The 260,280-nt window shown below is 37.8% G+C and overlaps 10 protein-coding genes across 15 annotated transcripts; 3 read left to right on the top strand and 7 right to left on the bottom strand.

The window, feature by feature from the left end:
- Positions 1 to 1,279: 1,279 nt before the first annotated feature.
- On the bottom strand, positions 1,280 to 19,489 carry LOC121650396 (ras-related protein Rap-2a). Its single transcript, XM_042001888.1, has 2 exons — positions 18,431 to 19,489; positions 1,280 to 2,983 (listed from the first exon to the last, which is right to left on the bottom strand). Exons 1-2 carry the CDS (start codon positions 18,742 to 18,744, stop codon positions 2,746 to 2,748), a joined length of 552 nt encoding a protein of 183 aa, XP_041857822.1. The 5' UTR covers positions 18,745 to 19,489; the 3' UTR covers positions 1,280 to 2,745.
- Positions 19,490 to 20,073: 584 nt separating this feature from the next.
- On the bottom strand, positions 20,074 to 36,673 carry LOC121650152 (muscleblind-like protein 2a). Of its 5 annotated transcripts, XM_042001496.1 has the most exons (10): positions 36,295 to 36,669; positions 32,407 to 33,083; positions 28,228 to 28,392; positions 27,907 to 28,134; positions 27,573 to 27,827; positions 25,838 to 25,891; positions 25,408 to 25,564; positions 24,943 to 24,978; positions 24,159 to 24,253; positions 20,074 to 22,856 (listed from the first exon to the last, which is right to left on the bottom strand). In XM_042001496.1, the coding sequence occupies exons 2-10, from the start codon at positions 32,584 to 32,586 to the stop codon at positions 22,842 to 22,844; spliced, it is 1,185 nt and encodes a 394-aa protein (XP_041857430.1). In that variant the 5' UTR covers positions 32,587 to 33,083; positions 36,295 to 36,669; the 3' UTR covers positions 20,074 to 22,841. The 5 variants fall into 5 exon arrangements, with proteins under 5 accessions (XP_041857430.1, XP_041857431.1, XP_041857429.1 ...); XM_042001497.1 differs by lacking the exon at positions 24,159 to 24,253 and having other exon boundaries at positions 27,907 to 28,113; positions 36,295 to 36,673; XM_042001495.1 differs by lacking the exon at positions 24,159 to 24,253 and having other exon boundaries at positions 36,295 to 36,670.
- A 6,178-nt stretch (positions 36,674 to 42,851) lies between these two features.
- hs6st3b (heparan sulfate 6-O-sulfotransferase 3b) lies at positions 42,852 to 117,708 on the bottom strand. Its single transcript, XM_042000805.1, has 2 exons — positions 116,625 to 117,708; positions 42,852 to 46,947 (listed from the first exon to the last, which is right to left on the bottom strand). The coding sequence occupies exons 1-2, from the start codon at positions 117,167 to 117,169 to the stop codon at positions 46,179 to 46,181; spliced, it is 1,314 nt and encodes a 437-aa protein (XP_041856739.1). The 5' UTR covers positions 117,170 to 117,708; the 3' UTR covers positions 42,852 to 46,178.
- Positions 117,709 to 119,045: 1,337 nt separating this feature from the next.
- On the top strand, positions 119,046 to 158,173 carry uggt2 (UDP-glucose glycoprotein glucosyltransferase 2). Of its 2 annotated transcripts, none has more exons than XM_042001059.1 (41): positions 119,046 to 119,148; positions 119,580 to 119,724; positions 120,809 to 120,891; positions 120,978 to 121,108; positions 123,031 to 123,143; positions 123,274 to 123,451; positions 126,259 to 126,355; positions 126,438 to 126,510; positions 126,678 to 126,778; positions 128,173 to 128,272; positions 128,748 to 128,808; positions 129,069 to 129,160; positions 129,322 to 129,472; positions 129,849 to 129,968; positions 130,281 to 130,366; positions 130,497 to 130,632; positions 130,870 to 131,001; positions 131,124 to 131,288; positions 131,986 to 132,109; positions 132,197 to 132,295; positions 134,346 to 134,440; positions 134,954 to 135,160; positions 138,783 to 138,914; positions 140,528 to 140,658; positions 140,842 to 140,937; positions 141,054 to 141,156; positions 141,852 to 141,931; positions 143,439 to 143,628; positions 143,729 to 143,887; positions 144,067 to 144,152; positions 146,949 to 147,033; positions 147,221 to 147,303; positions 147,608 to 147,631; positions 151,682 to 151,786; positions 151,884 to 151,968; positions 152,071 to 152,253; positions 152,404 to 152,564; positions 153,739 to 153,853; positions 153,948 to 154,064; positions 154,583 to 154,748; positions 154,911 to 158,173. In XM_042001059.1, exons 1-41 carry the CDS (start codon positions 119,073 to 119,075, stop codon positions 154,931 to 154,933), a joined length of 4,689 nt encoding a protein of 1,562 aa, XP_041856993.1. In that variant the 5' UTR covers positions 119,046 to 119,072; the 3' UTR covers positions 154,934 to 158,173. The 2 variants fall into 2 exon arrangements, with proteins under 2 accessions (XP_041856993.1, XP_041856992.1); XM_042001058.1 differs by having other exon boundaries at positions 119,046 to 119,166.
- Positions 158,174 to 158,292: 119 nt separating this feature from the next.
- On the bottom strand, positions 158,293 to 168,819 carry dnajc3a (DnaJ (Hsp40) homolog, subfamily C, member 3a). The gene is made up of 12 exons (XM_042001060.1): positions 168,617 to 168,819; positions 168,066 to 168,176; positions 167,850 to 167,974; positions 167,527 to 167,601; positions 165,460 to 165,612; positions 165,154 to 165,335; positions 164,499 to 164,618; positions 164,102 to 164,207; positions 163,901 to 164,021; positions 160,088 to 160,220; positions 159,310 to 159,458; positions 158,293 to 158,809 (listed from the first exon to the last, which is right to left on the bottom strand). The coding sequence occupies exons 1-12, from the start codon at positions 168,696 to 168,698 to the stop codon at positions 158,658 to 158,660; spliced, it is 1,509 nt and encodes a 502-aa protein (XP_041856994.1). The 5' UTR covers positions 168,699 to 168,819; the 3' UTR covers positions 158,293 to 158,657.
- A 482-nt stretch (positions 168,820 to 169,301) lies between these two features.
- On the bottom strand, positions 169,302 to 172,895 carry LOC121649928 (claudin-10-like). The gene is made up of 5 exons (XM_042001061.1): positions 172,548 to 172,895; positions 172,306 to 172,467; positions 172,145 to 172,226; positions 171,948 to 172,055; positions 169,302 to 171,830 (listed from the first exon to the last, which is right to left on the bottom strand). Exons 1-5 carry the CDS (start codon positions 172,777 to 172,779, stop codon positions 171,641 to 171,643), a joined length of 774 nt encoding a protein of 257 aa, XP_041856995.1. The 5' UTR covers positions 172,780 to 172,895; the 3' UTR covers positions 169,302 to 171,640.
- Positions 172,896 to 174,748: 1,853 nt separating this feature from the next.
- On the bottom strand, positions 174,749 to 176,589 carry LOC121650643 (claudin-10). The gene is made up of 5 exons (XM_042002231.1): positions 176,235 to 176,589; positions 175,418 to 175,579; positions 175,247 to 175,331; positions 175,046 to 175,153; positions 174,749 to 174,966 (listed from the first exon to the last, which is right to left on the bottom strand). The coding sequence occupies exons 1-5, from the start codon at positions 176,464 to 176,466 to the stop codon at positions 174,783 to 174,785; spliced, it is 771 nt and encodes a 256-aa protein (XP_041858165.1). The 5' UTR covers positions 176,467 to 176,589; the 3' UTR covers positions 174,749 to 174,782.
- A 1,125-nt stretch (positions 176,590 to 177,714) lies between these two features.
- On the bottom strand, positions 177,715 to 179,709 carry LOC121650482 (claudin-10-like). The gene is made up of 5 exons (XM_042002017.1): positions 179,427 to 179,709; positions 178,602 to 178,763; positions 178,424 to 178,505; positions 178,240 to 178,344; positions 177,715 to 178,121 (listed from the first exon to the last, which is right to left on the bottom strand). Exons 1-5 carry the CDS (start codon positions 179,644 to 179,646, stop codon positions 177,965 to 177,967), a joined length of 726 nt encoding a protein of 241 aa, XP_041857951.1. The 5' UTR covers positions 179,647 to 179,709; the 3' UTR covers positions 177,715 to 177,964.
- A 10,701-nt stretch (positions 179,710 to 190,410) lies between these two features.
- Positions 190,411 to 235,376, top strand: LOC121650916 (ATP-binding cassette sub-family C member 4-like). The gene is made up of 31 exons (XM_042002731.1): positions 190,411 to 190,634; positions 191,239 to 191,349; positions 195,033 to 195,153; positions 195,247 to 195,471; positions 195,549 to 195,638; positions 196,009 to 196,172; positions 196,269 to 196,394; positions 196,588 to 196,837; positions 197,891 to 197,998; positions 198,225 to 198,314; positions 198,613 to 198,804; positions 198,937 to 199,031; positions 199,112 to 199,198; positions 199,296 to 199,392; positions 201,828 to 202,040; positions 202,227 to 202,355; positions 202,528 to 202,565; positions 202,852 to 202,946; positions 203,354 to 203,500; positions 212,364 to 212,443; positions 220,043 to 220,193; positions 220,796 to 220,915; positions 221,134 to 221,244; positions 221,374 to 221,474; positions 222,871 to 223,062; positions 225,039 to 225,194; positions 229,646 to 229,735; positions 230,195 to 230,367; positions 231,535 to 231,640; positions 232,932 to 233,066; positions 234,461 to 235,376. Exons 1-31 carry the CDS (start codon positions 190,561 to 190,563, stop codon positions 234,536 to 234,538), a joined length of 3,945 nt encoding a protein of 1,314 aa, XP_041858665.1. The 5' UTR covers positions 190,411 to 190,560; the 3' UTR covers positions 234,539 to 235,376.
- A 22,724-nt stretch (positions 235,377 to 258,100) lies between these two features.
- sox21b (SRY-box transcription factor 21b) lies at positions 258,101 to 260,201 on the top strand. Its single transcript, XM_042001576.1, has 2 exons — positions 258,101 to 258,333; positions 258,474 to 260,201. Exon 2 carries the CDS (start codon positions 258,491 to 258,493, stop codon positions 259,235 to 259,237), a length of 747 nt encoding a protein of 248 aa, XP_041857510.1. The 5' UTR covers positions 258,101 to 258,333; positions 258,474 to 258,490; the 3' UTR covers positions 259,238 to 260,201.
- Positions 260,202 to 260,280: the final 79 nt, after the last annotated feature.

Raw genomic sequence — 260,280 nt, 5'->3', positions numbered from 1 at the left:
TTCCTTTGGGGATTATGTAAATTATCCTACTTTTGAGTTAAATACATTCTGGTTAACATTGCTGCTATTAAACAATACCTCAAAAATACAACTGACAAACACCGCAGTGGATTGAACTGTCTTACTATAAGAAATTTGAGTCAAACTAATTTTACAATAGTAAAATATAGGACACAGACTATTGTAATGCACCTCTTCTATTAATCCAAAAAACATCATGAATAGAGACTGAGCAACAGTCAACGTTTAGGTAAAATAAACCTACATTCATATGTACATCTTCTAAGTTGATATTAGTCGACCATTATATGAACAATCTATAATCTATCTGCCAATCTATTGTCTATACCCACTTATTCCTGTGCAGGTGGGGCTGTATTCTGCCCCAGCAGCTATAAAGGACGAAGCAGGATACATTGGTCGGGTCGCCAGTCCATTACAGGGCCAAGACATAAAGACAAGCAAACACACACTCACACCCAAGAACACCAGTTAACCTAACACATATTTTTGAACTGTTGGATGAAGCCCGGAGAGAATCCATGCATACGGGGGAAGAAATTGCACACTCCACACAGAGGCCTCAGCCGAGGTTCAGACAGGAAACTTCTTGCTCAGAACTGACACTGTGGAGCGGATGCGTCCCAGTTTGGAGGTAATAATTAAATAAATGTATTTAAATTTATTTAGAATATTATGCGAGCTGATGTAAGACTTACCTGGAGTTAAATATCTCATTGTACATGATTCCTGATTATACTTAAAAGTATCTAAAAACCTCCCCCAGCACCGAAGATGTTTTCATTCTGTTGATGTATAGTTTCAGATGGATCACCAATCACCAGGAAAATCCTATATCTCTGATATATATGAAACAATGTCAGCGATATACATTTGAAATAATAATAGATTTGCCTTGTGAATTAAAGGAAAAGATCTTAACTTTGGAGTTTGCCTGAGAATAATCAGGTAGTTCCAACAGTCCTCCAAGAACAATGCAAGGCATGCACTCTAATGATTATTTTAGCATTATGCTGTAAACATAAGGGAACAATTTAATCTTATAGTAACTTTAAACTCCTTACTTTTTATATGCAAGAGAGAACTAGACCTGCTAAAGCTTAAGACCATAAAGGCAAATAAAAAAAAATGTTCTTGTGTAAACCTGTCAAAAAAAGCAAAGAAGAAAACATGCAAAGTATTAGCAAAACACCCAAACACCTTCCTTTAAAAGGCATCTATCCATTCACCTCATTTCACTGAAGCCTGGCAGCTGCACTCGAGTGTTGAACGCACTTTTATTGTTCAGGTGTCAAATGTAACAGTGTCACCATTCATAGAGGGATAAAGAGTAAATGGTCACATAAAAAAATAGAAAATCAACAATGAAAATGGTTACACGGGGAAAGTCTAGCTCCCGTGGCAACATAGATGTACAGTTCGAACAGTGTCCAGATCCAGACCGGTATGTGTTTGAATTTTTCCACAGCCTATAGTCATCTCAAACAATGAGAGTCCTTTTAATTTTACTAGCCATGCATACAGTTGACAGTTCCACGTGTGTTGAGTCAGTGTCTTCAAACGAGCTGGCACCTTCAATACAAAATATTTACACAACCATTATCATCATCATCTGCCTGGTTACTATTTGTCACTATGGATTAGAATACTCTGAGCAGATAAACGGCATCAGAATGGTGAAACTTTTAAGTGCCACATTTCATATCAATTCCAGAGGAAAAGAAGATATTAAGTGACAAATCTTGGTCTCTTCACCTTCAATATCACCCATTTCTGAAAGGGTTTGAGGAGATGGTCTGTAGAGAAGAGATTTAAACACTAAAAAATACTCTGTATCCCATCAGGGTGAAGCATTTACTTATATTACTACTCAGCAATCTGCTGTTTGAGTCTCCGAAAAAGGAGAACAAAACATCACACGATATGTGAAAGACTTGGCTAAGCTTACTATTATATCCTAAAGGGGGTAAATGGAAAAGGAATGACTGCACCAATGTTTCAATAAAGACACTGACCTATCCATTTTCTCTTCATTCCTACTTTAAACAACTAAAGAAAAAAAAAAGAAAGAAAATGGAGGTGTCTTCAGGTCACCTCTTTGGTTCAGCCCTGTGGTGAGTAGAAAACCTCCCACTGATCACTACAGAAACTAAACAGGAGGAAAAACCCAAGATACTTTAACTCAAATACTCCTAAATGTGTGAAACAACAGCTTTTCAGAAAAACCTTTATTGGGTTTTTGTGCACTGGTGACCTGCAATAGTCATGGAAACAAGAAATGCATCTCAGTTTTCTGTGTAAAATAAAAATCAACGAAAAAAACTAAATCTGTTACTCCTTAACAAAGCAGACAGTAAAGATCCCAATCTGTGAGTCTTTGCTGATGATTTCTCTCCCCTACAACCTAAAAGATAAAGACAATAAAAGAGAGTAACATAAGGCGAAGGCATGTTCCTTTTTGTCATTTCTCAATTTCTCTTGTGGCAAATTCCTGGCATTCCTCATTCAAAACGTGTGCATTACTCACATGTTGTTATTAATTATCATGTCACTGCAACTTTAATGCTTCACTGAGTTAAAATCCATTCTGTTCAACCACAAATTTATCTTCAGTTTAATTGGTATGTGCGTGTGGGTGTCTAAGTGTATATCTTTCTGCTGCGAGTCATCAGAGCTTCCTTTCAGTAGACTTTTTTCCAAGCCTGCTCTCGGAGGCCCCAAGGGCTATTGTATATTGCACGAGGAGCAGCAGGGGTCATCCTTGTCTGGCTGGGCGGCGTAGTCCATCTGCCGAACGATCTCAGCAAACAGTTCATCTACCATGGTTTTGCTCTTGGCCGAGGTCTCCATGAATGGGCAGCCCCACTCCTCTGCCAGGGCCTGACCTTCCCCGGATGATACCTCCCTCTCGCTTTCCAGGTCCACTTTGTTCCCCACCAGGATCACCGGAACCTTCTCATACCTAAGGACACACAAAGACCCCCATCAGAATTTCAAAAGCACATGAAAAAAAAACCTTAAATTTGTATGTTTGAGAATCTGAGTGATTAGTTTCTAATACTCTAAAGAGATAGAAAACTATTTAAGACCTTAATACAAGAAAAGGTGGTAAATGAAGCCCTAACTAGTCTCTATCATAACTTTTAAATATCTAATATCTTATAAATTCCACTGGTCAGTTTCATGATGAACTATGACCAGCAGATCATCCAGCAGAATTACTTTAGGAGAAAACAGCAAATGTTTGTGTTTATCAACTCTAATGATCTGGGCAACAGGCAGAGATGTATCCTGACTGAGTGGCTGATTTATCTCTGAGATATAGTCACACCCTTCATCTGTGATGAAGAAAGTCAAAGTTATTTAAATGAATTATAACATCACCCATATAGTCACTCCACAGCTACAGTACAGACACTCGAGGCATAGGTATGAATGGAAATCTCACCTCCACACACCACATTTTTATATGAATTTATATATGGTCGTATAATTTAATCTTAAATTGAAATGATTTTCTATCCACACAAGGGGGGCTGGATTTTATCCCCCATCGAGTGAGACCTGGACAGGTTGCCAGTTCATCACCAGGCCAATATAGAGAGAAATGAGACAAACAACTATTCACTCTCATTCCTAAGACCAGTTTAAAAACAGCCAATTAACCTAACATGCATGTTTTTAGACTGTGGAAAGAAGGCAGAGAACTTGGAGAGAACCCCCACATGAGCGAGGTAGACATGAAAATTTTCCACTGAACAAATTATTATTGTACTTTTACTTCTTGTAAACGTACTGTATGGCCACTTAATGCACAAGGGCAAAAATTGTATTATAAAACACAAGATTATAGATGCTTTGAAATTAAAAGTAGGAGAATCAGTAGGAGAGACTAACTCAAGTAAAGGTCCAGAACTTTTGTTTTTGACCACATACAGCTAACTTGAAGCATGTCAAGACGAACTCTGTCTGATTATAACTTTACAAATGTTCCTTCTATAAAACAGCCCTGATCTTTTGGGACATTAACTCTGCAGGAGTCCTGTGGCATCTGGCACCAGGATGTTGGCAACTGGGAGTGGAAGCTTTAGGTCCTGTGAGCTGTGTGGTGAATCCTCATGGATTGTATGTGGTATCTGGGGATTTTGGTGTTTGGGTCAAAGCCTAGACTCTTTATCCTGTTCCTGAGCAGTTTTTTGCAGTGTGGCAGGTTAGATTGCTCAGCAGTCGGTGTACTTGTGAGTTTCCCAGGAAGATGCTGCAGTGTGACAAGAGGATCCATGAGATCAACAGTATTTGCTTCACCCCTAAGTCATTTTGATCTTGTGAATAGGTGCAAAATCAGTGATGATCATCACCTTAGTTTAGTGCATTGACCTGCTACAACTAAAAAACGTGCTGGGGCAAAATGCAGTAAGCAGAAGGTCCAAGCAGAAAGGTATCTCTTTGAAAGTGTTCCTACTTTAGTAAATATGTGGTCTTTGACTGTGACAGGAAGCTTTTTAATGTCAAGAGCCACAGTGGCATCCTCTTGCTGTGAAGCAGTAACATCAAACCTCCAGGCATTCAGCCTAGTGCACAAATTTTAAGCCTGACCCACAAGAATACAGGAAATGGACAGTAGAGCCATGACCCCAGATGGGAGGAAGTGGCCATAATCCTTTGAGCTCTGAACTTGTTGCCATGTTGCAAAATACAAACATGTCACTGTGGAACTGGACTGAGGACAGCCAGAGAAGACGGGCAGTTAAATTAGATAGGTTGCTGCACTGCATTTATTTAAAAAACAAGAGCAGATGAGACGTAGTTTCACAGATGTAATCACTACATCAGATTTGAATCAGTCTCTGAAGCAGTTTGTACACATCAGAGGCTTTAAAAATGCACAAATACATTGAAGGCAACAAATGATGTGTATTTAGATCCTTTAAACAACAGGTTGCCACAGTATTTCTTTCATCTTTGGCTGGACAAAAAGCAGTCAGAGGACACTTTCCATCTGTTGGACCCATTGTTTGAGTTCAAATGTGTGTTAAAGTGCAACACAGTAAAAACTAACCCAAACACTAAACAGCATCATTGGGATTTTCCCTTTCTGGTCTTGCACAATGAAAAATATTGCTAAATTATTCACAGAAAGAAAAACCCTCTTACTTGTTTCCTTTAATAACTGCAAACATGAAAATGTCTAATACTGGAGAGATGAGGAAACTAGCAACAGCTTTGATCGTATTCCAGGTCAAGTAGTTCGAGTGTCTCACAGAAGTTCAGTTAAATGAGCTTGAACGTCTTTGATCTACTCATGAATACATTATGTAGTGAACTTTAATCTCAAGTATCCCAGGGTCAGCCCACCAACCGAGAGGAACTACCAAAGAATTAAGAGCCGAACTCAGAGGTGGGTCAGTGTGTGACCAAAAGCATGACACAGCTTCCTCTTTCAGCTTGGAGGCAACTTGAATGGGAAACTACATCTTATGCTTATCAGTTTTAAGGTTTAGTGCACAGTGCCCATTTCTCATTTGCTGCGTTCCTGTTGTGACCAAGAACAGCAAGGCTGTAATTTTCCTGAGAATAACTTGACCACATCTGGTTGATGGTAGGTTGTATTTGCCTGGAATCTTAAATTCCCTTCCACACCTTCACTGAAAATAACCCCCACACAGCTCTGGGTGAGGAGATTGAAAAGCAAAAGCTTTATTTTCAAAGCTGTGCCCCATTTCACAGAAACCCACAGGTGGCTCTGTTTTAAGTTGGAGTAATGGGACCATTTTTCTCCACAAGTGTGTGGTTTTAGGTAAAATCTCTCATAGAGGGAAAGTGTGTGGCAAACTGACCATCTTACATATAATTTTCCATCACATGTTGTTTCAAAGTTCTAAAACTCCTGCCCCAAAGTATTCTAACTTAACTTAAAAACACCATAACAAGGGCAGCAGCTGAGATCTACTTGTGGATTTGATGATTTTTATGAAAATTAAAAACACAAATTTCACGATAATCTATATTACAAAAACAAAGGGTGTAGTTTAAGATCAATGAATCCTAAAAGATAAAACAAGACAAAACAGTAATCATCATATTCATTTAAATATAATACCTTAGTAAAAACACCAGAAAAAAAAAATCACATTTAAAAAAGCTCATAAAATAATTCATTTACTAGTGAAACAACACCGGCATCATCATTTTCAGATGGTTTGTCCAAACAGAAATATTTCTGCTGAATTTCCAAGCGCTGCTTTTATGACAAATGTCTAAATATCACAGAGTTCCCACACAGATGTCGGTGACCCCTGAAAATTTCACTCACAGTAGGCTCTAACTGCTAAGCGGTCTGCACAATTTTCACTTCACTTTTCAGTTTTAGAAAAAAATATTAAGATAGCACTAAAAAAAACTTAATTAGGACATTATTGAAAATTTTAGTTTCAATCATTCATGACTTGCACTTTCAAGCATAATTGCATGGATTGCCTGTGCAGCAGTGTGCTTTTGCTACTTACAGCTACAACTAATTTACTAGTAAAATTAGCTCAAGATTCGAACCTTTGCTCAACAAGCCCTATCAAGAGAAAGTAATAGTTGTTGCATGATTTCCTGAGCCGGCAGCGAATTAAGTTATGTGCATTTCTTGATTGAAAACATCACAGTAGCTAAAAAAAAGATGAGTTTCAGGGGATTTATAAATGCTGGATGTTTGCAGTTTATAAGTAATTATGTTACATTATGAGCATATTGGTATTTTTTTTTAATAATTCTGATTATTTGTCAAAAATCGTATATTTATTTAATATCAGGGTTTTGTTTAAAAATCCAAGCACAAACACATGATTAAGCTGAAATGTGAATAAATATACTTTTATTAACAACACTTTTATCATCATACTTCTGTATTTTGGGCACAAATAAACCTACTGCGTGTTCTCTTGTGAAACTTGCAGTCATATATATATATATATATATATATATATATATATGACTGCACACACACTGTATATATGCAAATATATATTTCTATTTAGGAAAACTCCACCTTTACACACTACGAGTATAAATGACAAATGAATAACTGAGCCTAGTTGTGTTTGTACTCTGACACAAAGAACACAAAGAAAAAGTCACACTTTAGCCTTGAGCCTAATGCCAAGAGCCATTGGAAAACTCTGACTGCAAACATCCATTCAAGCTCGCTCAGACACATCTTATCTATAATTCATGAAGCAGATCATCTCACACAAGCCTTGCTGATGGACAGTGGAACCTGGCTGCAAGAGCGCCTCTGGGTTTAACTCTGCCCGACAGCGTTAAGATGGGGGAGGGCTGTACAGAGGGTATGCTGGGCATCCTGAAAATCCTCATCCACGTTTCTGCTCTGTCTCATTAAGATTTCATTAGTAATACTTGACAAGGATAAAACATTTTCTTCAAATAACCATTGACTAGAGCCAAAAAGCACTGGCAGCGATACTTCTGACGTCCTCTTTGGGATTTTCTGAAGGTTATGAAAACTAATTCTTTACATTCCCCAATTCATTTTTACTTAATGGAACACATTGGCCAAGACATGCCAAACTGATCAAGAGAAATGGGCACTGAAGTTGACAGAGTGCACATTTATCCTTGAATCTGCTGTACAACAGCAATGCTGCTGGCACACTACCAGCTCCCTGAAGGTAATAATGCTGTCTGACACAAATTCCACTCATAACCAAGTACAAGACTGAAAAATCTGAAAAGCAAAGTACAATTTTTACTGAACATTTGCTCAGACTGAGTCTGATTTACAAAAATTTATAATAATACAAAATAATCAGTTTTTTATAACACAAAATATAGTTTCAGTCATAGAATCACTTTGTCTTAACCAGTGTTGGGTAGTAACACCTTACAAGTAACACGTTACTGTAATGCTGTTACTTTTGTCAGTATCTAATATGCATTACTTAATGCATTACTGTTTAAATAAAGTAACTCAGTTATTGGGCCCTAAGTGCGTTACTCGGTAAACAGCTAAATTAATAAATTTCGCCCAGCAGCTGTGAGCTTCTTCCTGTTTTCAGCGGTGATGCAGCACGACATCAGCAGTGTTGTCAAATCCGCTTGTTGGGCTTGTTTTTCTGTGAAGTCGGTTGTAAATATCGTCACTCGCGGGGTGAGGGTTCCTTTGCTCCCTTTGTGAAACCCTCATGATTCTCTGTCCACAAAGCAATAACCCCTAGACGCAAGACAACAGTTCTTTTTTCAGGAAAGTGTCCACAGCCCCGTTTCCTTGGTTACCGCAGGCGTCCATACCCAGAACGCTAACCACACACACGCACAATTCACTTAACAAAGAGACAGTGACAATGCCTGCAAAAAAACTAAGAAAACATGTACATAAGAATATATATAATTAAGAGTAGTAGAAACATGGACGCTCAACATGCAGCATAGATTTAATTTTTAAGCAACTGTTATATTACTTTTTATTTATTTATTTCTAAAAATATGTTAATGTTAAAAATGACTTGTGTTTGAGTTTGTTTTATATTTCATACAAGACTGTGGTGTGTTTGAAAAATTAAGTACACCCTTACCTCTCTCATAAGGAGAATGGGAGTAGCAGCCAGGTGCTGCTAATCACATTTACTTGATTAAGTGATTATAAGCAAGTGTGAGCATCTCTGTAAAATGTGAGGTTTTAGTAGTTTGCTAGTTTGAAGGAGGAACGACATCAGCAATGATCTTAAAGAACTATATGTTGCTGTCCGTCAGTTGGCCATTTCCAAACAATTTTGAAGTCCATAATTCTACAGTAAGGAAAATTACCCACAAGTGTAAAACATTCAAGACAGTTGGTGGACATCCCAGCAGGTTCACCCCAAGGTGACACAATGCTTAGAGAAACTGCAACTATGGTCAGAGGAATCACAAAATAACCCAAGAGCTATATACAAGACTCTAGAGGCTTCAGATAAGTTAAATTTTAAAGTTCATCATGGTCCACTCCAAAAGAAAAGGACCCTAAACGCCTCTATAATGAACAACTATAGACCTGTCTCTAACCTCTCTTTTATTTCCAAGATTACTGAGAAAGTTGTTTTTCACCAGCTTAATGACTTTTTAAATGAAAGTGGAAATCTTGATAAATTTCAGTCCGACTTCCGACCTCATCACAGCACTGAAACAGCTCTGGTCAAAGTGTTAAATGACATTAGGTTGAATACCGATTCTGGTCAAGTATCAGTCCTGGTTCTGCTGGATCTCAGTGCTGCGTTTAATACTGTAGATCACAGAATGCTATTGCACAGGCTGGAAAACTGGGTTGGACTTTCTGGAGCGGTCCTTAACTGGTTCAGGTCCTGTTTAGAAGGCCGGAGTTATTTTGTTACGATCGGCAGCTATGAATCCGAGCGAGTGGCCATGACTTGTGGAGTCCCCCAGGGGTCAGTCCTTGGACCTCTTCTGTTCAACTTGTATATGCTCCCTTTGGGTCAAATATTACAGAACTATAGCATTGATTATCAAAGTTATGCAGATGATACACAAGTGTATGTGTCTCAGTCACCAGACGACTGCAGCCCAATAGACTTATTGTGTCAGTGTCTGGAGGAAATAAACACCTGGATGAGGGATAATTTTCTACAATTAAATGAAGACAAAACTGAGATTGTTCTGTTTGGTAGCAAAGAGAAGAGGGTCAGCATTGATAAAGACCTGGAGACTCGGGCTCTTAAAATCACCGACCAAGTTCGTGACCTTGGAGTGTTGATAGACTCAGACCTGACTTTCAGCAGCTATGTCAAAGCTGTCGCTAAGAAGCTTTTTACCAGCTCAGAAACATCAGCAGAATTAAAAGTTTAGTCTCCCAGAAAGACCAAGAAAACTCATCCATGCATTCATCTCCAATAGGCTGGATTACTGTAATGGTCTTTTAACAGGACTTCCTAAAAAGAGCATTAAACATCTGCAGCTCATCCAGAACGCTGCTGCTGGAGTTTTAACCAGGACTAAGAGATCTGAACACATCACACCAGTTTTGAAATCTTTACACTGGCTTCCTGTCAGTCACAGAATAGATATTAAAACCCTTCTGATTGTTTACAAATTCCAGAATGGTTTAGGCCCAGAATACATCTGTGATTTGACTCTGGTCAACTAGTCCATACCAGAGTCCAGACTAAACACGGAGAAGCAGCGTTTTAGCTGTTTTGCTGCAAACAAGTGGAACAAACTGCCAGTGGAGATTAAACTTTCACCAAATGTAGACATTTTTAAATCCAGGTTAAAAACATTTCTTTTCTCATGCGCCTATGCATGAAATCTGCATGTTAACTTTTTAAATTTATCTTGCTTTTAATCATTTTAATGTAATTTATTATTTTATTGTGATTATGTATTGATGCCTTTTACTATTTCTAAATATCTGTAATGCCTTTGTTTTATGTAAAGCACTTTCAATTATCCTGTATATGAAATGTGCTATACAAATAAACTGCCTTGCCTACAGTTAGAAAAAGACTGAAAAAAGTATACCTTGTTTGAAAGAGCTGTCATGAAAAGCTTCTTCTGGCTAAAAAGAACATGAAAGCACAGCCAAGGCTAATAAAGCTGCAAATGAACCAACCACAAGACTTCTGAAAGTGTTCTTTGGATAGACAAGACCAAAATGGGGATGTTTGACCATAATAAAGTGGCCAGACAAAAACATGTCCACACAAACACTCATATCAACTGTTAAGCATGGTGGTGGAAGGATGGTAATTTGGGCTTGACAGCTAGAACTTAGTAGGAATTATTTTAAGCAATGGGACAACTATCCCCAGCAGCAAGTCTACAATGCAATGAACCAAATCCAGACCTCAACGTGATTGAAATGTTGTGGGACGACCTTCAAACAGTTGAGCACACAACAATGCCTGTAAAGCACCAGATTATTTTTACTAAAGTTCCCATAACATAAAACCTTCAAATTGAAAGTGGTTGTACTTTTTACATGACTGCGTAGCTTTGGCCATCTTACTGGTCCACAGTTGAGAAGAGATGAAAAGATTCAGTTTTTGGACCAACATACCTCTGAGCATATACTGATGAATTTGCAGACTTTACCCATTTTTCTTAGAATGCATAAAACATTTTTACAGCTGCCTGTTTTCCCTCCTCAGGGAATTTTATGGTGATTGCAGAGATATACTGTATATTGACTCCATGTATGATTGGGGATTTTATAAAAACCTATTAAAATGTTGTACCCTGACAGCTTTGTTGCCTCATCGTTTTCATGATCCATTTCATTGTTATTATCCATGAGAGTCCGCTTCACTTTATAATACTGAATCTTTATAGTCAGCTGACATATCTATCACCAACCAAGCTGCGAGATCAAGACTGCTTTGAGACTTTGTCTCTGGGGGATGTTTGCCAATGTTTTAGGTCTTCTGGGGTCACCAATTGATGCACAAATAACATACATGTCCATAGGTGGAAAAATAGAAGAACTTTTTTACAATTCCCAAACAAAGTCTTGTTAGGACCAGAGAGACCAAAGCCACATGTCAAAAATGTTTGAGTTTTGAGTCCTAAATAGGTCATTATTTAAATAAAATGATGTTCAAATGATGTTCACTTGTAACAGCAGAGTAATATACTCCTTTTAAGTAAAACATGGGTACAGGACATAAATTAAAAAAAAAGTTTAGATGGTGTTGTGGGTCTGAGAAATGTGAACTGAATTGCTATCAGCTGACTGAGGAGATGAATTGATGTGTTACCTTTTTTTAATCCTTGGACTGGATTTAATGCATCTGAGTCAAGGCTTGGCCTAACTTCAAGAAAAGTTTCAATTGATAACATGTTAAAAACAAATTCAAGGTAAGGATTTGAAATCATCAAATTTGTGAGTTAATTTTGACTTGAGTCCAATTCAAGACATTTGTTATTTTTCTCAGGAATGTAACATCCCAGGAAGTTCAGTCTAAGGTCACCCAATCCTTAGAGAAACGACAAAAACCTCCAAGAGCTACATCTCAGACTTTAAAGGCCTCAATTTTCCCATTAAGGTTCACAACTTTAACTTAGTAAAACACTCAACAAAGAAAGCTTCTTCTCTTATAAATAACATGGAAGCACAGTTTTGTTAGCAAAGCTGCACCTGAACAAACTAAACTTTAATAATCATAATATACAGCATTACAGTACATCCGATGAACACCAAACAGCATTTCAGCACAAACACCTCGTACAAAATGCCTAGCAGGGTGATGAAGGGATGAAGATTTGGCTTGTTTTGCAGCTGCAGGACCTCTGTGCACTCATGGAGTTGACTCTGACCTCCTCTGTTTAAACTGTCATCTTGCACAGTCAGTTATTTACACGGCACAATGTAAATAAGTGACGTCACTCCATATGGGATTCTTTGCTGATACACAAGGCCGCTACTTTTTCTTTTAAGCACCAGTTATTATGTTACAGCACAAACATTCAACAACACTAAATTTTCATCTCCACTAGTTCTCTTCTCAAGTGTTTGTGTTTTCCTGCATGTAATTAACCCCCTGCTCAAATGTAATTGATCAATACCAATCAGACAACAAATGAACTACACATGAAACCCAGACAGCTTGTGGAAGCAAATATATTGACTCTGGTCTAGGGATTCTGCATATAGATTGTATGTTTGACAAAACATTTTAGTTAAAGGAGTACTCTGCCAATTTTAAAAACGAGACAAATTACATATTATCTGATGACCTTAGCCTCTGGGAGAAGTGGCCAATGTTTTAGGCCTGGTAACAAATATCTGGGCCATAATGTTTTATTCCATGAACATCTGGACAGATAAGTTATTGTTTAAATGCAAATAAAAAACATAAAAAAAACTAATAAAAAGAAAAGTTTGATTAGTTGGTTTTTAAGTTTTGGCCAACACATGTTGTATATATGCACACAAACAAAGCCTGTGTCAATGTGATGATAAATACAGAAGTAAACTCTTAACGGAAACAGAACAGAAAGCTGCTAGGGCCAAACATTATCCCTTTTCCCCAGATTCTGCATATTATATTCGTAAGAACACCTTTTTGTAGAGATTAGTATAATGTCATTAATGGAAGTGTTTTCAGGATTACTGAGGTGGGGTCCCTACTTGGGGTTTAAAAACTCTTTAAACGGAGCACTAATAAATTAATGGAGCACCTTTAAATACCAACCAAATAAATACAAAATAAACAGAAACATACAGTTTATGACATTATCTCTACCTTTAGCTTTAATCCGCAGAAGTTTAAGTGCAGAAAAGCCCGAGATGGTTCATAAAGCACAACTATTATTACTGAGAAGAATCATTTCCCCCTGGAGGTTTGCATTCTCCTTTGAAGGTTTGGGGACCATCCATGTGGTGAGGGAAACAGTATGAGCTGTAATGTAATGTACCATATGATATAACACAGAGCGTCAGCGTGCTGGAGAATGTGTCAGCCTGCTGCTGGCCTGGCTGTTCATCCCCTGCTGTGTTGTGGCCCCAGGCAGCTGAGAGCGAGGGATGTTTACATTTCCTACCGAAACGGTCTTTTATGGTTACCGAGTATGGTTCAGTTGTGTGCAACTGGATGATAAACCTTCTTTTGAGCTGTTTTATCTGTGCTGCTTAATTCGTTATGGCTACTTTCAGTTGAATATTCTTACTTATCAAAGTTCACTGGTTTGGATGAGTAACATAACTTTTTACTAACGTGCTTGTTATAGCTACCCAATGAGCCAATCCTAAACAAGACAAGAGCCTGCAGCAACAAGTGCCAAGCTTGTGCAAAACAGACTTACTCACAATGTCCAGTGTAAGTAGTAGCATGCTGAAGTTGATGTTGAGAAATGATGTTTCATATATTCTTAGCAGTATATGAACGTCTGGAGCAGATTTAATATTCCCACAAATCCCAGCCTCACTAAGGTGATAGTGGGGAAAAAAAAATCAACAGACCATCATCAGGATGGTTTGTGATGTGGAAAATCGTGATCAATATTAATTTCAAGTGGTAAACATTATCATCTCTACAGTTGTGCTACATACTGTATATTGCTAAACTGTTATTTGCTCACACCCTTAACGTGTGTTTACACTCTTGTTTGCTGAAGTAGTGACTCGATGGGGAGTGGAAAAATACTTGTTGATGTTTGAAAGAAATATTTCAGAGCGGGGTTTGAGCAACAACCCACTGCTAGTGGGCCTTTGACACAGTGTCTAAATACCAGGTCAACTGTTAAGTAATCATTACTGACCTTTAGCTCTGCTTGTTCGTTCAGTTGGCACAAAAGACAAAGACAGCAACTGCTGCTCTTTCCACTCTTAATCCTTTCAACAACTTGTCACATGAACAAGCTCTGAAAAAACATCATCATAGTTTGCATTCCTTGGCACATTATTAAAATGAGAAAATACACAGAGTAATGCACAATCGTGCAAAGAGGACAGAACAGTCATTTGCAGATGCTCCAGCTGCAGCAGCATGACTGCAGAACAGCAGCGCTAACAGCATAGTTTATTATAGTACCTTGTTTCACCTCTGTCTTCCACGCTGTCTTCGACTACGGCCTGTTAAGCCACCAATCAGAACGTATCGCTGCAGCTGAAGTGAGGAGCAATGAGGTCCCTGGAGGACACAGGTCGTCCAGGGTGTAATCACAAGCTTTACCGTGCTGCTATCAGCAGGCACTGATAGATGCTGACAGGGTTCAGAGTGAGAGCGACACACAACAGCGCCTCTGACCTGAGCCAATGCCAATTTGGTCGTGACGGGTCATCAGTGTTTTGGCAGTGAGGAGTGACAAAGGGGCAAAATACAAGAACAATCCCACCGCTGAGGCTTACTCACAGTCACTTCTCATACAGCTGGAGAGAAAAATCTTAACACTGCCACCAGAAACCATTACAGCAGTCTCCGGCTGCGGGATGTAAAAGGAAAAAAATCCCCTGTGTCTGATTACTTCACTCATTTCCCACAATTTTCAGAGTGTCTCTTTTTCATGTCTTTGTGTTTCCCTACCACTGCTGGGAATTTCCAACATTTCCCACAGTTCTCTTTCACCAGCTGGGAACAGGCCAGAACTTGTTGCATCTCAGGACAGATATCATTAGCTACTTCCAGCTACAAGGAAAAGCTACGTAACGTTGTTTGTTAATCAGACTCACTGTTTTTGTTGTTTTCATTATAACTCAAACAATTGTAGCACTGATGCTGATACATGTTACATTGTTCACATGTTTTCTTCCTCAGTCTCAAAAACAAAGAAAGTCAATTTCTAGAAATTGGTGTAAAGGAATGCTTTGCATATAGTTAGTGCTGTTTTCTAGTCCTCTATAATGCAGGGTTTACTGTTTTGTACTAGAGTCACTTTGATTTCATGCAATGGAGATTGCAATTATTTTAAATATGTGTGGCATTTATGTGTCTGTGATATTTGGAGAATGTGGTTGGTTGTATATAAATGTTTTCTCCAAGTCAGATAGTGGCGGGTGTTTGTTTTGCTACACTGAAGTTTTCATCTCCTGTGGGGAAGTTTTTCTCTACGTACATCCAAGACATGGTGTAATTTGCCCTTAAGGTCTAATAAATGAATGAATTTGCTTTTAAATCAAGCAAGAGTTTGAGAGCTTCATTATTTTTGTACAGATTTACCAGCTGGGAGTCCTGTACTCCCCATTAATGAGACAACTCGATTTATTTGTTTGAGCAGCATTTCATTTTCTCTTGCATTTTCTCCCACCCGTTGTAACAGTTTTTCACTATAATCTACCACGTTTTTATAACTTTTTACATAATTTAGGGCAGGTTTGATGCTGTGACCAAACAACGCAGCGCTGTTTGGGGGACTTTGAGTCTGACATTTCCTGTTCTTTTTGCTTTTCTTTTTTAATGAGATAACAATTCAATGAACTTTTTTCAAAAGTATATGTCAACACTCATGAAAAAAATATCAATGCTACAACATCTCAGCTCAGTTCTGCAGTTTGTTGACATGCTTTTATGTTTCTTATTGTTTCACATCTTTCACCACTCTTATTGTTGGGCTATCTGACTAAACATAGCACCAAAAGTAAGGACATTTGGGTTTTGTTAATTTTTTTTACCCCTTTAATAATTGCCAACTGTTGTTGTATGACACGCTGTTATAAAGCCAGTTTAGTAAACATTACAGTAAGGTATAACTTGTAAGGATTGTGCAGTGAATGAACAACACAGTGAAACGTTTAGGTAGCAACCCCCTCCAGTTGTGTGAGTGGAGAAAATTGCAGGTGGTTTTTTGCACATTTTGGGGGGCATTTATCACACATTTAGCCATGTTTCTCATTCCACAGAAGGATGAACCTTGTACGTTATACCTTGTTGTAAAGGTGACTAATCAGGCTTTAAAACAATGTATATAATACTTCAATTCACCTTTGCCTTTCAATAATGGGACACTTCTTTTTGTTCCCACATAGCCCTGATGTGAGTGATTTAAAGTGAAAGACTGTCCAAAGTGCTGCAAAAACATAAATGCATTTCTTGTAGTTAGATAAGGTCCCTCATGAACTATATATTTTAAATAAAAAGCAGATTCCCAGGACAAGAATTTGCCATATAAAACTATAGTCAAGCTTTTAATAAACCTGTTTCTATGTTTTTAAAATCTGTAAAAGCAATCTGTAAAGGAAAGTAAAAAAATAAATAAAAAAGATAAAAGTCCGGTAAGTCCTTCCCGATTCTAAACTGCATCATGTTGAGACAGATGCTGTTGTCTGTAAACCTCATTTTGCTAATTCTTTCTGCACAGCTGAACAGAAACTATGTATACTGCTGCAATAAACAATCTCAGCTCAAAGAGAATATCATGCAGAATGTGGGTCAAAGCTTAATAACTGCAGGAAAGACTAAACATGACCTGAAATTTTTCAAAAGAAAAAAATATTTAAGTTTTACTGTCTAAGCCTCGATAAAGCATGGGGGTCTGAAATGAACTGTTGTGTGGGAAGAATGTGTGGAGTGTGATGTTTTTGCTCCAGAAAATAAATTCTACTGTGATATTTGAAGATAGCACCAAACTCAGTGTGAGGTGTGAAATCACATAACAGCCTAGCTGCATCTGCTGTGTGAGCATGCACGTACACATTTACACTTAAACACACACTCACATGCTGCAGACTGAACATACCTCTTCCCATTTCCAACTCACATGTTGGGGAAACATGCTAACCCCATTCTTTCAAGGAGGGCAACGTAATGACAGAATTGTTTTGGGTGTACAGTTGCTAAAGTCCAAATCAAATTAAGTAACAGAAGCTCAAAGCTTGTTTGTTTTGCTTCATGTTAGGGAGGCAGAATGGATAAGATTTTGGCAGAAGCATCACAATAGACACCAAAAACACAATCCCAAACCACGATTTGGCAGCGCTCTCCATACACTAAGCAATTAGTGTTACAAGTAAATAGTATGAGCTGTAAGCGTCTGATTTGAACTACTTTGACTGGCTGTAATACATCTGCTGACACCTACAGTGACTGATGAGCCCACAAAGTCACAGCTCAGTGCATGCGGCCAACACACTGGCACAAACTTGATCTAACAGATCCATCAATGATTATTTGAGCAGCTGCATCTATGACACTGCACATATAAGCTCTCAGTTGGTTTTATTACATCATGCAGTGTCAGTAAGTGAGCATACAATGGACTATGTCTATGCAATGCATGGGTCTAGGTTGGTTAGGAGCAACAATAACACCATCATCTAGCAGACATCAGTAAGCAGCTCACTCTGGTGACCTCATATCTGGATAATCTGTGTAACAGTGCCAGAGACACTTCACTTTCAACTGTGCTGCTCTTCCTGGAGATTGTGCAGCTTGTAAATAAAAAACATGGGCTTTCCTTTGCGGAACACTATAGCATGCACTTTCCTCAACAGTTCACCGCTGAATGGCATGCTTCTGTAAAGCTCTCTGCAGAGCTTCTGTTGCAGTGAATCTTGGGTATTCCCGGCAGAGTATTTCATAGGGGTTGCAGCATCCGGCAACGTGGACGTTCAGACTCACACAAAAGCTGCCTAGCACATCACAAACAATATTTAGTACTGTCTTTTGGATCAGCACTGTTGTCTAAAGTTAAACATAAAAAGTCTTGAGAACTTAACACACTTCATGTTTGGCAAAGACAACAGTGTGAGGGAATTTTCCTGGCTAAATCAGCTGTAGGTGAGAAACAGAAAAAAGTATGTGGTGTTTTGTAACCTGTCTTGAAGATGTGGAGCATCTTCATCCAAGCACCAGACCAGGCCTAAACCCATCCTGAAACTACAGGGCCCTCATAAGGCCATGATATGTGACAAATTATATTCAACATTCACAATTAAAATTATGAACACAACTGTTCTGTTGTGCTGCAATTCACCAACCTTTTCACTCTTATGATCTGATCTCTCATCGGCTTTATGTCCTGGAAGCTTTGCTGGTTGACGAGGCTGTAGACCAATATGAATCCTTGACCGTTTTTGATGTACAGGTCCCGCATGGAGGCGAACTGCTCGGTACCAGCGGTGTCAAGGATCTCCAGCACAGATGGCGAAGAGTCCACCTCGATCTCTTTGCGGTAAAAATCCTCTATGGTGGGGTCGTACTTCTCAATAAACGTCCCGGTGACAAACTGCACAGTGAGGGCGGATTTCCCGACCCCACCGCTGCCCAGGACCACCACTTTATACTCGCGCATTGTGGATTTAATAAAGTCGTAAGGTATCAAACTCCGCGCGTCATTGAAATGAATTCAAAATGCTCCCGCACGTATCACATTCACCATTCGTGTCCCATTTTGAACGAGTTGTCAATAACACTATCTTTGCTCGCCGTTGCTCAGCTATGGCAGAGCACAAAGACTCGGAGCCCCAAGATGGATTTCATTGTAGAAATTCCCCATTGCAGGCCAGACACTGACAGCTACACGAGCATCCGAGGACTGCAGTTGTCCAGAAATGTGCACAGGGAGGAAGAAAATATCGCCCGATGAAGAGGACCGTGCGGGGTTTCATCTGCCTGGCTCACCCGTCTCTATGCATCATAAAAAAACAAACTTGCTCCATCGAGGACGCTGGAAAAACGCTGGCTTTGTAGCCCGAGAATGAACTGCGGGCGCAATCTTTCAAGCTGCACCCCGACCAAGAAAAATAACAGCACGAACTAAACCTACAGCGACATTGAATTAAAGAACTTGCATCTCTTTGTTTCTTTTTCACCATCTCTGGCATGTCTCCGTTTCTCCCCCGCTGTCCAGTGCAATTCCAGCCGCCATACTCTCGGGTGGAGACCCACGGCCGCTGCGTAACAAGCCGGTCCCCGCTCGGCTCCCGTACCAAAGCAGGGGAAAAAAAAAAAAAAAGACTACTGGGGAAAAAAAAGTGGTCCTCCCTCATCGGATGGACACACAAACAGTCCAATGGCCGTCTTCGTGCGTTGTACACCTCACTCGTGGTTGAATAGGAGCCACACTGAGGGAGCCAGTAAAATTCAGAGGTGACATTTCCGTTCATGTGTTAAAATTCCCATCATTCGGTTGCCCCAGTGACATCCAAAGAGAGCTCGTCCAATCATAAAGGCGGCTCGAGGATGTGTATCCAAGAGGAGGAAAATGCGCCGGATGCTGTTGCTATGGTAACGCTGCATTTTGTAGCCGCCGGCTAAATTTGAGAATGTTGTTTGAAAGCTGCTTAACTCCATAATCACGAGAGATCGAAAATCACTCATCGATCCCTCAAAATACATGCTGCAATGCAAACACATTACATCTCCCTGGCAGATGGATGTTAATTACTTTGTAGTGATTTTTAGCTATAATAAAACACAACTCTCTTAAAACATCAGAATGCACGAGATAAAAATATATTTTGAATATTTGTTACTATATTATCAATTAATAGCTGATAACTAACTTAGAACTGAGGCAGCTGTCTACACAAACAATATATTTCACCATCGGAAGACAACAGCACAAATAGTACATTAAAAAAAGAAAAAAGAAAAAAGAAAGAAAATGGAGCTCACAACATTGCATTAACAAGACGTTTATTAATTTATTTGCAATATATCAGATTTTCCACAATTTAGAATTGACAGGAACAAAACTGTTCACCATGAAATGTTGGATTCAGCACAAAAAGAAGAAGAAGAAGAAGAAGAAAACAACAAACAAACAAAAAACTTAAAAAATAGGAATTTGATGCCAGGATGGAACCTGCACGGCAGCTTAATTTGACTTGGTCACAATCATATTAAGTGGAAAAGCTGGCCAGTCTGATCAACATAAAGCATTTTGGTGTTTGCATTTGTTTAACAATCTGTAACTATGGGGCTGAACTTAAAATTTATTTAGCATTTAAGAGAAAAGTTGTAAAAACGTTGTGGAATTCATAATAGCTGGACCCATACAAACTTAGGGATAGTTCAAATTTAAGGCAGAGTTTACAAAAAAAGAAGAAAAAAAAGTTTTCTCAGTCATCTGACTGTTGAGAAAGTGCTAAGGAGAAATATTTCCATCAGTGAGTCAGACCAAACATTCTTCCTGTCCACATTTTTCTGAATGGAGAATCCAAAATCAAACCAAAATAGGTGACACAAACATTCAGAAAAAAGCCTTGGATTCGTAGGGAAATTAAATAATACAACTTAGAAAAGCCAAACGTTAAAGCAATAATGTTAAAAAACCAAATTAACTTTGAAACAGCTGCTGAATCAATGGCTAACCTCAAACATACTGTAAATTTATGCTGCTGTATACATACTATAATAAAGCAAACATGTCCACTATAAGTTTTCTACTGTGGGAAAAGACAACAATTTCATTACCTAAAAAAAGAAAAAAAGTCTCTGGATTTTCAAATTGCCTCAGCTGCTAATCAGACTCATTTAATGACAAACTGCTACAGCATTACTTTTTTAAACAATGTGGCTGCACAACGCACTTCTTCACATGAGAAAAAAAAAACTTCTATGGCCTTGCTTAAACAAAACTTGCATTCTCCCTTACAGGTATCAAGGCAGTGACGAGGATGAAAAGCCTTCAGCTTCTCTTCTCCCCAACATTCAATTCCTGGACACGAAACGGCTTCTCATAGGCTAATGTAATAGATCAAGGTCCTTTGAGGAACTCAGAAGAGCTAAAGTCAGTTTAATAAATTACATTCATCATAAACTATAAGAAGAATGCATTTTAAAAGTGTTCTAAACTAGTCAAATATGCAAGTGTACTCATATTAATATTCTATGAATAAAGTGTAAAACCATTCATAAGGAAAAAAACAGAATGAAAAAGTAAAGAAATGCAAAACCTCTATGTTGAAGAAAAACTTGATATTGGTACAAAGAGTTTGTAAAATAAAGAGCTAAAATTTAAAAGGGACACATTTATAAAACATTATACATGAGAGTGATCATTCTCTTGAACAGATACAATGCTCATTATATATGCTGTAAATTTCAAACAAAGATGAATACTTGCATAATGTGGGATCAACCACACATAACTACTTTGTACTAAAAATGTTTACCTCCTCAAAGTCTACCATACCACAAAAAGTACTTTACATTGCTGTAAACTACTTTATCATCTTAAAAGTGAAGCAAAATAACATAAAAACCCAATATTAATTCTTATATATAGTACACACATACACATCCTAACATCAGTGAAAAATTAACTGCGAGACTAAATCTGATCAGGTGTGCACAAAATACTAATGCACTGACATGGCATCGCAAAACTTGTACATTTATTTCTGATGTCTGTGACTAAAGAAGTAGATTTAAGTAAGTGATGTCCACACAAAGCCTTTTAAATATGCGTAGATGTCTTTGCATGTACAGTTCTTTAGGCACTTGTAACATTCAAATAATACAGTTCTGACGTCCGACTGTAATATTAAGTTCACACAATACTCAACTTTTACAGCATCACAACAAGTTTAGTGTGAACATAAGCAGTAGTAATTCCACACCCTTTTAATGAATTAGCTTTAATGCCTATAGAGACTCTTCCTATAAACATGGTTTGCTATACTGTATCTGATTTGTTATACCAAGGTGAACAGGTTAAAACTACTTACAGATTTGCTAGTAAGTTTATAATAATCATTGTTAACAATATGAACTGTGTTTCTTTGACTAACCAATTTAGAAGGTGTATCTGAAACTGACTGATTATACAGCATTTTCTCTCAGAACAACCTGTATATGCAATGCAAAGGCACACCAGGAGGTGGAGCACTGATCCAGTTCTATGTGGAAAACCAGGACAAGTAGAGAGATGGACGTCTCTGAGAGCATCTTAAAGGGATGTCCATAAACCTGCTGTCAAATTACATTTAATAATATGAAGTGTAGAGTTTAAATAAGTGCTTTGTTTTAAATAATTCAATCTGGTACTAGATAGACAATCGTTAACAAACAAAAATGTTTTTTTAGTTTAAATAAAACATTCAAGAAGGAAAGAAAAGTTCTGTATAGTGATGATAAAACAGTAACAATCTTCAATATAAAGGACCCCTTTACACCTGACATTAACATGTACTGTCATGCACATGGATGTTAAACAGGTGTAAAAGTGTGTACATACACCAAATCTTCTGTGATGCTCTAAGGGAGTCCTCATGAATAGAACTGATCATCATATATCAAATTAGTGTCTGCAGGCTTTTCTTTAGTAATCCTAAGAGCATGCAGCTTGTTGTACACTGAGTGTGACGTTAATAGAATATTTACAGAGAGGCTGTTGGGGAACTTCATCAGCAGCAACATGGCACTGACTTCTGTTTCTGATGGTTACTTGAGGATGATCTGTTTAAGAAGAAAAACAGTAACTGAGTAGTTTCACACAACAAGCATTAAACTCCTGTTTGTTTCAGCAAAGCTCCTTGAGATATAGATTGTGTTCAGATTGTCTGGTAAACTGATAAATATATGAAACCAACAGATGCTTGGTAAACAAAACACATATGAATGAGGTCACACCCTTATTGGAAAGCTTCTCTAAAGTATATTTTGTTAACAGAACTAATAAACATCAAAATGCTGTATATCAGGATAAATGCCAGCACAGATGATGGGAAGAGTTTTGAGCTTGTTTAGCTCGTGAAGCAAAGACAAGCAGACTTTTACCTCCAAGCCATCAATCGCCCTAAATTCCAACTTTTGATTGAGTATGTGCTATATTCACCTACAGCACCACGCTGAGGCAACATGTTGGCATTTGCTGTTGTATGAGCAGCACTTTGTATGCATGTGAATAGCTTGTCTGTCTGCCTGTCTGTTTACCTGTCTATCTATCTGGTCGGTCTATTCAAGGAGTCTCGGTCCATTTGTTTGGTGTGCAACAAGGTTCCGATGAAAGTGTCAAAATATCTTCACATGATCAGCGAAAAACAGAGTAATCACAACCACAACCTTATTGCCCTTTAAAAAGAGCAAACAGTTAAACTAATTAAATTAAATAACCATAAATGTCTAATATTTGTCTTGAGTTTAACCTTTTTTAAAACTAATGATTGCATCATTACATTACACCACTCTTGTTTTTAATGAATTTATTTAAATATAATATTTTTTAGAGTCTTGTAAATGATTCTAATGTACATGTATTTAAAACGTTTTGAGTAAAGATGGGAACTAAATAAGCAAAGATTAAGATACTAGCGTATAATGATGATATCAAATGTTTTAGTTGGAGAAAACCTAATATAAATGTGAAAATATTACAAAATCTCAAAGCAAAATGCAATACACACAGACATATGCACAAAAAAACATGTACCACTTAATATACACTTTATGGTGGAATCCTATTCTAACATTTTGTTTGAAAAAGACACTGACATTTATCAAAGCATAAAACATGCAATAAAGAATAAATACAACACCACTATTTGAAGGTGGAGGAATTCTTAAGTGTCGCTTGTAATAAGGGAAAGAGATGAGATGCAGCTTAGCAGTTCTGCTGAAGGTCTACAGGTACACGAAGCTTTATGATGGCAATGCAAGCAGAGCACCTCTATGCTGACGGAGCAACTCCCCTGATTTAAAGATGAAGCACTTATTCAAAGCTCAAGGATTTACGACAGAAAGCTGTAAAAAGGAGCAAACCTGATTGGCTGGTGCTGTTGCTGCGTAGGGGACACTTGTGGCGGGAGTAGTTGCTGCAGAGACAGTAGCAGGCGTAGCACTGTACATCATGGGGACTTTTTCAGGAGGGGAACCATGGAAGCAATGAAAAGGGAGGTGGAGCATTATGGTAACCATAGCAATGTTTTTTTCTCTCTCTCTCTCTCTCTCTCTTGCCAGGCAAATACAAAATGACAGTAGCAGCAAGCCATCATTGGGTTAGACCAGCAGATGGCATGTGATCGCACAGCAAAGCGAGACAGCAGGGGAACAACATAAAAGTAGGACTGATAAGAAGAGAAATTAGGAAATCTGTCCATAATTTGACATCCCAATGGGTATAAATATTTATCAGTGCCACCAAATAAATATTTATTTTCTGACATTTACTTTTGGAACATTCACATTTGATGGAATTGTTTTATTAATGTAAAAAAAAAAAAAAAATTGATCTCAGGGATGCTGACCAAATTTCCTAATCCTTCCTAATGGCACATGGCAAATCTACAAACAGAATCCACCCAAGTGTTGAGATTTCTATGGCAACTAGAGTATGTTAGCAGAAGTTGTATACACAAGGCATTGTGATCAGAAAAGCACTCAAATGCGCAGGAAAAGGTAAAATGCTCTACTCTGATCATCGTAACTCCTGATTCATTCAGGTGTTTTCCAGTGCTGGAATAACAAGTATCAGATTTAGATAGAGGTATATGTTATCTGTTGAAAATAAGAGACACTGTTTGAAGAACACAAGGAATGGACCTACCCACACTGTTAGCAGGAGTCATGCACAAGAGAGAACCTGCGTGATTATGACATAGAAAGAGAGAAGGCATTTTAGTATGTCAGATAAATATCAAACTGGTTAACACATGAGCAGACCTTTAGTTGTGCAAACACACAAAAATGTCTCAGCCACAAGCACAGCTCACCAATGTTCTGCAAGTACAAATGCAGAAGTGTTCATACGCTCATGACATTAAATGAGTTTGAAAGTTTGTGGATTACTTTAATTTACGGCAGTACTGTATCAAACAACAACTGGTAAAGTGTTACAACGCTGTGCAGCTAATGCAGCTTACATTTTCTAATGCTGTTCAGCAAACTTGTTAGCTTGAAGGCTCGATTTGTTCCACTTTCCACACAAATTTTGTGTGAACTGAGAAAGATAAGGGATGAACATGAAATAGAAAATGAAAAGTTGGATTACTGTCTTGGCTTAGAAGCTCACCTGTGGGATAAAATGCTGCAGTGGGCTGTTGTAGTTGTGTGTTGGCCAAAGCCTGTTGGTAGTGCAATAAACTGGGAGTAAGGAGCGAACTGGCCCAGCTGCTCTTCTCTAGAGCTGGTCTCTTTGGTAAAGGCTGCAGGACACTGTGTGGAAAGGCCTGAAAAATGACGAGAAGAAATATGAAACCTCCTATTATTACTTCTGTTCAGATTTGTGCACACTTTTTAATACAGTTGTAGCAAACCAATATGGTTGGATTAATGTATTAACCAGAATGCAAAAACATTAGACAATTTAAGCAATTACACATACTGATGATGACTGTGCACACAAGGACTGAGACTTAAAGAGGTGTTAAACCACAATGACAAAAATTAAAAGTTATTATAGTACAAGTAAAAGCTACATGCAAAGCAAAAGGTGAAAATACCAGGTCTACAGTTGCCTCGAGGGGTCGCTTCATTGCTTTGGCAGTCGACTGAGTCTTTTAATAGCAGGCAGCGAGCACATGATGGCAGTGGGCCAATGGGGTTCAAGCGCATTAACATACAGGTAACAGCAAGCAGAGGTGCATCATGGAGGACAGCGTTGTGGATAGGTGAGAGGGGGAAAACATAAAGAAAATAATCTGAATGTAGTATACCACAAAAAACATAATATACATGCACAGTAACCAAAATAACTGATTAAACACCACATTAAATAAACAATTTAATATTGAGTTAGTTAAAAAAATAAAGATAGACTGGCTATTAGATCAACAGCAACAATGTGCATTTGTGTATATACCCTTAAATTGTACAATGATTTTCCTGATAACATTACATGAGATGAGATCATGACTGTTAATATAATAAAATCATAGCAAAGTCAGCACAACTAGGCATACAATATCATTTTGGAAAACATATAGAGATTTTATGGCTTTGGAGAAGGGATATCAATGGAATACACAGCAAGCGCTGAAAATGTTTACTGTTATATGAAAGATGGCTTGGTTTTATGAGAGCAGCCCAAAGCAGTATCACAAATCAACATATAAAACGTGCATTCGATGCCATAAAGCACACAATGTGGACCATTTGTGAAATTTACAACAAAGCATTAGGTGGAGTAATGGCTGCCTCCCCAACTTGTATTGTACATAAAAATATAATACCTACAATCAGTTTAAGATACAACCCAAATCTAATACAGGAACAATCTACTGAAACGTAAATAATCCCAGATGATGCATGTGGAAACTGATGTCTTTGGTCTATAGAGGGCAAAGAAGCAACCAAGAGAAGCAACATAGCTTTGAAATGTACTTACTGCTGTTCTTTTTACAGTATAGTTAAAAGTGGTATTGAGAATGAAACTTTAAAATGATTTCTTTTTAAAGGTCAGTTTAAAATAAATTCATGATGCAATTTAAACCAAATCCCATTTTTGAAAAAAAAAAAAAAAAAAAAAAAAAGAAGAGGAAATTCTCCCATTGCTTTGAAGTGCATTACTGTAGTGGCTGTTGCGATTTTCCATGCTGTTAGGTTTCATGAAGCTTCGCTATAATAATGATTTATATGATATACTGTTGCACAGAATCAGTGAACTGCAATGCAACGTCTGTACTATATGTGAAGGGTTTGGTAGATGTGTTGACATATCAAGTCTATGTTCATTCATCCATGATTTCCATGTTGGAATTTGGTTTCCATTTGCATTCAGCGTTGTGTTGCCTGATCGTGTTTGTGCTTGTGTTGGTCGGTGCCATGTAAGCAGTTGTGTGGGGAGCAACAGCATCAAGCCAGAATATCTGCAATACTGATTATGGTCTGAAAAAACAAAAGATTTCCTGTAAAAAATCAATGACCGGAGAGTGGAAATGAATGTCTTGGCACTGATATCTGTAATCTGGTGCGGAGAGTTATACCTCAATCCCCCAAAATGTTGACAGCTGCCCCTAGAGTCAGTAAACTATACCCTGTGTGATTTTATTAAAAAAACAAATGATTTTCTTATTTTCTTCAGTTCCTTATGTTCCGAGAACATTAATAGCATATCCCAAGTCTTTATCTTATACAAAAGGCTACAAAGAGATATTGAGAGCTCCACATTCAGCACAGTTATGGTAAACACAATGACACCAAACACTGAGTCACCAGAATGATGAGGCTCTGTCTTACCATGGCTGCAGCTGTGGCCTGGGTTGCCATGCCAGTTTGAGTGACTTGTTGTTGACTGGATTTGATTTTGGCCTGCAAGTGTGCAGGTGGGTGAAAATACTTGCACTTCTCCCTGGAGCAGCGGCTCTTGATGTAGTCCATGCAAACAGTGACGGTGTTATCAGTGGCGTCAATCATTGGGCTGTCACTGGGGTGAGCAAAGCGGCAATCTGTCTCCCCTCTTGAACAGTTTCCCCGCTGAAACTCGCGGCACACCTGAAAGAAGAACAGTTTAGTTTATTATTGCTTTTATTATGTTTATATTTTGTTTTTCAACAATCAAGTGCATGAATACCTCCAATTTGTCTGTACGCTGCTGCTTCTGTGAGGGAGAAGAAGAAGAAGAGGAAGAAGAGGAGGACGAGCACTGGACCGTTACAGCTTGGCTGCCAGGAACAAGAACCGGGGTACTGGAAAGGATGTCTGAGGGAATGAGGCTCATTCCATGACTCAAGGGCCCGATGTATGAACCATACCCAAGACTAGTATTAGTGCCAAGTCCCTGTGTAACGGGAAATGTTGGCTATGAGGGGAGAGGACATAATATTACACTACAGCCAAGAATCAACACATAATATAAATAGAAATTCCTCCTAAATCATTATGAGGACTTTACCACAGGCTGAAGACTGGGTCCGGGGATCATGAGCTGCATCTGCTGGGCAAGTACAGCTGCTGCTGTCTTCTGCTGGATGAGGTTGTTACGCCCATTTATCTCCAACTGGGTTTTTAAGTGCGAAGGTGGATGGAGATACTTGCAGTTTTCTCTTGAGCATCTTCCCTAAATTCAGAGACAAAAAGAATTAAAAATTATTTTTTTTTTTTTTATCAAAGTTCATATTTACAGTCAAAAACACCAGCAGAGCTGGGTTATACTGCAACATGAAGGAGAGAAACGTACAAGAAGTATGAATAACTGCAACCTATAAGCTGTTTCAAATTCTTAATCTGCAGAGGTCATCCTCTGCCAACGCTGTATTATGGGCACAAACATGTACGTCATCTCTTTTTTCATGTTCTATTGCTTCACTTTTCAGAGTTCTATAAGATGACCTTGAGCCTCCAGCTGTGAGAATCCTGTGTTGAATTACTTTTTTTTTAAGAATGTGGTAGTTAACCTTGAGGATTACTACTAGCTGTAAGAGTCAACCAAAGCCATTCCTGTGAGCTAAGCATCAATCTTCCTCGCTTACGTTTTCAAATTCCCAAGTTAAGTTCACTATTTATGAGGACTGGGATTTTATTCATTTTTCATGAGAATATTTTGGCTTAATTAACAGGTTTATGTGCTTTAAGTACAGACACAATGATAGTGTTGCAAAGTGACAACCCTAATGACACAACACTGATGGCCAGCATTAATTCCTGCTCCTTCTGGGAGAAGCCAATGGATACTTCAGCACAATCAGCACAACAGACTGTACAAGAATGCACATTAAGGCACCCTTTTTAGATCCACTGTCATATCTAAAACATAAAATTGAGCAATACCAGTCCATAAATGTACAACCCATCTGCATCTCTCAGAACTACAGTTTTAATGCAGTGTCCCACTTCCCAGGAGGTGTAAATGATGCCACATGTCACAGAACAATAGTTTTTGTAAGTTAAACAAGAACCCGCTGATAATGCATGGCTCATAGGTATGGATCTTTTAGTTATTATAAACTGTAGCAACAGTGGGTCTGTATTCCTACAGTATAATGACAATAGCCATGTTTTTAGCACATTTTCTTTCTTCTAATTTATATTCTCGTGGAACTTTTTTAAATCTTCTTAAGCTTGTAGGATCGTTGTGACCTATTGTTTACAGCAAAACCACCATGAAGCAAACAGAATTACACTTTTACACATTCATCTCAGCATTCTTGACTTCTCTCAACTTTGCTTTTTTTCCCAAGCTTATGCTATTTTGTTCATGCAATCATCATAAAAACACAGCTGTAAATAGGCTTCCTGTTTAAGAACACTTTAGGAATCAGATGCAGACCTTTCCCAAAACCTCAGTTAAAATTACTGGAAAGATGTTGGTGGATGAGGGTGATTGTTTCTCAATAAAAAAAATAACAAAAAACAAAACATTCCCATTTTGAATGCTCAGTATTGCTGAGCTTTACTTCTGATATGGTGCAAAACAGTTCTGTGTGCTCACCGTTTCACCGCAGTAAGGATGCAGCTCAGGCATGTTTTGGGCATCAAAAGGCCTCTCAGCTTTCTCAGAAGTCATGAGATACAAGTTAAAATACCAAAGCTTGAGCACAGTCTTCTGTATCACAAAGTTTACTATTAACAAATTATTAATAATTTGACTTAAGGACCTTCATCTCTCATTGTTTTCATCCATGTCTTGATTTCAAGCCTGAGTTGTACAAATCACACGACCAAACCGTCAGTTGTAAAGCAAAGACAGACTGTAATTTAAACTTAAATGTAGAAGGATAAAAACAGTCAATGTGTACATACAAGTTAAAAAAAGCATCGGTAAAGCCTATGCGTAATCACGTGTAAATTAGCCAGGATTTGTGCTGCCTACACCAACTAGCCATATGGACCTACTGTATAGGAGGTTAATGCCTCGTTTCTAAGCATGCTATAGGTGAACGCTGTCAATGCTGAACTGCAAAAGTACCTGAGTAATGGAGTTTTTTTTTTCTTTTTCATAGAATGAAGGAAAAATAAGTGCTTTCATAGCCAAAACTTACAGTTTTTCTTTTATGCTAGAAACAATTCTGCTATAAAAAGGCTATTTAAAAAGTTATTTGTCAATATGAGAGGAGTAGCTGTAGCTCATTTACTGTCCACCTTGCTTCAGAAAGGTCTTAGTAGATGTTCCCTGAGCCTACTCAAATATGATAAACATCCTCTTATGACTCAGAAAGTTAAAAATTACTTCTTGTAACAATCTAAATTTGGTGCAGATTAGATTTAACAAAGTTATCTAGACCTCTGCTGCTGTGCAGCTCTATAAAATGTATCTAATGACATTTTGGGCGAACATGTTGAAGAGTTAGCTACTTTGCATTGATGCTTTTAGCCTCTTGACCATTTAGACATAGACCAGCTCTGCAAGAACAAAGAGTGAGGAGATAAGACGATGAATCAACATGAGTATAATCCTGGAGTAAAGCTGTATTGGGGGGTGATAGTGAATGTGTTAGAGTGGATTAAGGCAGTCCTGACCCCATACAAGGCATCTGAGCACGCAGAAGGATAAACCTGCTGTAATCCAACTGATGGTCAGATCTCTCTTTTCTTAACAATCTATATCAGTTAAGTGATGTGAATCAAAAGAAATAAGTATTACTATATTTTTTGGAAAAGTGTTGCATTAGGTGTCATTTTTCAAACCTGAAAGCTTGGCTTTGAGACTGTAGTTTGCTGTGCGCCTGGATGCTTGAGCATCTTAATGCAGACATGGACTTTGAGAATTCCTTTTAAGGCAGGTGAAAGATTAAATCCAGACAGGATTATCTCTTTATTTAACACTTTTAGAGGAAGGAAAGAATATGTATCCCATTAAATCCTCTCTATGGTTGAAGCTTGCTGCGTAGACATAAGAGATGTTGCTGCAAACTAATACCAAAAATTAACTGCAGTTACTCCAAGATATTAAAGAAAATAAAAAACCTGCAGTTTAATTGTATCTGATAGGATGAGGAAACTGGCCTGTCTCATGTTGCTCAACAGAACAAACCTTCAGGAAAAACGTAAAAGTCAAATGACATGAGGTTTTCAAGCAAATACAGAAGAAAAGAAAAGAAAAGAAAAAATTATTTTCCATATTTACGATTTAACTGTTTATTCTATTAGATATAATAAAACACCCCAAAAATGATCACAATTTAAAGCGATATCTTCAAATTGTGTCAAAACTTTGAGTTTTATTTATTATATATATATATATATATATAAAAAAAGATGGACCTGTCCCATTTAAACATTTTTGCTCTTCACACATACTAAAACAAGTAATCTTATCAAAATAGTGGTCGCAAATCCACTTTCTCTGGTTGGCTGACTCAATAATCATGTATTCATTGCAGGACAACATACATACAACACAATGAAGAGAAACCATTAACTAAGGAATAATAATAATAATAATAATAAGCAAAGTCCAGATCTTTGCTTCATTGGATCTGTGGTGGGGAACCCTGGTCCTTGAGGGCCGCATTCCTACACATTTTCCACGTGTCCATGCTCTAACACACCTGATTCAAATCAAATGGATCCAACAGCCAATCAAATACTGCACAGTGACTCGTTAATTTGAATCAGATGAGTTGGAGCAGGGACACACTGAAAACTTGCAAGATGAGGGTCAAGGTTCCCCACCTCTATACTGCTCACATTTTGTACATTCACAGTATGGTCAAAATGGTGGGAAGACACACACAGTTCTAGCGACAGTGTTATAATTGTAACAACATGAACACGCCCTTCCCCGTTTCACAGTTTCAAGTTTCCTTAAAACCACAATTTTCCTTAATTTGATCCACACTGATAGAGCTAAAAATCCCTCTCAATAGATAAGGGTCAAATTTGACCCAAAACAGCCTCAGTGTACAAAAACTTGTAGCACCCATGCTAAAATATTAAAAGTATTTTTATTTGTAGGTACTTTGGATCACTAAAGAAATGTTAATCAAATTTCAGGCAAAAGGAATAATGTTTGGGGTATTTTTACTGCTGCCAAATCTCAAAACGGGTCACATCTAACACTAACAGTGTGAAAGGGTTAAATGACATATTTTCAAAAGGAAAACATTTTCTGAGATTTCATATCATGTCTTACCTTCAGAGAGTCAAAGCAGGCAATAACTCTTCCATTCTCAACCTGGCAGCTCTTCGGAGGATGTGCAAATTTGCATTCCTCATCACTGCGTGAACAGTTTCCTCGCTGGAACTGGCGACAGACTTCCAACGTCAGCCATTTTGTGTCTCTTACTGTGGCCATATTCAACGCCATGCCCATGAATTTCAAGCTCACAATAAATGTTTAAAATCAACTTTAGGGTCTAAAGACATAAAAAATAGGCAAAAGCTAGGAATTAATCAAACATGTATCTTTAAGGTGCAACACTATCTTCTTTTAAGCCAACTCAATGACTCCTCCATTAGCTGGAGCAGAGAAATCATCCATCAGCAGGAAATAACAGCAGACATGTTTTTTGCTGCACCAGTTTCAAATTCAAGTGTATCTATTCCCGAACTGAAAGTGTCCATGAAGATCAAACAAGTGAGGGAACACAGGCTTGAGACTTTAGTTAAACATTCTCAGGTCATTATTCTCTGACGGCTCTTTCATCTTATATTATGGCTCAAACTCAGGTTGATGTGTGCAAACTGGCTTGCAGCTGAGGTATACGGTGTTGGTACTTAAGTGTGACATTAAAGAGAGCGCAGGCCAACTGTGATCATGGACCAGCTTCAGACTGGGGTTGTCTTCTTGAAGGCACTTTTTTTGATGACCTGAAATAAAAAGAAAACAGAAAACGTATATTTCTGAAACTACCTCCAGTTAAACATAATTGTAATAATGATATTCAGTCTTCAGCCGACATATTTTCATCTGCTTTCTCATCTTTACAACACATTTTTTTCTCTGTTTAGCAGTTCACAACAAGAGGCTTATAGTAGTAGAAGCTCTTTATATTCTATAGTTTCTTCCATTCCAATAACTATTAATTATTAAAGCAACTCTAGAAACATTTCTCCAGCATTTTTCACTCTGTTCTGACATTAAGTTTATGACACAATTTACAAAACCAAGAAATAACTATTTGCTTGCTTATTGGAAATAATTACTATTACTACCTATGGCTACATGTATTTATTCTAAGAGGGTAGTGGGGAGGTAAAGTGTCCTAGCTGAGGGATAGACAATGCACACCAGTCAATCACTGGACACATAATGTTTTTGTTTCCAGCCATATTAGAATTTATCTAACATGCACATGTTTAGAAAAGTAAATTTAACCCAAACCCTCCAGCTATATGTCAGCATGGCTAACTACTGCAACACTGTGCCACCAAAACAAACAAAAAAAAAACCTTTCAGCACAGAATGTCAAGACAAAGACTCCAGAAAGACCTGTAAATTTCTCAAAGCTCTAAATCTATTTGATAATTTACACACAAGTGCTAAAACATTAAAACTAAAACTCCACAACACTGTGGTTGGAAACTTTATAGATCCACAAGGAAATGCCATATAATGTAAAAAAACCTTTTGCAAATAAGCATCTTGTTAAGAAACTGTAACCATGAAGGAAAAAGACAGTTTATCTTAAACCTGATATATTTTCCTCTTTCCTCTAAACATCAAAATCCTGTTTTATCATCTAATTTTGTAAAGATGCTTTACACAATTATAAAATTAAACAATTTATAATCTAAGTTGTGAAGTGAAAAGCAATACTTTATATCACAGAAGCACTCAACGTTTCTCCAGTCTATGCTTCCTCGGTAAACCTTATCATGCTACATGACGTACACAGAGCCACAGCTGTTTTGTTAGTTGGAATGTGTAGCTAAGTGGTGTCATGGGAATCAATTATTCAGTAATAATATATGAACTTTTCCAAGCTTCAATACTGAGAATTGTAAGAAGTTGGTTGTGACACATTTGTTGCCAAGTTTGGTTATTGTAATATTTTATATCAATGACAAACTCACTTCATTATGATGTACTTTATCCAGTAAAGTCTGTTTTCTAATACACTGCTAGTTTGGATTTGGTAATCAGATTACATAAATAGCTACTCAGATTTGACTGAATTCAAAACCCACCAAAGCCCATACAGAATACAAGGAAAGCAACTAAACACACACATACCATGACAGGAGTCAAACAAAAACAGGAGTCAAACCTGCACATTAAATTGGCCATAACGCAGGAAGTTGCTGAGCAGAGAGAAAAAACGGGGGTCGATTCATGAAACTCATAAATACATTGACGAGTTCAAAAGTTTCTCCACTGAGAGAAAATAACATGCTCTGCAAGTATAAAACTCAAGGGCACAGATTCATTATAAACACTGCTGTTGTTCTTCCTTTGCCTCCTCTGCAACTGCCCATGCAATACCACCGCATACTGCAGCAAATTCCTTTAGCACAAGTCAGGAAATGGAGCAAGAAAACCTGCCTCCCTCACTGTATGCGGCACTAAACTTCTCTCTGTAGTCTAGTATTAATAATACAATTTTGAAACTGCTTCATTGTTCAGATAATGACAAGAGGGAGCTCTTACCTCTCTTTCATGTCCCACAGATTTAGAGAGCAGACATTTTCTCTTGACAACAGTAAAGACTGTCTGCCTGTCTCTGACTAAAACATTTCCAGCCACCCCCTTCCTGTCTGGGTGCTGGCCTCTGGAAAGACCCTCCCAGTCTGAGGCTGACCAATAGGAAAACAGTTCATACACCAATGGGAAACTTCCTGTTGACAATCTATCATTTCAGTTTCATTACTTTTAGATAGAATTCAGCACTTTCTGAAAGCCTCCAGAAAGTTAAACTACAATAAACCTCTGCTCCAATGTGACTACAAAACAGCTTTGTGTTTAGGATATGCACTGTTGTTTATAGTTAATTATTATACATGTAGTAATGTGTCATAAACAGTTATGTACTACATGCAGATGTTTTATAACTTCCAAAAAAACTCAGTAAATTTATACTTTATCAGTGTATATTTTTATATTCACATTTTTCATTTAGTTTACTTCATTTTTATACTTTCTATCATTGTACATTAGATCTTACTACAACATAATTTAGGTTCTTTAACGCATGAAGTAAAAATGAGTCTTTTGCAATGTTATAGTTTCTCTATTATACAAATGTTAGTTACCCTGCAGGTACAAAACATAACAAAATTGGACAAAACACAATTAAAAAAAACCACAGATTTTACAAATATGAAAATACAGACAAAAAAGCATACTAAATAAAAAAAAAATCTACGAAGTTATAAGAAAATACGAGACACTATGACAATCTGAAAACAACAGTACAGCAAAGGTTGTGTCTTCTGAAATGTTATATTTTCTGTAACATTGACATTTTTTTTAAATGCTGGATTTTTTCGCCCAGTGTCGCACTGACCTCTGTTTTGTACTTACTGTCACTGAACTGATGATGTATGCTACTCAGTCTTTTAAGCTTTGGGCCTTAAAGTCACCACAAAATAAAATAATATTTTCTCTTTTTCTCATTTGAAGCACCATCAAACCTAAACTATTTTAAATACTAATAAATATTTTATTTATTACCTAACTACCTATACTTTTTATTATCCTGACTTATATAAAAACCTGATTGTGAAGAAAGCCTAGTGCATCGTCCCACCTAAAACGAGATAATATGCACATATGTAAGAGCTACACGTACACTAAACAGCTAAAAGCGTGTTTTGTGATTGACAAAAGTAGCTAGAATATATTTTGAGTTATCAGCTCTCACAATGACTCATCTACCTGACCATCTCGCATCACACGGTCTTATTAGCACAGATTGACACCTAACTGCACTGATTTGCATTCTGAAAGTGTGCCACACTAGCAAGCTAATAACTTAGCTAGCATGCTAAATACACCGCTGTCACAGGCGGGCTGATCATTAGCTCTAATATTTAGCAAATCACGTTAGCCTTATTATAGCTGAGGAGAGGATATGCTTACCTCATCATCAAGACTGACCAACCCTGCAGGAAATGGTATCACGCAGCAGCTAGAACAAACGGACGACACAGCAATTGAACTAACGATAACAAGATGTTAAGTGCTTTCAAACTGTCTGTTCAATAACTACTCCGATTCTTGTCCTCTTCACAGAATTAAAGCGTGTCCGACCCAATTTCTTCCTTAACGTTGTCGCGCAGCACAGATTTAAGCAACAAGCTTTTGACAGCTTACTGTACGACCGTCAGTTTGATGCGATGACGAGGTTCTGTGGGGTCAGAGGACGATTAATGGCCTAATATATGACTTTTAAAACTCGGCATAGTCAACACTGTGTTACATAAAACCATCACATATATTAATTTGATCATAACGTCGATCCAAAGTAATAAACTGAGGGCAAACCGACGCAATTCAGTATGGTCTATTTCTAACACCCCCCTGTTACTAACCGTGAGGTGGTACAATCCATACGAATGCCAGTAGGCTAAAAGGGCAAGGGTTTGCTTGTTACCAAGGCAACAGTGATAAAACCATGTGAGTTTTGTGGATTAGTTTATGTAAACAAGCATTCGCGCATAAATATTAACACGTTGTTAACGAAGTATGTCAATATAGATTTGACACACTTTGTTACGTTAAAATGATGGCAATTAATTTCTAAAGATACATTAACTAATTACCTGTGTGACTATTTAATCATTTATATTGGAATTTATGAAAAGCTGTAAAGAGTGTCTATGTGAAAGTTTAAGTTTAGACCTTTGAGACTAGATTCTATGCAGTCAGAATCAGAAACAAATGACCCAGCAGTAGCATGTATCATAGCAGGTATGCTCAAGGTCAAATAAGATGGATGCTAACCCAGATAAGCTCCTACAGAGAGGAAATGGAGGAAGTGAGAGCAGGGACCAATATTTTAAAATTAAGTTTAACAACATGACTGTGTTACAAGGGTTTTGCCACTGCTGTTTATATATAGATATTTTGGTACATATTATATCGTGCAACAGTAATACAACTGACTTCATCGTGCCATTCTTCATATGGACAAGTTGATTAAAAGCAAATATGACTCAATATATCCTTTGTTTATGTATCCTTTCCTACAACCCCCCCACGCACACACACACCCAGGGAAACTAAATAAATCACTAAAATAATGTGGGTATGAAAATTGTGCTTACTCTGCAGGACTGTGAATACCTGGGAGTGTTTATTGACAATAAACTGGCTTTCTCTAAAATCAGAGACACAATCTGCAAGAAGGGCCAGAGCCGTCTCTACTTTCATTGGCGGCTGAGGTCTTTCAGCATTTGGTGGACAATGCTCAGGGTATTTTATGAGTCTGTGGTGGCCAGTGGCATTCTTTTTGCTGTTGTGCAGCAGACTTAAGATGGCTAACACCAACTAATTTAACAAACTAATCCGTAAAGCCTGTCATGTCTCTGGCAGACACTGACCATGTCAGAAAGGAGGGTGCTGTCTAAATTAAGGACTGTAATGGACAGCTCTTCACCCTCTCCACAATGGGCAGGAGAATTTCAGGAGCAACAGAATGATATCAGTTTTCGATTTCTGGCCATCAGACTCCATAACTCAGCACTGTAGAATAGATCTTTAATCATAATCTCTTTTAAATATTTATCTAATTTAAGTGTTAACGTGTTTATTGTATTATCTATATTTATATCTAATTCAGCACATCCTATATAGATTCTATATCACTCATGCAGCTAGACAAAGAATAAATCCTTCTTTGTCAGAACAGTGTCATAAATGGAAATCTGCTGTTGGTTCATTATTTCACTGTCTGTGGAGCTGTCCTTCTATCTTCCGTTTCTGGATGATAATAGTCCCCCAGCTGGAGTTAATATTGAAGCAGTTCCTTCATTTGGTTGCCTGGACCTGTATACTTGAACTGAATGATGAACTACCAAATTACTTCACCAACAAGAACCTGCTACACATTCTGCTTATGTGTGCTCAGAAATGTATCCTGTCTCTTTGGATTACTGAAAAGGCTCCTACTCTCAACCAATGGCTGCTTGCGTTCACACACATCATCCCTTTTGAGGCTTACTCCATGGCCCTAAAGGATAAACCTTTTTCATTCCATCGTATTTGAACTATTTAGATATTTCTGCATCACAAAGGGTTAAATCTGGACTTATCAACCTTACTTGGAATAACCATTCGTAGCTCAGTTTGATGCTAGACTTGCCAGTTGGGTTCTGTATCTAGATATTCACAGACTTTGTGTTTATGCTTTTTTTTTATTATTACTATCATATTTGTTATTATTATTGTCATTTATTCTTTTTCTAAGTACTGTCCTGTATGACTGTTTCCTGTTGTTTTTTTCCCACTGATAGTAGAAGATAGTACACTGAAGTTGTGTCAAAAAGTATTCTGACAGAGCATAATCTCTGATGTTGGTAGATTCTTCGTTTTACTTCTCATCAGAGGAATATGGTGATTTTTTTTAATGTTTTGAGTGGCATAATTATTTTCTGCAAGCTGTTTTTAAACAATATGATTAGCATATTACTAATGAATAGCACAGAAGTGAGTAAAAAACATTTAGTTAGCTTTTTATAAAGCAGACCAGTCAACTTTTTATATAAAGTTGTTTTATGTTTTGTTTTGTTTTTTTCTTTCAGACAAAGCAAAGTCAGCCAAAGCGAAGGTAACACTATATATGTTCCATCACTTGTCATGAATTGAAAGAGTCATGACTATTTTATTCTGCCTTTTTTATTTCTCCAGGCCTCTTGAGGCCACAGAGGAGCTTTATCTGATCTGTCACACTGACAGACCTCAAACTGAAGATGTGGCACTGAGTTTCACTTGGAAAGGTCACCAGATTGCTCTCTTTGAGGGAAATGTCACTGTCAAAGTGAATCAGACATAAAAACAAAGAGACAGAAGCAGCTCGTGCTTTCATTCATTTGACCATAACACTGTTTGTTGTTTTCATCTTTGACATTTATACTCTATTTAGTATAATCTACATTATTACCAAACTGTGTGACTGTAAAGAATGCCATCTTTTCACACAGCATCCACTTGTGTACATCACTTAATCAGCTTCATAAATCTAAAAATTTACTTAATTGGATCATGGTTTGGGTTAGTTATAACACATTTATAATCCATGTCCTCCAGAGTTCCCCTGTCCGCAATAATAATACTTAAATATATCAAACGTTTCTTCTAATATATGAAAACGATATTTTCAAAATGATACAAATCACAAATTTTTTGTCATTCTGAAAACACAAACATGTGATAAAATCAGGAGACGATTTGAGGGAGGTGATCTAGCCAGCATAACCAAGATGTCTTCCTCTTGCAAGCTTTAAATTTTCTTGCTTTTAGTGTATTGTGAGAAAGATGAGTGACTGAATTCATATTCCATAAAAATATTTAAAATGTATGTAATTGATATACATGTTGTTGTATTGTTGCTGTAAAATCCCCTTAAAAATTGGTATTATGACTCATTTGTCTCAGAATGATCAGCTTTAACACAGTGGAGACAAAGATAGCAGCAAAATTTATAATATGACCAGTAGATGGCAGCATTTACCAAAATATGATTTTACGACTCATAAATCCAGAGGTTCAACATGAACTAATCCTGCAATCACTGTAGGTTTACAGTGCAGTCAGATGAATTATTTTTTACGATAATTGTGGTACCAGTTAGGGTCAATTCTTTGATTAAGCAACCATTAAGCCATTGAAAAAATATTATTTCACCATAGTCAAACTGAGAAAACACAAGGAATGATTGAATGAATTTCCTGGAAGCTTATGCTATTTCATAGTATCCTTGATTTCACAGAGCCAAATATTTTTCTGTTTCCTATTTGTTTTTCATTTTTTAAGAATAGTAAAAGAGAGAGAGAGAGAGAGAAACAGCAGAGTTTCAAACTGTTGCAGTGTGCAAAAAATGTTTCTGTTGTTACTTTTAGAAGCTGTCTCTGCATTAGCAGCGTTTAATATCAACCACATGTTTTTCATCAGCCCCATAAAGCTCATGCAGAAAAGCACTGTCCTCTTTCAAGACAGTGCTTTTCTCAAACATTACATACTTCAGTTGGTTAAACACAGGCACTATAACACAGTCATTCAATCTGAATGGAAATGACTTGCTGCACTCACTGGCTGAAATGCTGAGCTGGCAATCCACACTCCACAACCTGAGGGGAAGCAGAAGGTTGAACATGTTAACAGAGACAAAGATGTAATATACAGCGTGCCTTAGATCTCACCGTGTTAACTTAACATGAGCACAGAGGCACTTTGGGTCTTAGGCCCTCTCGAGATGTTGCACTTTGAACCAAGTCACTGATCATATAAAAGCAACTTAAACAGTTTTTCTTCCTCTTATAAGTTTGTTACATAATTCCCGTATCTCCAGATAGTATTTCACTTGATAAGTTTTCTTCCGGCTTCTTTGGGAGTGGGTTGCTGCTACTTGATTATCTCTTTTAAAATATTAAAGTGAATACATTAAGATTGGACGTGTTTGTCTTTTGTGGTAGCCTCACACAAGCTTACTTTGGTACTTCCTAATGAGATAAATAACATTCAGACTAATAAAATATGCAGTACTGACTGTGTCTAAGTACATGTTTGGTGTGAACCCTGAAGTAGTGTCTGCCCTTACAGATTCCCACCTACTGTGCCCTCATAAGAACCTATAGCAGGGTGATGCATCAAAACTTTGTAATTGCTAGACTTCAAATATAAAGACAACACACATCATAATGTCATGGCCATTCAATGCATTTATTTCTGATGTGTTAAGCAGAACTTGCTCACTTTTTCCAGTTTGACCAAAAAAACGGCAGATTAAATATAACACACCAAAAAGCATTTGGATTGTTCTTTTCAGCACAAGACTTTTAATATGTACACAGAAAACTTTTACACTAAGAAAACTCTCTTGAGTTATGACGGGTAACTGTCAGGCAAAGCCATTCCTCAGCAAAAGTGAAAATCAAATGAAACAGATAAATCAGACTCTTAGAGGAATGTCATTTTGTGGAACAGCAGTACATGTTCATTAAACTCCTCCGTTAACAAAGTGGCATGTCACACAATTCTGTGGACAGGTGTATAATAGTGTGAAAATTTCCATTTGCTCCTCGTCATCACTTTATTTACACCCAAATGTGAATTATACTGCTCTAAGTGGTGGGAAACCTTTAAGAATTTCATTTACTGAAAGAAATATTGAGAATTACTGAGTGACCTAAAATTTAACAATGTTTTTAAGTTTAGCACAGAGTGCAAACTGGAACTAGACAATTGACATTTATAAAAGATCATGAACTGATTTGATGCTACTCTTTAAGAGTGTTTTTTAATACACACTTACATACATATATACAGTGTGTGTAGAACATAAACAGATATTTACGTGTGGTTTAATTGCAGCAGGATTAGAAATAAATATGTGTAATAAATGGTTGAAGAAGCCCTCGCTGTCTTCATCAGAAGTCCCGTGCAAAGCCTCTTATACACCAAACCAATGTAAAGAATCAGCATGGATGAGAAATCCCCATGCTGGGTCTCCCTGTGGCTCCATTGTCTGAACTTACAAAACGGCACCTAAATAGACTTATAACTGTGGCACAGGACAAAAAATCTGCAGCTGCCCAAGAAGTCATGGCTCCAAAATGCAGAACAGGGCAGTAAAATGTGCATTATACAGTAAAGGCAAGTAGATGACCAGACAGATAAAAGTAAAAAGTAAACATAGTGGCATGTGCTTTGTGGTTTTCAGTCATGTCAAGCAGAGCTTGTTTAATTTGAGTCATGATGTCTTCAGTTTTGTTACTCAACCTCACTGTTAGCTGTATTTTGTTACTGCTGCCTGCCTTGTCCTGTACTCAGTCGTTACTGAACAATGAATCAGATCGAGCAATCTCATCTATCCTTTTGGCCGATTCTTCAAGTTGAATTAGGGCGAACGTGCTAAAAATTCAAGACGGACAAAAACTTGCTGACACTTTAGACATGCCCAGCAGCTGGTTGTCGGCTTGGTGTAGAAGAGCCCTTGGGGATTAAGAGGCATCTGTTGGCAGAAATGAACTCATCAAATGCCTGAAAGTTAAACAACTAATCACAAAAGAGTACGGTAATGCTCTGACTGGATATTGGGAGAACAATTCCCTCAAGCTTTCTGGTAGAAGGCTTCCTTCATGCAGCTGTTTGCATCTGCTGAGCTTGAAGAATTAGGCTGAAATCTAGTCAGAAAACTTCAATTTTATTTTAGCTTTTTAAAATTTGGGCTTTTTGCCCTAGTTTAGTTTGGTTAAGTGAGAAATCTACTTGATTGGGTTCAGGAAATAGAGCAGTAAGTGATGTGCTACAGAGCCACTTGTCAGAAAATTTAAGTGGTAGAAATCACTGAGGACAACTTCCCCCATGTACTTCCAGCAGACCAAATTTTATGCCAACTCTCTGCCATCATGTTTTTACAGTAGCATATGAGATCGCTTTTGCATTATTTGCACTTACGTTCACTTCATTTGTGCACTTGAGGCAGAGATTCTTCAGCTGGTTTTGATTTATATAAGCGACTTCCTCAATGGGTGCCACTAAATCCTACACATTAAACCTTTATAATAAAGGTGAATACTTGCCACATTAACATAAAACCAGGGACCACAGGACCCTAAAATCTAATGGAATAGAAATGTTGGCATTTTTAATTATTGACATGTGAAAAAAGAAAAAAAATAGCTTACAAGTAAACATAATAAATACTGTTAGAGAACAATTTTTTGGTGATGATGACAGTTTTGAATTTCGAATGGATTGTTTTTAGTCTCATTAAATTTAAAAGAACCTGATAATGACTAAAAAAATGTCAATTTTATGTTCATTTAAATATTGATACTTGTAAATTTCAGGAAGAACCTTCTACAGTTTGCCATAATGCTTCTTGGCTGAAAATGATAGAGCTTTCTGAATGAACCATTATCCATCATTTGACATTAAATTACACGATCTTAACCTATTCTGCCACTGCTAAATCACAAATTGCTTCACTATATGAATTCTCAGTTATGCATAGAACAGTGCTGTAATGTGGTTAGCTGCACTTGAAACACTTGACTGAGTGTTATAAATGTGCAACACACCACCTATTTCTTCTCTCTTGTCTATCCACACACTTAACTGATCTCATTCAGACATGAGTGCATCCATGCAGACAGGTGCGTAGAAACATCTTCTGACAGCTGCAAACACCACACCAATATTCATTCAGTATATTCACTGCAGGGACTGGATGAATCACTCAAACAAGACAGAACGAAATGAAACAAAACTGTACCACATGAAGTATTTCATGAGTAACTGCAATCACAGAGGAAACATGAAAAATTGCTGTAACAGTAGCAGTAGCCACTGCACAGGGCTCCAGTGTTGACATTTAGTGAACATTTAATTTCATATGCATGTGTTTTGAGTGAACATGAGACAAGAGACAAGCCACTAAAGCCTTTTTGAGCAGATAAAAACAATCCTGGTATTCTGTTGGTGTTTGAGTGCTCTCACTGCCCACAGCAAAGTTGCCGTCAGGTCTACAAATATGTAAAAACAGCCCGTTTGACAGGGAGAGGCGTGAGAACTGAATGCTGATCATCTCATTCACAGTCAGGCCACATACCAGCCACACTGGCACATTTCATCACCTGCTCTATTTACCAACACCTTCATACAGGAATTACTTATAGAAAACACTCTGTTAAGCAGAACAACTTGAGAGAGATGCTCAAGTCTGCAAGGGATTGTACTTCAGAAAATAATTGAACACTAAAAACAAAAGATCAACATCAGAGACAGAGTTTTGGTAAACTTGTTCAGAAGATGGGTCCTGAATGCAACAACTAATCTCAACTGATTAAGCAGAAGCAGAAACCAGAGGGAGTCTGTTTACACCTCTCAGTCAAGCCAGATTAACCACAAAAAAGTTTTGCTGAGAAGGAAGAGATTGCTGTGAGCTTTTGGGCATTTCTGAACATGTATACTAAGTCTTGTAAAAAAAAAAACAGAGAATTACAGTTTTGAAATCATCCAGCACAGCATGGATGTGGGCAATGATGGTTTAATGTATTCAGAAAGCTGTCTCCCTTCACCATCAGGCAGCCTCACCAACAGGCCCACCTGATAGCACTTTGTCATCAGCTGACTAGATATATAACTAGCTAAATAACTAAAATGATGATTTTTTTCCTGGTTCCTCACTTTTCTGAACTTCTATTTGATATCAAATCTGAAAGCCTAATCTTTTTTTCCTTTTTGTCTTATTCTCATCTTAATGGCCCAAACTTTTAGTTTCTGTGAAAACAAACAAACACAAAAAAAAAAAAAAAACAAAAGGGTGAAAATGAATTTGATTCACATTTAAAACATGCCAGATTTATCTTTACACAAAAATTAGGGAAAACTGTGTTGGAATTTATCTTACTTCACTGAGCGTGGATGATCTTAAGCTTAGCAAAAAAAACTTGAAATCATTAAACAGGCCAGAATTGACCCTCTTTGCTTGTCAGTGTTAATTTTTTTTTTTTTGGCTCAACATTTAGAGCATTTATCAGCTGATAACGTTTTGCCAATATCATGTGCATCCCTTTCTTTTGAAAATCACCCTTGTCAGCTATAAGTATACTGTGTATGTGTGACATGCAACCATAATATTTTTTCAGCAGCTTTTAGAAGAAATATGTTTTCTAAGACTTTGTACATTGCGATCCATTCTCATTCTCAGGGCATCTAATACTTGTTTTCTGTGTAAACTCTTGATATTTCCAAGTACACAACGTTCTTAGTACACTGACACAGAGGTCGTAGAAATATTGGATCCTGACTGCAAAAGTTATTTTACTTCTAAACAAGCAGAAAGGTCACCTTAGAGTAGATGAAAAGTCACATGATCATCAAGCATGAAATACCAACTGGTAAGCAACCATTTCTTTCATCCACTCACTGCATACTTTTACTTTTATTTACTGTTTTGTTCACTGTTTGGTTAGGTTTGGGCAGCACAATTTCCTGGTAAGTTTTAGGCACAGATACTACTTGGTTATGTTCTGGTAAAGATTATGGACAGTTTTGATATGAGCACACTTCCCTGTGGTAGCCTAGTAGTTACAGAGGTGGGGATTTGGGTATGGAAAACCTGGGTTTGAATTCCCACTGCACCAGAGGGAACCACCATGGGCCCTTTGGCAAGACCCTTAACCCTTCCCATCTGCTCCTCGAGCACAGAAACATGGCAGCCCAGTGCCCTCTAGTACATCTAGAGATCAGTCAAATGCAAAGAATTTTTAAGTTTACATGGGGTGTTAAAAATACTAACTTTTAAGTCTGCTCTCTGCTTTAATTGTGACACCAGGGGTCCTGACAGAAATATAATGCCACTGAAGTGAGAACGGGCATGGACAGTGTCTTCAATGACATTTATCAATTTGCTGTGAATGTTAAAATGAAAAACTCAGAGCAGTCTATAGCAGCTTCTTTTGTTTTCTCTCTCTTTGACTTACTGTCTCATTCAGCAAATCAAAAATAACCAAGGCAATAGCTCAATAAAAGGAATATATAAACATCATTTAAATATTTAAGACACAAAAGGGCACTCCAAGACAGAGCTGCTGTGAGAATCACAGGCTTGGCATTTTTCATAAAGAATTAGCGGAGCACTCGTATCACACTGAAGCTGGCAAAACAGATAGAAGCAGGGGACAGATTATTAGTGAGACACAAAGAGAGACCTAGGATGTGCAAGAGAGATTTGAACAAAATGTCTGTGAGAAATCTTCACCAGCTCCACTCTCTTGCTGATCTCTCTTGATGAGACCTCACCAACGGGCCACTTGGCTTGTGTAGTCCTCAGTGGTGGTGGGCAAGTCACTGTCAGTTTCCTTTTCAAAGCCTTCATTCCCTCTCCCGCCTCTGTTTCCCCTCACTTTTTGTTTGGGTGGCCATGGCCTGTCCTGCTCTCTTTGCACCCTCAACCAACGCCTCTCCTCGCGCCTCTTCAAGCGTACCTCTTGGTGCTCCCTCTGGCGGGTGAACTGGAACCGCTGGAGGAACAGGTCCTTTGCATACTCATATAACTGCATATCTAAAAAGTTAAGCTCCTCGATCCGTTTGCGCACAGCCTCACTCAGGTCCACATTGGCCGCTCGCGTGCTGTTGATCTGTGTGAAAGCAGAGATGAAGCGTAGGCTGAACGTCCGCTCAAACAGGTACTGCGTCTTGCGTTGAAACTCAGTCAGGCCGTAGAAAGCCATGTTCTTCAGGTTGCTCATGGCGCTACTTAAGAGAATGTGGTTGCGTTGGCTCTCATTCATAGAGGATAAATTGTAGCAGCCCACCAGACTCAAGTCAGCCAGCATACGGACCTGACGGTTATTGGCCAGGTTTGATGGGCAGTTCATGAACTCTGACAGGGTGACACCAGACCAGTCATCCCCACTGTAGCAGGTGGGCAGCTCATCCTGGGTGGGAGAGCGTCCATCACACATATGGAGGGCAGTCTTCCATGTGGCTCCTCTTTGGACATGTTTCCACTCGCTCAGGTAGCGGGAGACTGGGTCACGCAGCATGGTGATGTAGTAAAAGTTCCTGCAGCCAAAACAAACACAGTTAGAAAGCTGTGAGTGCATCACCATCACAGAGGGCCACCTTACATTGTGCTGACAGATGGTGAGTTTTGTCTCTCTATGAAACTTCAAGGTTGAATGCTAATTGGAAAACTGAAAGTCTCACTAATGAGACTATTATAGTTGGTTTCTATATATTGCCCTCATAAAATGAACTCTTGAACCAGACCGATGAATTTACATAAGGGGGCAAGTACTGTTTAGATTCCACAGATTTCTCCCACCTGCCAACAAAGAGTTTAATTAGCTATCAAGACATAGTTTTAATTCACAGACAGACAAAATGAGAAAAAAAACTGACCCAACCAAACCATTCTTACAGAATAATGAGGTTTCAGCTTCTGTAGCACTTTTAAATGTGAATCCAACCCTTTGTTATCCAGTTATGTAGTGAAGAAAAACACATTTGGCTGTCTTTAATACTGAATTGCTGGTTCCTGCAATAATTGTCAAATGAACATCCAAAAAGAAGCAAGCCAGCATTACTTCAGTTCAAAGACTCAACAAAGTGACCTTGGCACGCAAAACATGACAGCACAACGCAAAATGTGTCACTGTAGATTCTAATCAAGTTGGTCTTAGAAATCCCAAAGTAGTTATTGGTTCTTGAAAAGATTTAACATCTCTTCCAAAAGGCTTCATTAGTTCTAACTGACTAGTGGTGAGTTCCAGGTGTTTATGTGAGCACAGCAACTCACGTGATGGCTGGCTTGGTAAACAACTAACAGGTGAAAACAAACCCCAAACACCCACAAGGCTGTCGAGTGAGTCTGTGACAGACATGTGACCTCAATGCCTCTCAGGTGTGAATGACCCTACAAGAGCATAAAACCTGGATCTTTCTATCAGTCAGACAAGTTGTCTCCAAGAGCCACAGGAAAGAGGCAAAGTTTGTTTCCACATGAAGCCCGAAAACTTTCAAAAAATGCAATAAGACCAAAACTAACTTTTCAGAAAATTAGAAAAAAAGGAACATATAAAAAATACAGAAACATTTGTTGTGTTTTGTCAAAATTTTGCAATATTTTGTTTTTTATCATCTTGTTTTGTTTTCTGAATGTGTTTTCTGTTTTGTGTTTGCTTTTTTTTAAAGGAGTAATAAGCAAAAAATAATCATTTCCAGGAATTAAAAAAATCTATATGTGAAAAACTAGTGGTGTAATTTCATCTGGAGTATAACAAGGCGTCACACACGTCTGTCTGTGTTGATCTCCAGCACCGTGTTCCTCTCGGCCCCACCTCACTATAAAATAAATCTTTTTGTTGTTTTTCAAATGGTGGTTTTTATTTCTGCTGTTGTTTGTGTTTTTACATCCCACTACAGAAAAAAAGAGAAAAAAATCTATACTTGCTTCTCTATTAAAATCAATCACAGTACATAAATGTATAGATACGGAAGCGTCCAGCTGCCACAGCCATGAAAAAAAATATCGAAGCAGTTTCTCGTTAAAACGAGATAGATTCTCGTTATAACGAGATATAAATCACGTTTTAACGAGATGTATTTATCTCGTTATAACGAGAATCTTTCTCGTTATAACGAGATAAGTTAAAAATGTATTTATCTCGTTATAACGTGATAAGTTTATTATAAGAACATAGCCTGTACTGTATGCAGATGTTGTTACGACCTATATTGGAGCAAAATACATTTCATGGAAAATATACTCATCAAGCAGAAACTTTTCAGTTCTTTTTGACAATGATTAATTGTTCTACTCTGGTTTATTGCTGTACAGAAATGTGGGACAGTTATGAGAAACACGTAGGTCACCTGCCTGCGCACAGTGAGACGGTGCGTGTGTGTGTCTGAATTGCCACAGAGCAGGCATCCCCAACTTGGGACCTCTTGAGCCAGTGTCCTGCAGGTTTTCAGTATGTCCATACTGCAGCACACCTGACTCAAATAATGGGTCGTTAACAGGCTGGTGCAGACCTTATTCTTGCACACAAGACCGTTATAAGCAACACGGTGCGTCACCTGCCTGCACGCAGTGAGACGGTGCGTGCGTGTGTCTGAGTGACAATAGGGTGTGCGCGCTGCTTTCAGTTAATAATATGTTGTCTCCTGACAATAAAAATGAAAATTATAAAGGCTTTATGCACCGCTGGGACTGGGAGAAATAAGTTGCCGACATAAAGACGTGGTCCTGTCTACTTAAAGGGTGCAACGTCAACAAGTCTCCTCCAAGCTTCATCAAATCTCTCCAATGAAGTAAAACTTAATCCCATGTAGTAAATTAGGAATTTCTCTGGAAATAATAAACCACACTGAAAACCTTCAGGACACTGGCTCAAGAGGTCCCAGGTTGGGGATGCCTGCTCTGTGGCAATTCAGACACACACAGGCACGCACCGTGTCACTGTGCGCAGGCAGGTGACCTACGTGTTTCTCATAACTGTCCCACATTTCTGTACAGCAATAAACCAGAGTAGAACAATTAATCATTGTCACAAAGAACTGAAAAGTTTCTGCTTGATGAGTATATTTTCCATGAAATGTATTTTGCTCCAATATAGGTCGTAACAACATCTGCATACAGTACAGGCTATGTTCTTATAATAAACTTATCACGTTATAACGAGATAAATACATTTTTAACTTATCTCGTTATAACGAGAAAGATTCTCGTTATAACGAGATAAATACATCTAGTTAAAACGTGATTTATATCTCGTTATAACGAGAATCTATCTCGTTATAACGAGAAACTGCTTCGATATTTTTTTCATGGCTGTGGCAGCTGGACGCTTCCGTATATAGATATAAAATCCCAAAACAACAGTATAAATAAAGTCAGGTTTGATATTGTGCATCATGCACCCAAACATCTGAACGCTGACCTCCAGTGAAAGCACATTTTGATGGAAAACAAAGATTGGACAGGTGACGGCCAGGTAAACCTCTCCGAAGATGATGCCTTTTGTGCGTGTCATGTGAATATTTAATGATGCAAGCGCCCCCTGAGAGCAGTGTGAGTAGGTAAAGTGGAGCGCAGCGCTGAGGTTTCACCCTGACTCCAAAGCTGCTGTCAGCGCAGCTTCAGTGCTTTCAACACAGCAAACAAACACAGTTTCACCCAGGGGTGGAAAAATATAAAAAAACAAACACAAACTACTTCTTCTGTTTGTTCTCCATAGTTGGCTTCAGTCAGTTTTTTTGTCTGATACAAATGAGACTATGCTTACTGTCGATTTAGGCAAACCAGCCACTTCTAAGCATGTGAGTTGTTCTGGGTTTTTGTGGCTTGCGTTTATATTAGGCTTTTTTTCTAGTCTACATTTATCCATCCTATGAAGTGAAATACTCTCAGCTATCCTGTCCTTAACAAAAGACTTAGATGACACAGAACATGCACAGGTTATATAGCATGTAGGCAAAGTATCAGCCACATTGCTTCTGTATCATATAGGTTTAAGCTTTATATAGGGTCATAAACAAAAACACACAAAAAAGTTCAGCATTGTAGACTGAAGCACAAGACTTCCAAACGTTCATCTCCAACAGTACCACAGGAACGTTACAGATGAAACTTTGCTATGAATCAGACGAGAAGCTGCCCTGGTAGGAGCAGCTGCATCCTGGCACTTGCTCCTGGAGTTGGTTGGGTGCAGATACATCCTCATTAGACCAGGGACATAAACACAAGTGTTGTCTGAGTGCACTCGACAGCCCAAAGGTCAGTTGTGTGCACCATCAGTGTCAAAATACATCAGGATCAGCGGGTCTGCAGAGCTGTCTCGAGGAAGCTTTCCCTGAGTGATACAGATGGCTGTCAAAGGGGGAGGGGGTTTATGTTGATGGGATTCTCTTACTTTTGGCTTCTGTTATCACCAATATCACCCCCCCCCCAAAATCATTTCACACTAGCTATCAAAAGCGCTATGAAAAGTTTACACTTGGAGGCTGCTCTCCAGTGGATGTTATAGTAAAAGCACAGCTTGTCTTGTTTAGCTGTGCTGTGACAAACTACATCCCAAGTTTTAGCAAGCCCGTTTTAGTGTGTTTAAGTCTAGAGCCCTGCTGAACTGTAGTTAATCATGGATCAATAATGGATAAGAGGCATATTGCAGTTCATTCTGCTCCAGAATACTTATTTCTAAAGCAGAAGCATTACTTCACTGAAGCACAACTAAACAGAGGCCATTAAACAGAGATGGAAGAGGAATTTAAAAGTATGGATAAAAATGGAAAGTAAAGCAAGGCTGAAAGGTGGAGCTAAGGGAGAAGATGCTGGAATATGTTGAAGCTCTGTGTAATTTTAATAACCGCATTCAGACTTGGAGAAATGCAGTCATGAAATGATTGAGACACTGGAAAAAAATGTCTTAGTGATTTAAAATAATACTTGAAAAATGGATTAGCATCCATCAGACTCAGTGATCCTGATATATGTTGACACCTACTGTACCCACAACTGACCTTTGTGCTGTCTTTTTCTATTCTATTCTATTTTTCGAAAGAGATATACTCTTTCATGAAATAGAATAAAAGGTTTTTTAAAAATCACCGAATGGTTTTAAATGATAATGGAGCTTTTAATATGATGACAATTTTCTGTTAATTTAGTACATCTACACGCTGAGACATCTTGCAGTATGTCACTAATGCCCCCAAAATAAGGGGAGACTGGAGCTATTTTTTAATCACAGCAGTGTCATGCATAGTTTCCCAGTGTTCCAGACTTGAAGGGTGGAGAAGAGTTTTATTATGAGCAAAACTTTGTTTTAAAATTCATTTTTGTTCTTTTCTTGTAAATAAATTCAGTTTTAGTGTGCAATGAACAAAAGGAGAAATAACTATATCTGGATAAATCTAAATGAATTAGTATGATAATGAAACACCGAGACTGAAATCAGAGTTGATTCTCACACTTTCAGAAATGCAACACATGCACAGTAATATTATCAGAGACAGAAATGGAGGAAACCTTTAAAGACAAACTTAGCAGCCATGTTTACCACAACCTACATCTGGTTGATGTTTCCTTGACGTTGTACACTGACAAATATGCTTGTAGCAAATTCTGTTGGGAAAAGGGTCCCGAAGGAATAAGACACACACCTAAAAATTCATACTTTGGAATTATATTGATCAACAAATGTCACAGCTGGATTTTAAACAGATGGCCAGAGGATTAACAGTCCCTGAAAGAGAACATTTATGTCTGACACTAAAATCACTGGTTTGAATATGGAAAGTTTGAGGCAACTTAAAAAATGGCTCAGAGGAACACTCCTGGAAGCATTTTCTCTGGTATGTGGCTGAAATTACTACATTTCTTGGTATTGTGGGCCATTAGATGAATGTCCTGTAAAAAAAAGAAGTCAACACAGTTGACTTTTTAAAGTTAATGCATTGTTTTAGTCAATTAATTGTGTAATTAACCAGCTAGCTGTTGTTAATCTGTGGTAAGCTAATGTCAGCCAGACTCCAGTCACTGCAGATGCTGCCAGTAAGCCTATATTAATAACAAATTTATTGAAAAACATTATATATATATATATATATATATATATATATATATATATATATATATATGTATATATATATATATACTGTATATATATATATACACATATATTGTTGATTATAGGACAACTGTTACGCATGAATTTAATTCCTGGTAGTAAACTGTATCAGCTAGAATTGTAACGACATATTTAGCTTTTCTTCTGTAAGATTTATATGGTTAATTCAGCTGGAGTTTTACCTCCTTTAACAGACATTATGTTATCAGAGGTAGCAGCATTAATGAAGAGACAGCCTGGCCCTGCTGGATAAATGTGGAAATCATTAATTAAAAAAAAAGATTTTATTGTGAAAATTAGTAATTATTTAATATTTTTCAGTTGCCTGGTTAAACTTCACTGGTATTAGGGCAGGATTCCTCTGCCTAATGCAGCTGAACAAGTTTTCCAGACAGTCTTGGGTAAGCCCTCTCACCAACACAAACATGTTCATGGTCAAGCATGTGTTTTTTGGGATGAAAAATTTTTTAGATGATACTATCATAATTCCTCTTTTCACAGGTGCTCAGCCACCAGTTTGACTTATCTTTAGTCCACAGAAGAGTTGTATCATGTCTTGGAGGAATTCAGGGACTTTTTATACTCTTCACAAGGTGGTAAGAGGACATGATGTCCAACCAGTGGACACAAAATGACTGAGCTGAAGGTTTTATTTTTTTATAAAAACATGTTTTGTCTTTTATCATTGAAGTGTAAGTGTTTGTGCAGCACTGATAAAAGTCCAACAGCAGCATCACCCAAAGTTAGCAACTGTTGTTAAAATATGTCATTGGCAGTTTGTTTTATAAGTTTTTCTTAACTTTTTTACATTAGATGATCACTTTAGTTGTAAAAATCAGTTCAATATTAACTGGCCCCTCATGAAAACTTTTCTAGACCCACCCCTCCATAGGTGAGGCGTGAACCTTTGCTACCACCAGCCAACTACTGCGTTACAGAAGGTCCTGCCAAAAACAATGATTTTGGATAAATATGTGATGGTGTGAACCATGAACCACTAGTTTCCTTCTTCTCAGCTGAATGATAAACACACGCAACAAGAGAAAAAAAGCAGCCGTCATTATTCACAGAACAACATGAGGGGAAGGAAACAGCTGCTACACAAACAGAGACTACCAAAGAGCCACTAGAGCCACTAGAGAAGACACGTTGGTGCAAACATTGGTGCACAATAAGTTTAAAAAAGAACACTGGAAAAATGTGTGTTATTTTTGACAGTCCTAATGACTTTACTTAGTCATTTTTTTGTGGTTTCCTTTTGTGGTTAAGGTTAATTCCAACAAGAACTCTACTGCAAGAATGATTTATTTAACGATATAAGCTATATAATTTTTCTGTCTGTGGGTGGTGTCCTGATTTTTAATGATTTAATATGTTTACGCTACACTTAATAAAAATGGTTATAGAAGTTAGAATGGAAACTGAAAATAGAAGCAGGTATGATGCTGTTTCTTTGATGGATAATTATTGTGTACAAATTATTACATTTGTAACACAAGTTTAGTACTGAATGCATGAATTTTACCCTCTTCCTACAAGTCATTAGCAGCTCTTGGCTCTGAGCTAACAGCTATACTCTACTAGCTAATTAATCTGCTCATGAATCTACAATATCAATACTCTTGTGTTTTGGGGGTAAATGCTATTTTTCTTTATAAGAATCTTATTTTGATGTGCTAATAGGCTGAAATTGGACTGTTAGTATTAGTGTGCTTGTGCATACGCTTACCAAATGTTGATCGTTCCAAAATTCCACTTGACTATAAATGCTTGCTTACAGGAAAAGTCTGGGTATCACCTCATGTATATGCACGCTGCTGAAACCATGACAGTGAAATATTTCATAGCAGTCCTTTCAGTGGTTGTTGAGTGGCATTTGATTAACAGTGTCAATAGCTGAATGAACAAGACTTTGCAAAAGACTAACATGGCAGCCATTAGTGCATCCTGCTAACATAGCTAAAAAAAAAAGTTAGCTCTCTATGAGTATAGTCACTGAAACACCTAACTTATACACCATGAAGGAACAGACAATTCACCACATTTTATTCCAAGCCAATGCTAGTGTCAGAGACAACTGGCTTCTAATTACCCATAATTAGCCCCAATGACACCATCAGCCCACTGCTTCTCCTTGATTACAGGCGGCTAAATGTGACACTGTACTTTCAGCCTGAACTCATGGTGTTTGAAAATGGAGAAACTAAAAACACATGTTGAGATTTTGTTGTTGGATATTGTTGCAATTGCTTAAGGATAAACTAGAAAAGCCAAGACAACATTTTTGTAAGCTGGAAAGTTTTTTTTTTTTTGGCTTTTTGTAAAGACAGAGCATGTTCCAGTACAACAATGGGGCTGACTAATGTTGTTGGGTCAGAGGGTGGTACATATGCGTATAAAGTTACTTGTGCAACATGTAACCTTTGTGCTTATTCCTGGTTCACTTCTCTGATTTATCATCACAATGTGACAGCCTTTATCTCCCTTTATAACTCCACTGTGGTTTTCAAGGGCATTAAAAACATAAATAAATAAGTATCTTTTTACTGTCATTTGCTGCAAATATGTCCCCTCATGAAACATCATAGTCAGGAGAATCACTCAAGACTGTGGGTGACAGTCTGCATGAAGCAGTTAGGAGTCTTGGAGCATAAAGCTATAACGGTGCCCAAGGATCACACATTTCTATCACTATGGAGGCCTTAAAGGCATTCTTTCTAAACTTCATGCTATGTGAGATGTAAATTGCTGTTTAAATAAGCAATTGTTTTAAAGCTGAGTTGAACTGAATGATACACTAGCATGCAATTCACAACTACAGTTAGAACAATTTTGGATAAACATGAAAATATGCTCAGCCAATAGGAGTAGTCCTACGGACCTCAGACCAGCTTGGTTTTCAGTTTGCATATCAATAGCTACGTTTACATGTAAAGGGACAAACATTTAATCCATTTGATTGAAATCAATCTGGTTGGAGATTCCAGCTGACATGTTTACATGGACACAAGATAAAGTGATCCAATCAGTTGTATTTACATTATATCCAGATTTAATCCGATCGTCCAAATGCTTATTAATTCTTCACTCATTCATTTTCTAACAAAAGCGGATCTGCCACAATCCTGATTGTTTTGCTGCTGTCATCCCAGCAACTCATTACGTCATGTAACCCCCACGTGGTTCATGTATGTGCAAAAACAACATACACCACAGAAACAATTGGAATTAGTTTTTACACGGTTATCTTGTTTCTCCAACTTAAAAAAAAGTAGATTAGTAAGATATCCTATATCTAATTTGGAAGGGGGTTAGGACTGCATTGGAAGTTTTAGGGAAGAATCATCTAATTTTCTAATCTTATCTTTATTGAAATTAGAACTTCATGAGTCATATGTATGTGCCTCTTCTTATTTCTGGGCCCTTTACCCAACAGATATGACTTTGGCTACCACACCATCTGAGACAGTAATTGCCAAGATGGATGTGTCTTACACGGAAATTAAGGAAGAAAAACAAAATAACTGCTCTCAGGAGGAACAAAATCTGGTAAAGGGAAACTCTAAAAGGTTTGTTTAAATGGCTTAATGATCACTAATTGATGAGAATGATTCACTCAGCCCTGCAACTTCATTATTGCTCATATCTAAAATGACTGAAAAAGCATCAGAAATTTTCAATAAAATCCAACTGGGTTGACTTTTTTTTTTATTGTGAGAACATATTTAATTACTAAATTATTTAGTGTTGTTTCTCAACATCTCAAAAAATATTGTTTGCCTCAATAAATTTTTAGTAATTACACTAAAAAGGAGTTAGAATCATTTTTCAAACTTGTGTTTAGAGCATATTGAGCTATATTATAACGTCTTATTACAGTATTTAACACTGTCAGTCAAGAGGGAAAATATACTTATGTGAGGGAGTACTCACCTGAAGACACACTGTAGTAGTCCACATGAGTGGAGTATTCCTGTAATCTAACACCTCCATTGACTCCTGCCCTTTACTTCACTCTCCTTCTCCTGCATGTCTTACAGACATTAGAGTTCCCTCTGGATCCATAACCTTTTCTTAAAGGTTGTCACATTAATCACGCTGCTGATTTCACTCGTCAATCCCCCCTTGTATCCGCTGAGTTTGTCTCTTGTTCTGTTGTGAGATTGTCTCCCTTTGATGCCCTTCACTAGGAGCACTGCATATAAGCATTCATCACTCTTCTAGCTCTTTGTGTTTTTACCTTTTTGCTTTTTACCTCCGCCAAGGCAAAGGTCATGTTTTCGGTGGCGTACGTTTGTCTGTCTGTCTGTTAGCAGCATAACTCAAGAAGTTATGGATGGATTTTGATTACATTTTCAGGAAATAAATAATAAGGAACAAGTAATTTGATTCTGGGAGTGATCTGGATCACTGCCTGGTTCCAGGAATTTATAGATAATTCTGTCCTTAGAGCTTCTAACTCAAAAATAATGCCCACAATCATTGGGGGACAAATATATATATATATATATATATATATATATATATATATATATATATATATATATATATATATATATATATATATATATATATATATATATATATATAAAGGCAAAGGCAAATTTATTTGTATAGCACATTTCATGTACAAGACTATTCAAAGTTCTTTACATAAATCATTACAGCAGGGTGCAGACAAGTGCATTAAAAAAATAAAAATAAATAATCAAAGATTAAAAGAAATGCAATTAATGAAATGATAGCTGAAGGAATATGCTAAAATAAAATAGATGAAATGCAAGAAATAAAGTTAAAGACAATATTAAAACATGATTCCAGCTTAAAAGAACCAGATGTAGATTTTGACTTCTAAATAAAAACTATTGTTTTATTTATTGTTTTATTTATTGTTAAAAACTATATTTAAATAAACTGAGTGTTTCAGCTGATCTGAGGGTTTCTGGGAGTTCGTTCCAAACATGTGGAGCATAGAAGCCGAATGCAGCTTCTCCATGTCTGGTTCTGACTCTGGGAACTGATAAGAAACTGGAACCAGATGACCTGAGGGTTCTGGTAGGTTCATACTGGGTCAAGAGGTCACTGATGTATTTTGGTCCTAAACCATTCAGAGCTTTATAGACCAGCAGCAGAACTTTAAAGTCTATTCTCTGACGAACAGGCAGCCAGTGTAAAGACCTTAGAGCTGGACTGATGTGGCAGCAGAGTTCTGAATCAGCTGCAGGTGTTTACTTGATTTTTTAAGTAGACCTGTAAAAATACTGTTACAATAATCAAGTTTATATATATATATATATATATATATATATATATGTGTGTGTGTGTGTATGTGTGTGTGTACAATGACTTATCAAAGGTCTGCCCTCTCTGAGTGTTTTTAGTTTTTTCTTTATTTCCCCCCCGGGATACCTCGTTCAGATAATGATAGAAGCTGATGGGAGGTGAAAGCAGCATATTGATTGTCTGATTCTGCCTCAACAAACAATTTCAAGTTGGCTTAGTTTTTTATAAAGAACTGAGATCAAAGAGTGGACACGTTTCTGGCTACAGCTGAGAAAACCGGCTTTGTTGTGATGAACATGGAGCATGAAATGTGTTATGAAACACGGTTTCTAAGTACAAAGAAATACTTTATATAATGTTATTTACTCTGTTTCCAAAAATATGAATAGAGAGCACATTAGGAAATCATTGAGCGACAACATTTTTGATTTGTTTTCTGACACATTAACTGAGCTCGCAGAATCAAATCTACTTGTAGAAACATCAGCATTATTAAAGTTCTGGATGACTACATTTAGATATTGTTGGCCCTTGTTTGGGTTTAGGGGAAAATTCACTTTTTACTTTGACTTTACAGCCAATTAGTATCGCAAATGTATAGTCTGGCTTACATACCCATCCTAATCATATCCACTAATAATTGGATTAAAACAGAATGATTTTAGTTAATTCTGACCCAGGTTAAAAGCTATCACCATCATCAGCCAAACCCATCACATTATGGCTGAGGAGTTTGTGATGGTGCACTCGCTTAAGTAAAAGAAGTTATTTATTCCTTCAGCCATTAGACTACTACATTCTGATAATATCTTTAGTTACTTTATATCCTAACCTCGACCGTCACTCTTCAATCTTTTTTTTTTTTATTTATTATTATTTTAATTATGATTCTTATGTATTTCCCTTTTCTTTGAACTTAACTCTGGTCTTGTAATCTTTTGTCTGTTGAACTGCTGGTACTGATGGAGACAAATGAAGTTCCCTTTGGGATTAATAAAGTTGTCTGAATGTAAATAATGAATCAATCAAGCATTGTCTCTGGGCCAAGAAAACTGTTGCTAGAACCAACATTTTGCTGGTTTGCGACTAAATCTGCATATCAGCGGCTGGGAGCAGGAATTATGGTGATCGACTGAACCAACTAAAACTTTGTCAAAGTTAATAAAAAAAAAAAAAAAAAAAACACCACCTAAACCAAGACTTAAAAATAAGAAGCAGCATCATAAGAGCATGAGCTCAATGTTCTTCTCACTTTCCTGCTATTTTAAATTGTATTATTACACTGTTGTCAACTTAATTTAAAAATGGATGGGTCTAAATATATAAAGTTTTTAATTATAGGTCCAGCTTGAATTCTGTTCACACAGCATTTATAAATAACAGCATTCATGTTTTCAGAAATGTCCACAGAGACTCTGTCTTCTCAGACGGCTAAGCTATCTTGGTGTCAGTCCTCAGATTGTAGAACTTGTGTATGTTACATATCCAGAGATTTTAAACCTTTCAGCTCCCTGTTTGGTTTGGTCAATTAAGCTGTAAGTGTAAAAACAAATTAAACAGGATTGTGGCAAAGTTCTGGTAAAACCTCAACTGCCTTATGTGAATGTTTATTTTGAAAGGATGAAGAGGAAAGCTAAGTGAATCCTGGCAGATAGCAATCCCTCTCTGCTCTGTGAAGTCAAGAAGGCGATTACTTGCCCCGGCTAAAGGTCCCTTCAAAATGTCTTTTATTCTAAATGACATCAGCATTCTTAACTCAACAAAGTGACACATCCACAGAGGTTGATTCGAACTGCTGCACTTTTACTTTTTACCTCTTGAAGTTGACATTTAAGGTCTTTTAGATGTCTTTTTGTTCCATTTGTATTCATTCGTATTCATTGCACCTATGCAATATTCTATTCTATTCTATTCTACAGTCATTTAGCAGACGCTTTTATCCAAAGCGACTTACATTTGAGAGAAAGAACAACACAAGCAAGAATTTAAACAAGATGGGACATAATTAAGTGGTAATCAGTGCTGTGAGTCCAGTTGGACCCAGGTGCTGTCATGTAGTGCTAGAGGCAGTGCATTTTTTTATTTTTTTATTTTGTAAGCTATTTTGTTTAAATACAAGATCACGATTTCATCAAACAATATCAACTTGGGCATAAGTGCACACAGCTTATTTAGTACTTGGTTGAGCTAAAGTACTGTGTTTTAGGGGTGCCTGTCTTTTGTAAAGGTGAGCCGAAGAAAATTTTCCACTTTGATGGACAGTAAAGATTTATTCTATTCTAATCTATTCCATTCTATAAATACCAGCTGGTATTCGGAAGAGTCAGCTGCCTGTGAAGAGCATTCACCACCACAACCACTTCAACAATCACAGACTGGAGTTATGAAGACATTAATTTACAAGTAGCATAACACAAAGTGTGTGATGTGTCAAATAAAAACTGTTTCAATGTCCTGTATGGAAAATCAGAGTGCACTAGGTAGTTCAAACAATACAGGCTAGCTGAAATTTGATGTGGCTCTTGTGGAAAAACAAACCTGTTTTAGAAGATGCTGAAGCTGAGCTGAACTGCAGGCTTTAGTACCAGCCCAGTACCAGGAGCTCAGTGGAAAATGGGTAACCTACTGTACGGTATGAGTGACCTCTATTTAGGCTAGCCTTTGGAAGAGCCCTGCATGATGATAGTGTAGGTAGGAGTTTGCCCTGCAGTCCACAGTAAGCAAACTTGTAGATTTTCCTCCACCAAAACACTCCTAACAAGAGAGAAATAAGACAGCTATCAGTTTTGAATAGGTTTGGTTTGGTCTTTAAGTCTTATTCTCCTTGGCAACACCTCTAGATTATACCCTGTATAACTTCCTGGAATTAGCTACAGGAATGGATTAACCTGCCAAAAATGTTTTCATATAGTCACATTTTCAGAATAGTTCAGACCATTTGGGTCATTTATAAGAAGCTACAGTGAGTTTTTGCCAAAGCCAGAATGAGAAAACTCAAGCTGTCAGTATTTTGTGAGAGGAAACCAGGTGAATTCTCCTTAGCTGTCTGTCCCATAACAGTTTTCAAGGTCTACAGGACAATTCACAGGACAACAATGAACAAGGCAGTTGTTGGCAACAGCAAGCAGGGAGGCAACAATGAGTGTGTAGTAATGCCATGATAGAATTACAGGGATGATGGCATCCTGTTCATTCATTGTCACCCACCAGCATACCAGTGCAGACAGATGCCTTTCACTTACCCAAAACTAATTACCAAAACACATCATACAAAACCAGGGCTCTCTCCAGCAGGCAAGAAGGCTACAACTATAATCATTCCTGTTAATGTAAGTAACTATTTCATAAGATGAACTAAACCTGGTCTTATCTCCCTAAATGCTGCTAGAAGAAGGAAAATATTTTTCCTTCTTCTAGTTTTATTGAAAAACTTATAAATGGTCCAAAAGTCCAAATCCTCCTTATCCATTCTCAGATTGTGCTGTTGTGAGATGTAGTGTAGTTTAGTACAAAAAGCTTCACTCACTGATTCTTCATTCTCTGTGTTGTCCCTTATAGCTTTTACATGATCTGATCTATACCTGATCAAAGATCACATCCGGTCTTAGCTGTCTGCAGGCTCACTGGAAATATGTGTATGCCAGTGGCAATGCCTTCAGCTAAACCAGCTCAGATTTCTCATAGATGACCCCAGTGCTCACACACTGATAGTATACACTACTGAATTATAGTGATAACTACAGAGAGGAGTTTTTAAACACTTTGCTTCAAGCAGAGACTCAGATGTGGTGTAAATGACAAACAGCTCAGGTCTTCAACACAAGCTGATTTAAGAGGAAGAAATTTGCTCCACATCAGAGGTGATAACATTTAAAGCTTTATAATGTAAGAGCATAACCCCAGGAAAGACTCAAAATTATGCATTAGTAACACAGACGTTATGTGGTGTTGAGATGAGTAAAGAACATATATACTCACTGGCCACTTTATTAGATAGACCTTGCTCGTACAGGGTGTCTTAAGAACTGCCTTAATTCTTTGTGACATAGATTCAGCAAAGAGATTTGGTCTAAATTAGCATAACATCACATAGTTGCTGCAGATTTGTCAGCTGTACATTCACGATGAGAATCTCCCATTCTACCACATCCCAAAGGTGACCTAGTGAGATCTGGTGATTCTGGAGGTCACTGGAGTACAATGAACCCATTGTTAAGGTAAAGAAGCCAGCTGGGAATAATTTTGAGCTTTGTGATATTGTGCATTATCATGCTGGAGGTGGCCATCAGAAGATCGGTACACTGTGGTCATAAAGGGATGGACATGGTCAGCAACTAGACTGTAGTGTTTAACTGGTTGGTGGCAGACGCCATGTGAGCAGGACATGACAAATATATATGTATTTTACTCAGTCTCTCTTCCAAGTACTTATACATGTTGTACATCATTGGAAAGCTAAGATTCTTGATATCTGAATGATGTATACCGTTCCAGGCTGCAGTCATAACTATAGATTCAGTCAGCACTTATTTCTGACCAGTCGCCAGTGCAGTTTATCTTTGAAGCAATGCTGTTCTCCAGTAACAGATACATACATACATACATACATACATACATAGATACTCTAACAAAGCTTATCCTGTTACATCGGCAAGGTTGAGTAAAATAGTTGGTCCACAAGACTTTTATCCATAAAAACCCATTTTAGGTGAAAATTGGTGAGCTTTAAGGGGTTAAATGATGCTTAATTCATACTAAAGGGCTCTGGTGTGCCAAGAAAATATCCCCTCACATCAATACACCAACAGCAGCAGCCTAAACCACTGATTCAAGGTAGGATTGATCCAAGCTTTCATTTTGTTTGAGCTAAATGCAGCTGGCACCATCTGAATGTAGCAGCTTAAGCCAAGATCAATCAGACCAGGCAAAGTTTTTCCACTCTCCTGTAGTCCAATTTTGGTGAGTCTGTGTGAATTGCAGCCTCAGTTTACTGTTCTTAACTGACAGGAGTGGCAGCCAGTCATCTGCTGATGTAGCCCACCTGCTTCAAGGCTGGACATGTTGTGTTTTCAGAGATGGATTCTGCATACTTTGATTGTAACCAGTGGTTATTTGAGTTACTGTTGCATTTCTACCATCTCCAACCAGTCTGCCCATTCTCCTCTGACATTAACAAGGCATTTTTTTTGCCCAGACAACTGCTGCTCACAGGATATGTTCACTCTTTTGGGTCATTTTTTGTAAACCCTAGAGATAGTTGTGTGCGAAAATTACTAAGACCAGCCCATGTGACACCAACAACCATGCCACTTTCAAAGTCTCTCAAATTCCATTTTTTCACCATTCTGATACTCAGTTTGAACTTCAACAAGTGACCTTGCTTATCTTTTACATGACATTGTTGCTGCCATGCTAATTAGCTACTAATAAAGTGGCTTGTGCAAAAAATAAACAGAATAATAATAAAAGTTACACTTTTAGAAAAAAAAATCAACACACACACACACACACACACACACACACAAACAAAAAAACAAACAACAACAAAAAAAAACTGGCTTTGATATTTCAAAACCAATTTCTTGTAGGTCAAATTGATAAAAAGCCCTTCAAAATGTCTGCCTTCATCTACATGTTTATTTCGAGATACAGTATTGTCCTAGCAGAACAAAAAAAAAAACAATCAGATCACAGCATGAATTTACACCCTCCCAAGAAAGCAAGCAAGAGAGAAATAACCTTTAAAAATTACAAGAGGCTGCAATCCTTTATTGTATTTTATCAGTCTGCCTGCTGTATTTCCAAGGACGAATGATGTTGTACTTTAATACTTATCTTAAAGACTCACATTTTGGGCTCAGTGTATGAAATCTTTTATACAATACAAATAATTCCTGTATCGTTTATGATATGTTGTAATCAAATAGACATAAAAAACCAACCTTGTAGTAATTATTACACTGACAATGAGAAGCAGTAAATTAAATGTTTTTTTGTGATTTATTTTGCAAAGTCGATTTAGCTTCCTTTGAATTACATGTAGAAAGAAAAAAAAAGGTATTTCTGGTATTTACCAATTATAATGCCTCAATTTGTGTGAAAATGTGTTTGAAGCTTCACTTTGATATGCAATTTTACATGAATGTGAGTAGTTCCCAGTACAAACCCTCCATATGGCAGTAGCATATATTGTGTGAAAAGACCTTGGTTTTGGGGGAACTTGACCCAGAGTAAAACTAAAAGGTCCTTTACACATACAAATATGTACCCAGGAGGATCTGTAATGTTTTATAAACAAATGATAAAGGTGGAAAAGAAATAATGAAAAGAATATCAAAAAAAGCAGATAATAAATACACAACCTGTTCTGATAATCGTGATTTCATTTCCGTTGTGCTGTAGAATTACTGGATTCTGTGTATTAAAGTCAGAGAACTGAGTCACACACTGTTTGAGTGACTTCCCAGCTCATGTGCATGGATGAATGACATTAATTGCCATGTCCTAAAAACAATGATTCTGCACAAAATGTTAATTAAGACAACTCCAATTATACTAGTTCATTAAATCAGGAGCCTGGGTTGTGCTCCATACTGGCCTGCAGACATTTGAAGCGTGTACTATTTTTTCTGTTTTATGCTGACAAAGCAAAGACGTCAAGTCAGTGAGTTGGTTACAGTTCAGCAAGTTTCAATAATATGATTATCTTAGCATGATTGCTTTTGTTAGGTTTTGATAAAAGCCTCTGAACAACCTGGAAAAACCAATGAATAATAGTGGAACTTTGCTGTATGAACACCCTAACTATATAAAGACTGTCATGGTTTGAGGTTGGAGGTTCACCAAGATTAAAACTACTTTATCCTTTTTTTTTCTTTTAAACTCACATTTTATTATGTCATGCTATTAAATCATGCAACACAAGCTACTGTTTACAACAACTCAATCTTCTGCCTTTAGAAGTGCCTTGTTATTAAGAGCACAGTTAGGGTGGTTTTAATACTGTTGCTTGTTTTAGGCTTGTTTTTATAGATCAGGTCGCTTGTTTCTGTCACAAGAGGAAAAAAAACATGAAGGCTGAGGTGAAAAAAGACAGACCTTTGGGTGACAGCAAGTCCCCAGCGTGCTATCTCCCATGTTTTGAGGGCTATGGATATAAATAAAGCTTTGGATGGGTGCTAACATTGCAACTGCATACAAGGAAGTAATAACACAGCGAGTCATTAGTTGGAACATTCTGTAATTTGTTATTAACTTGATAGAACATCCATTCTGCAATAAAGATCATAATTAGACAAAGTGTAAGCAGACACCATCACTAACACTGTCTGCTTACACTCTTCCTCTTTTTCATCAATATTTATTGACGTAAACCCCACACATTATGACTTGAAGTACTTTTCTATAGAAAGAAAATTTGACAGGGATCGTTCAGGATCTTTTCTGAGACAGTTAAAATTGCTCCCATCATAAACCTCTTCTATAATACTTCATTCAGTTTGAAATCAGACTTTAAAGATTATTTGACTGAACCCAACTTGAAATGGGTCAATGATCACTGGGTCAAGCTCAGTAGATGGCTAAAAATATGTCCCAGAGGATGTTTACATTCAATATGACAGTCATCATTATTTAACAGAGCCTTCATAAATATTATACCTCACATGAACTGATGAACTGATCCACAACCACTTCACTTATTTAAACAAATACCTACATATGCAACCATAGCAGGGTACAGCTAATTACTTTTCTGAATGACTCACTGATGATTTTATTCATACAGTACGTGGCCAGGCATTTAGGATTTCTTGTCAGTGAGCTCTCTGCTCAGATGATCATAATTAACTATTTACCACAAGGTGAGAACACTTTGTGCCGTCAACTATATAGATGTGTCTAATCTTAGTACTGCTGTATCTGTCAAAGTGTAAAGAGAAGATGCAAAAGCAAGGAGGTGTTTTGGGATTTTTTTGCTCTCAGAAAATATATAGTGATTATTAAATAACCGACATCCTGTTCTGTGCTGAAACTGTCACAAACCTGGCTGTGATCTTTGAGGTGCTTCATGCACCTCAGGGGATCATCTTCTGCAGGATGCGGGTGTCTAGACATTCTTGATCAAAAGGATAGAGCTGTGTAGATTTTCGTGACATTTCTTTATTTTGCTGTTATTAATTTGCATCTTCTCCATTACATTTGAAACATTTTTCCAGCAGAGGTGTCTGCTCAGCCTCATCTCATGGTCATCAGTGTGAATCCTAATGCCTGTGGCCAGCAATGTACCAAGGAACATTTAGCCGTCTGTTTGACATTCATAGTCAGCAAGGCTTTCATTTGCACAAAAATCATTGGGTATGAAGGCAATTTAGCTCTCTCATTAAAAAGACATAAACGCCTCAGACCTTAATGGCATCTCACATTAAAGGAGTGAAGCTTTGGAGTTTTGAGATTACATCTTTAGAGTGTCATGGACATAAAAGTGTAAGTGCTGGTAGCAGCCTGTCCTGTTTACTTTCATTTCAGTTTAAATGAAAATTATCAACTGTATAAATGTACTGTCATGAAGCTTTTTGTCATATCTGGGAAGTCCTTTTTCATTTGGATTTACTCTATGTTTTAGGTGCTTGGCAAAAAGAATTTATTTCAGTAATTACATGTTTGTATAAGATGTACTTACAAGAAACCACAAGTCATGCTGTTAATCTGCTTTAATGGGTTTCACGAATTGTTTCAATAGAAAGAGCAAAAAGAACTAAGGTTAACCCATCTGTGATTGGGATCTTAATTAACCGCAAATAAACCACATATTCTGTTTTTTTATCTTTTTGTTTTGCTCTTTAATCACCATTTCATATAAAATATGTTACCAGGAGATAATGTGGTACAAGCTTTGTGGATGCAATTTTCTGGGCTGATTGTTTTTGCACATGTTAACGCACTAACAACCTAATTTGATTTGAATCATTATTCCATCCTTTAGAGATGTTAATGCTATAAGCTTAACCTTCGGAAAACAAAAAAACAAAAACAACAAAACAACTGCATCATAATGCATAAACAATAGGAAAGTTAATTCTGTGGGTAATGACTTTGTCAATTCCTGTGGTTTATAATTTAAGCCAGTTTTATATCACAATTAGTAAGATGATACAGACTGATGGGGACTCTGCTTGATCAATCACTTTATGAGCTGTGATATTAGGTGACTTCCCAACAACAAAGACAGCCACAGTATGCCATAATAATCAGGAGCAAATAAAAGGTACAGTGCTGTCAACAACAGTGCTTTAGTTGTGTTTTGGTTGTTCATGCAGTTGTTAAATGGTTTTTGGGTGGAATTATATGACAAGCTCTTGCCTCTGTCATCTCTCTGGTGACTAGATGTCCTTGGTCTGCAAGCATGAGGGCGTTATTGAGCAAGCAAGGTCTCTGCAGTGGATATGTATTTCTGCACTGTCCCGATTCTCTCAGACAAGATGAGAATGAAACTGGAGACATGCATTATTTGTAACTGATACCATTCCTTAATGGTGTCTGCACTCCCTCTGGCAGCTCATAATGGACCGTTTTTGAGGTTCTCTGCATCTTGCTCAGCTTTTTGATGTTGACAGAATGGGGACAGTGGGTGTCACCTGGGAAGAACAAGTAGAACGATGGGACCTTTCATTTACTTGTCAGGAAGCTGGCATTGCAAGCACTTGACATAGTGTGCATGTTTGTGCTTATACTAGGAGTGGCAGATACAACAAGGGAAAAAAAATGCCCTTCAAAGAAAAAAAAAATGTTGTGCCTTAGAGCACAGAAACAAAGAATAAAAGGAAAACATCATGTATCTTAGGCATTTAATGGCTCATGGAAATGCATTTCTGATCATTTAAACCCCTTAAATGCTGTTTAAACAGGAAGTTATTTGACACATCAGAGTCTGTTTACAGGTCTTAGGGAATACAACTTGCATAATGTGAAAAAAAAGTTGTATAAATATTTTCGTGGCTATAAACTACAAGTTTAGAAATGAATTTATTTCAGGGTGTGGTGTCAGTTAGAAGTGTCTGAAGTCATCTTCACAGTTTTGCCTCATGTGAATAGCAAGGTTACTTGGAATGTGTCATTGACATTTTATTTAGAGCAGTACAAATCCACCACAAATGTCACATTTAAAATCCCAAACTTTCATTCAAAAGTGGTGAAAAGTTAAATATTTGAAACCAAAAATTTGAAGATTAATGAGTTGTCATGGTTTGTCGAGCTTCAAGTTTCTTTCTCTAGGAACAATAAATGGCCTCAGCTGGGTTCAATATGCAAAGCTGTTGAGCCACAACCGAGCCAAACTGTATGTGTTATGCTGACATCCAGTTTGTGGTGCAGAAAATTCAGAAATATGTCTTGTATGCTGTGTTTTGATCTTCCATTTTTATAATGAATTTTTAATTATTCTGATATTGCATCACACATTTGGAAGAATGGATTTGTTTACTTATGAAATGTACAACTCTCTTTCCAAAGCAAAGAATATTGTAAAGGACTGTTTTTACCATTGCCACCATCTGTTTGACTTGTTGCCCTCTTGTTACAGTTGCATCAAGTCCAGAACAAACAGACTCATCCTCTGGTAATTCCAATGCAGGGTGGTCATGGGTAGGATCTGGAGCCTATCCTGCCGCTACTAGGCAAAAGGTAGGCTACACTCTGAAACCCAGTCCATCCCAGGGCCCAAAAAGACTCAAACATAACTTTATCCCTAATGTAATTACACCAATAAGCACTAACTGCACTGTTTGTTTTTTTACCTGTGTCGTGCATGGTGTGTTTGGTTTGTGCATGAATTAGCTTGATTGATTTAACATAGTGCACTTCAAGGTTAATTTAGTTGTAATTGCACTAAGATAACAATAAATACCAAAAACCTAAATATATTAATGAATTAAAACCCATACCAACTTGGACAGTTTCTTCAAAATTAAACTTACAGGAGTAATAACAGCAAAATCACTGTTGCTTTGGATGCATACAAATTCCACTTTCAATCGTCAGCAATTGTTTGACAGGAAAGTTTGCTTTCTTGGGCAAAATACATTTCCTGAGTTATTGCATGTATGAGACAACCCTTTCAGATGATCATGATCAGGTCTAAACACAGATACGTGTTGCAGATAATATGGCTTATGCTCAACAGCTGCTGTCATCATCACGAGAGGTCTGAATAGCTGTTTCCACATTTAAACATTTGTTACTTGGTTGGAAGAATCATTTATAGAAATACAATTATACTTAGAATGTTCAGCTATGAGCATTTTTTACCATGTTTAAAGCTGCAAACAGCTAACAGCAGCCTCTTGGCATGTGCAAATGTGGTGTTTACAAGCAGAGCTTCCTTTGTGACTTTGAGATTCAGAGAGCAATCATTTGAAAAACAGTGCAGGCACTTCAGTGGCACAGAAACAACACAGCAAAATATGCAAGTCAGGTAGGTACAGATACAAATTAATTAGATGCAGATTGTTTACAGACCAGTGACATTTTATCACAGAGTTTTGTGACAGCGATTGTCTATCCTACACTAAATAAACCTTAAAATGAACCTTCATGGTGATCCTCTGTCTCTGAATCATTAGCTGTCTTCAAGCTCAACACTCTGCACACATTGGCTTAAAATTCACCATGACCTTGATTTGCATCGTTATACTATTAGTAAGCTGGTAGTACTAAGGATAATAGTGAAGAGAGCTGTGTTCAGCAGATCCTCTGAAAGGCAGTTTACATAACAACTTTAGTGGGGATAAAACCACAAACATGTCATTAGATGACTGCACCCTACAACTCAACTTTGTTAGAACAACTTCATTTTGTCAGTTGTAGATTAGCCGCTACTACTACAACATACTTGATTTATGAGTCTAAAAGTTAAGAAAGGCAAAAAAGTTAAATAAAAACCTTTCGTTTCAATATTTGTGTCCAGCTGTAGAATATTAGTGTTAAAAATGTGTATTACTTAGATAGGTCAAAGCTCACAGACCTGGCACCTTGTGCCAAGAGGGAAGACACAGTTTCATAAATGGTAATATAAGCCAAGCAAAGCCAGATTATAATACCATTGAAAGATGAAATCAGCGGACATCATGTCACCTTGCCGCAGGCCTTTCTACATCATTTACTAACAGAAAATGTGGCCTAGAAACCATGGGAGAGATCTAAATTATAAACTTGTCATGATGAACCCTCCATAAATCAGCTAAGGATGCAGCTCAAGGGACACATAATTTACTCCAATCTAAATGGAATATATTTACTGAAGCCCATCATCTTATTTCAGCTCACAGGGTACCACCTGTATGACTCACTCTGCAATGATGATTCATAATTATTTAAGTGTCTTTTAAGTTGTGTTAGTGCAGTAGTAATTGTTATTGTTGTAATATGATCTAATTTAGCTAAGAGTAAGAATTTCTTTTATGAAAAGAGCTGCAAGCGATGATTTAGGAGCACAGGAGCTGTAAAATAACTTGCCAAGACATGCTGAGATAAAAGGTTTAGATTGGACAAGAAATATCAACGTCCCTTTACATTGTCAAGTGACTCCCTGCTGTCCTCTGTTCTTCTGTAATCCAAGACCAATTAGACATCGTAATATGACAGTGCTGCTTCAATTACCATGATAGTGGAAATCCTCCTGTCTAATTATACTCTCTTTTTAATCTTTCCCTTTCAAAGATCTTTCCAAGAGACAGCGGAGGAGGAGAGAAGGCGGGTACTCACAAGGTTTCTGAATTAATTATACAGCCAGAGGAGAGACACAAGTACACAGGCTGGCAGTGGAAACCACCATACATGTCACTTCACATAACACAAAGCTAAAGTCACTGAGAGCTTTGCATGCTGCCATGAGCCTGATGAGACTCCGCACTTTCAAATACACACACACACACACACACACACACACACACACACACACACACACACACACGCACACACACACACACACACACACACACACACACACAATGTTAGTATGTTATCCTCGCAGTCCATACAATCTTTGCAGCCATGATTGTGACCATCATCATCATTATTTTTATTGTTATGGGAATAATGTAAATGCTGAGATAGCAATCTCTATCTGTATAATAAATAAGGAAGAGGAATGATGCAATTATTAATAATCTTAGCTACTGGTTCACAAGCACTAGTGATCTTCCTTTTTAAGTAATTGTTACAGTATCCTTGTACAGTGTTTTATTGAGCTATAGCAGTTAAATGGATCTCCATCAAATAAAGTCAGCCTAAAATTTACTGACTTTGTGGATCACATTTTTTGTCTGTTTATATATATATATATATATATATATATATATATATATATATATATATATATATATATTGCATGGCAGTGCAACAAGAACAGGGTTACTGCCAGAAATATTCAGCTACTACTGTAAGCAGCTGATATAGTCAGACACATTTCATGTAGGGATGATATCATCTTAAAAGTTATGTAAGAAATTCAATAGTTTAATTGAGCAAAAAAACACCAAGAGAGGAGATTCACATGTAATCTAACATTTTCTTTCTTATCAGGCACAGATCCTATGATGAACAAAGCAAATACCTGAAAAGTTATTAAGTCAGTTGTCTGCGGTTTGCAGCCTTCCTTATTGATCACTTTCCTTTTCCTTTTTTTTTTGCTGTTTAATGTCATTTCCCCTTTTCCTGGATTACAACAAAAAAAGTCAAACAGTTATTCTAACAACCACAAAAGCAAGAAAATGAAGTGGTCAGCACTCGGGTTGTTCATGGCACACAACAAATGAACAATCCTGCTGTCCATGGTGCTGAAACAACTGCTCCTACAGTCAGCCAGTTTCATCTAAACAGAAAGGATTGCCTGTGTCTTAGTTCAGAAACACACTTGTATCATTGTTGAAATCACAAAATACACCAATGTTAAATAAGATTGAAGTCAGTCCTGTCTCTTAGCCTACCCAAAGTCAGTGGTGGCTTGGGCTGTGAAACTGTTTTTTATTATAGTTTACCACAGTAACAAATGAATGATACGGGTGGCTTCATAAATCCAATAATTGCAGTGCAGCGCTGCAACGCATGGATGGCCACAGAAGAAATAAATGTAAATTTGTTTCAAATAGTAAAGAAACATATTCGGAAAAGTTAATGTAATAAATAAAATGTGGACAGGTGTCTCAGTGTGAGTGTTTTCAGGGCAGCCAAGCTACATTTAGCTGCCAGTAATAATTAGAATTTTTTCCAGTTCTGATATTGCACTCAAAGCACCAGCGTCCTGAAAAAGCCAAGGAAGTTTAATGACTTAATGACAGTTAATTTGGGATTTACCTTGCTTCCTACCTTTAGTCTGAGCTCTCTCCAGGAAGTAAAAGTCAATCCTAAGTTGATTCTGGTCTTATCTCTTGCTCTGTCCCTTCCTCTTCCTCAATAATTCCTCCGATAATGAGTTGCTGAATGCTGATGGTGCACATTCAAAACGTCTAGTGCGTTGCTATCCAGTTGCTGGCGTGTGACATGGTGCATACAGCAAAACTTGGCTATAAAAAGACACAGCATCCCAGAAGCAATACTTGTGCAGTGCGGTTTCCAAACCCCGGGAAGCAGCTGGGCAATGACGGCTCCAGGAATGTACAATTAAAAATGTTACTGTGCCATCAAACCAGTCACACATGCAGAGTTTTAAGTTGGAAAGTTACACTGTACTTCTTTAAAGATGCACTACTTAACGTTTACCATTTTCTCAGTGGCACGCCCCCTATCGACGGTTAATTTAGCATCCATCTTGCATCCTCCTTGTACAGTGAGCGCTCTCCAGACAGTAAAAAATAGTCATATGTTGACTCTTGCTTTATCTGTTGCTCTGTCTCTGGCTTTCTTTTGTTTCTTCTCTTCCATCTTCTAACTTTTCTTTGTCGAATTCAGCCATGGTCCTGTTCAAAAAGGCCAGCGTCTTTAATTCTGCTTGCTAGCGTGTGATGCATGCACAAAGCGAAGCTGCAACGTGATGAAGCGTCCCAAATGAAAACTTGCATAGTGCGGTTTTTCAGCTGTAGGACAATGCCGGGGAGTGACAGCTTCAGATATGCACATAAGAGATGTCACTTTGCCATCAAAAAAGTCAGAAATGCAACGTTTTAAGGTTGAAAAATTACGGAATGGGTCTTTAAGGTTCAGTATAATTCTGTCATGTCTAAACATTCTTCAAGATGGATCTGAATTTGAATTTGACACTGAAACCAGTGGTCATTTACAGCAGACATTTCTCACTCTCCTCTTGATGGTGTGAAACCCATGCTGTTGTTGGTCCTCTCTTGTCTGTGTGTGTGGTGTCAGCCATCTCTTTTTAAGCTGTAGAATCATGAGTTGTGAATTTGTTGTTCATTGCATTAGAAAATAGATATGTGGTGTGAATGTGTGTGAAAAGTGTGAATTGTGTGTCTCACACTAGATGTGTGAGTGGGGAGCCCTGACTTTGACTGATTGACAAGTGACTGAGGCTGTCAATCTGCTGGGTAAAGCTATTAATAGAAAAAATGTTTTACAGCTTTAGAACGAGGACCTTGACTAGCAAACATGTATAAATGAAAAGCTGCTTTTAAGAAAGGTGATTTTAAAACAACTTTCCTGCATTTTCAAACCACTTAAACCTGTGAAGATTATGAAACACCTGCCTGCAGTAGTGTAGATTAATTGTAGGTGTCATGAAAACCAAGAATGCTTTAACAATAAATATGTAAGTTCAAAAGTTCAGAGAATTATTTTAACAGGAAAAGCATGTTAATATTTCATATTTCATATTTGAAATTATTTCATGAAAACATTAATGCAGCCTAAAATTACAGGTTACAAGGAACTAAATCAACAACTATTATGGACAATTAATTTAGATAAACAAGATGACCTAATAACAGATCACGATAGGATTTAGGCTAAAGATAAAATGAGACAGATAAAGAGTAAATTTGTTGCATGTAAAAAAACAACAAAAAACAAACAAAAAAAACAAAACAAAATGCAGATCTTTAGTACAGTCAGGCGGTGGTTAGCTTAGATTTGTAGATTGGTGGCATGATGAAACAGCTGGGCTTTGTCAAAAATGGGCTAATGGAAGCCTTCTATCAACACTCCTCTGCTCACTAATTAACACATTATATCTTGGATTTTCACAGCCTCCACTGGTTGCCTGGAAACCTCATGGTGACGACAAGAGTCCAGGAAGCGAGTGTGTCAGCCAAGAGATACTTGGAGCAGTGATATCACTTTTCTACACTTGCACACACACATGCACACAGACCCACACTTACACACACTATGTATATATATATATATATATATATATATATATATATATATATATATATATATGCATCTAGCACCCTGAGACTGTACACTAAGCTCAAGGAAGGAAGCAGAGGACTAGTGAGTGTCTGAACCACTTTCCAACATCCTTGAATACATCAGGAAGATGGCCTCAATGGACGAAGTGCTCAGTGAATTTCTCAGGCAGTGGAAAACAGATCAAGTGGTGATGGAGGAACCATCATGGGAGGAAAAGCCCCTCCATAGTATGTACCACAAACAGATAACTGAAGTGGCTGATATCGAGAAATCCTACCAATGGCTAGAAAGGGCTGGACTGAAAGACAGCACAGAGGCACTGTTCATAGCTGCACAGGAGGAGGCCTTGAGCACCAGAGCAATAGAGGCCCAGATCTACCATACAAGACAAGACCCCAGGTGCAGACTGTGCAAAGAGGCCCCTGAGACAACCCAGCACATAACTGCAGGGTGCTGGCAGGGAAAGCTTACAAGGAGCGTCATGACCAAGTGGCTGGTAGAGTGTACAGGAACATCTGTGCGGAGTACAGACTGGAAGACCCGAGGTCAAGGTGGGAAACACCTCCGAAGGTGGTAGAGAATAACCGAGCTAAGATCCTGTGGGACTTCCAGATCCAGACCGACAAAATGGTAATGGCAAACCAGCCGGACATTGTGGTGATGGACAAACAGCAGAGGAAAGCCATTGTGTTTGACATCGCAATACCAAGCGATTGCAACATCAGGAAAAAGGAACATGAGAAACTGGAGAAATACCAAGGCCTGAAAGAAGAACTTGAGAAGGCCTGGAAAGTGAAGGCAACAGTGATGCCTGTGGTCATCGGAGCACTCGGGGCAGTAAGTGGAAGAGTGGCTACAGCAGATCCCAGGACAAACCTCAGACATCTTGGTCCAGAAGAGTGCAGTCCTAGGAACAGCAAAGATACTGCGCAGAACCCTCAAGCTCCCAGGCCTCTGGTAGATATTTGTATTCTGTTTCTCAGAAATGTAAAGTGTCCTTTTAATATTTATTTTTATGCAGTTCTTCCTAATTATACAGCTGCAGGAACTGTGATACATAAAAGGTTTAATTGTTTTAAATGCATATTTGTCATGACTCCTCTGTAGATTTAGCTGACAGCCATGTTGAGCAGATTGATGGAAAACTGATGAGGAAACATTTCCCAGCACAATTTAGAATTGGCTCTCTATTTTCTTTCTTCTTCCAACTAAAATAGACGATACAATGGATTTTTGAAAATTTCATAAGATTTTACTTTTACATTGGACAAAAATGGTGTTTTGCTGTCTGTACCTATCACATGAATGTAACATTCTGAGTGTAATAATCACAGTTCCTCTTAAATATTCTTAAATTCGTAAATATCTGTGTTTCTGAGAAAGAAAGTGGTGTAGATGAGGCCGATTATCTAACTTTCAGAAGCTCATTTTAGTCTCTGCTTGGCACGGGGATCAAGCCAGGAGCATTGGAAAGGTTTTAAGCATTGTTCTAATCCCTGCCCTGCTGAGAGTCAGCAGAGTAAAGGGGTGTGTGTGTGCATGTGTGTGTGTTTGCACGTTTTAATACAAGAATAAAAAGGGCCATGTCTGCTGAGGAAAGGCCATTTTAAAATAATATAAGGGTAATGAGAAAACAGTAATGATTAATTAAGCTAGATACTATTAGTCACCTCATTTTTTGAATTATTGTTAGTATTCTGGATATTTGTTTTGGGGGGGAAAAAAAGGGTTTGGGGCAATGGAAGCAAGTCACAAATCCAAAATAATATACTTTTTTAGCTGATATGGCCAAGAATTTTGCCTACAATATTTGTATCTTTACACAGCAGGCAGTTTTAGAGCAAGTCATGTTTCCATGGCTGCCTGCTGTGGCTGAAAACACCATAAACTCTTTCATACTGAATCTGAACATTAAATTTGCCAACTGTAGAATTAAATAATGAGTTGGAACTTGAAGCTATTAAGCTGATTCACGCTGCTTTAAGTAATCCTCTGTAGTTCAATTGCTATCAATATTTAGTCAATCAACCTAAATTTATTAATACAGCATCCTTCAAACAAGTCAGAAAGTCACTCTAAACCAAAAATAAATATAATAATAGAAAACTAACAATAAAAGATAATAGTAACTAATAATAGTAAAAGATTAACAGCTGATGAAGCAAACTTTCAAAACATGTATTCTAATTTATTCCCATTGCTTCACAGGTTTCATTTTATGCATCTATATTAGAAAATATTGAGAACAGAGATCGAGAAAATTCAAGTAAAGCGATCATGTCTTTTCAAATGTGCAGCATAACCTTGTGCACAAATCTTCTGACATTTGCTAACTAAACAGGTCATTTAAATAATTAACACTTCAAAATCCTTCATTTTCGTTTAAAACATGTTTTTATGAATAAAAGACTTGTCGTTGACCACCTGTTTTACTGGACTGCGTTTACTGGACCCTTGCTGATGTAACGGGACCGTTTTTATTGCAGTATCATCTGCTACTGGAGTACAGCATGGCTTCAAAGATAAGCTGCATTTGCGACTGGTCAGAAATAAGTGTTTACTGAATCTACAGTTATAATTGTAGCCTGTAATGGTAAACATCATCCAAATGTCAAGATAATTAACTTTCCAATGGTACATAAAATGTGTACAAAACATTTATTTGTCATGTCCCACCCACTGCATGTCTGGTACTGTTGGGTTAACCAACATATCATCACCAAGTTATATATTTATTATAACTGTATTCAAACCTCATACAATCTATTTACAATGGGTGTTAACACTGTATATTAGAAATGTAAGCCTTTTGCACATTGGTAGTTGCTGCCCAGGATGGACTGATGGAGGGATGGTTCAATAATGTAAATGTTAAAGGTTGAGCTAAGCAGAGAAAAAGACCAGTCCTGCTTAGTGTTTTTATCTCATTGATACAGCTGCTGCTTATTAGCCTAATGAGCACTGTGTGATGATTTTCAGGAGTTATTACAAACTTCTTTGTGGCATTCTCACCACATGGAAGCAGATTTAACATAGACTCTCAGGGTTTTATTTTATTCATATCTTGGCTTGCGTTTTTTTTTCCTGACACGATAACTACTGTGTAAATTATTCATGAGTGATCGCTGCTCTCATGTTCAAGGAACCATAGCTTTGATCACAGAGTGGTGATTTTGTTAGCGATCCCTGTAAAAGCTTGCCTATAAGGAATGATCAAAGTCCATTCATGTAAACATTTTTTCCCAGATAGCAGGTAAGCCAACATCATAAAGGCTGATCTCTTTGTGACATGAAATCTTAAAACACTAATGAGGTACTACTGTGGGATAAGCGCAGAGGAGCGAGTGAGTGTCTGCATTTGCTTTATATAAAGATACAGTCACTGCAAAATAAATAAATAAATAGATAAATAAAACACATATACACATGGTTTTTAACAAGACATCTAAAGGTTTGCTGTGATATCAGGTGTCAATATAAACACAGTAGAGCTTTTCATCTTTCTTAAAATTTTCCTAAATAATTTTGGCCTTGTGGCAGGGGCATGCTATCCTGCTGAATAGGTCAACTTCCATCTGGGAATACTGCTGCCATGCAGGGGTCTGCAACAATGTTTTTGGAAGGTAATTAATGTCAAAGCAGCATCCAGGTGATTCCCAGCTGAAAGGATGGAACACCAAGCATTCACAAACCCAAGACAAACAGGAGATTTATTTAGGTGTCTTCATTTTTCTAACATTATTTGCACTGAGTACATTCAATCAATATACTCCCCATTGCATAAAGTTACTGAAGTTAGTTTTCAACTCAGAAGTTTGTTTAGATTCTGATTAAAAGTTTTTGATTGAAAATAACATTTTAGCAAATGTTTCATAGTTTTGAATTCATGTTCAGACTTTTTACCCAATCCAACTTTTGAGAATGTAATACCACTGGACATTTCATAAAGGATGGTGTTAGTAATACAGTGATTTAAATTGGAAACAAACTTCACAGAAGACACACAAATGCAACAAAAGCTTTGTTGTGGCATTACGCCCAGCTGCCCTCTGAGCTGTTTCTGGCACTGTGTAAGCAGGATGTGCAAGCTGAGACTCCCATGCTGTGGCAAGCAGCTACCTACAGGCTGTGTTTACAGATAGCAGACAGAGAGGTCCTCTTCAGTCCATCAGATCAGCAGGTTAATCAAACAACAGGCAGTTATTTGGATCCACAATAGAAGCAAATAAATTATTCACAGTAGCGACAGATTTTCTGCAGACGGCTGCCAGTAATGGGAGACTTGTGTGTGTGCGTGGCCACCTCAGCGTGTCTCTACAACTGAAGTGTAAAGTAGGGCCAGTTTAGTGAAATAGTTTTAATCTTGACTTGATGATTCAAATGTTGTAACACACTCAACTCCAACTGAGTTTTCACAAAGTAAAGCAACTTTTAATAATGAATAGTAATGAAGGCCTCCCTTTCTCCTTTTTCTTAAATCCTGTAATTATAGGCTCAAGTTTTCTTAAAGCCTAACGACACCCAAGAGCTTTTGTAGTTGTCTATTCATGGAGAGCAATAAAATAAGAATAGAAACACTAAAAAAACATGGGAATCATCCAATGCACAATGCTCAATGTGATGAGAATACTGCTCAGACCACCAGATTGTTGAAATATGCAAATTGCTAAACAAAAAGACAGAGTTCTGTCACAATGCTTGTCTGTTTACTGATGTAATATTGCTGAATAAAGGTTCTTCAAGACACTTCGCATCTAATTATATGTAAAACAGAACTAATCACTATGTCAGGACCATTCACAGCAAAAATAATCTTTTAGGCTATGAATTACAGCTGTGATTTCTGATTATTTGGTAATTATTAAGTGATGCCAATGAAGGCAAAAAACACTTGATCCTTTCTTGGAAACGGTGTATTTGGCAGGAGCACTGTTCTCCCACATTAGCCAATTATTCATGCAGCCTTTGATGTGCGCTGTCAGACTGATGGCCGGGCAGACTTAAAGCGCCTCTTTGCTCCACTGACTCCATCACACAAAAACCACTCAGTTTCAGTGGACCATAGCTCTGCAGAAGTTCACAGCCCACCTTGTTGTCAATCCCCCACAGCTAACAGAACAAAGCTCCACTTATTAAGCTCTTGCCTCAGTATATTTTTCACTTGAGAGACATTTAATATAGATGTAACTTTACCTTTTGGATTTTATTACATTAATTGCTGTTAAATGTTTGAAAATATTTCATCTCCCTGTATGCAGACATTCAAAATACTATAAAGTACTTTATATATGTAAGGAGAGCTGATGTGAACTACAGGAGTCAGTCAGGATTTTTTTATTTATTTATAAATTTTAAGAAAAAGGTCCACATTTGAAGAAGTAATTAACAAAAGCAGAATTTGTAAAACCAATGATATATTTTTGTTTACTTAGGATGATTCTGCATTGTTTGTCTTTAATCACTGCTGCATAAACACTTATACTTTACTAACAATGAGAAATACATGCTTGAGCTAAATGATAGTTTGTTTTTAGCATTAACAGCCATTTAACTTTGTAAAGTCACCACATTTAAAAGGTTGTATAACTTACATCCTGTACACAATTTAGACAAACAAAAATTGATTGTTGATGAGATGATGCTGCACTATAATCAAGAACATGGTAGTGTAGATGTAAATATAGAAGCACATTGCATGCTACATTCATTTGCACTTGCACTGAGGTTTACTCAGGTAAAGGACACTTTACACTAAATATTTGTTAGTTTGATCGTCTTTTCTGGCACCTGGGGGGCCAGTCAGATTATAGGAATGGCCCAGGCCATTCGTCCGGCCCTGCCCTTGGTTTCTTGCAGAGTCATGCTGCCAAACAATCAGAAGAACTAACAAAGAACAACATTGTTAATCCACTTCTGCCTCCACTCTTGTCTTGGTCTGCTTTCACTGATGTGTAACATCTGAGTTGTTAAGAAATTCAATGTGTATCTCCTAGAATGTGCCCAAATAAATTGAGAAATCTTTGACATATGCTTTAAAAGCAAGCTGTTTGACGTTTTGAGGTGAGACTGTGTCAAAAACGTGTCATTGCAGAAGAGAGTTGGAGTGTCATTGTAATTAAAGACTTCCTGAGCAGTAACCTGTTTTTTATAGACTTGGTATGTGTGTTTTCTGGCACAAAATGATTTTTTTTTTCCTACGGTAAAGGCTGTGTGCAGAATGGGTGTTACATCTAAATGTGGAATCAATATGTGGAATAAAATATTTTTGTAGAGAATAATTTTTCCAGTAATTGTACAGTGGCTTTGTTCTTGTCTTAAAAACCCAGCAAAAAGGAAAACTAGTTCACCTTTGGGTACTTTTCTGTATCTTTAATAAGTCTTGTCCCCTGCAGTGCTGCAGTTGATCTTTACAAATGAAAAGGAACCATTTCAGACATTTAGAAATGCAATAAATATTGGCTTTAGTTCTCTGCTGGCAGTAATCTGTGACTTTCTACCATGCACATATACTGTTTTATCTATATTTTGATAGATTTCCAATTGTTGGCTATGATAGATAGTTAATATTAAAAAGGTAAACATGATGGGTGGCAATATGATGTAGTGTTAGCATTCCTGTCTCACAGCATCATGGTGCTCACATTTCTTTGCATAGTCCAAAATTATGTTAGCTTAATTTGTGATATTGAATTGATCCTAGGTATGTATGTGAGCATACATGGTTATTTATCTTGTTTGTATCTGTGCTGTGTTGGCCCCGTGATGGATTGGTGACCTTTCCAGGCTGCGCCCTACTTCTAAGCTGGGATAGACTCCAGCCTCCAGTGACCCGGAGCATGCTTGTAAAGAAAGAAGGCATGAATAAATAAACATGGTCATAATGATCAGTTTTAGTGATTATTCTGAAGCTTCTGTGAGTGTAAAAACACAGTTTAAACAAACATTTCTGGGGGTTTATAGTCATGCAAAAAACCTCTTAGTAAAACTCAGGTCTTCATTTTCAGATGTTTTCACCAAAGATGCTGTCATGTTGGCTGATTACTTTCACGGTGCAATTAACTGAGCCACCGACCTCTTGTTTTGTAAATGGAATTTTATTGATTGTAAGAAAAGTGTAGCACAGCTTAAATGGCTTCTCTCTCAGCTTCTCACTTTCACTGCTTTTTCAAAACTCTGCAATTGTGAAATGAAGCCTCTGAAATCAATATATGCCGAAGTCAGTTGATAGCCATTATCATCAAGATCCCCGGTGTTATTCTACAGCAGGAAAATGCATTCATTGACAAACAGTGGAGTTACATTTTATAGCTGTGCTCAACTAAACATTAAAATTAACACAGGAGATTTCTTTGAATATGAGTGCACACGGCCCAATTACAGGAAATGAGAGGAATTTATATCATTTTACCACATTATGAAGTAAAGTAAAAAAGCATTTCAGATAATTTATCAGTATTTCTGTTTACTGAACTCTGAATTTTCAGCCATGGATTCCAAAAACCTCATGATAATAAAGTGTAAAGAAATAATTTTACATCCAGATGAAGTAATAAATTTTGTAGTACTTTTGTAAAAATGTTTTGAAAATTGATTTAGGAAGTTCTATTCATTTATTTATTGGTTTGTTTGTTTTCCAGACAGGTCCTCCACATCTTTAGGCACCATGTAGCTTTAGAAAACATAAAAAATGTTATTACCAGAAAATGAACTTATCTGATCAATTGTGCAGATTTAACCAATATAATGTCTAAACAACTCCACCACATTATAACACAGCATGTGTTTTGTTAATAGACATGTGAGTGGTATTTGAATAAAATGCAATGTATGTAACAATAATTACATATGAAAAGATGAAGAAAAGATTTATTGATGCATATATATATATATATATATATATATATATATATATATATATATATATATAGAGAGAGAGAGAGAGAGAGAGAGAGAGAGAGAGAGAGAGGTATACATGGTCATTCATTTCATGTATAAATACATGCAGCATTTTTTTAAATTACAATAGAAGGAGTACATATCCCTACACACACTGACAAAAGCATTAAGTCAAATGTGGACTTCAGTATCTCACCAAGGGAAACAGAAATATATCCGGACAGCATCCTTTGCACTGCAGCCCTCCAACTGTAATTCATCATCATCCATGATTATCAGTTACTGCCTTTGATTTTAAATTACTAAGAAGCTACTTCTTTACTCTTACTGCTTAATACTATATTAAAATCATTACATTTTCAATGATTGTTTTTATTTTATTTTGGCCATGGAATACTGCTGGGAAACTTGTATTTGTTTCATCTCCTCAATAATGAATTGATTTTGGTGTCACAGCAACAAAATAAAAAGCCAGAATTATGACCTCTTGGGTCTGCTGTTTGTTTTGTTCCTGCACCATCAGCTCAGAAGCCAGGGTTCAGGAGAACTGAGCCACAGCTGGGTCAAATGGCACCAGAGTAGAATTCCCATCAAACTGCTTTAGCAGTATGTTGACACACAGGTCTTGGACATAGTGTACTGTGTCTGTGTGGAAGCTTATAGAAACTATCAACCATCTATACAGAAGTGGGATTGTTTTATGATTAAACTACTACAGCACAGTTGCTGCACTCTGCACTGGGTGTCATCTAAAGCTGGATTTAATTTAAAGGAAAAATTGAAAAGTTCCTATTAGTGTCAAGTTGGGTATAAATTTCTATCATTCATACAACACAGATGAATATCTAAAAATCACTTTGTAACATGCACCCAAATATATGATCACAGACACAGAAAAATAAGCTTTTCCATTACATCCCAATATCAGAGTTAATGAGTCAGATTATTAATGCCGAAATGTAGCTCAGCAACACAATCAGTTAACAAGAGATGCAGGCTTTCACAGCATGTTTCATCTGGTTAAATCCAAAAAGTGGAGGCCAGATTGAAACAAATAACTTCTGTTTCAATCATTCAGGCACATCATGGTGAAATGAAGATAGTTCAGTCTCTATTACATTGCAGTGAGACTGATGAGCAACAGTGAGTGGCACAATACATATTTAATGCTTCGATATAACTTTTTTTTCATTATAACTTTTCACCTTCACCTGTGCTCAAGGTAATCACATCTTGTGGAAACTGACCTGCAACTGTGTAGATTCTTCATAATGAAGAGATGTTAAATAAGACATCTAATTACAGAAAATAAATAGTGTTAGTAAAATACAAAAATATATATAGCACCACGTGTTTAAAGTCACAATAGCATGTTTTTTTCAAACTGTGTTATATAAAGTGTTACATACAGTGCATCATATTATATAACTGCAGTGCTTTGCTCAAAGACACTTCGGCAAATGGAGAGGCTATGGATCAAACAACTGAATTTCCCATTGGAAGATGACCACTGACACATAATAAAAATGGCAGTTTTTTTAATAAACATGAACTGAAGTGATTTTCATTTCTTTGTTCTCTAACCACACATGTGAAAGCATTGCTTCTGGATATTATTCAGCCAGGAAATACACTTGTCAGTGCAGCATAATTGGAAAAACAGTTTATGAATATATAAATGTAATATCTGGGAGACATGGTTTGCACAGGCATATTTTTCCCTCTGCTAAAAGCTGTGAAATTCATATCGTAACAAACAGCTTTTTTATGGGGGGAATCTTTGCAGGAAATATGCACTTTGGGTTACTTCAAGGCTTCATTTTTCTCCTCCTATCTGCAGTATGTAGAGTGTAACTGTTATAAATGAGCTTGCAATGGTTTGGTGTGGAAACAGTGGAGCTGACCATGCTGACATTGCTGCTGCTTAATCCTAAAACTCAGCAGGAGGGACTAATCCAGCTGTAAACTTGTTTTCAGGGGAGGAGATTATTTAGACATCCTAGATGACAAAGTGCCCTTGAGCAAGGCAAAAATTATTTCAGGAGAACTACACAGGAGCTGGCCCTGTGCACTATAGTATTGTTTAAATACATGTACACAGGGGATGTTAAATGAAAACCTTCATAAATTTATACACCTTAGCCAACAATGTACTGCAGTGCAATATACATCCCCTTGTTGTATTCATCTTTTTAATATATGAATTGCAATTGGAGGACCATCTCCATCTAGTCTTCAGTTCCCATGGTCATGCCTCAAAGCTGCATTTCCTCTCGCGCTTATGGTCATGCAAGTAAACAGCCTGATGTGTCTGTTCACATGACTGTGTCCTGATGACAGAGTCAAACATCTCTATCATTGTACACATTTGCACAATAAATTGGGCAATGGGTTGATTTCTCTTCATTAGGAAATGGACTTTAGAAAAGTTCAAAATTTTCAAGAGATATGACATAAAATTAGCAAAAACTGACCAAACATTTTTACAATAGAAGACCTGATTTGCCAGTCTGAAATAGGACTAAGGTGGCTACTATGTTGGGTCTTCCATATTAGCGGCAGTACACAGAGCTAGAATAAATCCTTAACTTTCATAAAGTTGTTTGTATAATAGGAATAAACCACTGCTTCAGTATCTTCTTATTCACAACCTACACAAGGCTAACTCACTAATACAAAGATAACTGAACAAGACACATTTGTAAATATGTCTTAAAGCTAACTTCTAACTAAGGGTCAGAAGCTAGCTTCAGAAGCTAGCTTTACAGCACACAGCAGGTACAACGTGAACAAAATTCAGCTTTCATTTTAATTCCTGAATATCAAGGACGTCCCAAATACATGCTCTGCAATTTAGGTATCTAGTTGACCAAAATAACTTTTAGACTTTTAAACAGCAGCCAAAATGCTGTTTATCAGAACTAGTAAGCTAATCGGTTATAGTTAGCTTACCAGGTCACTTAGCAAAAACCAATATTGCCAAGTGACCTGATAGGTCGGCATTTGGCTTGCATCCTGCTCGTACTCTAAACTCTCTCCAAGGAGTAAAAGCCGGTCTCATATTTACTATTGTCCTGTCCAAATCCACCTACTGGTTTTCTTTCACTAGTCTTCTGAATGTAAAGACGGTTTGTCTTCAGTTAGATAAGAAAAAAAAAAAAAAAAACTTGTTTTGCACCTACTAAAATTTGCCCACAGGTTTCCCAAAAGATATTTGAACAACTTAGTTAAATTTTTAATTTTAGTGAAGGACTATTTTTAAGCACAATAACCATATAGAAAAGAAACATTTCAGGTGAGTTGGGTTATTTTTAAATGAATTGTGTGCCAGCTCCAGGATTATTTCTATTTTTCAGCATTAAGATGTTAACATTCTGAGCTTGACTCTTCTTTACGTTGACTCCACAAAAGTGCAAAACTAAGGGGAAAATAATGCAGGAATAATAGCTTTGACTTATTACCATGTCCCTCTCTTTTCTCACCTCAGCCTATTCTGCCATATAGCATCTGGGCCTCTCAGCCAATTACAACTTGTACTCTGTGCCGCTGCAGTCCCTGTGAGGATGTGAGGTCCCTGCTCACAGCAGTTCAGTAGCAGGATGACAGGGTTTCTCGTGTAGCTGAAAATCCAGCTAATCCATCTCCTCGTACCCCATCTTCTCCTCAGAATACATGGAGGTCAAAGAGACAAATGCTCTGTCCTATTAGAGTAGTTTAGACCTGATGCAAAATGAGACAAATGTTGATGGATCCCTTTGTGATATATGTGCTGCATACAGTATCTTGTCACATCTTTTCTTGGCGCCAGCCTTTGTTACTAGAGTCATGACAATGCATGAATTTCCTCACATTAATCTCACTCCATCTCCCTCAGTTTGGTCTGCTTTCTGCCTCAGATGCCATTGCCGCATGTGAATTGGATATGTATATAAAGCAGAATGCGACCCCAGGAAGACTGTCAAGAAGGCCTACTGTAAAGTATCAATCATTTCCTCTGTGCTGCAGCACACAGAGACAGCTCCAATGTGGACTGATGGAGCGCACAGATAAAAATCAAAGGCTGACGCTCCATTTCACAACAATGTCCCCCAAGGCAATATACAGTGGAAGCAATGAAGGCATTTGTAAAGGTTAAGAGGAGGGTGCACTGTGAGCCAAGTGCCCTTGAGTTGAACAGGCCCTTCATAATTACTACATTGAAACTATGTTGTACTGTTTGACACCTCTTTCTGCAAAGTGCTGAGATCTCCAGAAAAGTCTAATCAGTGAAAATCTGCATGTTTGCATGTCAAAAATGAGTTTATATAGTCTTATAGTAAAGTAAAGTAGTCTATAGTAAATTAACTTTGCAAACTGTAAATGTGCAGTAGGCTATGTAATTAAATTTTATTCTACAGTGTACCACTTTCCTCTTTAGCCATGGCACCATGAGGATGTAAATCTTGATGCGCTCATGGGACCTGACTGCAGGCTTGTATATAAAGCCACTTTTATATTATTTGTAGCTCACTATATGTGATTATTTATGATCAAGTAAACACTTTAAAAATGAGGAAAATCAGGCTTCATTGCACATCTTTATTATTATTTTTTGTTTTCATTCATCAGTTTGTCATTCTGTTGTTTTTCTATCTGTTTCTAGTCTGTCTGTTTGCACACAGAATTTATGTCATGACCTTTTATGGCCATTTTTTGGGGCATTTACCTATGCAAAGTAGTTCACTGGTTCATTCTTTAAGTGTAGAAGAGGTTGGTATTCACCAAAGAGTAAAGATACAACAATTCTGCGGTCTATGAACATGATCATGAATTTGAGGTTTTTGTAAAATACTTCTCAAGTACAACTTAAGAACAAATTTAATAAAATTTGTAAAATAATATTGGTGAATAAGACCCATTGACTCCAACAATAAAGGCCTGAGTTTCATTATATAATTTTTCTTGGTTCTATTTTAAGCTAAATGTTAGGCTTGAAAGAATTGTAAATCATTGTATTTTGCTCTCTTTATTCTGTAAACAATGACCAAACCTTTTAAAATTAAGTTATTGTATAAACATATTTAATGTGTTAAATCATGTAAAATGAAATTTCACTCTTTCTTTTCTAGTTGGTATACTTCCACCAAATTGTAAAAGTGTAAAACTACTTCTGTGCTGATGTACAGCCTTGAGCCCCAGACCACAATGGGATGGCACAGCAGGCTCAGTATCTCTGATTCAGTCTCCCTCTGTATCATCTGAACTCCACAGCTTTCCTAAAGCTCCACTTTGCATGAATTAAGTCTAAATGCAACTCCTCTGTCAATTGATTTGTTAGCCATGCATTTCCTGTTCTGCTTTGATGTCATAGTATTGTCAGTGCATGGAAGATTCTAGATAAAATTATGGAAGGTTTTAGCTTTTAAGCTTGTTATTTCAGGGGATTATTTGGCCGCAGTTGAATTAACATTTTTATTCTTTTTTTGGCCACAAACTGGATTATGTGATTCTACTCTACAGAGGCAGTATCAAATGCCCATCGCAGATATGCTACTGCCATGAACCTCCCCCGACTGCAGAGGCGATCTGCCCTGATTGGGTCTGTGTAGAGCCCTGTGTAGAGGATTTCACCAGCTTGGTCAACCAGCTCTACAACACAGTGTAGTAAACGCTAGGCCTCAGAATCTGAGATCAGAGCAGACTAAAACACATTCACCAAATGCAGTACAAAGGAATCATTGTAGTTGAATATTCTTTTGCTTTGTAAGTTCAGTGTTTCTAAGCTGTTGCTTTATTATTGCGTATTGACTGAAAAGACCCAGAATGACCTGTTGTTGTGGTTCCCAGTTTATGAAAAAGAAAAAAAAATGTTTTAGTTTCTTTTGACCTGCAGGGACCCTGTCACAGCTTGCTCAAAAGGAGCTGAACTTCTGTGGAAAAAAAACAACAACAAAAGAACAAAAAGAAAAACAAACTTCTGCCTGAGTTTGACAGACTGGCTTAGAGCAGACCAAAATATCAGACTGGATATGGTCCATATCAGCCTTTGCAGAGCTTAATGTGGGAGCAATATGAGCCACAGTGTAAAGCACAAAAATACAATTCAAACAAAAGACAGATTTATAGCGAGGATAATGGCCACAGAAAGATTTACGTCACATTTCCATTTGTATTTCCTGCAAATAGAAATATTTCTTTTACGTCTAGTATTTCTCTCAGACCTGGAGAGCAGCTGTGCATAAAAAGAGCTTTAACTTTTCAAACTTGTTCTTATGAAGCAGCAGCTACATATCACCAACTGCAAAACAACATCCAATATCACTCAATTCAGCCAGAGGTCACTGAAAAACATTATTAGAAAAAAAATTAAACATTAACAGCAGAGTTACTGGAGTTCATAGTTACAATACGGAGGGAGTTGGAGCTTATCACAGGGGCTACTAAAAGAGAAGCATGGACAAATTTCCAGTCCATCGCAAGGCAAAGATATTTGCATGTTTTTGGACCATAGGAGGACCCCAGAGTACCCAGAGAGAACTCATGCATGGCTTGGGATAACATGCTAACTCCACAGAGAAAGGCCCCAGATGGCATTCAAACCAGGAATTTTTTTGCCGTGAAGGGACGGTGCTAACTAACATGCCACCATGGAGCCATTTGTATTTATTTATTCATGGGAATTGCATGCTTATTCTGAGATCGTCTTCAATAACATCATGGCACAATACTGTGCTTCAGCTTTAGGTTAAATAGCTTTAGATAGCCTGGGAGATGCAGGTAAGTGACACTAATCCTATAGGTGACGTAGTTCTGCTCAGATGGCAGATTCAAACAGGCATTCTCAAACATTCATTCAATTTTATTTTTTGCCAGTCTAATCAAAATATTCTTGAAAGTAGGAAAAATAGTGTCTTTTAAGGTACACTCTGGAGCACAGTGGGGAGGATTTGGCCAGCCTGACAGATTTTATAGATCAGTGCTACCACAGAATTGTCATGGGACAGCCAAACAATACATCTACCCCATCCACCTCATCCAAGGCCAAGAGGCAACGAAACAAGAATTCACTTGGAGCTATTTCACCACCGTGGAACGACTCAACGGACATTCTTATCTCTATAGATAAGATACTTTCGATGGGCGTTTGAGTCTGGTGGAAATTCTCCACAAAGAGTTTCAGGTGCTACGTGAATCACTGGAATTCAGCCAGAAGCAGGTGGAAACAAAAATATTTATTATATTTTACTAGACTAAGTCCTGCTTGGAGGCAGTAAGAGTACAAGCTGCCAGCTGCTGTGCTGACTGTAGCTGATAAATTCTCACTTCCACTGCAAAGTCATTTGACATGGAACCGAATGCCAAATTTGCACTTTTTTCCTTTGATGCCAAAAACTAGATCTATGTTAGTGGGTTCATGTGTCCAGATTGAAAGGACTTTATTGATAATGGGGGTTGCTTAAATGTTTATGTAACTAGAACTGGATACGAACAACATTAAAAATTTTCAATATAGTTAAATAAAATAATTAAAATAAATAAAATCAGATCAAAATAAAAATAAACCGCAAAATGAACGTGCTAAACTAAGTTAATGTACACAGTACTGTGGTAGACCATTTCTACCCATCCGTTTTCTATATCTCAGGATATAGCCTATCTCAGGAATTACCAAGCGAGAGGCAGGATATACCCTGGACAGGTAGCCAGTCTATTGCAGGGCATGTTAGACATCTTTGCACATTAGCATTTAGCTTAAAGTGGCATGTTTTGATAGAGTCACAGAGGTGCTATCATGGTTGTAGATGCCTGATATTTATACGACCATATATAATGTATCTAAAAGTTAAATAATGTCACACCATATTGCTCATGAAGACAACATATTGTAGGATGACCAGATTTGAGTTGGTGAAAATAAGGACACTTTTCATGCCCGTGTGGATAAATACAAAATTGGTCCACATTCAAGGATACTGCAGTATGGTGAAGTGCTTATTTCACCTTTAAAAAACATTTCCTATGGGCTGCTTTGCACTGGTCTTTTTTTTTTTTTTTTTTTTTTTGGCCAAAGAATAAATAAAGTGTAGGCCTAAATGTGTGAAAAAAATACTGTGGCATTCATTCCACTTTCATTGTGATGAAGATAAATTTTGGTCAACTCAACTGCTTAGTGTTTGTCCCTTTATAAAGCAATAATGAAATAAATACCTATGAAGTCACACAAACACACACACAAAAAACGAAACTTCTGTCTTATGTCTATGCAGAACTGGTGTGAGCTTCCAGCTCTCTGAATTGCATGTCATGCACTGAGCTTCCCATGCATCACCACCAAGATGAAAATGGAATTCACTCTGTAGTTTACATTTACGTTTCTGCATTTTTTTTTAGCTTTTCCAGGTACCTGGTAAAGAATATGTAGTTTTTTGGTAACAGAAAAATGGTGGAAAGTAACCATACTAACCCCATCTTGTCAAAATAAGTTGGTTGGAACTACTTGTTCTTCCGCCTGCCAAGTCATGTGCGTATTATGGCACAGTATATCTGTGCAGCAGCATGCTTTTCACTCAAGCTTGTTACATACTCTGCGAGAAGCAAGAAAGTTCGTATTGGTCCGGTTAATTCATACTCCACAAGAAGCTTTGTCTGTGACGGGGTAGGGCTTTCTGCATACGATTAGCTGTTCATTAAAACTATCTGTTCATCTTGGTATCAGGGGAAATACGGAAGCCACAAGTTTCTGCATCATTCTTTTCCACGCACACCTCAAAAGTCCAACCAATCACACAATACATGTTGGAGCCCCACAAAAAAAAGGTCTGCTCAGTCAGCAAGCCGCAACATGTCCCAATTCTCGTCTGTTAGAGCAAAATGAAGTTATTTTGTTTGCTTGGCCTCGAGAACAAGAAAAAAGTTCTTGCTTTTTGCGGAGTATGTAACAGCCTTCAGTCTGCCAGTTCACTTTGTCATTCCAGTGGAGTTGACATGGCTGAGTGCAAACGCAGTCATGTGTGGCGCTACTTTACCTCCATAAACTCAAATTATGCGGTTTGTGACAGAGTGTCCTCAGTGTCCACAGAGGCATATTTGACCCTAACATGTCATACCACAGAAAACAGATAATATCAGCTTAGAGCTTAAACAAATAACAGGAGATAACTGAAACAGTGGTTGCAGTTGTGACAAACAATGGTGCAAATATGGTTGCAGTAGTACACAAGACAGGATGGAGGCATCATCCTTCTTTTGCACATACACTAAATTCAGTTGTAGAGAACAGTTTGAAGTGGTGCAGGTCCTGTAAAAATGCAATATGATTGTGACAGTTAAAAATAGCAGAACACAAGCTAATTCAGTCAGTAGATGCCCACTGGAACTGTTTTTTACATGCTGAAAAGGCTCTATGAGCAAAATGAAGCTGTAACGACAGCCCTCTGCCTTTTAGGGAAAAATGCATTGTGCTTAAATGTGGGAGAATTATCCCTCATCAAGCAAACAGTTGACACACTACAGTCATTTGGAGAAGTAATGCAGGACTTTTAATCTGAAAAACGTTGCGGTCTCCAAAAATGATTCCACTTATGTCCCTCATTCACAGGGGTATATCAGGGCAGTTCACTTGCCATACAGCATTGCACAGCAATGCCAGCGCTGATTCAGGCGTATTGAGAGCATTCGTTGTCCAGCTGCCAGCACCTTTCTGGATGTTAGGCTTAAACATATTGGTTTTTGAGACAAAGACAATGTTGAGGTAATGTAAAAAACCTCTCCACGGTAAAATGCAGAAAGAGACAGGACAGTCAGTTAATCTGTTGTTGTAATTCCCAAACTAAAACCTGTGAAAAAGACAAATTTAGAAAGTCAAATTTTTCAGGGGAGCCTGATTTACATGTCACTAAACCAAAACATGTGAATGTTGAACGTTTTCTGTTAAGATGTTCAGGCACATGTTTTAATATACACATGCTTAGATACTGTCAATCTATGCAACTTTGTAGGTTTTTAGTATAATTCTTCATAAATAAACAATAAGAATAAGTACTCTGTCTTGTATTCAGTATGAAGCTATAATTTGTAGTAGAAATACCGGCCGGAAGCATTTTTTAGCTTTTTAAATAAGAGGACATGTCTGGGCTACTTTTTTTTTTTGCTGTATACAGTTCAGTTTGTTTACAAAAACATTAAAGTGCATGTTCAGTATATAGAGTAATTATTTGTAATTTTTTTACAGTGCCGTCAGCAATAATATCTTTAAATATTGCATGACAGCTGTTTTCATAGTGAGGAAAACTGTGAAATATACATGCATAAGAACCACTACAGTTGAATAGTGTAGTTAAATGGAGTGGAGCCGGAAGCAGTGGGGAATTACGCAATTATGTGATTCCTGCCTGTTTAGTTCTCTTTAACAAAACAGCAAGTAGAACACTAAGATCCAAGCCCCACTGTACCACACACTGACTCTTTTTCTTTCTTTTTTTTTTTTTTTTTTAGTCAAATAATGTGGGTACGTGGTTATCTCCATACATATTTTTTTCATTAGCTTCACACAGTTGTGTAGCTGTAGTTGTGTACACTCAGGGCATATTAATTTATTCTATTTGTCTATGCTGTCTGTGAAGAACAAGCCTAAACTCGCTGATACAAATGCTTGTGTGAGTATTTGGCCATATTAAGCCAAGTCTACAATAGATCAGTAGCAGGCTTTTTTTTTCTTTTACACATTTTCACTCTTCTGGTGTTTGATATCAAGGAATAAACATAAGTGGAAAAATGAGTGCATGTGTAAACATGAGCAATCAGTGACAGGTCATTCTTGCAAGTGAGAGGCAGAAATATGAAGATTTTGCTTTTTAATGAAAACAAAAGATTCACTTGCAGTACATGACTGCATGTGAGGCAAAGTAAAAAGAGTATTTAGAAGATTTTAAAGGGGTTGTACTCTCTGCTGGCTAAATAAAACAAATGAGTTTAATCTGAATGCTTACGTCTACCCTGCAATGCACCATTAACATGTTTTGTTGCATCATTAGGTTTAACAGTTGACAGTGAAAATTTCTTGATGCAAGAAAGTCACAAACTTGCTCCTCGCACATTTGCTCCATGCAGAGGTGAAGCAGTCTCCAATCACACCATTATGTTTGTGCAAGTCTAAGAATTCTAACACAATCTGTTGCTTAATGTAAAAGCTCATAGTGTAATCAGGTTGGCTGACAGAGGCACTGATAAGTTTGTAGTTTTTAGACTGAGCTAGAATTTCATTATGCTCTGCCCTTGCTGTGTGAAGATTTAGTCTCCAGCTTGTGTTCCACAAAGTGTGAATGCCATTCAGTGAAAATACGAGACTGTCAAAATGACCTTTCCCCAGGACTCGAAAGGGACTCCTCTAATTGGCATTTTTTATTGTTATCATCTGAGGCAAACAAAAATGTTCCCCAGTGCACTGCAATGTTTCTGGTTGCACAAAAAAAAGTATCAGAATCATCTGATTAAAAAAGAAATAGAATATTGTAAGCTAGTCTGTATTGATCCATGAAATGTCTCACAGATAGAAATCTTCATACTGGTTTATTTTACTACTTTGCCTCTATAAGATACAAGATCAATACCACAGGAGGAAACTAAACCTTGTGCTTTATGGATATAATGTGCACAACTATAATTGATCTCATTTGGAACACTATAAGAAAGGTTGGATCTAGCAAACAGTGAAGCCTTTCCTCAACGGATTAATCAATACAGAAATAAAATCTACAGATATAGAGCTGGGATACTTTGAGCTTCTATACAGTAGCTGGTTATCCAGGCATTTAATCTTTAACTAGACAAGTGAGGAACGAAACTACAGGGAAATGTCCAAGGTCCCATGTACAAGTAATTTCAAAGCACACATAATCACAAAAGCAGATGCAAACCTTTCTTATGCTCATTTTACAAAGACTTAGTCTCAGTGTAACTATATTCCACAGATTTCCATGTTATCTTATGATTTTGGGACATGCTGTGTTCATAATCTTGATTTTGGGCTCTGTGGCCTCAATTAGAAGGCTGCTCTTAGCTCTGCTTTCCCTCCTCGACACAGCAGATGGACCCACAGATGGACAAAGTGATGTTCTATTAGTCCATCATCTCAGTCAGCAGCCAGCACGTCATGCCTGAGTCTATCATATCTCTTGGTCCAAGTCCCCAAATTAGATTTTTATTTGCTTGCAAATCACAGATTTTTTTGTCAGCTCACAAATAAAGAACAATGAAACTAAAAGAGACCAGAGTGCACTGTAAAGTTCAGCAGATGTTCGACAACATAAAAAATGATGTTTTATCTTGAGGGCTATGCTTCAAGATGCTTGTTAGTGTAGTGGAGTTGTGGAGTATGTCTGGGGCTCTGACAGGGTCAGGCGTGCCTCCCTCACACAGTTTAGAGTGATGCTGGCGTCAGATCTCTCTCCTGCCTCCTGCTCCATTGTGGATAGTTGGCATCCTCTGAGAATGACTGGAGAGAAAGGAGTTTCTGGCTATTATTATCTGACAAATGTAGTTTAGGCTCACTCTTATAGTACAGCATTTGATAGGTCCTTAACATTTACAGTTATTAGTTTGGGGCATCTCTGAAGAGCAGAGCTGTTCAACCAACCCTGATCACCTACAGAGCACAGGAGCACCAGTGTGGCTGCAGATATTAACTTGATAAAACCCACGATTTATCCTCTTCATGTCGTGCTGCTATAATGCAGTCTGGTGGGATTCAACAGTAAAGCTCAGAGATGGCAGTCCCCCAGTTTCTTAGGCTTTTCTTGCAGTCAGATCAGTTCAGATTAAAGAAACAGCTTTAAACACCAACTTATTATACTACTAATAATAATAATAATAACAAAAAAGACCAAGGATTTGCAGTTATTCATTCCCTGACTAAACCTTCAAATTAGAGTGTGGAATCGATATATAAAAGGATTGAATACTAACATAAGTGTTACATCATGCTTGCTCCTGTTGCCTCTGTCAGGGAGTCCACCTAACAAATTTAAAATGCCCCTCCTTCAGCTCTCAGCAAGAACAGTTGCCAGATGAGAAGGAAACAAACAACTGGTAGTAAAAACAAAAATCAAAACAAAAAAAAAAGCTGTAAATAACAGATACATACAAGGTCACTTGATAATTTCACAAATATACTGAGTTATTAAGAACAATGAGATGAAATGATTGCAAAATAACACACCACTCCTGCATTAAATCTTAGTTAAAACATAAACATTATTCATAAATCAGCTTTTGATTTAACTAAAGGCAGTGGTTTGTGCTGCTGTATTATTTGAACCTTGTTACTGCATTGAGAATGAATAACCTACCAGATTTTTTGGAAAACAACTTCTAGTGTCACTGACTCTGACATTGACATTTATGGACTGGGGGGGGGGTTAGATTGTGACATCACATTGTGCTTCATTGTCTCCTTAACTTAACTTCCCAAATATGCATCAGTCTCCTTGTTTGTGGACTAAGCAAAGATAATGTTGATGCTAATCTCACTTAACGAACTTATTATGTGTTTGAACACATGTACATAAATGTAGAGTTACAAGCTGACTATACAGAGAATTCAGAGAGCGTTACAGAGTACATGGCTTCATGAAATGATGGTATAACCCCAAAACATGATGCCAGTGTTGCATTGAGTTGGATCTTGAGTTGGTGAGACAACTTTGTGAACTGAATTGTTTTAGCTTAAGAACAAGAGGATTTTTCTAAAGCCAGGACCTTGCATTTGACTGAACTATTTATCCACATTCCTTCTTGTAAAAAAAAAAAAAGAAATGCATGCACTGTGTTCTCATGTGGCCATATGCCTTTGTAAAGGTGCCATGTGGATATTTTTGTGCCATATGTCCATTAAAAGAATTATGTTCAAAGAATATAACCTCTCACAGATGTGAGAACAACTGCATGTAACTGCATGTAAACCTAAGCTTGACAAAAATTTCACCAAAATAAATGATTCAGGAGAATAAATTACAATATTTTGGAGAGAAAGTGAAAGACTTGGAGGACATCATCTGGAGATCAAGAATACAGTAAATAAATAAGCTAAATAAATAAGATAAAATAAAAATATTTGCAGCAGATTTCTGTTAAGACCACATATTAATGTGCCTGTCAACTACTCTGCCCTTTATACAACAAGCACACCTAAATATGCAATTAATCATTTATTAAAAACACTAGAAAAGGACCTGCAACAACACAAGCTTTACTTTTCATTCTGTAGTTTGTTAAAACCATATTTTTTTCCTGTCTTTACCTTAAAAGTCAGTTTAAAAAAGAAAAGAAAAATTAAAAGACAAAGATTGTTTTAACTTTGTATATACACGTCAGCACACACCTGCAAGTTAACATGTTGTACGTTACAGTAAATCTGAGTACTACGAGACTTAACAGAAACTTCCCATAGATTGAACAACCCTCTTAAATTATGGAAAACTATTAAATCTGTATCTAAAAGCTCTTCTTCATGTGATCTCCAAAAATCTATAAATCTGGGTGCTGCTGAAGTGATCATTGACAAAAGTGTAACAGTCAAATGTTTTAACAGACACTTTGTATCATCAGGGACTTTATTTCAGACCTTGGACTGCACCCTGGTGGATATCATGATCCCTTCTTACTGAAGCTTGCTGCCGACATCATTGCAGATCCTTTATCATATATTTTCAATCTAACATTAGATCTGAATATTGTTCTAGAGGCTTGGAAATCCCGCTCCTAAAAGGCGGGGACCCCTCAAGCCTCAATAATTATTTCCCCATTTTGAAGCTCCCTGTTCCTTCCACAATTCTGGAAAAATTGGTGTGTGATTAGTTAAAGGAATTTCTATACTACAATGATGACCTGGGTGAGTTTCAGTCTGGCTTTCGTACGAAGCATAGCACAACTTCTGCACCAGTGAAAGTCATAAATGATTTACTGGTCGCTCTCAACTCAAATCAGAAATGTGCTGTTTATTTATTGATTTATCTAAGGCATTCAACACAGTATCATGGTGTATTGTTACAGGGCTTGTTTGATGTGGGTATCTCAACCAAAGCTGTTGGTTGGTTTAAAGAACACTTGACAAATAGATCAGAATGTGTACATGTTGATGGTTTAACTTGTGATAAGCTACCTGTATCATAATGAGTTATGTATTCTGAATGTAAAGACACGCTAATATGCAGATGACGATATATTGTATAGCTCTGTTTGACATTCCTCACATGAAGACAGAATTTGGTAAAAGGGCTTTTAGTTACTCTGCCCCGCTTGGACCACTCTTTAAAAGGCCCTGAAGCTGACTCAGTTCATGCCCACCAGCTCCTTCAAAACCCAGATTTCAGAGTTGTTGTCATCTACATGTATGTGTTTCTAGTTGGCACTGTACACTGTTTTTGAAGGTGAAAGTTCTTTGATTTATCTTAAAACTTAAAATTTTCTGTATTTGTCTCATCTCTTTTATTTGTAAACTATTTTTAATCTGTCTGTGACTCTTTGCTGCTTTTCTTGGTCAGGGCTCACCTGCAAAAGCGATACAAATCTCAGTGGGACTTTTCCCTGATTAAATAAAGGTCAATAAAATGAATAAATAATGTTACTGCTGGCTACTCCTTTCAATAACCCAACTATTAAAAAAGATAGTATTAGAATTGTGAATATATATTTTTTTAATGTGGTCAGTTCTACTAAAGCACGGGTCAAAATATATTTTATATTTATATATTTTATATAATATATTTTGAGCTTTCCTGCTCAATACACATAAAAAATTCAGATTGACATACTCTGAACGGTTAAATAGACAGCTGCTGTAGAGAATCCCTCCAGTGTATGCTTTGCCATTATCAGAGGGCAGAGCATAACTGCTGTGCCTGACAGATGAGTGGGACATTGAGTGTTTTAGCTGGTTTATACAGACACAAAGTTACACTGACAATCTGCACAGACTGACTTGTTCAATGAACAAAAGCATCTGCAGTGCCAGAGAGACGGAATAAGACAGAAAGAAAGTGAGACAGAGAAATAAGGAAACTGACATGTTTCTGTCTTTGTTGTTCACTTGTCTCTGATCTGCTTACTCTTCCGCTGTACATGATTAAACTTTACTACTCTCACTGTAAGTAATGCAGGACATGCATCTTCAGAGCAACTCCAAAAGGATCCACAACATTGTTCTATCCCTTCCCTTTGAGGAAAACCCTCTCTCCACTCCAGTGCTGTCTCCACAATAATGACTATTCCACCAGTTTAAGTAAAGCAAACAGTATGAAGTTCTGATTTATGCAGACTTGAAATAGTTGGAAAATATTGGACAACTGAGCTGTTTAATCTTTGTTGTTCTTTTTATGATACTGCAAATTATTTAATTTACTTGGCTGAATTCCTCTTACACGGGATCCTTGTCCTCCATATGCCTGTCTTTCTTAACTCTCTGCAAACAACTTTATTTCTTATGTCAATTAAACCTCTTTTAACTCAAGTAAAGGCATGGAGTACACTTACACTTCACTTACTTTACTGTGGCAGCACCTTTGTGACTTTCATGGAGTAGGAACATTTTTGCTGTTCAGCAGCATTTCACCATTTCACTGGATGCTGTTAATCTATAGGTAAAATGGCTGTATCAGCAAATATAAATGTATGTTATGCAGCACAGCAAGTTTTCTGTTCATAAAATCTAATTACAATCCTCAAAACCGCTAAAGAAGTTTTACCAGTGTAAATGTGCATATTGGTGGAAACGTGAAATAGCAGTGTTAGATTTTCAAAATAAATATTCAATTCTAATCAATGAGTCAATGATTTTATTCATGTTTCCTAGAGAATTCAGACTAAGTCATGACAGATATTTGTATTTGTTTGTTTGTTTTGTAATTAACACCTTTCATTAATTTTTATATACCCACTTAATCTTATTCAGGAACACAGTCATCCTCAATCCTGTCCCAGCCTCTGCTGGGTAAGAAACAGATTATAGCCTGGACAGGGCCAATATAGAGACAAATGAGACAAATGTACTCATACTCACTCATATTGTCAATCTGAATGCAGGAATCAGCCTAAAATATGTGATTTTGCACTCTGGGAAAAAGCAAACAAATTTCAAGACACTTTCATGCTGTGAGATGACAGTGCTAACCACCACGCCAACAAATATGTAACAAATTCAAACATAAATAGAAATACAGTATACAAGGCATTTATACATTTTTAATGTGCTTCAAAGTCATGGACTTGGCCTGCTAATGGTTAAAAAATGGGGAAATACCTTATACATTAAAGTGCTTGTGCATGTCTGACAAGCAGTCAAAGCCCAAAAGCCCTGCTGGCTCTGCTGCAGTCACAATACGCCAAGAAGAAGCTGAGCCTGTATCAGTCAACATTGTTGTCTGAGAATGAAATGGAGGTTAAAAAATGAGTTAAAAAAGGCTATTATGCAATGACCTTCGTCCAGTAAAGGAAAATTATTTCACCAGTTAAGTTATTTTGTAAAAACTTAATTTTACTAGTTTTACACATTTGCCCATTTGGCATTTTGCACAAATCCTCCCTCAGAAGGGTAACTATGGTACCTATTACTCACATAGACATATTCATTGTAAAGGGTCTCATGGAAAACACCATGGATTGGCTGGTACTAATGGCAGAAAAGCTTAGTAGAGGTACATTTGTGGGCAGTTTAAAAAGCTCCCAACCATTATGCCTGCACTGCACTCAGATGGGCAGATTTACTGTCTGGACTCTTCTACAGTCCTGTCTGCGTTTGTTCTGTCTCCAGTGGCTGACTGAAGACCTTGCTCACCCAACAAAAACACTGTCAGAGATAGCTCAGTCAACCATGAAATTGATTTTGTATTAACAAACAAGGGGATCTGGTTCTCTCTTACTGTTAATCAAATCATTTCAAGGAATGAGGGGAAGGCGAGAGTAAAATCATTAAGTTCCAACAGTAAATCAGGTTCACTGCAAACCTGTTGTCCCATTAACCCTGAAACCTGTTCAATAGCTAATTAAGGCAATTACTTCAGGCCTGACACGCCAGTTAATCATGACTGACTAGCCCATTTATTGTGGTGGCTTCATTACCATTGGCAGCTCTCACTGATGGCCCCAGTCATTCCCATATGCACAGTGAAAACAGGGAGGATAAACGTGACTGTTTGCTTGTGTCCCCACACTCTCCCCCATTTACGGGGCCATTACTGGAATGGATGGAAGCATAAAAGAAGTGTGCACATCAAAATGTGTGCTTAGATTCATGTTGTACAATCTGCCATCACAATGTCTCTGAGATGGTAAGTTTAAGTTTTTAACCTCAGTAGTGGTTTTCTTATGTTTTGGGACATTTTTTATCTTTTGTCTATGGAGAAAGGGGATTACATGCATTAAAAATCCCCAGTCAGACGTGGTCTCAGGACATTGTGGATTATAGGCATTTTCATTGTCCATATGAGTGTACCTTAAATTCATGTTTGGGCATGATAGGGCAGTGTTTAGCTCAACTGGTTGCGCAGATGCTCCATGTTCAAAGGTTACAGTTCTTCCATACAGTTGGCCCAGGTTTAAATCCTGGCCTGGAACCCTTCTCCCATTTTTTCTGACCACCTTTCCTGTCAATCTATTGTGAAATAAAACTACTAGAGCCCATAGTTGTTGCACTCTACAGTGACCAGAGAAAACCTCATCACAAGGAAAAATCTGTAGCTGATGATTCGATTCTATTCTACTCTACAGTCATTTAGCAGACGCTTTTATCCAAAGCGACTTACATTTGAGAGTATGAACACAAGCAAGATGAGCAAGATGAGCATGATGAGCATGATGAGCTGAATAATTGGAAAAATGGAACGAAAATGGAAAATGGAAGGTTAGTGACCTTTTGTCCTGTTTGTTCACAACAGCTAGATTTACTCGCTTTAGTTTTAACCTTTCCAGTAAATCTCATGTTAAAGTAAGTGTTTAAACTTTAGAGCTGATGCAGTTTAAGAAATATGAGACATGTAAATGGGCAACAGAGAGGGTGGCGAGTGCGGATGATGCTAATGTCACGAAAGGCATCATGAGTATCAGTAGCCATTTGATTTAACATTTGTAATTTATATGTCTTATATCATGCCTTCTACTCTTTTATACACAGACAATAACAAAACTTATAATATGAATGATCTGACATTTTTGTCAAAAGACAGATTGAATCTAACAACTTAGAGGCTTTAATCTGTTATTGCTATATAGTGGAATAATTGCTAATAGTATCAATCACACAAAAAGCATGTGGACAGCACGCTAAGTTTATGCCTCTAAGCATGTAATAAGAACATGTCTCAGAGGCATGAAAATATCAAGCCGAAAAGCTTGTGCCCTCTTTGCCAGACCTTTTGACTGTCTTCGTGGAGCCGTCCATGCTGCTGAACAAGACTTTAGCTGCACCGTAACAGCGTGATCAGTGCGCTCTGACACCTACCTTGTCAGCAGTTACCATCCTGCTTGAGGGACTGATTCTGACAGGGAGCTGTGCTGAGGGAGGCCCTTGTAGTGAACTGTCCTGAGTGGGAGTATTGATTTTCCTGTTTGTCTCCCTTGACTGCAGAAAGGTGGAAGCTTGATGAAATAACTCCCTCAGCTACATGTGGCCCATTCCTCTCAGCTCCCTGCGCTTCACTTTAGAGAGCAGCTGGACTGTTTCTGTATGTTAGCAGGGCATCTGCTGCAAGCTAGTGAGAAGTCATTCAACTCCATGCTGTGAAATGTCTCTTTCTCCTCAAGTGCACCACTGTAACTGGTGCCGGCAAACCAGGACGTCTCTCAAGTTTTCGTTTCACCTTCACAAGGAAAAACCCTCTGCGTGAGCTGCCATGCTTATAAAGAAAATGCGAATTTTCTTTATAAGCATGGCTTTCACTAAGGTGGAACATTACTAATGTTTAGGGACATGAAAAAAAAAAAAAGATTGCCAACTAATGTTCTTATAGCTCTCCCTTTAAAGAAGTAAAAGCAAGCAAACACTCACTTAAAATGCACACTGCTGGGGCACTTTTGACTTTCATCTATATTCAGCAAACAACACAGCGGACATGTTTATTGCTGTGATTGCGAGCATGGTGGGTTAATTAAAAACAGCATGGCAGCCCCTCGCTTTGACAATATTTGTCTTTTTAACGTGGAAAACACAGCTGCTCATCAAAGGTGTGTATAAGCAGGTGTCTGTTTGCTCTAACTTATCAAGCAGTGCTGTTGATCCTCAGGGAGTGTGGGGTTTGTGCTTTTGCTTTTAAACAGTTACATTCAGACTCAGAGAAGAATCCTCATTTATTCATGTTTTGCATTTCGTGGTAAATGCCGCAATGCCATCTCTCTGGTAAGACTCCCTGTGGACAACAATGTTTTCAAGCTTTTTATGATTATTGCACTACATGCAACAGATTGCTGCAGTCAAGATGACAGACTGTAGAGAAAAGACACAAATGTCCAACCAAAGCTACATATGGCTCTATATTGTAAATCAACATCCACTGAGTCAAACTCTTAACTGAAGGCTTAAGATTTAAGTTACTGCAAACTTTCTACTAAGACAGACGATTATCTTGCAGTACAGAAACAGATTATTATACAAAATATAGAATAAAATATTTTCTTGTGAATGGCAAAAATCCCAATGACACCTGAGTTAGGCTGCAGCCCCCAGTGACTCTGAAGAAGGTAAAGTGAGAACAGATGAATGGATGGTGGCTGGATAGCAGCAAGTTTTTTTGAGCATGCAGCAATTCAGCCGAGCAGAACAATGGCACTGTAGCCAGATAGCCAAAGCGGTTTAGTGCCATTATGGCCCCTACCTGTTATGCTGGATGAAATATCTCAGCCAAAGTATGGTTCAGTGTGAATCATACCTCTGGCCAAAATACAATGACTCAAGTCCAGGTGCTGAAATGAGACGAGCTCCTTATTTTGCCTAAATTTAGTCACAACATAACCATTACTAGACCAGATGAGTGTGTTGACATTTAACCTTAATTAGCCTGATTCACCAGGAAAATCATTAAGGCATTGTACAGTAACATGGTGCCTACTAAATAAGCAACTGAGCTGAGTCAGATGCTCGTATATTAAGTTGTTTTAAATTGACCACATTTAATTTACTTTTACTGTTTTTGGAACAGTTTCAGTCATTGTTTGCCTCAAATTTATCCAGAAACATTATTTCCATATTATAAAACTTTGTTTACACTTCCAGAGAGACAGTTATACAAAGTGAGTAAGTGATGGCAGACAAATCATTTGATCTACTTAAAAATGATAAAATAACAAGCATCACTTTTTCTTCACCAACTGTGAGTTGATGAATATCTCATTTGTTTCAACCCAGCAGGAAAATCTAAACCTAGTCATTATGCTTGTAGTATTTTCATTCATTGTTGTCACTTTTAGTAAATAATAATGTTGGTAAATATCTGCAGGTGATGACACACACACACACACACACACATACATTCATGTATTTGCAAATTCAAAAGTGACCCAACTTACTGAGCTGAGGGAAATTGGGACTAGTCATGCTTTCTATAGAGAGGCTGTGAAGCAGCCTTATAAAATGCAGATTAGTAATACTGTGACATTTTGCTGATCTTATAAATGTAAAATTAGCTGAAAAGTAATTGAAGCTGTCTGGTTTGATGCATCACAAAAAAAGGAAAAGAAAAGAAGTTGAAGTTAGTTCAACTTCTGCAGCAAACAGAAGTCTACTGTAAAACAAACACTTAATAATCACATGATAAAAAGCTAATAATATTACTTGCAAAAATTTCTAAACATATTTTCAATACTGCAAGTATTCCTGAAACAATAATGTCTATCGGCATATCCATTTTTTCTTTTCCCTCTTGTTTTTTCTTTGGAATATCCCCCCTTTTACAGAGAAAATGGATGCGGTAGCGCTCAACAATGCTGCTTTTTGTGGAACTAGATGGATTGCGTGTAAGCGATGAGATTGGTTTCAGTGTTCCCCATGGGCGGAAGCCTTTGGTGTTTGGTGATAAATGCTTCCTGTGTGGTAACACAGTGTGATTAACGGACACAGCCCACAGCCTGATCCCTCCTCTGCCTCCACACTGTACCTGAATCAATCATCTACATGGAAAGGCCACAGACTTGAGCTGAACCAGTTGCTTGGAGGTACTCTTGCTCCTTTCTTACTGCATGAGATAAGAGATAGCTTTAGGACTCACTTTGAAACACAGTAAACACCAACACATCAAATACACGTTTGCATTTCCTGTGGCGACTTTTTTCTTTCTTTTTTTTCCCCCATTATGCATTTCACGTATCTGAATTGCCTATTAATCAGGAGACTCTTTTAAATTTCTTTTTTTTTTCTCTTATTGATGAGACTGTGATGAAGCACCATGAAAATTCTATAGTCGGGTCAGTGATATTCCAGAAAAAGATATAAATCACAACAGGAAATCAAAGTAGAGTGAAAGTTTGGGCTTTTTTTCCCCCTATTTTTCTTTGGATTCAAATTTTGTTGCAATGTTCAAGTCCAATTTAATGATGTGTTATTGCTGTCTTAACTGGACGGGAAAAGAAAATGGTTAAATGGAGGAGATGTTGATAATCAAATGTCACATAGCAAAAAAAAAAAAATAATAAATAAAAAAAAAAAAAAAAAATAAAAGATTCTGTCATTTCTTTTAGTATAAGAATTACAATGAGATAAAATTTTAAAACCTTAGTTATTTAGTGCTGTGGAGTCTCTGTTTTTGACACCCAGAACAACTTTCAAAGTGGTGAGTTCCAGCTTTTATGTCTGTGCCACATCATTAGAAGTTCGATTGGGCAACCTGGAAAATTAAGTTTTTTCATTTGCGAAACATCATCTGTAAGATTATTAAACCGCTCGGTTTTCATAAAGCTAAACAAATACAATAATTTAGATGTTAAAGACTACCAGCATCAGTTTTATGTAAAATAAATGTGAGGGAAAACAAAATTAAAGTATGCAAATAAACCAATTATGTTGTAAAATTGAGCAGAAAATAAAGTTTGCTCCCTGAATCAAATGAGTTATGTTATCCTTTCACAAAACCTGCAGACTCTGACCCATGTTAAAATGGGAAGCACACCTATTTGAAATGTATTTATGGTTTTATGTAAATAAACAATCAAAGACACAGTTAAGTCCAAGAATACAAATGAATAGAATAAATACATAAGATTGAGCATGGCTGACAACCATCATGGAGTGAGTAAAGATTTATTTATTTTATCCTACAAACTGTGTTTAAGACTGAATCCTATTTGTCTCTTTATCACTGGATTAAATGTTGTGATTACAGTACTGACCACAAGTTATCATTGGCAGAAGCTAATAATAGCTTGTGATTGTCACACCGTGTCAAATAAAAAATCAGTTTGCCACAATTTTGATTAACAAACTGGAAGAAAGTCCCTTTATGAATTAATAGTCCTGCTCATGTTGACTCTTCTTTGTTTGGTCCATTTCCCATTTTGATTTTTGTCTAATTTTTGTTTGTGTCCTTCAGAAAATCTTGTTTTTGTGCTAACATGTCATTTCTATTTTGTCTTAGTTATGCAGGAAGTCACTTGTTTTATGGTATCCATGACTTCAATTTCTAAGCTAACATTAGCTTATGTAGATCCAGTGGGTGAGCAAAGTGGCCTTGAGGGTGGGTATGATTTCTTTAGAATATAGTGTAGTTTTAACCTCAGTGGTATTGTTACACAGAGCCAGCTGAAGGAAAAAAAGATTATATTTATTCATTCTTACAGCAAAAAGTGAATTGAACTTCAAAGAATACTGGCATATGGCTCCACACTGAGATGCATATTATTAGATTTGATATTAGGAGTGACATTAAAAAAGGGCTGCAGCAGCAGTTTTACAAATAGCCATGAAACCGTATCAATGGAGGGGAGATTATGGCTGTGCCATAAGCAGTCAAATCAATCCCTGAGTATTTTTGTGCAAGTCGATAGAGGAGCCAGGTTTGGCCCATTAGTCATGTTGGCACCCTGCATTGCATTACAACTGCAGTGCACACTGGTCCTTAAAACGCCTCAAAACCAAATTGGCTTTCTTCAGTATAGTGTTTTTTACAGATATGTAAAGAGTCATATTTACCTAATCTTAAAATATCTAACAATAGAGTAATCTAGCTCTTGATGACACAGAGATGTTTCCTGATAATTCAAAAGGAGACACTCAAAGGCACTTAATACCTTTACTTCCTCCGTGACTTCTTACAATTCACAGACATGCCTGGTATTACAAGTGAAGAAAATGCCACCAGCGTTAGGGCAATTTTCTCTCACCACACTCGAAGAGAGTGTAAACAAAGTCACAGCTCAGACTGCGAACATGAGAGGGGAGGCTTACACAGAATGATGAATGAAGCGTATCGTAGTCCACTCTTCGCCTCAAAATGGGGACTGATGAGAAGTTAACTGATCCCTGGATTTGTGGGTGGGACTTAAAAGCTCTGTTTTGCAGCCATTCATCTGGCACCTTGAGAGGAATGACTCACACTGAGGGACATCAGATTCCTACGATGAGGTTGATGTGCTGTATCATAACACGTGCTGCGACATAATGCTATTTGTTCCACACCAGCACACCGTGATGCCACAAGATGTTACCCTACTCTCTAGTGCTGTGATGCTGTTAAGACAGATTTTCAATGCATAGTTATTATATTGCAGCCTGGGACCCAATTTATAATGCAATATTGCAGGTGGGCATGAATGGAAATCGATTTAGAGGAGGAAATCCTTTTCCAGTGGGAAATGAAGTATTATTCGCTGTGTTACATACAAAACACATAATCTCAGATGTTTCCTACTCTTAAGAAAATGTTAAAAGATAAAAAGTTGCATAATAGTAAACTGATAAATGGGATTTTTAACATCTTATAAAGGGCTGTTGTGATGAATTTTGAATACTCTATATTATTTTATATCAAAGTAAACATCATGTACTGCATTGGACATTAACAAAGAATGTCTACATTCTGTGCTGCCTCTAAAATGATCTATGACAATTTTGCTAGCTAAAAAGGAAAAACATCTATTTATAAATGCAGGAATTTAAGAGACAATCTGCGCTTCAATCTGTTTGGTGTGATTATTCAAATGTCTTTCACAAGTCTGACTGGTGCCACATGAGAGAAGATAGAGACACTCAACAGCAATGATTCTATGTTTTGGGCATACTTTTTCATTTAGCATTTTATGACATGCATACATTATGTGAGTAGTTTTAATACCTTGCTTTTTATTAAATTAAAGTCCCCATACTGTGTTTTCTCCTGGAAAACTCAATGTAAAAGCCAAGTGTAATGCTAAAGTTTTATTCATTTCGCCTAATTGTAAGCTACTGAAAACTATTACAACTTCAAAACACAGAGAACCTAATCCTGCTGGATGGCAAACTCTTGCAGAAGAGAATTAGTCTGTGAAGGTGACTCTTACTGCACTTACACTTTAAGTGTGCCAGGTGCTCAGTCAAGCTCTGAATCCAAATTGGGGAGCTGTGCAAGGCAGCCAGCTTAAACTAGCCTCCCTGCAGTATAACTTACCTGTCACCAGCCAGCCCCAGATAAGGACAGATGACCTTTCTCCAGGTTGTTATAATAAATCAACTCCAGAAGCGGATTTTCCTGGCACAGGCCTCTCGTCAGTCCTTGCAGGTATCAATAGAGATGTAATATAGCCAGACACCTATGTTGGCATTTTCCTTGTCAGTTTTTGATATGTCAATCTGTTAAGTAGCACAACAAGAATGAACATCAAATAATACATGCATACACATACAAATATGCATACACGCACACGAACAGGCAAGGAAAAACCACATCTGGTTTCTCTTTAGGATTGTTTACATGTTCCTGTTTCTGTTTATGTGCTGTGAGTCATTCACCATCCAGTCACAATATAAAGCTACATCTTCTTAAATCCTGTTATACTATCCTACATTTTGAAACAAGTAGCACTAGTTAAACTAGTTAAACATTTCAAAGTCCAGATATTTACAAAACAGCACAAAGGGTTGTACCAGTGGAAAAGCATGAAGCAACAAACACTAATGGAAAAAGAAAAAATAAATAAATCAAGTTTTGCACAATAAAGTACAGGACTAGAATGTTCTTCTCTCAGTTAGAGGGAAAACAGAACCAAAGTTAATTGCATAATGACATACGCTGACTCATTTTCATTACTCAGATGTTTAAATCAGTTTGAGGTACTTAGTTTCTTTTTATTTTACTTCAGTCCAGCAGGTGCTCTGTCTGAGATCGAAAGCTGACTGGGAAGTAGGACTTTACCAAGACAGCAAGTCTGGATCTGAGAGTTTATGATGATGCGTACAGCAGGATATTCGTCATATGTGACAGCATAGATCAAATTAAGAAAACAGCAGGAAATTATGAAAGTGTGCCATGATATAAAATAAAATGATTCTGCTACATTTCAGACACAGAAAGACCCAAATCTAACCAAGTATCATCTTATAAAGGGCCTTAAAGGGGCCAGCCACTTGACCAAAAGCCACCTTTTAATCACATCAAAGAGCTGAATCAGGCACTTGGAGATTCATATTTGCAGAACCAGCAACTTTTTGACAACAGCACCAATGTGATGGCCTGCTCTGGCAAGTTTCATATCTTTCATTACCCTGAGTGGCTTTTAGTAAAAGACATTGAGCCACATCTCAAATAGTTCAGCCAAATGGAAAATGACAAATATCCACAACAATATTTTTCATAAATGCAAATATTACAAACACACATGGCTTATAAGGGCCACTGTCAGTCATAAATGTGAACTGAACTATAATGTGCAAAATAGGTTTGGCCTCCATGTTTGGTGCATGTTGTAGTTTTACATATAGGTCTAGTTCACTAAACTTTGTCCTTTGCTGAAGACGTTTTGAGAAAATGAAAAATAAATGTGCTTTCATAGAAATCTGACTACTGCAACACTAATTATTTAAACCAGCAACCTTTTAATGTTTGGATATTTCAGGGTAATGGCAGATAAAACTACATAGCTAATTTGGGAAATTAAACTCTTTATCCAGTCGTGTATTGTCAGGTTTCACCTGCAGAATTTTTCATCTCTCTCTCTCATGTCTTTGTCTCTAATAACTGTCTTTAATAGGCCTCTTTATAAAGCTAAACATTTAACAAAAAGTAAGATCTTGAAAATTTTAATGTGTAACACTGAAACACTCGCAGAAAAAACCCTGAACTTTTGTGTCTGAATCTTCAAATCTGCTGCTGTGATTACATAAGTCTGCTCTCTCAAATACCATTTTAAATCAAAACAGGCTGAAATTAATGTTTTATACACATAAATATCCACTAAACAAACTGAATAAATGCTTTTGCATTGCCATAAGTAGGGTGTACGTGACGGCTACAACACAGAACTGGAATTATGACCAGTAATTATTGTTTTTACCCAGGGGACGAGCCTGTAAGCTACAACAGTATGAAGGGATGGCAGTGGGCTGTACACAGGCAGGCTGCAGTTTCTGATAAGACCACCTTCTGAGATTACTAAGCTAGTTTGCTGTTTTTGATGGGAGAGCAGAAGTTAGCTTTATATAGTGGGCTTGAGAGGGAACTACTAGCTGCTTTAATTACTGGTAAAATTAAACATTATATCTGTTGTGGTCTTTTTGAGTCCCCAAGTGAGAGGGTTTGGGAGAGGTGTATTCTGATTGGTTGAATTCTTATAAGGGGCAGGCAAAAGGATAATATTGACTTGTGAAGTTGCAAAACTGGTAAGGAAATTAGCACACCTTGTACACAAAGGAAAAGTATTTTTAAACACACTCAATTTTTAAGCATGATATCACCTCAAATCCACAAGGTTGGCAAATGTAAAATATGGCTGTTAAACTTTTAGCTTCAATGTCAGCAAAGTAAGGATCGCACTGAGCCTCGTTAATAAAGCAGTCGTTAACTCATTCATCATCTGTACCACTTCGTCCATCGAGGGTTGCGGGGAGCATGGGCCTAACCTAGCATTTCACAGGTGAGAGGCAGGGTGCACCCTGGACAGGTCACCACTCCATCACATCTTCATTAATAAAGCAGTCATCCATAATGTGTAACAAACATTTCAAACATTTTCGAGACTGTGTTGCTAGCCAGGAAAAACAAACTGCATTAGTTAATCCAAGATTGTTGAGTCTATAGGGAAGCTGAAAAGGGTCAACTTGTCCTCACAGCTAAAAAAAAAAAAAACATATTCTAAGAAACATCTCCAAAATAATAACAAAGTCCTGTGCTCTTACAAGTACCAGTGAATTACTTATTCCTTCTGACATGAAAACGTTTTCTTAGAAAATGGCCTTAGTGGATAGTTTACATGGGATGTACTACTTTGAGAATTTAGGCAAGACTAGAAAAAAATTAAAAGAAGAAAAGAAGAAAAATAATACTATGATGGGATTTTGGTCAGGTTACTGAAAAAGTTTTGGTAGCAATAATTGAAGACTACTGGATAAAACGAGTTCCCTTTTGTGTGTACCTTTTGTTTCTTTTCTTTTTCTTTTGATGCTTTGTATAACATTTAATAGAGCAGCTAATTTTTAAAAAGCAGACAACAACAAAAAAAAAAGAAAAACACAAAAATTTGCAAAGACCTCTTAAAAATTTCACGTTTTTTTCCTTTTTGTAAAATAATAAGCGCTCTACATTTTCCACTGCATATTCTGATTTGAGTTTTATTTGTCATGATGATGAGCAAGTGCTTCACACATGATGTTGCACTCTATGGAGGTAACACTTAATTATCAACCAACTGGATTACTGCTCAGGCCTGCCAGCAATGACGACTTGGATTAATGACACATGAAAAGCAATCTCTGTGCCTGGAAGTCCAAGGCCTGCAAGGGCACGCTAAGCTTCACACATAATAAACATCCTATCATTTTGATGGGCACTCTTTCTCCTACATCTGACGATACAGCCAGAACTGTAAATCTACTCAACTTTCATTCTAGTTGATCTGCGCCCAGAGGGCATCCATTACCCCGCTACCCTTTTGTCTCATTGAGGTCCTGCACTTTCATCTCTTGACTGAACATGAGTGCACAGCTGGAAAGTGTAAGCCCACTAGTGAGTTAAAGCTGTAAATGTAATATTTCTTCTCTATAAGCAACAATGATGTGCATGCAGGACAATTGCCCTCCACTCTCTTCTACATACTCAGTAAGATGCAGAGAACTGGAGGATGTCACACACAGGTAGTAGACGGAGTGAGGCTGGCAAGGTTGACTGATCAGAGCTGTTAAGTGGTAACAACCACACAGTAATTGCGGCCATCTCTGCACCATTTATTATGAATAAAATTTGATGCAATGTATTACTGAGTGAAGGATTCTGGAATATCATTGGGGTGCCATGTTAGAGATAACAGTTTATTACAGCTCCAGTCTGTCAAAGAAATGTAGGAAATGTACAGAAGAAATTTAATGTTAAGTTATTATTAGGAGAGATGTGGGTAAAAAACAAATAAATCAATAAAAATTGCTGGGACTGCAGCTGCATTGAGTAAATTAGGCTATACACATAGCATAACTACTTCACCTGCTAATGACCTTGCATTAAGTTATTGATGAATAAAGAAGGATTCCAACCAAGCAAATAATTCCCATAAAGCATAGCCTTCCATCATGCATTAGCTTATATCAAACTTTAAGTTTACAGCAATTATTTACACCAGTAGTGACCTAATTTGACACAGGACATTTTCTTCACCTTCCCAAAGACTGACAACTAGTTAATTTCCAATTAATTCCCACTTCTTCATTACACAAAAAACACAGCTAGATCTACAACAGCAGAACTAAAATCATGCAACATGTCACTCGTAATAACATCTCTCTTTACATTTTATGAACATAAAACATCACAAAGGGTCTGTGCTTTGCCCATAACTGGATATTTTTCTATACATAATGAAGCTCAGTATTCATTGTGCATAGGCACCAAGAAAACTGCTAATGAAGTTTGTATAATTAAAAACTGCAGCATCAGCCCAAGCATAGAATTGCCATGAGGTTTCAGTTTAAAGTAGGGAAAATTATTAAAGATAATATAGATAAATGTTGTAAGACTTGAGACAAGGCTTGTGACATGCATGCTTATCATCTGATTTACAGTTCCAACTACACATAGAGGCAAGATGTTTGTTTGAATGCAGCTAATGGTGCATGAACAGGAAGGGCGAGGTAATTAGTCCTGGGAGCAAAGTTGAAATTGTGAGAATACTGGTGATGCTAATAAGATGTACTTAGTACATCTGTACAGAATCATCAAGACTAAAGAAACTGATATTAGATAAATCTTACCTACAATATTTGGCATACAGTTGTAGATATAAAACTTCCACTGGTGTATGATATGGACAGTTTATGGCTCAAACATTACTTATGCAGGGGATTGATCTACTGGACAAGAATGTTGCATGGCTTACTAAATATATTGGACAGCATTGCACACCTTCTACAAACAATGGAGGGTCTTCCATCAGAGGCTTCTTCAGCTGTGCTGCAATTAGGACCAGTACAGGGGATCATTACTGCCCACCACAACAGCCTTCCGTTATGTCTTTCTATCAATCTGTTTATTTATTTGTTTATTAGCCCTTTTTTTTAATACTATTTTTTGACAATGACATACAAAATGAATCAACTAGTATTCAAATAAATGTAGATCAAATCAGTTTTAGATCAGATTGAAAAAAGATCTAATAAATATAAACATTATTTCTGTTTCTGGATTTCCTTTATAAATATATTTTTGCAAAACTTTATATGTCTACGTCTCAAATTATGTTTTTTTAATGTATAAACTTTTGAGTGGAACCTAAAGCGCTGTGTCTTGCACTAATCTGCATGTTGTGTCCTTTACAGATAAAATTTAATTAATTAAACAAATCTGATTTTATCTGTATATATTTTATTATACTTCATGTGGCTTGGTTGAAATTATTAGTGTAAAGTAATTATTCAAAATGTTGTGACCTGGTGAAGGTAAGGTCCTATGTATAAAAAAAAAATGAACTAAAATAATTAAAGCCAGGAAAAAAAAAAACTTTGCCTGCCAGTTTAGCAGATATGCAGCTCTATTTGAACCTGACAGAAACATAAAAATAAAACCTACATGGCAAAGGTAATGACATGATTTACAGGCATACTGCACTGTGCTTGAACTCATCAAAGACAGGCATAACAAAGAGTCCACCAAAGTGATCCACCGCTGTGCTATAATCAAAGGATGAGACGCGATATGAGCATGGTTCAAATGAGTCCAGCGATAACTCAAAGGACTGACGAGGGTATTTCACCTAAAATAGCTCATGCAGAAATGTTGTGAGGTTTGTAAATTGTTGGTTCAGCTGACAAATCTTGTTTTCTCAGTACTAAGATTATTTAGCAAATGGTTGACCTTAAAAAATTCTGTTCATTTTTACGTAAGAAAGGGTTAAATGTCATGTTTCTACGTATGTCAAAAACTATGCAAATCATGCATTTTGATTTTGTTACTCTATGATAGGAAAGCTTTAAATAAATAATACTACAGCACCTTTCAATAATCTTATAAAATAATATTTCACATGACACATTGCGGCATCATCTCTTATTTACTTTAGCTAAGCTAAGTGTATGTTTCTGTGTTTTGGTTCTCTTAAAGAGATGTTTCTTTTGTTTTTTCTGATGAGCAACAAAGGCTGTGAATGGTACCCCTAGTCTGATGAAAAGTGGGTTTATTTTTGTCATAAACATAAGATTAAATTATGTATTATATCAGATGGTTACTGTAACATATTCACTATTTTACTAGCCAGTGCCAGTAGTTATGAGGCAAGAAGCAGGGTACATCCTGGCCAGTCCATCACAAAGCCAACACAGAGAGACTAACAACCACTCATACCAGTACAGGCATGAACCAATTATTGGAAAGCAGAATTCCCACATTGAGGAGCGCACTGTATACACAACAGTAAGGACTTAAGGCTGTGGTAAAGAGTAGAATTTGCTCTTTTTAACCAAAACAATAAAGCTGTATTGTGGTTGTTTATGTATTTTGGTCACAGATATTTGACTGCATATGAATAAAAAAAACACTGTAAAATGTGACTGTAAGAAAAACAAAAAAGTGCTTTGATTTTAAGGGAAGAAATATCAAATATTTATCTGATTCTTAACTCCAACCTTTTGAAGACATGATTTACTCAGACTGTCCTTTACTTAGGTATGAAATAAATTTTAAAAATCTGTTCCTTTTTTTGCTCTCCAGTGTCACACTGAATAAATCTCCATGAGTAATTCCAGAGTGGAGAGGCAGATAATGAACATGAAACAATCAAAAATAATTCCAGCAGCACTCCTCAGCACAGACCTCTGCAATCGCCTGAGAGGAAAACAACCTGCCCAATGAGCTAAATTCATGCAGCAGACAAAGTAATACCGTGAAACTCTCCAAAAAGCAGCATAAGAGGACATCACTAAGAGGTATGTTTCTCCAGGAAGCCCCTGAAGAGAGCCGACTTGCCAGCTCTACTTCTCCCCTGACTGACAGCATACTCCAGAGGAGCCACACCGCAGGACATGCACACTGATCCAGCCTGACACGCCTGACCTTTCCTGGGCCGCACGGCTGGCTTACCCAGCAACACGCCCTGCTCTGTTGAAAAGGCCACACAAGGCCATGCTGGGGTTGCCGTCTCAACCCTCCTCGGCTGCCACCTCAAGAGTTGGAAAGTTGTATGACTGCGGAAAGACAGTCAGTCGATCCGAGAGGTCTTCATCCACAAAAGAAGGGCCTGGCATCGAAATTAGGCAGTGATATACTATTGGTATTCCCTCAGTGCAACCTCAAATGAAGTAAAAGGAGTGGATTATTGCATTTTTGTAACAAATGTTGCACACAAGGGATTATTTTTACTTTCACCTAATAGATATTTTAATGAAGGCATTGCTCATATACAAAATGATTATGAAGATGACATTTGCATAATGCTTTTAGTCATCTCTCTAAGTAAATGTGCCTTGTGCAGTAGCTGGTTAAAGAGGGTGTCTAACATAATGTGTCTGCCAGCAGTCTTGGATGAAGCAGAATAACCTCAGAATAGATGCTGCGGGAGCCCACTAAAGAACAAGAGACAAGAGGACTGTAAGTGCAGAACAGATGCTGCAGCTGTGACATGAAGAGCTGTCGCATCCAGCGAGTGCTTCCCTGAGTAAAGAAAACACTTGGCACAGCAGAATTATATCATGTGCTCGTGTACTTTGCTGTATGATTGTGTTTTTTAGAAGGGAGCAGAACATTCTCCACCATTCAGAAATCCAGCTTATGTAATGAGACGTTTTGGTCAGTGCTCTTCCTATCTGATGTGTGCTCCAATGAATTGGCTTTTTCATGTCTTATTTTTAACAAACAGCCTGTACAGAAATGCAATTAAAAAATAAAAATCAGCGAGTCCAGATATTGTTACAGCACTGAAATGCACGCATACATCACATTAAGTATATTGCTCATGCAGTCATTGCAATTAGCCTCTTTAGTACTTGTATTGCATCTCTTTTACATTACTAATTGCAAATGTCGTGCTGCAGTTACAGCTGCATATAAAAAAAGAAAGTGCATTTGAAATAAAAGTGGTTCATTTGTTCTTTTCTTTTCATATAACATCAGACAGGCATTTTGGGGTAATTTGAACTGAGGTGTGAGGTGATATGGCAACAAATAAGATGATTTTTGTGTAAATGGAGGAGCAGTAAACTGCTCCTATGCAGCTATTGAAAAGAAAAGCTCAATGGAACTGACATATCTCACCAGGGAACAAAGTACAATGATGACAGGACACTTGTGGGTTATGGGGTGTTTGTGTTTTGTTTTTTTGTTGTTTGTTTTCTTCCCCCATACATTTTCGGTAGGTTGCATCAGTGAGGGTCTGACCCAGCTACACTGAAATCACCACAAGATGTGTGAACATTTGGAGTATGCTCCCACACACAGAATTGTTTCTGATCTCAAATGGAAATCCTGTGTATTGTACAGTCAGCATCAACAATGGCAAAACAGCAAAACAATCAAAAAAAAAGTTAACTGGGAAGGATGGGTGTGAAGGCAAAATGCACACTCAGGCAACAGCTTAGGCAAAGTCAAGCACGGTGAGAGTTTGAATAGAGATTGTTACAGCTGTCTTACCTTGAGTCTCATATATTTAGACATATACTTACCTTAATTCGCCTTTTATCTCACATTCTCATTTCGTGTAGGTGTAGATGACAGTGTTATTCATTACCTGAGATTACCAGGCTTCAACCTATTTCTTCATCCTGTGCCCATTTAATCATAAACACTCTAAACAATAGACCATACAAACCCTCATGAATTCAAAGTCACTTTCTGTATAAGGGATCCCAGAGGTTTCACTGCCACAAAACATCCCACACATTTATTTGAACACATATGTTTAGCATCTTTGCTGGTCTTGGGGACTCAAAACACACATGGAGACTTAATTTATTACCTTTTATTCCTCTGGGCTTCCTTTTTATCCATAATGACAGGAACACAGTTCGTGAGCTCGGTCCAGTCCGCATGCAGTCCGCAGCTCCAGCCGGTGGAGAAGCGGGAGAATAGCCAAGACTCTTCTTTCCCGGGTCGGTGACAAGTGCATTTCTTCTGTCCAGGCTTGCAGTCGCACGGTTGCTCCAAGTGAATATTCCTCACCAAGTGTCTCCCGAAAGTGGTTCCCCCGGTCTTCTGGATGTGCAAAAACACTATCACGTCGTCCCCTTTGATGTTGAACTCCACATGCCTATCAAGGTCTCTTTCGGTGAAGTTGAATTTAGACGGTAGTTTTGGAGAACTGTCATCCTCCAAATCTTGATCTCTGTAGAAATCATCGCTGTCCTGATATGAGGAAGAAAGTAGACTCACTCCTCTGAATTTGTCCTCAGTCTTAAAGTGGCACGAATTGCTGCCAGCAGGACATATGTACTGGTAACCTATCATTACAAAAAGGACAGCTAAGATAGGGACCAAAATCAGCTTACTGGATCTATCATCCATTATCTCAGAATTAGTGTCTTCATTCCATTACTGTGAATAAGTTGCACCCAAAGGCTCTTCGGAGATCAATATTCCTCCATGCCTGAGATAGATTAAAGGTGCCTTTTATTTAAGTGCCACATGTTGATCACCCTCTGTAAGACACTTAATATAATTCAAATCGGCCAATGCACAATAACGCACACCGTCTGCACTTTGCTGGGAATGTCCAAATTCAATGCTCGTTGCATTTACATCTCTGACTGTCCAACTTCTGGAACCGGTATGGAGCTGCATCCGTGCCGACGACTCCAATGCTCCGATATCAAGTTGAAAATGAAAATGAGGCAATGAGTTTATCAGTTTCAGCTCCTCTTCAGTTTCAGAGCTGATCCCATGTAGTTTAAAATCAAAGCGTGGTTAATTTCGTTGACAGACTTACTTCGGTAGAGATTTATCTCGGTCTGGACTCTTGAATTGGATCCTACGGCTGGTAGCATCCTTTACGGGCTGAAGGCAGACTGACTGGCTGTGCTGAGGCAGTGCTTTTGAGAGGATGCTGCTGCATCCGAGTCGACAAATTTGCGTTATGCTCTCGTCGTGGTTGGGCTGGGAGAGCGCTACATCCTATCCCATCCATCCCATAATCTTGTTTGACGGAGTGCAAAAGCAAAAGCCCGCTAAACGCAAACAACACAGATATTTAAGCACAAATTTAAATTCTAAATCCTGAAACTTTTAAAACTCATTCATCAGATTGTGACCTTTGATTAAATTATATCCCTCTTTTAACAGGCTATAATCTTGTAAGAATTTAACATTTTCAAATAGTTTATTTGAATGATCTTTGCCTTTAATACCTGCCAGCGTACCTAACTTTAAAACCCAAAGCTTAAATAGATATAATAGCCAAGAGAAAGCTTCAAATAGCTTAATATGTTTATAAGGACACGCCACCTATATTTTTTTTATAAGAAACATTGAACTGGTCGTGGGAGAGACTGTTCAGCCTGTGAAACAGCTCACTGGCTCTCAGAGCAATGTGAAAAAGAATGACCCTCAAAACAAACAAACAAACAAAAAAACTCCTTAATGGTGTCATCAAGGTCGCTTTTAGTCGCTTGGGAACAATTTAATCAGAAAAGTTGAATTATACATGACAAAAATATGTGGAAAAATATTTACTTCACGGAAAATGCAGCTGATTAAAGATACTATGAAGCTCAGTATAATTTAAAAACTGTAATATCCTGCATTTATAACCCATCAGCCTTTGTTACACTGATGTTGATGAAGGATGTCTGAGGTTTATGGACCACAACCTGAATCCAGCTGCTGAATGCTTGTACACCTATAATCCCATAGAGACTCATCTGAGCAAAATCAGGAATTTGTTGCTGTTTCTGACCAGAGGCCAGTGAAAAAAATGGCAACGTTTCCTTTGAAAACTGGATTTACACATTTATTTCTTCGGTTTCAAATAAATAAATGAATAACTTTGAAACTCACAGACAAAAATTATTATTATTATCGCAGATAGACTAGCGCTTACACTTACATACATAAAACGCTGACATTATTTTGATATTTTTAATCAACAAGAAGTGTCATATTTTAAACTGAGACATCATCACTGATTACGCGACAGTTAAGCCAAAACATGCCCCAGTGTTAGAAAGAAAAGCGTGTGAGCATCAGCTTCTGTCCCCTTAGCTGTCTTCCGCTGTGCCCGAAAGATTCGCATATTATCACTTAGCTTTATTTCGTTGTACACCAAATATCACCTGCTGTATCCGTGTAAACGACGTCACAAAAAGTGTCAGAAAATAATAATTTATCCTGTTTTATTTAATCTTTTTCGGTTGTTTTAAACAGAAATAACGGTCCGCGCGAGTCACCTCTATACAGCACTGGTTAGCTTTGAATGCCTCTGCTAGCTGCCCAAAATACCTCCTTGAAGCCTCTCGCTTTGTATGGAAGCGGTCAGCATCACCAACGGGGTGAGAGCTACATTACTGGTAACACAGTTAACAGCAGCTACACAGCTGTTGTGTACACGATTATATGTTTAAAGTCAGCCATGTTTGTAATTTCTGTTATTTTAACCACGCCACTGTGGGACTCCAATTAACGACAAAACTGCATACTTCCAGTCTGAAGCTAAGTTAACTTTAGTCTGCTCTATGACCCATCTCATCTCAAGAAGCTGTTATTTTTTTTATTAAACATACAAAACAAAAAGTTCTTATGTTGCGAGCTTGTATAACAGTCGAAATTGGCGAGTGTTTTTTTTTTTTTTTTTTTTAGAAATTTCTGTGTACAGTTTTGTGTTAAAGGTCATAATTTACAGTAACTACGTGGCAGTGGCTGGCACATATCAAATGCTCAAGAGCTGAGATGACCGTGGTGCGTTTGCTCTTTACTACTGAAGGTTCATGTTCCGTCGCGACAATGAAGACCACGATAGTGTTGTTACTGCTGATGATGAATATGCATCAAGTTATATCAGCACCTAAAGGCGTTACTGCCAGTCTCAAAGCCAAGTGGAACATGACCCCCTTCCTCCTTGAGACAAGGTACAGTATTCTTCCGAGGGAACATGTGTGGCATTTAAACACATAGCTTCTACTTCTTTATTAATATTAACTGGTCTACTTATTACTCTTGGATGAATGAATGAATGAATGAATGAATGAATCCGTAACAACATAAAAAAATCGTTTCAAGATCAGAAGATAATAATATGCAGAAAATTATTTCAAGAGGCTAGAGCTGATAAATTGATTACATTAAAAAAGGCAATCAACTCCAGGAAGTCACTATACCACTCAAATATATCCATGCCATTACACTTTTGTCTTTAGATTTATATTGACTCATATGTTTGAGACCTCTAATAATTAGTTGATTAATACATTTTTGCAAGACATAAACACTGTCTAGCTCAAAAGCTACACTGCTTTATATATATATATATTATTACACACAAAAACATATAATGTCAGAATATATAGTTAGTTATTCTATGTAATGGTTAAGTTATTATAAATCAGTCTAGAGTAATAATGTTGAAGCATATAATTTACAGCCAGATGTGCCTCTTCTGGTCTCATTTAAAATTTCCACAAATTCTCATTAAGCAAGAAAAGCTCCTCAACACTGATGGTTTTGCAGCTGCTTCCTTCCTGAAGGACTGGCATATTTTAAAACCCTTTTCTATCATTGTATTAGTTTGTGGGATAGGTGGATAGAAAATAAAAGAATCGGTACATTAAATATTGGATTTTGGATACAATTTTGACCCTTCTGCCAATGTTTTCTGATGATTGGACCAAAAATGTTTAACTGATTGTGTTCATTTTGTGAATAAGTCTAACCTGAATATAAGAAATCTGGTGTGAGTGGATAAAATATCCACTTTGATCAAGTATTTTTATTTTAGTATGTAAACTCTTGTCAGACTGTTCACTTAAACAGGACACAACCTCAGTATCCTCTACGGCCATAAATACAAAAGCAATTTTCATATTCTGTATAAAAACCTTTATCTGGACAATTCTTCCTGTGTTTTTGCTGTTACATTGATCTTCATAAGTCAAAATGTGAAAATTTTCCCAGAAAAAAGAAATGATTATAGACTTTTATTTTCCTTCTATGCAGCGAGTTTGTTGGAGAAGAAGGGAATGAAAAGTTCTGGCAGTTTGTTGACACTGTGAAAGAACTCACTGTTTACAAGCATGGAGGTTTGTATTTTCACAACAGCAAATTCCTCAGATTTGAGATATTTCTTAACTCTATTAAGACAGTTATTGCTATCTTGATCTTACAGAGTCGGTGCGCTCGTTTTACAACTTGATCATTAAAAAGGCGGGCCAGTTCCTCACAGGTCTTCAAGTTCATCTCCTCAGATTCGCTCTGGCCCTGCGATCCTACTCACCAGCTGTTCATGCTTCCCAGCAGGTATGTTGTCAACTGTTGAATGCAGGACTGGTTGCTTGTTGCAGATGCTGCTATAAGAGATAAAAACATGACACTGTATCTGTTTGTTTATAACAAATGAGGCTCTGCCATCATTGTGTTGCTGGGTTGATGATATTACCGTTTGTATCAAAGCATTTACATAATAGTACAGAGTGAACAGAAAGCAGCAAACAGGTCTGAAGAAAGGACAATGAAACAGCAACTGTTAGAAGCATGCATACTCCCTCAACTCACTTTCAGGAAATACTCTGAAATATTTAGGAGGTTTTACTTTGGGACTGGATGTAAAATCTTAACCAGGAAGTAAGGAGTGAATGTTATGGACATTTTCCACTCTCCCATGCCACAGCTCCAAAACACCTCTACAACATTTCAGAGCCCCAGTGCATGTAAAAAAAAAAAGAGCATGAAATGGATATTTGGACTTTTTTGTAGTGGAGGGGAAGTAGTTGTGAGGCGTCAGTGTTGTCCCTAAAGTAGACGTCAGTCAGAGCACTCTCACTTTGGAGAACCAGAAAGAGTTTCTGATGGGTGAGCCAAGCTAACTGCTACTTAGAACCGAGACAACAGAAGAGCAAACTTCTGCCATCGAAACAACTTCTCACATAATATCATAGTGATTTAAGTAAATGAAATATTTAGCTTTTTAGCACCACACTGCTTTTGCCTCATACAGTTAGATAGAACATGGACCATATTGCAATGCTGATGTTGGTTGGTGATGAAAAACCTGTGACAAAGTGAATAACTGACATATGCCTGTCATTTTAAGCTTTGCAAGTGATGCTCTGCAGGCCTTACTTGCAGTTTTTCTTCAGTTCATTTCACCCAGTCTTTAAGTAGTATTTCTCAAATACCTGTTCTATAATTTCAATTTTATGAACTATAACTATTTGTATTAATTTACCTACCTGTTCATTGTATGAATCTTTATATACAAATTAGCATGTTAATCCTTAATAATTATTAAAATCATGTGTTGTCATATTGCTGGAAAAAATTGGAAAGACCAATTTATTATCTGTAATTCTGACCTGTCAGCACAGTTTGCCAAATGTTTTCTAAATGTAGCATACTCTCATTGTTGAGATGCATTAAAAAATATGTATTTTTATTATTAAATACTGAACAGATGTATTACAGCACCTTGCTAGAGGAGGATGTCTAAAAATCGGGACAGTTTGGTAAGGTAGAGAGAAAGAACATGAAAAATATGGGCAGTATATTCCTGAAAATGAAAAAAAAACCCATCCAAGTATAATTCAGCAGAGACTGAAAAAAAAAAGTTCTTGTCGATAGAAAGAAAATGTAAGATGTACTCTAAGTGGGAAGCTGTGGGCAGGAAGGTGAGAATGCTTGAATGGAGAGCGCTCTGTGGATTTTTTCTGTACATTTTACCAGGAGGAAGTGTGTTGACATTTTTCTTGAATGCAAAGTTTTCTAAAAGCCTCAGTTTTACATTCACACCACATACAAGAAGAATGCACAAAAATATATATTTTTTTATACTCAAAAGTGGTGTTCATTTGATGTAATTTTCAAAGGATTAACAAGTTAACACCTAATTGCTAAGTACAACATTATGAGCAATAATTTAATAAAATCTTTTTAGCTCTTTGAACGTCATAATTTTAGCTGTTTATAGATGATGAACCGTTGTTTGCAACAGTGTAAATTAGTGTCATGATTATTCTTGCTGTTTGGACTGTGACTATATGTTATTAAGTATTTCCTGAAATATAATTTAAAAAGAGAAGAGATTTTATAATACATGCAATTCTGTTAATACATTCATTATGTACTGGCATTTGTTAGGGAATAATGGAGAGCTCTGGCAATATAAGTCTTTTCTTGTATTCATTGTCACAGAATATTTTTTTCTCCCATCCTGTTTTTTACAGATAGCCAGCGATGAACCTCCACCCCCGGCTTGCCCCGCCTTTGTCTCTATCCACGGCCAACTCAGCTGCAGCACCAAGGAAATCAAGAAGCTTCTTAAAGCTGCTGCAAACAGGTAACAATGACTGCTTTTCCCTTTTGTCAATACACTGAATACAAAAGAGCAGAACAAAGCAGAAATTTTCATTCTTTTGGGGCTTTCGATTGATTGAAATGTCTTTAACAGCATTCTCAAATGATTGCAGGCCAAAACCGTACTTGTACAAGAATGATCACACATATCCAGGAGTCAATAAAACAGACGTGCCAGTTGTGATCCTGTATGCTCAGATTGGAACCAAGAAGTTTGCCTCTTTTCATAAAGTGCTGTCAGAGAAAGCTCAAGAGGGCACACTCAGATATATTTTGCGGCATTATGTAGCGGTGAGTAGAAATACTTTTCATATATTTATGTTTGCTTCCATGTTTTGCTGTATCTCCTACTGAATAGGATCATTATTCAGTAGGACACTTATTTATCTATTTATCATTTCCAGTGCAGCCATTTCTTTGTCTATCCATCCACCCCAATTCAAGGTTGTGGGCCATTTCTTTGTATTACTTATATTCCTCCTAAAGCACCTAATGATCCACTAAAAATGATGATTCACTTTTCACAAAAAAAAAAACAAAACAAAAAAACTATTATCTGTCTGATAGTATGTTTTAGTAGAAACAATGTTTGACACTTTATATTTAATACTTAGCCAGAAAGGAAGACGACAGGAATGACAGGTCTGTGGCCACCACCTGCAGGACCATTCCTTCATAGGGGTTGTCCTGCTAGTCACCTGTCATTTCCACTGGTTGTCTGTTCCATTCCTACAACAGCAGGTGAAACTGATTCACAATCAGTGTTGCTTCCTAACTGGTCAGATTGATATCCCAGAAATAGGACTAACTTTTAGTTACATGGTAATAATTATTAGTTCCCTTTATTTTTTTGAGCAGTGTATTATTTTTTTTATTTTGTTCTCTAAGAACCAAAACTCAGATGACTCACATTCAGCATTGACTGAAAGGTGCTTCTTTTTAATCCCAGAAAGACTGTTTAAAGAAATAACTCTAGTAATCATGAGATGCTTTTTTTAATGTGGTAAAAGGAACTTACAGATATTTTTTCTCACTCTTTGGTACCAGATGTCCCATGGGAGGACATGACAAACAAAAATGTAAAATAAAAATGTAATTTAACTCAATCTACCTACTCATGTTATCCACCACTGGAAAGCTAAGATTCTTGATGTATACCCTTCCAGGCTACAATCATAACTGTATTGATTAAGTAAATACTTATTTCTGACAGTCGCTAATGCAGTTTATATTAGAAGCAATACTGTTCTCCAGTTGCACATGATACTGCAACAAAAATAGTCCTGTTACATCAGCAAGGGTCCAGTAAGAGTAGTCTAGTAAGGTAGTTGGCCTACCACAAATTTTGCCCATAAAAAACATTTTTGGTGAATATTGTAGGATTTTAGGTGGTTAAAGGAAAAAAATAATTTTTTTTCTTAAATCAGTGTTTATGTCCATTAAATAATACAAAGTGCTATCAGACAGGGGTGTCCCCCCCTACCTTTAGGAATCTCTCATCCGAGAACACCTAACACTTCTTCCTAAGTTGCTCTCACTTTACATCTGTACCTGTTCTTTTAATACTTAGATAGATAGATTTAGATAGACTTATTGATTTTGCACTCAGGGCATAAACCAGTTTCTTTCTTCACTGATGCTTGAATGTTGCTTTCTTTTTTACTTAAAAGCAGCTTTGGATTAAAGAATCTGCAAAATGACTAAATGTAAAAATGTAAATGTTCAAATGGAGCATTCTCATAATTAAACCCACTGGAATGTGAGGCAGTCATAGTTTTTGCTTTTAAATGATACTTTTCAACATTTTATTTTATTTTTTTTCTGTTGTTGTTGTTAGTAATTGGATGTTGACTAATGTTTAACAGTACGACTTCATTAAGTGAAATAGTAACCAATGGTAATGGAAAAAAAAAAACAAATTAAAACAGACTTGTCTAAAACTGACTGAAGCACAGATGCCAAAGAATGCATGAAAACTGTTTTCCTTTAAGTTGTGTGTTGAATTAAAGCAGAGTCTGGGTGTCTGTGCTTGTGAAAGACTGAGACACTGCTTGGAACGTGGATGACATTAATGTCAAGGTTGAATGTCTGTGAATCTGCTGCTGCATGTGGCAAACCACTTTTTGTTACCTCATAAAATGCTTTATTTTATTTTACTTTATTGCTTTTACTTCAAGTTGCATTGAAAAATTTCCTCAGTTAACACACTTACCAATAGATGGAAGATCATACAGAGATAAACAAGTTCAACCTGAAAATTAGATTTAAAGATGAAATAAAAGCAGTGAAAAAATGTAAGATTACATGAAACCTTCACCAGATAGCGTTCTGCTCACACTTGCCATGCTCCAGTCTGCATACATTCCTATCCATCGCTTAGAGGTAACATAAAATGCACATATATTAAAGTACATCTCTGACATGCTAGAACGTTATGAACCATCTCTGGCTCTGAGAACCTCAGGAAGTGGTCTCCTGGTGGTTCCCAGAGTCAGGACTAAACATGGCGAGACTACGTTTCAGTTCTATCCGGATAAAGTCTAAAACAGTCTGCCTGAAGATGTGAGACAAGCATCCAGTGTGGAAGTGTTTTAGACTAGACTGATTTTATTTGGCTGTGCTTATGGGAGCTGAATATATTTATTTTATTTCTGTACTATCTGACTTTAATCTTTAAATGTTTAATTAATTTGTTTTTAATTATAATACTGTTAAGTTTGTTAAATGTTGTTTGTGTTTGCTGTAAGGCACATTGAGTTGTTCTTTGTTTAGGTAATGTGCCTTATAAATAAAATTGCCTGGCCATATTATTTCTAAATTTGTTGTGAGTCTTACAGCTAGGGGTAGGACATTCATTTCATCAAAGTAGAAACAGCTAACTATCAAAGAAGATGGATCCACATTAATCCCATGTTGAAATACTTCAGTATGAATAATTCTGCCTTCAATATTTCACTTTAAATTCTGTCTGCTTAATTTTTCTGCATATGTTTGCAGTGAGTACATCTCATCATCATATTTAGTAAACTAATGAATATACAGACCAAACTGTTCACTAGTTAACATTAAAGATGTTGCTTTGCTTGTAATTGCTGCAGGATCCAAAGCCTCAAAAGATGTTATTATCTGGTTATGGCGTTGAGTTGGCCATCAAAAGCACTGAATACAAAGCTGTGGATGACACTGAAGTGAAAGGTCAGTGAGGGACTTATTAAACAGTGTTGTGCTAAACCCTGCTGTGTCCAAGCCAATTAAACACAGTTCTTATGTTTTGTAGATTCAAAGATTATTATAAATGCTGAGGATGATGATAATGATGAAGTCCAAGGATTCTTCTTTGGAACATTAAAGTAAGTAATGAAACTTCGTCATCATGTCTGTGCTGAACATGTTTTTCTTTGTTTTGTATCTTTCTCATTTTGCTCTTGGGTACCATTTGTTATCACATCCTTATTAATAGAAAGAAATAAAACATTATTCTATGTAATATTGTCCTGCTGTGTCTACCTTTCCACAGAAATTCTAATCCTGAGCTCCAAGAGCAACTCGGTGAGCTTCGCAAACATCTTCTGGAGAGCATAGATGAAATGGCCCCTCTCAAAGTGTGGGAAATGCAAGGTAACATAATTATGTGTTAAAGCCTTCTCTGTGTTACTTAGTTATTGGTGCAATTAATATGGAGTAATAAGCTGCTTTATTTATAAACATAGTTGATAACTATTTCTGTGTTTTATCAATGCTAACAAATGCATGAGAAATGGAAATTACACATGATATAAGTGGTTGTAATTGTACATTGTAGTTCTCCAAACGCAGCACCTGGTTTTATCCAGTTATGAATGGATTTCTTTTTAGAATTAAGACTTTACCGTTTAATGCTCATTAGGATTGTCTGAACAAAGTTAGAGGGACATCTGTCATGTACTGATTTGTAATGTTGTTCACAGGATAGCGTCTTCCTAGACAGTTCTTACTGACAGCAGGGATAATTATACATACTAGCTTTATCTGTTTAGTATCTGTCAAAACATGAACAGACTGGGCCATTACCCTAAGCTCTGCAGTAAAAAAAAAAATTAACACATATGCATAACTTAGAAAAATAATTTTTAACTACATTATCATAGCCCATAAATGCACTGAAAACTACAAAAAAAAATATGATCAAATTCATTTATATTGAATGAACAATTCATTTACACATAGTCTGCCAAGTGTCAGTTGGAAAATGTTTACAAAAGTTGTTTTCTTATTTATTTTTTGTAAACACTATTCTAAATTAGATGTGTCTTGTTCTTACCATGCTCCTGGTCGCTATTGCCATTTTTTCAGTTTTGGTTTCCCAGTCCATGTCTGTAGATTGGTGGTCTATGCCCTCTGTTTTGTCCCTTCTGATAACAAATACAAACATAACCCACAAGCTAAAAAATATATGTTCAAATAAATAAATAGGTTATTTACAGAAATGCTTTTTTTCCCAAATCTTTTTAGTTTTCTGCTAACATTGACTATATATAAAAAAAAATTATTTTCCTTTATTTTGTTGCAATGATAACAATTAAATTTTAAATGTGAAAAATGTGAAAATGTTGTCTGGCAGCTACAGATGAGAAATTCCCACTCCCCCCAACAATTGGGAAAATTTGGAAATATGTCCTTGTGCAGCTGTATTTCTTATTTGTCTGATTTAATCATCTAATAAAAATAAGATGCTGTGTAAAAATGAAGATTGAAAAAGAAGACTTAGTAACATATAACCTTGAAACTATGTCAGTGTTGGTTTCTGACTTTTCAATGTGACCCTGAATGCACCATGATGCTTTGTCTGTCCCACAGAAACAGGGGACACAGTTTCAAATAGAGCAGTGTTTTACATGGTGCCCTCATTTCTTAATTGCTAATCATATTTTGCCTCAGAACACACTTTTGATTTCTTGGATGGATTCATTCAGTCTAAAAATCTTTTACTTTTGCAGACTCAAAGCTTATGATTTGCTCTATGATTTTCACAGATCTAAGTTTCCAGGCTGCAGCTAGAATTATGTCTGTGCCAAAGTTTGATGCTTTGAAGGTAATGCGAGACCTCAGTCAGAACTTTCCCAGCAAAGCAAGGTGAGAAAATTCATTTTAATTCCTCTGTTTTGTTTACTGGCTACTGCATTTGGTACTGTTCCAAAATCCATATCAGATCCTTACTCTGTGTTACAATGTGTGGATCTAAGCACACAGATGCTTGTTAAAGCACACTGGAAATATTGCTTACATAAACCCCTTTATGTGATAATTATTACCTTCTCTGTCCCTCTTGGTACACCTACTGCCTCCACAAGGATTCCATATAAATATAAATAAATCTAATATACAGGCTTCTAATCAGGTTTTTTTTAATGTTTGCTTATTTTGGCTCAGCCAGCTTGTAATAACACCGGAAAGTGCTGAGTAAGAGATGGATGTTTACAGGGAATTGACTGTACACACCCCCTCTCGAGGGCTCGCAGGTTTTTGGAGATTAAAACTGGCATTTTACTGCCAGCTGGGGATGTGGTAAAAGCTGATGGTGACTGTACATGTTTTACTGTTCCCACAGATCACTGACAAGAGTGGCTGTAAAGCAAGAAATGAGAAAAGAAATTGCAGAGAACCAAAAGGTGCCATATCATAAGCAGTGTTCCTGCATGATAGTGCAGATGGTATCTTTGAAAACATTTGTAATTAATAAAAGTTTTCCTTTGGGGAATTCACTTTCTAAACTTTATCCAGCATAAATTCTGCAACAAAACCAGTTTGATGTTTTAGTGTAATTGTTTTCTTTATGTACACATTATCCTTTGAGTCTCTTTGCACATCTTTTCCTGTCAGAATTTCAGTATTTTTGGCATTTCACCAACACTTGGGTTTGTTTTTTCAGCACCTCAGCGAGAGTATCGGTGTTCACCCAGGAGATGGAGAGCTCTTTATCAATGGACTGCACATCGATTTGGACATTCACAACCCTTTCAGGTAGGAACCCTGCAGAAAGAAACGGTTTCTCTGCAGGGGAACATATAAGCTCAGTCATCCTGGTTCAATAAGATTAGAATGTGCCCATTAAAAATCCATTATCATACAGTTCATACCTAATAAAAATAAATAAATAATAACAGCTAGTTTTGTTTTTGCAGTATTTTGGACATCCTTAGAAGAGAAGCCAGGGTCTTGGAGGGGCTTCATAACTTAGGCATTAAGGGGGAGCATCAGGGCAAGCTGTTGAAGCTACCTTCGAACACTGCAGATGACAGCTATGCCTTAGATATCAGACATCCAGCTATCTTGGTGAGTTAAATCCAAAAGCAGAATTCTTTTGATCCATTGAACTTTTTATGCATGAGTAGAAATTAGATTGTTGATAAGGCTACAACTACAGTTTCAAGGCTTTCTGAAACTTGAATATTAACAAGAAGGAAACAAAGAAAATCATTATAAATTTGAGTTTTCTGTTTGCTTTCACTTGGCCATTTTAATGTTATTATGAAAGTACTTTAAAATTTCATAAATAGTTTCGAGTATGTTCAGAGTCAACAAAAATTTGACTCAAAACAACAAACAAAAAGATTGCTTTCCCCACTGTGTCTCTAAAATGGGACAGATGGATTATGTATCAGATGTCGTGACAGCTCCTAAAAAGAAACCCTTGATGTATGTTTTTCAGTGGATGAATGACATTGAAAATGACCACATGTACCGCAGCTGGCCAACAGGCGTGCAGGAGCTCCTTAGAGCAACCTTTCCTGGTGTCATTCGACAGATAAGACGCAATTTCTTTAACTTGGTAAGTTATTTAGAACATTTGACATAAAAACTGATCAGTGACCCATTGGCAGAAGGGTTTGGGCCAACAGTAGCTGAGGACCAAGTTAGACTTTTGGGGTAGACCTGTGCCTGGTTATCAGTCCTATCTCCCCACAATCTGCTTAAATGAAAAATAAATAAATTAAAGAACCTCTAAAAGATTATAAAGAAACTAGAACTGAGGAATATCTTCACAGTGGATTGAATCACCCAGAATTACCCAGCAATCAACATGAGATTGCAAGTTTTAAGCATTATGTGCCATGCTTGGTGATTATGTCTTTGTTCTTAGGTGCTGTTTCTAGATCCCCTGCAAGAAGAAAGTGTTGAGTTAGTAAAACTAGCAGAGCTTTTCTACAAGCATAAAATTCCTCTGAGGTAGGTGCTGTCATTTCTCACACCTCCACAGATGTTTATGTGGGCTACTTTTGGCATTTATAATCTTAACCAGGCAGTGATTCTCATTTCACCTGCAAATTGAATACTTGTTTTGTCCCTGTTCCTATAGAATTGGTTTTGTGTTTGTTGTCAACCCCAAAGATGAGATTGATGGCTTCTCAGATGCAGGAGTTGGATTTTACCGACTGCTGAATTACATTGCAGACGAGTATGATTTATCCCAGGCTGTGATGTCTATGGTCTCAGTAAGCATATCACACATATAAATCTCTTGTTTTAGCAAGTGCTTCTTGCCAGCTTATATCTCTCTGTACCGCAGAAGTCCATTACTTTATTGTGTGTTGTGTTATCCTACAGTTTGACGCTTTTTTTTTGACTGGATCAGTAAATTGGGTTTTATTTCTACTATTAGCTTTTTCAAACGGAGTTGGAATTTGTTGACAGTGGTCTGAAATGTGAATTACTGTCCCACTTTCTTGCAGCTGTACAACCAAATAAATGTTGGAAAGACGCTGTCTGTTGATACAATCTCTGCTTACCTGAAAAGAAAATACCCAAACGCCAATCCTGAAAGGATTCTAGGAGTCAAATCTGAGTATGAATATAAAAGAAAGGTAAGACCGAATTGATTTCTTTATGAAGTAGGTATTTGTAAATAATGGTAATTATCAGTCTTTTGTCAGCAATTTAATGAAGAGCAATAAGCCACTATTTAGTCTTCATTTTGTTTGCGTAGGATGGTGCCCTCTTCTACAAAAAGAGTGGTCTGGGGGCCCTGCCTCTGGCTTTATTTAACGGAGTCCCTCTGAGCTCTGATGAGATGAACCCAGAGGAATTAGAAACCATAATACTGCAACGCATAATGGACACAACCACTGCCTTCCAGAGAGCAGTGTTCATGGTATGTTCAATTATATTCAGTAGAAACTTTACGTTATTAAGTGAACACACAAAAAAGAGAGATCAAGGGAAGGAACTAATGATGGTATGTTCATGAATATGCTGTGTATGTTAATATTTTACATCCTAACTGGGGTTAAAAGTATTTGAAACTAGTGGGTAATATCAGAATTTTAATGCAGATATATTTACTTTAGTCTTTAGTTTTGACTTGGATAAAATTTTACAAAAAGATTAAAGTAGTTTTTTTTTAAGTGATTTGCAACATTTTTATTTATAAGTTTAAAACACAATTTACAACACTGAACATCCTCTGAGGTTTTTCCAGACTTCCAGAAATAACTTGCACAGAAGCTGATTCTCAACTACAAAATTACTTTTAATAATGGCTCATATGTGCTCACCTAAATTATTTTTTATGTTTTTTTTATATGTACTGCATCAGTATATCTTTTTAGGTATTCATAAAATCATGTTTAATTTAATTAATGTAATAAACACCAAATGTCTTCTTTATGGTCAATTCACTTAGATTACAGGACATTGTATTTTTTGCAGTTAAATATTCTTCCTCAGCTCCACAATACTGGATTAGTAGAGAAATGTGCATCTTAATTCATGTTTGTGGTACAGGTGTAGGACATATGCCCAATCTTATAACTAATATAACTTTTGTACTTGTGGTACTTGGCTTCCAGGGTCAGTTAACTGAAGGCTCAGATGTGGTGGACTATTTAATGGAACAGGCCAATGTGGTTCCCAGGATGAACTCACTTATTTTAAGCTTTGACCGAAAGTACCTTGACCTCACGGGAATGCCAGGTGACCTATGCTACTCAGCTTACACCATGCAGTACTGATTCACCTTCTAGATTCCTCTCATGTCACCCATTCTTACTTTGCTTGCAGTTGTTGATGACTGGGAGGACTCAACTATGTTTTCATTCTTGGACTCCAGAGACAAAACAGCTGTGATGGCTAAGAGATTGAAATACTTCACAAGTAGCGGTGAGCGACATATATATCCTTACTTTCTTTATAAATACTGTTTGGGATAATTTAAACCAATTTACTTACAGAAACACAGTTATCTACAAGTGTAAAAATAAAATTAAGATTGTTAGCCAAACTTTAATAACTGCTGCATGTTACATTTTAATGGAACAGGAAACAGCTGTCTTGGTGCATAACTATTGTGATCTGACACAATTCTGTTTGTGGTGAAGTGGATTGGGCTATAAGGGTTCATGCACCTGGTTAAGTCAGATTCTTCCCAAGTTTTGTGTTTAAGCTTATGTGACAAGAAGGAAATCCTGGGACAGACGCAGGGCTAGTTGAAGAGATAATATCTCTCATCTGACCAGGGAGAGAGAGTGGCTAAAAAGATGGACATTTATCAGCTGAATATCTTTAAAATAGAAGTTTCTAAACAGACTTAATTCTACACTGTTTTATAGGTATATAAAAAGTGTAATTGACCTTTGTGAAGCAGAAGCAGGTTGTGCCTACAGCAAGATCATTGTTGGGTCGCTTGACTGGCTTGCAGCCAGCAGGCTAAATGGTCCTCAGAGCTGTGTTGGACTGCTCAGTCCCAGGGTGTAGCTGCAGTGAGGGTGAAGAGGCTGATTGCTATTCTCTCTCTGTGGACTAGCTGACAGGACAACGTCCTGCTTTTCTGACTGACTGGGGGTATGTGGTGATGACAGGGGGCACAGTTCTCTGCCTGACGTCTCAATAACTCTTACCTTTGACACGCTAACTGAAGACTAACTTTAAAGTCTGCATCTCATCTCCTCACTTTTATCTCATTTTGAATGTGTAACTAGAGTCAAAGCATTTTAAAACGATTTTTAAATGCTGTGTAAGCATTGAGGTTGACAGGAGGAGGAAGAATCCACTGATGCTTTGAGTATTCATTTGGTGCTTCACCTCCGCACCATTTTGTTGAGGCAACCTCTGCTTCTTTGTACGCAGAACTGGTAAAAATGTTATAGTGATCAAAATCAGGTATGGAGAAAAAAAAACATGTAACCAAGGGGTGGATTAACAGTTTTTAACATTGCTATTTATTTTTCTTCTTCAAACTCAACAATCCCAATAAAAACTAGAAGCTTTTTTTTTTTTTTTTTTTTTGCCATTGATTGTGGGCATTATTTTTTAGTTAGAAACTCTTAATAGCAGAATTATCTCTGTCTCCCCATAGTAAATAATCCTTAAAAAAAACCTCCTGGAATCCAGGCAATGATCCAGATCACCCTCAAAATCTAATCACTTCTTTCTTATTTAATTTCTGAGATTTAATAAAAATCCATAAAAATCCCCAAAAAACTAAATGTATAACTTTTTGAGTTATTTTGCTAACAGACAGACAGACAGATGTAATCAACACTGCCGAATACATGACCTCTGCCTTGCAGAAAACATTCACTAAGTCACTTCTCTGTGAACACAAACACCCTGTCAAAGAGACTGGCTAGATAGGTTGAAGTGGCTAAGGAAGCAATGCGCAGTGCAGTAAACACACCAGAAAGCAAACTGGGTTCCACCAAATTCGCAATGAAGATGGCAGTGGGTTTCACTGCTTGAAAGTGACCATGAGCATCCCCTTTTTTTTTTAGCCAGTTTACTCATATTACAATACATAACTGCTGCAGGTTGGCACACCATGCTACATAGCACATATCTTCCAAGGCTATTTGCACCAGATTTCAATGTGCTCAGTTTTTTCAAGTTGCCTCTTCAAGCTCCATGTTTCATTTCAGTTGTGCATCTTGGTAGGAATGTAGTTAAATGTAGTTAAAAAAATTACATTATAAATGCACAGATGAGAAATCTGAAGCAATCTTGTGGTGTTATGTCACCATTAACCTGAATCTTAAAGGGTATTACTAGCACTTGTTGCATCCTTACCTAAACATGCTCAGAGTTTAAAAGAGGGTCTCAATGAATATGAAGTGTACATTAAAAACACATATGCTGTATGTTCTTCTTTAGCATACTTCGCACCTCTCACAGACTAGCTTTAGATTACTATTGTATTTCTGCTCTTTTATTTTAGATGATGATGGAATGACTGCTGTGACATTGTGGATAGTTGGAGATTTTGAGAAGGTTTCGGGAAAGAAACTGTTGTTGAATGCTTTGAAACATGTGGTAAGTACAGTCTGAATTGTTCTCTGCTCTCCATTCTTTTATCAGGCTCATCAGTTAGAAGGTGTAATTGGAGAAATTGAAGAACGCATAAACTATTAATCTACCATTTTTAATAATAGAAGTTTTTTTTCATTTCATTCAGCACAAATTAGCAGCTGGTGTCCCAGTAGTTCCTAACTTGGGATCCAGATGTGCTGGATAATGATTCTGCTAAGTAAATGCACTTTGTTGGATTTACTAAATCAATCAACACATAAGCTTCTGAAGTAAAGTACTATTTGTCAATACTTTACAGATAAATAAGGTGTATTGAAGTAAGAACCCTTTTGTCATGAAAAAGATCACATGGAGATTACGTAGAATTAAAGAAGGTTGTATTCTTACTTTAAATAATCACACTATCTTACAGGTGTTCTTCCTCAGTGACATCTCTGGTCCTTGGATATATGAGAATCTGTGATATTAGTGTGAATTATATCACTGTTGTGTCTGTGTATACGTGTGTGGAAGCAGAAGGCCAGTCCCGGCGTGCGTGTTGGGGTGATAGATAACCTCAGTGGAAAGCCCTGTGAAGATAACACCATGCTGTACAGGGCTGTCTGGGCTTCTCTTCTCACCCAGAAGAATAAGGCTGCAGCTGAGTATGTGCAGAAACTCCTGAAAGAAGAGAGCAGCCAGCTCCTCCAGCAGGGGACCAAGATGAAGGACCTACTGATGCAGGTAAAGCAAAGGTTAAGGAGTGCAGTTATGTTCTGTTTTGTTTTGTTTGTTTGTATTTGTTTTTTGTTTTGTTTTTTTCAAAGAAAAAATAAAGATTTCATGGATTTTATCTGCAGTTATTTTTTTATTATTTCAAACAAAAATAATTAAATTATGAGAAAATAGGCATCAAGACTCTGTTTGGTATGGCTGAAAAAAATCATTGATTTGCTGAAAAATTGAATTGTTGGATTCATTATTTTATGTTGAATATTTTATAACTATCATCGTTTGAGAAATTTAAACTAAGCATTCAGCTAGTCTGTTTTCTAAATAAGGTGTCTATAATATCTACTGTTTGTTCATGGTCACAAAGACACAATATTTATTTTCCCAATTTCCAAATAATCTTAATTTGATTAGTTTTTAATTTAGATCAAAGGATTTGCCAAATTTAGACTTCCTTTAGGCAAATTCTTGATTAGCTACATGTTAAAGTAAAAAAAAGTCTTTTAGTATCAAACAGTGTTAATACGACTGTCGCTGTGTTTGTTTTAGGTGGATAATTACAGGTTTTTTTAATCATTCTAACATAATTGCTTCTTACAGTTACCCTGCGGTGTGCTGCTGAAGCACAGATTCATTATATGGATTTTATACGGTACTATGCAAAAGTCTTCAGACACCCTTAATTTCTATATATATTGCCTAGAAAGCAGGAAATATGTACAGCTGTTGTCTTCAGGAATAGTTCTCTGGGCTTCATTCCAGACTCTTCTTTGGATGTTGGCTACTTTTTATTTTTTCCTCAACAAGGCAATCCCTCACAGCTTCAGTAATGTTGAGGTTCAGGCTCTGGGGGTCGTGAAAATCTCAACACCAGTTTGAGATTTTCAGTTACAGATCTTGTGTCATTTGGTGATACTTGAGTCTTTTTTCCCATCCTTCCATTGAGACCATTTCTGGTGAGGTTTCAGAAAATATTAGACGGATCGTATGGAGGTCTAGATGCATCGCTCAGGTCTTGTGTCTGTCAGTCATCACTTTCAGATGCTGTTCATTTGTTGTTAAGAAAAAAAAAAGTAGTGTTGTATGCCTCAGAATTTAATGCCATAATGTTGGTGTGAAAAAATTATTTTCTTCCTGTCGAACAGTTATTTTTGCCATTTGTTTTTGTAGCTTCAGCTAAAGAACTGGGAATCGTTTTTATGTGTGTGTAACAGGCTGCTAGAAGACACAACAATGGTCCATCCTTTGAGTTACATATTTTAATTTTTTTTATGTCTGAATGATTCATCGGTCAGTATTAAATGCCTTAACAAACAAATAACAAAAACCTCATTCCTCAGAAAACGGTCTGTTACAAGAACTGAACTGAAAAGAATGAAAAAGCAGCCAATAATCAAAGAAATTGGAGAGCTTGGAGAACTATTTTTCAAGACCACTGATTTTAGATCGAAAGAAAGTCTAGTTCACTGGACAGAAAATAAAAACAAATTATTGGTGTCTCAAGACTTTAGCACCGCTCTGGATAGTTAGGATGTTTTGGTTAAAAAATGTGGGCTGACTCTTTTGCTTTGAAGTTTCCACATTTGTAGGATTCTGGTTTTCTACCATGTTTGTCCTGACTCCTGACAGAGAAAAGAAAAAAAATAAAACTGTTTTCATGAATATCATTACAATAAGGATATGTGGAAATGAGATATTTCCTATTTGGAAATTTCTACAGTATCTCAGACACAAGTAGTAAATAGAGTTATTCTGACAGTTCAAGCTGAAAATTTAAAATGTATTATCTGCTGTGTAACACATGAATACCTTGGAGCTAAGGCAGTGAAATTGTATATTATCATTTCTTACAAAGTGACAAGAATGCACCCCAAGGTCCACATTCAACAAAGCAAACATGAGTCCATAGAAAGTGAAATTTGACTGGAGATTCTTTTGTCTGTAGGTTATACTGTATGTCTTGTCATTGTAGCGGTGGTGTTTGAAGTGTTATTAATATTAACCTGTGTAATTAATTAAAAGAAATACTGTATTTAGACATTAGATAGCCAGAATAAAATTTCTGCTTTAGACTGCAGCTTGAATTGATGTACCTGACAATTAGCTGATTTTGCCTTGAAACAGCTCAGCTTATTGATTTGCGGCACTGTTGACCACCAGAAGTATTAAATATTTAAAAGATTATTATTAAAGATTGTAATATACACACAGTATTTATAATGTAGAAAAAGCTCCATCAGCTGATTGCTACAGATATATTAATAGGTTTATAGGAAAACTTCATGTGATTCAACACTGAAAGACATAACTACATTAATTGAAGTGTTTGAGATTGTTTAATCTTTCATTTGGCTTCTAGTTCGTGTGAGTATGTGATAATTATTTGACATGACAGTTATATCATTGGTTTCATGCTAAGTTGAGTTGCTCAATGGTTAAAACCAGGAAAAACAAAGGTTGGATTTAACCACATGCAGAGATTTGTCTGACCCCTTTTTCCCTGATTTAAGTTCACAGTTGGTGAAAATTGTGATTGATGAGCCAATTTTCTCATTCCCACCTGAACATCAGCTAACAGAATACATTTAGAGGACGTGTGATGCTGCACACTTTGTGGATAGCAAGGCAAGCAGCCTGCTGACTGTCAGTTCCACTTGAAATGTCACAGGGGCCATCACAAGGCGGGCTCCACGCGAAGCATCTTTAACTAAAAAGTGCAGGTGTGTACCTGGTCTCCTGGGGCTGATGAATAGCTCAGCGTCTGCTCACTGTTGTGTGAGCCACGTATGTTCAGCCAAGCCTGACCATCACTCTGCTGAAGTAAGCAGTCTAGAGTCACTTGTGTTCACCATGCAGTACCCTGCTACACAGCACTGCACAAAGGCAAAAAAAAAAATCTCAGTGTCTTATCAACAAATCAGTTGACTTAAGGGTTCCTCTTTCCTATGTCAGGAGTAAGACACACAATACATGCTTCATCTGGGATCTACCCTATAGTGGGTCCCAGATGAAACATGTACTCTACTGCAAATTTTCCTTCAATTATACAAGCCTTAAAACAATGTGAGGCGAATGAAATGGAAATAGCAGTGAAAAGATAGGTAGGAGGCAGCTTTGTGACTTGAGACCGAAAGCCAGGGGATCCAGGTTTATTATGGGCTGGCAGGTAGACTCGCTGACTGGATTGTGCTGACATTATTGGTGTTTCACCTGATCTCCTGGGGAGAGAAATGTTGGAGAAACTAATAACCTGACGCCACAAACCCTCCACACTCCCACATCAACTTTGTTGTAGATGGAAATGGCTGGGGTTTAATTAAGAGTTTGCTGTATTAATTACACATTGATGTATCTATTTTTCATTCCTGCATTTCTGACAGGTCTGCTTGAAATGTTTTTTTTTTTTTTTTTTTTTTTTTTTTTATTAGCCAGACTAAATTTGAAAAATGCAATGTTTGTGCAGATGGAATACATCAATAATATAATGACTCATATGCATCATTCGTAATGCATATGCTTCATTCAGATCTTTCTTTTTTTTCGTCTTTTTCTCTGATATGCTGGTGTTGCGTCTTCTGGCTAAGCAACCAGGGTGTCTAACACCCTAATGAAATGTTTTATCAATGTGCTGCAGGGCATGGATGTTGATGCCTTTGAGAAAAAATTCAACACGCTGGAAGTTGATTTTATCCGCAGTCAGCAGCTGTTCTGTCGAGACGTCTTGAAGCTCCGTCCTGGTCAGCGAGCAGTGATCAGCAACGGCAGGGTGAGTGTTCTCTAGCTTCATCATAGTTCTGTAACTCAAAGCAAGCACTGTAGCCCCACACCTCATGACCATGATTCAAGGTAGACTGAGTGCAGCTATGACTGAAATATAAAGAATTTTCTACACAAAAGCAACTGCTTAGTTTATAAGGACTAAACTATACTTGTGACAACTGCCTTAACCAGAAACCATCACCAGTTGAAATACAACTAAAGTAACACCTTTTCAGTCTTTTTCTCTTTGTCAATGTGACACATGCAGACAAACGCAGACTCAATCTTTAAAACTCTCCTGTCTAGCTGTCTAGAAAAAAAACACACCTGCCACAGTCAAATGAATCTCTCTAAAGAAAATCAAACCATTTTTTTTACAGAGCTACCTTGACAGAACTCTGTGTAAAATTCACACAGTGGATTATTTAAGTAGGACCTTTTAGCTTATCTATTTGACCCATTTTGAAACATTTAAAAACAATCTCTTAAACTTCTTGGACAAACCTTATTTTTGTTGTGTGCAAGATAAGTCACACCACCACTGCCTACATCATGCACAGAGAGAAAGACGTATACAACTCTCATAACTGTGTGTTTCAACGAGTAGGTGTGTTCCCTGACTGATCGACTGCAGTGTGTTCGGAAAGTAGCTGAATGAACACGGAACAGCTTGACAAAAGGTCAATAGCTAACCGAACCTAACTGATGTAAATTGCAAAATGTCCTAATTTTGAAACACAGCCAATGACCTGCAGATGTGTGCTGCTGTTTCTCCATCAATGCCATCAAGCAATAGGCAGTTGGCTATTTATTAATATGCATATTAGTAAATATTTAGAATAATAAAGCATTACAATTACCAATAGGTATTTAGAGTAACTGCGTAAAAATGTGCAGAGAAAGATAATTAAATTATTAATCACATTTTTTTGTTTGATGTATAAGATATAATTAATTAAAAACATCATAATCATGACAGCCCTAGTTATAAAGGCTGAAATTTGTACTGCTGAGTACTTCTCACTTGAAACAACTCCATCCCATCTCTGCTTACTTCAGAATATTGATCCCGTTGATTGTGTGTGTTTTATAGACCACATTAAATTGTCAGCTTATCAAAAGCCTTGTAAATGTTGCTGCTGTTGTTCTCCACAATGGTGTAAAATCCTCTATGCAGCTGCACTTTTGCAGGATTTTTCCCTTTGGGGTTTCAGAGTTCTTTCTTAACACTGCCAAATCAGCACGACGTCTGTTTCTCAAAGGTCACAGGTGGCATGCATGGCACTGTGTCTGTGTGCTCACTGTTTGTGCGTGCAAAGCTGATGAATGATGTTTCAGCAGTGGCAGTGCTGGCAGCCAGGGATGAGGAGGCCAGCCACTGAGATGGCAGTAACAATTAATATTATCTTACATCCCTCTGCTGCAGTGCTAGGGCTCTCATCCCAGAATAGAAGACAGGAAAAACCAGGCAACATCACTGAATACCATGACTCTAAGTGGATAAAGCACTGTGTCGCAATCACATTACATTTAACATCCCCTGGGCAAGTTGTAAATGATACATACCGAGATAAGTGCTGGAGAAGTCGTGTTCTGACTGCATTATTTTCTCTATGTTAGATTGTTGGTCCATTTGAAGAGCAGGAAGAATTCACTGTGGAGGATTTCCACTTACTTGAGAGGATTACACTGAGTGGTTCAGCAGAGAAAGTCAAAGCCATAGTGAAACAGATGGGGATGAAGCCAAAGCAGTATGTTTGTGTTCTTTTCATCCTAGTTTTTTAAAGCAAACTGTCTTACTCTTTACTTCAAGTGCCTTTAACAGAAATCTGTGAAACCTTTCAACATTTTTCCCTTTGTCACTTTTGTCTCAAATGATTTCTCAATTTTTTTTGAGCTCTTAACAAATGGTGCACTGATCTCTTTTGACTCAGTGCAAGTGACTTACTCATGAAGGTTGATTCCCTCCTGAGTGCAACCCCCAAAGGAGAGGTCAGAAGGGATGTCCATTTGATCAAAGACAGACACAGGTAGGCAGTTTTTTTGTTTGTTTTTTCTCCTTGTTATGAAAAATTCGATGACATCATTTCAAGCATGAAATAATTTTGAAACTTTTGATTTTCCATGTGTTTTTTTTTCCCCTCAGTGTTCTCCATCTCTCACCACGTGAAAACGAGGTGTTCTACGATGTTGTGGCCATTGTTGACCCCCTCACTAGAGAGGCTCAGAAAATTTCCCAGCTGCTGATTGTAAGATGTGTTTGTCTTCTGCTCTGTTCTCGATCAATACAGAAAGAAAACTTGCCTTTTTTTTAAGTTCCTGCCTTGTCAAGCAATTGGACAATGAGAATCCATCTTTTCAGACTTCAAGTAGTGAGGTAGTTTGAATAAATAAATGTTCTATACTGGCAGCTATAGGTTGGCTTTTGTGTTGACAATGTTAAAGAGGATGGGATGAATTCTAATACAGCATTACTAAATCACAACCAGAGAGAAGGTATGTATTAGAAGGACACTGAAGACCTGAATTTTTTTGAAAAGATGTTTTTTTTATCTTTTCCTTGAGTGGCTTTAGCAGGTTTAATTTACTGAGTGGCTTTGCTGGCAGTGCCAAGTATTCTTTTTAAATACATGTTCATGTATGTGCTTTTTATGGAGTTAGCTTACTCTGAAAAATACTGCCTTCCTTATCTGAAACACACTGACTCAGTAAAATAAATGTGGCAAGAAGAAAACATCCTCATTCTGCTCGGTGATTCAGTAAGATTTCATGTATTTGTAAATAATGTGACTCAAAACATAGACTGACAGTGGTAAATTATTTTGACCAGCAGATGAGATGAACCTTATGTTGTGTACAGTGCTCTGTCTTGCTCATCTCTGCTTCACAGAGGTCTTCTTTTCCCCTCATTTCTGACTGGAGCTCTTTTCTCTGAATGCTGCAGGTGCTTAGTCAAGTGGTCAATGTGAGACTGCAGCTGTTTATGAATTGCAGGGCCAAGTTGTCCGAGATGCCCCTTAAGAGGTAAGCTCTAGCTCCAGCTGTAATTAAATTTTCCTGTTTGGCTTGTTTGTGTATCCTCTCACTGCTGCAGATGCTTCAGCCTGTTGTAAGAGTATGCTGCACAGATTCCATCTGCTTAATAACACTACCTTATTGCTTCGGGCCTCCTCTTGCATCTTTGGATAAATTGCCTACTGTGTTCACTGTTGCAGTTCAAAATATGCAGTGAAAACAATAATAATGGTTGTAATGGTACAATAAAAAAAACAAAACCAAATGAAAGATTGAAATTCCTATTCAGACACTCATGGGTGGATGCATCTATAATGTTGTTTGGTATCATTTTTAGCGTTAATATACTGAAATCTCAGCGGATATAAATTAATTTACTTCCTGAAATGTTATTGCTGGGAACGAATCTTCCTCTCTAGATCGCTCAGACATCCACCACCCATCCACTTCCTGTCCCTCTGCCTATAATGTCATTGATAGCAACATGATACCTTTTAGTGAGATAAACAAGCTGGATATCTCAGACTGAGCTGTAATGTAAATGCTCCTGTTATCCGACAATAAACACAGTTCATGTTGTCAGTCTTACTGGCTTGTTTTTTTTATGTACTGTTCTGCCATTCACCCACTAATAAATTGAGCTAATAGTGAGCAGAGATTTAGAAAAAGAAATGAAAATAATAAGTCAGACATTTTTTAAGTCGTTGGCATTAATCTGTGCTGCCTACCATGAAACAACTTCTTTGTGGAATAAATGCTGTTTTATGAGCCATTAAAAACATTTTAGTGTTTATTCCCTTTCTTGAGGTTTTTGTGAACATCCACAACATGAAGCTAGTACACTGCAACTCTAGTGAATTACAAGAATTACTTTATTCTCTCTCTAATTAGAACCAATTTGATGAGAACAGTATGTTTCCTCGGGTGTGGGGGCTTTTTCATGCTCAACGTACATAACGTAGCAACTCCAATCTCACTCTGGAAATGTTAGCAAATCTATTGTGGTATAAATAATGCACCTATAAGTGCAAGAAGGCATTCATAAAAAAAAAAAAAAAAACAAGTTAGCATTGTTAATGTTGACCATTTGCCATGTGACTACACTTTTCATGATTCCTCTGAAAGGCAACTGGCATGAAGTTTGGCTTGGGGCTTGTCTCTGCGACAGCTGTAATAATGGAGAAAGGGAACTTTTCTGGTGCACAGACTACTGCACACATTCGTTATTGGCTGAGCAGGAACATTGGCAGTAATAGTATTAGATTCTTCACTTTGAAGAAATTGTACAGTAAATACACAGCTGCCACAACAGAGCTCATCTCTCCTGTCCCACATAGAAAACTATTGCACAGCATGTCATCATTTCAGCCCTTGCTGAAGAGGACAGGGCGTTTGTTTGATGGCCTTTATTTCAGTCTTGTGGTTGAGATCTTTTCAACTGTAACTATTGTTATATACTATCCTAATCTGTACTTTCTTGGAAAAATCATCCTCATGCATTTGATTTTCTTCACAGCTTTTACCGCTTTGTATTGGAATCTGATGTCACCTTCTTGGCTAACGAGACGGTGTCTCCAGGGCCTATTGCTCGTTTCATTGAGCTCCCAGAATCTCCACTCCTCACCCTTAATATGATCACACCAGAAAGCTGGATGGTGCAGGCAGTGCGCAGCCCTCATGACTTGGACAACATCCACTTGCAGGAGGCACTGAGCTGCTTAGTCATCACTATCCAACACGAGTACATCCAATTTGCTTTCATTCCCCCACTGTTTTTGGTGTTCTGTAATTTGTGTTTGTCTCCAGGTGAATGGGGTTGTGGCAGCAGAGTTTGAACTGGAGCACCTCTTGCTGGAGGGACACTGCTTTGATCTGTCAACCGGCCAGCCCCCTCGTGGACTACAGTTTACCCTGGGAATGAGTCGAGACCCGCTCATGTATGACACAATTGTCATGGCTAACTTGGTCAGCATCCTTCTCTCTTTGATCTAAGAGTTACTGAGGCACTTTTAAGGCATTCTGTTGGAACGATAAGATTCTAGTTAATCATAGTTGTATATTTGGGACTGAAGCTGCTTGGTCTCTGGGTTGAGAAGACAAGTTTTTGTACAGTTTTCAATCTTGTACTGTATTCACTATAACAGGGATATTTCCAACTGAAAGCCAGTCCTGGTGCCTGGATCCTAAGATTACGTAAAGGGAGATCAGACGAAATCTATGAAATCCTCACGTGAGTATTTCAGTAATTCCAGCCTTATTTCACACAAAAATTTAAATATCTTCAGGCAAAAATGTAAGTTGTAATACTTGAGCAGATACATTCATGGCTCAGTATCAAGGCTGTTTTCAGCTCCTTTTTTATTTTGTGCTGCCTGCAATGAAACTCATCACTATGGTAACATGGAGATCTGCTGACACTGTGGCAATGCAAGGTTTTGATAAGTGCAGAATTCTGCTCAGCACAGATGTGGAGGGAGACAGGAAGGTGGAAAGGGTTGCTATTCCAGAGAAGACAGAGTGGAGGGATGGTACAACTGGTCACTCGCCTTGCCGTCCTCCACAGACTAGCGCATGCTTGTGTTAGGATGCCATTTTGCTAAATGAATAAAACACTTCTGTGTTTTGGTTATTTTGATAGCTGCCCTGTAAAATTTCTACTCTTTGCATTCTGAAACTTCTGCTCTAATTTTCATTACTTTTGTCTTATTAAAAATGTTCTTTTATTTTAGAATTTTAGTTGCGTATAATTTGGTTTATGTTTTAACATAATTAAGAAATAAGTCAAGCTACGCGGGTCTGCTTTGGCACTTAAACACGACAGTAGACGTCTTAACAATCACAGATATTGTCCTCTCTGGCTATCCTCACATAAGATTTAGGCCACATAACAGCCCTTGGTTCCTCTGAAATCATATCAGACAACCAAGATTTATCCCCCAATCCTCCAGGTGAAGCTAAGGGGTGATGTCATTTTTCACCTTGGCAGTGTCATTATTCTTGTGGTTAGCGGCACTCTGCTCTGGTTAGGTGGCCGATCAGAGCCTAGTGGGAGTGTCTGCGCTCTCTAGTCCCAGAGTGTGCATTTTCTTCTTGCAGCTCGTGTTGCTACCGCGTCGTGCACTGACAGGGATGAATGAGATGGCCAGATCTCCTCTTTTCAGAGCAGGGATATAGATTGATCTCTGGTGCTTTCTAACACAAGCCCTAAAGGCTGATTTTGTGCCGGTGACAGCCATAGGGGCAAAACGCAAGCAGCACTTGAGCTGAGGTGGGGCGGGGGTGCTGCTTTGGGTTCACTCAGGTGGAGGCATTAATCATAGTGATAGGGTTAGAATTTTTGCCTTTAGTAAGCATTTGGGGTTGTAATGGCATCCTGTGCATCATAGTCAATTGCTCATCTGTAACTCAAGTTTGTTCCATAGTGTTTTGCCATTAGACCCTGCAGAATATACCTGCTAAAATACACTGTGTGCTGGGCAAATCAGTCCTAAAACAATTACATTGAAAGGCTGTGTTACACAGTCAATACTGTACAAACGTTCTCATTAAATCCACCAATATGTAAGGCATGGCTGGAAGTAGTGATGGGCAAAATAATGGTAAGGTGATTCTTAATGATGATAGAGGGTGATGAATATGGTCTGGTTGTAACCCTGGCACTTTTCCCAGTTTCCACTTTTAAGTGTGGGCCTTCACTCTGTTAGTCTTCGGTCCATTAGCAGTTGTTGTCAGCATCATGAGAATAGCCTAAAAAGTATGTTCTCTCCCCTTTGCCATGGTTAAAACATGTGAATCATCCAAAGAATTTATTGTACCATAAAGATTGGATTAAATAGGTCTGAAGGTGACTGATAGGTTGAGTCTTTTGAGAAGTGCTTATTTCTTCCCTTGTGTAATTTCTCAGCAGCTTTTCTTTCTTTCGGTGATATAAAATATTAAAATGACATTTTCAAAAAACAATTAATAAGACTCTTCCATTCAGCAGGGTTCATAGCTGAATTATAATTAGCTCTCTGATTTATGACCTCACTTTTGGGATGCAACACATATTTGAGAGTGAAAGTTAAAAAAAACAAAGAGTTTAATAAAAAAAAAAAAAAAATAGCGACATTAAAATGGAGGTGATTCAGGTCAGAAACAAGCACTGAGCAGTGGAAGAGCAATGAGTCCCGGCAGATCTCCCCAGGCTTCGCTTTTATCCACATCTTCACGGGCAGCATGTTAAGTCAATGACGGCCACGCATCAGTGTTGAAGAAGTGGAACATAAGGATAGTAGTCAACTTTGTAATGAAATATTTTTTGTGCACTTTATTTATTTGTTTGTTTATTTATTCTGTCTGTCTGCCTTTTAGCCAATTATCGCATATCTCCCCTAAAAGAAAAAGTGAATTATAATTAGAATTTGTTTTAAATGTGTCTTAAATTTATGTTTTGTTTAATCAACTTTCACAAATTTACTGAAAGTGAACTAGCACTGGAATTATTTATTATTCCTAAAAGGAATGTAATTAGGTATAGAAATGAACTGGATTGGTGTTATTTCATAAAGTAGACATGTTTTTGTTTTTCCTGAATGATGCAACCCGGTAGAGCAGGTCATCCAATAACTGGAAGGTTTCTCGTTCAATCCCACTTCATCCCAGTCAATCTGTCTTTGTCTCCTTGAGCAAGACACTTCATCCACCTTTGCCTCCAGTGTCGGCAGCACTGGTGTACAAATGTGTATGCGTGTTTGGTGCTGGTCAGTGAGGTATTTATTAGCGGCCATATTTCTGTCAGTCTGCCCCAGAGCAGCTGTGGCTACACTTGTGGCTTACTACCACCTAGTATGAATATGGAATGAATAAATAAAAGATTCATAGTGAAGCGCTTTGAATGCCTTGAAAATGTTATGTAAATCAAATCCATTATTGTTTTTATTATTTTTATTATTGGTTTGAAGATATTCAAATTTGATTCTAATGATTCTAAATTTTTTTCTTTTACTCTTGACAGTAAATACTCACTTTTTATTCCCTTTTTCAGACATGATGGAACTGATTCCCCAGCAGATGCTGGTGATGTCATAGTTGTGCTAAACAGCTTCCACAGTAAGATCATCAAAGTCAGGGTGAGTATATTTCTCTGATAGGTGTACTGTATATTAGATTCTGTGAAGCGCTTGAAGTTATTGACCTGCTCTGCTCCAGCTTTCGATGATGCACCTGGCTTTCACAGATTACGAATTATATGTCATAACAACTTTAGACTGTCCTTGATAGGATCTGTTGAGGCATGTGTCTAATTTATCATTACAGGTGCAGAAAAAGGCAGAGAAGATCGGTGAAGATCTTCTAAGTGAAACAAGTGAAAACAAAGGCATATGGGACTCCATCGCAAGGTGTGTAAAGTCAAATACAACTCAAAGTTGACTGGCTTTAGTCACTCTTTCAGCTGACAGGCAGTAACAACTGTGAGGTCATTGATTGATGGGTGTGCTGATGCAGTTTCCAGTTGTCAATTATACATTGCGGTTTCAGGAGATATTACTCCTCACCTGGATCAAGACTGCAATATTATGCTGTAAGATCTAGTCTTGCAAAAAATATGTGCATCTGTAGGTATGTGTGTGCATTTGCGTGTTTCCCCTCAGCACTTCCTAACTGTGTGATCCTGTCTCCTCACTTATTGCTTGCTGTGTGGAGTGTTTGGAGCACTTTTGAGAAAAGGTAGGCAGTTTTGCTGGTGCCCATTTAACACAAAACGTATTTGTCACATTCAGAAGCATGCAGCATTTACTGTTAAGCGTAAGTTGTTTTGCTTTTCTGCTAAATATTGTAAAAGTTGAGATTGAGTTGAGTCATTTTTAGAATATCAATGCACTGCAAATAGTGTTGCAGCTTGTATGCAATACATGTACATGTTTGTGCATATGTGCAAAAACTAAGCACACAACCTTTTTTTTCACTTGAAACATGCCCATGCTGAGCTCTGGGGTGTAATGTGAAGTTAAAAATGGTATTTTGTAGTCTTGCCTGTTGTGTTCAAATATTTACATTATGTTAAGTGTTGGGACTCATCATCGTCAATGTAGCTAACTACAAACATGAATTCTCATCTTTCTAGTGAGGAAGGGCAGAACGTAGAGAGTAGTATCAGTAAGATAAAATTCTATTCTTCAAAATGAGCAAAAAATATGAAAATAGTCTCTTTACGGTCTTTATTGTATCGTCTAATTCCCCAAGATGAGACCATCTCTGAGGAATTTGACAAGTCTGAGAAGAAGCCACAAATAAGAATAATAACTACTTGTTATTATTAAGCAGTCAAAAATAGTTATGTTGGGATCAACCAAAAATGTTCAGTTATGATTTATGCCTCAGTTGAGCAGCAGTCTTACAGAGAACATTTTAGATACCTTGTTAGATACCCGTCTACAGTGAAAGGGGGCCACGTATGCTTAAATCTGTTGAATAAATGGATGAACAAATATATAAATGAGTGGAGTACAGTAGCCTTTTCCTATCATTATATCCCAAGGTATGTTTTTAATTAAGTAATAAAATACTCAACATTTTAATCTTCTATAAAAGGCTGGATAAGATGGTTGTATGAGATGTGATATTTCAAGTGCTTGTCATATACTCACTTAAAAGTTAACTTCAGCTTAGATGTATTTCGTGTTCTCTTGTCAAACTGGTCCAGTATAAATATAAGTGCTATGGATCTGTAACCTAATGATCCTTCTCAGACAAAAAAAAAAGCTATTTAGCCTAAAAGATGATGTGAACACTGTGTGATACTATATCTATTATTATAGTTACAACTTGAGAAAAGCATATGGTTTACTAAGGTGAAAGGTCATTATACTTTAGTAAAGATGACCATTACATTTAAGGAGAACAACCGAAGGCCATATACTTATCAACAGCTTGGAAGATGTAGTGAGGCGGATTGATGCATTATTAAGTCCTTACAAAAGTAGAGCTAATCTCTAGGTCTCCCTTGTTCTCTTGCTTACATGCTCATCTTGTGTGTTTTGGGATTTCTCGCTTTTATTCTTTCTCTGCTTTGTCTCTTGCTTGGAGGAAAATGAAGAGAAGCTGTCCTTTTTTGCTGCTGTCAGCTGGGGAACTTTGTAGGTTTATTGTCCTTTTTGCTGCTCTTTGAAATCACAAACATCAGGGCCACACAGGCTGTCAGAGAGAGCACTGGCTGTTGTTACATAAAGGGTGCAGTAAAATGCACATCTAATAAAATAGCCACCAAGTGCATTTTAGGGTGCGTGTTCTGCTGAGTGTTTTGGTCTGTTGGTAGTTACTCTGCATGAAATGACAAATGAAAAGATATTAGACAATGATCCTGTACAATCTACGAAGTTGGAGGCAAAACAAAAGGAAAGTTTTGTTTAGATGGTGTCATCCATAGCTCGGGATTTATCCATAGCTCTGTGGGTCCTTCCAGGGGTCCAGATTATCTTGAGTGAGTCAGCCAAACAGGCTCTCACCTGACCCTCCAAAGCTGCTTATCTGGGGGACCCTATTGTTGTGCTGAAGGTCCTTCATAATGGCTGGCTTAGTCATCACAGGCAGTAGACTTCCCCAGACCCCACTGATGTGCGGTGACGAATCAGAGGCCACTGCTAAACTATAAAGAGGCAAAGTAAGCCTCTGTGGAGAAGCACACTTTGTCATGAAGATTACAGGCAGAGAAATGCACCTAACACTGTAGAAACCACAAATTGGTAATAAAAAAAAATAAAAAGCGTTTGTGTTGTATTGATGTAAATGGCTTACTGCTCATGTCAGAGAATTGGTTTTAGAGGACATGAAGAGACACACAGTGGTGTCCCTCCCCTCCCCTCACCTTCCCTGGTGTCTTCCTGGAGCCTCGAGGCTCAGGCTGTGGTTGTGATTGAATGTGGTAGAGACACTGCTTTCCTCATCAGCAGTCTGTTACAGACAAGGACACACAGTTTGACTACAGACACATCTACCCTCCAGCACAAGTCCTGATTTCTGTCCGCTAAATGTGCCTGAATCATGAGCCATTGCTCTTTAACAGTAGTAAGGGCATATTAATGTGCTTGCAAATGTGGAAAGCGTCCTTTAGAGTTTTTTCTAGTCTCTGCTGTTATCTCACTGTAGAACATTTTAGCCTACCTATTCTTTTAACTATTTAATAATAATATATGTGACTCAGTGTGTACTCTCCACATAGTAACCATCAAGTGCAGTTTTGTGCCTTTTTTTCATTTTCTTTCCTGCCTGCTTGGTTGGAGTTTAAGTGGCCTTATGAGATAGTCTTGGGAGTAGGTCTTCTAGTGTGTGGACTTTTTGCTTTTCACGATAAGTGGCAGTGTATACCCCAGTGCAGGGTAATGCTAATTGGATTTCTCACACCTATTTTTAATTATTCTCTTTTATTTCCATCTGTTAAACTAGTTAATTCTCCAAAATCATTCTGTTCCAGTCTGTTTTCACATTTAAATAACTGCAGGCGGCTAATTTCTGCCTGATAAATGACTCAGACGACCTATTATTGTAATTGCAAATACATCAGTTATGATATAAATGCACTGCTCATTGCAGTACTGGACATTTGCACAGTTCATTTGGTTCCTAAAAAGAAGTGTCTACCATTAAAACACTTCTCATCAGTTTTTTTTTTTTAATCTGTATTCTCAAGCACTAACACCAGGTTACCAGGGCAACAGCCATGTTTATCTAATTCTGCAGAAAGCGTTGGGTAAAGGATGATGAATTATAATTGAGTAATTTTTAAAGTGTTTTGGTTAAATAATGCAACAACATAAAGATTTAAAGAGACAATGATGCGCTGGTTTTCTTGTTGTAACATTGCTTTTGCATTGGGTCTGGTATAAAATATTAACTTGTAACAATGCTTTTAAAAAAAAGGCAACACATTTTTATCTTAGTCTTTGTAGATTCAGTGGTTTTTTAACTTTTTGTTACTAGGTAGGTTAAGTTATCAGAATTCCAAACAAAAAAACCCAAAATGTGTCTAAAATATGGAGACCATTAGACTTCCAGAGTGAAATCAGAATAAAGAAGAAGGTGGGCTGCAGTCCATTTTACTTACAACTCTGCATGTCTCAGAGGAAAACATCAGCCTCCTCTCGGCAGCAGAATTTCTACACCATTACCAAACTAAGCAACACACGGGGGTGAGGAGAGTACCGCTTGTAAAAAGGGATGAGAAAAGTTGATGTGATTGGGTGTGACTTTTACCAACCCCTAACACAGTTAACTAGAACTGAAGATAATGCATTTTTGCAACTTGTGCCCCATTTTCTCCTTGTGTGGCAGACACCCAGCTGTGTGTGTGTGTGTGTGTTGGAAAATATGCTAAATTTAGACTCCTTTAACAAGTGATTTGATAGAAATGAACCATCTCTGTTATTTAGTTCATATTAACTACCTGACTATATGAAAACATCAAGCACTGTTTGCAGTGTCCCTTCTAACACTTTTTTCAGCTCCCTCTATGAATGCCAGGAGGAGCTGAATTGTCCAAATCATGTCAGATTTGTTGTTTTCTGTATCATTTCTACTTTTATTATTATTTTATTTAAATAAAACATCTGCATGGCTTGTTTAAATTGTTTTCTTCTGGTTGTTTATTGCTATTACCCTTGGTTTTACAAAACCATGGTGGCTACTGGTAAAGTCTTGATTTATTGCTTCTTTATATATATATATTATAAACAGCTATCAATCAGAACATGACCGTCTCACTTGTAATGGTTTCATTTACAGCATCACAGGTGGTGGCTTAAAGAAGGCTGATGGAGAAAAGAAAAAAGAAGATGTTTTAAACATATTTTCAGTGGCCTCCGGACATTTGTATGAGCGTTTTCTGAGGTTAGTCACTTCCTCCTTCCCTCTAGTTACTTCTCAAACTGTACATGCAACAATACTTTTAGAAAATTAGACTTATGTCTTTCTGTGTCTTTTCTAGAATAATGATGCTTTCTGTCCTTCGGCACACAAAAACACCTGTCAAGTTCTGGTTTCTCAAGAATTACCTCTCCCCTTCTTTCAAGGTTTGGGTTGTCACACCAAATGTTTTTCTACTTTTAAAAGATATGAACTAGAACAGCATGTAAGATTTATCTTCCTCTGTTATTCACTTTTGGTGTGTTTAGGAGACCATCTCTCACATGGCAGAGTCATACGGCTTTCAGTATGAGCTAGTGCAGTACAAATGGCCCCGCTGGCTCCACCAGCAGACTGAAAAGCAGCGGATTATCTGGGGATACAAGATCCTTTTCCTGGATGTTTTATTCCCTTTGGCTGTGGACAAGATCATTTTTGTGGACGCCGATCAGGTAAGGATCAAAATGAACTGATGTGGAAAGAGCCTCATGGCCTTGTGTGTGAATCTCATCAATATGGATGTCATTGCTGGTGTGAAGATTTGAGACTTTAAAACAAACTTGTGTTATAAGTCTGTTCTGTCCTCTGTCTTTTTTGCACAGATAGTTCGGGCTGACTTGAAAGAGTTGAGGGATTTGAACTTGGAGGGCGCTCCTTATGGTTACACACCGTTTTGCGATAGCCGCAGAGAAATGGAAGGCTATCGCTTTTGGAAAACTGGGTACTGGGCCTCACATCTTGGACAGAGGAATTACCACATCAGGTATACTTACTTAAAAACCATTAAATTCATTTTAGCAGCATTAACCGTAAAAGATCTGATATTTTATCTATAATGTCCTATTTTGGGGAATTTTAAATTGTAAAAAAAAAAAAAAAAGCTGTTGCTCCTTTTTTTTTTTTTTTTTTTTTTTTTTGCTGCATGATTGTTGCAAATAAAATCCTCATCATAAATTAAATCTTCTGGACATTAAATGGCAGCGAGTTCCCCCTCTGTCAATGTGATGGGTAATCAGGTGGTAGCCAGTGGACAAAAAGAGAGAGTTTACCTCTCTACCTTACCATTAACTAGTAGAAGGAGGGAGAAATGTTCTGTGTATGTCTGAAACTATATGAGGCTTTGTGGCTGTATGTTTCTGGTCTGCAGCTGCAATGGGGTTTACAACAAATAATGTTCCACAAAGCCGGGCTTACTTTCCATTGGCTGGCTCTACAAAACCTAAAACAGTTTTTAGACAGTAGAAGCTGCTCTCTACCAGTCACACATTGTTGCTCTTTAAACTTTGAACTACGTTTCAGCACTTTGGAATAACTTCGTCACATTTTTGGGCAAATTAAGGTGAAACTAATTTTATTGCTTGATTATTCTCACAATAATTGTGAATGAGCTTCTCCGCTTTTCCATCTTTTCTTTATTACCTGCTGTACCCGCACTGTTAAAATAACTTGGCAGTTGCTCAGCATAATGCATAAAAACATCATTTTGCATTTTCTGCATCACATATTTAATGCACTCATATTTCTGTGGCAATGCAGTGCGTTTAGTTTATAGGCCTTTAACTGTGCAATATAATTTAAGGGATTCCAAAAAAAGGTTTAATGAGTTTAGATATAGAACTATATTCCTTGAACTGAGAACTCTCTCATTGATGATAATATCAAATAAAGATAATTAAACCCAACCAGACGTAATGCATGCATCTAACTTTTTTTAAGCTCCTTTTTCAAACCAAGGCAGAGTCATAATATCTCTTCGAACCCTCCTAAAATGTTTTAATAGATTCTGTATATGTTCTGACCTGAGATCCTGCTGGAGGTATCTCGCTGTTAGAAAGGTTATGTAACATAAAAAGTTATGTGAATGTGGCATCAAGTGAAGAGCGATGGTTTCCTCATTTGCTTCTCATGTCTTTTCCTGTCCTCTCTTTTCCATGCAGTGCTCTGTACGTTGTAGATTTAAAGAAGTTCCGTAAGATTGCAGCTGGGGACAGACTACGAGGCCAGTATCAAGCTTTGAGCCAAGACCCAAACAGTCTGTCTAACCTGGATCAGGTCTATGACTCACAGATGCTGCATGCTATGACAAACTTCTACACTTAGAACCAAATATTAAGGCTCATACTTGTATGAAATATGATATTTTCAGGACCTTCCTAACAACATGATCCACCAGGTGGCTATCAAGTCTCTGCCTCAGGAGTGGTTGTGGTGTGAGACATGGTGTGATGATGACTCTAAAGTCACAGCTAAGACTATAGACCTGGTGAGTCTTGCAGATGTCACATTTCACTGGTATTGCTGTCACTGAAAGCTAATTGACATAATCGAGAATTTTATGATTCAGCATCAGGAGAAATTATTTGTGTGATTAAAGCAGTGAAATTCATGCATTGTCTTCTTTATTTTAATCTCTCTTTTGTGTGGAGATGCATGTTCAGCTTTGTTGTAGCAGGGAACTGTAGCTGCTGCAGCATTCAAGTGTGAGAGCACTTGGCATTTAGGAGAAAACTGAGGAGCAATCCTGCGGTGTCTTAAACTAATTTAGAAAATTACTGGACCGTCTCCAGTACACTGGAATAGGAAGTATTGTCTCATTGCGGTATAGGTCACTACTTGGTAACTCAGACACAAGGCAGGGCCTAATGTCCCTTTAAGAGAATTGGAAATCAAATTAGGTGCAAATGCCTGTCACAGACAGCGCTGTGAGTGGTGATCCGACTTGTTCGGACAAAGTGCTACTGGTGGCGTGAGTGATGTGTTTTGTCTGCTATTCTTGTGCAGTGTAATAACCCAAAGACCAAGGAACCAAAGCTGACAGCCGCAGCAAGGATTGTGCCTGAGTGGGTTGAATATGACAAGGAGATAAAACAGCTGCTGAGACGAGTCCAAGAGCAGGAAGATGAGGCCGCACAGATGAAGACGGCCTCTCCCTCACAACATAAAAAAGGTTAGCTAAGTAAAAGATTTATGTTTCCACAGTTTTTCATTCTTAGATTAGTCAAACTATACTCTCTATCTGTTATTCCTCTGCATGATTAACGTCTTTCCTGGGCAGATTGTTTTCTCCCTTACCGACATGCTAATTTTCAGCTTTTCTTTCCAATTGCAGACAACCGGCGTGATGAACTTTAGTGTCTGCCAACACCATGCTGAAGAGAAAGAAGGCAGCACCTTTTGCACGCAGGCCACCTGTGAAGCTCGAAGACAGACAGTTCCATCTAAACATAGCCACAGTGTTACATCCCCAGCCGGAGGAGGAGGATGAAATATTGTCAGAGATGCCATATCTGCTTGTGCAGTCAGTACATACAAAATCAATATGTGGGATAATTGTACACTGCCAGCCATGAACTCTTGGTGTGCTATGAGCTTTATCAGTAGTAGGTTTGTGGTTATTTAAGAATGAAGTGAAGAAAAGAGTAAATGTGTTTGAGTATAAAACAGTTGACATATATTGCACTGATATATGCAAAGAATCAGATGCTGAAGGCACATTTCTAAGGATTTAATTGACATTGTTGCTTTATGTAAAAATCTTGGTATTCTTAGTTTTAAAACATGCAAGGACTATTATGCCTTTGTATGAAATGCCAAACCAAAGTTGACTGTTAGATTTCACAAACTGCATTAAGAAAATGACACTAGGCACAGACAATTATTTGCTAAGCCCCTCTCACATATGATAACTTATTATATTATTAATATAAAACTTATTATAACTGTCTCATCTTGGCTTTGCAACTGTAACTAAGCATTGCAAAACATTAAGATTTTTTAAAACTTTTTTTTACTTATTTAATTTAAAAAAAAGCTGAGATGCTGTGTAACATGTAAATAAAAACAGAATACAATGATTTGCAAATCTCATAAACCCACATATTATTCCCCATATAACAAATGACATATTAGCTGTTGAAAGTGAAAGATTTTACCACATCATGGAAAGTATTAGCTCGTTTTGAATACGATGGCAACAACACATCTCAAAAAAAGTTTGAAACGGATGATGTTTACCGTTGAGTAGCATCCCCTCTTCTTTTAACAACTATCAGTAAACATCTGGAAAGTGAGGAGACCAGTTGCTGAAATGTTAGGAGAGGACTGTTGTCTCATTCTGGTCTGATGCAGGATTCTAACAATTCTGGTGCTTTGTTCACAATTTTCTTTTGTCTGTTAAATTCTTCTGCTGGTGAAAGCTCTGGACTGCTGGCAGGCCAGTTCAGCACTCAGACTCTTCTCACTTTGTTTCTGATGATTTTTAAAGGAGCTTTGGTCCAGAGAAGATGGCAGCATCTCTTGACTGTGTTTACATACGGCTTCTTTACATAATAAAGCTTTAACCTGCATTTGTGGATTGCAGTGAACTAAGTTCAGACAGTGATTTCTTTAAGTGTTTTTGAGCCTAAGCAGTAATTTCCAGTAGGGAATCATGCCAGTTTAATTGTGGTCCCTCCATTAGAGCCCAAAAATCCCAAGCATCATGTTCTGACCTTCAAACTTGTGCCCAGAGATTCCTTCTAATTCCTTGAATTTCTTGATGACATTATACACTATCTATGGTGGGATATTTAAAGTCTTCGCAATTTTATGTTGAGGAACATTTTTCTGAAACTATTCCACAATTTTTAGATGCAGTTGGTTGCAGATTGGTGAACCTCTGACTATCTTTACATCTGAAAGGCTCTGCTTCTCTGGAATACTCATTTTATACCCAGCCATGTTGCCAGCAATTAGTTGTCAAATGTTCCTCCAGTTATTTCTTTTATTTTGTGCCAATTACTTTTACAGCCTTTTGTTGCCTCTTTCAGCTTCTTTGAGATGTGTTGCTGCCATGAAATTCAAAATGAGTTCATACTTCATAAAATGGTTTCAACATCTGATATGTTTAAATTCTACTGGGGAAAAATATATGGGTTTATGAGATGGCAAATCACTTAACTGTACACTGCGTAACAACTTTTTTGGAATAGGGGCTTAATTTATTCATCTTTTTTTATCTTTTAGAGCCAATGCATAACTGTCTCTGTTCACTTTAAATATTTGGATCCATCGCGGTACGACTATATGATGCATGTTAGTGTTAAAGCCAAGTTATGCATCTCCTTCATTTGTCATCTGCAGCTCTAGTGTGTTAACTCAGTTATTATTTGGTTGCTCTGCATTGATCCAGGTTTAATTTCCATCCCAACTTATTGACTTGCATGGCATGGCCACCGGCTCTCGTTGACCAGTCGATTAGAAAGCAGCTTTCTAGTTACATGTCAGCCTTACATGCTGTAGGGTAAAAAGAACCTTTCTGCAGACAGGAAAGTAAAAATGAGTGTATAGTTCATTACAATTCATTCATTTAAGAAGATGCTTTTATCCACAGCAACTCCAAAATGAGTAATACATGTTGGGATGTTGGGTTTGGTATCGTGACAAAGGACACGTGTCAGTCTAGTAACCCTCCAAGAGAGAGATGACCATGCTACCATCGTAGCTACAGCCACATGCAGGAAACAAGCCCTAGTTCCTGCCAAGGACTTACTCCCTGTAAACAAATCTTTACCTCACCAAACCATTTCACAAGTTATAAGGTTCAGGATGGTTGGCTAACTATCAGATGTAGTTGTTTCCAAAGGTAGGTTTACATAATCATATAATTTAGAAGAAAGTTATGATATATGAATGACTTTTTCAGTAATGGTCTGCTCAGCTGTCCCCAGTTTGTGCATGCATTTATTTCAGAGAGCTAAACTTTAGTTTACTTGGTCGTAAATTACTCTGTAATATTCACTGTTAAACATCTAAGGTTTTCTCAAGAATCATGAAACTTTTTTTTTTTTATAAATCATCTGGACAATAATGGTAATTTAGAGTTGTAAGCATTTACACATGCTCTGAGAGGAGAAAGCTGAGCTGGCTTTAAAAACGCAAACCAAAAAAGAAATTGTTCATAAGGACTGGGGTTTGACAAATAGTGGTCCGTCTCTGTAATGTCTTTAATAAGGTTTTGACTGAAACCAGGCTTGACTCATGGATCAAAGAATCCTCATTTGCACACTTAAGGTCATGGTTTCTCGGTAGTACTGTACAGTATACAGGATTTTAAGTTATTACAGTAAGTTTACATTTCATGTAAAATTCATCTTCACTGTTTTCATTTTTTTAGAAAGACTTTTTCCACCATTTGAAATCCAGGAAGAACCAGTATTATTGTCTCAGGTATAAGAGGTGTTGCTGCTGGACTGGAGCCATGTGTATTTTTTTGTCTTAAAAGTCCATTTAGTATGAAAAAATGGGTACAGACAGACATCTTTTACTGTGCTATGTCAAATAGAAATGTTTATATTACTGTTTGGTGGAAAAAATAAATCTTTGTTATTGGTACTTGTTGGAATTTCTCCTAATAGGTGGCCAGCTGATGTATGATTCTTTTTTTTAAGCTAAATTCTTGCCTTGCTTTGTGTCCATGAAGTGCAGCAATACAATCCAAACCAGACTTCATGTACATAAATAGGTCTTTATTTACAATTCAGAAAAAGTTCCATATAAAAATATGTACTCAAACAAATTGAATCTTGGGAATGGATATGATTTGTAGAGTGGAAACGATGTGTCTGAACTGACTGCTTACTGTTGATGAATAGCTTCACACAAGGCAGACTTGTTAGCATAGCAACAGACCTTCCCCAGTTGGAATTCAAAGCTGCATTATTCTGCATTAAAATGCATATTTAACTGAAGTCAAAGTCACCATTTGCTCTACCCTTTTTTGACACAAAGTGAGGGTTTTTTTATGCCAGTGATCTCCCTTTTAAATAGAGAGGAAAGTAGAAAAATCTACTCCAGATGTGCTGGATAAAAAGCCTTTTCAGTTGAAATTAAATTTGAAATTAAATGGCCCAGAACCAAATGGATTAAATCCCTGGAAACCATGAAAACCTCCATGGAAGTGATGATGGTGACTCTGCTGGCTCTCTGGATCCATGGGGTCTTCTCCGTGATCGAACTTGGTTCTCATCTCTGGAGGATATATAGGTTAAAACATCAGGGCAAAACAACTAAATAAATGACCTATAACTTTTAAATGTAAAAAAAAAAAACAATGGTCTGATTATGATTTTGTGGAATGAGTAAAGCTTAGTAACAGTCGTTAAAGACATTATGTTGGAGAAGTAACAAATAACTTGTGTATTAAATCTGAATAAGATCAAATACACATTTTAGAACTGATTAACACTGAATTTGATTACTTTTGGCTTGTGTAGGGATTGTACGATGTACAAGCTTCATCTGTTTGGCCCAATTTTGGCAGTAAATGCATGGATCATATTGGCAAAGTTGATATAAATGGAACAGAAAACTGGCCATGTTTATCGGCAGCGTGGAGGCATAACAATGATAAGAAGACAATCTAAAGGACAAAGTAATATGTCAGCTGTTTACAGCAGCTCCTGAAAACCCTGACATTTAATGCAAGATGAACACTAATAACTTTCCAGACTGCAGAACACACTCTTTACCTGGATCAGTGAGAACCTCTTTAGCCTGAGCGATGTCTATAAACTTCTTCTCTGCCTTCTTCTTCTCTTCTGGATCCTGAAAGTTGTCTGGGTGCCACTGTTGTGCCAGTTTCCTGTAGGCTCTGATAATCTCCTTTTTCTGGGCAGTTCTGTGGCCATGAGAAGAGCCCAATCAGTACGTATTTTGGAGATAAGAACAGCCTCTCTTTCCTTATGTCAACACAAGTTAAATCTTAAATGACTTCTCAGAAATCAGAAATACTTTATTAATCCCTTTGGAAATTCCTCAGGGAAATTTGTGTTTCCAGTACAACCCATCCAAGACTAGACAGTAACAACATATAACACAAACAGGATCAGGCATACTGAGGCAGCAGCCGTTTCTACAGCGCTCCTTTGTCTTAGAAATAGGAGGAAGATAACATTAGGGGAATAAGATGTGGCTGGAGAGAATAAAAAAAGGCATCTCCACACTGGGCCAAGTGTTAGCACCGTTGCTTTTTTATAACAAAGATGGCTTCTATATGCTTAAATCTGTTCAATCTTGGATTCTTAGAAGTGCCTCTGAACTGGAAAAAGATTAAGTAATGTTTAAAGACAGTAAGGCTTTTTGAGGAAGTCATTTTCCAGTGTATAACTAAAATCCTAATAAAAAACATTACTGCTTGGCACAGTATTGAGTTGCCTTTAAAAGCAACCCATTCACAAAACATTGTCTTAAAGTACCCAAACGCCTCTGAAACCTTTAAATTTACCAAATCCAGTGATCAGTTCCCACCTCTTCACTCCCAGGATCTTATAATAATCCCTCTTCTTAGTCTGTTTGAGAAGTCGCTGCGCTCTTTCCAGGCCTTCTTTAATCTGACGGTCATTCTCGCTGTGTTTTGCAGCATTCTCATAGTCTTTAATGGCTGGAAAAAGATAACAGAACAGGATCAGTAATGCTTACTCTTTAGAAGCAATTAATGGTTAAGGGAAGTACAACATTCATAGACAACGCTCCAATCCATTTAAAGCCCGCATGGAAAGTATCTACCCTGCACCTTTCAGTAATTCAGCCTTATCGTAGGTTCATGAACACATCAGAGCTTCCACAAGAAAGATAATCAAAATATATTATAAAGTATAAAAGAAAAAAACATTTTGAGGCTTCATTTAATTTATTATGCAGATGATTTCTGGTATTTGTTTCAGTCTGACTTAATGAAATAGTCTGATGACTTAAACCAGATTTTCTGCTTTTAGTAATTTCAAAGCAGAAGATCTGGTTCTGTATGAAAGACTGAGGGCCTAATTTTAAGTGCAGCCGGTCACATCGCAGAAACAGCCGAGCCTATCACAGTGATGCACGATGACAGAGGCTACACATAGAAAAATAAATATATTATTGTATTGATGACAGAAAGGCGTGCTATTGATTTAAATACATCTACTTGCTGGGAGGTGATTAATTAAACTAGCCATTATATTTTAGGAATAAAATAAATTATTCCTGCTGAACTGAAAGGGAAAAGATTCAGGGTTACAAGAGAAGTTAGAAGATCAGCTTTTGCTGTTTTATTATTGCTAGCAGGGTTTTAGTAGTGCTGCAGGTTTATGATGAAGTGGTCAGCACATGCATATAAGCAAAAAGTAACAATATGATGCCACGTTTAAGACATATCTGATTTAGAACCTAACACTGAAGTGACAGGATGGATTTAAAATTCAGGATGGACTGTTATGGTTATTTTAACCTGGTTAAATGAGCACAGATTGAGTCTTTTAGGGGATGGGTGTGGTGCTATATTTCTTTGTTCTGGCTGATGATATGTCTATCCACTTTCTGATCTTTGTCTCCTGATGACATCTTCTAAATGTCCAAGGTCTTCTGGCCTAAAATCACATTTACTCATTTGTCTGGTGATATCTGATGTCTGACAACTATCTGAAAATTTAAGTGATCACACAACAGACTGCATCACCTGAAAAGTTTGTTTGAAGGAACTGTACGAAAATTTGCACAAAAAAAGCATATTAAAGAAAAACACTGTTCTTCAGGAGCTATCACACACATTGTAATATTTAAGACACTAAAGGATTTTTAGAAAAAAATAGTATGTTCATTAAAAGATTACCAAAATATCTGACGATATTTACTTTTGTTATTTAAATTAAACCCCTCTTAAGAGAAAAAAAAATGTTTTATTGGTGTCCAAATAAGTTTATATCCTTCATCTGGAGCTTTCCACTTGAAGTAAAAGCTTATTCAGTTAGCTATTGCAGCAGCTGGGGGCTGTTTGTGTGCACGTATTTGGGTGCTTTGAGGCTTGTTTACCCCGTGAGGCACACCGAGGTGAATTGCACACGTGTTCTGACAGTTTAAAAGCCCACATGAGGTCTGCTCATATGCTCATACCATGTAAACTCAGTTCAGCCAGCATCTCCTGAACCTGCTGAGCCGACGGGACTGTTATTAGGTTTTATCTAATACAACTGAATGATGTTTAAACTTTTCTTTCAGCTATAATATTTTAAATTCTTTTTACTCCTCATGTGAAATAAAATAGTTCTGGGTGACATACGTGGATGGGATCATCATAAATTGGCAGTTTTTTGAAAAGAAAAAAAAAAAAAAGCCAAAATCTTTGATTCATGTTGTTTCTGTTTTTATAGCTGCTATTTATGTGTACTGACCTTTACAACTAACATTTTTATGAAATGTTGGTCAGCATAAAACTAAAATCCAACATCCTTCTTACACTGACGTTAAACATATTTGAGCAGAGACACATTTCACTTTGTGCCCACATCTGCATCTGGCACTTTTCAAAGCCAGCGCAGCTTTTACTTCTTCATTTTTTTTAGGAGTTCCTGACACCCATCAACTTGTCTGTGCCATTTTGACATTTTGTTAGCTTGCAACAATAAAAGGAGACACCCAGCTATCACTTTGAGCCCCCCCCCCCCCCCCCCCCCCCCCCCCTTCTATTAACCAGATTTACAGCACAATTCCAAATAAAATTTAAGAATTTTGTGCAAATTAGAAATATGTACACAATTCTCTTCTAAACTATGTTCCTCCAGGTCTCATTAGAATCATGCAAACCCAGCCACCAATTTCAGTGTAATGTTATTCCTCCCACTTTTTTTCACACCACTGAAAAAAATCTACAAGTTGCATTAATAACAGCATCAGAACAGAACAAATACTGTATTTTTCTATAAGATATTCTTTAAGTATTTTCATCCACCTAAAGTAAGCTGTACTATATGAAATTCCTTTAAGTTTCACAAAGTAGTAAAAGGTTTTTAATTGCAATGTCCACTGTTCACAGACAACAAATCAAAGCTGAAAAATAATCACATCATCTGTAGTCTGTCGTCAGTCACCTGGTAGTTTATGTCTCTTGTGGCGCTTGTCTTCAACTAGATAAGGATGCAACCAAATTAGATACTGCTGCACTTAGCCTTCAATGTGCCCACTCAAACTAATAATTCAAATGGATTTGGTGATAATCAGAAGGATTGTGTTAAATGAAGCAGGTTTTTAGACGTCAGCAACTCTAACTTTATGCACAGTACTGACCGAAATCTTACAATAAACTAAATAAAAACCTTATTTTTGTATAGTGAACATAAACCCACTATCATGAATCAGATAGATCTGAATTAAAAGGAGGTTTCAATGACAACTTTGTGTATTCTTCCTGATGTTACAAGGACCCCTTGTGTTCAACTTCAGCCACAACACTACTAACCAGAAGTTAACACCCCTTATTGAAGTGTTAGGGCAAACGCACACGACAGCAAACACACACACACACACACACTTTATTAAGTACCCCAGCGAACTCTAATGGAAATCCAATGCATCCATTCCCCGTTATGAAGCATTAATTTAGCTTTACACTAATTAGTTTAAAGATGACCCATTTCTTTCAAACTTTAAGCTTTTTTTTTCCATCTTTTTAAAATTTCAGTGCATAAAAAAAGAAAACCTGTGTTTATACTAAACAGGTTTAGTTCAAATTAGACCAACAAGTCTGTTAATCAAACGTTGTTGCACATCTAAACCCTCAAAATATCAGTGTTGGTATGCTTCCAATTTACACTGGTTTGAAATATCAATACAGTACAGACCAAAGGCCTGCAAGTAGCCTAGATGTTTTTCTATATGTGCTGCTCATTAAAGTTTGGTCCAGGCGTCGGATCTGCCCTCTCCTTGCAGTGTTGCTTCATTTGTGCATGAAACACAGGAACTCTTTTTTTCTCCTTTGTACAATAAAAAAAAATTCTCTGTTACATCTCCTTTGGTTTAGAAAATAAGAGTTACAAAATAAATTAATCAAACAAGCACATTTTTTCCAACAAAATCCATTTCACTGGAATTTTAAAGCCCCATCAACAAAATCGTTATGATGTTTTGTCCAATCGTTATGACTTTGTGCATGACGTGCAAATGAAATGCCAGCGTTAACAAAGCAAACCAAACCGAACATCTGCATGCCCCAGCAGTTTTGTTTTTATTTCATGTAAGGATGAATGAACTCAGCAACATTTAGCGTGACCACTGACTCAGTTAAAATTACAAATACCACATGCAGCTTACCTTCTTCATACTGTTCATCTTGGACATAAGCTTCAGCTCTATTCTTCAGCGCATTAACGTTTTCAGGGTCCGACTGGAGGACTTCGCTGCACACTGAGATAGCTCTGCTGCCCTGCTGGTCCTGGTAGGATCACAGAGAATGTGAAGATCAGCTTTATCTTCTAATAAGTAAGCATCTGATGACATATTTAGGGGTCTTACGTGTACTAATGCATGGCAGATTCGCTCCTTGGCGAGAAGTGAAAAATGTGGCACGTTGGGTTCAGTCTTCATCACTGCCTCGTACTTGCTGACTGCGTCTTCATACCTAAAAAAAAAAAAAAAGCAGGAAGGTGTATCTCTGAGCAGAATGCGTTATGGATCACAGCACTCACAAACATCACACCACTCTTTGATTCTTCCTAATTAAGTCTTACGACATTCCAAATCAAGATGGGATTTGGAGGCCCTTTAGTAAAAACATAAAGGAGATCAGATAGGATGTCATTTTATTTTTGCTGGAACAATTATCTGAAACCACATACATGTCAAAGTGTCTTTACGTCTAGGATCAGCCTGGTCCCCACAGATAGACATTTAAACACACACACACACACACCTCTGCTCTTGAATGAGCTCTTCTGCAGACTGGATCTGTTTATTGAGCTTCTTGACTTGCTTGTAATGGCTGTAACACTGCTTGTGGTCGGGATCCAGCTTCAGGCATTCACGCACCTCACTACAGATCAAACGAGAAGAGGTAAAGGGGAAAACACTGACTTTTCATTGTCACCTGATGTTTGCGGTGTAGTGAACAACAGCAGCACTTAAAAGATCAAAACAGACGGAGTTAACTGTTGATTTCAACTATATGGTCACATTTGCATTAGTGTAAATAAACTGTATGTCTGGTTAAGCATTAGTGACCACTCTTCCTCTTATTTTATTTATTCTGCATCCTCCAAATGTTTATGTACTTTTTTCTTCTTGTTATATTATACTGACCGGAGCTCAATGTTCATGATGATTTTACAGTCGTGGTCTGAATACAGATTACCAGCATGTATCAGCTACTAAAGACTGGACATTATCATTTCAATAGGAGTGGTTTCAAGGCAAAAAAATGAAAAGAGGGAAAAAATACTAAAAGGTAGACACTGTATGAATTACTAATGGACCCAATTCATTGCTTAGCTTATAGCAAGTAGACAAGCTTCAGCCATAACCTTCAAATTCAACTTCCTCAAAGAAAATTGTGTGCAACTGTGTCTTACTTGAGGGACATCTCATGGTCTCCAAGATTATAGTAGATGTTGCTGAGCTTATAAAAAGCCTGTGTGTTGTCATTTTTTAACTTGGATGCAGCTTTCAGGTCACTGATGGCCTTCCCCATCTCTCCCATTTGAATATAAGACTCTGCTCGCATCTCACGGGAGTTTGCATCCCAAATGCAGGTCTGTAATAGATGAAAAAAGATCTCTTACAAAAGAATGTTTCTATACAAATACTGCCTACTATCTGCAATGACAACGAGGACAATTGCATGTTTGCAAGGAAATTACTAACAAGGTATGCCTTACCTCAATGATAGCATCAAGCTGAGCAACAGCTGTCATATAATCCTTGCTGCTGAAGCTTCTGCGTGACTGAGCCACAAGCCGCTGAATTTCATCTGACTTTGCCAGCTGACTTTGGGCTTCTTTTTCTTCTTTGTCACTTGGGTTGGACTTGAGCTGGAAGATTTTAAGGCGGTGAATTACACCAGGTACTTTTAGCCACATTTAAAGAATTGCACCTTTAAAGCTAGAGAAAAAATAAGTATGAAGGAATGTGACGAGCAGAAGGAAGATCAGAGACCCAGAGGGGTAAAGAAATTCTCCTACTCCCAGTGCTTTTCTTTATGAGATTCTGGAGCAAACTTCTGCACCCTGATAGCAGTGCTCCCTAAACCCATTACATTGTGATCATCCCCTTCATAGAGTTCATCATTCTTATAAAGAGCTATCTCAGCTAACGACAGATCCCTTACAAAAAAACAGACCTGACTACCTTTTAAGCATTTGCTGCTAGCTCAGCTTAGAGAAGAGCATAAATGTGATGCATTAGGATGGGGCACAGTTGTAGACTGCTGAAGCAGCAGCACACTGTGCACCTCTGTCGAGTTTCCTTGACATTATATCAGTAAAATGTTGTCCAAATAAAATTGCAGCAACCAAAAAACGGTCTCTGGAAAAATGGTGGCTCATTATTGTCTTTAAGGAGGGCGCTAATTTAATTAAAATGACAAGGGCGTCTATGCCTTAAAACAGTCCTAGAAAGTGAGTTTAACTTGTATTTAAAATCTCTAATCCGATGAACAACCTGTAGCACCTTACCTCTCCTCCAGATTAGCAATCAGGTAGTTTCATGTTATAGGCTGCAAAACAGGAATTCAGGACTAATCACTAAGCTTTACCTAAACAAAATGAAGCCAAAATTTCACTGGTTTTTATGTGCTCCATCAAATAAAAAGCAAAGGCAGGAAAACACTGACTAAAACTATGATCGTTCATAAACACGTCCTTGCCACACAATGTGACATCCATCAAGACTTGGGAAATCCAGATTATGTTTGGGCATTGTGACTCACATGGATCTGACAGAATCAACCCACAGATGAGAACAGATGCAATGGACCGATTTCACTCGTGTGCACAACAGCTGGCTACTCACTTTCAGTCCTGCCGCATTAGGCTGACTCCCACAGCCCAGTAAAGTCTTTTGGAAGCCAAGTACTTCCGAGGGAAAGTTGTAGTTACAGGATGCAACTTAAGTTTTAAAAGCATTTGGTCTTTGCTTTGAATCAGTGGGTGTAAAATGAGAATAAGGCAATGCTCGGAAAGCAGACTAATCACATTTGTTTCTCAGATCTAATCTTTGGGACAGAGTGTTCACACAGTTATTTGTAAGCAAGCAATTTGGTTTTGTTTGTCCTGAGATCACAACCTATTTGTGTGGATTTCTAATATAACAACCCTATCTATGCAGCTACTGTACATCAGCATCTATGTAGGTACACAGATGATGCAGCTTTCTAATAATCTTGCCCCAGACTTTCAGCAGGCATCTTATTTTAACCTCAGCTAAAGGAATAATCTTCTCTATGGGCTTGTTTAGAACCAATTTTTTTCCACCTCTAATGCAGATTACACTTCAAGGTGGTGTGAACAGCAATTCTCACTGATTTCTAAATATGCATCTCAGTAAAAATTTGTGGCTACAAGGCTTCCGCTCATTTTTTTAAATATATATATACATATATATATATGTATATGTATATATATATATATGTTTTATGTCTAAAATCTACTGTTTGCAAAGGAAAATACAGTTTTTTTTGTCCTGGAACAAAGGAACAAATAGTCTATGTGTTTCTATACTGATTTATTCACGCCCTACCACAGAAGAGCCTTTCTAAACAATTAATCTGTTTCGTGAAGATCTTTATTTTAAGTCATATTTGACTATGTTTGTCACGTCTCACCAAGTTTCCAAAGTTTCCAGTCCAACCAGACCACAGATCAACACTGACATCTCCTGGTAAGCTTTTGCTTTTTTCAACGTTTTGCTGCCGTAGTTTGGTTTAAACTTGAAATTGTTATACTTACCACCTTTTTGAAGTCACTCTCCGCTTCATCCAGCTTTCCCCACTTCAGAAGAAGGTGTCCCCTCTGCAGCCATGCCTGTTGAGAAACAGTAAGAGCTTGCTTTCCATATACTTATATCCATGAATGTTGACTTATCAAAACACAACCATATTTGCAGCAAAGATAAACTGAAAATAATGCACACACATGAAGAGGACTTACAGATATTTCTGTATAGTAATTTCTTACATTGTTGTAAATGTGTATTGCTGCTTATTATAAACAACGTGGAAAATAATTGTTTTCAAACCAGTTGTAAGAAAAATGCATAAATAAAAACTCACAGATGTGAAGTCTGGCTTGAGTTCAATAACTCTGCTTAAATCTGGCAGTGCAGATTTAGACTTCCCCATTGCTAGAAACACCGCAGCTCTCCTGTAGTATGCCATGTAGTTCTTCGGATCTCCATCTAACAAAATACCGAAAAAGATGTGACTACATAAGCTTTATTATTCGTATTATTATTGCTATAAAACTAAGATAAACATCCTGCAACTCACCAACAGCAGCATGGAAATGAGACAGAGCATCAGCTAGCTGGCCAGCAGCGAGCAGTTTCTTTCCCATTTCCATGTGATTGTCCACACTTCCATCTTTTCCACATTTTACTCCTATAAAAACACGCACACGTGCAAAGGTATGTCACATATCCTTGCTCAAATCTGAGCAACTTATCGCAACAACTACAGTACTCCTTTAAAGTTTACTATTATGGGACAACCCAACCTAACCGCGTGACATGTAGCAATTAAACATATGTCCCTACTTAACTACAAGTTAGCTTACACGATAGATGATAGGTCCCTAAACAAGCACGTATGTTTTTCATCAATTCTATGCTAAAACAACAATATGCAGTTATGAGCTAGCTTAACGACAGCAAACACAGCTAGCGTCTTAGCAAGCTAACGCTGTCACTTCTATGACATATGTCAATTTGACCAAAACAGGTCGTTTGATTGACCAAAGTTCAAGTAAATGACAACGTGAAGCAGCTAGTTGGTGACTATTAGAAACTCGGATAGTAAAATACAGCGAGTAAGCCTCCTACCTTCATATCGCATATCAATCAAAACAAGAACATATGGGATGTACGTCAGTAACTTGTGAGATACATGGTCAATTGAAACCATGGCTGAATTTGGATCTCACAAGTCGATCTCGTTATGTTCCACAGATGACAACTGACGTTATAACTAGTGCTTAGCCTAACTCTCAGAAGCCCCATGTGTTGGCCGCTGTAGTGTATTACTTCCCATCACCCAGCCACAGCATAGCAGCGCTGACCCGTCGTGGGTGACGTTGATTGGCTGAATTGATTGGAAAACCCCGCCCACATCTGTTGGCTGAACGTGGAGCAGCCACGGCAGCACTCTCTCAATACTGTGTGTGCGCCTGAGTGCGTGCCCTCGTAGTTCGATAAAAGACACACAGCAGTCTGTCGTCTTACTTTTCAGGACTTAATAGTAAATAGTGAATACTAAGTAACATTTTCCCTGAAATTTAGAATAGAATCCTTATCAACTTGTGGAACTTATCAACTTGTAGAAAACATCCTTACGTGGTCTGTAAGAGTTTGGTAAATTCCACTGGTTAAAACTGTAAATAGCTGTTTTTAAATTTGTCAAAATCTCATTCTGGTCTGGTGACAATGATAGAGATAGTTGTTTTTTTTTTTAAATTTAAGTTTCTCAAACAGTCTTTGAACAAAAGTCTCTCAACAAGTCACTGAAAACTGATGTTGATCTTTTTTAAAGTTTATTTGCTGCAACTCTAGCACTTTGATAGCATTTGAAATTGAGCATGACACTAATGTCTAGAATGAAAGCAGTCAAAAGTGCAAGGGTCACTTTTGGATACGTCTTCAAGAAATTTACAGCTCATAATCATACACTCTTGGAGACATTACATTACAGCAAATCAGCCTTGTATGTAACATTAAAAAAAAAACAGAGCCTATTTTAATAAGTCTATCAAAAGCAACAACCTTAATCAGAAGGGTACTTACCAAAAAAAGAGGAACTTGAGTGCTAAAGGTAAATGGTAAATAAAAATCCAAAACCTGGTGTGGTGTGAGTGATAAAGTGGGGGAGGGGGAAAAGTACTTTTTATACTTTTAGACAGTTAATTTGGTAGCAATATGACCTTCAGCCTGCAAAGTAACAATAGTTGGGAGACTATACAGCTTATATGAAATTCAATAATAAATGGATTAATGAATGAATGAATGGCCAGGCTGACATTTTTTTTACAAGATTTGATATTAAGTTCTACATTTTCTCTCAACATTGTTATCATGATATGCAACAAATAGGGGAGAACAGGGCTGGTTGTCACAGTGGCTACAACTCGACCACTAGAGGAAGCTGTTGAAAGACAGTGGTACTGAAATTTCCTTAATAGTGGTCATATATTAGCTACATGGTTAATTTAGCATTTTGACTCTTGACATTGAGGTGAGAGGACATTTTATGTTTTTGACATTAAAATGTAACTTTTCAGTTTTTCTGCATTCTACTTCTAAGTCTTTTACACACTGGTTTAAAATCTAACACTTGTTACCATTTTATAATATAAAGGGAGAGCTACAGTTCAAAATGTCTTCCTTCTTTGCTAGGGTATTGTTTATGCTTGCTAGCTTAACTTCTAGCTAAAGTGCCTGTTGGGAATGGTTGTCACTTTCTCTCCAGGGCTGGTCGTCACATGCATGGTGTGATACATATAGTAATTTATTCTTTTTTGTAGATAGAAGATGGGCAGAAAATTTGTCTAGAAGACTACTTTTGGCCAGACACCCCCTGATGTCGTTGGAGGCCAATCTCTGTTCTGTTGTATTGTTAATGTCTGATATATTGTTTTGGATGATTTTCTAATTCTGACACTGATACTAAAGTACAAAAATTATTCAGCCAGTTCATGGTATAAGTGAAAGCAATACCAGATTTTAGTAGGCCTATGTCTGTTCTAATGTACTGTTTTTATACACATTTTTATACTGTTTCCTTTCAAGTAATTGTGTCTGTTCTTGATTATTGTTTCAAATAAATATTAAATTAAATGCTTTAAATTAAAAGATTTCAACAAAATTTACATTTTTTTCAGATGACTTTTTTTTATTTCCTCATTGAAATAGCATTGTGACAACCAACCCCACAGTGTGTGACAACCAACCCCACAATGGGGATGGTTGTCACAAAAGCCCATGATGTACTTGGCATTACATATCTTTGGAACGGATTTATACTTAGGAGTGAAAAGTCCATTCATTTTGACTTGACACTTCAGGCTTTCATTAGAGATTAAAATGGAGCCATCTGAGGCTACCAATTTTTTAAAATTTAAATTAAAGTAAAAGTGTGACAATCAACCCCATTCTCCCCTACTAATAAAAAGTTTACATTAACAATCATGCATCAATTTTAAACATTTCTTAGAGTCAACCCTTGATGCGCACTGGAGAGGTTTTAGGGAGCATCACATCGAACATTTGTTCATTATCAATCAACTTCAAAATGTATATTTAATGCAAATTTCAAAAACATCTTACAATACATCATCACAGTTTTTGATCAATAAATGCAGCCTTCAGCCATTATCTTGAAACACATTACTGAACTTTAGAAAGCTTAGTCTACTTATTCAGTCTATGAAGGTTTATGATATTAGTAGTTCTGCTTTAATGCATGCACAGCTTTATATACTTTCAGCATTTTTTAGCTCAGATCAGAGCAAAAGAACAACATTTCAATATGTCCTTAAACAGCCTTTAACCTTTTGCATCAAAACCATAAAATACCTTTTAATTGATCTTTATATAATCTTACCAGTTCATGCACTGGTATGTGTTCATGTTCTGCAAAGCAATATGATGAGAGAAATTTGCTAGTGCCTCATTTCACATTAGTGTAGGCATTTTATAACTTAAATGTTAACAGGATTTAATAACTAGAAATTCAAACCACTCTAAAAAGGAGCTAAAAGTTGCCTCCACAGATTTAGTTGCTTTTACCACCACTAAACTTCTCAGCAGCAAACGAAGACTTACAGAAGATTTTTTTCCCCCTCTGTAGATAAGTCATACATAAACATTAGTGGCTGTTGTCTTAGTGGAGCTTGACATCACAGAGATGCTGCTGACTTCACTGTCAGTGGTGGCCTTTGATTTTCTGCTCTTGCCTATCTCTGTGGGAGCCACAGACACATCACTCTTGTTTCCTGGAACGAATGTATAGCCAGGGAACTGAGAGGGAGAGCATCTTTCTGGGCTGCAAAGGTTTGATTCAAGAAATGTACAGTTAGTTTTGTTTGTTTGTTTTGTATTTTTTTAGAGGTTGAAAGAGGACAAATCTCAGGAAAAAAAAATAATTTGAAGCAACATTCACCTTGAACTGCATGCTTCTCTCCCGGCTAAGATGCTGTAAATAAGGCCTCCGGCAATAAGTAAGGTGGAGCCTCCCCACCCGATGAAGACACCAACACCTATTTCAAACCTGGTAGTAATTATGAGAACACCAGTAAGATGAAATGTAGTCAAAGATTAACAACATTTTATGCATTTAATATGCATTTTATACATTACTTCTGTTCTACATAGGTGGGATCATGAAAGTTTGATACGATTCTGCTTCCATAATAAGAGAAAGAAACCATGGCACACATCCCTGAAACAACACATACATTTGAAGATTAGTTGCTGAGTGCACAGAAATGTGATCATTGTCATACAATTCTCAGTTTTACCTCCAATAAGGTAATTCATTCCTCCAGCAAAGGTTACTTTTGCATTAGTAATTTCTGACCCACCGATCTTAGTGCACTTCATTCCCACTAAGACCAGAATGGACCCAAAGAAAGCCAGGATAATACAGATGATGATAAGAGCGCGACACATGTGAATGTCCCCTGTTGAAGAGCAGGAAAAGATTCAGATGCTTAATTCGTTGGGTTTGATCATGTGTCATGCTCTTATATATTTAACTTACAGTTAAGAGCAAGCATTGATGGGATTTGCTTGCAGTCAGATGCTCCAGTTGAATCAGATACACAGTCCTTCCACAAGTTGGAATAGTAGTTTGATGATGTCAGGACTATGCTGCTAACCTCAGACCAGGTCCAAATGTCAGTTGGCAGGGTGGAGCAGACAAGGATCCATCCACTCACACAGACCACAAAGCAGCCAATTTCTATGTACATCACCACAGTCCTGTAACCCATCTTAGTGCTGAAGTTTGGATGCTGGACTAAGGAATATGAAATCCAAACTCTAGAAACTGTGGAAAACTGTGTGCAGACCTTGAGCTACCTGCTCAACTGCTCCACTCAGATGGAAAATGCACTGAATCACAGACACACACACATCTCGGTTTGTGTACATCATCACATGTTTTGCCTTGAACTGCATTTCTTGTGTTTTGTAAAGTTAAAGTTAGTGTTTGCTGTTGATACCCGGGGCAGATTCAGCTTTGAGGATTGTTTAGGTCTTACTTCAGTGTGCCAAAGTCAAACATTATGTGGAACAGTATGTGATAAATTTAAAGACAGCAACTCCTAATGGACACATTTCTGGTATGAAATTAAGCCTGTACACAGTGTGGAATGCTCAGTCTTGAATATTACAAAGAATATTAATTCACCACTACAACTGGACAACTGCAACAAAACAAAGGCAGAAAGTTTGTTTTTATCAAATATCAATTTAATTGTCATTACCATGGTTTTCCATCAATATTTCTATCTGTAATACATGGTTTGGTTAAATTACAAAATCAAGAGTAAACATAAGACATTCTATTTTACACACATATGGTCTGTTTGCCAAAAAACAGAAAAATAAATTGACAGGAGTGCAAACAAAAATAACTATTTGCTGTCTGATATTTAATCAGATTTAAGGACATTATGTGTTATTTTGAAATATTACACCGGTTTAATAAGATGTAGTGCAAAATATAAAGAGACTTGCTTATTGTATTAATCCTGTGTTCATCTGGAAATAGTTGAAAGACAAAACAGAAAATGATAGAATTGAAAACCATCCATCCCTTATTACCACCCAGGAGAGTATTTGGGATCTGAAAAGATCAGTAATTTAGTTTTAAAAGCAAATCTTTGTCCCTTCTAGCTTGATGTTAGACAGCTGGGGGCCTCTTTTGATTTATGTTTTGCTTCATAAGGCACCAAATCTTTCTGATGGATTTAACCCTTTAAGACCCAAACCATGAAAAAATGGTAAGAAAAGTAATTTTTTAAAATGAGTTCTTTATTTAGCCCTTTAATAAAATGAAATATTTTTTTTATTTTTTTGGAGAGGGGGTAATCTACCATTTATTACAATATGATATTTTAAAAATGTTTTAATATGGTTTTCTGCTTCTGGGTATCTATTAGGGGACAGAAGACAAGTATCAGATTGTGTTCAACAGGATTTTGAACAAAGTTTATACCATAAATTTGAAGCAAAATGTCTCAACTGTATGTAAGAAATATGTCACGTCAGGCTCTTATGGGTTAAAAGGTTTAATAAGTACAAACAATTTCTTGAAACTGTCTTGCTGGAATGAGTGCATTATTTGGATAGCAGCATTGCTCTGAAATCTGTATATGAAGTACATGCACGTATATGGTTTAGCATTAATAACTACACCCTGATAACAAGTCAGATAATGCCTTTCTTCTTGGGCCTGGTGGAAAAATGGGCTTTGATTTTCAAAAAGGATTGAAAGTTCTTATTCCATCAAACAAGAAAAAAAAACTTCAGTTCTTGTTGAGATAGCTGTCTTTGTATGGGGGAGTTTTAGCCCCCATTTATTGATACAGGGATAAAGTGTGCTTGCTAACTGTTTTTTAAATAAGTTTTCCTGAGCCATTTCTACATAACTGTATGTGTTTTTTTATTGTTTTATTAAATGTTCAAAGATTGTAATGATTCAGAATTAGATAAGATGATGAAACCCCCCAATTCTTTTCAGTTTTATGCTGAAAAACTATATCCTTAAGTTGCTCAATTGGTTGCCTTCAGATTTTCCATACAGAGATGAACTCTGGCCTGCCTTTTGACACATCCAGCCTCAGGTATGATGCTCCTGAATTATATTACTGGCCTGTTTCCGGTTAACCTATTTAGTTGTGAGACTGCTGCAATTAAGTCAGAAAATATACACCCTTAGTTTTCTTTTAAACTTTATTATGGGAATATATGTATACAATAGATTTGCATGCTACACAAATGAATCTCTTTCTGAAAGACTTATTGCTGTTGTCTGAGAAAGCCTTGAGATCTTGCTGCTGGATCTTCCTGAGCCTACATAAGTTCCATACATCCTGGAGGGGTGGTAGTATCTGGCATACAGCGATCTTTCTCTGGAGGCAGGTGTGCCTCCCCTGTAGACTTGTACCTCTCTCCTGAAAGACCACAATTTTAACAAAATTAATTGGTGAATTAACTGTGCACAGGAAAAGGGTTGATGAGGGATTTAGATACCTTCCAGGGCAGAATATTCTGGAGACTGTTACAGCATAAAGCACAGCCCCCAAATTGATTAAAAAGCATCCCACTAATCCCAGAAATATGGGAGCTCCTAACTCGTATCTGGAATAAGAGCATAAAAAGTACAGCCATGAGATTGATTGCAAATATTTCTACAACTTGAATTAAATGTCTTAATGAAAAAAATCACCATACGGTAAATTTCCTCGTGTCTTGGCAGCAAAAAGTGTTCTGGCAACCCTGTTGATGTATAAGCAGTAGGCAGCTAGAGTTGACACACCTGTGAGCAGAGGTTTCGTTGAAACCAAGAAATAAATGCAGACAAAACATTTCTTTCATTTGCAGAGAAACACGCTCAGAACTTACCACCACAAACATGAAACACTGTTCCTGCAAAAACCACTTTGTCTTTGGTTTTATCTTCACCACCAATATATGTACACTCCATCCCAACAAAGCAACACACCACTGCGAAGAATCCGAGAGTCAACCCACACATGAGCAGCCCTCTTACGGCCTGGACATAATCTGTGACAAACAGGAGAGAGTTCAGGAATGAAAAAGTCCAAAATCTATGTGATACATAGTTTTGTTTTACAGCCAATTTCTTTCACACTGGTGTAAGTATGATACAAAATAAACAAAAGAAAAACAGATGATATAATTTAGACGTAATGACAGTGTTAAGGCATCATCATCATTTTAATTATGTTGTATAAAATCTTGATTTTAGTTATAAATTTTTGTCAGTTAATGAATAAACACCTTTGTACTATATACTGAGATGAGGCTATACAAACTTTTCTAAACAACAGCCACAATGGCCTCAAATGACATTAATAAGATAGAAGTATTTGCTTTAAGGGAACCTACCATGAGCAGAGTAATAAAATCTGCTCAATTAAGCTACAACATTTTTTATATATACATATCCAAAGTTTTAAAATGTTTTGCTACCATAATTTACTGGTTATACCAGCTTAAGGAAGGGTATAAGGTTTCTTTTTCATCTCTAGGGCAAAAACTATATATAAAAAAAAACATTACACATGTTGAACTCAGTGTTCTTCCACTGCTGTGCTTTTTTGTGCCTACTATACAAGTAAACTACAAAACTATCTGCATTGAAAATAAAAGTCTAACTAAGGCAGTATTTCCTATATTTCTGAGCTATACAACTTACAGGTGACACCCCAGATAACTGTGTAATCTTTGCAGTTTGTGACGGATGAGGATTCCGTATAACAGTCCTTCCACAGGTTGGACCAGTACCAGGCCGCCTTGATGATGAAAGATCCACCTTGTCCTCCTGTTTGTGCGATCCTCCAGTTGTCCATTGCCATGGTGCAAAGCACGAACACCCATCCGAGCGATGAGATTAAAAAGCCAAATATCTGAATAAAACTTTTTTTCATTGCTGAAATCAATCAGTCTGCAAACAGAGCATCTAGGGGGAAAAAAAACAAGAATCTAAGAGCTCACACGTCTGTGGGACAGTTATCAGGAGGTCTGTCTCTGTTAGGTATCTTGGCTCATATTCAAGGGTGGAGATGAGGACATTGTGCCTGTGCTCATGTGTTGATGAGGGTTCTGTTGTGTAAGATGTTTATAGTAAACTGAACTGAAGCACGTCTCCTTGTTTTGATATCTCACACCCCCTTTAGCTACCCTTTACAGGTAACAAAATCCTCTATAGCTACACTATTGATCAACAAAACTGACATGTACATCCAACATGAAACTATTGAGATCAATATTAGTACCTTTGAAAACCTGAGGTCTCTGAACAGGACTTTGAGAACAGTTGGTGCCAAACTGAACAAAAATGGCCATTTTGGAGACCTTGCCTGAAGATTTATTACCTACTTATACTAAGATTTCGATCTATCCAACAATATTTTAACACATATGCTACATTTTTAATAAGTTAAATATGGAATCAGTGGACAAACAGATTCCAACTTCCACATTGACTCAAGTAGCATTTTTTTCCCATGATGCTTCTCTCTCTTCAGCAGCAACAGTGTTCCCTTCCTTACAAAATACCTCTTTTTCCTGTATGCTTTAATACGAAACCTCTTGCTAAAATAACTAGCTTTTTGTCAGTAGTTGCCATGGTGAATCCAGGTATTGGAGCTCCATTGAAGATGGCTTGTTATTGTGGTTCCTAATTCCAGGTATAGATACTCAGAAGTGATTGAATTCACAGCAACTGTTCTGGAACTGAACTTAGAGTTGCTCAATTCAAGTTAACCCAGAGTTTCAGAGTTAGTTTAACATCCAGCAGTTAAACATTATCTTCACACAAAACAAGCACAACAGACAACAGCATCTACTATATTTTAGTTTTATTCACCTAAATATTATACACAAAAAAAGTGAGATTGTGTATTGTTGACTTAATTTCACTTTCTTTTACCTTCTTAAGGTTTGCACATTACAAAAAAGGTTAATGGTTTTGTCTCTTGAACAAGATAAAATGGGTCCCTAGCAGTTTTAAATATTATTATTACAGATTAACAACAAGAAGAAGTTACAAATTATTAAAGATACATCCAACAAAATCAATGTTCTACATCATATAACGAGTTCTATTACAATATTTAACAATATAATATAGAAAAAATATAAAAATTAGTCAGGGTATTTTAGATGGTTTTGATTTAGTTGTTTATTTGTCTGAATATATAATCAATAAGAGAAAATAAATCTCAGAGGTTCAGACTGTAAACTGCTTGAAATTCATTCCTCTGTATGAAACATGTTTTAAACCTAATTCATGGTAAGCTGAGAATCAGTGCCGTAAATCCTGCAGTTGTTTAACAGAGACCTACAATTATGCAGTATCTTTTTAGAATATGGACGAACTTTTAAGACCCTCCAGTGGCTTAAACTGATTTGTATTCACACCCCTCACACATATGCATTCTTATCAAAGTTCTGGGTCCTGGAGGAGTTGCTACAGTCTGCAGGTGGCCTCTGGTTTACGGTCCTGGCCTGCCCTCTGGTGTAGGAGGAGATATGAGAATGTAAGGCAGCACCTTTGTAGATATAGTTTCTTTGACTGTGGCTGTAAAGAGAAAGCACACAGCTTCATTTGCACACATAAAACACCTGTAAGACTCACAAACCTAAATCAGTTGGCTGCAATGCATAATAAGAACAGAGAATGTGTTGCTCATACCCACCTTTTGGAAAAAGAATCGGCTATTGAGAAGCAGAGCATGCAGCCTCCTAGAATACAGAGGATAGAACCTGCCCAGCCAATAAAGAGAGCAGCTCCAAGCTCATACCTGAAAACACACAGTATGTTGGACTAATATGTCTGAATTGCTCAGTACACAAAACTCCATATTAAACAATTTCCCTTACTTTTGTGCTACAAACATTGGATCAAAAAACTCTGATGTTATCCGATGTGCATAGAGGGAGCATGAAGAAAGTGAGCAAAGACCTGAAGAAAACAAGAAAAATTGATTAAATTGTGCCAAAAAAATTTAAAACAACAACAACAAAAAGACATGTAAACATGTATGTCATCTATACTTACCACTAAGAATGAAGACTACACCAGCGAAGCAAGCGATCTTTGCTTTGTTTTTGTCACTTCCTCCAATTTTGGTGCATTTCATTCCCACAAGGGCAAACACAGAACCGAAAAAACCCAGACAGACTGCTGCAATCATTAGTCCTCTGCAAGCTTGAATGTAACCTGCAAACATATAAAATAAGTAGACTTTGTTTAAAATTAAGACAGATGGTTTTGCATGCCTTCCCACATCTGCACACTGCAAGGTCAATGAGTTACTGACCTCCTGACCAATTTACACGTAAAGCAAGCAATACAATTTGTCACAAGCAACCACAATTGCTTTCAGGCACTTTTTGGTATTGTGGTGACCGTGTAGGTATAAAATGTGCCACTCGGAGGAGATTGTGAGCCAAATATTACCTTGAAAGTTAACCCCTGAAACTAGTCATCCGTGGTTAAAACTGCCTGAGGCTCCCAGTAAATCTCCTTTATAGCTTTCAAGCTCCAAGAACAAGGGCTAAACATTGACGTCTTTGGAAAACAATAAGTCTTTCTTTGGAAGCATTAGGCTTTAGGATTGCTTGTAATGAACTTAAACTTGAATTTTTTAGCAAAATTCAGAGAGATAAAGAGCGGAGAGTCAATAAATTTGAAGCACCAAGTTAGTGAGGATGAATCAGTGGTAGATATAGAGAAGAAAGTTAAATGAATATCTGTATCCTCTTCAAATATTGTTTCATTTTGAACTGAGAATCACACAAACATGTAGAAATCAAGAAATCATTAAAAATTATTATTAAAAGATAAATACAGATAATCTGATGAGAATGAAAAAGGGCTGACCATCGAGGGCCAGCATTGAGGGAAAGTCTTTGCAGTTGGAGACTCCCGTTGAATCAGTGACACAGGTTTTCCACAAATTGGACCAATAGGTAGCTGTGGTAATGACTGTTCCATCAATGGACGACACCTTCCAGTAGTCCGTTGGCAACGTAGAAGACACCAACACCCACCCCGAGGTAGTTAAAACAAAGGCCAAAATCTCCTGAAACATGCTGCTCATGATGTACGGACGGCTCCTCCACACCACAGAGGCTGGCAATTAAAAGGGTAAGAGCTGAAATTGGTTAACGATGCACTAGCTGGTATGACTTGTTAAAAATGCTGCGTGGCTTTGCACAGATAGGTTCAATGGATTGGTCTGTGATTGGTAGTTAATGTGTTGTGGACAGTTATATTCTACAGGGTGGAGTTTGGCCTTAAACATCAACAAGTGACCAATGTTCTATAATGGCATTTTCTAGCCCCCTCCCCTCACACACACACACACACACACACACACACACACACACACACACACACACACACACACACACACACACACACACTGTATATATCACTGTGACTCAAAGTTGAACTGATGAGGACTGAAAGTCCTGAATTTGGAAGTTCTAAGATTACATTTAACTTAAAAAGTTAAATGATCAAGCCCGTCACTGATATATTTCTTCTTAATGAGAATTTTATAAAAAAGTAAAGATTGAGATTTTAATTAGTCATATTTGTGTAGAAAACTCATTCATATAGGATTTGTGTAATCCAGCTAAGGCAAAAATAACACATGGGGCTAATTCTGAAGTGTTTTAATTTATTAGAAGTAACAATTACACATTTTTTGCCATTTTTCTTGGGCCTGTGAGCCTATAACAAAAGAATTTTTAAGCATTTCTTGTTGAATTTTTCTTTCATGTTCTATAATTTCTCAGTTTTTTGCTTCAACATGCAGTAACTTTTTATTATGTTTTATACAACATGGTTGATAGGCAGTGGACTTTCACGTGTTTTAGCTGGCTTGAAAAACAAACAAACAAACAAAAAAAAAAACAAAAACAAAACAAAAAAAAGGATAAAGGAGGAAGGATAAATGCCACTTTCTGTCTGCCACCTTGCAGTGGCACCTGTGTTAAATATACAACAGAAGTGATTTAGTTTCCCTTTGGGCTTAAAATGACGGGCTTTAGATGATTTATTAACAGCTTGTAACTCTCTGACACCTCAATCAGAAGAAATGCTCTTTCAGTTTAGAGAAATGGGATTATTGAAGGAGATGACAAGGATAACTAAATGTAAAAAAAAAAGAAAAAAAGAAAGAAACAAACAAACAATATGCTGTCTAACCTGATGATTTCATCTTGCTTTTGTGATATAATTAGTGGATTAGATCCCCCTCTGGTGGCTGAACACTGTAGATAAACTCTCTGCCCCCATCAAATGGAGCTAAGAATTAGTTGATTTTTAAAATGGAAGTAAATGAACAAAGCTATTATGCTTTAACATAAAAGGTAAAATTTTAGATCATGGTCTCATAAAAAAAAAACAAAAAAAACAAGTGCAGTTATTGCTTAAAAATGTAAAAACTTAACTACAGAGACAGAGAAAACTCTCAAATTAAACTTTACATCTATAAGGCAGAGAGGGGCAATAACACCTAAAGACAGCAAAGGAAGACTTTACTCACAGAATTTGTGACCTTTCTGTGGGCAGGAGTTGAAATGAATTATTTTACAAAAATTGTTAAAGGTGTACAAGTAAAAACATTTAGATAGGCTCAATCAATTTTTTTCAAATACTTTTTTACAGGCTACTTGTTTCTATTTCCTTTTCATACAGTAAAATAACATAACACTTGCGGATTTCTGTAAGCAGAAAACTGTGGGAGAGATAATGCTGCAGTTTAGGCATAAATTAGGTATTTCTAATTTCTTAATTTACCATCATATGGTTGTGATATTAGATGAAAATGAAGACTTTTGCAAGGTTGGAGAAATGATGAGTTTGGAGCAGTATTTGATGAAAATTTTTCAACCTTCAACCTTTCACGATTTGGGGGGAGTAGTTTGTGGCTTCAGGAAAATTTACACTTACTGCACTAAATCAGAAAATAATGATTACCCTGAATATCAGGACATTCTTTATGTAATTTCCTGCTGCCAGCCACTACAACTGTACAATGATCCAAAGCACAAAATTCTCTGTGAGCTGTTAAGAAATACAACCATTTCTGAAATTGGCCTCATGGTCCCTAGATTTTAAAATAGTTGAAAAATCTGAGGAAATACACTACCAGTTAAAAGTTTGGATACACTTTCCTATTGGATTTAATTGGAAAGTGAGTCCTAACATTGACTCACTGTACTTTAAACAGACTTTAAATATCCCAGATTTGAGCTAAGAGAGCTTAAATAAAATAAAATAAAAAAATAAAACAATTGTGTTCATTTTTAACTTATAAAACTGATTGTGTCTGGATTCTGGATTAGTTCATATTTACATTTTATCCTCCCATCATGATTTATGTTGCTGAGCAGAAATCCTACGCATACGTATATGGAATCAGTATGATAACATTTTAAGGGAAAAGCAAAAAAATGATAAAACAAATAAATAAAACAAGGGCAGAGATTTCACACCATATCATAATCAGATGGAGAGACTAAGTGGTTAAAAAATCTTGTACAATTTTCTTTTCAAATGGTGCCTCTTTGTTTACTTTCTCTCCACGTGTTCTCTATAGAAACACTTAGTTTGACATTTCCAACAAAAGTTTACACATTTGCCACAGTTAACACATTAGACATAATCTGTAACAGAGATTAAAATCAGTCAAATAATTTTTTAGGCTTTAATTTGAGGAGTGAAATGTTTGATTAGAATCTGACAGCAAGTAAACATATAGTAGCACGTGTTTTTTTTTTTTTTTTTCATTATAAAATACAAGGGCAGTAGTATATCACTAATATACCGACAATGTGACACTCAATATAATGAGTACAAGCAAAGAAATTTATAAAACAAACACTATCACAAACATGTCTCGTGAACATGATTTGCTTAATTTCAAAGCAAGACCACCTAAAATAACTAACTGGACTACCATCAGACTACCATTGTAATGGTGGTCCAATGGTAGTCCAATAAGTTGTAATGGCATTCTGCCATTACAATTTATGTGACAAAGTCTGAGTAAAGAGGACTAGTATCCCCCCTGAGCATCTAGGTGAGGGAATAAACACAGAGTAGATGTCTCAAAGTGTTATAGTAAAAGAAGCTGAGCTGACAGGTGTTAATTTAGGAGAAGGGACAATAAGTGAATGCTCCATTTCTGCATTCACATTCTGGTCTAAATATAATGTCAAGTATCATATTAACATAAAGAAAAATAAAACAATTATTAATCCTTAACAGGTGACAAAGTCCAGTTACTTGTTCATCTATTTTAGGTAAGTGTGCACTTCTTTTGCATTGTTACAGATGTATTTCAAATAACTTCCAGCTCGACAAAAAAGTCACAAAAATCCATAATTTCACTGTCTCTTCATATTTTCATACTTATAAAGAATCGCTGGTGATTTAAAGTAGTTTAAAAACAGAAAGCAGAAACTGTTGGGTTTAACATTAACTTGCACCTTGAAACGAAAACAATTTAACTTACAGGAACAGCCTTCATGCTCTCTGTTACTCTGGCAGTTGGGTTAACTTGTTTCCTTTTTCCTCATCTGTGATTGGCTGGAGGCAGTGCCGTTTAGAACTCGCGGGCACGAGGTCACGTGGTTCATGTAGCCCTCAAAAAAATCTCAACAGCTGAGCTCAACCTTGTCAATAATTTTTAAAGGGTTCTGGCGGGATGCAGCGCAAATACATCAATTTCTCCTCACAATTTTCCCTCAGTATTGCCCAATAATGTGTATTTATTACTGTACTGTTCATGTATTTTATCAAAGCTTTATTTTTGGAAGTGGCAGAGACACATTTATCACAGTTTTACATTTTTGACAGAAACGAGACTGTAAACACACCAGTAAATACATTTACAGATTATCTTTAGTTATCAAAAATAAATATTAAGTTATTGCAATATCCGTAATGTGTAATGTGATATTACTGTCTGTTCCCAGGATTTACTCCTACAGTCCCAAACACTGTGGAAGATGTCATTCAGTTTGTCTATTTCTTATTTTATTTATATTTTTAAATTTGGTGTCAGATGGAAAATGAGCTCAATGGCAAAGCTGATCTCTATCAAATATTATAAAGACATTTAAAATGGCATGAAGGAAAAGTGGCTGTAGATGCTTTGAATGATGACTTGGAATTAATTCTGCTAATGTATAGAAGACACTATTATTATATCACTACAATATATACATTTATTATATTTCACTTTTTGTTATGTGAACTGAATAAATACATCTGTAACCCTGTTTTATTGTGGTTCTAACCAGTATTAATAAAATTAATAAAAATATATTTTTAAAGGATGACTAGTTAGGAAACTACTTTAAAATTGACTTCAAACTGGTATAGTGACATTGGTCATCCATGTGAAGTATCTTATTCTCAGCATTTCATAATTAGAATTAATTAAAATTATAAAGATTAGGATTGTACTGGATTGCAGCCTAAGCAGACTGCAATTTGCTAAGAGTAGTGAGTTTTAGACTCCATGTATGGACAGGATGTAAGGCACACTCAGGTTTTTACCATATACGTTCTTAGGGTCTTATGTGCCTTAAAGATCATCTATCCTGGCAGAGCAGGTCACAAGAGGATGTGCAGGAGGTTCCCAGAGCAGCAGCAGAATCCACAAGTTGAACTTCATCCTGTGATATGCTGCATTTTAAAAGTTGATAACTGTAATGTAATGCACACCCCAAACAATGCAAAGATGGATTATTTAATATGTCGTAGCTATTAATGGTTAATAACTACTTAATATTTTTATTTGCTAACATTTTAATAGATGTGGCTAAACCACATCTGACAAAAACTGAATATTTCAGACTCTTTACAAAGTCATTTATTTTTTTATAGTGAATACAGCAGTGCAAAAATAACTGTTTACATGTGCATATATGATGATGCATATCACTTTGGCTTTTCCTGCCATGCTGTCTAGTACACCCAGCGACCCTCCATCACAGATCTCTGCTGGCTTCAGCTCTGTCCGTACAGCTGCTCGCTCTGTTCCTTTTCCTGGAAGACCTGCATCTTCTAGGAAGCTGCATCGCTTTGCCTCTGCTGTTCAGCATCTACCAGCTTATCCTGCACAGTAGCCAGAAGAGTGTCAGCCATTTTTCTCTTTCATGGAAAAACATGAGTTATTGTTGGTTATCTCTACTGATTTTAACCATTTAATCTTTAGTGGGGATTTTAACATTCACATAGATAACATGATGGATGGTAATGTCAAGGAATTTTCTTCAATACTGGACATTTTGGTTTGTGGCAGCATGTAAAAGAACAGACCCACATTCGAGGTCACATTCTGGACCTGGTTATTTCAAAGGGTGTTGATATTTCGTCTGTTGCAGTCACTGACTTGGCCTTGTCTGGCCAGTTTTGTATTTTGTTTGATTTACTGATCACTCAGAATGTCCAAACAATCTACTCCTCAGTTAGGAAGAGGTACATTAATGAAAGAACAAGTGCTAAGTTTGTGGAGGCCATAGCTATGTTACCAACAACCAGTGCAGAGTCAGTTGATGGAGTCCTGGATCTTTTCAATCTGAAAATCTTGAATGTAATGGATGCTGTTGCACCGATAAGAATCAAGAGCATCTTTATTGTAAAAAATATGAACTGAGGTTACGCAATAAAATTATGGCAACAAAGTGAAACTTGATATAATTGAGTAATTTTAATTACCTACATTTTGATTAGAATATATTGAAAAAAACAACTAAATATAAATTTAAAAATTGAGTACATGCTGTATAACAGAACATGGAAAAACGTGTTGGATTTAGCAACACCATATCAAAATGGGAGTAAAAGTTACTTGATTTAATTGAAAATGTTACATAAAATCTACTTAGTATTTACATTGAATTCACTAAATTCTCAGACAAATACATTAAAATTCACTAAATAAGGAGAAAAGATTATTTTACAGAATTTTAAATTGCATTTACTCAATTTCTGAAGAAACTTCACAAATAATCAATAAATCTGTAAAGAAAATGAAATTAAATTTATTAGTTACCCAAATAAAATCATTGCTTACAAGGAATCTACTTTAAACAGTTGACTGAAATGTTTAAAATAAATTATATTTACTGGCAAATGGCTTTCATTCAACTCATTTATAAATATTAAGATCTATTTAATAATATTGAATGTCACTTTGTTGCCATAAGTTTCTTAAGTATAATTTACCCAACATGTCTCAGTGGTTTCAATTAGTTTCACTTGGGCCAACAGATTAGTGGTAAAAAAAAACATTACAAACTAAGTTTAAACCCAACATTGCTTGGACTACAGACAACTTTACTTTTATAAAACTTTGTCTGAAAAACTGTAAATTTGAGTACACAAGTGTTATAACAAAGCATTAGTTAAATCAATTTGAGATGCAAATATTCTGAAAACAAGTCCAATTTCTGAAGACATCCATAAAAACCCTTTACTTTTAAATGAGAATCCATTTTAAACTGTCACATAGGACATGCAGTATGTTACATGGACAGGGCATTGACAAAGAATACCTGGGGGTCATGAAATGTCTGAAGGATGTTTTGTCATGGACATTGGCAAAACATCATTTATTATATCAAGTGTGCATATTGTGTATTTTCTTTTATTGAAATTTTATCTGTTTACCGTTGTGCTGCTACTGTTTATTCTGATTGAGAATTTCAATAAAAACTTCTATGAAAAAGTAAAACTGTCAAGCTTCTCATCCGATTAACAATCATGTATTCTATTCAGTGTTTATCTCCACAAGATTTTTTAATGTAATTAAAATTTAATGTAATGTAATTCCATCAAAACTGACACTGGTTATTTATGTGCTTAAGAGGCAACGAAAAGTCAAAATACTTAAAAAAATGCCTTTGACACACTCTATTATTCATGTGTAAGCCATGTACAAAAACAAAGAAGTTGCACATTTTTGCTGCACAAATAATATAAAAAAACTGTCGGACTGTACACATACATCATCGTCATCATGTGTCTTATCCTCTGATCAGCTGATCACTATCTTCTCCAGCATCAGGTGTCCTCTTCATGTTCTGTAGCTCCCCAGGGTTTGCATCCTGGTGGACCTCCATCTCTGCTGCTTGCAGTGTCTCTTTCCTCAGCTGATCCCGTCGTCTTTGTCTTGCATAGCGTACAGCGTTTGTGGGTGTAGCAGATGTGTGTCCTAGAAGCAGGGATGGTGCACAATCGAAGCCAGCCTCCATCATTTCTTAAGCTGGTTGACCTGCAATCACATGTTTGGTATTATTAAAAAACTAGTTAACATTGGATGCTTCCATTACATTTCACAATCTTAACCACTTAATCCAACCAGTTAACCATCCCATCAGATCTCACAGAGCACTCTTGGATTTACCTGTATCTTCAAAATCATTCTCTCTGTGACGTTTTATATAAAGATGATTAAACAAAATACACACTGATGAAACACAAACAGATGAACCCATTTCTATTTCCATCCCTTTTTGCCTGTAATTCACAAGTGAAGTTAGCCAATGTGAATATAGCGACTTTAAAAAGCCAAATAAAGCATATTCATTACATTACTTACACAATAAAAACAACAGAAACAACAAAAAACTCTCCTACTTGCCTTTATGAAAATGCTAGTGAGGGAGCTAGTGATAAAAGTGATGTCCTTCTGTCTCATCGCTGCGACCCAGGCCATCCCGCGCCTCAATTACATCCTCAACCTGCTGTCCAAAGCCTCTTTTCCAAGTGGGAAACCGAGCTCTGTTAGTTCTGTTAGTTTAACGTTTACTTAGAACACTACTTAATGCATGTAGGCAAACTGGCATCAGGCATTTTTCCCAAGTCATTAAAGATGGCTGCCATTAAGCCACTCCTAAAGAAAAGGACCCAAGACGCCTCTATAATGAACAACTATACACCTGTCTCTTACCTCTCTTTTATTTCCGAGATTATTGAGAAAGTTGTATTTCACCAGCTTAATGACTTTTTAAATGAAAGTGGGAATCTTGATAAATTTCAGTCCAGCTTCTGACCTCATCACAGCACTGAAACAGCTCTGGTCAAAGTGTTAAATGACATTAGGTTGAATACAGATTCTGGTCAAGTATCAGTCCTGGTTCTGCTGGATCTCAGTGCTGCGTTTGATACTGTAGATCACAGAATCCTGTTGCACAGGCTGGAAAACTGGGTTGGACTTTCTGGAGCGGTCCTTAACTGGCTCAGGTCCTATTTAGAAGGCCAGAGTTATTTTGTTACGATCGGCAGCTATGAATCCGAGCGAGTGGCCATGACTTGTGGAGTCCCCCAAGGGTCAGTCATTGGACCTCTTCTGTTCAACTTGTATATGCTCCCTTTGGGTCAAATATTACAGAACTATAGCATTAATTATCAAAGTTATGCGGATGATACACAACTTTATGTGTCTTTGTCACCAGATGACTGCAGCCCAATAGACTTATTGTGTCAGTGTCTGGAGCAAATAAACACCTAGATGAAGGAGAATTTTCTACAATAAATGAAGACAAAACTGAGATTATTTTGTTTGGTAGCAAAGAGAAGGGGATCAGCATTGATAAATACCTGGAGTCTCGGGCTCTTAAAATCACTGACCAAGTTTGTAACCTTGGAGTGTTGATAGACTCAGATCTGACTTTCAGCAGCCACATCAAAGCTGTCAATAAGAAGCTTTTTACCAGCTCAGAAACATCAACAGAATTAAAAGTTTAGTCTCCCAGAAAGACCAAGAGAAACTCGTCCATGCATTCATCTCCAGTAGGCTGGATTACTGTAATGGTCTTTTAACAGGACTTCCTAAAAAGAGCATTAAACATCTGCAGCTCATCCAAAATGCTACTGCTAGAGTTTTAACCAGGACTAAGAGATCTGAACACATCACACCAGTTTTGAAATCTTTACACTGGCTTCCAGTCAGTCACAGAATAGATATTAAAACCCTTCTGATCATTTACAAATCCCAGAATGGTTTAGGCCCAGAATACATATGTGATATGTTCGGAAAATATAAACCTACCAGAGCTCTTAGATCCAAAGACTCTGGTCAACTAGTCCAGACCAGAGTCCAGACTAAACATGGAGAAGCAGCATTTAGCTGTTATGCTGCAAACAAGTGGAACAAACTGCCAGTGGAGATTAAACTTTCACCAAATGTAGACATTTTTAAATCCCGGTTAAAAACATTTCTTTTCTCATGGGACTATGCATGAAATCTGCACAGTAACTTTTTAACTAATCTTGCTTTTAATTATTTTAAAGTAATTTATGATTTTATTGTGTTGATGCCTTTTACTATTTCTTAATATCTGTAATGCTTTTGTTTTATGTAAAGCACTTTGAATTGTCCTGTACATGAAATGGGCTATACAAATAAACTGACTTGCCTTGCCAAAAGACTGCAGCACACGGACATCACATATGTAAATATATGTGTTTCCACAGGATTGGTCAACTTAGGACTAAGGAATGTTTTTGTCTGAAAGGTATATAAGGATGCCTCACACATGTTTTCATCATTTATTATACACCAAGCTGAAGTTATTCACTACAAAATAGCATAATCCAGAGGAGAAGATCTTCATATGATGAAGCCATCATATCACAGAAACAACTATGAAGACACCAAGGAAGAAACAACATTACGGCACTGAGAAGAGAGGAAAAGTTGTCAACTATACAATGGCTTAATAAAACTACAGAATGTTATCAAGGACATCTGTCTAATCAGATTTCAGAGGTGGCTAGTACCACCATGGCTACCAATGACCACCCCTCTAGCTCCACCCTCTGGATGAGAAGTAGCCACAAGACTCTCCCTTCTTCCTTACAGGACAAAAAGTTGCACACTCCCACTATGCAACTTGTAACAGTCAAGAGTCATTCCTTGCAGTGTAAAAACGTTTACTTTAAAATGGTCTTGGTGGGTTGTGTGCACACTCTAGTTGGGTAAATGGTAAATGGAATGTACTTATACAGCACTTTTCTAGTCAAATGTTGACCACTCAAAGCACTTTTACACTTTTTGTTACATTTACCCATTCACACACACTCATACAGCACTTATGTTATTTACTAAGTGCTTTCTCCTGTAACACACAATTATACCTCAGTAGACATATCGAGAGGCATTGTGGGGTTCACTGTCATGCCCAAGGACACTTCGGCATGGAAACAGGGGAAGCTTGGAATTGATTCACAGGCTTTCTGGTAGATGACAGCTTTTCCTCCTGAGCTAGCCACCGCACAATGCAGTGCAAAGCAAAAGTTAGATTCTATTGGATAAAGTTCTTTCTGCATAAAGAAATACTAAAATATGAGTCTTTTTTGAGCTTTGCATGATGTTTAAGGTAATAATACTTTGTTTAGACACTGCAGATAAGCAAGAAAACATAAACAAATGGCCTCTATATTTTTTTTATCAGAATCTGATCTCTAAAAGCTTTGAATAAAAATAAAACTTTGTACTGTTGTGCAATTCAATCATAATTAAGCAAATAACTAATTAAATTGTTGATTTTTGAGAATCTGACAAAAATTCTGTTTCAATCAAAATTCCTTTGTTAAAGCCATAATTAATAATTACTTCTTCTTACTGGTGCACATTTATTACAAATAAATCATTAAAGCTTTTTAAACACGTTGATGTAATAAAATATTGCCTTTGTATGGATACTTAAATTCATGACTTCAAGTGTGTGGAGTAATGGACATCTGCGTCAGCCAATCACCGTGTAGTGGGCGGGGTCACACTACGCCGCGCTCACACACAGCAGCCAAACCAGCTGGCTACCCCAAGCTGTAATCCTGTCCTAAATGTCGGTAGGCGATATATTGACAGAGACTGGAGTTCACACCAGCTGTGCTGTCAGAGTGCTTCCACTTCTGAGTGTTTATCGTCATCCCTCTGACACAGCCTGCAGAGAAGCCTGCAGGTCGCTTTAGTGTTGGGGGCATGGAACCTCTGCAGAAGGAGGCGAAGGATAATCCGTCGGCTTCAGCTAATCTTCTCTCCAAGATTTTCTTCTGGTAAGAAAACTGGCCTCACACTGACAGCTTTGTGTGACATTAACTGAATGGAGAGCTCTGCAGTGTGACAATTTTGTGGCCACTAAAGAAAGCGAGTCCCTGGATGTGATAGCAGGTGGCTGCAAAGCAACCCCACTGTTGGTACATCAAAGGAGAAACTCTGGTTTAATTCACGAGTCTTTAGTTTAAAATTGTGTAAAGTAAAATAAGCAAGATGTAAACTTGGACTTTTGCTTTAGTTAAACAAATAGGAGAAACAAAGTCAAACAGAAACAAAACTTTTCTCACACAAATAACTGTTTTGCTTAGTATACTGTTAAAATGTGGTGGAAACGAGATCACTGTTTGAAACATTTTTGACAAACTTTTAACAATAAAACAAAGACAAAGTATATCTGTTGAACATTTAATGTCCATAGTAAGTATTTATTCAGTTAATACTTACTGTTAATACAACTGTTCAACAAATATGGCAAGAAAAATTAGATAAATTGCATTTAATTTAAGGGATGTTCTGGCTAAAACACCCAAATATGTCTACATAAGTGTGGGACATTTCACCTACTATTGATTGATTATTTATTTATTTAACTTTTATCCTTAGTTGGCTGAATCCCTTGTTCAGAATTGGGTACAAGAGAAAGCTGGAAGAAGATGACATGTACAAAGTTCTCCCAGAGTATGCATCTGATAGACTTGGAGAGGAACTACAGTGGTGAGATGCTGAGCTCCTTTTATTTTCTATATAGCAAAGTAGTTTTCTTATAGAATCAAGCGTTCTCTTCTCTGCTAATGTTTCTTTACATTTTACATGTTTTCTGAAGGACAGACAAACCATCCTTTGCCCCCTGTTTTTCTGTTCATTGGTTTCACAATGAGCTGTCTCACCACTTTTTAGGTCTTAAAAAAAATACAAACCAAACAAATTACACTGCTTATTATTGCTTGCTATTCATGTGCATGTACATGCGCATGTACATATGCATGTGAGCACATGACCAGCACAATAGTTGGACTAACAAGTGTTTCAGCTTCATATCACAGAGATCATTCTGGATATCTTGGATGCTGACTCACTGCCAACTTGAGGTTTGTTTTACCTTTATTGGATGATCCATTCAAGACCCTTTACACTAATTCACAATAAGCAAAAGGCAACCTTGGAATGACCTTCTTTTGGCCTGGGAGAAAGTCCAAGTGTGACGAATTCCCCCTTCATGGCCCAGCTCTTATGACTCTGCACAAGATAGGCTGTCCCCTGTGTGGGAGTGTGGCATCAGTTAACATTGAGCTTGGAGGTGAGCCCACCTATTTATAGATAGAACTTCTCACATGAAGGCTGAACACACTCTCACTCGAATCAAACTACCTCTCATAAGAGCTACAACTTTCAGGAGATCTTTGACTTTAAAGCTTGTAATAAATGCAAGTGTGTTAAACTAGAATGGTAATGAAAATAGAGGTGCAAATAAAATTGTCTTGTTTTTTCTTTGATGATAGCTTATATACTCTCATAGTAACTCTTTTAGTCCAGCTGGAGTATCACCATCACGGACATCATGTCTATACTTTTGGTATCAGTATCACATCTGACCACCTGGGGCTAATTAATCAAAACTGTCAATATGTCCTGCAACCCAGGTTTATCATTATTTTTTTGCCATTAGATCACAGGGCTACATATCTCACCTGAGTTATATTCAACATCTACAGCCACAGAATATTTTCTAACGGTCTACTATTTATATGGTATACAGTAGAAGTACAGTATACTGTATACTGTACAGTACAGTATACAGTAAGTTTGGACACATTTTCCATTGAATCCACTGGGAAAGTGCATCCAAACTTTTGACTGGTACTGTATTTGCAAAGACACAAACAGAAATAACCCTGGTGCTTTTGTTGAAAGGGCAAATATAATCAAATATAAACAACTTATTGGTCTACATGAGGCAAAGATGTTTGATTAAAAAAATAAATAAATAAATAAAAAAATCCAAAATGTTTGTCATGGGGATGAATAGATCATGCTTTTTGTTTGTGTTGTAGCCAGTCACATTGAGAACATTTAACTGGTAGAAGGAAAACAAAACAACAACTCCAATTAAAGAACAAAGCTTTGGTAGGCAATCTTTAAAAAGCTAAAGATGAAAAAGTAGCTTTTAAAGCAGAAAAACACACTCCAAAAGCAGCAATGGTTAAGAAGTTCCTCGTCCCCAGAATTAAACATCATGAAAACTTTGTGGAATCTCACAAATATAAAAAGAAAGACTCAGGTAGTTGATAAAGTATAATTTTACTTGAGTAGTCCCCTTTACAGCAAGGCATAACTTATGAGGATGGTGCATTTATGGAATGAGCTAAACAGCTAAACTTATGGGTAGTCCCCCCAAAAATGTGTCAAAATCCCTTGTAATATTCTGCTGTTGGTACTCAATATTGTTTTCAGTTGTTTGGTGGATTGGATAATTGCTCTGTCCCATAGTGATGAAGAATCAAACATACATTGGCCATTTTACACTTCAGCCGTGTGTGGAAGATCCATATAAATCCACAACTCTTTTTATTATATACATACATAGAGTTTGCATTATATACACAGAGTATCTTTTGACAAATAATTAAAAATAAATATACATAACTTCCATCCTTGATAGCAAACAACAGCAAAATGCAGAGTTTTACAAAGAATTAGAAATCTCCATCATCTTCAAAGTGGAGTCTCGTGGGACGAGGTATTATAAGAATAACTGCTAATGCGCTGAACACCATCCATTAGAAACACCTGCAAATCACAACTGCACTTTGTCAAAATTTCAGAAAAATCGCTTTTATTTTTATAACTGTAATGCAAACGCAGCTAGAGACACAGACATTAATATTGTAAGTTCAAGCTCTAGTAAACATCTGTAAAATGCATTTAAAAGAAAAAGGAAATATCTGTGTCCAAAAATGAACAGTCCTAAAGTTAAAGTGTCATTTTAAGTATTTTGACTATTTTTTTAAATTAAGAGTCTACAACATGTTTACATGTTTTCATCCACACTCTTCATTAATAAGCATTAATATCTGACGGTAAGCCAGGGCAGGATCAGCCAGTGTCATGGGAATGATATCTGACAGTGAATTTCTGTATTTTATTTTATTAATAACAGCCTATTTCAGTTAGATATTGTTAGCCTTTTTTTCATATTACTTTTCAGTGTTAATGGTGTTTGCTAGTAAATCAGCTGTGTAAGAGCCATGCACTCATCTATGAAGATAGATCAGGTTCAGATGTTTAGTGAGAGTGACACAGCAAAACGAAGCAAGGGGATGTCTTCTCTAAATCATTGTTGCTGTGCAGATGTTGTAGGCACAGATCTGATCATTTATGGGCCATGAATGCAATGAGAGAAATTACAAACAGGCTCTAAAATACGAATCAGAACAGGACCTTTCACTAACAAAGTAGGTGACTGGAGGTAAAAAGGATTTATACTTAAACTATGCAGGGGTGGGCCTAGAAAAGTTTTGATGGGGGGCCAGGCGGGGCCCTGACCATATTTTTTTTTTATTTTTGATTTACGTAATATTGAACTGATTATTATAACTAACATGATCTGATGTAAAAATGCAAAGAAAACACAAGTGAGCATTAGTTTGCTCTTTCTGTTGATAAAATACCGTAAAAACAGGCAGATTTCAGGATTTGTTGTGAATGGTGATTAATCATTAATTAATTTGTGAGCCGTGATTAATCTCATTAAAAATTGCATTAATTAGACAGCCCTTGATTAACGCATTAAATTCAGATTCAGAAAACTTAATTGATCCCATATGGGCATTTTATTTGCAGTTTACCACAGACTTAAAGTTAAAGTGCTATTTTAAGTATTTTAACTAACAGCTATGCCTGTTCTTTGATGAACAGTCTAGAACATGTTACAGTACTTTTAACTTTTCTAATGTTATTGTCCACACTCTTCATTAATAGGCATTATTATTTAAGGTTAAGCCAGAGTGGGATCAGCCAGTGTCATGGGAATGGGAATGTGCGTTTCATTTTCTGTCTTCACTTCATACTAGTAGAGGTGAACATCTGCTCCTCTGACTGCAGCTGGGAACACTTTTGGACGGGGGGGGGGGGGGGGCCTTCAGCAGCGCCCATGGCTCATTGAGAAGTAAACGATATGTGCTTTCACGCCAATCTTCAAAAGTCCCCAATAATACCAGAAAAAGTCACTAGATTTATTGCTATTTAATTTCTTTTAAATAGTCTCTAGAGGAGTCTGAAAACTGGCTAAATATACCACCGAAGTTGCTGAGTTGTTAGCTTAGCTCTGACGTGTGCACCAGTTTATTCGGTGTACCAAGAACTTGTGAATAATTATTACTGTTCCATCTATTTTGAAGTCACTGGAATCAAGAAGTTCAGAAGGCTGCCAAAGAGTTGCGGCCACCCAGACTCTCCACAGCTCTCATTCAGTGTTATTGGAAGTCATACTCACTCATTGGGATATACATCTTTGTAGAGGTACATTATTGTCCCACGGTGACATCACTCATATCAAGAGTTAAATTTCTATTTAACTGTGCATGTTACATTTCAGTGTTTCACTTCTTTTAGGAAGTTATCAAAGTCATTCAGCCAGTGCTGCTTGGGAAGCTGATTGAGTACTTTGAGAGATATGACCCAACTCATCCAGCTTCAGTCGATGAGGTTTACGTCTATGCTGCAGGCATCTCGCTGTCCACCATCACCCTGGCTCTCCTTCATCATCTGTATTTTTATCAAGTCCAGTTAGCAGGCATGAAGATTCGTGTGGCCATGTGCCATATGATCTATCGGAAGGTTAGTGATGATGAATGTTAATATCTCTTTGTTTTCTCAGTGTTGGAGACCTGACCTGATATCTTTGTTCCGCAAAGGCTCTTTGTCTTAATAGCTCAGCGCTGGCCAAAACCACCACAGGACAGATTGTCAACCTCTTATCCAATGATGTCAACAAATTTGACGAGGTGACTGAAAACTCTTTAGTTGTAGTTTAAAGCCAAATATCATTATTATTCATAATGCCTATGCTTCTTTTTAAGCTGTTAATATTTTCTGTGATATTAAGGACTGCAGTGTTTTCTCCTGTAGAAATGCTTTCCTCTATTCAGGTTAATATTTCTGTTATTTTGCCCACCTCAATGATTTAAGATAATGTGGACAAAGCATTTGCTATAACATTGTTTGGAGAAGCTTATATGATGTCACAGCATTTGATTCTTTCCAGAGTTGAATTAATTTAAATTAATTAATTCCTTCCCTCAGTTAAATGATTGTATTTTATTCATTCATTAAAACGAAGATCCTATGTTTGACTTGTACAAAATGTCTCTTTAGGTTACCTTATACCTGCACTTTTTGTGGCTTAGTCCTCTTCAAGCAATATCTGTGTTATTATTGTTGCTGTATGCGATTGGCCCATCGTGTCTCGCGGGAATGGCTGTCCTCTTCATTCTGTTGCCAATACAGACCATGTTTGGTCGTTTGTTCTCGCGTCTCAGGTCTGCAGTCTTTTGTCTGTTTTTTATATGGTTTTCTAAACTTATAGAAGTCTTTGTCTTGTTTTCCAGTCCTGCAAATTGTGTCTTGTGTTTCAGGGCTGAAACAGCTGCGCTAACAGACGAACGAATCCGCACAATGAATGAAGTTATCTCTGGGATTAGAGTTATAAAGATGTACGGGTGGGAGAAGCCTTTTGGTACGCTGGTGGATGAGGTCAGAAGGTACAATAGATCTAGTTTTCGTGTATGTTATGATGATTATGGAACTTTTTGGAGGGAATTGTGAGACAATATAATCAAATTCAGTAGAAAGGTGTTGGAGGTTTCCTTGTCCAAAAAAACAAAAGAAGTTAATACATTTTAAATAAAAACCTACAACATTTTAAACAGAATTTGCATGTTTTGTTTTGCACAGAATGGAAATCTGCAAGATCATGCAAAGCTCCTACCTTCGTGGCCTGAACATGGCCTCTTTCTTTGTGGCCAGCAAGATGGTCATCTTCTTCACCGTCTGCGTTTACGTGCTGACAGGAAACAAGCTGTCTGCTAGCAGAGTTTTTATGGCTGTTTCCCTCTATGGAGCAGTCAGACTCACCATCACGCTCTTTTTTCCCTTTGCCATAGAGAAAGTCTCTGAGTCTCTCATCAGCATCCAAAGGATTAAAGTAAATACATCCCACAATGACACAAGTACTTCCTGCAGAAACTAATGACTTTTTCAACATATTTGATTAAGTATCCACAATATGAGGACATAAAATTTACATTTTTAGTTATTTTTAAAAATTGATGTCCAGGTAAACAGGGGCATTAGTGGCCTAGTGGTTACAGACGAGGGCTTGGGTTCAAATTCATAGGCTGACCCTCTTGGGTCCCTGAGCAAGGTGCTTAACCCCCAACCTAGAAGTCCACTGTTGCTAGTGTTGCTAATGTGGGTTAAATGCAGAGAAAAAGTTTCCCAACTGGGATTAGCAAAGTGTAATATAAAAAACGTAAAAAAAAAACACACACAAAAAAATGATGAACAAAACTACAGTTTGATTCTGAAAATCAGGGTATTGAGAAACGTTTTGTGATCAATAGAGATCAATAGATCACAAGAAAAGCTAGAGTTGTATCAGTACTCATGTTTGGCACAGATCAAGAAAATCTTTTCAGATAGATTTTCAGAAGATATCTGCTCCTTGCAGCCTATTGGTGGAAATATTTTAAATATTTTCTCTGCCTTAAAGCCTTGGCAGCTTGTTGTTATTGACTGTAATGGAATAAACCTTTTGACATATTAATGATCTTAACGCATTAGAAAATCTACCAAGGCTCAAAATGAAAGAATGAAGGTTTTTGTTAAATACAAGTCAAAGCCAAGATTTAAATTCCATTAAAAATATGTAGGATTTGTAAATTTAAGAAAACTCAGAAAAATCTTGCAACTAAAGTATAAACAGTTATTTCTGCTACATGGAGCAAGGCCATCTTTCAAGGCCGACATACTATTACATTAATTAATGGTAATTTTAATTTGTCTTTTAGAGGTTATGCTCAATTAACCATCTCTATAGACACTGTTTAAAATGTGTCAAATGTTTTGATTGTTCAGATATCCTAAAAACTCAGCATATTCCATGAAATGTACTTACATTTTCACATATATGTATATTTATATCCAGCACATGTTGATGACATGAAAACTGAAACTGTATTTAACATTTATTTCTAAGACATTTCTGTTGCTGGAAGAAGTTGCTCCTCAACATCTGGGACTTCCTGTGGCAGAGAAGAAGGACTGCATGGTGAAAATTCCGGATTTAGTATGCTACTGGGATAAGGTGAGAAACATGGCAGGAAAAATTCTGTCTCTTTTCTCTTAAAAAAAGTGTCACATGCAGTCTTAAGAGCCCTTAAAGTTCAAAGCGAAGAAGGTGTTATGTTTTAAACAGACTGTGAGGCGTCTTGGGCAGGTTTCAGGTTTATAGCTACAAATAAATCTTGCATTACCTGAAATATTGCAGGGTTACTACTAGAGTGTTCCAGTTCATTTACTTTTTCTTGCAGAATCTTGAAGCTCCATCTTTACAGAATGTGTGTTTCACAGTGAGACCTGAGCAGCTCCTGGCAGTTATTGGACCTGTTGGAGCTGGAAAGGTCAGGTCTGTTCTGTACTCTCAGATTCAGCATGCACACACGGTCATAAATCCTGAGGCATGATAAATAACTTCAACAATGTTTATTTTATAAAAAGATAGATAGATAAAAAGGTCTTTTTTATTTTTTGTATTTACTGTAGATTTTCCTAAATTTATTTTATGCTAAGCTTTGCTTGTTGCCTCCAGGCTCTATTTCTATCTTGAGTTTCTGATCCTCTTGGTTCACCCAGCAAGAAAACCACTGAGTATTTCTAAAAAATTGTCATTCAATCTTAAATTGTGTTTGTAATTGTCAGTCCTCACTCCTGAGTGCCATACTGGGAGAGCTGAGTCAGGAAAGTGGTGTGATCAAAGTCAAAGGAGAGCTGACATACACTTCTCAGCAACCCTGGATTTTACCCGGCACAATTCGGAGCAACATCCTTTTTGGCAAGGAGCTCAACCTCAAGAAGTATGACAGAGTTCTGAGAGCCTGCGCTCTCAAGAGAGTGAGAAACCTCTTGAATCCTGTTGAATACAGTTCTACGTATGCCAACTGTATAGATGAAACACTGCCAACAGTATCTAGTCTAGCTTGTAAATAGTCCAATGTGAATATAAATATCTGGACCTTTTCTTAGGACATGGACATGTTGCCTGGTGGTGATTTGGCAATGGTTGGAGACAGAGGGGCCAATCTCAGTGGGGGACAAAAAGCTAGGGTCAGCTTGGCAAGGTGTGCTAAATAACATTACAGCTATGCATCTTTGTCTTTTGTTCCAGTCACAGAGATTACCTCCACATCTGTGTTTTTAGAGCAGTTTATCAGGATGCAGACATCTACCTGCTAGATGACCCTCTCAGTGCTGTGGATGCTGAAGTGGGGCGGCATCTCTTTGAAGAGTACATTTTTTTTATCAACTTCTCAGCATCACCAGTGATAAAGAATACCATAAGATAAAAAAATGAACGTTTCAGTTACACATATTTTTCTCATCAGGTGCATTTGTGGACTTTTAAGGAAGAAGCCTCGTATTCTGGTCACTCATCAACTGCAGTATCTGAAGGCTGCAGATCAGATTGTTGTCTTAAAGGAGGTTGGTGATTCTGTGTTTACTTGTCATAGTAGTCACAGTATGTCACAGTAAAAGAGAAACCTGATGATTTAAAAAAAAAAAAAAAAACATCATTTATATGTATGAGGTATTGTTACTGGTTAATGGTTAATATAAACCTAGAAAAAATATACAAAATAGAAAAAAAAACTAAACCAAAATACCCCTGAACTACAAGATGAGAGGTGAGAGGTGGGGGTACACCTTGGACAGGTTGACTTTTAATCAGTAAAACATAATGTAGATCATCACTACTGTCTTAAAAATAAAAAAAAGCATTTATCTTTATAATTTGAGATATCAAAATAATTTTACAATCTTATTTCTCTACAGGTTGATGTGCTGTGATTGTCATTTAAAGAAAACTGTGATGATTTTTAAAATCATATAAACCTTAATTTTGACTGAAACAAAGACAAAATATAAAAAGTCTAAACAGAAATGTGACTGCTGTGAGTGTGAAGTATATGCTTATTTTTAACTTGATTTGTTTGGGACATAAGCAGGTTTACACTTTGCATTACTTCTTCATATCTAATGCATGCATTTGTGAATTAAATAGACCCACTGGTGTTTTTAAAGCAGGAGTACTGAGCTTTGGTAGATTTTGGTCACGTTTGCATTTTGCCCGCACTGCCTCAGAAGTTGCTTAGGTAGTCCAGGATATGCAGTTCATCCAGGATGACAGATCAATGTGGCAAGAAGGTTTGCTGTGTCTCCCAGCACAGTGTTAAGAGCATTGAGGAGACACCAGAAGACAGGCCAGCATACCAGAAGATGTGGAAGGAGCTGTAGGACGACAACAACCCAGCAGCAGGACCGCCATCTGCTCCTTTGTGCAAAGAGGAACAGGAGGAGCGGTGCCATAGCTCTACAAAATTACCTCCAGCAGGCCACTAATGTCCATGTTTCTGCTTGAATTGTCAAACTCTTAGGGTGGTATGAGGACCCGACGTCCAACACCATGCAGCCTGATTGGCATTTGTCAGAGAACACCAGAATTGGCAGATTCATCATTGGCACCCTGTGCTCTTCATGGATGAGAGGAGCATGTGTGACAGATGTGAGAGTCTGGAGACGACATGGAGAACATTTTGCTGCCTGCAGCATCCTCCAGCATGACTGGTTTGGCAGTGGGTCCGTGATGATCTGGGGAGGCATATTCTTGGAGGGCCACAGAGTCCACCAAGTTCTAGCCAGAGGTACCCTGACTGCCATTAAGAACTTGGATGAGATCCTCAAACTCATTGTCAGACCATATGCTGCTGCCGTGAGACCTGGGTTCCTTCTAATGCATGACAATGCTCAACCTCGTGTAGCTGGAGTGTGTCAGCAGTTCCTGCATTGATGCTATGGACTGGCTTGCCCGTTGACCAGACCTTAATCCAATCAAGCACTTCTGGGATATAATGTCTTGTTCCATCCACCGCTGCCATGCTGCGCCATTTTCCATACTGCTTATTCCAGTTCGTGGTTGCAGGACAATTCTGAACCTCAGTTTGAATTGTCGTGAGGAATTCCCACAGAAGTTGGGTCGGCCTATGATCTGATCTTTCCTTTTATATTTGAAGTATGATTCTGATACGGGGTTAATTATTTTGATTTTTGTTGATCATTCTTATGTTTTTTTTGTTCTTAACACATTTCACTATGTAATGAATAAAGATTTTCAACTGGAATATTTCATTCATCAAGATCTAAGGGGTGTTGTTTGTTGTTTTCCTTTATTTTTTTGAGCAGTGTATTTTAACTTCCATTCATGGATTCTATAATGAACAGTGTTCACTGAAAGTGGTTTTCAGGAGCGTTCCTGTGTCCATACAGGGATTCCACAACAGAATCATGTCTGCTTTTAATGCAATGTTGCCTGAGGCTCTGAAAGTCACGCCATTTCTGTAATCTTTTATTAATATTATGCACTGCAGATGATAAAATCCTTTTAAATTTTGGGGTTTAAAATGCTATTCTAAAATGGCTTATTTATTTGCAGAAAGTCATTCAGAGTTATGATCTCCTCATCTTTACTTATAAATTTGAAAGATGAATCTCCTGGAGGCTCTCTTAATACATGCCTGTTTGTGTCTGCGACACTGTAAACAGTTGTAAGATCTTCCACCAGGTGTTTTCTTTTTGCATGTTGGAAATTATTGCAATTTTTGTTTTAGTTCACATATAAAATAGTGATTTCTAGGAAATGGGTCTGTACTTACATATTTTGTATCATTGTTTTTTCTACAGTACTGTCCTGTTGAACAAAACCAGAACAGTTGAGGATAAATATTATTTTTCATAATGCCTCAATACATCATTCTGTGACTTTAAGCTCTAAGGACACATTTCAGGATTATAAGAATTTGACTTTCTAATGTTTGTGGTTTGGATTTGTTTCTGTGTGCTTGACGATTTCTGTTTGTTAGGGCCAGATGGTGGCACAGGGGACCTACAGTGAGCTGCAAGGCTCTGGACTAGATTTCACCTCCCTGCTTAAGGAGGAACAAGAGGAGAGACAAGACACAACAACTCAACCTGGGACTGTCTCCTGCTTCCCTGCACTCTCTGACAACTCTTCTATGTCTTCTCTGTCCTCTTCTCGGTATTCTTTGATTGAGGGAGCAGAGCCTCTTGCAGTGGTAGGTATTTTTTTTTTAATGATTAAATCATCTAATATTATTTGTTAAAAAGAAAAAAGCTGCTTGCTTTGCATCCCCATAACCACCAGAGAGCAGTAGATACTCACATTTTCCTATTTTCCCAGTACAGCCTGATTTAAAGCTTGCTGGATGACTTCCACTGACGCCATGGTTTTCTATGTGTAGGTAGTGCAACCAGAGGAGGAAAGCCGCTTAGAAGGAAACGTTGGCCTGCATATATATGTGAAATATTTCTTGGCAGGTGCTAACTTCCTGGTCCTTTTGGTCCTCTTTGTACTCAATGCCCTAGCTCATGTGAGTTCATTTCCTTATTTTATTTTGATAAATACAACAAAGTTTTTCTCGACTACATTTAATATTATATAAATTTCTTGCTATTTTACTTGAGCAAGAAATTAAGTTATATGTTTAGTCTTTCTTTCATTTTAACACAGTGTTGATTTATTCATTTTTGTGTCATATTTAGATTACATTTGTCCTGCAGGATTGGTGGCTTGCACGCTGGTGAGATTTTGCTTCCTTACACAATGTAAAAAAAAAGAGTTAATAACAGGTTTTGTATTTCAAACTGAAATGTTTCTTTCCTAGACTGAAAATGGTTGATGATTTAATAGAAGATGACTGATCCACACAGTTCTTCTTGACATTATCTGTTACTTATTGAAACTGACCTTGTGCTTTAGAATATGAGGAATGTTTTTTGTGAAGTGCCTCAATGTTGCATCGTCCTTTTCTTTGTCATGTTTATTTGTCCTTGTGAATTTTTGTTTCTTTCGTGGCTGACTCGCAGGGCCTCTGAACAGAAGCACATTAGTGTGACAGAGCACCTCAATGGCAGCTACCCCCAGCAGCTGGACCTTGACCTGTACCTAGGTGTTTACGCAGGTGAAGCTTTCTGAACGCACATTGCTTTTTGTGTACTTTTAAGACTGTGAATACAGCAGCTATTCAGTGAACAGATTCACAGTTCTTTGGCTGTGGCCCAAGGCCTTCAAGGCCCAATGTATTTGCACATGGGCCTCAGCTGTACAGCGAGATAGCAGTGCCTTTCTTGTTCTGTGCTGTCGGATTGCTCTGATTGTCTACTTTTGACTCCCAGCCTCTTCACTCTTTCACGCTTTGCATTCGCAGCGATAAAGCAGCATTGAAGAAGAAAAATAAATCGGAACATAACTGTTTGCTCAATAATGCCAATTTAAATTTGTGCAATAGCCGATCTTGTAGCAGGCACAAGGATAAAATTAGATTGTCCACTCATGATTTTTTTTTTCTGTTTTTTTTTTTTTTTTCAGGTTTAACAGCGACCTCAGTTTTGTTTGGCTTTTTTCGCACTTTAGTTTTCTTTAATGTCCTTGTGAAATCAGCCCAAACCCTTCACAACAACATGTTTAACGCCATCCTCCGGACCTCAGTCCAGTTTTTTGACATCAACCCAATTGGTAAGTTTTCATTGAAAGAGCTGAGAAGTTAATTTAATGAAGGAGCAGTGCTCTACAAGACAGATGACTCACCGTACTGGTTACTGTTTCACTTCACCACTAGAGAGCAGACTATCACTTTCTTTGTCATATTTTTTCATCTCATCTTACAGCTTTTACCTCATGGTTTGCCAAGACTGTCAAGTTCACCATGATATAATAATTTATATTTTTAAAATTTTAAAATATTCCTCCTTAAAAAGACAAGAAATAGTAATAATTTAAGTGAATATTAATTTTAAAAATCTAAATTTTATTTTACTAAAAAAGCAAATTAATAGTTTGCTTTTGTTTAATTGAATTTAAAATTTTGCTTGAATTGACTGATATTCTAAAAACCACTGCTCAAAGAAAACCAGCCCAACCCCAATTGCCATTTCTGTCCAAAATGCTATGACAAGATTTGATATTTAGCCATAACGTATTTAAAATGAGGAGTAAGGATGCAATCTTTTTTTATTTTTTTTATTTTTTAGTGTGAGAATGTACAAAAAAGCCAGCAATCAGATTGAGTAAATTCTGTTTGCAGTAGATCTTAAACAATGCTGTATTTGCACTACAGAGCTGTGCAAATACACAGGTATTTATCTTGTGTTCCGTATCAGCAATCTTGATTATTTCATTAGCTTTGTAGGCTGGAGCTGCTGTTCAGTGGCTCTGGGAAATGGACCATGATTTAAGAAAAGTGAACAAACACTTTTTACACAAGGCCAAACAGCGTATTTAAGTTTTGTTTTTATTCAAATTTTGACCATGTTTTGAAGTAATGAGCAAAACACAGAGAAAAAGTAACTATATGAAAATGTTTTACCCTTTTTGTTTTATCTCTATAGTTTGCTGTATTAATTAAAAACCTCTTTTAATTAGGTGAAATAGTGTCACCACAGTCTGTCAGTCATATCCAAAGTCAACTATCAAGTGGCCCACTCTTTGATAACTTCAATTTTTCTGGAGCATTGTTCACCTGTCAGGAGATAATTACTCAGCTTAATCTCTTCATACTGACATGCGTGTACAGCACAATCAGGTCGTGTGGGAATTTTCAACAAGAAGAGAACTTGTATCTGTATAATGAGTCATAATAAGCTGGTAACACAAGTCTATATATGATTTGAGGGTGTTCAGGAGATTGCGGTTTCTACTAGCATTAGAAGTGGGTGTAGTGACAAAGCTCTCCATTGCAAAGCTGTGTTTGGAATGAAAACCACATGTCTTAATCTTTTACTTTTGTTTTTATTACTGATGTTGTTTCGTGCATTGAGCCACCTGGTTGCTTAAAGTATCTGGGTGTGCCTTGCTTTTATAATCTATGCATGTGGAGGAAAGCAAACACTTTGGATAATCTAATAATCTGGTTAATAGTGTGGCAAAACAGTGGCTGCGCAGGCACTGGTATCTGATTGCTGTTATGTTACTATCAGTAACCATTATGTGATCAGTCCAGTCATTACAGCTTGGCCTCCAAGTTTGCAAACAACATTGTGTTTGACTGGATTTGATAAAAAAAAAAAAAACTGCTCCAAGTGTATGCCTTTCTTTTCCTTTGTCCACTTTAGAGTAGATATGACTTATTGTAATTGGTTGTTTCTTTTGCCTCTGTGTATTTTCTTCAACTCATTAATTCCTTTTAGTGAAACCTTGTAGAGAACAACAGGACAAAAGCAGCTGTTGTCGGCGCTTTCTTTTCCTTCTCTTTTAATGTTCTGCTTCAGTCTAAAAATTCTTTTCCCTCACACAATAACTGTCACTTCCATCACAGCGTACACATTCACTACTGTCTTGCTATAAGTGTGAGCGATTTGTAAGTGTGTGTCCGTGTGCTGTTAAGGGTTTGACAGCTGTTTACATGTGTAAATGATAGGTGTGCCACTGCTGCTGCCCATGCCCAGTATTTGATAGCTATCCTCACAGTTAAAGATTACCATTTCAAGCGTTGCTGCACAAAGGTCTTATTTGTTATTTTATGAATGTGGTTTATAACAATAGAGTACAGCTGTGCTGAATTATGATTGATGGAGAAGCATTGTAACTCATCTATGTTTGCCACTGAATGCTTCTGCACCATATGAATCTGTGTTATCTTTTGTGCTTTGGAGAAAGATAATTTCTAACTTGGAGCTTTTCATGATTAAAATTCCTATATACTGTTAAAATACTTCTTTGAGGAGTTTATAAGCTAGCCAGATAAATTTGATAAAAACACAAGCAGTTTTTTTTCTTTTATGTGACTTTATTTAACTTTAAATATTCATGTTGCTCAATTTAAGTATATGTACAATCTTATTACAACTGTTCATCCAAATGTGATCCACTTAAAGCAGCACAGACAGCGGTGAATGTGTCGAGTTAATGTTGATCCCTGTAATTTAGTGTCATTGAGTGGGCTAATCCCCTCAGAGACTGCAGGCCAGGGCTTCAGCTCGTCAGCACAGTTGAGGAGTGGAGTTTCAGTCAACACACACACACACGTTCACATCTCCCGTTCCCGTTTCACATCAGCATAGTGGGCCATCTCAGAGCTGGGTGTCACTCAGCTACTGTTGATGCAGGGAACATTAGATCCTCTGTAGTCAGTGCTGTGAGATTCTAATTGTGTCTACAGAGGCAGTGTTTTTAATGTCTGTATTTCAGGTCTGGGATGCTGGAGTGTTAAGAGTGAAGTGAAGGAAGTACTGCAGAGAGGATGATGATATCGAAGTGTGTAAATTGAATGCGAAGATGGAGTCGTGTGTGTGTGTGCAGTATGGCTGATAGGGCTCCCCCTCGCTCGGCACTTCCACTATTTAATTGCATGAAAGGGAAGGAGAGGAGATTGCAGGAGCCTGGTGGTGTGAGCGAAGAGAATGGATTTAGAATGTATTAGTATTGGCAGCAAGGCGCCGGCGGTGGGAGGCTGCCCCAGGCCTCTGGGCCCTTCATGGAAGTGCAGGTGAGCTGTGCCACCTCCAGCCTTGGCAGCCCCTTCCTCAGTATTGCTTTATTATCACACTTGCTTCACTGAAAGGCCCCTCCAACCGCACTGGGGCCCACACATGGAGCGGCTCTGAGTCGTCCCCTTATCTTGATGTTTACAGGGAACAGCGATTTGCCACACGCTCTGCTCTGGCCGAACCCCACTGTTCCACTTCTTTTAGTGTGATTGGGGGCCCTGCTCACCTAATATCTCCACCTAAGAAGCCACCTTAGTTGGGGGAGCTTGATATTTCCGGAGCCTGAAAAGTGGTGCAAATCACCCCTGGAGTCTTAAAGCATGAGAAATTGTTTGATACTAATGCTGCTGATATCCTGAAACGTCTATACCCCTCTGCACACAATAAGTGATATTGTTGACAACCACCCAGAGTGATTGAAGCCATTGTCCCATGCCGATCTTACCTCATAGGCTTCACCATGCAATGAATGTCTCTGTGTAACTGCATCACTGTAATGTATCCCCTCTTTAGTCTGTAGTCAGTGGAAGAGGGGTCTTTACTTCATCTCCAATGAAACTCTCTGTTAACTGAGCTGCTTGTCAAACAGCTGATAGCTGACTGATATTCCCTGCTCCAATACCCTCCAGCCATGTTATGATGTAACCTGGAGAAACCTATTCTTTTCTTATTGGCATTGTTTGCCAGATATGCATGGATTTGGGCCATCTATGGCTTAGACAGTAAAATTACATAAAAAATTATTGAATATTTCACAAACACAGTTTGACAAGTACTCCCCCGTCTATTCACAGACTAAAGCAGCAATATCCTCCACTGGTATGGTAGATGGTAGCAGCTCTACCCCCTTGCTTGAACCCTCCCCTCGGGATGTCTGTATGCTAAAGGGGCACTCACACTGTGAATAAGATTAGTCTGCCTCCAAGTGTACAACATGCTTACGCCACTTGACTTTGAATCAGTACTGATTTGGAGCATTGCTGGGTTGTTGCGGGGAATAATGCTCTGGCTGGGTTTATGCAATGGCTGTTATGGGGAGCCCGGCCTCGTCTGCATGCATGTTTTTAGGCAGGAGCGGCATTTTGGATAAAGCTGTAAGCTGCTTATGGCCGTGGAGAGAGGTGATTACAGGGCCCTCCTCCGTAGGACTGGCTAGAAGCTGGGAGGCGACTTTTAGGTCAGCGGTGCCATGGCTCTGCCGCTACCTTTAGAGTGCCATACTAACACAGTCTGTCAATGTGCCATCTAGCCCTTCTTTTCACTGTGTTTTACCATGACCTACCCAGTTCTACAGCCTATTCTGTGACCTCAAATAAACTCATCTACATGCTTGTATGGCCAATTCAAGTTTTATTTCACAAGAGTTCATAACAAAGGTTGTCACATAGCACTATCAAAAATTTTAACATGTTAAATTACAATTAAATACTGTCCATTTCAATTATGACCCCAATGTAATACAGTTGAACCCAGTTCATTCCAACTTATTATGTAGAGTGTAATTTATTTATAGTATTCGTAAAATGCTTATTTGTAAATGTTGACTGAGGAAACCAATGCTTTTATATTTAATGTTCAGTTGTAATGCAGTCTGAATTCCCTTTAAGATTAATTTTATTGCTGAAAAATGTAATCCTCTCACTCAATTCAAACTGAAACTAAAATAAAATCTGCACATTTACCAAATAAAAAATAGGGGTTTGCTTCTCTCTAATGGTAATATATAATCTTGCACAGTTATTTGAAAACTGAAATGCACATTTCTTTATCAAAATTGGTTCTTTTTTTCCTCAATGTGTCCTTAAAGTCAAGTAAATAATCCTAAATGCCAATTAATTTTATTGAACTTTCAAAAATAAAACTTGATATAGCCCTTTTTGTTTAAATCAAATGGTGGAAACCTTCTGTCTTTGGAAGTTTCTTGTTCTGTTATTGATCTTTTTCACTAAAACCGTTCTATCTTTAACCTAAAAAGCTTAAACTACTTCTTCTTTAATGATAGTAACCTAAACTTTCAGTTTACTCAGAGTGCTTCTCCAAGTGTGGGAGTGATCCAGCATCCAGCTGCTCTGCCATGTCAGTCCATCTGGTCCACTGTGAGTCACTAGTTTTATCTGCCTATAAAAATCTTTGAAAAGTTTCTCTTTAAAGGGACATTGTGGAACATTTTCTGATGTTTGCTGACCAAAATCGATGTCTGCATGTATATGTGTTATCATTGATGTATTATGACCTTCACTAATGATCTGACATATTGTTGTAAACAAAGAATTTTAGATTTGTTTATACATATGACGGATAAGCCGGTAGGGTAGGGAAGCTCTGTGACGTCTGCCATCTTGAGACTACAGCCACCAGCAAAGGACAAAAAGCCCCAACACGAAAACCGTGTGAGCCAGCATACAGTGATTAACACACAGGCGGAGAAGATAAACGAGAGAGACTTACTACCCTGGCAAGTTGGAAAATCTATTAAATTGTTCATAAAAATACATGACCATGTATATGCTTCAGCAGCACCAGAGCCGTTTTTAACATCAACAAGAAAGCGAAAATATCACAGATTGAGGTTGAGGTAAGGACCCAAACGCAGGCTGAGGAGACCCGAGGCAGACAGGTGCAGAATAAAGGTTTTACTGAACTAAAGACAAACCAGAGGGCACAGGACATAAAGACTACAATGAAGTGGCAGAGAGTAAATGAAACCGAAGGGTATTTATACATAGAGGTGAACTAACAATGCCAATTAGCAAATTTAACCAGGTGTACAAACGAATAGAAAGCAGAAAGCAAAACAGAATACACAAGAGGAAAACACAATAAAATAAAACAGGAAAACAAAACTAAACATGACAGGAGTACAAAACCTTAAACCAAAACCCACAGATCATGACAGAAAAGAGACACTTAAAAGGCAGCATGACCAGACAATACAAAAAGGAGGATCAACATCAGGCTGGCCTTCCCCAGGTGGGAGGAGCTCAAGAAGGAGAAAGATTTTAAAAGGGATGCTGAAGTTGCCAGCTTTCTCCTCATCAAGTAAGTCAGTGGTACTGCCTAAATGAGCCTAAAGCTAAATTTATTCATTCAGTTTTGTTAGACAGGATGGCTAGTTACCATGGGCAGCATAACATTAGATCCTGATAAACTACACCAGCCTTGTTGGTACAGAAGTGTATGTTTACATGGTTTCAGTTTTTTTTATAATCACGGTAAACGGCAGCTTTTTACAGTTGCAGTAAAGTTTGAGTAAATGCCGGTGGGAAGGCTTTATAAGCTGGCTTTTATTGTGACAAAAAGCCAGTGCTGTGTCGAGGCCAGTTTCCCCGTCAAGATCCGTTCTCCGTGAGAACCATTCTTCCTTCTAAACCATAGACTGTAAATAAAAGATGGACGGAGCCTCCATGACGTCACCCGTAGGTTTCTGAAGAGCTGAACTGAAGTTCATTAGGCGGTTCCCAGCATCGCCATCTTGGCAGCGTCAAGTGTGCCGTCATTCCCCGAAAATCAAAAAATGAGCAAAGAGATGGGGACTGTGAAGGTGGGGGTGGATGACTGACACCCATCAAACTCCGAGCTGCCTGTAACTAAGAGCTAATCAAACTAACCCGGAGCTAAGGGTAGTTAACCAGCTAACGGAGGTAGGTGGGCTAAAGCTAAGGTGCGCTGTTAGCCGGCTAAAAAACATGGTTATGCTGCACTCTCCCTTCTTGTCACGGGTATTGGGTACCTATCAATCAAAAGGACACACTCCTAATTATGCTGAATTTCAAGATTAAATAACATCCAAATGGATGAGTTAGAAAAAATTCACCCCCTCACAGTTGTCATGAAGGTAAACTTGACCTATTAATCCTAAAATGGTTTTTGTACCAGGCTTTAAACATGTTTATTTCAGCTGTGAAGTTGGTCTTTTTAACATGGGAGTCTATAGGGATTGACTCTGTTTTGGTGCCAGCCTCTAGCGGATGAGGGGTGTACTGTAATTTTTTGCACTTCCGCATCGGCTTCACATTTTACTGGCGGAGGTTGCTGCTTGTTCTAAACACAGAGGAATGATATCTGACAGTTTGATGGGATGCAGTTTACAATATTTATGAAATCACAAACACCTTCAACTGAGTGAACACTCCATAAACTATGGGATGACACACTTTAATCAATATTGTCGAGGCTTTTTGAGACACAGCTGCTACTGTTGGTGCAATACATGTTTGAGAAAGTGAAGCACTGAGATGTTAGAATATGATACACGATTCCAACGATACATGCTAGTGATTGTTACACTATGTCCCTTTAAGTATTTCTTTGCCAAATATTGATGCTGGAACTTCTTTATCCTGCACTGAGGTGTTTCTTCTTGTACTTCTGAACCTCTTGAATATGGCAGAACTGAGTTGATGAATTTTTGGGTCACTTAATCATCTATTTTCAATGTCACTTTGCATTGTTTATGCAGTCCTACTGAGCATGTGCATCAGAGTGTTTTTCTGGTGCTAATTTCTCAATTTAATGTTTTAATTGATAGTAAAATGTAATTTTGTCCCATCTTACAAAGATAATGAGGATGTTCTACAGATGCTAGTCACTTTAGATCACCAAAAGACATACAAATATCATTATTTGCCTGTGCTTGCATGTTTTTGTAGTTTATCTTTTGATATTTAATTTACCCTCTACCTGCCGGGGGCTACAGATTAAAAACTAGCCTGTATGGTTAAACCTGATACATTTCTATGATAATTAATATGCATATACTAATTTTACATAAAATAAACATGCCAGAAAAATGTTTCAGTCCAGTCAGCATTTGAGTTCATGTGGAAAATGTGCATAGCAATAATAATATGGTCAGAATTCTAACTTGCCCAGATATTAATGTTTGCCAAATAAGGTGTCATGGTGAAAAAGGATTGATTCCTTAAATACATAATAGCAATATGATGTCATTTGGAAGCAATCTAACAGAGAGAATACACTGTAGACAAAATAGAGCTAATTTCGAAGCTCTCTTTTTAATATGGGACCAGTTCCATTTGTCCCATAGCTGGCACTGCTTTAATACTCAGTGTCTCCTGCTCAGAGTCTGGTGACATACTTCAGGGACAGAACTAGTAAAAGCCTTTCTGTCTTGTCTGTCTTTAGGAAGTGCATTGTGGGGATTGGGATATCACTGACCCTGCAGTAAACAGTGTGTGAAAGCAGCTGGAGTTTAATCTTATGTGCTGTGGGATCAGAATAAGAAAGAAAAGTTACTAAAGGAATAACAATAAAAAGCCGCCACAGTACCTGCAGAGCACCATCCAAAATAATGAACACCTGAGCAGATTGGAGGCAACTCAATTAATGTCACTGACACTGCCAGTCAGAGCAAAAAGGCAGGTATGCGGCTTCTGTTGCCCTTTTGTTTCCAAACAAAAGGTTCCCTCACGTATTGAGCCAAGAGTAGGGCAGTCTTTATGAAATGCTAGACAAATAATAATTTATTGTTTCATCTAGACAGACTTGTGTTTTCCATCTGATATCACACTCAGTGTCTATTATCTCTTCTTTTGAATAGGAAGGGAATTTTATAACAGTTGCTCAATAGAAATTGAAACAAACAATTATGGGTGCAGTCTAGAGCTTCTAATCAATGAAGCATATCTATATTTGACTCATATTTTTGGATCCAAATTGCATATGGGATTAGTTTGAGATTGAAGTGAAGTATCTACTTGATGTTACATGAGTGATCATAAAATGTCTCACCTCACTTAAATATCACTTATATTCATTTATAAGGAACAGCATCTTTATGACTAATGTAAGAAATTTCAATTATTGTATAATAATAATTAATAATTTAGTCTGGTTTTATCTGATCTTGTCATCCTTGTTATGTTATTTCCCAGGAAGAATCCTCAACAGATTTTCAAAGGACATTGGCTACCTGGACTCTCTGCTTCCATGGACGTTTGTGGACTTCACCCAGGTGAGTCTCACCTCGGAAGGTTTGGTTGCCAGTACTGCAGCATGGGGAGGCCATTTCATGCCTGGCTAAACCTGCTTTGTGGTCCAGGTCCCCTAATCTGGAAACAATTACTGTAGGATTACCCGCCAGCGCGGCCCAGCGCCTGCACAGATTTAATAAAAGTGTGCACATAGGCTGAGGGCGTGGCTCCCCCAGTGTGACACAACAGAAGTCTTCAGAAAATGTGTATGGAGACTAAAAGTAATAAAAAGTAAAAAAGAAATAAAGCCACATGATGATGGAGGAAAACAGTGAGGAGGACCAGGAGGGCATGACAAGGACAATGTGTTGAGTGGTGAAGAAAAAAGCAGCTACATCAGCATGCATAGGATATGTTTGGGGGTGGGGGGGCAGGTCAGTTGAAACAGATCCAGAGCAGGACTTTCCCCTCTCAGCAAAATTTACCTACTGCTTTACAGTCTTATTGGCCTTGCAGCCAAGGGCCACCCTAGCAGATAACCAGGTTAGGTTACTAAATGCCACCCTGCCACTGTGACAGCCATCTCCCACGAAAGCCTGCGGAGATGAGCCAGCTCATGCACCTAGTGCCACAAAGAAGGGAATGTTTGCTGCACAATTCGAGGTAGAGGAGCAGGCGTGGCTCCTTGGTTCGGGCCAAAGAATAGAACAAAGGCGAGCTGAAAATGAATCCCCCCCTCTACAATGCCTGAGTGATGTTTGTGGCAGATACCCATCTCACAGTAGACAAAAGCCATCTTAAACGCTGAAAGCACAAAAGATCATACATATAAAAGCTCTTTGTTTGCAATAGTTCCTCCTTATTTTGATAATAAGATGAATAATGGTTAAAGTAAAATAATAACTTTGTAGAGGAGTCCTTACTTCGTTCTAATAGAAAATAGTAAAAGTAGTTTGTCATGAATGAAAACGGTCCTGTCATGTCACACACACACACATATAGGTGTATGTGTATATATATATATATATATATATATATATATATAAACATAAAATAGTGTTGAATGTGAAGAGCAATCTGTGACAACCTTAGACTGGATATGTAATGTGGACATTGTCTCAGTTGGCCCTTTGTAGCAGCTGAAAGTGGGTGGTGATTGTAATAGTGGACAAAGATGGCATCCTTTGGACAAAGCACTTTTGTTTGTGCTGCTTTTTGCTCTTGTTTGCAGGTGTCTTTCATGGAGAAGCTTTTAATGCTTCCAGGAAGGAAGATTTGCACTCTTTTTATCATAGTATTAGCTACTCAGAAAAGCTGCTGATCGTGACTATTGTTGCTCATTCGCTGAGGGACATTTCCCCATAGTCATTGTTTAAATGGTTGTCAGGGGGGAATAAAGTAAAACTTCATAAACAAAGCCCTAACTGGTTTATCTCTTTCTATGGAGAGAGGCTGCCTCTGTGTGGGGATTTGTGCCTGAGCCTCCTCCTTTATGGTGGAGTAAGCACTTACAGCCCTTCAGCACTGCCCCCATACCCGCCTAACAAGGGGATTCCCTCAAGCTGGTGGAACCTGGTTACACCCCACAGCCCTATTTTTCCACAGGTCTCATTTAGTAGTAATTTAGTATATTGGGAAAAAGGCTCTTTTCTTTCTCCTTTTTATGGTAAAGGGACAAAGACAGAAATGTCAATTAAAAACACCTCAGGCTTTGGGGACTGTCAGCTTTTGTGTGGACTTGACCTTTAAATCCTGGGTTGCCTCTGTTTTCATAGAGAGGGCAGGGGAGGAAGGCAAGACAATAAGGGGTGAGTGCAGGGGTCTTTCAGTGGATTCCATGTGAGGGCTCTTGACCAAGTCACACCACTAACTGTGGGGTCCTGCATAGCCTTTATTGCCCTTCTTGCCCTGAAAAAAAATGATTTTGTAAAGATGATTTAGCTAAAACACCAGGGCAGTTAATTTCATGTAACTTTGACAGCTCCCTTTTGCTAATTTAAATAAACAATTCATGTATATTGGCTTTGATATAATAACTTAAAGCAATAAACTCAGTATTTGTGTGGAAAGAAATCCACACCTAGCACAGATAGACCAATGTTGCCTTTAAACTCAGGCCAAAAAATGGCTATTGTCTAAAAACACCAGCGGGTGGATCGTTGTGCGAGTCTGTATATTGTGGCACTTTGCGTGTCAGGCCTCCTCAGTGGCTTTGTGGGATATGAGAACTGCTGACGTAACCGTGAGTGCTGTAGGATGGGATTTCACTGCTTTCTCTGCTTCTTCACCACTCTGGTGACAGAAGAAGCAAAGAATGCACTGGCTCCAGGCATTATAAAGGTTAGCTTGAGAAACACAAGTGTTGTTTGGAAAGATATAGGTTTGGATATACATCATTTATTTTTTAGTATTGTTGTATGACAATACCATTATCTTCCTGAACAATGTGAAAAATACAAGCAGCTCTGAAAGGTGAAAAGCCTAAAAATGAGCCAGCCTGCTTATTTCATTTACTTATTTGATCAGCTGAGTAAATACAAACCAAAACATAGGAAAACATCATCATAGGTGTGTGTTGCTCATGGGTGTACTTAAGTGGTCGCTCAGCAATACCACACACGGTCATTTGATGGCGGGCATTGGCCAGCAAAAGCTTCCAGTGTGTATGTGTGGTCTCCCATGATGCTGTGGTCCAGCACCTCAGCTGCTCTGACTCAAACATGCAGGCCAAGCCCCTGGGCTGTCAGAGCCTGAGAACGTACATAACAAAGTCCCGATCTAATCTGAAATCTTTCCTCATGTCAGCATTATGAAGATAGTGCATTCTGTGCTTTCTGTGACTTTTTGAATGTGAGAATTGTTGTTTATTGTGTATTTGAAAATGTTTTGTGTTGTTTTCAGGAGAATGAAACTGAATGAATGAATTTGCCAGACACTGGTGATTTATAGTGGAGAATGAGGGAGACGGATTTCAAAGCCTTTCTCTTATTTCCAAAATGGGGTTGGAAATCAGCAGCTTCACTGAGCCCAAATAAGTGACTTCTTTTACCTTTTCACAGCACACAAAAGCCTAATCCTAGGACTACTTGAGCCACCAATGTAGACAGCGACTGAGACCACCACAGTATGTGTCAGACCCTCCTCACCGCACACAAAACACATTGACTGCAGCTTTATGAAGTGAAAATGGCCCAGAAAGGGAAAATGTGAAGGAGGTGTCCACAGTCATTTCTCTCAAAGAAAAGCCATGGCATCTGGGCATTTAAGGCTAAAATAAAGCCCAAACACAGAGTAGAATGGATTGGGTCACTTCTATTGTTCCAGGGCCCGAGTGGAACAGCCCCGTTTTGTTTCAGTACCACTGACCCTTGCAACTTATTGTGCAGCTCTGTCACAGAAAGCGTGGTGTAAAAAAAGAAAAAAAATAAAGAAAAGTCCAGCGATGACAGAGGAATTCTTTTGAGAATTTGTCTTTACCAAGCTCTCTCCTCATTTCCTGTGTTGTTTGCACTTTTTTTTCCCAGTGGCAAATATTGCACACTGTCAGTAAATAAAGGGAGGATGAAAAAGGGGTTGTAAAAAGCATAATGATTCCTTGTGTCCGGAGGGATGTTTAATTAAAGGGAAGTGTTTATTTTCAGCTGTGGAACAACAGTCGCTATCATTGCTGAACACAAATATAGCAATTAACTTCAATTTTCTACATTTATTTGGACATCAAAGAGCTGATAGAATCATTGAAAAAATAAAGCAATTAGGGTCAGTGGAGATCTGAATGGTCCTTGGACACGGCAGTGTGCCCAGTTTGCCTGAATGACTGAATCACATGCGTGCGGTAGCTTTCTTTTCTTGCTAAAGAGCTATTAGCAGTAATTCTTTATTTAAACTGTTTGTATACAAAACCTTTCATCCCTTTATCCACTTTTATGTGAAGCGGGATGTGGCTTTGGGAGTTTTCTGTTCCTGTGTGGTTTCATAGGAGATATGGATGTGGTCTGAGGGGGTGAGATGTATGCTTGTAGGATCACTTATCGGAGTCATCTGTGTGTAGTGTGGGTGGGGGCCACGGTGTTCCTGATGCTGACACGATAAGCACCAAACCACGCAAATGGATCACATCAAATGGGGTCCTGGCGACAGCGGGCCCTTGGGAGCAGGTGGAGGCAAGACTTCTATCTAGTGGTTCCTTTTCCCTCTGCGGTCCCCTCAGATGACCCCCTCCGTCAGATAAGCCAGCCAGGCTCAGACCTTCGTGGCTGCTGCTGAAATGGGCCCAATTAGAATTCAAATTAACCCAGCAGTAAATGCGAATGAGCAGTGTCAGTGTGTCACCAGTCATCTGCTGGGGAGTGAAAGAAAACCAGTATACACGATAAGACATTTGTTCAGTTAATATTTGATCCCCTCAAGGGAAGGCTGGATAACATGCAGTAATGGCCCATGTGTCATCTCACTTTGCAGTCTGGTAGCCTTCCATCAAGGCTAAGATTGAAACTTATGTACTGTGAAATTCTCAGGATCAGTTGTGCTCAGTAGCCTCGACTCACTGTTTGATTGTGTGGGCTCCACCACAGCAATGGTTAGACTGGTAATTCCCTCTTATCTGAACAGCAAATGGAATTGAGTAGCTTTTCATCATATAACTACACTGAAAGTGATCATGCTTAAAAGTGTGCTTAAGTGGCAGATAGCATCCGTAATTAAGGTGCTAAATTAAATTTTCATCACTCTGGGCTAGTCTGAGACCACTGAAGGTAACGGTGTGATTCTAATCTTCACTTTTTAGGATTCATCTCTACATGAGGATGTATCTCATTTCAGGGTGTGAGGATTTAATTTAGTCATGTATCAATCGAATATAAAGTAACTAACACCATCTCTTCTTAACCTTTAAGATGAGACATTTTCATGAACATTCAGAAATGAAAGCAGTATTGAGATCCTTTCCTTCCAGTATCAATACCACCTAAGAGACAAGCTTCTTCACAAGTCTGGCATCCTATCACTGAAGTAACAAACTCTTATTTACTAAAACTCTTTCAAGGTCACATAGGAAACATTTCTTCTTTTGTGTTATAAACAGATGAAACCTGGCAAGGAATTCCAATCAAAAACTTACTGCATCATATAAATGTAAAATTTATTTTGAGAGTAGCAAACAAAAAGAGTCAAAATTGGTGTTGTAGGATTCTACTTAATTATTTTACATGTGATATATAAATCCTTTCTCCAGTATTTATGTGGATACCTTCAATTTAAAATGGAGAATATATACTGAAAGTCCATATTCAGAGGAAAACTGTTACTTGACGATGTTTTTGATAAATAAACCTACCACAAAAAGTAATTTTTTTTTGGATTATTTCTTTGTTGTAAAAATAATTCTTGGCAATAAATCTGATACCATTGAATAGGTTTTTTTCCCTTCTAAATGGTGCCGCATTTGTAAGGAAAATGTATATTCCTTACAAATGTATCCCACTTGCATTTGTGGCTTGATCAGTGGAGTTGAGTGTGAGTGTTGCAGCCATGAAAGACTTGCCAAATCATCTCTGTCAATGCCAAACAGTTTATTCTGTTATTAAGTCTTGTTTTGTTATTTATTGGATTAGATGATTGAAGTCTGAAAAAAACAAGTCTGAAGAAACGAGGCATATTGGCAATTTAACAAAACAGTGGTCTCAGTAGCATGTGGAAGAACCATACACAGCCACAACAGCCTGGCACCACCTCCTCATGCAGGTCATCATCTTGGTCACACACTGCTGTGGGATGCCATCCCATTCTTCAACCAGCATTTGTCACAAGTCAGCCAATCTGGTTGTGTTGATCACACTGGAACAAACAGCATGTCTAAGCTGATCCTGCAAGTGTTTAATGGGATTGAGGTCATGACTGCAGGCAGGACATTTCATCCTCCATACTCCCAAATTCTGGAGGTGGTCTGATAAACCTTGCTCTGTGTGAGGAAGTGTTGCTATCTTGGAGGATAGCGTTCGATCCCAGACTGTGGGGATATGGAATTGCCACTGGTTGAAGAATCTGATCTCTCTGCTTTGACATTGTCTCATATGATGATAATCGTTGTTTTGCAAGTGAGAGAGATGCCACCCCACACCACCACTATACCTCCACCAAAAGTGTCATAGTGTTCTCCATGTCTTCTCCACACTTTGACTCTACAATCTGTCAGAATCTTGATTCATCAAACCAAAAATCCAGAACCTGATTATGTGGAGAAACTTAACGTTTCTCGACATGCCAACACAAACAAGACTGACTGTAAAGGGCAGCCATGGAAATGAGTAGAAGAATAAGCTGATTGACATTTGCAGAGAAGACTTTGCAAGTTTTCATGGCCGTAACCCACATACTCAACTCTACTGCTCACCCCATGAATGCATTTTACTTACGAATGCAGTAGCATTTAAAGGGGAAATAATCAGGCTTCCCAGTGATTTGAAATGTATTTCCACAAAGTATTGTTACAACAAAGAAATTATAAACCAAATCCATATTTTCTTTTTATTTTAGTTACTTTAGTTACAAAACGTAGGAATTATGGGAGTGTTGATCATTTTAGTACAACAAATATTTTATTTGTTATTGCTTTTAAATGCTTATGTCTTATGTTTTTCAAGATTACTGGAAAACTATGCAGTCAAATAGTCACTAAGAAATAGAATATGTTATATTTAGTTGTTGATCCAGATCTTTTCTGGTGAAAATGGTAAACTGAGACAATGGCCTGTTGGAAAACTTTCTCCTTTGAGACAGAGGTTGTTTGAGTTTAACACAAAGTATCAATACCATTACAAGCAATAATCCTACTTTCATTATCTCTAATTTAATAGGGGTACTCACTAAATTGTACTTAAAGTATTTAAAGCAGAAATATTCCATTTGTGGTGTCTATAACTATATTTACACCAAGTTTACCCAAGTGTATGTGTTTTAAAATTACAGTATTTGTCTTTGATATCCAGCAGTACTTCTAAAATACTCAGATGAACAAGTACTTCAGAATTGTACTTGGTTTGATGGTGTGTAAAATTGCAGATGGATTCATTTAAAATCATTTATTCTGTTTTCTAAATGCAGTGACTGCTTTGATAGCATCAGACTCCTTGCCTCCAATCCTGTTTAGACAGCTCTGGTATCCTGGTTTAGATGTGTCACAGTGCCATTAACAAGGGTGATGAGTCACTGTGTTGTTGAGGACTGTGTGGTTTGAGTGTGATGTATCAGACACCCGCAGTGTGGTTCCCAGAGCTCTCTGCCAGTCACTGTGGCCGTGCCCATTGGCTAGTTGCTCTGCCAGGGAGGCTTTCAGGCCAGAAGTGTTGAAGGGAAAGCCCAAGAGAGCAATGGATATGAGCTGCTGTGGCCAAGTGGTAAATTCTCACCTGCTACTAAGTGAGAATTAGCGCAGTGATCGTTTTCCTTTCACACTGTGAGTCACTTAAGCTCAGTCCCACAACCTGCTGTTACCTTACTGATGTCTCACAAAAATATAATTGAAAGTTTTTTCTTGTTTAGTCTTGAAAAACAGGCCTCATTCCCCCCAATGGCAGACCACACAGCAGCAGTGGACCTTTTGACTCCATTGCATTGTGCTTACACCTCTTCTTCTCTCCCAGGTATTTCTCCAAGTCATCGGAGTGATTGCGGTAGCTGGTGTCATCATTCCCTGGATTCTTATTCCTGTTGTTCCACTTCTTATTGTCTTCCTGTTTCTACGACACTACTTCCTGCAGACCTCCAGGGACATCAAGCGCCTAGAATCTACAAGTATTTTTTTTCTTTTTTGGATGGTGATGGGGATGTCTGTTTGTGGCAGGAGACAAAGGTCCACCACAGGAATGCTAATAGACCACCATAGAAAGCCATGGTCATTAGCATAAAGGCTAAAGGTGGCAGAAACCTATGGCTTGGCCACAGGCAGTTTCCTCAAGAGATGGGAGTTCATGACATCACAAACAATAGGAAAAATGCCAAGTGGGCATGACTAGGCCTGCATGTCTTTTACTCTCAGCTCAGAGCCTAAATGTGCTTTGACCAACAGGCTCCATAATCTTATAGAGCAAATGTTCTCTTCATTAACTGAAAGGAAACATTTAGGTTTTGTCAATCACTTTGTAAGGATGATGAATGGAAACAAAAGACAGCTGAAATGCAACCTTTCAATTAAACAAAACAGTTTAGAATCAGGGGCATACTTAATGTTCATGTGATGGAGTACACACACATATATAAAGAAAAACCTGAGAAGAATGAGTTTGGTTTCAAATGGTACCTTTAAGCATTAATTTACTTGCTTATCTGCTATTATAATTTGTTGTTTGTCCACTTGCTAACAGTGGACAGTTGCTAACAGTTTGTGCTCCTCACAGCTCGGAGTCCTGTCTTCTCCCATCTCTCTTCCTCCCTCCAAGGCCTGAGCACCATCCGTGCCTTCAGGGTTCAGCAGAGGTTTCAGCAAATGTTTGATGAATATCAAGATCTTCACTCAGGTAAGGATATGAAGAAACCTCTGCTGAACAGTAAAAACTTCAAAGTATTGATTTCACCAAAGTTTTATCGACGTTCTTATGAAATCTTTATAAACAGAAATCTGCATGTGATTACGTAGTATCCCTTGCTGACAGATAACTTCAATCTAGAATTGTTGAATTTTGTGAGATATTGAATATATTTTTTTTTTGTTATTCTGTATATTTTTTGTTAACAGAAGCCTGGTTCTTATTCCTGACTACCTCTCGCTGGTTTGCTGTGAGACTGGATGGAATTTGTTCTGTTTTCGTCACCATTACCACTTTTGGTTGCCTCTACCTCAGGGATGGTACTGTATGGGACACAGATACCGATGCTCAAATTCAGCACTTTATTGACCTTTGGGATATTATCAATGACAACAGAATGATAAACTCCCAAAGGTGTTTTCATGTTTGATTCTGGTGTGGTGTCGCAGGACTGGAACCAGGTGCTGTGGGTCTGGCTCTGTCTTATGCTGTTACACTAACAGGCATGTTCCAGTGGGGCGTCAGACAGAGCGCAGAGATTGAAAACATGGTGAGCTCATTCACACTTCAAGGCCCTAAATGCAATTGTTCTATTCTGTTCTTTTTATATCTATTTATGTTATCACAACCAATGTCACCACATGTTTTGCATCTTGCCTGTATTCTGCTATAAATTATAATGTATTTATGTGTGTGTGTATGTGTATAAATAGGGAGTCCACAAACCAGTGTTTAAACCTTGTTGTCATTTGAATATCAGTATTTAAAAGTAATTTTGTGGTCAGACATAATATGCAACGGATGGATCTAACTAAGAACTCAAAGGTCCCTTATTATACATTTTTTCAACAACTTCATGTGGGTGTCAGAGGTCCAACAACATTGTTTTCAAAGTGTTTTACCCCAAACTTAGCCTTGGTCCTTAATTTTAGCCATTTCAAATGTAGCTCCAGTGAGCTCTACTGAGAGCTCCAGTGTGCTCTCAGTAGAGCGTCTGAACCTTTAAATGTTTGAGTGGTGCCTGTCCACGACCCTCAGTGGGAGAAGATCCAGCTTTCACTGGCGCCTGCTCTGTGTTTTTTGAGGCCAGGCTCAGCTAGCCGGGGGGGATGGGTCATAGGCAATATCCAACACTGGGGGCAGTGGTTATTTAGCTTTGTGAGGTCACAAAGGGAAAGATCTCAGACTCACCTGTATAAGCACACATTTGCTAAAAAGTAGAGCAAGCAAGTGAGAGAGGAGAGAGAATTTTCTAATTTTTAGGCCTCATACACAAGCTATGAGGACAAATGAATTGTTAGAAAACCTTTAGAAAGTAAATTTTGCATAATATGGGACCTTTATAAAGAAAATGCATGTCCATTGGATAGCGTGCATTTTCACTCCTGTCACTCAGGACAGCTCTCTCCATAAAAATGCATTATTTAAACTTTTAATAGTCTTGCAATAAGCGAGCTGTAGGAAAAATAACTGCCATCGCCATGACATTTGAGGTTATAAAAGTAGCCCTGACATACTGTACCCACAAACAGTTATATTTGACCAAATCTGTTGGTAAAAGGAGAGAGTTTAACTTCTGAAATGTTTTTTACTACATGGTTTCAGTTCCTCAAAGGTCTGAAAAATGACTGAACAGTTTTACGTTTTTCAGAAAACCCTTAAAGAATGTTTTAACGGGTTAACTATCTGTCCTGCTTTGTTGATGGTAAATTTGGGCACATTATGAAAGAAAAAATGTCATACCTGGGTAGTGCTCCTTTTTCTTTAATTTTAGCTGAGGCCCTAAACACATTACTCCACCTGCTGAGTGTGATTCTCTTTACAATACAGGCTGACATTTATTCACTAACAATAACTAAGCAGCTCACTGATTAGAAGCTGGAAAGCCATCTTTTTTTTGTCAAAATTGTTGAAGAGATTTTCCTTATGCATATGTCTTTTGGTAGATGACATCAGTGGAGAGAGTGGTTGAATATGCAGAGCTGGAGAGTGAAGCACCTTGGGAGACAGACAAGAAGCCCCCGGACAACTGGCCCCAGACGGGCTCCATCATCTTTGACAGAGTCAACTTCTCTTATAGTGCAAACGATCCTTTGGTCCTAAAGAGTCTGAGTGTTGTCTTCACATCCAGAGAAAAGGTTCTTGTCTTTATCCCTACCTGTGCGTGTTTAGTGGAGTGCACAGCCCGTGACTTGATATGCAGCTAGTGTTGAAGGTGGGGGATGATTCTTTTTTATGTGGCATTATTTTCAAATCAATTATTGAAGGGACATCATATTGTGCTGCTGAATCTTTGGAACTATACCATTTGTGATTCATGGAATACATATCATGTAATTAGGACTGTTCAAGTGGATCCATTTGTTTCCAATTTGCATTTTGAGCTACCTGACGGTGACAACTGTTTATTCAGTATGAGAGAGAGAGAGAGAGAGAGAGAGAGAGAGAAAGAGAGAGAGAGAGGGGGGGGGGGGGGGGCGGGGGGGGGGGGGTTGGAGGAAGGGAGAAGGAGATGGTTGAGGATGATTGAAATTGTGTTTAATGCAGGGGGAGTATTTTGCATGGTTATGGTTGGCCAAAGCGGCTGATTTCACAATGGATGGGTTGATAAGTGTAGAGGCCCTGGCTTCTGACAGCCCATGGGGAGGGATCTCTGCCTCATGCCATGGGAGGTAAAAGTCATTGTGCATCCTGTCATTTCCTTTGAATCCATTTCACCTGCACCTACCAGCTACAATAACTATAGACATATACTGAAAATAATAATTATTATACAGTAATAGTTTTAGTAGCCACAAACTACAACTTTCCATTTTGAAAAAAAGAGCTTTGTAGTTGGGTACATAGTTTTGACTATTGCACTTCATTTTGCTGTACAGAAGCAAAACTACAGTTAACAATATGCATTTTGTTACCGTTCGGCGAACCCCTGTCTGAATAAAAGGGTTTCTCACTGGCTATGTGACGGCATATAACAAGCATCTAAAGTTTAGTTCAGTGGAACTAGTTGTTATTAACTCAATGGTGCCACTGCCATTTTGTTCACATGATTCCACCTACTGTATAGTACAAAATTAATTTGGTTCCTTCGTCCCTGCTCATTTGTTTTGGAAAAAAAAAACGTGTTTTCAGTTTTCTTTTTCTTTTTTTCCAATTTACATGTCAAAGATCCATCTTAAGATGTTTATTTTCCGTACTTATACAGATACTTTTAGCCTGTTTATTCAATATTAATCATTAGCTGAACTTCTTTTCAAATCCCACTTTTAATGGACTGTACTTATATAGTGCTTTTCTAGTCATGTTGACCACTCAAAGCGCTTTACACCATGTCACATCCACCCATTCACGCATTCAGTCATACAGAACTTCTGTGTTTACATAGTGAGTGCTTTGCTCTATCACACATATTCAAACCCCCGTAGTCACATCAGGAGGCAAAGTGGAGTTCAGTGTCTTGTCCAAGGGCACTTCGGCTTTAGGGGCAGCCTGGAATCGATCCACCAACTTTCAGGTTGGCAGATGGCTGCTCTTGTACCTAATTTAACTAACTGGACACCACTGCCCATATAACATTTCACAACTGATGGCGTATGCCAGAGAGAAAAGTCACAATTTCAATTTTAATACCGACAGTCACACATGGCACTGGCAACATCATTCTGTGGGGATGTTTTTTCTCTAGTAGGTGGTCAGAGACCATCTGGGATTTATACTGTGAGTTCTGAAGGTGCCTTTGGCAGCCTGATCTCAGCTGGGCAGTTGTGGAGAGACTTAAAAATGGCCAGAAATAGACTCTCTCCAAGCTAGCTTGGTTTAATTTAAACTTTTTTTGCAAGAAGAGTGGGAGAATCTTCCAAACGAAAGGTGTGCTGAGGTTGTAGTTTCATTTTTAAAGGGTTCTCGGGGCAGCAATTACCACCACAGGTACTTTAAAAGAGCAACAATTCCGGGTACATATTTATAGGAAAGTGATGTTCCACTATTTCATATTCAATAAATTAGTAAAGCAGTCAGAAACACGTCACCTCAATGTATTATAAGTATTTCAGTTTTGCAGATGGAACTGCATTTCAGTGAAACACAAATATAACAAAAGCTCTTTCCATTGTAGGTCGGCATTGTTGGACGCACTGGTGCTGGTAAAAGCTCCCTGATCTCTGCTTTGTTCCGGCTGGCAGAACCTGAGGGGAGAATAACGATTGATGGCTTTCTGACTTCTGAGATTGGTCTGCACACACTGCGCCAGAAAATGTCAATCATCCCACAGGTGCGACCCTTGAGATTAACATTGTCTTAGCCAATGACTTGGTAAATAAAACTGTAACACTAATCAGTTCTTATATTTGGATAAAATTTGGACTGAATTTGCTCAAAAGAAGATATTCGAAGAGTATCAGTCAATAAAAAACAAAACAAAAAAAACAAAAAACTGCTCTCTTCTAAAACTGCTTTGCTTTTTACAGTTTCTGTAAGATTCTCTGACTCCTCATGATTGAGAAATGACAGAGAAGTAAGATGAGCGATGGCAACAGCTTCATACTTTGGTCACCCCCCTTTTTTTCATATGCATTGCTTTTTTTTTCTTTTTTTTAAAAAAAAAAAGCTAAAACAAGTGAGGAGAATTACAGTCATCACTCTGGGGATTTCTGAAAGTGAGACAAACGGATGCCTTGAGACAGTTTAACTTTATTTCCGCTTGTTGAAACTGATACGGCATTAAGAAAATGCCAGCCTGCGGGTGAGTGTCAGCAGAGTGGAGGGAGGGGAAAAGACTCCCACGGCCTGCACTGTGAAGAGAGCAGTTCCCCATCCCTGACAGAGGATTAGCCCTCTACCCCCCAAACATGGGAAAGCTGCTTAGAAGAAGTCTCCCCCATCCTCACAGTCAGAGTCCCCATGTACACCGTTACTTAGCCCAAGCCTCAAACATTTCTCTTCTGCAGCCAAGATGCCCAAACACAGTTTAATTAATGCTTCTCTGGATTTGATAGGTTTCTGGCATTGCTACGTCTTCAGATAAAGTTTTACTTCCTCGTCTAAACTAGTTAGCGATGGATGTGATGTGTGTTTGATGTTATTTTGTTTACTCTTTCTGCCTCTCCTAGAGGGAGAGACTTGATAAAAGTGGCAGGTTACGAGTCAGAAGTTAAACTCCACATCCATCTGCATCACATACGGTCTGGCTTTTTCATTAAGTAGGCAGCACCCAGAAAAGTGGAGTTTCTCTGAACTGAATTCATAGTTTTCAAACTTACATTTGTTGAGAAGTCTCTTGGATTTAGAGAAAATCATCTCAAACATTTTTTTTTTATTATATTGGTAGACGTCAGAGATAAAATGATATCCAGCCGACATTTCATGTCTAGAATATATATATATATATATATATATATGTATATATGTATATGTGTATATGTATATATGTATATGTGTATATATATATATGTATATGTGTATATATATATATGTATATGTGTATATATATATATATATATGTATATGTGTATATATATATATATATATATATGTATATGTGTATATATATATATGTATATATGTGTGTATATATATATATATATATATATATGTATATGTGTATATATATGTATATGTGTGTATATATATATATATATATATATATATATATATATGTATATATATATGTATATGTATATATATATGTATATGTGTATATATATGTATATGTATGTATATATATATATATATATGTATGTATGTATGTATGTATGTATGTATGTATGTATGTATGTGTGTGTGTGTGTATATATATATATATATATATATATATATATATATATATATATATATATATATATATGCATTGCTGGTGAGGAGTTTCATTTTTTGCCACCTACAGATTTGATTATGATAAGCTTGTATTAGCATATGGCATTAAAAAGGATCCATTTCAGTCTCTATTGAATTCTCAGGAATGACTTAGTGTAAAATGAATTCTGTGGCAAACAGAGGGCTTAGAATTGGTGGAGCACATAATCGGTCTATAGAAAGCTGTGCTTGAAAGCAGTTTCTCTGACCTAACACTGAATCCTCAATTAAAGTGTGTCACAGAACTAGTTCGAATCGGGACTTCAGTTGGCTTAATGACAAGGTGGTATTTTGGTGACAGAGGGAAAAGCTCATTGGAGGTGAAGAGGTGGAACATTTTGCTAAGGCACAGGTAGAAGAGCTAATGTTCTGAAGCTTTATTATTCTGGATGGAAACTGAGACATTAGTCCTCAGTCTTCTGACCCCCCCAGGATTTGATTTGTTGAGACGTGATTTTTATATTTATGTTGCACGAGCGCCATGGATGTGTGTTTCCACATGATCACACACTGTTTGTGGTCACGTTGGCTGTAAGCCTGACCTGCTGGAAAGGAGAGATGAAGGTGTGGGTAGTGTAGTTTTAAATGTTAATGTCAGACACTGTGTTATTGTTTGGGAGAGGACACAAAGTCCAGCACACATACACACACACAAAAAAAAGTGAAGGTGCTGCATGTTAACATCAAGAATCCATACCAACAGGATGGAAAATTTGTGAACAAAATATGTGGTAAAAGAAAGATCTGGCAAAGAACTAGAATGACCTGGAGATAGTAAAATTTGGTCGGCAAGTGACGGTCAACAACTCAGACCAGGGCTGTCTTTGAATTGTCCACTCGTTCATTATAAAGAATATGAACGAGGGTGAAGCCATGTTTTGTGCTGGGACAGGATCTTGAATGGAATGATCTCCTGTTACATCTGGAAACCACTAACCAGGAGTCACTAACCTGGAAACCACTATTTTTTTGGTTAGTTACCCATTTTTGTTTGGATTAAAAGTGATGAATTTCACAGAAATCCAACTCTCTTCATTTGGCTGTTTTTATTTAAGTAAAGTAATTATAGGCTGCACGGTGGTGTGGTGGTTAGCACCGCAGCCTCACTACAAGAAGGTTGCTGGTTTGAGCCTCGGCTTGGGGGAGGTTCGAACCTGGGGGGTGGTGGCTCTTTTGTGTGGAGTTTGCATGTTCTCCGAGTATGTGTGTGGGTTCTCTCCGGGTACTCCAGCTTCCTCCCACATTCCAAAGACATGCATGTTAGGTTAATTGGTGACTTTAAATTGTCCCTAGGAGTGAGTGTGTGTGTGAATGGTTGTTTGTCTCTATCTGTGTTGGCCCTGTGATAGACTGGTGACCTGTCCAGGGTGTACCCTGCCTCTCACCTGCTAAAATGCTGGGATAGGCTCCAGCTCACCTGCGACCCGTAATGGACAAAGCGGTACAGAGAATAAACGAATGCATCCAAATACATTAAGCAGTTGGTTTATTTTTTTTCATTTTATAAGCCACTATATTAATAATTAATAAACATGTGTTTAATCTTTAAACTTTTTTCTATCTTTTTTCTATCTATCAGCCCTTTTTACTACTGTTCAAACTTCTAGCCTCAGCTTCTCTTTCACTGTACACTATATCAGTCCAAATAACACATTAAATATTGTAGCCTGGACTCAACAGCTGTGGAGCCACACCGCCTGCTAATGCTAACACTTGCAGCTCGTTAGACTGATTTTCTAACCTGTTGAAAAAATACCCAAGAATAACTTGACTGAACCATGAAGTGGCTAATCTCTCTGACTTCTACAGTTAAAATCATGCATGTTAGGATAACTGGTGTTTCTAACATCTCACTAAGAGCAAGTGAGGGCTTGAGTGGTTGTCTGTCTGTCTATGTTGGCCCTGCGATGATCTGGCAACTTGACCTTCAGGGTGTACTCAGCCAGCAGTGGAATACTGAATAACAGTTTTGGATATAAATAACTGCTGCTCTGCGTCCCCTCTTTTACTATGGTACTAACATTTCATCAATGTATTCACATGGTCATCATTACCTTCTAAGTGCCTTAAATCCATGTTACTGTCTCACTGGATACCCCAGCTGTGTTTGTTTAGTGGTAAAACAATGCAGAAATAATACCAAATGAAAGCTTTATCAACAGTAGCTGTGTGCCATGAGCAGTAAGAGGGTGCCGACCAGTGTTCATCAAATCACTTCAGCCTTGGAGCAGGCTTTATAAATGCACATGGGACCTGAAATGAGGAGATGCCAGCTTTCTCCTGTTTATCGGGTTTACCACAAACAGAAGCATGGTGGAACAGTGCCTGAGGACTTACAGGCTCTTTGCTTTACACTGTAATAAAGAGCTATATTTACTCTTCTAAAGAAGACTGTGTGGTTGAACATTCATACAGGTTCATGGCTTGCCATGATTACATGTCTTGTACATCCTAGCTGTTCGAGATATTCTGCTGGCCTTTAAAATGATGATATGATGTGATTATTGACAGATACTCCTAGATTTGACCAATATTGTATTTTGTTTCACGTGCAGCCATTTCCTACAGTTTTTCAACACTGCTATGGTTGCATTTTTGTTTCTTATTATATACATAGATACACAACTTTTGTCTGCCAGCACCAGTCCACAAGCTCTGCTTTTCTAAGTAAAAAGATGTATGTATTGAAGCATAGTTGGTGAGAGCATTGTAAAGAGCTCCAGCAAGGAGCCAGCCCTTTGTGAACATCTTCCCCTCACACATTGCCTAGCGGTCTCCCATAAATCCTGTCTTAACCCTTTTATACATAGTCCCCCTTGTCATTATCTTAACTGGCCACGGCCTTCTCTTTCTATATCCATCTATCTGCAGGACCCAGTTATCTTCACGGGCACCATGAGGAAAAATCTGGACCCTTTCAGGCAGCACACAGATGAGGACCTGTGGAATGCACTCCAAGAGGTACTCCAGCGTGGCTCTGAATGATTCCCCCTCGCCGGCCCAGGGGGGGATCCCTCTGTCCCCCAGTACAATGCTGCCATTCAGCCTCCCTGCTCGCCACAAGTCATGGGGGGAAATCCCATTAGGGCCATGGGGCCCAGCTCAATGTGCGGCTTGTAACGGGGAAGCATTGACAGTGCAGGGGGAGATGTGTTTGGGCAGTCAGGGCAACCAGGATGAAGGCTCCCCCCACAGTGAAGGGCTTCAGCTCCTGGTCCTGCCTCTGAATGGGTTTGGTGGCCTGGATTAAAGCTAGAGGCTGGCCACAAGAGAGCACTGGCCAAGGTCATCAGTGGACCTGGCTCTCCATTGTGCCAGCCAGTTAATGGGTGTGTTTGGATGGCTCTTTAAAGACATCTCCACAGGGTGCCTTTATGCTGGAGTAATGAAGGGTTGGGGCTGTGCTCTCCCTCTCTGCAGGTGCAGATGAAGGCTGTGGTGGAAGACCTTCCCAATAAGCTGGAAACCGTGCTGACTGAATCAGGCTCTAACTTCAGCGTGGGCCAGAGGCAGCTGGTGTGTCTGGCCAGGGCCATCCTACGGAAAAACCGTATTCTCGTTATCGATGAAGCCACAGCCAATGTAGACCCGAGGTTAGGGCACACTCTTCGATTAAAAAATATGTCACTGTAGGGTGGGAATAGCTTGTTCTGTGTTTAGCTTCACTGTAAACTGGAGAATCTAAAAATCTAAATGTTATTTTAGCTGTATTAAAATGTATTAACTAGTTTAGTTTCTCACTTTCTCTATGTCCCATTAGGTCCACACGTATTTTGACACTGGTTGAAATAACATAATTTTACCTTTTTGCATCACCACTGCTGGATTTAAAATGATGCTATTAATATGTGATTGAAGTGTCTTTCAGCTTTCATTTGAGGGGATTTAAGAAAACTATAGCATTAACTGTTATTTACGAAATACAGACAATTTTTCATCATTTCTCTATTTTTCCTTGTTCAAAAGCTATTGGTTATTTGACAGTTTCATGGCCTAGTTTACCTATTTTTCTCTCTGCAAGTTTTCTTCCAATGTTTTCTGGGGCCTGTGGTGTCACTGAACATACCAGTCGATTCCTTTTTTATATGAGTATACCAAGCTGTTGGTTTTTGTCTCAGAAGGTTTCTGTTATTTTTGATAAGTCTGTATCACCTTGCATTGGCACATGCTTTGGACTGCGCGGCAACCCGCCAAACCTGCCCATGAAACTGCTCTTCAGTCATTTGTCTGATCCTTTCTGAGCGTGTGACATAGGACAGAATGCAGCATGTAAAAATGTAAAAAAAAACACCTGGAATTGAAGCTGAAAGTCACAACCCAACAGCTTCATTTACAATCTACTGTGGTGTCCCAAGATGATAAAAATTGTATAACAATCTAAATCATTTTGGACTTGGTGTGTCTTTGCTGCATCAATGAAATTAAAACCGTTGAAAGCCCTCTTCTGAAAATGATAATATACATTGCCTTGTACTGACTTTATGAAGAGATTTCTGTAGGAAGTAGCTGATATATTATGTTATTCGTATGATGGTGTGGGGTTCAACCAGAAAATTATGGTCACAAATAATACACAGCAATGAATGCTCAACTTATCTCTGCAAAGCTAAGGATGGCTTAAAGTTATTTTCTCTGTTTAGTAGTGCACATATTTTGGTGCTGATGAGCCATTGTTCTGGGCTGCGTAAAATCCCTGCCCAAGGCTCTGTAGGAAGAGAGCTTCATTCTTTTCTCAGGTGTTGTATTCCCCTCTCCTTTAGAACTGACAGCCTCATCCAGCAGACTATCCGGGACAAGTTTCAGGCATGCACAGTCCTCACCATTGCTCACAGGCTCAACACTATCATTGACTGTGACAGAATACTGGTAAGCAAGGATGCAGTAAATTTCCATTGTGTGGCATTTTACTTAGTATTTTGAAAATGCGAGTGTTGTCCTTGGAAAAGATCATGACAGAGAAAAATGCTGTTGGAAAAACCTGCCTTTCTGTTTGGTGCTTTTTGGCCATTTTTATAAGAAACCTTCCTTCTTTCTCATCAGTTGTTATAAATGGAAGTTTTATTTTGTTAAGGTTTTTGATGGAACTTTTAATTGCCTGCAAACAGATGCCCCTCATGTTGGCATCTATTGTTGCCTGCCAAACACACGAGATCCATAGCTCTTCCCTTTATAATCAGTGCCACATGGCATAATAAATTCACCTATTTTGCAACAGCTGGGCTGATTTCACCCTCACAGCTTTCCCTTTCATTGAACCTACTCTTGTGCCACTTGATCTTTGGCCCTTTCCTGTTACTGCCTGCAGAGGTGCCAATTAGTGCCATTTGTGGTAGCATTTGTTAATCCTCTATGGAGGACAGGGCACGACCTGGCGGCTGCTTGGACACCAAGAGGGTTGCTGAGAAAAGCCAACTATCACACAGTGGGGACCGTTTCACACCTACACTTGTGTTAAATGCCCCCACTCTCAGGGAGAACTAAATTTGGACCCATGTGAATAGCCTAGTCCAAGTGTGGAACATTTTCCACGATACAAACTCTGTCTCTTGCGCACCTGTTTCTAAACTTTTGAATATGACAGCAGCTGCAGGAGTCTCCTTTTCGTATTAAACACTCCTTGAAACTGGGATTTACTGATAACAAACTGATGATTACTATTGTAAGGGGATCAGGTTTGTTAAAATTTGTCTGTGATATAATTGTAGTCTTTTCCAAACTGCTTGAACTGGCACTATTTTGTGTGCTTTCCATGGCATATAATGACAGAGATGATGGTAATTTTCTAGAGAGTCTTAAAGGTGTGATTGTTGGATTTGACTGAGGACCACCCCTGGGCTTCTGCAATGCCCAGGTAAATACACGGATAAATCACTGATCTCCTGTCTGTCAGAGTCAGCGTGCCAGACTTTCGAACTCCTAACAGGACACTCTCATTGTCAGCTGTACCTTTTCAGCAGAAACAGGCTCAGGTGTTAGCTGTTGTATGAGTCACTTGAAATAGATGGTTCCTATGTGCACCCAACTACTGTTTCCCCCATTCAACTTGCACTGTCTGCATGCATCACTCAGCACTGAAACAGCTGAATGTCAGTTTTTCTTAAAGTATACAGACGGTAACACACACCCACCCACTATTGTACTGTTTGCATGATTGCAGGTTCTTGATGCTGGTAGGATCCAAGAGTATGACGAGCCTTATATGCTGCTTCAGAACCAAGATGGGCTCTTCTTCCAGATGGTCCAACAGACAGGCAGAGCTGAGGCTGCGTCACTGCTGCAAACAGCCAAACAGGTAGCTCCATTTATCTTTGTCCTGGAACAGGTCTGTCACTAAATAAGACAGCATCCATAGCACACTAATTCCCAGACTGCCCCTCTAACCCCAGACTTGGTTGCTCACCTTCAAACTAGTACAGCTAAGCAACAGAGGATGTGCATAACCTTGACAATGCAAAGACACTTGATTACCATTTTAATTTAAAGCCTACTTGGAGCTTTGCGACACCATAATATTAATTTCAAGAAAGAAATTGTCGCTTTGTAGATTTACATCCACTGATATTATCACCAAAACTCTCCCTATAATCTTTTTTTTTTCTCCTCATCATGTAATTTTGAGATAATTTCTAGCGATGATTCTAGAAAAGCAGCTTTCTTTGCACTGTATCTGTTTTGAAATATTGAGTTTAACTTCATCGCCATTTGGGATAAACTTTCTATGGGGATTACTGTAATAGAGAATGCTCATATTTGTTCCCTGTGAAATTCATTTGTGATGTATTTCCCCTTCAGACACTGCACAGATAAGAGCTGGCTATTCATTGTTCAATTCCATTTTATGTGCATCTGTCTGGGACCACAGATACCATATTGCAACTTCAAACAGGTCTTTGTGAAATAAGAAAAAGTAGGCATCATTTCATTTTCTCTCTGTCCCTCGCACAAATTTATCAGCGGAACTGTATCTTCCCAGCCAGAGGAGTGAAATGAGTAAAATACTGATTTCAAAGACTCAGCACACTGTGGTATTATTTGGTATCATCTTACCCTGCACACTGGAGGATTGGTAGCGACATTGTTCAAGCCCTTACGTTTTCCTTTCTTTATTGTAGGGTTCTCTCCTTAGATCAGATTACTTCAGCATCCAAAACTGTCAAGCGCCACTTATTAAATACTGAGATGGTCCACATGTTGTGTGTCAAGTTTCTATAGTTGTCAGTCAAGGTTTAAATACATTCAATAATCTGATATCAACCTCTAGCTCCTTTGTACATGTTGAAAGCGAATCCTAGAGTAGACAGTACATCTCAAGCTTTTTGCCTCCTTTTCACAAAACTTTCTTTACTGAGATTGTTACTCTGTCAGAGCTTCTTTGTATAAAGAAGTCACACATTTTGTCGACATTTTCAGCAAACATTGCAATCCAGTTTCTCAGCTCAGAAGGCACTGCTAGAGAAAATTAACTCCACAAATAATTCCCCTGATTATCTCAGATATCCTCCCTTGGATTTCACAGTTGTTTATTAAAGCTAAATAAGCCACTTTTGCATGCTTCAGCAGATGCTAAATCCCTTCACCGCGCTCTGACTAGATCTGTCATAAATCACGCATTAACAGATCGTAGCTCAGATTGGACAGTGTGTTTGCATTCTGTGATTTGACACTGCTTACCTGATCCGCTTTCAGGTTTATACGGACAAAAAGCGAGTGACTGACACGCGCTGTGCTGAGGACGTCTGTGTCATCTTTGAGACGTCCCTTTGACGGTTTGGAGATTCACCGCGGTCTTCTCATGTTAGCCATCAATGGCCAAATCTTCTACCAGATACACTTAAATCCCTTGATGTCCACTAAAACATCTTCAGACTTCCAGAAGGCATCGTAGGTGTAGTATGTGTTGCGTTTGATTGACAAAGATGCGTGGCCTGGAACTGAGAAGACTCAAGTATCTGAAGCAGGCTGTGTCTTTCATTGACTGCATATTACTGCTTGCTTGTTAATTGATTACACACTCCTGTGTTTATGTATGTGTTCTGGCCTTCTGGGTATCTTCAATTCTGCACTGGTGCTCAAAAGAGTTTTAAAAAAGAGTTCAGATATTGGATGCATTTATTCCAGTGCAATAAATTATTGGTGGCTTGAATTATTCTTTTAAAGCAAACATTGTTTTGTTGGTCTGAAGGCTTGTCATGATTTGGAAAGACAAGTAGACCCTGAGAGGAGACACCAGTGTGTGTTTGCAGTAATTATTGTGCCTTCATCAGACTATTGATTCTTAGTAATTGCACTGTTTTAATTGAATGATTTTCCTGCACTTTGACTGTAGTGGTTTTACAGGATGTCTACCTCAGCTCTTGTCAGCAAATAACTGTAATGTTTGGCAACAATATCTAATACCAGGGGATGTGGGACAGATCTTTAATGCCTCTGAAGAGTTTTCTCCAGTGCACTATTAACTTTCTGTCTTTACACTTTTGTTAATTGTACTGCTGTTGTTTTAAAGAATGTAGAACTTTCCTTTATTATTGATGTTTAGCAGTTTTAACACAGTCTTATTGATAGAAGTATTTGTCTGAGTTTATCATAAATAATAAAAAAACATTACTTATAGGCTACAGAAGATTAAATTAAACCCTAATATAATAAAAGATTGTTGCTTACATTTTTCAGTACTGTCTTCACAATGCTCCATCAGACCACTGACTCATCAACATTTCCTCCCTTCCCTTCTCTGAATGGTGTGTTTGCCTCCAGTCAGTGGTTACAACTGGTTTTGGACATGATGCTACAAATTGGTAAGTGGTTGCAGAAAACAACCTAGTGATTATTGTGTTGAGTCAAGTGATCTTTTAAAGTGTGTCTCAGTGGGAAAATGCTGCAGCTATCCCCTCTTATTATTTTAACATTTTAATCACCAGCTCCATTAGAAAAGAACTGTTTAATTTGGCTTCATACAGACACGAGCCGAGCCGATGATTACACATTCAGATTCTTGTCAGTAAACACTTAGCTTGGTTCAAAAGGGCGTATTTAACCAGGGCTAAATTTGGGTCGTGAACTGCGGGACATCAGCTCCTTTAAAAGCTGAGTGATTTACACAATTCATTAAAGCCAATGAATCTTCAGCCAAAGTCATATTAAATGGTTACTTACTCTCAAATAGCCCCTTGGGAGCTAGATTGTTGGCTTGCGAATAGATTAAAGTTTACATTGAAAAGAAAAATTGAATTCAGAGGTAATCAATAGCATAATGGGGCAGTGAGAGGAGCCTGCTGCCTGAAATGAAATTACCATATTTTTAATCTTAATTTTCCACTCTGTTTATCTGACAGTGTGGATGTGCAATCCAAACAGATAATGAGAGAGTGGGATATTGACAGTGGGGTCCTCTGGAGTGCTTGTTTCAGTGATTAAATGCTGTGATCTGTGATTACTTTGTGTCGGGTGTCAGGCTGGTGGCCAGGTCCCGGGGAGACATAGGCACACAGCAGCTGGAGCATCATGGGTCTCTGAGGTGCTAATGCACCTGACACAGCATTGACAGCATTCGAAACCCTATCGGGGACTTCGCCGCACGGCAGCTGCCACAATAGAAATACTCATGCCCCTATCTACATCAGAGTCAGCATATATATCCTCTCTGCTCTCTCCTCGATAACAACCAGCGCAAGAATGGTGACAACAAAGTTTGCACAATAAGTATTATTAAGCAGATACCTTCCTACGTTCCCCAATAATGGCACCATTTTAAGACATCTTTGAATAGGTGTGCAAATAGCAAGTCTATCAACATAGTGCTGATATAGCTTTAATAAACAAATGTGTGAGAAACCTGGCTGTCAACACAATGAAGTTTAATCCCAAAGAAATAAAACACAAAATAGGAGTCAGCACAATGTGGAGGCAGGGAATAAAATGACAAATTCAAACTGTAGCATCCACACTTTGAGAGAGAGAAGTGATCTGCTGGTGTTGATTCGAGGGCACGATACCTGCTGTATTCAGTAAAAGATGTTTTATTGTCATTTGAGAGAAGAATAATGTAACAAGTATCTGTAACAAGTGAAAGTGCTGTAAATTGTTTAAGGTTGTTTTGTTACGGGCCAATAAGCAGGTAGTCAGAGGGCCATTTTGGGTTTAGGAGACAATGTTTTTTGTACAAACTTTCTGTTGTGCCAGCATTTTCCTTTGTGATGGATACTGCTGTTTGACAAATGGAAACAAATTGCATGGTGAAGGCGTCTGAATGGCAGGGAGCTGGGGAGTGTCAAACCCGGCGCTGAAAGACGATGAAGCGAGAGCCTCAGGTTTTTGTGGGCAACTCAGACCTGACTGATCCCAACATAAAGTGCTTGTTGAAGAGCAGGAGAAAAGGAGAACAGGATTTCGACAGGCTGCAGTGAAATTAGGAGAATTGACTATGGCGGCTTTGTTCCTGGCTGGTGACATGGGGTGGGGGAGATGGGGAGACTGGAGCGATTCCCCAGAGACTCTGTGCTCAGCCTTTCTAAAGTGACTACAAACTGAATATCTGACAAGTTCCCAAGGCCTGACGCGACTCTGTGTAGAGCTCAGAAAAACAAACAACAAATGGCACATTTTAAGATATATGTGGTGACACTGGATGTAGTGTGTTAGGAAATGACTTTTTATCTTGTTAAAAATAGGCTCTCAATTTAGAACGTGTTGATGCTATATTTTCTATATCACAACAACCTAGTTAGACCAAGTTTTTCTGACTGACTTCATGAAAGTAGAGAAACACATAAACAAACAGGAACTGCTAGAACTTCCTGCCGACATGCACAGGTGAAGCTGTAATAAGGAATACTGTATCATGGTGCCTCAGCAGTTTAGTGACTACCCTGTCTTTGCTTTCTGGACTGGCTGAGTAACACTGCTACAAACAGTAATTACAGGTCCTATAAGTAATGGATGATTATGTTTTGTAAATTATCCAGGCTGTGGTGTGTTTCAAACTGTAGCGCAGGAGTACTGTTTCTAAAGATTATGCAAGTTATGTTAAAGAAACCTAAAAAACAGTATTTTATTTATTCATAAAAAAGTCACTGATATGAAATAGCATGTTTTCAAAGAAGCTTGCATTTCTGTAACTTTACCTGTGCCTGCTGCTTTGAACTAAACTGGCTAATGTGGCCCATTGAAAGGCTACCAAATAGGAAATCTCTTTGCATGCTTTAGCCTTAAATCCTGGACATGCTCTGCCACCTTCCAAAAGTGCCGTTTGATTCTTCAACTGCGAGAGAAAGAAGCAAAGTGGAAGGTAGACAATAGGCAAGGGCTTATCTCATCAGTAAATAAGGCTTATTGCTTAAAGCTATAAAAGGCTATGCTTATTGGTGATGTCATTCTTTTGTTAAAGACTGATGAAGCTTGAGGCAGGGGGCATAATGTGAATGTGTGTGTGTGTGTATGTGTGTGTAGAGAGAGTCCTTGTGCTGCAAACTTTAGAGTTTCCAACTTTCCCCCTGCAGAGTTTGATTTAATTTAAAATGTATGACATATATTTTAACTGCTGCTGCACTAAAATTGCAGTCTTTGGTGGTAAACTAACCCAAATGTACTTCAAAGTTCCTTCTGGCCAGGGGGCTTTTATCCTTGGCCATGAGAGCGGTTGATGTTCAGTGCATGTAAACGTGCAGCTTTGGGTAAAGGTGGGGACAGCTTGTGTCCCCCATTATTGTCTGGTTGCATTTACGTGGGTCCAAGGGCCCACTGTGTCTTTTCGGGTTACTTTCTCATCATTTCTCCTAATGTAGAGACCCACAGGGTTGGTGGCAAGCACACAATGCGGCTGTTGTATGGTTACTGTCAGCTCTCTCAAATAAGGCTTCCTGTTCATTAGACTTCTTTTCACCTCTGCACAATGCGCCGGCTTTGCAGCAATAGTGAGTCGACGCCCATCTCTTCAATGCCATGTGAATAGTTCTAAATAGTGTTTATGCAAGGCATTGTTGTCTATTGTGTGTCCAGTCTTAATGCACAGTGATTTGCCTGCTTTTGTAGCCTGGGATACATTATCTTTCCTATGTGGCCTCAGATGCATGCATGGCCTTTGAGCCAGTAAACAGTCTAAAAGTTAACTCCCTATGGACAATACTGGAGATGCCTGATAAAGTAGGGCAGAGTATTTGAACTAGACAATTTATGTCTCTGTGTAATTGCTCAAATGGCTTCTTCCTTTCCTTTGTATGTATCTATTTTAAACACAAGGGTTGCATCATGTTAAACATGTACTCTGCAAAAACTCTAATGCTACTACCCTAATTTACTTTTTGAAGACATAATTGTGTTTCTTCATGCTGTTTCCCCAAAATAATCTGTTAAAATAATTCAGATTCTAATTTAAAAAAAGTTTGGAAAAGCGAGTTACACCTAACCCCAAAGTTGATTTTAAATTCCGCAGTCTTTTTTATTCAATAGAAACATAGTAATGTTGCTGTAGTTGTGTTCGAAGATTAAACTGACAATATCTGTTGCACATCTGATAAAAAATGTCTGTTCAGTGGGGAGATGCATTTAAACCCTGTGTCTTTATTCTTGAAACCGTCAGTGTGGAAGTGAAAGAGTAATACAGATGGACAGCCAGGTGGATAATCTGACACACACATCACAGTCAGAGAATAAAAACTTTTATATCTTGAAGATAATGTCAAAATGATGCTGTTTGTCAGGTAATGGAAATTTTATGTCTCATCAGTTTAAAATGAATTTCTGTTGCACTTTCTGTTTTATAACACAACTTTTTATAAGTTTATTTGTTAAAAGTTTGCAATGGGTAAACAGACTGATGAGTATGTGTATGGCTTTGTATTTCACAGTACATATTGTGTGGAAGAAAAAAAACACATCCCTGGCAGCCTTGACCAAGCTATAATAGCAAACATCTAAACTGTTTGATTACATAGCTTTTACTAGGCAATTGTTGCTTTTTCTTGCAGTGAGTGAATTAAGTTTAATTAAAAAAAATTAAATAAAAAAAATAGCACATCTTCTAGGAAAAGAAAAAACGGTGGCACCTAAGCTGTTTTCCCAAAAGCCAAATAACCCTGAAAAATGAGAGAGTCTGAATGGGCAGCATATTATATCCTTCATCTGTTTGTATCTTTGTTCTAGAGAGTGCATACATCACCTCCAGAGTGTAACCGATAGGCCCAACCATTCACTGCTTGGATAGATGCACAAAAGCAGAAGATATCTGCAGCACCGATTACATTATACTCATTTCAAAAGCATTCACAGTCAAAGTATGCAGAAGAGGGAAAAAAAAGTGCTTTTAATGCCGGCCGGTGATTACAGGTGAGAGATGTAACTGATAGTTGGCCTGTTATTGTTCAGAGATTTTTGTGTGTTTGACCCCCTAAAGCAGTCCTGCTGCCAAGGGACTTTAAAACAAGGTTTGGATCTGGAGGATAGGGATGTTATGATTGCTGTCGGTGACCGTGATACAACACTGTCATGTCACCAACTCCAGAGAAGCTTCAATACGACTGATCCGAGCCTCACAACACGAACACTTAGCAGCAGGAATTTCATTAACCTGTCAAAGAGAGCTTAGATGCTGCTTTGTCTTCGATTGCCACATCTCCTTACGACCATGCTGCTACTTATACATTTGCCCTCCATTAGCCCACCAGGTGTGTTTCACATTTTATTTAATGAACTGTAGTCATGAGGTAATTCCTCCCCTGCAAAAGTACTCCTTGAAGCATGATATTTTTTTTTACACTAAAGTAGTGATGTTGACTTGCTTTGCTCCTGGGCTGATATTTTCATTAAAGGCCTCCTTATCAAATAATGAAATAAAGAATCTGTTTCTTGCCCAATGCTATTACCGCCCACAAATCAAAAGGTTTCAAGTGTAATGTCTCGCCTCCCATGCTAGTTAATTAGGTAGTGCTGTGCCACATACTAATGCTACTTTCATGAGAATAATCTAAGACAATAAACCTGTCTCTTTTGTGTCCTTCTGCAAGCCCTCTTAATTAATATCAGCAAATACAAACCAAAGTTAATTGAAATTTGAACATCCCATCTTTACAGTTTGCAATAATACAATTACTTGTGTTTTGTTAGTGTTTCTGAAATACTATAATGGCTGGTATCATATCTCTATTTAATGTTTCATTGATTGTTTTCAGGGATGCAGCAGAAACATAAAAGAAAGAAATGTCTTAACTATGAGTAAACACAGGTGGCAATATATGCAACCCCTAACATTGATTCAGACCCAGACATTAATATTCACACTCCTCCTGATAATCATAGCGAGGTGCACATGATTTGTTTTCATTGATTAAATGACATTACTCTAGCTTCTCCCATCATGGTTATTAATATAGTTTGCATTGATATTATTTCTGCATTAACAACAATTTAAACCAAGTGAGGCAGATTGCAGACCTGATACAAAAGAGTAGCTTCTTGGTTGCATACAGCTTTAATCAGAAATTCTTTTGATGTAAAATCTTTACAAATTTAATCAATCTATGGATAAGCTTTTCAAACTATGTGCTAGTTTGAATAGCATAGTTTTAAAGAGGCTGTGCCCCACTGTCAGATATCTGATGTGTTTTGCAAATTACAATTCCTTCTAGGAATATGAATGAGGTTGTGCAACCTGAGTGCTCCTTGCATTCATGTTGTTTACAGTTCAGATTGCACATGGTTGACATGAATTCTAGCAGCAGATAACACAATCGAGCCAACAATTCGCAACTAGAGTGGGACTGTTGTACACAGACTCAAAAACAAATCCTGATTTGGCAGGTTACTGTTTTAGTAGGATTTTTTTGTGTTCCCACATTTCTTTTGTCACATCGACTCATGAACTGAAATAGCTAAACAAAATAAATAAATAGATAAACAGTGGGTTGTCTTTATAGCTTTTATGCAGGGATATCTCTGGGCCAAGAACATTTCTGAACTTAACCGTATTTATGTTGCGGTTGTGTTGGTCACAGTCTGTCATACAATATTTGCATCTGCATGTCCAATTAACAAATATGACATATTCCTAAGATCAGGCTTCTAGCACTCTAACCACCCACCATGGCAATTAACTGTCTACTAAGCTAACAAGCGTAACACACATGCCTGATGCAAGCCAGTAGAATATCAAGCCACTCCATTTGATGCATCCCTGTTTACCCTGTACTACCACCATGAACACACACTCCACATGATTAACCTGCGGCTGTAGACCGAGCAGCTGTACTCCAACCAGCATAGATATGGGGGTTTACTGTATGTTGGAGTGCAACTGCCTTTCGAAATCCTTGTGAGAAACGAGCGAGACCTTGTAAGGGGCAGTGGGGAGGGGCTCTTGGACAAATTCAAGGGGCTTTTCTGAGCTTTTTAGTGCATCTTGAGGACTGAACATATCAGCTGTTATAGCCTCTGCTGTGTACAGCTGCTAGGATGATGTCCTTCAGACTGCACAGTTTTATTATCACTGCTTTAACACGAATACGTTTGAAGAAAAAAATGCCTGAGTGCTTTGAGAACTGCTGAAGCAAAGAAAGACAACTGTACAATACTGAATAATTCTATTTGTTATACAGGGCAGAGGACAGATGAATTTTTGAGAGAACAAAGACTGCATGTCTCCACTGACAGTATATCAAATGCAAAGTTATGTCATGTGTTTGTTCCAGTAAAGGGGTCTTTAGAAATTGTCCATAAATGCCATTTCACTACTTCTATAAGTTTATCTAACATTGCATCTAAATATAGAAGAGTTTACAGTTAATCCACACAATAACCAAACTAAAAAAATAAAAACATTGACCATCAGGGCATAGCCAATATGGAGGTTAATCCATTCTAGTGTCTATACTACGGAAATGCTTATGGAAGCATATTTGCTTAGGGCAGCCATGCAAATTATTACTTACTGCCCTGTAAGCTGATAACACAAATTAGATACCCATTAAAGTTGAACAATGTATATAGAATGTGAAAAGATTGCAAGTGATACCTGAAGGGATGCTTAAGTCATATGGCACTAAAATATGCCTCATGCTTGCAAACTTCAAAAGTGGGGAGATGTTTATCCTTGGGATTGGAAGATGCATAATAGTAATCTCATATGCACAGAGGCAGCTGCCAGGTGGAGGATAGCACACTCCATGTTTATGAATAGAAATCATTACAGGGACTGGGGAGCAAACCGGCATGGACCAATGACATAGAACTTTTTTATGATCTCCCCACTGCACACTGCAGCACTTAAAAGTTCATGTGCCCAAATGTTTAGTACATGATCGCTTTAGTTTTGCTGTGGTCATTTTGTGAAAAGAACAAAGCTGTTTATACAAGCCTGCCACCTGAGGAGTCTGTAAAATCAGCTCTGCAGCTTCACTTGGCTTCTACCTCCACTAACATCTACTCTTATCAGATGTAGCACTTCTCTGAAGATGAATGCAAATGCTCATCAGCTTTTAAGAGGTAGATGTGCTGTTTGTGGTGCATTTGAGGGGAGAGGAAAGACTTCATGTCTGTTAATTCTACCTTTGACTTGCCTGTTGTTGTCTTTGAGCCCCTTTCCCTTTCTGCTCCTCTGGTTGGCTGATAGTTAGGGATTCATCTTAAACCTCCCTTTTGTCTGACAGACCATGGAGTCAGCAGTTATTCTTCAACTGGCGACTTTCAGTGTTTGGTGGTGAAAGAGATGAAGCTGAAACACAAAGGCAAATTAAGGATACAAAAACACTCGCCATTGTCCCATTGTTGAGGGTCACAAATCGTCAAGTAAAAGCAACACAGCGTGGTTGAAATGTATTCACCTCCATTCCTCTCCCCCCTCCCTCACTTCTCCTCTCTTTATATTCATTAGATTCATTATAGGCCACAAAGGACTGCCAACAAAACAGCTTGTGATTTTAGTTGAATTCATCCCCCTCTGAGGCCTGCAGGGAAATTAAAGTAGGTGACTATCACTAGAGGGGGAGCAGGCTTGACACATCTGAAGCTTTCACTGATACTAATAGCCAAGCGTATCCAAAATACACAGGAGCTGACCTCAAACAGATTGTGGGGGTTTAAATCATTAGTTTGCAAATGAAGCAAAAGTACATTGGATCTATGGTGGAATCAGCCCACTCTCAACCTTTGATTAGTGTTTGTCAACTCCCATTTCTCTTCATACTCCCCCGCCCACTTGCAATCCAGAAATTAATAAAGGAGACATAGTGACACTTTAGAGGAGAAGCGCTTGCATCTCCAACACCTGTTAAACAAATACACTTAAGGCAGAAATCAAATTGCAGGCAGGTTTAAATTGGTGTAAAATCTTCATTTAGATGATGTCCCCAGGGCCTGCTTAATACTTGAGATTTATATAGCATTAGTTCTGCCTCGCAAATGTGGTGCACCATTCCACCTCAGTGAAATATGAAGAGGCTTGATAAAAAGCTACAACAGAATCTCTCATTAAAAAAAAAGAAAAAAAAAACCTTTAAAGATTCATTAATTTAACTTGTGGCATGCAGCTCTGACATGTACAGAGTTCTGTGCTTGTGCCCTCGAGCGCTGTGTGTTATAGAGTGTAAGATGCTGCTTTTCCTCATCGACATAGGTCTTTCAAAACGTGCGCACAGATAAATTAGACTACCTGCAACTCTGAATACCCTTCACTGCATTTCACAGGTTCACATTGAAACCTTTTTGCTGTTGATAGAATATGCTTGATAAAAAGAATTTCACAAGATTCTTTGCACCTGTTGTCTTCTCAAAATCTGAAGTTGGTTACGCTCATGATTATGACATGTGGCAGACATGGAGGTGAAGGCTGGAATCTGTAGGGGCTCCAAGCACAAAGGCATTTCATTTGCAGCAGTGCCCCTATTGAGTATGTCTGTTTCAGTCAGCAGTCTGCTTTGTTCGTCATCCTTTTCAATTTGTTTACATTTGGCCCCTACTGGAGAGGGACAGTCTATTGATTAATTGTCCCTGCTTCCTGAGACTGCTTAAGAGCACCCGAGCCCCCCAAATTTACCCCAACTCTTCATTCTCGGGCAAAGTGGAAGCAAGCTCTTACAACCGCAACCTAGTTGCTGGCTTCTGTTGCTGAGAAGTAGGCCGGGGAAAGGCCCTGTCCAAGCAACAAGGACCCCACATAGGAAAAAAAAAAGAAGAGAGCGAGAGAGAAAAAAAGGCAAGTGAAGGTCTGAAAGACGGCGTCGCAGCTCAGTGTATCTCCATCTAAATAGCAGACGCTGTGGGATGTTCACCTCCCACGGATGCCTTTTTATCACCTCTATTTTCAACTGAAACTGTTCATGCCTTTTTAGATGAGAAACCCATTAAATCATGATGTTAGTTAACAGTACCTTAATCAAGATAAGATTGATATTTAGTTAAAATATATAAATGAGAAATATATTAAAAAGCATTCATATAACCCCTTTTTCTTCTGTCAGTGGATTTTGCATTCAAGCTTTGTGACGTCTCCTTTTGCAGATGGATGCTTTTTTTATGAAAAGCATCTGTCTGAAATTCTACAGCACAATTTATACGAGTGAAAGGAATCATTTCAGATGAAACTTGAAATGCTTTCATCATTGTAAAAATAGCCTTTCACTCGCCTGGCTTGAAGATAAACAATTTCCCATGAATATATGGCTGGGCTTCCTATCTATCACAAAAATCAGAATGTGTCCCATACTGAGCTTATTGTAGTCTATTAAAAGAAATCCTTCCCTGTGGCAACCGTTTTGCAGGTTTCAAGTAGATAAATGCCTTCCAAGAGGGATAAGAATGCATTTTTACAAAACTGCATTAAAGAGTAATGTTTGTCAACTATTCCGATAAAAACTTCACAGTCACAATTCTTTTTCGAGCCGGCAAATGCATTGGGAATGTGTAAAGCTGATTGGTGTGGGCAGGCTGCCTACAGGTTAGCAGGCCTCATTTCCAATCTCTGACAGCAATATGTGTCGCTGTGCGCTTCATCCCGATTGCTCGTGTTGAACACAAACCATGGTCACTCTATATATGGAAATCTCTGTCTTCAGGGCGAAAAAAAATTAAAAAGGTGAGATTGGCACTTTAACCTCCATGCCCCCCTGAAAATATGTTTTAGTCTGATACATTATACTACTGCGAATTATTTATCAAGAAGATACAAGCTTGATATTTCAAAAAAAATAATGAGATGTTGAGGTGGCAGCTGGAATGTTCTGGTCCAGTGAGCAGCATCTATGAATCGGGGGAAATGAAGTAAATATGGCAGGCTGGGACACGCCATGTGGTGAATGTGAACGAGTGAAGAGTGTTAAGGTGGCAATGCCTAAAAAACTTAAACTCTTTTCTTTGTAGCTGTCTTGCTGCCCTTTTATGGATAGCTAATAGTTTAACAATTACGTATGTATGAATTTGTAATAAAAAAAAGCCTAAATTGCTTATGTGCTTGAGTGCATATAGTTCAGACAAAAATCAGAAATGAAAGCAGAATATCTGCTTCATGAATAATGTTCTCTACTCATGAGATGATGTGAGTCCAACAGCCTGAAATCTATCAGGCAAAAACCAAACAAGTGTTGTGCTAAGCTGAGCTGAAAGCGCACCTGTCGAAACACTGCTTTCAGAGAACAAGTCATCCAGTTGTTGCAGCTCATACAAGAAGGAATCCATTCACACACTCTGAATACAGCTGAAGTGTGTTTCTCCTCAAATGACTGTTAAAACAAAACAGAAAATCTGTGTATTATTTCACTTCAGACCTGAAATTCATTGCTTTCACTGCACTGTTTGTTCTTTGTGTTTTAGAGAACATCAGTCAAGGTGAACCATGACTTTTTTTTTTCTAAGGAAGTGAGTAACATGTTTTTCTTGACAACCTATTCATACAGACACAATGTTATTTTAAAGATAAGGTGTGATTAATGACAAAAAAATACCTTTAAAGTAAATTATAAAATTAATCTTTTAATTTTTTTCCCATGATTTAAAAAAAACAAACAAAACTCCTAATTAATCATTAAATAAATCGCAAATACAAAATTTAAATTTGTGCTTGTTTTGTCCTCTACAGATAGATTAAGCTTCTGTTTTTTCAAAGTATATTAACTTGTTGGCCAAATCAAGTAAATCAAATGGAAAGAAAGAAAGCGGTTTATTTTAGAGCGTTCCCCTCCCCACCTCAAACTCTTGTCTTTGTTTTGAATTATTTCATCCACTCAGAACATCCCGTTGCTTTTCAGGGCCCCTTTTGTTCTTGGTGAAGGGGTCTTTTATTTGGGAGAAATCTCCCATCTCAGACCAGCGCTTTGCCTTGATGCAGATCTTCATTAATCTCCAGGGCCACTGTGGGCTCTACAGCAGCCCGCCGTTTTGATGGGAATTGAATTTGATACCGTATTGTGGCTTGTATGGAAGCTAACAATGGCCTGTGTTCCTTCCTGTGTCTGCGCACAATCAGAGAGACCCAATTAAATAATTTGGTACAATAAAGGGGAACAAAAGGATACCCAGGCATAAAGTGAGGGCTCCAACATTTGCATTCTACCCATTTCTGTATCATGTTAATTAATTCGCTTTGAAACCACAGGGGAAGGCACAATGAAAAACAGCGGAGCTCATTTCAAAGTATGTCTGATGATGCTTTATATTCAGGTGACATGCTAAATCAACACTGTACAAAAGAAGAATTCACATTTTTCTCATGGGTGCCAGAAACAGTCAAAAGTGGCTTTTCCTTAATTGAATATAACTCCTTTATTTGGCAAGTTTCGATTACTGTAAAGTAAACTTTGTATTAGAAATACCACTTTGAACATTTTTTAAATGATTTGGGGTAAATGATAAAATATTTATAATATGACTTTTCTTGAAAAGAATAATTTTGCATCTAAAATGACAGTCACGAAAACCTGCTCTTAATTAACAATGTGTGAATGGTGTGATATGTAACTGCTTTTGTTGATAGCAATATATCACATTCAATGAAGGGTAAATGAATTATCCCCAACTGGTCCGTGATAAGCAGTGATGGGACCCATATGGAGCTGTCAGCGGACCGCTGGTGGGCTCTCTTAGTCCAGCCACTGTAATTGAAAGAAATGAGCCATGGAGCTGACACATTAGCAGTCTCCCCAGAGATGAACCACACACACACACACACACACCATGCACACACATGCTCACTTTTTTATATATCATCCACAGACCCTGTCTCACTTAAAATGTAACCCTGACAATGTCAGCGTGGTTGACGCAGGACGGAGCGCTACTGTAAGTGAAACAGGGTGTAAGATTGGGAAGGTCTCTGTCTGGGTTAAGGGGATAATGAGAAACTGCCCCGCAGTGAGTTAATCAGCTCATCGCTCTCCCAGCACTGCCATTTATTTGCTGTTTATTCCCCAGCACAGGGCCCCCAGGGGGAGGCCTGTCTGTGAGGCAGCACCTGCAGCTTCCCTGACGCTTGATTTAGTATTGTAAATGCTGCTTGTGGGCCAGATTACACTGGACAGTGATCAAACCTTATTTGCACTCTGATTAGACAAACTGCTCCCTGCACTGACCAGGCTGAAGCAATTCTCCTTTAGCAATTTTATATTGCTGCTCTGTGTAAAAATGATTAACACTGTCTGGATGAATGTGGCAGCCATTCAACACAGTCATATTACTGCCTGGCCGTGTTTCTGAGCATAAGTAATCGTGGCCCCATCACCTAGTACTAACAACAATGACAAGTATAAAAGTTTATGCAGAAGTTACACTTTTTCTGTATGTGTGGTGAATTTAAAATCAGTCATTTTCAATTCTCTCATTATATATTTGATTTAGTCAAATGTGTTGAATCAATTATTTTTTTAAGTCAAATTTGTATTTTGAATTTGTATTTAAATGTAAATGCATCAAAGTCATCAAGATTTCTCATTATCTGCTTTTTCGATCAATCACATGTACAGCATAATTGGGTAAGTGATGCAAGCACATGCCAGAACTGAAAGAAGCAAATTAACAAGAAGCCAATTTCATAGTTAATCAACAGGTAAATGGACCTAGATTGTAGCAGGTGCAGCTCTTTGTGTTTTCAGAGTAACTTTTATACTGCCAACTTTAAAAAAAAAAAAAAAATTCTATATATCACAAAAACAACCTGGATCTGCATTTGACTGATTTAAATGCTTGTAACATTATACACCCAGCTATGTATTGACAAAGGTAATTTTTAAATGGTGTTTTTGTATCAGTTTTTGTCCTCTTTGTGTGTTGTTATATATGCAGATGCAGAGACGTAGACAAACTCCCAAAAGCAGGCAATATGTCGTCTAACCTTTAAGTGCATTGTATTGAGAGAAGGTCCTCTGTTGCTTTTAGAGTGGAAGTCACTCCACGTTGGTCATTGTGCAGCAGATTTTTGTGCTTTGGTGTGACACACAGCCTGCACTTTCCACCAGATGATCAGACCATCTTAAATGTTTTCACAGTACACCTGAGCCTGGTTCCTACAGTGTTCAGTGCACTGGTGTAGTCTCATTCATTTTATTTTATGAGCTGGAAGGAAAGCAAAGTATTAATGACATTGTTTTCTGATCTACTCTTTTCTACCCTTATCCTCCCTCAGAATGCTTCTCCATCATCTTTCCAGCATTTACTATATTAACATAACCCTGATGCAAGACCCTTTTGCAATTGTGCTTGAGTGACTGGCAGCATATTGAGGCAAATGGGGAATTATTGTAAAGAAAATGTTCTGTATAAACAGCTCAAAAGAATAGATGGCAACGCTCATAATGGAATCTGAAAGCTTTCCTTTTTCCTTTATTGTCTCTCCTTCCTTTTCTAAACAACCTCCCTTTTTTTCCTGCTATCAGAGCAAAGTTCTCAGAGAGAAAATGAAGTGCATTCATGCATCCTGAAAGAGGCTTTTAAGGTTGAGTACAGCTCAAACAAAGAGGAAGGTGAGCTATGGCTGGCCTGACTCAGTGTTTATAACCTTGCTGTGCAGAATTTAAGAATGCAGATGAATTGAATGGGGCCGGCTATGAAGCACATCCATTCCACAATGCTGAGACTTATTGGTATTCATTAGCGTTTTTGTCCGGGTTGCTAAATTGACGTGAGGTGTTTGGTTTGTGAAATATTTCTGCATTAAACTCTTGCATTTAAAGCTGCTGATGAATTTCAGTCAGGGAACTGAAACTAGCATTTTTTTTAAGAAACCACTCTTGAGAATAATATTGTATTTTTATTGATTTAAAGTGCTGAAATGATATGCATCTTGAAGACGAATGTATGGTTAAGATTAGATACAAAGAGCATTTTTCTTAGCTGTCAGGCCCCCTCCCATTGCTCCCGGCCCCCTTCTCTCTTCATTTTGCTAACTGGTGCTCAAAGCTTCTCCTCCGCTGACCAAGCATCAGCTTCCCTGCACTGATAAATGGGCTTCTTTGAATTGATGGCAGGCTGGAGGAAAAAGAGATAATCCTAGATAATGTGGACACAGTTTTCATTTCTTGTCACCCAATTAAACTGCAATTATCCCACTTGCAGGAGCGGAGAAAAGTGGAAAGAATGGCCAAAGAATGGGAGAGCGGGGCTCCCTGGGACACTTTCTACCAGACACATTAGCCCAGATTTGCTCTTTCCTGATAAAAGAAACCCATTTCTTGCACTTGGCAGTGCACAGTGAGTGGCAGACCAGCTGCAACCTGGGGTTTAGAAGAGAATGCCTAAACAATGTTTGTGCCATGCCTTAAAAATAATCGTGAAGAAAAAGATCAAAATGTATACAGGTTGTCGCCCCATTAAAGCAGTGTGGCGTTTGTGTGGCGCTCCATGTAGCTTTAGCTGAAGACACAGAGGTTTTATCCCTCAAAAGCCCATATAGTTTTTTTTTACATTGTTATTATGCTAATGTCCAAGCCACATTGTCAGAGAGAACAAAAGTGAGCATTTTGTGAAACCTTGGTCATTGCTGACCGATGTAAGAACCCTGGAGTTGCCTACACAGTGGTTTAGAAACCTTCAAACACTCCTTTGGCATATCTAAAAGTGCTCTGACTGAGAGCTTGTGTGCACCTACTGTTCCTAGTAAGAATCGACCAATGCTTTAAAATAAGGGACGCTTCCTCTTTGAATTGTTTGCTTCCAGATGAATCAAGGCTGAGTGAAACTCTCCTCTGGCACAAAATCTAAGAAGTAAATTAATGTCTTTTGTAATTACTGTTCCTCTTAGTAATTATCACACAGGACAATTTATGGATTAACATATTGATTTCACTTGACCCTTGGCAAGGCTTAATCTGAGCAGAGAGGATACTTTTGGCTTGTGCTGCCAAATGCAAACAGCCCCCGGGGCCTCTGGCGGAGCTTTGCTCTTTAGGCGTGTCCCATCATCTTTAGCAGACGTCCCATGGGATGGCGATCCGACTCTCGCAGGGTCCTGGCCTTTGCTTTTGCTATCTATTCAGAGCGTGGCTCTGCACGGGTATTTACTTTAGCCAGACATGAAAAAAAGAGCTGCATGAGTGAAAATGAAGAGGAGCATTCGTAAGAGTAATTCATTAATCTTCACGCAGGCGATTAGCTTCTTTGAAGTCTTTGATTTGGAAAAGCCATGTTACTTGCTTTGCTACCCCTCCCCTCAGAGGCTGTTTAGATAAACATTAAAAATAAACAGATTAGTTAAAATCATTAGGCAAACATCTTAACACACTAACACAGGCTGCCTGTTTTGGAATACTGATAAGTGTGATCCTTCTGCAGTGGCATCTAATGATGTTGTCACGTGTGTGGAGTGCATAGTGGCAACAGTACATTGCAGATTATGGAGAGGGGAGAATACTCTGTCAAAATATGATCAATATATCCTATAAGAGCCTGTGCTGCTCTGCATGAGTAATGGCGTGATTGGGAAAGCAACACGAGAGAGGTGAGTGTGAATGTGGGCTCTCCACTGCTGTGTCCATCAAATAATGAGATCACCTGAGACAGCCAGCGGCATCCCCCCCCCCCCCTCCAAACAGAATGTGCTGACAGGACACTTGCCCTCCCATTGATCATATTGTCATTCAAGCCAACTCTTGGGAGAAACATACACACACTCAGACACAGGTTTTTAGGTATAAGTAGGGGAATGTTGTGCAAATATCACTGATGTTTTCTGGAGGTTTGTGACTGGAATGATGACTTCCAGTTACAGTAATGACCACATGTTTTTTGCCCCTGATGTGTGTAAGACAACACGGCTATAAAGGGCTCACCTAGATAGATATGACATTCACTCGCAACAATGAGCCATCTGCAGGAACTCTCGGTATTTCACTCTTGTGAAAAGTGGGACTTTTTTTCTCTTTCAATGACATGGTTATTATCCTGGTCACTTAATCTCCTCAAATAAGATTGATTTCTCCTTTCAAGCTGTGTTAGAGTGTCTCTGTCAGAAGGCATGCAGGCCATGGGAACCATAGAGTTCCAATGCATCCTTACAATTTTCCCATTTGATGGAGGTCACAGTCACTCAGGCTGTTTCTTTGACATACTGATGAGAAGACGCACAAAGGCTCTTTCATTGTTACAAGTGATAGAGGAAAGCATCGCTATATGTGCAAGACATGAGGAGATGCTGAGTTGTGGAGGCAGTTGACTATTTAAACCTGCTCTTTGAATTTGCAGGTAATTATATACTTTGAATATAATCATCAATGTTATAATCATTTTGGAAGTAATTTTTCTACCCTGTTTTGTCAGTTAACTAACAAGAAATTTAGAAAGATTAAGAATACACAAATTCATTTAGGTGAAACTAATTAATTTGTGGGAATTAAGATGATGCACAAAAAGATTTTTCACTGATATAAATGTATTTTTGGTTGTTAAACAAATTGCCAAATTCTCAAACAATTGCACAAGGCCTAAAGTCATATTCACTGTAAAAGTAGTCCCTCCAAGGACGTGGTTTGGATTCAAGTTTGATTAAATATTTCTTCTTTTTTTTTTTCTTCTGTACAATTATATTTACTTTTCATGAATTGCTTTCAGTAAGAAATCGAGGTCCAACACACAATGGATAATGATTCACACAAAAGGATAAAATGGGAGAACTGATTATCTTTTCACTTTTACAGATTTATGCACTGAAAAGGGCCTGAATCAATAATTTAATAAATCTTGACCTTTAATCAAAAGTTGTCAGTATTTTTAACCTTTTGTTGATTTAGCCCAGATGAAATCTGTTTAGTTCTTTATTTTCTATTCATAACATTTGGAAAACTTTTAACAAAGGTCAAAGGTGGTTAATAAGCTGGAAGCACTGTGCTGTCAACTTTTATGTAAGTGTCTTTCATATTGTGTGCAATGAATAAAAACGAACAAGTCACTGTTTGGATTTTTCCTTTTTTTCTTCTTCTTTCTTTGAAGGACGATGGCACACTATGAAAGACCAAATAGCATGTTGCTGCGTTGCCACGGGTTCAAGGATATTGGATCATGTTTTGTTTGCGAAGCAGCCTCAATTCAGCTTCCACATAAAGAGGCAGAGACTAGGAGAGGACTGAGAGAGAGCAGTCTTTGTAAGGTTGAAGGAAAGGGGTGGATAAAAAAATGCCTTGGTGCATCAGTTTTCTCTGATCCCAACTGAAACTATAAATGTATCTGAGAGATGAGCTATCTGTGGTGGGATGTGCCACAAGCAGGCCTTTTCTTCCCTGTGTCTCTATGATGAGTTAGCGGGACCTGAAGTGATAAAGCTGATAGAAGGGCTGCTATCAGGTGGCAGTCTTGGTAATTACAACTCTCTATTTGGGGCTTTGCAGTGATGCTGTGGCGATAAGGGAAATATAATGAGGAAGAAAAGCCGGCGATAATGTATCTGCTAAATGGTTCAAAATAGTCTATCATGGGAAAAGTCATCTCAGAGCCTGGAGGTAAACAAGTATCTGTGGATGTGAACCAAAGGACTCTGCCACAGAGAACATGTGGAAGGTTTAAGCTAAACATATGCCCTGTGGGGCACTGTTGCAATCACAGTTCAAAAATCTGACTTTTCACAAAAGGTAGGCTAGGCCATTTTTTTTAATGATCCAGGAAGCCATTTGATTGCTGCTGCTATTTTGTTTGCCCCTCAGGGTGTGGAGATATTCTGCAGTGTGAGATTACATATAATACTTTGACAAGCGGCGGTTTAAAGATGAAGGTCTTATCAGCCTGGCGGACTCCACATGCTTCTGTGTTGCCATTCTCCTTCCATAATGTGCTTTCAAAGTTTGTTGTATCTGTCAGTTCAGGTCCTCCAAGATTGAACTGACAATCACTCCTCTTTCTCCCCTCTTTTACCATCATTCAAGCATTCAGACACACACTCAGGCACACACTTACACAGTCCTGAGGGCCATTCGCCTGTTCAAGCCCTCCAGTCTTTAATGCACGCTGCAGTGTGTTCTATGGATGTTTTATTGTGCATTTTTGATCCCCTCACCAGGGATCATGACCACTATCAATAGTGTTTTCTCTAATGTGATTAAGTTAATACTGTGCTGTATGAGGGGATTATTTCTCAATTCCTCTTGATATGCGTAATATTTAGGTTGTGGTTGAGTAAATATTTTGGTTCTTCACCAAAATAATTCCCACTGAGACAAAGACTCAGAATTTTGCCCTAAGGAGCAATAAAGACTGTATAATTAGAATGATTAAAGAACTGCACAACTAATTTGGCACTTATTGAATATATTTTCAGAACACAACCTTCAAAATAGGTCACATATTTAAACCACAAAAAAATATTAACTTTATTCACATTAATTATGCATTTATTCAGGCTTTCGGTGTGATTCATTTGAAGTGATGCTGAAGTCGCCATTGTCTCCTTACCAATCCTATCATTGTGTCTCCTTGTACTTAAGCATATTTTCTACGTATTGTAGGAGCTGTAAAGACATCTCATTAGACAAAATGACTTCTAATCTGAATGCAATCATCTTTAAATAGTAATCAATTGGATCACTTAAAGCCCTAAACTGTCATTAGTACTTTATCAAAGGCTTGTTCCAGATAAGGTTCTGCAGTTAATGGTGCGTGATGGACACAGATTGGCTTTCAATACATTCCTCATCAAGCATTTATACTTTACTGGAAAATGTATTTTTACTTTCCTTTTTTTAACATTTTTTGTTTCCTCATTTTAACAATCTTTGTCTTGATCTTCAGCATCTACAATTTATTTTATCAAATGATTAATTAAAATAAGCAATATGATGAAGTGAATAAATAGTAAATATACAGTAATTGAGCATGAAAAAGTATTATTCCTTCATCTTTTAAGAATGATGCCTCTAAATAGATTTCAGCTATATTATTAAAATATTTCAATCTAGATGTGTTCTTCTGCATCAGGACTTAATAGAGGATCATCAAAACATAGCTGAGATGACCACTTTTTATTTATTTATTTTTTTTTTTTTGTACCATAGAAGTGGATTTACTCTTTTTCTCTTGGCTCAGCCTGCATGAGAGCAGCCACAGCTGAGAAGGGAAGGGGAAGATCCCAGCAGAGCTGTGATCAGACAAGCAGAAAGAAACCACATCAGGTACACAATCAGGACCCCTCCCTCTCTCTTTCTGCAAACCTCCCTGATAATGAGCAAACTTTCATGTGACAGTAAATACTCTCCACTCTGTGGGGTTTGAAGTGGCAAACACAAGATATTGTTGTTTACCCTCTCTTTTTTCCTCTCTCAAAGAAAAGCCATCTGATAGCGAGAGGTCAACTTCTGTTCCCTTGAAATCAATTTAATTCGAGATTTGACTCCCCTCCCCTCCCTCCTCTTCCATTGGGAGAATAACATTTTGAAAAGAATGAGGAGGTAAAGTACACATCCTACAATATTCTGGATAGATGAGTGCTTTCTTTAAATGCAAACTGGGATTATCCAGGGATCCTCATCAACTCTGTATAAAAATTATTGCTTTCTCTCAGACTTAGTGAAGTGTTAAGTATAGAATAAGGTGTTTGCCACTATCATGGAGATTCTTGCACCTCCAAGGGCTCCTATTTCAGAGTGATGGCTTTAGCCCTTTAGAGTGAACTGTGTGCGATCTCTCCTGGTAGGAAAATGTCCCCATGGGCTTGTTGTTGCTGCTGTCTGCCTTCTATTTGCATGATATTTTTCTATTCAGTCTTATCATCAGTGTGCTGTGAGGTGGGAGTGCTGGCTCCGTCTCAAAGGTTGGACCCAGGCTTTATCGGCAGGTAATTCTCCCACTCTCACTAACTCATGTTGAATTATTTAAAGTGTTATTTCTAGGAGCCAGGCATGGGTAAAAGAGGGGGAAAACACATACTGGAGTGTTTGTTGGTGTTATTTATTCATTCATTTTTATCAGATCATAGTTAAATTAGAAAATTGACTAAATTAATGTTTTCTCGGTTTGCTGTTTAGTGGAATAGATACCACAAATATGGACATTTTGATTAGCAGAAAACGTACAGGATAGCTCCGCCAGATCTTCTTAATGCAGGCTGAGCCTGGCCCAGTCATCTGAAACCATTAAAACAAAGGCCACTTCAGGATTTTGAGGATTGAAAAAATAAATAATAATCCCCCTTTTCAAAAAGTAACTAAATAAAAGAAAAAAAAGCTACATGGGGAAATTAAGAAAGGTGAGGGAGGAAACAGAAGAAGTCGTTGAAAAGAATTCCAAGGGCCCCGTGACAGCATACACACTTAACCGCACCTTCAAGTCCCGATAACAACTTTCGCCTATTCATATCACTATGAACACAATTTCTGTTTGCACAGTTGTGCTGAGAGGTGCGTGCTCCTGCGGAGCGAGCGGAGCGCTTCATTGCAGGAATGTTATCGAGGTGAATGACACGCCGACAAAAGGGGCGCGCGGCGTTGAGAGATGCCGCGAGTCGGTGTAGGCAGCAGGTTTGTCTTTCATCTGGTCCTTTGGGCGCGGATCATCTTCACCTTGTCAGGTTTCTTTCTTGAGACAAAGGAGCGATCCCTCAGTGAGCTTTTTCAGTGCGATAATAATGATAATAATAATAATAATAATAATAATAATAATAATAATAATAATAATAATAATAAACAAAAAAAAAAACAAACAAAAAAAAAACCCTAATCCGTGTTATCAGAAAATTTCAAACAATCTCAGATCTACAGGCAGGGCGCGGTTTTCTGAAAGCTGCGCATCACTTTTGGGTCATCATTCAACTTTTCACCCTGTCAAAAATGTCATGACATTTAATAATAATAATAATAATAATAATAATATAATTATAATTATAATAATACACTATATATTGTGTGAAATGTAGATTAGGCTAGACAGTTAAAGGGGCAACAGGAAAGTGAATTTAATTTACTTCCATTTATATCCTAATTTAAAAACTCGACCTACAGCCTAATTCATCATTATTAATATTGCTCAATACCGCTTCTCTATTTCCCTTTTTTGTACATATATAATTATGTACAACGGGAAAAAAGTGCCAAAACAAGCCACTTAAACCTACAATTTACTCAACAGGTCCTGCAGATAGCTGTAATTGCTTAGCTGAATATTGGACAACCTAATTTCAGTTGTCGACTCGCTGCCCTTGGGAAGGTCCTTTGAAGTGAAAGTGAAGAGGGGGATTTCAGGAAAGTAATTAATTTCACCGAGCACGATTAGAAACACTTCAGACCTCCTCAACATTTGCTTATTTACTGAGAAAAAATGGGACAATATCAGAAAATTAAAGAGCGCATTCTTTACCTTTCTTGTCGCCCCATGCGCTCTAATTTTTCAGGGGCAGTGCCACCCGTGGGGAAGTGAAGGGACAGGCAGGGACACGCCGGTGAGGAAGGAAGGTGAGAGAGTGAAGTGACACCGGCAGATTTGCCGAGTAATCAAAATTCCACTAAGAAGATGCAATTAAGTTAGACTTTTAACAAAAAGACGGCGAGTTTTGTTGTATCTGATGGCTGAGAAAACTTCTGCAACATACATGCACCTGTCTATCTGCTGTCAATTTCTCCAGATCTGACTGTTATTAAGGGTCTCATACATGCTGTCATCCCCAGGGAGCATATTTCAAGTGCGTGAATTACTTTTACGCATGACACTTTGCGGGTTGAAATAAACATAACTGAACGAATTAACTCCAACAACACTGGTTATTACAAAAAAATCTAATTTGACAAATAAAGATATTAAAATATGAGGTTCATTATCGTTAAAACTTGGCGGAAGTTTTTTCCTTTTTTTAAAAAAGCCCGTTCAACAGACTTCTGCGCGCTTGACGCTAGCGCGCATGCGCCAGTGACACTTTCACTACCTGCCACACAACCCGGTATTTCACACGAGGCAAGCGGGAGTTGTCGTTCACTTGCGTATGCTGCTGCTGAGAATAGGTTGGCTGTCTCAGGCGACAAGCGGAAAACAAGACAGCTTTTCTTTCCTCCGTCTTCTTTACTAAAGGCATATCTCTGATGGATGCCAGCATGACGCAGAAAACATTTGAGCGCTCATAAGGACGCTGCAACTTGTGTATTTTAGGAGAAAATCAACGGTGGGATGAAGAATTGAAGTTACAAGTAAGTAATCAAACGCATGAATTGCAGTTTCTGTAAATCTTGAATGAATATATATAATATTATTAAATCATTTTCACGTATTTTTATATCAACCTGGCAAGTTATTTATTCCTTGCTTCGTTTTTTCTTTTATATTTCAGAGTGTGTGTGTGCTAACATGTCTAAACCAATGGATCACGTTAAACGTCCGATGAATGCTTTCATGGTTTGGTCCAGAGCCCAGCGCAGAAAAATGGCTCAGGAAAACCCAAAAATGCACAATTCCGAAATCAGCAAGAGATTGGGAGCGGAGTGGAAACTTCTCACCGAGTCTGAAAAAAGGCCATTCATCGACGAAGCCAAACGACTGAGAGCGATGCACATGAAGGAACACCCAGACTATAAATACAGACCGAGGCGGAAACCCAAGACTCTGATGAAAAAAGATAAGTTTTCCTTCCCTGTGCCCTACAATCTCGGGGAGCACGACGCACTCAAAGTTAGCGGACTTTCCACTGGAGCACTTTCCGAGTCTATCCTTGGGAATCCAGATAAGGCGGCGGCTGCTGCTGCGGCTGCTGCAGCCAGGGTATTCTTCAATCCATCCATGTCCACGAACCCCTATTCATTTTTCGACCTGGGATCCAAGATGACTGAGCTTTCTCCACCTTCGTTTCCTTACGCGTCTCCTTTGGGTTACCCGCCGGGAGGCGCTACGGCTTTCACCGGGACTGGCGGCGTAGGTGGTGGGACACACACCCACACTCACTCACATCCATCCCCGGGAAACCCAGGCTACATGATCCCATGTAACTGTACGGCCTGGCCCTCAGCTGGACTCCAGCCGCCCTTAGCATATATCCTGCTCCCCGGGATGGGAAAACCTCAACTTGAACCGTACCCTGCATATGCTGCGGCATTATGATAGGCCCACTTTGGACTTCTAAGAAAATGAAATGTGAAATGAAATCAAAGAAAAGCTATTCATGCAAGAGTTTTATTATGCATGCACAAACTTGTACATGTGATGAAGTGCTCGTCGTCGATCAGATCTCACATGTGTATGTACATTGAATAATGCCTTTATCTAAGGTAATGCTTATTTAGAGAACTCTAATCTATTATTACTCAGCCATCACCTGACGCAACTTCACGAAAATGACTGAAGGATGACAAACGTGCACAGATGTCTGGGCATCAGAGCTTGCCCTTCTGAAAACTCTTTTTGAAATGTATCCTGTTCAGTTTCTATCTTCTGCTCCTGGTTGATCAACCTGTTGGAATCAAGGGCGGAAAAACACGAATGACCCCACATCAGGACCACATCGTTTTCCCTCAGATCACTTGCTGTGGGGGGTCATAATTCATGGATCAAGGAGGATTGTCAAAACACTGTAAATGTGTACAGAAAAAAATGACTTTAGTTTATTTGCTGTTACAGGCGTAGTGTTTGAGATAGGGCAAGGATGCTACGTATTTCACTAGAAACCCGCTGTATATTTTGAGTTTTTAAACCGTTTTATAGATGTCTGTAATATTTATTGTTTAGTGGAATCTATGGTGACCCAGACAATTTTTAAAAAGGACAAGGTTTTTGCACATGAAACGTAGAATATGTAATTTATTTTCAAGGTGTTATTCAATTGGGGTTTGATTCACCAAACCGTTTTTTTGCCATTAAACAGAAAAAAAGAAGTCCGAATTTAAATGGAGATGGATGTTTATTCACCCCCCACTCCTGTCATGTGCAGCAGAAAAAAGCCTTTTTAACTAACTCTTATGGAATTTGTATGTTTTGTGTTTTCTTTAACTTCCGTTATGTACTGCAAACTATTGCTACTGTTCACTTGTTGAGCATAAGGACTACAATAAAGCCTATTCGGATTAAACGGAAGAGCTGCAGTTCTTGATGAGATGAACAAGATTGCTATCTTTTCTTTTCCTGCTCCTGCTCCTCAGTCCAGGTGA

This window comes from Melanotaenia boesemani, chromosome 12 (genome assembly GCF_017639745.1).
Source record: "Melanotaenia boesemani isolate fMelBoe1 chromosome 12, fMelBoe1.pri, whole genome shotgun sequence".
NCBI classification, from domain to species: domain Eukaryota; kingdom Metazoa; phylum Chordata; class Actinopteri; order Atheriniformes; family Melanotaeniidae; genus Melanotaenia; species Melanotaenia boesemani.
The sequence above is the reverse complement of the archived record's forward strand: the minus strand, read 5'-3'. Positions and strand labels throughout refer to the sequence as shown.

What these genes read in the sequence shown, in the direction of transcription:
- hs6st3b (XM_042000805.1), bottom strand. Translation starts at nt 117,169, where the DNA reads ATGGATGATAGATCCAGTAAGCTGATTTTGGTCCCTATCTTAGCTGTC. An exon ending in GAAGCCCAGAGGAATAAAAG is followed by an intron (nt 46,948 to 116,624) that starts GTAATAAATTAA and finishes TTTTGGCTGCAG; the next exon opens with GAACTTTTACTACATCACCA.
- dnajc3a (XM_042001060.1), bottom strand. Translation starts at nt 168,698, where the DNA reads ATGGTTTCAATTGACCATGTATCTCACAAGTTACTGACGTACATCCCA. An exon ending in AGATGAACAGTATGAAGAAG is followed by an intron (nt 160,221 to 163,900) that starts GTAAGCTGCATG and finishes ATCTTTTTCCAG; the next exon opens with CCATTAAAGACTATGAGAAT. An exon ending in AGAGGTTCTCACTGATCCAG is followed by an intron (nt 158,810 to 159,309) that starts GTAAAGAGTGTG and finishes TATATCCTCCAG; the next exon opens with AGATGAGAACCAAGTTCGAT.
- LOC121650643 (XM_042002231.1), bottom strand. Translation starts at nt 176,466, where the DNA reads ATGAAAAAAAGTTTTATTCAGATATTTGGCTTTTTAATCTCATCGCTC. An exon ending in AGTTATCTGGGGTGTCACCT is followed by an intron (nt 175,580 to 176,234) that starts GTAAGTTGTATA and finishes TGTTTGTCACAG; the next exon opens with ATTATGTCCAGGCCGTAAGA. An exon ending in AGTGTTTCATGTTTGTGGTG is followed by an intron (nt 175,332 to 175,417) that starts GTAAGTTCTGAG and finishes CTCTGCTCACAG; the next exon opens with GTGTGTCAACTCTAGCTGCC.
- LOC121650482 (XM_042002017.1), bottom strand. Translation starts at nt 179,646, where the DNA reads ATGAGCAGCATGTTTCAGGAGATTTTGGCCTTTGTTTTAACTACCTCG. An exon ending in CTCAATGCTGGCCCTCGATG is followed by an intron (nt 178,764 to 179,426) that starts GTCAGCCCTTTT and finishes ATATGTTTGCAG; the next exon opens with GTTACATTCAAGCTTGCAGA. An exon ending in GCCGATTCTTTTTCCAAAAG is followed by an intron (nt 178,122 to 178,239) that starts GTGGGTATGAGC and finishes TTCTCTTTACAG; the next exon opens with CCACAGTCAAAGAAACTATA.
- sox21b (XM_042001576.1), top strand. Translation starts at nt 258,491, where the DNA reads ATGTCTAAACCAATGGATCACGTTAAACGTCCGATGAATGCTTTCATG.
- LOC121650396 (XM_042001888.1), bottom strand. Translation starts at nt 18,744, where the DNA reads ATGCGCGAGTATAAAGTGGTGGTCCTGGGCAGCGGTGGGGTCGGGAAA. An exon ending in CAGATCATAAGAGTGAAAAG is followed by an intron (nt 2,984 to 18,430) that starts GTTGGTGAATTG and finishes GTGTGTCCTTAG; the next exon opens with GTATGAGAAGGTTCCGGTGA.
- LOC121649928 (XM_042001061.1), bottom strand. Translation starts at nt 172,779, where the DNA reads ATGGGTTACAGGACTGTGGTGATGTACATAGAAATTGGCTGCTTTGTG. An exon ending in AATGAATTACCTTATTGGAG is followed by an intron (nt 172,227 to 172,305) that starts GTAAAACTGAGA and finishes GTGTTGTTTCAG; the next exon opens with GGATGTGTGCCATGGTTTCT. An exon ending in AGAGAAGCATGCAGTTCAAG is followed by an intron (nt 171,831 to 171,947) that starts GTGAATGTTGCT and finishes AAACCTTTGCAG; the next exon opens with CCCAGAAAGATGCTCTCCCT.
- LOC121650152 (XM_042001495.1), bottom strand. Translation starts at nt 32,586, where the DNA reads ATGGGCATGGCGTTGAATATGGCCACAGTAAGAGACACAAAATGGCTG. An exon ending in TCGAGGCAACTGTAGACCTG is followed by an intron (nt 25,565 to 25,837) that starts GTATTTTCACCT and finishes GTCATTTTTCAG; the next exon opens with GCCTTTCCACACAGTGTCCT. An exon ending in GACTCCTGCTAACAGTGTGG is followed by an intron (nt 22,857 to 24,942) that starts GTAGGTCCATTC and finishes CTTCTTAAACAG; the next exon opens with ATCATCCTCAAGTAACCATC.
- uggt2 (XM_042001058.1), top strand. Translation starts at nt 119,073, where the DNA reads ATGCCTCTGCTAGCTGCCCAAAATACCTCCTTGAAGCCTCTCGCTTTG. An exon ending in GGGTGAGAGCTACATTACTG is followed by an intron (nt 119,167 to 119,579) that starts GTAACACAGTTA and finishes TTACTACTGAAG; the next exon opens with GTTCATGTTCCGTCGCGACA. An exon ending in AAATTTCCCAGCTGCTGATT is followed by an intron (nt 141,157 to 141,851) that starts GTAAGATGTGTT and finishes TGAATGCTGCAG; the next exon opens with GTGCTTAGTCAAGTGGTCAA.
- LOC121650916 (XM_042002731.1), top strand. Translation starts at nt 190,561, where the DNA reads ATGGAACCTCTGCAGAAGGAGGCGAAGGATAATCCGTCGGCTTCAGCT. An exon ending in AGATTGTTGTCTTAAAGGAG is followed by an intron (nt 199,393 to 201,827) that starts GTTGGTGATTCT and finishes TCTGTTTGTTAG; the next exon opens with GGCCAGATGGTGGCACAGGG. An exon ending in AAATGTCAATCATCCCACAG is followed by an intron (nt 225,195 to 229,645) that starts GTGCGACCCTTG and finishes ATCTATCTGCAG; the next exon opens with GACCCAGTTATCTTCACGGG.